The sequence below is a fragment of the Phodopus roborovskii genome, unplaced genomic scaffold, assembly GCF_943737965.1.
Source record: "Phodopus roborovskii unplaced genomic scaffold, PHOROB, whole genome shotgun sequence".
Taxonomy (NCBI): Eukaryota; Metazoa; Chordata; class Mammalia; order Rodentia; family Cricetidae; genus Phodopus; species Phodopus roborovskii.
The window spans coordinates 4,206,953-4,495,310 of NW_026126540.1; the positions used below are offsets into that span (position 1 = coordinate 4,206,953).

The 288,358-nt window shown below is 38.6% G+C and overlaps 4 protein-coding genes and 1 non-coding gene across 7 annotated transcripts; 1 reads left to right on the forward strand and 4 right to left on the reverse strand.

The window, feature by feature from the left end:
* Positions 1-3,839: 3,839 nt before the first annotated feature.
* On the reverse strand, positions 3,840-102,464 carry Ift80 (intraflagellar transport 80). The gene is made up of 20 exons (XM_051198802.1): positions 102,319-102,464; positions 87,504-87,587; positions 82,453-82,672; positions 79,734-79,844; positions 76,972-77,040; positions 66,435-66,544; positions 61,858-61,947; positions 60,561-60,698; positions 52,466-52,645; positions 43,551-43,669; positions 37,943-38,017; positions 34,971-35,134; positions 31,392-31,456; positions 27,233-27,368; positions 26,705-26,852; positions 24,977-25,148; positions 24,153-24,242; positions 23,876-24,048; positions 15,674-15,797; positions 3,840-4,120 (listed from the first exon to the last, which is right to left on the reverse strand). Exons 2-20 carry the CDS (start codon positions 87,540-87,542, stop codon positions 4,010-4,012), a joined length of 2,334 nt encoding a protein of 777 aa, XP_051054759.1. The 5' UTR covers positions 87,543-87,587; positions 102,319-102,464; the 3' UTR covers positions 3,840-4,009.
* A 320-nt stretch (positions 102,465-102,784) lies between these two features.
* Positions 102,785-135,362, forward strand: Smc4 (structural maintenance of chromosomes 4). Its single transcript, XM_051198779.1, has 24 exons — positions 102,785-102,997; positions 103,925-104,062; positions 105,024-105,202; positions 105,744-105,935; positions 107,463-107,639; positions 113,196-113,360; positions 113,628-113,755; positions 115,116-115,256; positions 115,802-115,952; positions 117,563-117,727; positions 118,521-118,754; positions 120,553-120,738; positions 122,720-122,881; positions 123,973-124,198; positions 124,287-124,366; positions 125,621-125,773; positions 126,809-126,935; positions 131,269-131,458; positions 132,193-132,337; positions 132,574-132,747; positions 133,443-133,625; positions 133,744-133,976; positions 134,634-134,817; positions 135,019-135,362. The coding sequence occupies exons 2-24, from the start codon at positions 103,930-103,932 to the stop codon at positions 135,169-135,171; spliced, it is 3,861 nt and encodes a 1,286-aa protein (XP_051054736.1). The 5' UTR covers positions 102,785-102,997; positions 103,925-103,929; the 3' UTR covers positions 135,172-135,362.
* Positions 135,363-136,527: 1,165 nt separating this feature from the next.
* Trim59 (tripartite motif containing 59) lies at positions 136,528-147,807 on the reverse strand. 2 transcript variants are annotated; one of them, XM_051198782.1, is made up of 3 exons: positions 147,544-147,807; positions 146,603-146,677; positions 136,528-139,399 (listed from the first exon to the last, which is right to left on the reverse strand). In XM_051198782.1, exon 3 carries the CDS (start codon positions 139,394-139,396, stop codon positions 138,185-138,187), a length of 1,212 nt encoding a protein of 403 aa, XP_051054739.1. In that variant the 5' UTR covers positions 139,397-139,399; positions 146,603-146,677; positions 147,544-147,807; the 3' UTR covers positions 136,528-138,184. The 2 variants fall into 2 exon arrangements, with proteins under 2 accessions (XP_051054739.1, XP_051054740.1); XM_051198783.1 differs by lacking the exon at positions 147,544-147,807 and adding an exon at positions 147,152-147,228.
* Positions 147,808-180,930: 33,123 nt separating this feature from the next.
* On the reverse strand, positions 180,931-235,267 carry Kpna4 (karyopherin subunit alpha 4). 2 transcript variants are annotated; one of them, XM_051198780.1, is made up of 17 exons: positions 234,874-235,267; positions 211,517-211,561; positions 210,427-210,516; positions 210,293-210,322; positions 210,144-210,196; positions 206,320-206,415; positions 205,601-205,686; positions 203,602-203,688; positions 201,494-201,663; positions 201,363-201,407; positions 199,663-199,794; positions 196,464-196,592; positions 194,549-194,653; positions 188,722-188,793; positions 187,456-187,618; positions 185,847-185,941; positions 180,931-182,883 (listed from the first exon to the last, which is right to left on the reverse strand). In XM_051198780.1, exons 1-17 carry the CDS (start codon positions 234,940-234,942, stop codon positions 182,785-182,787), a joined length of 1,566 nt encoding a protein of 521 aa, XP_051054737.1. In that variant the 5' UTR covers positions 234,943-235,267; the 3' UTR covers positions 180,931-182,784. The 2 variants fall into 2 exon arrangements, with proteins under 2 accessions (XP_051054737.1, XP_051054738.1); XM_051198781.1 differs by lacking the exon at positions 234,874-235,267 and adding an exon at positions 234,340-234,490.
* LOC127233175 (small Cajal body-specific RNA 7) lies at positions 195,903-196,221 on the reverse strand. Its single transcript, XR_007835474.1, has one exon. It is a non-coding gene; the product is annotated as a small Cajal body-specific RNA 7 (non-coding RNA).
* Positions 235,268-288,358: the final 53,091 nt, after the last annotated feature.

The following is a 288,358-nucleotide window of genomic DNA, read 5'->3' on the forward strand; positions in this document are numbered from 1 at the left end:
TTCTCTCCTGCTATAACAAAATACTGCAGAATGGATGAATTACAAAGAAATTACTTTCTAATGACTTTGGAGGTTGAGAAATGCACTATCACGGCGCTGGGATCTGGTAAGGTCCTTCTCTTTGCATCCTAACCGGGTGGAGGGCATAACACAGTAAGAAGACAAGTATAGGTGGAGCAAGGAGACATATGTCTGTGTTGAGAGAAAACCTTTTCTCTCAACTCCACTCTCTTATTAAGGCACCAGTGCATTTGTGAGAGTGGGGCCCTCATGACCTAAACACTTCTTAAAGGTCTTACCTCCTAGTACCTTCACTATAGCAATTAAATTTCAACATGAGATTTGAAGAGGACATTCAAGCCATGGCACTCTATAGGTTAACTAGTCCTGTGTTGTTTATTGATAGAAATAGCACTATAATTCTATACTTTAATGTAATCTTACACTGTGTGGCATGGACTGAGGGAGAAGTACTTGAAAGACCATTATCGTTGTTTATGATCTAGAATCAGCACAATGGTCGATGCCGTTTCCAAAGGTGGAGAAGCAGGATTGGTACCTAAGGATACAGGAATGAGTAATTAGATTAAATAGAGAATGCCAAGATTATATTAATGCTTCAAAGAAGGCTTAGAGGGGCACATGATAGTGTATTACTTCAGATATACCTGATGACTAAAGGGGTGATGCCCTGTGTTACTAAGACCTCTCCTGGTTTTGGAAGTTGACAAGGCCTAACTGATGCTTGTAAACCTAAGGGAATCTATCTGTGAGGTATGTTGGTCATTAAAATGATAAAGGCCCATTGTAAGGAGTAGGTTTTTCCTCCTGCTGATGGTCTTGTCCTGCTGCAGCACCAGCCCCAATTAACACACTGTCTCTGTATTTGATATAATGCTATTGGCCAGGTACTAGTTTCTTATCTGTCTTAAATATTAACCCATTTCTGCTAATCTATGTATTTCCATGTGCTTTCATCTTACCAGAGAGCCAGCTGGCGTCCTGCTCTCTCCAGACTCTCCATCTTGGCTCCTCCTTACTACTTCCTCTTTCCTCCTTGTCTCCTAGCCCCACCTATCTTGCTTTCCTATTGGCCAACAGCGCTTTATTCATAAACCAGTATGAGAAACATATTTACAGACTGACATCTCCCATCAGCCCTTACTAACAGAGATTAGTAATACACCAGTATCTTCTTTAGTTACATTTATCATATACAATTGGTGATTCACACTGGCCTGGTTGGTTAAGAGTCCAATATTAGTGTTGCCAACTGCACTGGGAAATTACAAATGTTTTTACTGTGCTCTGAAGGGTATGAATTTTTGTTGTTGTTGTTGTTGTTTACTTTAAAAGATACTGTGTCAAAGACCAGGGGATTGTCTATAATAAAGAATCTACCTGACCTTTGGAGGACTGAAGGAGAGTAACTGGCACAGAATTTCCAAAGTTCCAGAACTGTCCTATACAATACGGTATCTGTTATAATGAATGAGGTGATTTCTGGGAAGGAACCTAAACAGGGTATGGTTGCCAGAAGAGGTGGGGGCTAGAAATGAAGTTCAACTGCTGGCTAGTTTATAATGTCAACATGACAAAGGTTAAGAATTATTTGTAAAGAGGGGATCTCAATTGAGAAAATGCCTCCATAAGATTCACCTGTTGGCAAGCCTGTAGTGCATTTTCTTAACCAGCGATTGATATAGGAGGGCCCAGCCCATCAAAGATGGTACAACCTCTGGGGAGGAATTAGTTCTGAAGTACTATAAAAAAGCAGGCCAAGCAAGCCATGAGGAGCAAGCCAGTAAGCAACATCCTTTTATGGTCTCTGCATTAGCTCCTGTTGCCAAATTCCTGCCCTGTTTGAGTTCTTGACAAGACTTCCTTCAATGATGGACTGTGATGTGAAATGAAACTGAAATAAACCCTTTCCTTCCCAAATTGCTTTTGGTCATGGTGTTTTATCACAGGAAACTAACACAAAAGCCAGTGTTTTAATCAATTATGTGTATGTAATGAAACTTTGATTTTAAAAACAAAACAGAGAACCCCAAGACATCAAGACTTGGGGAATAAGCTTCCTGTTGAACACATTCATGAGTGAGGCAGATGGTCAGTCTCCTGAAATCCACAAGATCAGAACATGGAAATTCTGTTCTGATCTTCCTTTTCCCCAGGCCATGCCCCATGTGCCTCTTCTATGTGCCTGTTTACTTTTCCATTTACCATTCTAAGTAAAGACTTCCAGTGAGTTCTACAAAAAAAACTAGTGAATTATCAAACCTGAAGCAGACGGATTTATGGGAACCCCAGATGTACAGCCATGTCAGACACAAGGGCAGGTAGTCTTCGGAGTCTGGAACTCAAGATAATTCAGCTGTGGTCCATGACCTTTGTGTTGTCTATTGCTAGGTAGTCAGTGTCAAAACTGAATTAATTATAAAACACCACAGAATACAGACAGACTTCATTATTTTTTATTGTGATAAAATATACAAACATAAAACTTAACCTTTTAACCATTTTTTCTTTTTAAACATTACAATGAAATTTAACAATGAAGAAAACATGTATAACATATAAGTAAATTCCCCAGATTTCATGAAATGAACACACTCTTGTATCCAAATTCTGAACCAAGAATTGAACAGTCTAACATTTCATAAAAGAAAAGGAATATATTGGGAAGGTAACCTACATGAGAAATTACAATGGAAGGGAAAGAGGCAATGTGTCCTAAGGAGTATGTATGAGCTCTGTAATGCATCGATTCCAAGCAGAAGTTTAGGGACACTTTAGAGGGATATCTGTATCACTGTTAAAAAGCTTTGGTGGACAGTAATTTGGGATATACTAGATTAAGGCCAGCAAAACAGCTTTATCCACAGAGGAGGTGAGTTTTAAAAACTCAGACTGTAGGTTTTAACAGCCCAGGCACTCTCAAGTCAAGAGAGGAATAAAGAAAAGGGAACTTGCCCACCTCTTTTTCAATATGATAAAAATAAAATAAAATTTATCATTTTAACCCCTTTTAAGAGGACTATTGAGGTTCATTAACATCCACAATGCTATGCAACCATCACCATTATCCATTTCTAGAACTTACTCATCCCAAAGAGAAACTCTGCACACGCTACACAATAAAACCCCAATCTTCTAAGTTCTTGTCCCTCTTTTCTCTTTTCTGCCAGGAAGAACTTGCTTATTCTAGGTACTTCATGTAAACACTATCTCCCAGGACTGACTTCTGTGATCTGTTCACTTCACTTAGAGTAAGTTTACCAAGGCACATCTATGTTACAGCATGTGTCACAGTTCAATCCTTTCAGGAGAGAATAATTCCACTGCATGAGGATACCACATTGCTTTATGTAATGCCAGTGGATGGACATCTGAATTGTTCGCAGCTGTTGTTATTTGAATGACACCATCAACTTCGGTGCACAAGTGTCTGCACTGTAACATTTCCCCAAATCTGTTCTTATGTATTTTTATTTTTATAAACTATGAGAGATACTTTACAATGTACAAATCAAATAGAAACTAACAATAACATACATTGTATATAACCCCAGGCTTTATTATAAGCATCAATAACTATTCATACTAAAGAACCAGGAATAAAGAAATAAAAAAAAAAAAAAAAACTGGAATGTAACTAATGTAACTCGGGCATAGATAAGCATATACAAATACTTTGTTAATTATTAGACTAGAAAAATATAAATGATGGAATTATATCAATTATTTTGTGCTTAATCTTCCTGAATGTACTTTTAGTATTAAATACACAGAAAGTGCATACAATTATATTAAAGATAATGCCTTTTTTTTTTTTTTTTTGATGGTGCTGGGGATCAAACCCAGGGCCACATGCATGCTAGGCAAGTACTCTACCATTCAGAGACAACACTAGCCTTAAAATCATGCTTTTTTTTTTTTTTTTTAAAGCAAACAAAACATGCACATCTTTGGTTACTCTGAACTAGTTTAGAGGTCGGTGAGGCATTCAGTGCTTTAAGCCCATGTTCTTGACAGACTGGCTACTAGTTGATCGGTCACGTTCTTTAGTAATTTCCATCTCAATTTTGGCTTTGATTTTCTCCCAGTCTATTTGGAGCTACAACAGAAGAGAAATGAGAGTCATGCTTATATCCTATGTTTTATTTAATCCAAAGTAACCAAGAGTTAACAAAATAGAACATATGACTTCCAAAATGGAAAGAGGGGAGGTATTATTGAGAAGTTATTGGGAAGTAATGCTGAAAATCCATGAGCTCCCTTTAAGATTAAGAGAGCAATTCCAGAGCACAAGGAAGACTTGTATTGTGATGGGGAAGAGCAAAATTCTGTGCAGCTATTTACAGAGTGCATGGACACAGTCCACAGGGCCTCAGGGTTCTGCACAAGAGCTTAGGAACAACGTCAAGCAGCTGCCCTGCTCGGCTCCCAGCAAAAGCAAACTGGGCAGGGCAGCAACTAGGCTGTGTTTGCATCAGCTCTGGTCTGGATATCACATAAGGTGAGTTTCCCAGGAGGAGCCCAGCTACAAGGAAAGACAAGGGAATGATGTTTCACAAATGGCTCCATTGCAACTACTCTTAAAGTGACAGAAGGATGTGGTAGTCACCAACTGATGAAAGCCATCAGAAGAAGCAGAGGACAGTCAAGAATGGGACACATGAGAGTAAGAAAAGATTTGAATCTGTTTTATTTTCTTTTATCTGTGATGAGGGCAAGTCTACCCTAGCCACCTACGCCTAACTATCCCTTTCTAGGCTCCTTAGTCTTAATGCTGGGAAAGGACTCCTCTGTCCCTAACTTCTACAAGCAATTTATTTAGAAATATTTATTCCTTTAGGAATCTATTGTTAAACAAATCTGGAGATCACTTATTTAGGAATGTGTGTCCTCTGAGGCAATCAGGTCCTAGACTAAGCTTAAATTATGAAATGGACACAGAGCTCTAAGACTTGGTCAGAAATGAAGAGGCTTTTAACTCCACATAGGTGAAAACAGCATGAAACCTGAACAAAGCAGTTCCTGCTGCCTGAACAGATTCATCTGAAGAAACTTCATCTTAATGGAACTGCATACTACACTGTACTAGTAGTTGATTGAATAATTTGGTTCTTTCTTATTTCATATGCTATGTCTAAATTTCCAATAAGCAATTTGTTGATATTTTGATGACCTTAAAAATAATTGTACATATTTATCTATAATAAATAAGATAGGCTGATTAATAATTAATAGAATTTCTTTTAGCCTAGAAGGTAACTGTCTGTACTAAGAATCAAATGACAGCAGAGCAAAGTTATTGAAAGACTGATTTTTCAATCAGGCCACAACTTGATATTTTTAAATGACAATGCATGTGTTTCCATGTCTAACAAAACATTTATAAAAAAGGAAGACAAACTTCGCTGACTGCCTTGGCCTTCTTCCAGCCTTGACTAACATTTGTTTCTCTAGTGAGACACAATACAACGATAGCCGCACACCTGTTACAGCGCTGCAGCAGCAGTCAGTCTTGTCAACTGAGCTGATGGCATTATTAGTTACTTGTTGAAATGTAAATGCAATGTGTCGATGGATGGTCTCCTGCAGAAGTTGACTGTATCATCTTGGCTGGCATTTATCCGGTTTTAGGACTGTGTCCTACAGATAATTTAGTTCTAGATAGGAATATTTTTAACAGTATGTTTTGGATAAAGGTGCTTGTTCTCAGACAGTTTCAAGTGACTTCTACATCAAAAGCCTTACTTTCTACTGTAGGAAGTGCAAATTATTTGGAACTTATTTTGACCCCTCATCAATTCTAAGTCATATAAAAGCATTTAAAAATCCATAGCTAATGGCTCTATCCAGCACCCAGCTTGCCTACTCTTAGTAAAGATTGGCTGCTTAGCAGAGAATAAAATGGCAATCAGGCATGAATTCATATGTCTTCATCCTTGTAAGTTTATCTATACTTGGCATCACCCATCTGCTTTCCTTCTGCCTTAGGTCAACCTCTTCACATGGTCTCTGAAGCCTTTTCTCTTGACTCCTCTAGGACACTGCCTTCGGTAATCACATTCTTAAGTCCTTTTTGCTTCCTGCCTCTCTTAACTCTGTCCCTAAGAGCTCTTACCTTATTTTTCTCACTCAGGACTCTAGTTCTCTCCCCAGAACACTGTAATGGCTGTCCATCAGTTACCCTTCAGAAAGCTGTGTTTAATGTAGAGCCGGAGATCAGGCCCAGTACTTCACACATGCTAGGCAAGGGCTCTGTCACTGAACTATATCCTTGGGCCTGGAAACATCAATGAAACCACTATCCATTGTTTTCAGTTCTTACCCTATATGCCTTCTCTATTCAACAAGTATTTAACACTTGTTTATGTTAAGTTCAGGGTTCGATAGTGGGTAAAAACATTTACCCCCACCACTGACACCTCTCCTAACACAATGCACCCTACCTCTCTTGTAGTTTGTGTTCCTTTCAAATGCCCTCCCCCAGCCACCTTAGATAATGTCAGAAAGTGCAATTTTTCCTCACCTGTCCTAAATTCACGGTGCTATAGACAAAGGACAGATAAACAAGAGAAACAAGCCAGTTTATCAGTGTGTGTAGTAACATGGCTCAGGGGAAAGGTGACTCAAAGCAGTGGCTTTAAACTCTGGCTAACAGCATTGTCACAAATAAGAGACTGAAAAGAAATGACAGGACAAAAAGAATAGCAGTTTTTAGATTCCAGAGATAAGAAGCCAAGGAAAGGTAACAAAATGAGAACAAACCAATGGAGTGAGGACTGGAGATTGCTCTTTCTGGCACTGTCTCTGAGCTGACTATATGCTGTCTCCAGGGGGATGGAGAGGTGGCTCAGCAGTTAATAGAGTTTTCTGCACTGGCAAGGATTGGAGTTCAGTTCCCAGCACCCACATCTCGTGCTTACAGTCACCCACAACTGCAGCTCCAGGGGTTCCAATGCCCTCTTCTGGGCTCCACAAGCACTTGTACAAACACACACACACACACACACACACACACACACACACACACACACACACAAATAATAATAATATTATTAAATATTTTCAGTAAAGCAGAATTTCTATCCCGTGTTCTGGTATAAAGTGGGCAAAGAACAGAGCTCTTTCCATTGGCGACTTCTCATGCTGTTAATGATACATACTTACACAGTTCTAGTTCTGAAGTAGTATATATGGCTATAATTTCGGCAAAATAGATAAATGTGGATGATAGATTATGACTAGTCTATAAACCAAGTGATACCAGGCATTCAGCAAATAGATGTCTGCCATGTAAGCTATTTTCCTAGGGGGAACCTTAATATCAATACTCAGAAATTTTTAAGTAACATTTTTTTTCTTTTAAAATGACTGTTTTGTGATTTTGTCGTTTTTGTTAACTTTCAAATGGCATCTATGAGGAAGAAAAGCACAAGACTAGAACACCAAAGGGAATCAAAGTGAGCTGTGGCATAGTTTAAGGAAAAAAATACAGAGTAAACCCTGTTGCTCTGGCTGAGGTATCACTTACAACTGAGGTATTACTGAACAAGAAAAAGAAGATAATTTTTTCTATTTAAAATGTAATTTCGAGCTGGAGTGGCACCTGATACTCTTGAAGAAGATGTACGTTTGATTCCTAGTACCCATGTAGGGCCACTCACAACTGCCTGTAATGCCAGCTTGGGATCTGATGCCCTCTCCTGTCCTCTGCGGGCATAGCACTCATGACCACAAACTCATACAGATACACACAGACACATAATTTAAAACAAAAATATTTTACAAACAAACTAAAATGTCACTGAAGGAAGGGCTGTATTTTGTATTTGTGTTTTCTCAAATGGGGAAAACAAATTTAAGAGCTAACTTTCTTCCTAGATATTCACACTATTTATCTAAAATTATCAAATAACAAATAACACACAACCTCAAGACAAATTATCATTAAAAAACTGATGTGAAGTCTTTTTTTAGGTTTTTTTTTTTTTAAAAGGGTAAAAATCTAGAAAAAAAAAAACTACCAGGATTGATGACTCGTGCCCGTAAACCAAGCCTTAAGGATGTTGAGGCAGGAGAGGACCTCCAAGTTAGATGCCATCTCAAACTAGATAGTGAGATCCTAGCTTGCTTAGACTACAGAGTAAGGCCCTGTTAACAAAGAAACAAAGAGATCTCTGCGGGTCCACTTGGAGTTCCTGCAGGCAAGATCCTTGACCCACAAATCCGGGCCCCTGCCAAAGAACGAGGTCTCAGCTGGAGAGCGCCAGTTTCCAGTGAGATCCCACTACCCTGCAAAACCTTCTCAAGTTCCAGCCCAGCCCTCGTCCTCTTCTGCCGGCTATTGGCCAGAGGTGAGTCTGGGCCCAATTGGGGCTGCCTGTCCCCTTCAACCTCTTTCCCCCCTCCCCCGCCTGAACTCCCTGGATTGGCCCCTGATCCTGCTGCTCCTGTCTCCGGTCCCCTTTGAGAGCACCCTTGGAGCTCTGATACACCCCCCACCCATCCCAACCTCCAGCCTACCCCCCCCCCACCCTGTGCCCTACCCCACCTAAGGTCCTGCCGCTCTGGTTGAGCACTGGGACAGAGGGTGGAGCCAACAGTCCACCCTACTTCAGAGACCTCTCGGAGCAACTCCGAACAAAGGAGACCTGACTATCCACGTGGGACCACCTGTAATTTCCACCTGATTGGTCCCTGACCCCGCCTCCAGTCCTCTGCTGGAGTCCCAGGCCCCTCCCAGAGATCCGCCTATCTCTGCGGGTCCACTTGGAGTTCCTGCAGGCAAGATCCTTGACCCACAAATCCCGGCCCCCGCCAAAGAAGGGGGGGCCCGGGGGGGAGCGCCCCGTTTCCGGGGGAGCCCCCCTCACCCTGAAAAACTTTTTCGTGCCCCCCCCCCCCCCGCCCCTGGTGGGGGGGGTTGGGGGGGGGGGGGGGGCCTCGGGGGGGGGGGGACAAAAAGAGAAAAAGATAATTTTTTTTTTTTACATAAAAGGGTGTGTGGGGGGGGAGAGTGAGGGGGGGGAGGGGCAAACAATAACGGGAGGGGGGGGGGGGGGGGGGAAGGGGGGGGGGGCAAGAGAACACCTAACAACAGAAAGACAAACATGACACCACCAGAATCTAGGGAATCTACACCAACTAGAATGGAACACAACAACAAAGCAGAGGAAGCAGAAGGGTACGACTTAAAAATCACCATCATAAAAATGATAGAGGCCCTCAAAGAAGATATGAGAAAATCCCTTAAAGAAATAGAGGAAAAAACAAACAAAAAAGTGGAAGAAATGAACAAATTCCTTAAGGAAAGTACAGAAAGCCAAGAAAAAACAATTAACCAGGTGAAGGAAACGGTTCAAGATTTGAAAACCGAAATTGAGAAAATAAAGGCAACACAAATGGAAGGAAAGCTGGAAATTGAAAAGCTGGGCAAAAAATCGGAAACCACGGACACAAGCATAACCAATAGAATTCAAGAGATGGAAGAGAGAATCTCAGGCGCAGAAGATAAACTAGAAGAAATAGATTCATCGACCAAAGAAAACCATAAATCCAACAAATCCTTAACACACAATATCCAGGAAATGTGGGACACCATGAAAAGGCCAAACCTAAGAATAATAGGCATAGAGGAAGGTGAGGAAGCCCAGCTCAAAGGTGCTGAAAACATATTCAACAAAATCATCGAGGAAAACTTTCCAAATCTGAAGAAGGACATGCCCATGAAAGTACAAGAAGCATACCGAACCCCAAATAGGCTGGACCAAAGAAAAAAGACCCTCGACATATAATAATCAAAACACCTAGCATACAGAATAAAGAAAGAATATTAAGAGCAGCGAAGGAAAAAGGACAGGTAACATATAAAGGCAGACCTATCAAAATTACACCTGACTTCTCCATGGAAACCCTCAAGGCCAGAAGGTCCTGGATAGATGTTCTAAAAGTACTAAGAGAACACGGATGCCAGCCTAGGCTACTATATCCAGCAAAACTCTCAGTCAATATAGATGGAGAGAACAAGATATTCAATGACAAAACCAGATTTTCCCAATATGTATCTACAAATCCAGCCCTACAGAAAGTATTGGAAGGAAAATTCCAACCCAAGGAAGGTAACTACGCCCACAAAAATGTAGGCAACAGATAATCCAACTACACCAGAAACCTAGGGTGAAGCAGAACAAATATATTCACAATACCACTGCCAACAACAAACCTAAATCAAACAACCATCAACAATCAATGGTCCTTACTCACCCTCAACATTAATGGTTTTAACTCACCTATAAAAAGACACAGATTAACAGAATGGATACGAAGACAGAATCCATCCTTCTGCTGCATACAAGAAACACATCTTAGCTCCAAAGATAGACATTACCTCAGGGTAAAGGGTTGGGAAAAGATTTTCCAATCAAATGGAAATAAGAAGCAAGCAGGCGTAGCTATCCTAATATCTAACAAGCTAGACTTCAAACCAAAACTAGTCAAAAGAGATGAAGACGGTCATTTCATATTCATCTCAGGAGAAATCCATCAACACAAAGTCTCAATTCTGAACATCTATGCCCCTAATACAAAGCCACCCACATTCGTAAAAGAAACACTACTAAAACTCAAAGCTCATATAAAACCTCACACACTTATAGTGGGAGACTTCAATACACCACTCTCAACACTAGACAGGACCACAAATCAGAAACTCAACAAAGAAACAAAAGAATTAACAGAAGTTATGTCTCAACTGGGGCTAACAGACATCTATAGAACATTCCATCCAAAGACAAAAGAATATACCTTCTTCTCTGCTCCACATGGAACCTTCTCTAAAATCGACCACATACTAGGAGACATAACAAACCTCAACAGATACAAGAGAATAGAAATAGTCCCCTGTATCTTATCGGACCACCATGCTTTAAAATTGGAATTCAACAACAATACAAATAGCAGAAAACCTGCAAACTCATGGAAACTTAACAATGTGCAATTGCACCACTCCTGGGTCAAAGAAGAAATAAAGAAAGAAATTAAAGACTTTCTAATATTCAACGAGAATGAGGATACAACATACCCGAACTTATGGGACACCTTGAAAGCAGTGCTACGAGGGAAGTTCATTGCACTAAGTGCCCATATGAAGAAAACAGAGGATAGTCACATGAATGAATTAACAGCGCAACTGAAAACCTTAGAACAGAGAGAAGCGAATTCACCCCGCAGGAGCAGACGCCAGGAAATAATCAACTTGAGGGCTGAAATCAACAAAATAGAAACCAGGAAAACAATACAAAAAATCAATGCAACAAAGAGTTGGTTTTTTGAGAAAATCAACAAGATTGATAAACCTTTATCCAAATTAACGAAAAAGCAGAGACAGAACATGCAAATTAACAAAATCAGAAACGAAATGGGGAACATAACAACAGACACAGAGGAAATCCAGACAATTTTCAGGTCATACTCCAAAATCTGTATTCCACAAAAATTGAAAATTCAAAGGAAATGGACAAGTTTCTGGATAACTATCACTTACCAAAATTAAATCAAGAACAGACAAACAACTTAAATAGACCTATAACCCGAAATGAAATAGAAGCAGTCATCGAAAGCCTTCCAACGAAAAAAAGTCCAGGGCCAGATGGATTCAGTGCAGAATTCTACCAGACATTCAAGGAAGAACTAATACCACTACTCCTCAAACTGTTCCACAAGATAGAAACAGAAGGTTTATTGCCAATCTCTTTTTATGAGGCCACAATAACTTTGGTACCCAAACCTCACAAAGACACAACTAAGAAAGAAAACTACAGACCAATATCCCTGATGAACATCGATGCAAAAATACTCAATAAAATAATGGCAAACCGAATTCAAAAATACATCAGAGAAATCATCCACCATGATTAAGTAGGCTTCATACCTGGATTGCAGGGATGGTTTAACATACGAAAATCTATCAACGTGATCCACCATATAAACAAACGGAAAAAGAAAAACCATATGATTATCTCCCTAGATGCAGAAAAAGCCTTCGATAAAATTCAACACCCTTTCATGATAAAGGTATTAGAGAGGTCAGGGATAACAGGAACATACCTAAACATAATAAGAGCAATATACAGCAAACCAACTGCCAACATCAAACTGAATGGAGAGAAACTTAAGCCAATTCCTCTAAAATCAGGAACAAGACAAGGCTGTCCTCTCTCTCCATATCTCTTCAATATCGTACTAGAAGTTCTAGCTAATGCTATAAGACAACAAAAGGAGATCAAGGGCATCCAAATTGAAAAGGAAGAAGTCAAACTGTCTCTATTTGCAGATGACATGATAGTTTACATAAGCGACCCAATAAACTCTACCAGGGAACTCCTACAGCTGATAAACACCTTCAGCAAACTAGCAGGATACAAGATAAACTCAAAAAAATCAGTAGCCCTATTTTTTTCAGACGACAAAGAGGCAGAGAAAGAAATCAGAGAAACATCACCCTTTACAATAGCCACAAGCAACATAAAGTATCTTGGTGTAACGCTTACCAAACAAGTAAAAGATCTATATAATAAGAACTTTGTGACTCTAAAGAAAGAAATTAAAGAAGATACCAGAAAATGGAAAGACCTCCCATGCTCTTGGATAGGTAGGATAAACATAGTAAAAATGGCAATCTTACCAAAAGCAATCTACAGATTCAATGCAATCCCCATTAAAATCCCACCACAATTCTTCACCGACCTTGAAAGGATAATAATCAACTTTATATGGAAAAACAAAAGACCCAGGATAGCCAAAACAACCCTATACAATAAAAGAACAGCAGGAGGCATCACCATTCCTGACTTTAAGCTCTACTACAGAGCTATAGTTCTGAAAACAGCCTGGTATTGGCATAAAAATAGACAGGTAGACCAATGGAATCGAATTGAAAATCCTGATATTAATCCACGCACCTATGAACACCTGATTTTCGACAAAACAGCTAAAATTATACAATGGGGCAAAGACAGCATCTTCAACAAATGGTGCTGGCACAATTGGATGAGGGTGTGTAGAAGACTGCAGATAGACCCATGTCTGTCGCCATGCACAAAACTCAAGTCCAAATGGATCAAAGACCTCAACATCAATCCAGCCACATTGAACCTCTTAGAAGAGAAAGTAGGAGGTACCCTTGAACAAATTGGTATAGGAGACCGCTTCTTGAACATAACTCCAGGGGCATAGACACTGAAAGAAACAATTAATAAATGGGACCTCTTCAAACTTAGAAGCTTCTGTAAGGCAAAGGACACAGTTGACAAGACCAAACGGCAGCCCACTGACTGGGAAAAGATTTTCACTAATCCTATATCCGACAAAGGGCTGATCTCCAAAATATACAAAGAACTCAAGAAACTAGTCAACAAAACACCAAATAACCCTATTAAAAAATGGGGTACAGAACTGAAGAAAGAATTCTCAATGGAGGAAATCAAAAAGGCTGAAAGACACTTAAGAAAATGCTCCACATCCTTAGCTATCAGGGAAATGCAAATCAAAACAACTTTGAGATACCATCTTACCCCTGCCAGAATGGCTAAAATTAGAAACACCAGTGATGACTTATGTTGGAGAGGATGTGGAGAAAGTGGAACACTCCTCCACTGCTGGTGGGAGTGCAAACTCATACAGCCACTTTGGAGGTCAGTATGGCGGTTCCTCAGGAAAATGGGAATTAGTTTACCACAGGACCCGGCAATCCCCCCCTCTTAGGCATATACCCAAAGGATTCACATCAATGCAACAAAGACATCTGTTCAACTATGTTCATAGCAGCACTATTTGTAATAGCAAGAACCTGGAAGCAACCTAGATGCCCTTCAATTGAAGAATGGTTAATGAAGATGTGGCACATCTACACAATGGAATACTACTCTGCAGAAAAAAATAATGGTATCTTGAAATTCGCAGGCAAGTGGATGGCACTTGAAGAAACCATCCTGAATGAGGTAACCGAGTCACAAAAAGAGGAACACAGTATGTACTCACTCATATATGGATTTTAGACCTAGATCAAATGATCACCAGCCTATAATTCACATCACCAGAGGAACTAGGATACAAATTGTATTCTAAGAGATTCATATAAAGTCCCTCACAGAACTGGGAAGGGACAAGTCCCCCAGACCTCAGGTATAGTGGGGGAGGACAGCTAATGGAGAGAGAAGTAGGAGAAAATGAGAGGGAGGAGAGGAAGGCATGTGCGACCAGGAGGATTGAGCCTGGTTAGGAATGGAAAATAGGAAAGAGAGAGAGAGACAGAGACACAGAGAGAGAACATAAAAGAGGGAGCCAATATTGGTTTGAAGATAAAGTTGAACACAAAGAAAGGTCGAGGGAACTACAAGACTGCTCCCAACTAACAATCTCAGCTTCCGTGGAAAGGCTATCATAAATGCCCTTCCCGGAGAGTGAGATCAACAACTAACTTCTCCATGGAGTCCTCAACTAATGCCTGTTGAAAACAGGAGCAAACACCCATACATAAACACTGAGTCAAACTAGAACCCAGAAGCAGATGGAGAGGACAAGACCATGCGGTAGAAGTACATAGGAACACCTTACCTGAACAAAAGGGGGAGAAAAGGGCCAATACTATTAATTGGGAAGCCAAAAAAGAGGGGTCTCCCGCCCCCCCCAATTTGGGTCCAGGCCCAAAGGCCCGAGGAGCCCGAGAGACCTGACAGAGAGGAGGGGGCCTGTGTGCCTGCTGCATAGAAAAAATTACTACTAAAATCCCTTTTACAGGGATGTTCTATTTATTTTAGAGATAGGAGAGGAGCCCTTCTCCTTACCTCTCAGGCTCTTTATCATTTCATCATCTCACCACATTGTCGATATCCTCTATTTTGTTTTGTGGTGGGGGGGGGGGGGTGGGGAGGGTGTATAGAGGGGAGAGGAGGGAGGAGAGAGGGAGGGGGGGAGGGAGGAGGGGGGGGAGGGCTTGGGGGGGAGGGGAGGGAGGGAGGGAGAGGGAACTGGGATCGACATGTAAAATAATAATAAAAAAAAAAAAACGCTTTGACTCCAAAATTTAAGTTGAAGAACAAGTTACTGGGGAAAAGTATTTCTATTTTTGTTTCCACAGAAAATGAAAAGATGTGGATTCCTTCCAGACTAATGTGGTTTGATCACACCAGACCGCCTGAAACAGAGTACAAGCTGATCCTACATTCCAAACAGCTGGACAAAACAGCCCTACAGACTACAGCTAGGATATCTGAATCTTCTTCGAATCCCCCAAGACAGCGCCCCTTACCAGCAGGAAGTAGTTTGGAAAGAACGACGCCCAAATTCCCAAATATTGTGTATAAATGTTTGTTTTCATTTAATTGGACTTTGTTATATAAAATTAAATAAAAAATACTCTATATGCATAAAAAAAAACAAAAACAAAAAAAAAAAAACAAAGAAACAAAGAAACAACAACCACCAAGAGCCTAGAAAAAGTAAGACTATAATCATATAGTCACAAAATAAAATGACAAGATCACAAGAGAAAAAAAATGCCTTTTGAAATTATAGTATGAATCATGCACCCTTTGACATAAAATGACTGTTTTATATAAAGCATATATACTACTATAAAACACTGTGCAATACTTACACCTTCTGCATATTGCAAATATCGTTTATTAGTTTCCTGTTTACCAAATGTCTCCAAAAATTTTTGACGATAAGCAAGAACTGTATCAACATGGGTTTTGTATTTTACAGCCAACTCCAGTGCCCTATAATGAGAAATTACACAAATTATCAATATCACTGTGTCTAAACAACAGAGTTTTGAAATTAGAGGTAGGACAAATGACTGTTCTGCTTACCCTATAGTCTGGAAAGCCATTTTCTGCTTTAACCATCTGTGTATTTTTTTTAAAGCCCGGATGAGACATGACCTTTCTTGCTGACCAGCCACTCTTATATGAATGTAACATATAAATACTGTGTCAATTTTGCATACTATAGGTTAGCACTATTTATGAGGCGTGTATTATAGACTCTACTCTAGCCTATATAGTTTTTGAAGGGAGATTATGTTTTAATTTCCTTTAGTGAGTACTGCAGAGTACATGTATGAAAAATACTCAGCAAAATTTTGGTAAATTACAAAAAGCAAAAACCTAACATCTTGTGAATCTACAATAAACTTATGAAATTAAAAAGTGATATTACTATATCAAATTTTAAATCTTATACAATAAAAATTTAAAATTAAACCACTATGACTAATGCTATTACTATCTGAATCTTGGAAAAGGAATGCTAAGATGGCTAGGTGTCTTAGCCACCAAACCCAATCAATGATGTGAGTTTAATTCATAGGTCAACATGATGGAAAGAATCAACTTCCCCAAGTTGTCTTTTGACCTCCACCTATGCACATGTGTACAAATCAATCAATCAATCAATCAATCAATCAATTGAATGATTAAATTTTTAAAATTTCATGAAAATGTTAGGAAGCCACTGAAATTTTATAACTCAATGTATCTATAAAACTATGCTATTTTAAGGTAAGCCTTTAAATATGAAAATTATTAAAAAACAAAACAAACAAAAAACATTAGCATCACACCAAAGAGTCATGTTTATCCTGATGACAACCTGCAAGGAGGTGAACAGATTATCTCAGCCCAGGCTTCCATGTAAGTTTGACTAGGACCACAGCCTTGTCAAAATCCTGTGTATGATTCATAGGACTTGAGTCAAGAAAAGCCAAGTGGAATATTTGTCTCTATATATTTTTTACTGTCATCTTGATTTAAGGCATGGGTGACAGTCATCAAAGTAGTCAAACATGCATCAATTAACAAGTTCTCATGTTTTCTACTATGCCATGACATGAACAGAACTATGTTTTATGTGATGTAACTGTTATTTATTTTAGATAAAACTGAACATTAATATTTTATAACTTGTGACTCTTCAGTATTAGCCAAATTAAATAATATCTTCCAAAAGAATTTTTGGGGCCAGAAAGATATCTCAGAAAGGAAAGTTACTGGCATGCAAATCTGGTAACTTGTGTTCCATCCTGGGAACCAACACAAAGGTGAAAAGAGAGAACCAATTTCACAAACTGGTTCTCTGACTTCCATGTTTGCACTGTGCCAAATGTATTCTCCCCACATCCATCCATCCATCCACCCATCCATCCATTCATCCACCCACCCACCCACCCACCCACCCATCCATCCATCCTTCCTTCCTTCCACCTATCTCTCTCGATATCTATACCTATATATCCCTGCCACACACTCTAAAGTATTTTGAATAATAGTGTGTTTTGACAGTTGATAATCAATTGAGGGAGCTATCAAAGGCAACAGAAAAACTACAAATGTAACTCAGTAACATCACAAATGGGAATGCCAAAATGAAATATGATTTCTTATAAAACAGATTAACATGTTAACATATGCTATGTATTGCTGTGGTGTTTTGAATTATAATGGCCCTCGTAGGCTCACAGATTTGAATGCTTGGTCACCAGAGACTGGCACTATTGAAAGACTCAGGAGGTGTGTCCCTGCTAAAGTAGGTGTCGCCTTGTTGGAGGAAGTGTGTCACTGCAGCTGGGATTTGATGGTTCACGAGTCCAAGCCAGGCCCAGTGGCCCACTCTTCCTACTGCCCGTGGATCTGGATAAACTCTCAGCTATTTCTCCTGCACCATTTCCGTCTGTGTGCCACCATATTCCCCATCATGATGAAATGGACTAGCCCTCTGAATATGTAAGAAAGACCCTCTCTTTTATAGGAGCTGCTGTCTCTTGACAGCAACAGAACCTTGATTGACATGGGCCCCAAGGATTCTCTTGTTTTTTGCAACTTTTAAGTCTTTTAGAGAAAAATGAGCCAAGAAGATGGGTATTGAAATGAAAAATAAAAGTCAACAAATGAAGTAACAGGAGCTCTAAGATGAGCAATGGTAGTCAAGATGCCCTATTCCTTCTAGCCCTCTATCTACCCAAGCCTCTGATCCTGGTGGGCTGGATGTCAGTGAAGACTCAGATGAATCACACTACTGGCCCCTTACAGTTGGTGATGGGCTGGGACATCTTGCCTGCAAAAGTGAAACTAGGCATACATAGGCAGCCATTCTGTACTGGGGCTTTAAAAAAATTTTTTTTTTAAAAAAAGGAGGTAATTTGGTATGCAAACATCAATACATTCCGTTATGCAGAAAAGACAATGTAATGCCTAATCTTGTATTCAGAGGTTAGGTCCTCAGTATTATCTACACTACTATCATTATTATAATAATAAAACATGCATTAATTATTTGAAGAATAATGGCTAAAAGTAAACATTTACATACATGCTATTTTAAGTATTCTCTAAATGCATACACACTGGGTAAAAATTGTTTCTCTACCATATTTAGGAGGAACTTACTTCAAATTATATAAGGGCTTTGGGAACAGTGTGTCTCTAGTTTTAAAATGGTTTGGCAACCAAACAAATGTGACATTAGATTCTAGGGCTGGAATAAGTCCATGTATTTTAAATAGGAAGAAGTTATATAAAAAGATATGATAACTTCTAAAATATGATCTTTTGCATAACTTGAATGAATCAAAAGTACTTTATATAACTAGTATACAATTAGAAATTATTAACATTTATACACAGGATCAATGTGGCTACCTGGGGCTTTCATTTCGTCCTCTCCTAACTTCAGCTTCTCAGTGAACATTAACACTCAGTGTTCAAAGTAGACACCAAACAGCTAAGCTGCCTACCCACAAGTCTGTAGGATCTGCATTCTACTAGGGTGAAGGCAATCTCCAAATGCTAATACAAAATACAGATACACAACCAGTAAGAACATGAATGAATTAAAACCTAGTCCCTTCTAGATGCTCTCAACAGAGCATCTAGGGACCTCCAAAGTAATCTAATATATCATCCAATGCTTCCTTCTATCATTCAAGAATTAAGAGAACTAGTAGTGACCATTACCACTTGCTAATATCCAAAAACCACAGATGATCCAGACATATAGAAACACACATACTGCATTTAGTCTCCCTCTCCCCACCCCCAATAAACTTAAACCTATAAGGCTCTAGATTCATGACCAATTTGTAGCTAAATCAGGAGACAGTCACCAAAAAGATGTACTCAACAATATCAAGATGACAGGGAATTCTAAAGGTCCAGTTTCTTCAATGAGAAAATTATAAGCAAACACAAAAAACAGAACCTGTCTAAGAATGTATCAACTACTCAGAACATATAGGTATTTTTTGGGGGGGTCTCTATGCAAGCCATAAAACACTAGATAACAGAGAAATAAGAACTATGTATAATACCTGATGTTTTTAAAGTGTGACCATGGTATCATGGCTGCTAAAATCTTTTAGAGATATATGCTTAAATACAGTAGATTGTCTTAAATAGTAAGAGAAGGAAGGTTGTGGAGGCTTTAAAAACTGATCAGTGTTGAAGCTGACTGATGGTGTTCATCAAACTATTTTCTATGTGCTTTTCCATAACAAGCATTTTTTCAATTTCATCTTTTTGGTTCCTCCTGATGTATTTTGCTGAAACACTTTTTCTCCTTTGCATATACTAGGCAAGCATCATTCTACAAATCAAGAGCTATTCCCTAGCATAGTCCTGTGTGTGTGTGTGTGTGTGTGTGTAGGTCAGAAGGTGACACTGGGTGTCATCCTTAATTGGTCTCCACTTACTTATTTTAAATGTTTTATATAATTAATTAAGTTTGTTATTTGACATTTTCAAACATGTATAAAATGCATCCTTTTCTCACCTTCCACTCTCATCTCCCTCCTACAAATCTGTTTCCCGTGTATCATTTTGTATGTGTTTAGCCACCCATTAAGCTTAACCAGGGTCCTCTGTGTTAGCATGGGTAGAGAATTATTCAATGGCTCCCCATATCCCAGAATGTTTCAGTAACCTATATTAGAGCAAGAAGAGGTATGGCCACGGGAACCTGTGGCAAAGCCAGTTCTGAGCAGGTAACCAGAGCTGCTGTGAGTTCAAGATTACAGTGACTGTCATGTCTAGAAGACAGTGTTTAGAAGCAATTCTCCTCTCTTCTGGCTCTTACCTCCCTCTCCTGAGATGAAGCCTTGGAGGGCATGTTATAAATATCTTCTTAGGTCTGAGCACTCATCTGTCACTCTACCTTACTTTTTAACATAGGGTTTTTCACTGAACATGGAACTTGCCAATTCAGCTAAACTGGCTGGCCAGCAAACCCCTTCCTCTCCACCTTCCCAGCACTATGATTACAGCTTTTTATGTGGGTGCTTGGAATCCAAACTTAGGTCCTTACATGCATGAGTGGCAAACACTTTCCCAAGTGAGTTGTCCTCCTAGCCCCCACTGAATCCTCTCCTTAAGTCAACCCTAACATATGGGCATTCAGTAGAGCTGACTGTCCTCTATTCTCTCTATAGATGCTCATCATTATCCCATGACATCATACTCTACTAAAGGCTTTACCTCAAAGTCTGGGAGCACCCTTGAACTTCACATCTGTAAATCCCACTCCAGGTAGGGCTTCATGACATTGACAAAGGAAATTTAAATAAAACAATCAAGAATTTTGCACATGGGCTGGAAAGATAGCTCAGCAGTTAAAAGCACTCACTGGCTGCTATTCCAGGGTCCTAAATTCAATTCCAAGCAAACACATGATGGCACACAACCATCTATAATGGGATCTAATGCCCTCTTCTGGAATAAATGTGTATATGCAAATAGAATACTCATATACATAAAATAAATGAATTTTTTTTAAAAAAATATTTTTGTACAGATTAACCATTACCTCATACTCCCCGGAAAATAAATAATGCACCATGAAGTAGAGTTTGGGCCTGCACAATGCTCCACAAAAATATGGGCTTTTTCTGCTACTAAAAGTACATGAGTAAATTTATGCCCTAATAGCCTTTCCTTTTATATATGCAATACTAAGCACTTTTAAATCATCATTGGATAGTATATCTCAACTACAGAAACCTTTGTTTATGAGACTGACCACCTGCCCAGTCCCAAGAAAAATCAGAAATAAGTGTGAAGTAAAAATAAGATCTTTTTGAAAAAATCACTGTGCTTTATTTAGCTGTCACCTTGACACAGCCTAGAATCACCCTGGAAGTGTTTTCATTGAAGAACTGTCTACATTAGGTTATCCAGGGGAATGTCTGTTGAGTATTTTCTTATTTGTTAGTTGAAGTAGAAAGACTGATCCTGGATGTGTGTAGCACACTTTAATGGGCCTGAACTGTAGAAAGGGGAAGAAAGCTGGCTGAGCGTGAACAGCAGCAAGCAAGTAAGCAAGGTATCTACTCTCACTTTGTTCCTAACTGTGGATGTAATAACAGAGTGAAAATTCCTCCCTTCATTTTCCCTAAATGAAGAACTGTAACTTGGAAATGTAATCCAAATGAACCCCTTTGTCTACACACACACACACACACACACACACACACACACACACACACACACACACACACACACACACCCCTTTCTCCCCAGAGTTGCTCCTTGGAGGGTCACTGTGAGCTTGAGGCAAGAATAGCCTACATAGCAAGCCCATCTCAACTGCTCAAAAAATGGTTGAAAGAATATTTTAAATACCAGCTTTCTATAATTTTTTACAGTATTCTAATGGTATATAATGTTCTATTAGTTGTTTAATATAGTTCAATAATATTACTCATATCCCATCTTCTTTTCAAACTAATTACAATTTAAGTGTGTTACTCATTCTTCCAGAACCAACATCTTTCCTCATCTTCAATACACTATACAACAGTAACAAACACATATAAATAAAGCACAAAGACACAGCAGTTAAATTATATAGATGGTTATAGCATGAGAGTATAAACAGATTATGGTACCTTAATCACAAAATTAACAAAATACATTTTGAGGGAAATGTGAAGATGGAACAGCAACAAAGTTTATAGTGTGAGAGTTATGAATCCTAGTAGTTGAAAAATATGTGGGTTATTATGTGATCTACAGTGGTGTCCTGACTATAAGATATTTTAAGGACAATGATGGTACAAAGCTTGTGGGAGTAACCAACCAATAACTGATTTGACTTAAGGCCCACTCCACGAAATGGAACCTACAACACTGCTTGGGTGACCAAGAACCAGAGGATAAATAGCCCAGGCATGTAAGGTAAAACCAAATATTACTGGTCTAAAAAAAAAAAGAAAAGAAATAGTAACATGACTCTGCTATACTTAGATCAGTGCCTTGTTCGGCCATCATCAGAGAAGCTTCCTCCTGCAGCAGATGGAAACAAATACAGATATCCACAGCCAGACAGTGTGCAGAAAGTGAGAAGCATTGAAACACTCAGCTCTAGATGGGATGTCTCCATCAAATCCCTCCACAGAGCCCAGGGAACCCCATGGAAGAGAAGACAAAAAGTGTAAGAACCAGAGGACATGGAGGACACCAGGAGAACAAGAACCTCTAAATACAGAGTGAATTCCAGGACAGGCTCCAAAGCTACACAGAAACCTTGTCTCAGAACAAACAAACAGACAGACAGACAAACAAAAGAACCTCTAAATAAACATGAGCAAAGCTCCTTTGAACTCACAGAAACTGAAGCAGCACACAAGGGACCTGCACGGGTCCCACCAGGTCCCCTAAGTATATACTATGGCTCCCAGTTTAGTGTTTTATGGGGTTCCTGAGTGTGAGAATGTATAAGTCTCTGTTTCTCATGCCTTCCCAGGCTCTGTATATTTTTGTTCAGTTCTAATGTGTTAGTTTTTGTTTTATTTTATTATATTTTACTTTGCCATATTTTAATATTATCTCAAAGAAGTCAGCACTTTTCTAATGAGAGACACCAAGGGAGTGGCTCCAGACAGAAGGGGAGGTGGGGAGATGCTGGGAGGAGTAGAGGAAGGGGAAATTATAATCAGGATATATTATGGGAGAACAGAATCTATTTTCAATAAAAGGGAAAAAAAGGGAAGACATGTGAGTTATTTTTTGAGCCCAGAGAAAAACAAGTCCATAAAAGACAATTTGAACATGTAAAAGTATGTTTCATAATACAGTAATTTCTGGGTCAGAGTAACACAATTTTGTTCACTGTGAGACATGCATGTAAGGGAATGATAAGAGGCACCTAGGGTGTCACAAAGAACAGCTGGCACTTCCTCAGCAGAGGTTAAGGCTGCTTCTGAGTACGCCTTACCATTCCTCTCAGCACACTACCCCTCCAGCCCTTGGTTCTCCCTCTCTCTCTGATTTATGGGCTCACCTGGCAAGTACAGTTGAGACTGTCTCACTCTACACACTCTCCAGCCAGTTATATCTGGTCTTGCTACAACTGCTCCATTTGTTTCTGAGTTCTCAGTCTACAGGTCTACTTCCAATCTTATGAATTCAAGTCCTCAATTGATTATAACTACCTAGCTCATAATACATCTTTCAAATTCAACTTAGCTAACATAGGGTGCACTATCTTCTCTCCCAAATCTATTAATAGTATTGCTTTCTAGTACTAATATTATCAATTTGGGAGGCATGCTAAGACTTTTCTTCTTCAGATCCCAACTTCTATCAATTGCAAGCTCAGACAAAGCATTAATTTCCACAAATGACATTTTCTAGGCTTGAAAAATGTTAAGATCCACCAGATAGAAGACTCACAAATATAAAATGAACAAAGTCTCTTGTAGCATTAGAAAACTATTAAAATATGTCAGAAACTATAATTATCTAAGTTGCAGACAGAACACAGGAAGGTCAAAAGGGTCTTGGAACTATGGAAGGGTTCTTACTACCTTTCCCAGTTATAGAGGTTAATGTTGATCTGGATTGCTTGATAAATGAGGCCGGCCTGGAGAAGCAGTGTCTCAGCCTCCTGTATGTTGCCACTAAACATTAGTATGTGGGCCATTTTTGACTCTTTGGATGGAAGATCTTTTATAGCATTGATGTATCGAACTTTATCAATCTAAAAAAAAAAGGAAGAGAAACAGAACATAAGTCAATAATAATATAAATATAATAAATTATGCTAAGAAAAAACTCATATGCACATAAACATTATTCACTTACTTCACCAATTGCCGCATAGGCTATTTCTGCAGTAATCATGTCTCGATTAGCAACTGCCATAGCCGCTAAGCAAGTCCACATGCTTTGCTCCTAAGGTGAAAGATGAGAGTAAGTATGTTTAGTAGATAGAACTACCTACAAGCAGTGGTTTGAATTCCAATGGTGATACAACTTAATTATTAATTTACCAATAAAACATTATGGAATATGGCATTGAAAAAAAAACTAATAATAAAGAAGTAATATAGAAGCCAGACAAGGTAGCACACTTTTAATCTCAGCATTTGGGAGGCAGTGGCAAGTAGATCTCTGTGAATTCAAGGCCAGTCTGGCCTTCACAGCAAGTTCAAAGACAGCTGGGGCTAAGACCCTTTCTCAAAACAAAACAAAACAAAACAAAACAAAACAAAAAAAACACCATAGGTCTCTATTTAAAAACATTATCATCATTTTTACTATGTTGATCTAACCTATCCAAGAGTATGGGAGATCTTTTCATTTTCTGGCATCTTCTTCAATTTCTTTCTTCAAAGACTAAGTTATTGTAATACAGGTCATTCACTTGCTTGGTTAGAGTTACCCCAAGATATTTTATGTTATTTGTGGCTATTGTAAAGGGTGATTTGTTTTGTTTTGTTTTCTTTGTTAGCCCTTTTATCATCTGTATATAGGAGGACTACTGGTTTTTGTTTTGTTTTGTTTTCCGAGTTAATCTTGTATCCAGTCACTTTACTGAATGCGTTTATCAGGTGCAGGAGTTCCCTGGTAGACTTTGTGGGGTTGTTTGTGTATCTGTACTACCATATGCCCAGCATGCACAGTACCTTAACGAAGCGGCAGAGCCTTACAGCATCTTCCCATTTTGAGCTGCTCACATACTCATGGAGGATGGCAGGGTATGGGGATATGCTGATGTGTACCAGGGAGCCATCAGCTCTTCTTATAGTCACCTGATTTCCAACAAAACTCACTATATGGGGGTTTTTACTGTATTCACTGTTGAAAACACACAAAGGAAAACTTAAAGCTATATTCTGCATAATTTTTATATGTATTACATTTGGGAAATAGCTCTAACATAATCTTCAAAATTCACCCCCCCCATTTAACTCCAAACAAAGTACATATTCAAATAAATATTTCAATATAACATGTAGATGATAGACATACACTTGAAGCAAAATATACCAATAACTTAAAGTGGCAAAAGTTACTCCATATTTGATGACTCCTCCTAATAGCACCTGCAGAGAGCTTCTGCAACAGTTTGGATCCCTGTGGTAAAAGCTTGTCTGTCTGGGGAGTCTGTTAGAGGTGGAGCCCAGTGAAATGTGCTCAGGGAGCAGGACATTGCCTGTGAGGCTACCCCAGGACCCAGCTCCTTCCACTCATCCCTTCCCAGCCTTGAGGAAGCAGTTTTACTCCACTCCCCACCCCTGCCAAATGCATTCTATTGCCACAGGCCTAAAAGCCATGGGGCCATTTGATCACGGACTAGAACCTCTGAAGCCTTGCCCAAAATATTTACTTTCTTTTTTATAAGCTGCCTGTCCCAAGTACTGTTATAGCAACAAAAAGGTGACTAACATACCTCTTTCCTTGAATCTTAAGATAAATTATGAAAACAAATAATTTAGTTACTGGTTTTGAAAATATTTAAAGGGAAAATGGTTAAAAAAATTACGGTAAATTACAAAATTATTTTCTCATGGTAAAAACAGATGAACTTTAAGTAAGGAGACTGACACCTTTTAGTGACTTTAGCAATACTTTTTTGTTGTTTTTCTAAGGCGGAGATTCACTGTGTAGTCCTATAGGGCCTGAGTTTACTCTGTAGTCCAGGCTGACCTAAAACTCACAGAAATCCTCCTGCTGTTGCCTCCTTAGGGCTAGGACTAAAGGCATATACTACCATATCTAATTTAGAGCTAATTTATAAATACTTTTTTAAAACAATCTTTTATTTTGTTACAATTGTGAACTTAAACACTAAAAGTAAACTCAAAACAGATTTGAAAACCAAAGTGAAGCTGAGATGTAAGAAACCTAACTTGCTGCTTTGTAAAGAATATTTTTCTCTTTACAGTTAAGAAACAATTTTGATACATATAAGTTTTATTTTCTTTTAAAGCTTTTTAGTAGCTATCATTTAATCTACCTTTAACATTACCCAAAATTTCAACTGAGGACACATACACATTCCTGGGATTCTTAATATCAATGAAAATCTATATGCTGAGTAGTGGTCACAAAGTTTTATACTGGTGAAACATCAAGACTTCGGTATAGAAATCATTAAATCACACTGAAAAAATTCATCTGAACTATCATTAAGCAGGATTAAGCTTGAAAACTACTCATTTATAAATGTTGAGTAAATAATTTATATTTTATTTTCAATTTGACTCCATCACTTAAATCTTAACAAACCAGCATTAGCTAGACAATTTATTCAGTTGAGTTTGATTAAACTTTAAAAATACACCCAGGAAAAAAAGCATGCCAATTAGAAGTTTATTTACAACATAGAATCCTGTGCAACACAACATTACCTTGCATCTCTTTCATACAATGTTTTCGGCAAAATATCTCTGTCCACATAAATGGTATTAGGGTAATACCACACTGTAAATCGAGTGTCTTGAAGTCCACAAAGGATATTGCATGTATCACACCATGCCAATGTATGCACCATGGTTCCTTAATTTAAAAAGAATAGTCAAGATCCATTAATGTCAACAGATATTAGAATCTAGCTTTAAAATCAGCTCACAAGCAAAATCATAATTAATGGATTGAGTATACCTCTACTTTCTGCCTGTATAATAACAGTGAACAGATGCAAAAACTCAGAAAAGTAAAACTACTTTAATGTTTTACCTAAAACCATTGTTTTTAATTGACAGATGTTTCAGTGCTGACTTAGTCACAGAACTAAAATTTGCTATTAAAATTGAGTTACTAAGTAGTGAAAAAATGCAGACTAAAATTCATACATTCATTCAAACATTAAGGTAGCTAGCATATGATAGACAGTCTAAGAAAATTGACAGTAATTAAATGCGTGGAAATTACTTTACCAAGTTTAATAATCTGCTCTTCTTTCCCAAATCGCTTCACTGAGGTGATGTAGAGGTCTCTATTTTTGTCAATGAAAGCAATTTTTCTGTCATTAGTAAGTCCCTTTTGATCCAGAGCAATTTCTGAGATTTCATTCTAAAATTTCAAAAAGTATGTAAGTACTGAATCCATTTTAGTGCTTGACATTATGCTCATTTAAATAAATTATCAGAATAATTCTGTTCTTACAGATCAATTAAACCAATTGTGGTGGCAAATGCCTATAGTGCTAGCACAGGAGACAGAGGCAGAGGATTAGAAATTTGAGGCCAGCCAGGGCTACGGTGCAAGATTCTGTATCGAGCAGAGAGAAAAAAAAACAAAAAAACAAAAAAAAAAGCAAAACAGAACAAAGCAACAGCAAATAAATCAATTAAATATCAATTACCTACTCAAAATAATAAAGTGTCCCTGTTAAATTGTATTATTTATTTATTTTAAGGCCAGGGAACATAAATTTAAGGCAAAGTGAGAAATAACTCTCCCAAGAACAGTATGGGTTCCCACAAAGGAATACACCTTATGAAGTAATTTTAGGTTGGTAATAACTGCTAATTCAAGAGCATCACTTAAGTGTAGTTACTTTGCTGGCAACCAAAGGGGAGGGAGATCCTTAAAATACAAAGAAAAATCTACGCTGATACTCTAACCACTGCCCTTTGCCCTGACCTTACTTAGAGTGACGGAGTGAAAGAATAAGACAAGTCACATTATCACATGAGGTCTATATTAATTAAAAGGTTTCTTATAAAATCTATTCTAAGTAGATTGCCTCACACCTGCACTTTAAAGATTTGTTATGCAAACTTCAGAAATACATGGGACTATCCCATGTCTTAGAACATTAAAATTTATAGGTTTCTTTTTTTCATGTCCTTTCCTATGAAACAGAAAACGTGATGTACGTAGACTTCCCAAATGAGACCCACAGTCATTCAGATTTTTTGGGAGGGTGGGTGGGTGGGAGGGGGAGAAAAATCTAATAACAAGCATGTCCAGAACTTACAACTTAGACTTCTAATTTCAAGATCTTTGTGTCTCTATAATAATAGAATATTTCTGAAATATTGAATTAACCGATTATTTAGTAAGATGAAGTTTCTTAAAACTCAAACACTTTAGTAGGGTTGGTTCATTTCAATTCAATCTATGAGTGATTTGTATGTTGTCTAATGTATCTGAGGACTTTGCAAGGAAATATGGATTCAACAAGCATCATAATTATACCATCAATCATTGTATCTAGGTTTATATAAATAACATCTTTTAAAACAAAAACATACACCTTTATTCAAATTGGTGGACCAGTTGTTCTACTTCATAATATATATTTAAAGGTTGCCCCTCTGGAATTTAATTCATATTTTAAAGAAGAAAATAATTCTTGCTTTATGATTTTGTTGTTGTTGTTTCAAGACAGATTTCTCTGTGTGTATCCTGGAACTCACTCTGCAAAACAGGCTGGCCTCGAATTCAGAGATCCTGCCTGCCTTTGCCTCTCAAGTGCTGGGATTAAAGGCATGCGCCACACCAGCTTTGTTTCATGAATGTTAAAGCACTCGTTAAGCATTATGATCCTAGTATTTAAAAAATATAAACCTTTCTAATAAATTATCTTTACAAATAAAAAAGAGAGTGGTTGAGAGTGCTTGCTGTGCAATCATGAGAACCAAGGTTCAGATCCCAACACCTACTGAACACCTGGAACATGCTTATAACACACACACACACACACACACACACACACACACACACACACACACACAATTTTTTAAAGGATTATTTCTCATTACCACCAATAAGGTAGCATTGATGTAGTATTAAAAATAGTTACACGGATGACCTGGTCTCTAAATTCAGACATGGACAACAGAGCTTCCCTGTTCTCCTGTCCAGCCTCCCCCCTTCTGTTCTAGTCCCCCTGAGTCACTCTTTGCAGTGGGACATGAAAGCAGTTTGTGCTCATTCAGTTCCTCCCTTGTGCTACACTAATGATAATCACCTACTGACTTAATTTAAGTGTGGTGGCACATGCCTACAATCCTAGCACTAGGGAGGTGGAGACAGGAGGATAAGGAGTTCAAGGTCATCCTCTGTTACATAGTGAATTCCAGCCAGCCTAAGCTACAAGAGACCCTGTAGCCAAAAACATACCAGTCCTGAGTTCTACTCTAAATTCTGTTCTTACTTGGGATGCTTAAGTTTTTGATTCTTCCAACATAAAAAAAAAAAAAAAAATGATGGGATGAATTATTATGTATAGAATGTAAAACAGTACCTTGCTGCTGTTGTTTGCTTTTGTGAGACAGGGTCTTTCTACATAACCTTGCTGGAGCAATTCTAGCCATATGGTCAGCCCAGGCTGGCCTCAAACTTATGATAGTCTTCCCGGGACAGTCTCTTGTGTGGGGGAACACAGCCATGCACCATGTGAAATTTAACATTTCTTGTACTATATCCACACACTCTGAGTATGTGAAGTAGAAGAAATTACATCCACACTTGTAACTATGAAATTGTAAATTCTTACTCTCAGGATATGTGTGCTCTAGTGAAAAAAATGAACCACATTAAAACAAATGCTTATCAAATGTTATTAAATAATTCTCATTTTAACTTTTTCTACAAAGAATTATTTATTTGGACACCTGAGAAATTTTTGTCTTCTTTTTTCCTTCAATTTTTTTTTTTTCATACTAGCCCGAGTTCCCTCCCCCCTTTCTCCCTCCTTCCCACCTTCCTCTACATCCTATCCACTCCTCAGAGGAGGTAAGGGCTCCCCTGGGAAGACAACAACTGAGAAACTTATTTCTTTTTATGTACTTAATTCTACTGAGATGGGAAAAAAATTTGCTTATATAGTCATAATTTAAAATGATGGTAAGCAGGCATCACATTCACTTCTAGGGGCAAGGCAAACTGACACTGCCTCTTTGAAAGGTAACACTTTTTAGAAATCACAAATGCTCAAATCCTTTGACACAATATTTGATGAGTTAATGTCACAGTTATAACAGAGCATGTGCAAGGCAACATTGTAATGGCAAAATACCAGAAACTTTTCTAGCCTGTCTTTGGAGGGTCTCACTAGCCCAAAGCCAGTCTTCAACTCATGATTCTCCTTCAACACTCCCATGCTGGGATGACAGATGTGAAGGACCACACCCAGCTAGACTGGAAACTTTAGATACGCATCAACTGGGCAGTTTAAATATACTGATACTACCAGACAATGTTACGTTATATGATGGGTATTGGGAGAAAGAACATGTAATGACACGGGAGGACCTCCAAAAATGATATTTGCGAAAAAAAGAAAGGTGCAGACCTAAGTACAACACTGTTGTGTAAGCAGAGGGAGGAAGACACACTAGTGCTGTTTGTCTGTGCACTAAAAATCTTTGCAAGGGCATATAAGATTAGTAACTTTGGTACTTACCTGGTAGAATATTGAGAAGTAGTTTGGTTGGAGAGAGATTTTTTTTACAACATATTTTAATGTGTTTTACATTTGTGATTTATATGAATTTATATATTATATAAATGTAAAACAAATAACTAAAGGAGGAAATAAAGTAACAATTCTAATGAATTGTTAAAAATGTCAAAAGTACCCTTATGCTTTGAAATATCACTTGTTTAAAAGGATAACTGTAAGGCAATATGCTCCTTTATTATTTAACACTAAAATCCAAAACCAATACACACATTACAATTCAGGGTGCTTTGTACTATTGTAGAGACTAATTTCCCTCTCTAATACAGTCACTGAACTACAGTCTTAAAACCTAAAGAAAATGCTGGCTAAGTACAAATCAGTAAGAAAACTACTACAAGTTTATAAAGACGTTTTTGTCTACAAAGTCTAGTAAACTAGATTGTGTTAATGAAAAGCAGTAAAAGCCTAATCAACAGACACCCATTCCATCATTTATTTACTGAATGTGCCCTGAGAGTGTCCTCTTTCAGGGATTCCCTGTGCTTAGGCTTGAGCTATGGTATGCATTCATTTTTAAGTATTAAATTAGTGTGTTTTCTCCCTAAAGGATAGCTACCAATTTTAAAATGGAATTAACTAAACAGTGGTCATTTATTCTAGACACAGCAAATGTTTATTACCTTATGAGAAAGAAGTTTCCCATCCCCTAAGGGTTTTCCAGTTGATGCTTCAAAGAGGAAGATTACTTGAAAAAAAATAGTAGAACATTATTAGTGTTATATTAGAACCATTACTGAAAAATTTCAGTGGCACTATCATAATTCTTGGTAAAAATTACAGAACTTCTATCAGCCCAGAAAATAAGCAGCACCAAATCTCTAATTATTAATGAGGTCACATTTTTTTTTTAATGAAAATAGTAGAACTAAAATTTTTCCTGACACATTGCCTAATTAAAAGTGTAAGTAATGACTAAGGATTAATGGCCCATGGGTCTATCAATGACAAGTCTAAATGTGGATGTAATGTTAGATTCTGGTATCTCTGATCTAGACCTGTGTAACAATCATATTAATGAAAGAAACTATGCATTAAGTAACTACTTATCATGATGCCAGGCAATGTACTTCATCCTGTTTCTATTATACATTCATGTAGTAAAATAAATACTTTATCCTTGATTCTTGGTTGGAAGCTTCAAAATCCCTAGCCTTTCTAGAAAATAGGAGTTTCTTTCCTATGTAAGACAGAACAACAGATTCTTCATGGGTGCTTTCTTTACTACCAGATAAGGGTTCACAATCAGAAATACAAGCAGCAATTAATAGGATGGAGCTGTTAGGTCTCTGACTCTATGGATGAAAAGGGGTCTAGAGACTGAGTTTAAGTGAGTGGCTGGTGATTTAACCAGCCACACAACATAATAAACCCCAAAGTTCAGTCAGAAAAACAAGCTACAGACATGGGAAGTGGTGGCCAACTTAATTTGGTGGGAGGGAGGGGCTTTGTATGGATTCTGAATATTCAGGATTTGAACAAAATAGCAGTATACCAGGTTTGGGAAGAAATGGATTGCCAATTTCATCTCAATTGCAATTGAGATGCTCCATAAATCATTAATGTTTTTGTAAATTACAGCCTTATAAAATATCCATCTCACAGCTTCAGAGTATCGACTGGCTTGCTTCAGAACTATGGGGAGGTCATAAGCAGCCTATATTTATTATAGACACAAATTTTTGGAGCTCAGCCAGTTCTCAGTCTGAGAATTTCCCTGAATTCTTGAGAGAAGGTTCCAGAACTGTGCCTCCCATGTTTCTAGTGAACAGCTTAATTTTTAGAATTAACTTAGAGAGAAAAAAAGATGAGTGCTATTAGGAATTGAATCATAAAGCTCCCCAAAGCAATTAGAAGTTTGGTTGCCAATCTACAACCAGAGGCGCTGGGGTGTAAAGCCGGGTGTTAAGGGCATGCCGCTGGAGGGAACAAAGGGACTCCAGCCCTCTCCTCTTTCTTGGCTTCCAGACACCATGAAGTGAGAGGCTTTGCTCTACCATGTGTTTCCTCCCATAATATTCTGACTTGCAATAGGCCCAAAGCAACAGGGCCAAGTGACCATGGACTGAAGCCTCTGTGAACATCAATAAACCTTCCTATCTTGTAATTGATTATCTCCAGTAGAGAAAGCTAACTTGTGTAAATATGATGCAGTTTATAAAACATTTACTTTCTACTGGGTGACTATTTTAGAACTATTTAAGTAATGTTCTCTTCAATGACTGTTAGCAGTGACATATTTTCCTAAATGCTAGTTAAAAGAATTAGTTCCAATGATGAAATGCAGAAAAATACTTCAAGATTAAATAATTTCTGTAGATCAAGCATTGGTTTTAAGACAAGACATTTTCTAGGGCCAACAGTTCTGAAAGGATATTGTAATGTTTTAAAATCCCGAACCAGTATATTACTTCATATGCTACAATGGTTATTATAAAAGCCACAAACAAAAAGAGAAAAATGTCAGTGAAGATGTGAGAAAACTGGAAATTAGAATATTTACACACTGCTTGCTGATGGTAGTAATGCAAAATGGTGTTGCTGCATAGAAAACAGCATGGAGGGGTCTCAGAAAAGAATGAATAGAACTCCAAGTGAGCTAGGAATTAATACTGGTTTCATTATCTCAAGGAAACATTAGCATTCTCGCGGTCATTGCATCATTATTCACAACAGCCATAATGTGGAATCAGTCTGATCAGTGGATAAAGAAAATTTGGTATGTGTGATACACACCATGATAGAGGAGAGTAGGAAGGAGAGAAGAAGAAAGGGAGGGAAGGAGGGAGGGAGAAAAGAAGGATTGTGGAGAGGGAGGGAAGGAGGGAGGAAGATCATTGAGAAAAGAATGAAGATAGAAAAGAAAGCCCAGCACATCTGGAAGACAGGCTAGATGAAATACAGTGACTAGCAAAGCACGAGTATTGCATAATTCTACCAATGTGAGGTGCATAAAATGATAAATCTTATAGAAGCAAAACGCAGGATAGTGGTTGCCAGAAGCAGGAAGAAAGAAATGGATGTAAAGTTTCAGTAATGCAAGATAAGCAAGGCCTAAAGCCATTCAGTATAACACTGCACCTATAGGGAACCAGCTAACAATCTGAGAGGAGAGATTTCCAGTTAAGTGTTACCACAAATGAACACAGTAAATGAGGCTGGAGGTGTCACTCAGCAGTAAGTGCCTAGCATGAGTGAGACCCTGTCCTCCTCTCCTGCTGCCTGGTTCATGCTGAGCCAAGGACATGGCCTTCTGGTAGTTCCTTTAACATGTCCATCTTTCCTGCCCCATAATCTTCCTACTTGTTAGTTCTGCCCCAGGTAGTGTGCCCTGCACTGCCACTCTTACTTCAGAGCATATGTCATTAGCCAATGGCTGGTTATGTATTTGTTTACTGACTTATTTTTATTTATGGATTGTCTATCTTGATCACCACTGTATCTTAAATTTCTAGAAAAGTACTTGATCAATAATATCAATAAGAGTACTGTACTCAATACTATCTGCTTGATAATTTTATCTGTGGAATAGTGATATCTTAATAAAATGGTAAAACACTGAACATATTTATTTTTATACATATTAATATGGCCTATATTTTCACATGTAGGATTAAAACTATTCATACCTTTCTTTTACTTCATTAATTTAAAATATTAGTTGAAAATATATAAAGTAGCATAATGAGGAATATTTACCATATAACTAAATGAATAGAAAGGAAGTACTAAATAAGTTTAAAAACTTAAAATTTAATGTTTTAGAACTATAATCTTGAAAAAAATTCTCTGATGGATACATAAAGATTTATTTACCACTGGTCTTAGATATTGAGACAACATATATTCTGTTAGTATCACAATTTCAGTTCTTATTTAACTCACATTTAGAACAAATCTTGGAATTCGTATTTTTTTTCTATAAAATGCTAACATACTAATGAAGAGGGCTGGAGAGATGGCTCAGTGGTTAAGAGCACTGACTGATCTTCCAGAAACCCGGGTTCAACTCCCAGCACCCACATGGCAGCTAAACTATCTTTAACTCCAAGATCTGACACCCTCACAGATATACATGCAGGCAAGACACCAATGCATACTACAAAAGAGAGAGAAAGATAGGGAAATAAAAGTTCATGAAAATGTCATAGCATTATACCTGCATGAAAATTTGACATGAGAAACTATGAAGATAGACTTACTCTTTTCATCAGCTTTGTCTTTTATTGCTATAGTATCATTACTCAGGGACACAGTCTGTGCGTTCAAAATATCTGTCCTCATTCCAGGAAACTTTGGAGAAGAAATGAAGCGCCCTTCATAAGAATGCAAATAGATACCACCACCATCTACCAGAAGAAAATGTCTAAAACAAGAAACAAAAGTTTTTGTTTTTTTTAAATAGGAAGATACTATATTTTCATATTTGTATTAAGGAAGAATTTATCCTTTGGAGGAAAAATCTAAATCTTAAAATTATAATAAGTACATAGATGAAGTCGAAGTCTGAAATATTTTTAAAAAATGAAAGGAATCATTTTGATTTGTTTTCTGGTTTTTTTGTTTTGTTTTGTTTTGTTTTTTTAAATAGAGGTAGGGGAAGAAAATAAAAATATCCAAAATCACAAGCCTATCTACTAAAATTTTTATTTCATTTACATTATGCCCTCAACTCATTTCTTTTCCTGGGAAGCAAACTCCCATGCAAAGGCAATTAGAAAATCTTCCACATTATATAGACAACAAGATGTATTTAGGAATACGAGTGTATGTGTGTGTGTGTGTATACTTGCACACGCGCATGCATGTGCATGCTCATGAATGCTTGCAGGACAAGCACTATATAATGTATATATACATATATGTATAGATACATACATACATACACACACACACATATGCATGTAACAGCAATTAATGAAAAAGATCATAAATTTAAAAGAGAACAAAAGGAGTTAAGAGGGAGGAAAAGGAATGGAGAAATGTTTTAATTGTATTATAATCTCAAAAACAAAAGAAATAATAAAAAAGTACAGTAGAGAACATTAGATGAAGGCACCAGGCATGAACTCTGACCTTCATGCACACAATTGTGCACATACACATGAATGCACCCACATACACACACACACACACACACACAAAAAAAAAAAAAAAAATAAGTAAGAGAGCAACAGAGGAAAACACCCAATGGCAATCTCTAGCCTACACACATGCATTTATACCTGCATGCAAATGTGTACACACATATTACACACACATATACATAAATGCCACCATGCTCAACACTGCAAGCATTTTCTATCATAAATAAGACATCAGATTTTAAACTTCTCATAAGGAAATATCTTTCAATGGGCAAATGTCTCTGGCTATATAAATAAGAGGCAGGCAGTAAATAAGTTGATTTATGCCATCAACACATAAACTATAAACATACTCAATAAACTTAATATATAAATTTATTTGGAACTGTTGGACTAAAAGGCATTTGAGAAATAGAACCTTTAGATAACTGGCCTCTTACCTTTTAAAGGACAAAATGACTTGTATTTATAAATGATGACATAACTAAAGCATGTTTCAATGTCATTAAACAGATGACAAAGCTTGATGTTATATTTCCTTGACTACTCAGGATCATCTTTATGATAACCATGTTTCTCTGTAATTAAATGACAGTTTGGATCCTCCTGAGAATCTGTTGAAGTTCAGAAGAATGACTAGACAGCCACTGCTCTGTGCCTCTGACTTTCTCGTCAGTCCCTTCCCTGCCTGTAACTGTGCCAACGGCCAGCGCCACCAGCCTGCTCTAGGTTATTAACAAAAAGCTCTGGGCTGGAAAAATCTACTAATGAGCAACTACATTCCTATACTTCATTAAGTCTTAGTGTGTATCTTTTCTACATTTGACCTTGGCTAAAATGTGGACAAGCAATTGAAGTAGTTTTTCTAAGTTTGATCTCTGATTCAGTTGGGAATCATTGTATTTAATAAAGTGACTGACAGTTTTTATTTTTTAAAATTGTGGCTCCTGAGGCAACAGCTAGTCCTAATTTGTTCAAGAGTTTTTTTCATCTTATATTTACTGAAGGACTTAGCAAAAAATACTACTTCCAATCTTCAGCCCACAACCTAGTAGTAGCTCATGAAATCAGTGAGTTTTGACCAATATTTAAAAACAAAGACAAGATGGGGGTATAGCTCAGACTTAAGTCATGCTCTGGGCACATGCAAAGACCTGGGTTCCATCTCCAGCTCCATGGAAAGAGGAAGGACCATGGGGCAATGCTGGGTTTAGAAGTTCAGTCCTCACCTGGGGCACTCTTACATTTTGATACAAATTTAGGATCAACTAAATTTGAATAGAAGTTAAAAAGAAAGAATGAAGAGAAAACAGGGGACCAAACTAATCTTCCCATTTCATTGTCATTCTCTTATATTGATACCCTAATGTTACTTGTATTGAGATTTTATAAAATTTAAGACTAGCTAATAAATTCCTATAATAAATGTAATATAGTGAATGAGTATATATATATATATATACATATGTATATACATATATATATATATATATATATCTCCCACATGTTACTTTCAACATCTTTTAAAAACATAAAGAAATTCTAATATAACATTTCATTACCACTGATATAATTTATTTTTAATTCTTAAACATATAGTAGAAACATACTGAACCCAAATGACTACTATATCGTTTTATGAGATATTTTAAAAAATATATTTTTCTAGGCATGGTGGTGCACACCTTTAATCCCAGCACTCAGGAGCCATCACTGTGAGTTCGAGGCCAACCAACTCTACAAAGTCAGTTCTAGGACAGTCAGTGCTGTTACACAGACATACCCTATCTCAAAATATATATATATATATATATATATTTTGTCTTAGTATTACCTGCATTTATGTAAATGTATAATATGCATGCAGTTCCCATGGAGGCCATGAGAGGACACCAGATCCCCTGGAACTGGAGTTACAGATGGTGTGAGCCACCATGTAGATGCTGGGTACTGAATCCAGGTCCCTTCAAGAGCAGCCAGTGCTCTTAACCACTGAATCATCTCCAGCTCTTGTATGATGTTTTAAAGAGTGTTTTACTGCTGCATGAGCTATCCAATAGTTAAAATATAAACAATAAACAAATTACCTTTCTGCCTGGAGAATTAAACTAACAGTTCCTTCCTTGAGATCAAATATAAGTGGTGTATTCCAGTTCTTCGTACTAAAAGATAGATAAAATAAATTTTATTAGCATTTCAAATACTAAACACATTTTAATAAGCAAGCAGTTACTCATTTTAAATGGTTAGTTTAACTTCACAAATTATCACATATATATATATATATATATATATATATATATATATATATTCATTAAAGTACCTGACACATTAAAATTATTCATTCACATGTCTGTATCCTAGGCTAAAAAGCAGACATTTTGTGTTCCCAGCAACTAGTACATAACAGGCTTTCAATAAGTGTTTACTGGAGTTATAACTCATGACTTTAGGACTCCTAAGAACAAGCCCTTGTTCTGCTGAGTTTGGCTAGGCCATCTAACAATTCTCAGTAGCATAGCATGCTGAAGATATGTTAGACATATGAATAAAATATCAGGCTGCATCATCTCCCAGCCACATGACTTTAACAAGCTGAGCTTCTGTAAAGTAAGTGTCTTCATTGAGGATAACAAAGAACTACATAAGTGTCTCTGATTGAGATATATAAATATATATCTATATTTATTTATATACATTATATATATAAATATATAAATATATCTCAATCACTGAACAAAAGAATTGTAATAATAGCATGATGACACTAGTTGTGGTGGTACACACCTTTGATCCTAGCACTCAAGAGGAATCTCTTGAGTGAATCTCTGAGTTTGAGGCTAGCCTGGTCTGCATACTGAATTGTATGCCAGCCTAATCTATATAAGAAGACCCTGTTCCCACCTACCCCCACAAAAAAAAATTAAGAGGCTAAATGTAATTATTTCCAATGATCTTCTAGTACTTTGTTGGCTTAAAACAAAATTATTTCTGTGAAGAACTCTATAAATGTAAAGCTATGACCATGCTTACTCAATAAAGTGATGAGTAGATGCACAAATAATTCCTTTTATTTTTAATAGGATAATATGATTCAAAGACTTAGGTGAAAGCCAGAGAAGGTGGCTAGTGTCTGTAATCACAGCACTCAGCAGTCAGAGGCAGGGGAATTACTATGAACTCAAGGTTTTTATTATTCTCAATAACTTTCACAGAACCTATTCTACTTTTTGAGACACAGTCAAATGTTCTAGGGGCCCTGAGCTTCCATATAGTTGCTGATGACCTCGGACTTCTAATCCTTCTATTTCCACCTTCCAAGTACTGGGGTTACAGACATGTGTCATTTATTCTTTCATTGCATGGGTATGCACATATGTGCATGCATATACCCAAGCATTACATGTGTACATGCCTGGTCACCTTGCCACCTTACAGATAGGAAACAGGGTCTGTCGCTAAAGCAGAAGCTCACCACCAGCTGGGTGGGCTACAGCCAGCTAACTCCCAGGATCTGCAGGTCTCTACCCTCTAATACAGGTATATGCAGCTATGCCCAGCTTTTTCACTTGGGTGCTGGAAATTTGAACTCAGATCCTCATATTTGCACAGGAAGTATGCAAGTACCCACTGAGCCATCTCCTCAAAACCCTCTCCCATTCCTTAAAGAGACTGCTCCTCATTTTCACATCTAGAAGATAGAAAAAAGAGAAAGACTGCAGAGAGAAAGTAAACTGGTGTACAATTAAATGCTGGCTATCAGAGTTTGACAGCTCTTTAAGTAAGTAAATACATGCATAGGGCAAAACAAAAGAACCCAGCAGTTTTGTTAGCAATGGCTACTTAGAATCAGTGCCAATAATTAGTTTGATAAAGATAAGTGTTTTGTATTTCAGGAAAAAAAAAATACTTCCTTAGTCATTAGAATTAACCTTCATTGTCTATCTAGAGAGCTATAATCAGAAAAGTAGTGATTATGTGAGGTTATTGAAAAAGTGGCCTCTTAGAGCTGGGAATGTAGCTCAGGGGTGGAGGGCTTGCCTAGCATGTGTGAGGCCCTGGACTCAATCTAAAAAAAGAAAAAGAAAACCCCTTCTTGGAAATATCTGGCCAGGTGGTGGTGGCACACACCTTTAATCAGAAGGCAGAGGCAGGCAGAACTAGAGGTCAGCCTTGTTTACAGGAAGAGTTCTAGGATATCCAGGCAGGGCTACACAGAGAAACCCTTTCTTGGGGAGGGGGGGAGAGAAGAAAATAAATATCTGAATTTCTCACTATTGAGATCTAATATAAATACCAAGGAAATACACACTCACTAAGCTATGAGATTAAAAGCAAGGGAGGGTTTTAAATATGTTTGAAAAAATAAGTGATAATGTAATATAGCATTCTTCTATATTATTTTCTTCTAAAATTTCTTTTTGTAAATTAAGTATATTACATGTTTATTTTTAAATTATATATTATTAAAAAGGGGACAACAGTAGTTAAGAACTTGGAATCAAACTGCAGTTCTCTTTTAGTAATAAATAACTATTTTAGTAAATAAATAACCTTGAGGGCAGGTTACTTAGTTATTCTCTATGGCCTTTAGCTCTTCATCTTATAAAATAGGAATAGTACTAATGATAAGTATAACCATAAGTAGTATAATGAGTCACTCAAACTAATAGCTATTATCTAAAATACTAGTTTATAACTTAATGAAATAAGTTTTGGTAAAATGCCTCAGCACTATTTCATTCCTACAGCTGCTCCATGTATTTCATTTTCATAAATATTAATATTTGGTATCTTAACGGATATCTTAACAACCAGAAAGCAAAGACAAGGCTCCATCAGGAATGAAGACAGTCTTACATTGTTCCACACAACATAGTATGAGAAAAGTAAGGTAAGCAGAGAGTTAAAAATGTAACATCTACCTAATGCTACCTAATGGTAGCAAGCCTATAGCTTCAAACAGTAGGTTCTTGTCACTACCACCAGGAAACTAAATCCATCACTTAGGGCAGCTAAGAGTCATAATTTTCTACAAAACAAAAATTTAAGCTAAAGAACTCATCTTCATTTTCCTTAACCCAGTGAAAATTACTGAAATACATACCTGTATTAAATTATATTTTTCTTCTAATTTATAATCCTTTCTGTAAATCTTAGCCATTTAGCTTAGTATTTTTTTTTTTTTTTGATTTGTCCTAAACTATCACTGTTCTGCCATTTTTTTTTTTTTTTCATCTAAGGATCAAACCACATAACATGAAGCCGCTGGCTTCTTTCTCTACTTTCCATTGCCTCTATTTCAGCCTTCCCTACTCCAGTACTCCAGATGTGACCACTGCTTCTCCTACTTCAGTACTCCAGATGTGGCCACTGCTTCTCCTGCTCTAGTACTCCAGATGTGGCCACTGCCTCTCCTATTTCAGTACTCCAGATGTGGCCACTGCTTCTCCTGCTCTAGTACTCCAGATGTGGCCACTGCTTCTCCTACTCCAGTACTCCAGATGTGGTTACTGCCTCTCCTACTCAGTACTCCAGATGAGGTCACTGCCTCTCTTACTCTGTTACTTCAGATGTAGTTACTACCAAGAGGCAGATTCTGATTAATTGCAGATTTATATATATTGAGCGGGAACTACAGCAGTTGTCAGTTAAATTGAATATGATTACATTATGGATATCAATACAACACTATACTTAATATACTTAATATTTGTCAATTCATTTCTTTATTCAAAATACTTACTAACCACATGTTGAGCTAAGCATTGGACAAACAGTAGCAAATAAGACACACAGTCTATCTTTATCTCCGACATTTATCAAATGATTAAACGATAAATACACTAGTATAAATGCAAGCACAATTGTTTAAAGTCCTTAACATAGACTCCTTTTAAAATTGATTTTTATTTAAATTGAAAATAATCTTATTTTACATATCAATCCCAGTTCCGCCTCCTTCCTGCCCTCCACTCCCCCACCATCCCCCTACCCTACACCCCATCCCCTTCTCAGAGAGGGTGAGGCCTCCCATGGGAGATCATCAAAGTCTGTCACATCATTTGGGGCAAGACCTAGGCCCTCCCCTGTGTACCTAGGCTGAGAGCGTATCCCTCAATAGGGAATGAGCTCCCAAAGGGATAAATATTGGTTCCGCTGCCAGAGGCCCCATAGACTGCCCACACCCCCCCCCAACTGACTCCTACATTCAGGGGTTCTGGTTTGGTCTTATGCTGGTTCCCCAGCTGTCAGGCTGAGATCCATGAGCTCCCACTTGCTCAGGCCAACTGTTTCTGTGGGTTTCCCCAGCATGGTCTTGACCCCCTTTGCTCATCACTCCTCCCTCTCTACAACTGGATTCCAGGAGTTCGGAAGAAGCTAGTCACCAAAACACCAAATAATCCAATTAATAAATGGGGTGCAGATCTAAATAGAGGAATCTCAAATGGCCAAAAGGCACTTAAGAAATTGCTCAATATCCTTAGACATCAGGGAAATGCAAAACAAAAAAAACCTCTTAGATACCATCTTACACCTGACAGAATGGCTAAAATCAAGACCACCAACAATAGTTTATTATGGAGAGAATGTGGAGAAAGAGGAAAACTCCTCCACTGCTGGTGGCCATGCAAACTTGTACAGCCACTTTAGAAATCAGTACGATGGTTCCTCAGGAAAATGGGAATCGATCTACCTCAAGACCCAGCAATTTAACATAGACTCTTGAGGGTCTGAGTGGTCATGAGTCTTCTGGATAGTTGAGATGGTAGCATGCAAAAGCTGGCTTCCAGTAGTTAAATTTTTAAGGATTTTGGAAGTTGACTATTAAATATAGCCAATGCTTAAAATGAAATTTATAGACTTATTTACTGTGATAGGCAAATTATGTTCAAGATAAAGGTAACAAATGCTCAGGACTTAACACTTCACCTTCATTGACTCATTTATTATACATACTGCAAGTTATTTACATCTATCCTAGCTATGTAGTGGCAAGAGTATATACTGACTGCCATTTGGCATCTCCTCTCCACTTTCAGCAAAATCACACTAGCAGCTTAAAATTGGTCATGATACACATTTTTACATCATCATAATCACAATATGCAAATGAGGTCTGCTTCCAGCAAGCTCCTCCTCCAGTACTTATGAGCACACACTGATACCAAGTATGCTTCAAATTGTCAGCCATGTTTGTAGTTTATTACCATTCTTTGCCTTCTGATAAGGAGGACACTGGATGCATTTTCTTCCAGTCTTTCTAAACAACTTTGGCTCATCAGTGAGCATATGGTTACCATAACTCTGTGTCCTTACTGAAGTCTTTCAGCCTGACAGCCATCCTGCTACAGTGAATCTGCTGCCTTCTCTCCTCAATGCCCTATGCCCTGAGCTTTGAGTTTACATTATACCAAAGTCTGTAAGTAAATGCTGTTAAGTAAATGCTATCTCACAGGAGTTATTTGCAGTTGTAAAAGTGAGTATTAGCCTTTGAAGAACAAATTTCTTTAGATCTACCTTCATTGCATATAGCTTAGAGTTCTTCCTCATTTCCTGATCTAAGACACGGTGCTAATCAGTACAGTTTTGAGAAAATTAAAGTTACACCAAACTGTACTGATATGAAAACTTGAAAACAGATCCTCATCCCGACAAAACCTCTGGAGTTTTTAGGAAATGTAAGATGCTCACGAGAAGACGTAGCACTGAAGAGATGTTGAAACAACCAAGTGTCCATGGTTCAAAGATGCTTTAATGACTCTGTCTCGGAACTCCAGTAAATCCACAGCATCATTGAGGACATTCCGAACCTAAACCAAAAGAAAAGAAAGAGGAAAAAGGGAGGAAAGAAAAAAGAAATACCAACATTCTTTAAAAATCAAATTTTTAATTAAATAAGCTAGTAAGATTTTAATGTGCACAAAAAATTCAGCGTACCCTTAATTAGCTAAGTATATAAAAAAGAATCCATCAAGGTATAAGCTGATATACTTTGCTGTAGAAGTCAACTAAGAAAGTACAGATACAAAAAGATGCTGTTAGAAATAAATAGAAAAGACCTATAAGGATTTTTAATCTTCATGCCAAACAAGCAATGTAGGAATGGGATGAAGTTAAAAATGCTCCAGCACTGAGATGTAGTCAGAGGAGGGTGACATATGAAGTTGGAAAGAGACCATGGTTTCTGTCCAAAAGAGTAAGAATATCTCTTTCTGGTTAGACTTTATTTCAAATTTTAAGTTCTAAAAAAAGATATAACTGCTTTAAAAATCAAAAGTAGAGGAGGTATTGGCTTTATTTAAAAATTAAAAAAAAAAACTGTAGAGAGAAGGGGAAACACTTTAATGGGGAAAGGAAGTGGTTAAAAGGCAACTGGAGCCAGGCATGTTGATGCATGCCTTAATCCCAGCACTCAGGAGGCAGAAATACCCAGACCTCTGAGTTCAAGGCCAGCCTGGTCTACAAAGTGAGTTCTAGGACAGTCAGAACTACACAGAGAAACCCTGTCTCAAAAACAAACAGAACTGAAAAAGAAGCAACTGGAAAGGGGAGAGTCAAGACTAGGGAAGAGCCACTCTGCATGATCTCCTATAGGAGTCTTGACACTGCTTTAGTCTGCCACAGCTAGCATGGACTACCTGGCACCTGCTGTCCCTTACTGACCTATCTGGAGTCAACCAACACCATTATCTTGTGTACCCTGACAACCAGTCCATTGCCACCATTATCTTGCACCCCTATTTTCAGGGTCTTGAGCTAACTTGTCCATTCTTCAGCTCTCCTCTTTGGTACCCTGTTGGTCAATTCCTCTAGGAGCTAATCTGCTTATATTCATCAGTTCTGAGTCTGCGCAGTGTCCACTAACCACTGGAGAAGAAGCTTCTCTGGGCACTTTATTCAAGATTTCATCACTTCATTTTCTTTACAGTTGAATAAAATTCCATTGTGAAAAAAAATTTACAAACATTTATAGCAGACAAGTTTGCAAGGATTTTAGCATTTGGCTGTACTGATCAAAAGTTCTGAAGTCAATGAACAACATATAACAAATCAAGGAAGAGTGTAATAAGCTAAGCTTTATACAGTCTGGAGGAGATCAAGATGCATAAGGTGGCAAGCATACCATGAGGGGAAGAAATAAAGAAAAACAATGTAATGATACCTGCAAACTAGTCATTCTTTAAATTCTCAATAATTAACAATGAAATGAAAGGACAGGAAGTCATTCTTCCAAGTATGTCTTCAAACTTCTTTGTTCTGAGTATTTGTGGCCCCCTCAATCCTGTTGTTGGATATTATGGAAATGAATTCATGCCTTTAAAGAAGAGGCACTTGCCACTATCCAGTGAGGACACAGCTAGAAGGTTCCAATAATGACACAGAGGGTACCCTATTTGGACACTAAATCCACTGGCATATTGGTTTTGGATTTCCAAATGTCTAGAACTATAAGGAAAAAGATCTGCTGTTTACAAGCTCCCAGGTTTTGGTATTCTATAAGGCAGCTTGCTAGCTTGGCCAGCATGCAACATATGTGTTCCCCAAATACCAACATGACATGAGATAGAAAAAGTGCATGCACATACACTTTGTCAGAGCATTCTCAGTACTAGAATCCTGCCTCAAAGAAACATAAGCAAAATTATGGAACAAGACCTGTGCAGGCTACTTACTACAGTGCTATCAATAACAGCAAAACACTAGAAACAGCCAGCAGCTTGAATAAACCACTGTGCATTTACACATGCCATATAATTGGATAACAAAATGAAGAACTATAAAGTGGCAATATAAGATACAGAACAGCATGTTTAGTACATTATCTTCTACCCAAAAATGAAAGGAAGTTTATATATATATGTGTGTGTGTGTGTGTGTGTGTTTAATTAGAACTCAATAACACATTATAAGAATAATGTGTTCTTTTTATATCTGTAGAACTGTTAATGGCTTCTGGAACCAAATTTTCCTTTTAAGAGATAAGAACAGCAAATAAAAAATGAAAAAAAAATAGTAAAATCTCTACAATTTAAATATGTATTAGAACTTTCTATATATTTAAATTTATGGTATTTTTAATCTATGAAAACCAAATCCATTTTGTCTAGAAGCCATGATCGATAAGCATCAATGATTGTATGTGGCACCTAACTTAAGTCGCTATATAAACAATTCTTCCAGGAAAGCAAGGCCCTCCTGGGAAAATGGTTGACTCCAACTATGGCAGTGCACACCAAACTAGGAAAAAAAAAAAAAAAAAAAAGCTTCAGCCATAAGAGAAAATGGAGAGTATATGGCAATTACTCCCACAATTTTAAAACTATGGCAATCTGTTCTGTGTTGTATTGTAAGGTGTGCCCATTGTTCTGTTCAATAGAGGAATGCTCTCAATTTCTTGATGCTTACATCACCTTATACTTTGTCCTGAGGAAATACACTAAAGAGGTCTGGACTATTTCGTCACACCAGAAAGCAAAGAAAGCCACTGAAGACACATCAAAAGAAGTAAGAGCAATAAAATATCTTGGTATAACTCTAACCAAGCAAGTGAGTGAAAGATGGGTATGCCAAGAACTTCAAGTCTTTGAAGAAATTGAAAAGGATATCAGAAGATGGAAAAAAATCTCTCATGCTCATGGATCAGTAGTTATTAGTAAAATGGCCATCTTACCAAAACCAACCTACAGATTCAATCCAATACCTATTAAAATCCCAACACAAATCTTTACAGGCATTGAAAGAACAATATGCAACTTCATCTGGAAAAACAAAAACCCAATATTTGTACAATAAAAGAACTTCTGATTTCAAGCTCTACTACAGAGCAATAGTAATAAAAACCACATGATACTTGTATAAAAACAGACAGATGGATCAACGAAATCTAATTGAACACCCAGGCTTAAGTCCACACAACTATGGACACCTAATTTTTGACAAAGTAGCCAAAATTATACAATGGGAAAGAGAGAGCATCCTCAACAAAAAATGCTGGTCTAACTGGATGTTGACATATAGAAGGATGGAAATCAATCCATATCTATCACCATGCAAATCAAGTGGTTAAGGCCTCAACATAAATCCAAATACACTGAACCTGATAGAAGAGAAAGTAGGAAATAATCTTGAACACATTGTCACAGGAGACAACTACCTGAACAGAACACCAATAGCACAGACACTAACATCAACAACTAATATGTTGCACCTCATGAAACTAAAAAGCTTCTGTAAGACAAAGGACAAAATAGAAGTCTACAGAATGAGAAGATATTCACCATCCCTATATCTGACAGAGAGCTGATTTCCAAAATATATAAAGAACCCAGAAAACTAGGTATGGTATCAACAAACTAAATAATCCAATTTAAAAATGGGATACAGATCTAATCAGAGAATTCTTAACAGAAGAATCTCAAATGGCCAAGAAGCACTTAAGGAGATGTTCAACATCCTTAGCCATCAGGGAAATGCAAATCAAAATTACTTTGAGATTCTCTCTGGCTGCTAAAAAGTACAGTCCCCAGTAACAGAATCCTCCAAAGTACCCACAATGTTCTTAATAGAAAGGCAAACTAGAGTTGCCAAACTGACCAAATATATTAGTGTCTTTTCCTGCTGTTGTGGGAAAATATTCTGACAAAAGCAACTCAAAGACAAAGGGGTTTATTTCAGCTCACAGCTCAAGGGTAAGGCCCATCATGGCCAGGAAGTCAAGACAATAGAAGCTTGAAGCCCCTGGTCATACCACATCCAACATCAGGAAGCAGAACGATGAATATATTATGGGTTTAGTTTACTCTCCCCTTCCACTATAGTCAGCATCCCAGCCCAGGAAAATGGGGCTACCCACAATGAGTAGACCTTTCCACCTACATTAAGCTAATGAAGACAAAACCCCACAGGCATGTCCAGAGGTCCCCATCTATCAGGTGACTCTAGATCCTGTCAAGCTGACAATTAACATAACCATCACAACACACAATAAACTCTACTGCAAAGAGTAAGTTCTTAGGGCATTCTAGTTCAGCTAGATTTAACATGTGGAATTGGTAATTACCATGCACCACTTTCTCTTCTCCCCATTTCCACAGTTGTCCCTGGAGTCACCTTGTTTCCCCTTTATTATTTTCATTTGAGAATAAGAGGAAAGTAAAAGGGGAGGGAAAAAATCTGTATTTTTAATTTTAATGCGTGTGTATGTATCTGAGTGTTTATCTTGTGTTTATCATGTGCACAAAGAAGCCCATGGAGGTGAGAGAGGGTGTCATATTCCCTGGAATTAGAGGTATAGGTATTTCTAAGCAGCCATGTGAGTGCTGGGAATCAAACCTACCAAAGTCCTCTCTAAGAGCACCAGTGCTTTTAACACCGAGCCAGCTCTGTGGGCCCTAGAGTACCTGCTTTAGAGAGAGAATGTGGATTTGTTTTTAATCATATGTGGAATGGCTTGAGTAGCTAAGTGGTATATACATGAGTTGCACATACATTTATAAGGGTATAATAAGATGGGCCTTAGGGCTATTTGCACTCTGTGTAATGTCTCCACTTGCATATGGACTGGACCTAGTAACCTGCTGCTACTCAACAGAATAAAGCAAGTGAGATGTCACTTTTGATGTCAGGTACAAAAAAAAAAAAAATGTGATTTATGCCTGGCCTGCAGCCTCTCTGGCTCCTCTTGCCTGCTTGCTCTGCTAAAGCAAGCTGCCAAGTCATGAGCTGCCATAGGGAAAAGCCACATACAGAGAGCTGAAAGAAACCTGTTGATGACCAACAAATAACTGAAGCCCTTAGTTCCAAAGACTCTACTCAAGTGAGTCCTATCAATAATGTCAGTGAGTTTGAAAGTAAATGATCCCTGAGATGAGCCGTAATCCTACCCACACCTTCACAGTGTCACTGAGACTCTGAGCAATAAACACTAACCAATCATTAGATTCCTAATCACAGGGACTGAGGGAAGTATGCTCCAAGACCTTTTTGGCTTTTCATGTAAGAACTAGCTGTGGTAGATTGAAGGTTACTTGCCCCCATAACCTCATAGGGAGTGGCACTATTAGGAGATATGGCTTTGTTGGAGTGGGTATGGCCTTGTTGGAGGAAGTGTGTCACTATGGGGGTGGGCTTTGAGGTTTCCTATGCTCAGGACACTGCCCAGTGTCTCAGTAAACTTCCTACTCCCTTTAAGATGTAGGACTCTCAGCTCCAGCACTATGTCTGCCTGCATGCCACCACGCTTCCCATCACGACGATAACGGATTTAAACTCTGTAAGCGAACCTCCCCAATGGAATGTTTTCCTTATAAGACTTGCTGTGGTCATGGTGTCTCTTCACAGCAATAGAAATCCTAAGACCCTAGAGGTAGCACTGTTTTAAGAGATCGTGGTACCTTTGAAGCATAAGCCACAGCTGCCAGATATACAGCTGCTTGAGAATTTCAGGCCAGCTCCACTTTTGCTTCCATTCCCTTGCTTCCTGACTGCCATATCAATGTAACCAGCTACCTCACAACCCTGCAGCCACACCTTCTCTGCCAAGATTCCCCCGCCCCCGCCCCCCCCCCCCCGGCCTGGGGTCTGCCTAAAATCAAGAATGCCTTGATATCCCTTGAGAAACCATTTCTTCCGCTAGTCTCAGTCACTAAGCAGTTCAGACGAGGCTGGCATCCCACTTCTCACTCAACTGAATACATTCAATGCAAGCCTAGCATATGAGGCTAAAAGGTTGGGCTCCTGCTGGAATAACTTACAAAAAATGAGCTTTCTGATAGACTTGAGTTGCTAGGATACAACACTGGAACTACCAAAGGCAACTACCAAATAGGGAAGCCAATTACAGGGAAGAGGAGACTAAAAAAGGATGTAATGAAGTCCTATTGGCATTATTTCATCCACTGAAGAAGTAATACCTCAACTTTTATAAATTAAAAGGCTCTATAATTCTACTTAATTTATTAGCTTTTCTTCTTAGGATAATTTGAATTTAATAAGCCACTTAAAAGATTCCAGATGTAATGTCACATGAACTTTATCTAGTCACTGAGATGAGTCTTTACTTCCAAATTAAAACTATCTAGAAGCACATCTGTGTTCTCAGGAGAGTTTTATAAATAATACTAGAACTTTTCTGATAATACTATACTGCCTAGACCTCATGCACACATAAATAAATAGTTTTGTCCCAAATCAGTCGGTTAGAACTCCCAATGCATTCTTTGTCCTGGAGATAATACCATGCTTAAGATCCAAGTTAAACAAATGGAATTCATTTTTATACTATCATTTTAATACACGGTCAATTTGCAGGAAGTTCAGAAGACAAAAAGGAAATGTCTATCCAGTCCATGGATGGAATGGGGTTTTAGCTCAGTAGAGTACTTGCTTGCCTAGCAGTTTATGAGGCCCTAGATCCAATCACCAGCATTGGAAAGCAAAACAAAAACAACACACCACAGGACCACAGGGATGCAATCATCAAAGTCCACATTGTAAAAAAACTCTGGGACAAATTATCTGACTTCCTAAAAAAGAAAGAAAGAAAGAAAGAGAGAGAGAGAGAGAGAGAGAGAGAGAGAGAGAGAGAGAGAGAGAGAAAACAAACACAGCAGAGTATGGTAAGAAGAAACAGAGGAAGGGCGGGGGAGGAAACTACAGACCAATATCAACTTAAATGATGCACCAAGCCCATTGTAATCATGTGAATCCTGACTCAAACTTTGAAACATGTGGAAAATACCTAAAGATTTGATCACCTTGTGGACAGTTTCTAAAATTAAAGAATTATTTTTGTTATTAATACTAGTGTATGGCAATGGTATTATGAGTATATTAAAAGAGATGTCCTTATAGTTAAGCTCTATATATTGAACATTTATAGATGAAGTAAGGTATCAGAATTTGCCTGAAACTCACTAGGGAGGTTGGAAAACAGATGTGGATGTGGGTGGGGCAGGATGAATCCCCAGCTGAAGGCTACCATAGTTGGGTTTAAGGATAAGGAGAGTCTATATACCACTCTCCGCTTAAAAAAAAAAAAAAACTTTTCCACATAAAAATTTCAAAAAAAAAATGTAGAATCTAATTATTATTGGGTCTAGTAAACATACTATCCACATTTTAAAATCTTGATACTTGAGCTAACAAAGTACATTAACAGGCTAAACTCACAATATATGCTTCTAAATTTTTACAGAAATTAAAGTCACATGGCTATGAAGACAGAAGACAAAAGCAACTGACAGAGATGAGAGGGTGAGGAGAAGGCAGAGCTCATCTTTCTTTGGCCAGGGATCTTCATGAGTCAGTAGTCCCTGCACTCCTCCTCCTCACACCTATCTTCCTCTGAGTTTTGATAAATTTGTCAGACACTGATTCTATGCAAGGCACTGAGCTAGTGGTGGCCTGATGGAGAAACAAAACTGAGAGCAACAGAGTACCAGTCCTTAGACGCTTACAACTGACCCCCTGATGCTCTCTGGTCTGGAACTAGTCCCTTCCTTCTCCCATTGACATATCCTATTCTGCATATTAAACTATAAAATACTCTACTTCAAAATTACACACTAACCCCCAAATATGGCAGTTGGCATATTAAATATTCCTAGATAAAGGAATGCAAGGACATAAGAGCAGAAGGTCACCCTGCTTGTCCTACTAACTCCCTCAGCAGGTTCAAAAACTTAAAAAGTTTCTGACCTTGCACTGAAACAGATCAAAGACCCTTAATGAGAAGAGTCTTCACAAAAGGGGTATGTGGCATCCCTAAGTGAAAGCAGGGGGATGAGGAGGAGGATCTGCACAAAGCAAGCATACTGATTCCCTAGTCCGTGATCATTTGTCAGATCTTTTTACCCTATCACTTCTCTCCACAGCTGTCTGTTCTTCATCAAACCGATAATGTCACGTGAAACCTACATCAAATAATGTGAATTGGAGCTGGGAGGTGGTGGCACAAGCCTTTTATCCCTGCCCTTGGGAGGCAGAGGCAGGATCTCTAAGAGTTTGAGGCCAGCCTGGTCTACAGAGCGAGTTCCAAGACAGCTACACAATGCTACACAGAGAAACTCTATGTCAAAAAACAAAACAATAACAAATGTGAATGCTTGTTAATCAGTCTTTTGTCATAGAGACCTCAGTCAGAAACCCAAACATGGAAAGAAAAAAAGTTACCCTCCCTTATACTTCTTAAATCCCAAAAGCAACTACCTAAATCTTCCCCATTTTGACTTGCCTTACTCAATTTTTAAAAGACAATTAAAAAAAAAAAGGTTAAATGAATAAAAGCTTTTATTTAACCCTATCAGTAAGCAGTAGGTTAGGTCTGCCTGGGATCAGCTTCTGGTGTAAACTCTGACTTCAACTCTCCTTCCTCAACTGCACCTGCATTCCTGAATGCTTCAAATGCCACTAGCCTGTGCTAAGCACAGTAAGCACACACATTTAGGTTCCTTCAGTAAAGGGTCTTATGTCATGACTATAGTTAAGGTACATCCAGCTGTGACTGGATATCTATAAACATCCAGTAAATGGGATGAATAGAGATGATTCTCTGCTCTGCACAATGGAGAGAAGCAGATTTCGTCAATTCTAGAACATGATCATACCTGCATGGTCCTTCTCTTCGTGAGTGTTACTTGAAAATTTTTCCACTCCCAGCGCTGCTCTACCACGTGTGCAAAAACAACATGTCCGTTTCCACAGGCTCCAGCGATCTGAGTGCCATCGATGGACCACGCAATATTAAATATGCTGCCAGTGTTGGGTTTTTCTAAAGCATATGACCACTAAGTGAAAAAAGAAGAAGAAAAATTTATTACCAAAAACGCCCACAAAAAATTGACAACTTTTAAATTGGGCACACATTACATATTAAGATACTAAGATGATTTTTGAAGGAATGTATTTTGGGGGCATTCATAGTTTTATTTCTTAGAACTTAAATATTTTGTAAGGTCTGAGGACTAGGGTTTGGACACCTGGAATCCAATAGCACCCCCTACTGATAAACGCTAGCTACAATGCCAGTTAAGCCAAAAGTACCTTGCATCTTCAGATCTTTTTTCCTTGAATCCTGTTCTGTTTAGTAACTAGTGTAATTCATTAACATATTCTGAATATTTACTTAAAATGCCTATGTTAATTTGAATCATTTTTTTAGACATCAAAGATAAAAATAAAGGTTATTATAGAATCTAGAAAAAAATGGCACCATGAGTCTAAATTTTATTCTAAAGGTAATTTACTTAGACCATGATTTATTTTACTGATCATCCAGTAATATTCATATTCCTTACATCCTTATTTTTTGTATTTCTTGATCATTTCACTTAAAATTATGCTATCTCAGGCTGGAGAAATTTCTCAATGGTTAAAAATGCTTGCTGCAGCCAGGTGGCGATGGCAAACCCTGGAGATGGTGGCGCCTGCCCTTAATCCCAGCACTTAAGAGGCAGAGGCAAGCGATCTTTGTGAGTTTGAGGCCAGCCTGGTCTACAGAGCAAGTTCCAGGACAGCCAGAGCTATTACACAGAGAAACCCTGTCTCTAAAAACAAAAGAAAACAAAACAAACAAAAAAGTAAAAAGCCACTTGCTGTGTGTGACTCTAGTTCAATTCTGAGCCATACTGGGTGGCTCAGAAACCGCCTGTAACTGTTGTGCTTCAGGAGATCAAAAACCTCTTCTGGCCTCTGCAGGCACCCATACACATACACAGACACATACATACACATAAATGAAAAAAGTGTTAAAATAATGTTCTTTCCCAGGTTAATTTTAAATTCTTTTGCTATATTTATTTGTGTGTGTGCATCCACATGGTACACATGTGGAGATGAGAGGGCAATGCAGTTGGTTCTGTCCTCCTGCCACGTGTGTCTCAGGGATCAGAGTCAGGCTGTCAGCAGGGACAGAAGGACCATTGCCTGCTATGCCATCTCAGGGTACATTTTACACTTTCTTGAATGCATAACCGCTGTGTCCAGGTGTCACATTACACTTGAAAAGGGTTATTCTGATCAATGTTTCTATCCAAGTGCTACAAGGAAGTCCATTTTCACATTTCCTGGTAAGTGAAAATTTATTGCTTTGTAGATTTTAGATGTATGACACTTGTTACTGAAAAGATAGTATTTTGGAGTTCTGAGAGTATTTATATTTCTTTAAGATCTTTCTCATATTTTTAACTATAAAATTCAATTAGGTTCTTTTAAAATAATTTCATTGGTGGTGCATACCTTTAATCCTAGAAGTTGGGGGTCAGAGGTAGGCAGATTTCTCTGAGTTTGAGTCCTGGTCTTGTCTGATTTATCCATACTTCTTTGTTTTGAGCACATAGTCTTTGCCTAGCAGGTTCAATGCTGGATGTTCACTTCCTCTTTCCCCCTATGAACGGGCCATTGTGTTCTGCTTTTCAGTATGCCTTATATCTTTTTTTTTTTAACTAGATATTTAGAATACCACCATGTGGGTAACTCTGACAGACTCCTTTCTCAGTGTGTTTAGTTGCCTGATGGGAGTAGCAGTCATCTGTCCATTTAGTGACTTTTCCAGACTGTTTTTCCATAGACTATTCCTCTCCAGTATAGTAACGAAGTCTTTATTCTCTTACTCAGTAGTTACCCAACAACCTCATACAGCCAAACAGCAAGAGAAAGAACTACTCACCAACCCTTGGCCAGTTGACTATGCCTCAGACACTCCTATAGCACCTAGTCCCGCCACCAGCTTTGTCCCTCTCCTTCTGTTCATGTGTGACCCATGAGCCACCAGGGACAGATGCTGAATGTCTTTCCCAATCTTCTCATGTCTTATATGTTGTACAATGGATTTCTCAGTGAAAGTGAGAGCCTTATTATTTATCTATCCTCTTCTCTCCTCCTTCCTAGGTTTTTCTTGGGGGGGGGGGTCTGTCTACTACCTGCTTCATCTGCTACCCCTAACCTTAACTGGTTATAGGTAGCCATTTGAGGAAAGAAGAAAGGAAAGAAGGAGGGAGGGAGGAAAGGAAGGGGGCAAAGGAAGGGAAGGCAGGCTTTTCATATCTCTCCTAATAATTAAGCATTGTCTTTCTTTCCCATTTTCAATGAGCTTAATGAGGGCAAAGCATTTTAGGAAAACAGAATAACTGTCAATCATTTTACTACTAGAATAATACTTGGTAGAATAATACTATGATAAATGTGAGATATGTTATACAAACATCATTGTATACTTTGTGTACTTACACAGTATCTCATTGAAGTAAATTCCTATAGGTAGAATTACTGGGCTGAGGAATATATAAGCTATTCTTCATGCTTATATATTCCTTATCTAGCATGCTAAACTCCCTACACCACAAAAGCTGGACATAAACCTATCCCAGCAGCCAGGAGGAGAGGAAAGACCAGGAGTTCAACATCATATTCAGCCATGTAGCAAGTTTGAGGTTTATTAAGAAAGATCTAAGAGGCATTGACCCACTGACAGAAAATTAGATTATGAAGAATTGGGAACTGGGAAAAGGGATTCTTGACACCAAGGTGTTAAGTCCATGGAGTAAAGTACTAGCAAGCAACCCATACAGGAAAATGACTGGGACCAACAGCCTAACCCTAAGAAATAACTTTCTGAAGTAAGATTTCACTTCAGCACACTACAAATAAGGCCCAAGAGAACCGATGTTTCCAGACTCACAGGCCCCAGTGGGGAGTGACATCTAACTGTCCCCTAAATTTGTATCTCTGGACTCATGGAATTATCTAGTGCAGCCCGAGACCTCAATAGAGAAATTTCTTCATGCACTGGATGGCAGCTAATGCAGAAACTCTCAGCTGGTTAAAGTACAGAGAGTGTCTATGAGTGCTCACCCACAAACAGGACATCTATTTCACCCCTCTCCTGCAGAGGCTCAGGGACCATTGTGGAAGATGGGACAGAAAGATTATGAGAACCAGAATGGGGAAGATTGGAGTGAAATCGTGTCTTCTGGACATTCTAGAACAACTCAGTACTGAGCAAAAAGCAGCTGTAGTTATCTATAGAAGGCCTGCACAGCTCAAACCATTCAGCACTCAAGCACACATGGAGGAGGGAGAGTCCGTTATCTTTGTGGGTGGGCCTCTGGGAGGTACCATGATCCAAAAGATAGACCCAAACCTCTGAGTATAGGACAGCACAAATTGGACTCAGTAGGCTACATAAAATTATTTCTTAAAGGGACTAGAGATATAGCTCAGCAGTGAAGAGCACTGGCAGATTTTCCAGAGGAGCTGAGTTCAGTTCCCAGCATCTACATGGCAGCTCACAACCATCTGTAACTCCAGTTCTGGGAGATCTGACATCCTCACACAGATTATCAATCAAGAAAACAACAATGCACATAAAATAAAAATAAACCATGAATTTTTATTTTAATTTCTTAAAAGAGAACACACAAATTTGGGAGAAAGTAAGAAGATGTGAGGTGACTCTACAAGGAGTTAGAGGTGAATACAATTAAAATATATTGTATGCATCAATTAAACTCTCAAATTAAAAAAATAAAATTAAATTAAAATATAGAGCCCAATAAGGCACCTTTTAGTAGTACATAAGTAATGCTGTGCAGGCTAAAATTTAGGTAACTTGATTACTGTAATGTTCAAACAGTATCTAATTAACACAAAATTAGAATAATTCATATCATATTAGGGGGTTGTGTTAAAGAAAGCATACAAGCAGTAATTAAGATAGTAAACTAGTCAGAAATGTAAATAACTATGTATGGCTCTTCTCAGATACATAGCAAAGAATCTACCTCCTCCTAGCTCAACTTGCTAGCCCATTCCTGGGATCAGAGCCTCATGCCCAGGCACTCTGACTCTCTTCCTCCTCTTCTCTAATCTCTCCTCCACACCGACCTTAGAGCACATGCTCTCCCGAAATGTCCACTCTTTTCAAGGTCATTATCTAAAAAAGCAGTAACCCACCATTGTCCCTAGAATAAAATCCATATTGCTGCTTCCCCTCAGCTAAGCCTTTACTTTTTCTTTATTTTTTTTTTTTTTCCCTTTTGGTTTTTTGAGACAAGGTTTCTCTATGCAGCCCTGGATGTCCTGGAACTTACTCTGTAGACCAGGCTGGCTTTGAACTTATAGAGATCTGCTTGCCTCTGCCTCCCAAGTGCTAGGACTAAAGGTGTGTACCACACCTTGGCAGCTTTTAATTTTTCTAGTTATCTTTAATCCTTTGCCTTGTGTTGACTTGCCTTTTTTCCCATATCACAGTCCCTTTGTTATCAAAGCAATACTCCCAACATTTGAGCTCTAGTGGGTTCCTACCCACCAGCCATGTACTTTCTGGACTAACAGACTATATTGCCTTTCCAGCTTCAGGGTTCCAGCTGTTCAACCATTCTTATACCTGATACCCTCACAGTAAAACCAGTCAACATGGAGCTTCCCCTGACAGCAGAGGGAAACACCTGAGCGCAATTCGTACCTTTCCCAAGTGCAGTTGAGGGATCCACAGAAAGGACTAGACCTTGAAGGACTAAATGGATTCTCTTCCATAGAGCTATTTGGTGAATGTCTCTTCTGTATCAACCCCTGATAATATCCTATGCAAGATCTACTGGCATTGCAAAACAAACTGCTACATTCTTTCACACTTGAAGACACAAGAGGCTCCTTTTGCCTGAACTCACTTCCTTTCACCTTGTCTCTTTGGAGAGTTACTTATTTACCAAGCCTCAGCTCTCCAATCAATGTCCTACAGGGAAAATTAGGCTCACACACATCATTAGAGTGCTTAACAAACTTTCTATATACCACTCAGTGACTGATCTGTGTAAGTCTTATGAGTCCCTACCAGACTGTTAGCAACTTGAATGAAAGTCTTTATATGTTTTAATATCTAAAGCCAAGTTTCACAAACATGGTCTTATGAATAGTATATTAATGACTATCAAATTAAAAAATATATACTGAAAATGTTAGTCTCAAATCTCTAAGACATAACATATTCAGTCAATTCAGTTTACTTTTCCTAAATTATTACTAGTCTAGAAAAGGATATGGTGCTTAAAGATGTGAATTTTGAACTCAGTTATTTGCATAAATCAATTTTTAAAATTGTAATCAAAATGACACATTAAAATGATTATGCACAAGCTGATTTATTAATTAATTACTGAGTATCTACTGTGCTGTATAGATAATCCTTAAGTAATAGGATCCTATGCACTGGAGAGTCAAAAAAAATACACATAAAACTAAAATAGATAATATAAAAGCATAATATCTTACAAAAAAATGAGTCTATATGTTCTCTAGGCACAATCACTGATGGACACCTGAGGTTAAAATCCTAGGTAAAACAAAACAAGGTTTTTTAAGTCATTAGATAATCTAACATCTTGATGTTACAGCTAAGAGGAGAAAAGATCAAAGTGAGAAGCAGAAAAACACACTTTAAACACCATTTTAAACCAACTTTAGGCTGTCTACACAAGACATGATCAAAAGAAGCCAATTGTGAGACACACCTTAAAAGAATGGGTACAATTCACTATGTAGAAGATGGAAAAGAGAATGGTCTATGAAAAGATAAAAATGAAGCCAGGCAGTGGTGGTGCATGCCTTTAATCCCAGCAGTCAAGAGGCAGAGGCAGGTAGGTGGATCTCTGTGAGTCCGAGGTCAGCCTGGTCTACAGTATGAGTTCCAGGACAGACTCCAAAGCTACACAGAAAAAATCCTGTCTTGGGGGTGGAGTGGGGGTTAGGGGGATAGAAGTCAGGCACAGCGGGTGCACAGCTGTAATCTCAGTGCTTGGGAAGAGGATAACATGTTTAATGACAATCTGATATGCATCGCAAGATCCCATCTCACAGAGAGAAAGACAGGAAATGGGAGGGAAGAATGGAGGGAGGGACAAAAGGAAAGGAAAAAGAACAAAAGGAATGAGGCTATGACTAGCAAGAATGGCTTAGGAGTCAGCATTCAACCGATTCACAGACACATATTAGGGAGCTGTGGGGAAAGTGACGGAATGATTTCACAGCACTAGATTTCAAAGCTGCTCCACCAGGCACAAGACTAAAACCATCACATATGATGGAGAACAAGTAACCAGAAAAGTTCACAGGCTATTTATAAAGTTCTAACATTCTAACGACCCAAATTTACACTCGAAGAAGGGAAGACATACAACAATTATGAGAGTCCCTCATAGCTAAGAACAGTACAGAATCATCCCACTGCTACAGTTCAGACCTTCACTGTCCCCAGATGTCCTTCTGTTAATGGCTTGAACAGTCTTCAGGATGGCACTTTTAGGAGGTGGTGGAAGCTGTAGAAGGAAGTCCTTAGGCACTTGGTGCATCCCTTGAGAGGGACTGTGGGACCCTGCCTGTGCGATTCCTTCCTCACTTCCCAGCTTGCTCTGCCACACTGTTGCCTGGTGTTGCTTCCTATACACCCAAAGGCACAGAAACAAATGGTAGTGGACTATAAACTCCAAGAGTCAGAATAAACCTTTTATTCTACCAGCTGACTTCCTCATCCACTCTGTTACGGTGACAGAAAACTAAAATAACAACTCAGATTCTGCCAGATATATAATGCTACTGCTTTTGGAGCACTTTAATGGAAACCTCCTGTTTCGAGAACAATGGGTAAATTTTCCCGACATTGGTATTTGCCAGAACAGAATTCTGTTCTAAACACAATACTCTTGCAAAGAAAAAAAAACCTCACATGTATCTAATCCTGAACATTTACGGGCTCCCTCCCTCTGTGTGTATATGTGTGCATGCACTTGTGTGTGTGTGTGTGTGTGTGTGTGTGTGTGTGTGTGTGTGTGTGTGTGTAGGTGTGCTGTATACACATGTGTATGTGAGTATGCATGCACTTATGTGTACAGTGTGTGGGGGACAGAAGTTGACATCAAGTTTCTTCCTCTATCTCTTCTACTCTATGTTTTGAGACAGCGTCTCATTGAACCTGGAGCTATTCAGCTAGACCAAACATGTAATGAGCTACAGGAACCCTTTTGTCTCCACCACCTCCAGAACTAGCAAAAATGTGCATATGCTTAGCTTTTATATGTATGTAAAGGATCCAAAGGCATATCAACCAGGCCACCTCCCCAGCTCCCTAGACACTCAGAAAGGAATATATATATCCTTTGGGGACTTTCAGAGATTTGTCTGTTTGCTTACTTTTGAAACAGGGCCTCACTGCTCCTGGCTAGCCTGGAATTTGCTGTATGAACCAGTTGGCCTCGAACTCAAGAGATCTACTGGCCTCTGCCTTCCAAGTACTAGAATTGAAGGCATGCACCATCATGCCTGGCACTAAAAGCAACTTTTAAATTTACCATTAATTCCTACAAAAAATATGCAACTACAAATTTTTATAAAGCTTGTTGGTACCAAAACTAAACTTAAAGCTGTACTCTCCACACAGAGTGGGCATAAAGTTGAACAGCTACACTGTTTACCACCCTTCAGTCATGCTCCAAACAAATATTTCCAAAATATAAACAGAGGATAATATGTCCACTCTTCAATTGTAAATCATTTAATCTCATAATCAGGAGTTGATTGAACCACCTTATTAAGATAAGTAAGCGGTCAAGTCAAATGCTTTCGTTGAAAACATTTCATAGAGAACGCTATGTGTGGTACATTTCCACATCTATGGCAGCACATCTGTGACTGCTCATCACTGCAACTTACCCCTGTTTTATCACATAAGCGTAAGGTATGAAACGATCCAACAGCAAACAACTCTCCATCCGGAGCCCAGGCAACTGAGGTAATAGGGTGTTCATGAGGCTGAGAACTGTACAGCACACGGCCATAACTATCCCAAACCTACAAAATCAAATTTTTAAATGTTTTATAATAACACCACCATATTACTCCAAAAACAGTTTGTCCTTTAATAAAATATCAAGTGAAGACTAAGAAATCATAATTGTAGAATTAGCAACTAGATACTTTACCATCATACAAGAAAGACAACGCAGTATTCCTGGAAATTTATATGCCTCAGAAAGAAAAATTTCACATGACTAATCCTGAACTAAACATGACATCTACCCATCTTGAGTACTTTAAATTTAGTAGTAAACTCTGGCGATGGTTGGCCTTTCCTAGAATTTCTTTTTTCCAAACAAGACTTCGATTGACTTTCTCTAATAATTAATTAAAGACCCTGCAACTACAGATACACTAAATTTTACTGTTGGAGCTAAGGATACACCTCAATAGGGGTACTTTTTACCTAGTATATTAATGGTCTCAGTACTGCAGAAAGGGGGGAACATCTTAGCACCCGCAAATTATTATAGTCTGAAATGGACCAATATTTAGGAAGCTAGTAGGATTAATTTTTTAAAATGTTAAGTGAATAAAGAAATGAAACACAAGAAAGGGAGCTGAATTCATGTTGCTGCTTATTAAGTAAAATTTTTATTATGAGAACTTAAATAGCACTTAAAGTTGGAAACCAATTTGCTCAATTATCACAGATAAAATTCTAAAAGATTAGTCTTATATGCTAAATACTTTCCCCCTAAATTATATTCTTTTAAGCCAATAGTAAGTCTAAACATTATATATTATCATAGTCAGTTTTATTTATTAACTTGACATATATAGAATTATGTGAGAAGAGAATCTTGATAAGGGACCATCTAGCAGGTTGGGCTGGGGATATCTGGCGGGGGAGTTCTGTCTTGATTACATCAAATGAAGTGGGAAGGCCCTCCCATTGTGGGCAGCATGACTCCCTGGGTTTGTGTCTTGGACTTGGACTCTAAGAGTTGAAAAATCAACTGCATACAAGCATACATGCATTCATCCTCTCTCTGCTCTTCACCGTTGGTGTGACTATCTGCTTAAGTCCTGCCCTGACTTCCCTGCAATGATGGCACCTACAACTGGAAGTCAAACAAACCCTTTCTCTTTTAAAGCTGCTTTTGTCAGGGTGTTTTATCACAGTAACAGGAAATGAAGCTAAGACACATACCTTATACTTACAGTCTTCACCAGCAGATAAAATGAGATCGTTGACTGAGTTCCAATCGACTTTTAAAATAATGCCTTCATGGGCTTTCCACTATGAAGAGGGGAAAAGATATTATGGACAACTTTAGAAATGAATTTTTTCTATTTAAAAAAAAAACTGTTTTCTGTTTCCTTATTTTTTTTCTTAAGAGCTGAGGTTCTTACTGTTGCTCGACTTGACCTAAACTACTGGACTCAAGTGATACCTCTGCTACACCCTGCTAAGTAGCTAGGGTGACTGTAGACCACTATCATGCTCAGCTTGTCACCCTTTTCTAGTGCATTTCTTTTTTCTTCTTCTTTTTTCTTATCAACGTTTCATGGATTCCCATCTCCTTCAATAGCCACTGTGTGATCCCTTATTTGCTTGCTTCATTCCAATTTACATCTAGCACCATGACATCCACTATATAACTTACACCCTATGAAATTGCTCAGTTGCCTGGACTCCAGTTGGAAAACTGCTTGCTAAATTGTTAAGCTTGACTTTAACATAATGAACTGGAATAAATGTGATATAATCTAAGATATCAGCTGACTTCAATTCTCCTTTGCAGGTCCTCTCAGTGATACTGTCTTCGTGCTTACTTACAAAATTCTCTTTCCTCTTTTTCCCCTCTTTTTACACACACACACCACAGAAACTGATAATCTAGAAACTAAGCATGGATGTATTGCTGTTAAATGTGATTCATGCTCCCATTTGCTATTACCATTCATGTAATCAGGCATCTTTTTAATTTAAGATCCACTTGAACAACAAGCTCCTTGTGGCAGGAAACATGCTCTATTTCTCTTTCTTACAAAATAAACTGAGGACAGTTTTTGTTTGCTTGCTTGTGTGATGCTATGATCAAACCCAGGACCTCACACATGCTGACTTGCTTTGGAATACATCCCCAAGGGTTGCTCTATTCTATTTAATAACCAATACTCACCATACTCTCATACAGCTGGCATGTAGTATATTTATCCTGAACAAATACATATGCTTTCTCATATAAAACTGGATTCTAAATGTGTGTGATGCCTTAAAGGAAACTAGCCTTACAGTTCTAAACTTCATTCTTTTTCATGGACCATCCACACTTGCATGTGCTTATACTCCTGGAGAATTGCTACAAGTTTAGATTCCCAAAAGGAATGGATAATTTGTATTACATTTCTAATTATACTCTAACTCCTCTCTTGCTCCAGTGAATTGTGATAATGAGTATATTTTCTCTCTTCTATTCTCACTTACACAGAAGCAGTAAAGTACATTTTATGATGATGCACAAAACTTCCAAGTTTTGTTTATATAAACCTAATTACAGATGTCTTAATGCACATGAATGTAAACCAAAGGTATAAATGGAAAGATCCATGTTCCTGTCTTTGCTATCTAATTTCATTGCAGATTTATTGGTTATGTTTTTGTCAGCTTAATATAAGCTAGAAGAGAAGAGGGAGCCTCCATTGAGAAAATGCCTTTGTAAGAGTAGCCTGTAGGCTATTTTCTTGATTAACAATTGATATAAATAATAGACAGATGATGGACAGACAGGTAGATAAACATATATGGTCTACATAGAAATTATAATACAGAACATCAGAATCTCCTTGGTGTCTTTACTGCTTGAAATCTACATTTACCCAGCTTCTGAAATTGATGCTTCTTTTATTTTTAATTTTTGTGTTCAATTGCCCACATGTATGTATGTGGACTACATGTGTGCAACACCCACAGAAGCCAGTGGAAGGCATCAAATTCACAAGAACTGAAGTCATAGACAGATGCTACTGGCCATGTGGGTGCTGGGAACAGAACCAGGATCCTTTGCAAAAGCAGTTAAGTGTGCTTAGCTGCCCAGCCATCTTTCCAGTCCTCAAACTTATGCTTCTTAAAACACTCTTATACCTGACGCAGCTGTCAATCTCCATCACCAAGTTCCCTATGTCTTTTTAAAAATAACTTTTTTATTTGTTTTATTATTTTATACATGTTTTCCTGTGTATTATCTCTGAATACCACATGCGTGGTGCCTGTGGGGGGCCAGGAGAGGGCTGGAAATACAAACAGTTGTGAGTTATGTGGGTGCTGGAAATCTAACCTGTGTCCTCTAGAAGAACAGGCAGTGTTCTTATGGCTGAACAATTATTGTTCCAGCACCCCTTACATCTTTCTTTCTTTCTTCCTTTCTTTCTTTCTTTTTTTTTTTTTTTTTTTTTTCCTGAACTCTCTAGGGGAAGAAGGCATACTAATGCATAATAACATAACAGCATCAGCAACAGCTACTCAATATCAAGTGCTTAGGTCATACCAGACATGAATCCTCACAAACAATCACAGTAAGTAGGTATTACTGTCAGAGACAAGAAGATAAGATGCAAAGAGATGCAAAACTTTCTGTCATCACATAGAGGTAAGTGAAGGCCTGACCAGGTGCCTCACTCCAAAGCTGTGGAAGTTTAAACAAGAGCAGTTGAACTTGGCACATGGTTCTGGCTTTAGAGCCCTGAAGGATGTGTGAGAAAAGGAGTTGTGGAATCTTCTACAGTTAAAGAAAGGTGCTGAGCCCAGGTATGTGGCAGGACCTGTACAGGGGCTCTGGGGGCCACTGCATGAAGCTATGAAAGTAAACCCTGGGCCACACTGGAAACCCCAGGACTTGCCAAGGATTGCTGCAGACAAGAGTGGAACCAGCCGGAGAGACAGAGAAATGTGCTGCAGTTAGCCATTTAAGTCCTTTGATAACAGACATGGGGCTATAGGATTTGGAGTTTGCCCTGCTGGATTTCACTTTTGTGTTTTGGTTCATTTAGTATATTCTCACTATGGCCTTATTTGTTTCTTTTGGAAAGGTAATGTATATTCTGTCACTGTATGTTGGAAGTATATCATCTGTTTTTTGATTTTACAAGGATTATAATTAAAAGGTTGCCTTCAGTTTTAGAAGAGACTTTGTATTTTGGATTTTTATAATGTGTTGAGACTGTGAAAGACTATGGTGACTTTTAAACCCTTTTTCTATGATGCTGGAACAAAGTTCAAGAATGGAGTCATTGGGTGCTGGAGAGATGCCTCAGCAGTTAAGAGCACTGGCTGTTTTTCTAGAGGACCAGGGTTCAATACCCAGCACCCACATGGAAGCTAACGACTGTCTGTAACTCCAGTTATAGGGGATCCAGCACCCTCACACAAACATACATGCAGGCAAAACCCAATGCACATAAAAAAAAAAAATAAAAGAATGGAGTCATGTGAGACTTCTGAGTGCTTGTGAGAAAACTCCAAGGAAACAAGACAAGAGTTTTGTGACCTCAGTTTCTTCAAAATACAGAATTGTTCTTGGAATAGGTTTTCATACTCCTCCTAGCCGTAGAGGACAGGAACACATTTACTTCAGCTGTTATTTTGCCAAATGTGGCTTGTCCTTCTGATTATATACTTTATTCAGGTGACTTTTTTTTTTTTTTGAGACAGGGTTTCTCTGTAGGGTTTGTAGACCAGGCTGGCCTCAAACTCACAGAGATCCGCCTGCCTCTGCCTCCCAAGTGCTGGGAATAAAAGCATGTGCCACCACTGCCCAGCCCAGGTGACTCTTCTTAACCCTCAGAGTATAAACTGTTTGATGCTCTGAATAAAGTTGGTTATTGCATGAGTCCACCTCATTTTTAGGCCCCTGCTCTCAAGGTTCAAGCACCAACTAGAGCAGTAAATACTATAAATTGCCTTATTAACAGAAAAGTAAGACAAAATCCAAACAACACTGTTTATCAAAATGTAAGGGAAATCATTCTGTCTACTGTGTCTTTTATTTGGCCCTGCCTAACCTGTCTTAATAGCCATTGTTGTTTTGTTCACTTTCGAGTGATTCTGTTTACCTCTTTCCCTCAAATTTTTGAAAAACCAGTTTGTTTGTTTTTGTTTTTTTTTTTTTTTTCCCCTACTCCCTGAGTTTAGGGACCACCTCCTCGCTTATTCTTTAAGATTTAGCTCCTAAAAACTATTCCTCATTTCCAAATAGCACACAAGCAAACGTCAGTTCAACATCTATCCTTATGCCAAATGCTCTCTGTATTATTCATAAAGTTATATACACATAATTGGTCCTAAGTCTTATATTGACTCCTCCATTCTAAAAATACTAAAAGAATGCTAGGCCTTTGACAGAGCACAAGTGTTAGAACTAATGATAATGATGACTAAAAACAAAATCTAAGCACTCTTAAGAGTTTCACTTAGTGTTGTTTCATCTCAGACCTACACACTGGAGGCTGACTCTGTAAACTGAAGGATGCTCGTTTGTGCTGAATCACATGACAACTTAGTCACTCCAAACACCTGCAGGACTGACTATAACAATGACAGCTGAAATAACAGAGAAGTAAGCCTTTTGGGAAACATGAACAAAAATGCCCTTAAAGTCTGATAAAATTGTAAACTCAAAGCTCTGAGACTGGCAGGTGACTAACCAGAAGGAAGGGACTGCAAGGACCACCCAGCTTCACAATGACATACAGCCAGACAGCAACTTACAAATGCCTGAGATGTACCTGTAAAACTTTAGCATTTGGTTGAAGAGGTTTAATGATGAGCTGTTTGCCTGCTGTATAAAGAACCTTTTCTGAATCAGGGCCCCATGCTACTGAATACACTGGGATTCCTGTAAAAAAGAAAGGGGAGATGATAAATGCACATTTTCATGGCTTTAAAAAAATACAGTAATGTTAAGAGAATCAAAATATTGGTATGGTGGCACAAGAATACTAGGGAGGCAGAGGCAGGGTAACCCTAATTCAAGGCCAGAGAGCTACACTGAATGACCCCATCTCAATCAAATCAAAATGAATAACCTCAGTGTTATTTTCATTTCCTCCTTAGGTGTCCTTTCATACTGGACAACAGTCTGACACTGAAACACAAATGGATCTTAATAATACCTCAAAATAAAAATATTAAAGACTGTGAATCACTGACATGCTAATATTTTGTATTTGTATGTTTTAATTTTGTTTTTTGTTTGGTTGGTTTTTTTTTTGTTATTATTAGTTTTGGGTTTTGGTGTTTGTTTGGTTGATTGTTATTTGAGAAATGATCCTACTGTGTAGCCCAGGCCAGCCTCACAAACATCCTACCTTACTTTTTTTTTGTTTTGTTTTTTATTTATTATTTATTTTATATAACCATTACTTTTGCACTAGGATTACAAGTGTGCCCTACCTCAACAATGACACAACATCTTTCAACCAATTTGGATCTTGCTGAGAAAACACAACATTTTTCAGACATTCTAGATATTATGCTATGAAAATCTAGGATAAAGGTTTACTAAAATTCATGGTTTTTTTATCCTCCCCCCATGGATAGCCAACGAAGCTGAAACTGCCTCAATGTATAAAATAAATGTATAATTTATATACAATATTACATATAAACAATATATATATAAATATATGTTCTATATGAATATATATATGTAAACACACACACACACAAACACGTTTAGGGTTTCTTCACATAGTCCTGACTTTTCTTGACTCCCTATGTAGGCCAGGCTAGCCTTGAACTCACAGATCCACCTGCCTCTGTCCCCCAGAATGCTGGATTAAAATCATGCACACCACACTAGGCTGGTATATTGTTACATAAAATATACACTGGGTGACTGTTGCTATCATTCTCCACTGTGTTTTCTGAGACTCACTGAACCTAGAGCTCAACAATTAGGCTAGACTGGCTAGCCAGCAAGTCCCATGGACCCTCCTGGGCAGAGGCCTCCACAGTGATGGGATTGCAGGTGTGATCTCTATGTGGGTGCTAGGAATAAGAATTCAGGTCTTTCAGTGGAGCCAGAATGTACCCCTGGTGCACAAAAGGACCTTGCGAACACACCCCCCATGGAGGGATAACTGCCTTAATCTAGAGACAGGAGAGAAGCCCTAGTCCCTACTTCTCATGACCTGTCAGATCTACATGACCCCAACTGGATGGCATTCCTCTGCATATGGAATTGGGGTGAGGGGGATGGGAGGGGAGTGTGGTTAGGGTGCATGTGAGAGGGCAGAGAGGATAAAAGGGAGGAAGGGAGGGAGAACTGGGATCGACATGTAAAATATAAAAAAAAAAAAAAAAAACTCTGGGAAGAAATTCAAAAAAGAATTCAGGTCTTTCCTTGTATGACAAGCACTTTACCAAATGGTCCATCTCCCTGTCCTCAAGCCTGTGATTTCTTACATTTCAGATTCTCAGAGGAGGAAGGTTTTGCTGTTCATTACATGGTGCCTATAACAGGATGACAATGATACCGAAACAGGGCAGTACAAGTTTACTTACTGTTGTGGTTTGAATGTGCAATGCTCGCCATTGCAGGCTGGGCCTCAGCTGATAGCACTATTTGAGAAGATTCTGGAAACTTGAGGAGGTAGTACCAAGCTAAAGGAAGTATAACACTGAGGCCTTGAGCCCCACCCTTGTCTCTGGCTACGTCCTTGCTGCCATAATGCAAGCTGCTCTGCTTCTCCATGGCATAGAGGTCGTCATGGCTCAAACCTCTGAAGCTGTGAGAACAGTGAAAGCCTTCCTCCTTTGTTCATGACAATGTCTGTCACAGCAAGAGAGTCTGACAAATATATCTATCATAAGCCACATTAATTTGATACGGATTTTGGTTTCTGACAAAGATTTACATAGTACTCTTTTAACTCAGTTATATTTAAGGACACTATTTCATTTCCTGCCATCCTTCCTTTAACAACAAAAAGATTTGCTTATTTTTATTTTATGTGTTTAAGTGTTTTGCCTGAATCTACTATGTCTGTGAACCATGGCTGGTACCCATGCAGGCCAGAAGAGGGTGTCAGGTTTCCTGGAATTGGAGTTACAGACCACTGTGAGCCACCATGTGGGTGCTGAGGTTAGAAACTGGGTCCTCTGGAAGAGCAGCCAGTGCTCTTCACCACTGAGCCATCTCTCCACTTTTTTCTTGACACAGGATCTTGACATTTAGCCAGGCTAGTCTCAGTCTCCTGATCCTGCTGCATTTGTACCCCAAGAGCTAAGATCAGAGGTAAACATGCACCACCATGCTTAGCAATGACAGTATTCTTAACTTGGTTACTCCCTTGGCTACCTAATATCTTCTCAAAATCTATGTTTTATGTGACCTTCATTTTAAAAAAAACTAAATATAATAGCCAAGTAAGTGGTACATGCCTATAATCTCTGCATTCAGAAGGCTGAGACAGGAAGATTACAAACAGAAGGTTATGCTGGACTACATGATGAGTGATAGGGCAGTCTAGGTTAGAAAGCAGTATTTTATCTCACACACATACACACACACACACACACACACACACACACACACACACACATATATAATCTCCAATGTTTTCAATAGGATATATATAGTAATATATAACCTGTAATGTCCTTGCCTTGGCTGAACTGTCTATTCATTAGAAAAATGAATCAAGGTTATATAATTAATCCATGAACCATTAGCCATTTATAATTATAAAATCAAGCCTTTAAAAAGTGTCTAGCATCAGACTGTTACAGAAATTGGCTTCTATGAAGAAATAAATGAACAAATATTCAAGAGATTAACATTCCCAGGAAAATAAAATCTGAATTTGATGATTCATGGTCAATCAATAAGATTTTTGTTTGTTTGTTTGTTTTTGTGTTTTGAGACAGCATTTCTTTATAGCCCTGGCTATAAAGCTTTATAGCTCTGGCTATCATGGAACTTGCTTTATATACCAGGCTAGCCTTGAACTCAGAGAGATCCACCCTCTAGTACTGGAATTAAAGACATGTGTCAAAACCACTCAGCATGATTTAATTACTTATTTAGAGACACCCCACCCCTACAAGAGCTATAAGGCAGCCAATGGTTGCTGAGAGGAAAAATATATTTTCTGCAGGGACAAGACCTCAGGTAAGTTATACAAGCTCAAGTGCTCAGCCCTAAATACATGTGCATACTGGCAATACTAAATGAATTCAGTAGGTCGCATACACACACAACAACAGTAGGCTTTATACACACAGAACAACAACAGTGTCAGGCATGATGGTGATACATTCCTTTATTCCTAGCACTCTGACAGATCTCTGTGAGTTCAAGGCCAGCTTGATCTACATATCTAGCCAATGAGACCCTGTTTCAAACAAAACAAAACTTAACAACAATTAAGGAACAGGTTATGACTTTAAGGTAGTGGGGACATGGGAGGAGTTGGAAAGGGTAGAAGGAGCAGAGTAGAAATGATGTAAATACAGTGTACTCACGTATAAAATTCTCAATTTTTTAAATTAAAAAAATAAATGTAGTTAGGATTATAGTAAACTAGTATGTGCTTTCTAATTTCCATATTATAGTTATATTTTTGTGCAAAAGGGAAATTAATATATTTTAATTTACAACTTATCAAATATTCACAACAGACAGTAAAAGTACACTTTGCTGAGTTATAAACTAACCAATGATAAACACCTGCCCCAAGGAAACAACTCTGTAAGTACTGCTCCCATTGAGTTACACAGGATGTGACTTTAGGCCCTCAGTTGTGGTCAAAGGCACAGCTGGGGTGTAGGATGAGGAGCCTGGGATGTTTTCACCCCCTTCACTTTAACATTTGAATTGAGGCCCTCTTCAGCTGGCTGGGTCACCATTTCCTGGTTTCCAAACCTCCCTTCAGAATACTTATCTACCATGTTAGGATAAGGAGACAATTTATTTCCTGCCTATACAGGTTTTAAAGTATTAATAATGATTCAGAAACATTTATGATTGAGAGTATAAAACGAAGTAAGCTTAGAAAGTGAAACAAGTAGTTCCTTTGTTACAAGTGTTTAAACCACATTCCTTCAATCAGGAAGTTTCTATCTGGGCATTTTGGATGAAGAGCATTTATTCAGGTAGATGAACAGCTTCACAAAGAAAAATGGTTTCATTTATGACGAATCCCTCCTACTGGCATTTGAGACAAATTCATAATATTTAAACTGCTGTTTAAAAAAATATGTATTAAAGCAAGAATTAGGCACGGCAGTGCATGTGTGTGATCCCAGCACTTCAGACTGTGGCTGTGGCAAGAGGACTACTCCAAGTTCAAGGCCAGCCTGAGCTAGATGTACAGCAAGTCCAGGCCAATCAGGACTCTCTCTACATCAAGAAAAAACAAACAAACTAATAAAGCACTAACCATCCCTAGTGCTGTACATTTTGCAAAGTAGAAAAATAACACTTCTAGGCTCCAGATTGAATAATTTTAAAATACAAATTTAGCAAATTATATAACAGGATGTTAAGTTTATCACTAACAAAAATAGACACACATAATCACTTTATAATCACTTCTGGCTTTTTTGGAAATTTTTATTTATGTCCCATTTTAGTTAAAACATTCAAGAAGATCTTGTTTTTCTGACTTGGTACACTAAAGTCATGTGATCTTTTTGACATTTTTTAAGAAACCACATGCACCTGGGGTTGTGTTAAATGTCAGACCCTTATCTCTCTGTAAAACAAATAATCTAAATTCTTTCAACCTGTTGAAAGCATTTTAAACCACAGAGGAGTCAAGAAAAGTGTATTTCAATTGTTTTAAGGAAGTACCTGGTCAAATGCACTGTGTTTTTCACATTCATATCATAACAGTATCCCCTAAAAGTGTTGTTTTTCTGTTACTGAAGGATATATTAGAAACAAATTGCTCACTAATGTGATGCAGTGGCAATTTTTGTCTAGAATTGAATGTGGATTTATAGAGAGGGTGGAAATATTTAGAATGAAGTCTAGCATTAAATAAACAGCATCTGTTAACCAATGGTAACTACTAGCAATGGCTTTGTAATATAATGATCAAACAGTAGCTTCCTTTGTTGTTCACTGTAGTAAGCACTCAAGAATTAAGTTGCAGCTGAACAATAGTGGCCCACACTTGTAATGGCCACACTGGAGAGGTTGAAGCAGGCCTGATCCACAGTGCATTTCAGACAAGCTGGGGTCACTGTGTAAGGTCCTGTTAAAAATAATAACAATGACTTTTCCTTTTCATTCTACCTATAGAAGACATGTACTAACTAACTATAGATTATCAAGTGGGACTCATTCCAAAAACATGACTTCTTGTTTATGTATGTCACTGGGTCAGAAAAAAAGCCTAAATAAAAGCATTTGTTTCTTCAGTTTCTATCCTCAGCTAGCTCCCTATTTCCCTATAACTTCACTTTTCTTTCAACTTTTACCTTAAAATTAATTTTACCCTTATTTCTGACCTTCAACACATTTCCATTTGCTCCTAAGACATCTTCACTAATTTCATTGTATACATACTGTACCACCTTTATCATTCCACTTCTGTTTGCAAATAGGAAGAAATGTCCTTACACATTTAATTGAATATCACAATCCATAATCAAAAATACACAATAACACAGATAGGACTTAATTATAATTATTCACAACTTACATATTTTTCTTAAGGATGATAATTCTTCATGCACCAGTAAGAATCATTTCTAAGCCAAGTAAAACTGCATCCCACCCAAGCTGGGATTCATCTTTAATATTCAAAGACAGTTATGATTATTGTTTTATATGTAAAAACTTAGTAGTCATAAACTTTCTATATGAAAATCTTTAATAGTCAACAAATGAAAACAAGACCTGCTATGGTGGCATGCACTTTTAATCCCTGTATTCCAGAGTCAGAGTCAAAAGGATCTCTGGGAGTTCAAGGACAGCCAGGACTAAAGAGACCCTGTCTCAAAAAAATAAAATAAAATAAAATAAAGAAAGAAACGAATTGAAGAACTAATTTCCCTTCATCAACAAATAAATACATAGGCCAATAAAATGGCTCAGCAGGGAAATGCACACACTGCCCAGCCTGATAACCTGAGTTTGAACCCCAGGACCCACATGCTGGAAGGGAAGAATCAACTTCTGTAAACTGTCCTCTTGTAGTGAGGTTAGCACACCAGAGACCACCACTGAGACACTCTTACAGCCAATGAGAAAGTCTTTATTGCCGGTTGACAATTGCAAAGGGAAGCTTGCCAAATCATGCAGCCCGAACCCCCCAATTCTGTCTTTCATGCACAAAAACCACAAAATCCTGATTGCTAAATTTCAGTTAGTAAGAAGTGGAACTACAGAAGACAAAAAAAAAAAAGCAGGGTTAGTACATTCTGTAGACTTTGTAGACTTTTCTGTAATCATTGACTTAGCCTTTGTTCCTGTGTTGGCAGGTGTTGCAGCCTACATGCAGGGTTGGTTTCAAGGCCTGATGATGTTTCTAATATGGCGTCGGTTGCGCTAAAATGGGGGACTGGTCTACTAAGGTCTGGGCCTGTTACACTCTGACCATCACTTTTATACCATGGCACCCATTCACCCACACACACACATATGTACACTAAATAAATGTAATATATATGTGTATATATATGTATATATGCCAGAGAATAAACTTTTCAAAAAAGCAGTGTAACTAACATAAACATGTAGAAAAAATAACAATAAAAATCAACACTGTTCATACAATTCTGAGCTTTAGAGTAATTTGGATTTAATATATTTTTATATCAAATTTCCAGAGCCTGTAAAGGAAGCTGACTTGCCTGGCTTTCTGATTTGAGACATTAGCACCTAGTCTTCAAGTAGTCTAGATTTACAAATGTTCTGAAAATCTGGTCTCTAACTTACATTATAAGTCATCAGGATCTGTTCCTTCTAGAATATGTCATTATGACAAGTTAACTTCTCTAATGATTTTTCCAGAGATGAAATAGGAAAAGTATGCCTTGCTAGAAAAGTAGACCAATAATTAAAAACTTAAGAATTAAATGTACAGTTCTGTAGTATTAACTTTTTTAAACAGCAGTTTATTCAATTGAAATATTGACAGGATAACTGAAATAAGAAAATTTAACAATATTATTTATCAATTTCATAATTAACATAAACCTTGAATAAGAATAAGATTTTAAACAGGGCAAAAATGATTAATAGTTTTAAAGTCCTCATCACCCCCCACCCTCAACAAGGTTTCTCTGAAGCCCTAGCTGTCCTGGAACTTGCTCCATATACCAGGCTAGCCTCAGAGACCCACCTGCCTCTGCCTCTCTGCCTCTGCCTCTCTGCCTCTCTGCCTCTCTGCTTCTGCCTCTCTGCCTCTGCCTCTCTGCCTCTCTACCTCTGCCTCTGCCTCTGCCATGGCCTGGCTCTCAAAGTCATTTTTATACCAAGGAAATTCGTGCTATTTAGAATGCTGATGCATAGTATCATTACAATTTTAAAACATTTCCTTGTTTGTAAACTAAGCAGCAGTTCAGTTTCTAGTTTGCTAACATATAAAATACAGCACACAACCAATACACAGAACTATATCACTATATAACTATAACTACATAACTAATATGTAGAACTGTATCAATGAATAATATCAATATTGAGCAACTTATTCCAAGTTTCTACTTTAGACTTGGAAAGTCCGAAATAACGGACACAAGGATAGTATGTGGGAAAGAAGACAACCGAGAAGGGGCTGGGGAGATGCTTGGTGGCTACGAGCAGTTGCTGCTCTTGCAGAGGACCTGGGTTTGGCTCCCAGCACTGACATGCTGGCTCACAACCATTTGTAACTCCTATTCCAAGAGATTTGATACGCTCTTCTGACTGTTGATGACATGGTATAAGAAAAACTATGGGGCCTAGAGCTATAGCTAGCATGAGAGTAGCACTTGCCTAGAAGTTACAGGGCCTTTGATTGGAGCTCCAGCTTCAGCATTAAAAGAAAGAAGAAGAAGAAAAGAAAATCTATAAAGCCAAAAGAAAATCACTGTGCCCACAAAAGAAAGACTTACTTTCTAAAGATACATTTCATAATTTTACTACTAAGTTAATAATTAATCAACTTTAAAACATGAAACATACCTAAAACTATTCCTAAGAATTAAGTTTCTATTTCTATTTAGAGATTATGAGTAAAAATATTTTATCTCAAAAGAAAAAGACTACTTAGTATTTCTGGTCACTTATGATAACATTTGCTTAATATAAGCAAAAAAATGTAACCTTAACATTAGTCTAAGAGTAAACATCACTTTTAAAGTGGCATTAATTATAGATGCTTTACACTATAACTTTTTAATATAATTCTGAACAGTCATCTGAAAGATCAGCTCATACATGCATAGGTAAACATAAGATTGCTTTATGTTCTAGATCATTATTCCGCTATACTCTAAGAATTTACGTGTAATCTAAGCCCCAACAGGAATGACCACCATAATGACTTACTGCCTCTCCTTTCTGTACTCCAAACACTGAGGTGCTCCTTTAAACACTGTCAGTCACCAAGTTACACTCATCTCTGTGTTTATTCCCCTTTATTAGGACAGAAATCAAGGAATGCTAATATCAAGTTTTTGAGACAGTATAGCCAGGCTAGACAGAAAATGACTATGTAGAACAAGCCTCAAACTGGTGGGCATCCTCATGCCTTAGGCTCCAAGTACTAGGATTACAAGCATGGTCCACTCTGCCTGGTTACTGGGACTTTTAAATGAAGAGGATGTGTTTAATATCTTTTCTTACATAGTTTTCAATCTTTCTTTTCAGTACCATGGACTGAACCCAAGACCTGCATACTATACAAGTGTTCTACCAATGAGTTATTTTTGAGACAAAGTCTTGCTATATATTCCAAGATGGTCTCAAATTCACAATCCGTCTGCCTTTGTCTCATAAGTGTTGGGATTGCATGCATGCAGTACCATGTCCAGCTAGATTGTCTTAACTAAACACCCAGACCAATTTTATGTGCAAGACACTCTAAATATTTCAGAATCATTTAAAAAGAATATTTAGCCTACAGCTGCATTTATATAGGTTCATTAACATAAAGAAAAAGCCTGTTTGTCAATAATATAGCTCTGCATACTCAGGAACTCACTACTGAATATTCAGGAACTCACTATGTAGACCAGACTGCCTTTGAACTCACAGAGATCCACCTCCTTCTACCTCCAGGGTGCTGGGATTAAAGGTGCCATCACACCATGCCTGGCTTTTTAAATATATTTTAATTTAAATAATATTACCATGGTCCATCAGGTAAGTATGGATCACAGAAAGTAAGAAAAAGTACGGGGCCAATGAGATGACTCAGCAGAAAAAGATACCACCACACCTGTGACCTGAGTCCCATCCCTAGAATCCACATGGTAGAGATGAGAAAACTAACTAGCACAAATTGATCTGTTACCCTCACATGTGCGCTTCATGGGTGAAGACATGTAAACCTACAAATAAATGAATACATAAATGGAATTTTAAAAAGTATAGGGGCTAGAGAGATGGCTCAACAATTAATGAGCATTTATTTATTGCTCTTGCAGAGGACCCAGATTCAAGGCCCAGCTCCCACAAAGTAGCTCACAACCACTTGAACTGTGGCTTCAGGGTATCTGACACCCTTGCCCTCTTCTGACCTCCACAGGTACCAGGCATGCACATGGTTCGCAGACAAGCATGCAAGCAAAACATTCACATACACAAAATAAATAAGTCTTTTTAAAAATGTCCCTAAATCCAAAGAAAAGTAAGAGAATTCAGATCTTGAGTGTGACCAAAGTCAATTTCAACCACTATCAAAGATTCCTTTTTTTAAGAAAAAAAGAAGTATTTTCTTATATTTATTTATTTATTTTGTCATTTTTATGTGTCTGAATATTTGCCTACATGTATATATGTGTACCATGTACATGTCTGGTGCACTTGGAAAGTCACAAGAGGGTATCAGGTTCCCTGAAACCGAACTTACACTGTTGTGAGCTGCCATGTGGGTGCTAGGAATTGAACCCAGATCTTTTGCAAGAACAGTAAGTGCACTTAAATTCTGAGCCACCTCTCTAGCCCAATAACAGATTATTTATTTAAAAAAAAAATGTTGAGACACATGTGTTGTACAGTCTAGGAAAATAACGACCAATTATAAAGCAAAATTGCTGAGCTAATGTTGGGACACATGTGTTGTACAGTCTTGGAAATTAAATGACCAGTTGTAAGCATACCTTGCTGAGCTAATGTTGACCTAAGCATCCCCGTCTTTGACCAGATTTTCACTTGTCCATCTTCTCCAACTATGAAGGAAAAAAAAAAATTATATGTAGAAAATAATCTCAAGTTTATACTTGTACATATAAATAAACATCTAAATGTTTAAAATTCAGACACAATTCATTCCAATCCTAATAGGGTAAGTTGTAACAGTAGATTTAAGAAGAAATTGCATGAAAAAAAACCCTTCATCAACAGAACCTAACTTCCATATCAAAAATTTTATTTTTCGTTAAAACTTAGGAATATATTACTCATATACTACTTCCATTGTCACTCTGATCTCCACTTAGAACTTCAAGGAAAGTACTCTTGGTGTATGATCTGCTGCAGCTGAACACCAGGGATCAGGAGAAGAAATGGGTGAAATAATGGGACCCACTGGAGAACATCTTAGCTGAAAAGAGAAGAAAAGGCCTGGTGCTACAGAGAACTGTTTAAGAAAAGCCTTGCTGTTTGGTTGGTTGGTTTTGGCTTTGGTTTGTTTGGTTTTTGAGTTTTTTCAAGGCAGGGTCTCACTATGTAGCTCTGGTTGTCCTGAAACTCACTATGTAGACCAGGCCTCAAACTCACAGAGACCCACCTGCCACTTCCTCCCAAGTACTGGAATTAAAGGTGTGCACCACTACATCCAGTGGGATTTTTGGTTTTATTTATTTATTATATTTTATTTTTGTGGTGTTGGTGATCAAAGCTAGATCCTTGCACACAGTAGATGAATACTCTACTACTAAGCTCCATTCCAGCCTGGAATTTATATTTCCTGCCTAATTTTTCAAATAATTCACATCTAAATCCATTTATATGCTGAAAAAGAAGCCATAGGAAAAGAAGTTGCAGGTGAGACAGAGGACATGTCACTAAAGAAAAAAAAAATTTAAATCCACCTAAAGAGACCTTAGGGATAGATTAAAAACATCTGCACAGAGTCTTCACTATTCCTTTTCTCAGGGTGCAGCTTTTATCCTCACTCTGCCTCAGTGTGGTCTGTACTTAGTGACCTGCTTTTAAAGAACAGAGTGGGATGGAAATGGCAGAGTATAATTTCTGAGAGTGAGTCAGAAAAGATACTGTGGCTTCTAACCTGCTATTTTTTTGGATCCCTGGGAAGCCAGATGCCATTTTATAAAAATACTTCATCAGCCCTATAGAATTGCCTATGTGGCAAGGAATTAAAGTCTCCTGCCAAAGCCAAAGATCTTACTAAGGTCTTCTGCCTGCATCCAAGTGTGTAAACCAAGCTAGAAGTGGACCTTCCAGCACAGTCAAGCCTTCCTATGACTGCAGCCACATGGTACCACTTGAAAAAACCTCATGACACTCTAAGCCAGAAATACCCACCCACTAAAGCTGCTCCCAGGCCATAGAAATAGCCACACAGCCAATGCTTGTTGTTTAAGTGTTGAGATAACTCATTATGCAGCAATTGGTGACTAATACAGTAAATACAGTAAGTCCTACCTGGAGTAGGTCTGGGATGGAAGAGAGAAGAGATATAAAGCTAAATTACATGAGAAGATTTTCAATTTTGGAACTTTTAAAAAAGTTGTAACTTTTATCTATTCTAGGGACTTGATCTTTTGTTTTGTTGTTAGTTTTGTGAGACAGGTTTTCTTATGTAGCACTGGCTGCTATCTTGGAACTCACTCTGTAGACCAGGGTGGCCTCAAATTCAGAGATCCAGCTGCCTGGGATTAAAGGCATGCACGATCATACCTGATAGAGTTGATCATTCTAAAAGCTTTCTTTGATAGAATATTCTCCAAAAAGTCATAAATAAGAGTAACAATATGATACTCAAGAAAAGGACATAGTGGTATTCTCCTCTAGCTCCAGCATTCAAGGCTGAAACAGGAAGATTGCTAAATATGTGACCAGAATGACCTACAAAAATTAATACCAGGCCAACCTGTACTACATATCAAGACTCTGTCTCTAGACAGAAAATGAAGAAAAATAAAATATTCTGAATGATACCATTTACACAGCAGTCTAGATTGGTGTTATGACAATTATTTGCTACTAGATAGTGAAATATGCCACTGCTAAATGAATTCATGATGGTTAATTGTTTGGCTTTGTTTTGATTTTTTGTTGGTTTGGTTGGTTTGGTGTTTCTGAGACAGTGTTCCTCTGTGTAACAGCTCTGGTGTGATGGCTAGTTTTAAATGTCAACTTGCCCCATCTAAAGCCACCTGGGAAGAGAATCCGTTGAGAAATATCTAGGTCAGGTGGGCCAAGGGGCATGCCTATGGGGAATTACACTGATTTTTAAATGATGTGGGGAAACCCAGCCCAATGTGGGCAGCACCACTTCATGGCTGGGCCCAGAACTATGAACAGCAAAAAAGAGCTAGTGAAGTATTTGCCCTCTTTCTGCTCTTGATTCAATTTACTGAGTTCCTTTATTTTTTTTAAATTTAGTTATTTTTATCCTATGAATTGACTTTCCCACAAAAATAGACTATAAACCTGGACTCGTAAGCACAATCAAACCCTCTCATCCCAGATGTTGTCTCTGGTCTCTGATCACAATATTTTATCATAGCATAGAAATGAAACCAGAACAATGAAAATATTTTCTATGAAACATTCATTTGAAATGCTACTTTGGATGTGGAGGATATTGCTCAGTGGTAGATCACTTGCCTAGTATATGAAGGGCCAGGTTTTGATGCCAGCACAGCAAAGTGATGCAAATTTGCAGAGAACTTACCTGTAACTAATGCGGTCCCCTCGTAATTCCATCTTCCTGCAAGCACAGCTCCACAGTGAGCCTCTACACTTTTTTCCACTCTTCCTAACTTGGAAATGAGATGAAATTTACCTAAAAGAAATTATCTGTGAGAACCTACTTTATTAAATTAACTTATGCTAAAACATTTGTTGAGTTCCTACTACTAGGCTAATTAGCATTAATTAACTAATAGTTATTAGGCACTAGAGGCATAAGAGCAAATAATGTCATAATTCTCCATCTCAAGGAACACAAGTCTAATAAAAAGATGCAAAAAAGTCTCACATGATAGACACTCACATATAGTATATTTCATTTAGTAAGCAAAAAAAAAGGGGGGGGTGATTTGGATTTAAAATACACTTAAGTCCTGAATAATAAAAGCAATCGCTTATTTTAAAAAGGATGAATTAATCCTAACTTTTTGGAGTAATACAAATTAATTACAAAGGGGAAAATAGTTATATACATTTGAAAGATATGAAACACATTTTTGAAGATCACAAATGCCCTACAAATGTCCACAGACTAGGGCACATCTGTAACATCAGCACATAAGAGGTAGAAGGACAGTGAATTCCAGAACAACCTGGGTTACACAGTGAGTTCAAGAGTAGCCTGGAATACATAGTGAGGCTCGGGGGGGGGGGGGAAGGGGGAGGGCAGGGGAGACAGGGAGGAAGGGAGGAGAAGAAAGAGAAAAGGAGAGGCGAGGGGAGGGAAGGAGGGGGGAAAACAGTGTTAAAGGGAAAAATAATATCAAACAAATACTAAACTTAGGTTAATTTTTATAGTAGTCTAGTCTGGATTGTTAATTTTGAAAATTATATACCACAGAATTAAACAAATGAGTGTATATACTGATAATGATAACTGCACTTCCTCAATGTTTCCAAGAATCAGAAAAAGAAAAACTAAAATTCTGTGGTATTAAATTAGAACTGGTGTTAGTAAAATATATTCAAGGTTTAGATAGAAAGTGATAGAAAACTGACTACTGACATACATCTAAAAATAATTTAGAATGCATATGGCCGTCAGAGGACAAGTTGCAGAAGTCAGTTTCTCCTTCCCACAATGTGGGTTCCAGGGACTGAATTCAAGCCATCAGGCTTGGCAGCAAGTGCCTTTATCCACTGAGCCATCTGAATAGCCCTAATTTCTGGAGTCTTTGTCATCCCATGTCTTACTTCTGTTTGATGAAGAGTCTGAAGAGTAGACACACCCCATTAGAAGGAATACTACAAGCAGTGTCCCTATCTTGGCTTTACATATCATTAACCATCTAAAAACAAGCCTGTTTGGAAAATGGCTGATTTAGAAAATGGGACTAAGAACTACAAGATTAGTTTGGGACATTTTGTGCCAGTAAGGAAGTACTCGAGAAATGATAACTACATGTACACAACAAAAACAAAATCAATGCAGCTGGCTCCACCAATGGGGCTCTCAGTGGCCAAATACGGAACAATTTCAAAATCAAGATTAAGAAATTATAGTAACACAAATAAAAAAATTCTATGAGGCTAACATTAAACTAAGTAAGACAGATGACCATGGGACAGAAAGTTTTTCCCTGAAGCAGGATACCAACTATTTAACACGGGATAGGATTATAGAGATAGATTATAGAGAAAACTATCAGTTGGCAGCTTCTCTGGGAATAAATGATCTAGCCAAGAACCATCAGTAGATTTTTAAAATGGAAGGAAGTCTAAGAAGGAATGGAATACTTTTATGTAGTCTCAAATGTATTTTCATACAAATTATTAAAAGGGAGAAAATAGAGGCAGGAGAGATAGCTCAATGGTTAAGAGCACTTGTTGCTCTTGCAGAAGACCAGCGTCACTTCTCAATACCCACATGGTGGCTCTAGGGCATTGCACACCCTCATCTAACATCTGCAAGATTCAGGCATACATGCGGTGTACATACATACATGTAGGAAAAACACTTGTAACCATAAAGTAAAACAAATCAAAAAGTGAGGGAGAAAATAGTAACACCATAGTAGATTAACTTAGAAAGCACTTACTGTCAGGTAAGGCATTAACATCACAATAGTGTTTCAAATCAGCACCATAAATCTCCTGATATTCCCACTAAAAACTTGTAAGCTGAATCAAATCATAAAGAAACAGTGAAAAAAAAAAAAAAAAAAACAGGCCTGGCCAGGTGATGGTGGTGCATGCCTTTAGTCCCAGCACTTGGAGAGAGGCAGAAGCAGGCATATATCTGTGAGTTCCAGGCCAGTCTGGTCTACAGAGTGAGTTCCAGGACAGCCAGGGCTGTTACACGGAAAAACCCTGTTTCAAAAAAAAAAAAAAAAAAAAACAAAAGGAAAGAAAAAACCCAGGCCTGAATCCTTCAAAATCACCAAGGTCATACAAGAAAATAAAATGTGCCGATGACAGTATATTCACTTCAAATAGCAGTTTTGTAAAACAACTCTAGGCACATTTCATGAGTCTATACTATATTTTCAGTATACAGATGTGCATAGGACATTATTTGAAAACTTATTATTAGAGGGCTGGAGAGATGACTCAGCAGTTAAGAGCACTAAGTGCTCTACCAGGGGACCTGGGTTCAATTCCCAGCACCTACATGGTAACTTGCAACTGTCTGTAATTCCAGGATCCAACCCCCTCACATAGACATGCACACAGGCAAAATACTAATAAAACAAACAACTTACCATCAGAACTTGTGAGGACGAAACTTTCTGCCTGCGTCTGCTTCTTCATGCCTAAACTTTTGGGAAACCAGTGAAGATCGATCGGGTAGATGTCATCAGGCAGCTTTACTATGAGACTGGTTTCACTGGTTAGCAAGTTCCACTTCACTATCTGGTGATCATCGCTGCAAGAGTATAGCTCCTCAGCCGTTGTCCAACCTACACAGCTCACTAATTCCTGATGTGGTGTTGTGTTAAGGAGACCCAGCAAAAAAGGCTTCTGTCTTTAAAGGCATTCAAGATGTAGATCATGAAAAGTGTCATAGCCAAATGTCTCCAAGTTTCACCATGTATTTTTCTTTGTATGACTTTTTCTTTTCTCTTTTTCTTCCAAGACAGGGTCTCTCTGTGTAGCCTTGGCTGTTCTGGAACTTACTCTGGAGACCAGGCTGGCCTCAAACTCAAGAGATCTGCCTACCTCAGCTTCCCAAGTGCTAAGATTAAAGGCTTGCACCACCACCACCTGGCTCATTGTGTGATTTTTAATATTTTTTCCATTTAAAGGAAAATGTCTTCCAAACAAGTTGTAAGGATGGAAATTAAAGAAAGCATGGTCAAAAGATACATACATACACTCAAAATCAGTCAGTAAAAATCAAAAGGTAGGAAATGATGTTGGGAGATAGACAGGAAGAAAGGGGGACAAAAGATACATAGTTATATATGTATTAATTAAGTTATTAGGATGCATTTGCATTGTTATAATTTTAAAATTGTTTTAGATTTATCTAACATGTATGATTTATTTACTGTGTATGAGTGTTTTGCTTGCATGTATGCCTGTACCCCATATACATGATTAGTACCTGTGGAAGTTAGAAAAAGCTAATTCAGAGATCTATGTACACAGCTAGAGTCATCTGGAAGGAAGGAACCTCAAAATTTTGAGGAAATAACCCACCAGATCATCAGATCTTGATTAATGATAGATGTAGACGGGCCCTGCTTACTGTGGGCATTGCTACCTCTGGGCTGGTGGTCCTGGGTGCCATAGGAAGCCAGGCTGAGGAAACCATGAGAGACAAATCAGCAACTAGCATCAGCTCCTGCCTCCAGGTTCCACCAGTTTGAGTTCCTGCCCTGTCTTTCTGTAGTGATGGACTGGGATGTGAAACTGTAAGGTAAAATAAACCCTTTCTTCCCCAGGTTGTTTTTGGTCATGTGTTTTATCACACACAGCAATAAAAACCTAACTAACTAAGATAAGGAGTAATGGAAGAATGTGAGCCATGTGAGTGCTGGGAACTGAACTGTGTGCTCTGCAAGAATAGTAAGTACTCTTAACCTCTGAGCCATCTCTCCATCCCTCTCCCTCTTTTTGAGACAGGGTCTCCCTGTGTAACCATGGCTGGCCTAAAACGTACTATCTAGAGCAAGCTGGCCTCAAAATCACAGGAATCCATTTGCCTTTGCCTCCCAAGTGCTGAGATTAAAGCCATGAACCACAATGCTGGTAACACATACTATTTTATAAGTTAACATTGATTTTTAGGAAGACAGAACTTTATCAGTGAATTGTCTCTTTCAGTTACACATTATGATAGCTTCTAGGGATGCTAGGGCCTAACAGCTGGAACCATCTTACCATTGCTCCTGCTTTCATTTTAGTTACCTATTCTTATTTTTTCACTTATTGTCCCAAGAACAAACCTAGGGCACTGTGTATGATAGCTAAGTTATTTATGTTTAATGGACAATACAATGTTTTACGTTTTAAAATAATATTTATTAATGTGTGATTGTGTGCATGTGTGTGTGTGATATATTATTTATGATTTATTAAGCTTGCCTGAGGATTCAGAAAGCAATGTCAGTCTCAAGCTATAGAAATCAGGCAGTAGTGATACTCACCTTTAATCCCAGAAGCTAGGAGGTGTCAGAAAATTTGGATTATTGGAGTGGTGAGATCGTTCCCTGGGTAATTCTGAGTTCAATTCTTTTTTTTAGATTTATTTATTTATTATGTATACAGTGTTCTGTCTGCATGTATCCCTGCAGGCCAGAAGAGGGCACCAGATCTCATTACAGATAGTTATGAGCCATCATATGGTTGCTGGGAATTGAACTCAGGACCTCTGGAAGAGCAGCCAGTGCTTTTAACCTCTGAGCCATCTCTCCAGACCCTGAGTTTGATTCTTGGGGCCAACATAGTGGAAGGAGAAAAATGACTCCTGGGAACTCTTGCCTTTATATAAGCACCGTGGCTGTACACACACACACACACACACACACACACACACAAAACTCCTGGGAACTCTTGCCTTTATATAAGCACAGTGGCAGTACACACACACACACACACACACACACACACACACAACAAATAACCCAGAGACTGATATTAGGGTTCAAACTTCAAGCTGAAGGTCAGAAAAGCAAAGCAGCTGACCACTAGCTCTCACTCTAAATTGGAATAAAAGGTGATCCTGGCTCCTCCAAATTTCAGACTGTAACCTCTCCTCAATGTGGCTGGAGAATAAGTCGCTGATACTGACTACTGAAGACCCTGCTCCTGTCTTTTATACCCCTCTAGTGCTGGGATTAAAGATTCCCAGGTGCTGAGGTCATCTTTGTGTGAACTATATCCCTTTAGGACTGGATCAATCTTGTGTAGATCTGGGTGGCCTTGAACTCACAGGGATCTATCTACCTCTTAATCCTGAGTCCTGGGATTAAATCTCACCACTCCAACAATCCAAATTTTCTGACACTGAAGTCAAAAATAATTCAGTTACAATTTACTGAATCTACAAGATGCATAGGAATAAATGAAATACAATTCCCCAAATTCTTCAGTTTTTAGTCTCTGATTTGTGCAAGTGAGTGAAAGAATAAGTTAAAATCCCATATCTGCTTTCAGGACAGCCTGGTTATCCTCACAACATTGTGTAACTGGATAAAGTATCTCTACTTGTCACTTATATAGATGCTTCCTCTTGTTTATCTCTCTTATTTATAGATCACCAGCATCCTGGTTAGGCTGCCTGTTCTCTTATAGTTCTTATACAATCTTCTCACCTTTTTGTTTTCAGCAACTTTTTTTTTTTTTACCTTATGTGAACAAACTTTTTCCAAGGAAACAGAAAGAGACTGAATCATAATCAGTATGATGTGTCCAAGATTTTTTTAATTAATTCAAATATGATGGATTAAGCAAAAAGAAAAGAAAAAAGACAATATAAAATGTTAAGCAACATCATAGGAAAGCAGTACTGTACTATTCTGAACCAAAGGAAAGAACCACTACTAAAACACTCAGTACGACTGCTGCCACCTCTCTCTCTCTCTTTTTTTAAGGATTTACCTGATTTTTATTTGTGCATGAGTATGTGTGTCACAAGTGTTTATAGGTGTACCCAGAGGCCACCAGATCCCCTGAAGTTAGAGTTACAGGTAAGTCAACCAAAGCAAACCAAACTTGGGTCTTCTGGAAGTATAGCATATGTTCCTAAGTACTGAGACAATTCTCTAGCCCCTGACACTATGTCTAAAACCGAGACAGGTAGCTTACAACTCAGAACAAAACAACAGCAGTTTATATAAGGTTATATAATGTGCATATATAGGGTTAACTAAGAGTAGAAATGCAAGGACTGTTAGGTGAGGAAAATCTAAATAGGGAGTTACTCCTCAGCTTAAAAAGGTAAACACCAGACACTAATAGTGGTATGAATTCCTGAGAGAACCCTTTGAAAAGATAGAAAACTGATATAAAAGAAGTAAAACTATATCTTTACTAAGAGTTAAATAAATAAATAGCAAAAACAAGTGAAGTAGATGTTTCAATCAGTATTTCCCTATTTCTGATGAAGGACCAGATTTTCTTTGTTTCACATCTATGATATATTGACATCTGGTAATATAAACTAAAAATGGGGGCTGGGCCGAGAGGTAGGTGCACTCCTGTAATCCCAGCACTCAGGAAGCAAAGGCAGGTGGATCTCTGTGAGTTTGAGGCCAGCCTGGACTACAGAGCAAGTTCCAGGACAGCTAAGTTGTTACACAGAGAAACCCTGTCTTGAAAAGCCAAAATTTAAAGTGAGGGAGGTGGCTTAGAATATAGTTCCATGGTAGAATATGAGTTGAATATGCTCATGGTAGGCTTGGGTTCAATCCCCATCAACAAAATAGGCAAGCAAGCAAACAAACAAACCTCAAATAATCACTTAAACATGATCTCTGAATGCTCCCAGATAATAAATTTAAACAGTATGCTCACCCCAAATTAAGTTACTTATTCCCTCACAGACCTGCAATAGAGTCCACAGGAAACACCTTGAGAACTAATTGAAATGAAAAGAGTGAGAAGAGGGGCCAATTGTACCTTTGTAAACCCCACTGAAGGATCTCTCTGACAAAATATAAGAATTATATATCTAAGAAAAGATTAATAACTGCCACCTTCCTTTGTAAAGTAATAAAGGACTTACTGTTCAGATCTCCCTAATTTGTCTTCTACTTTCTCAGGAATACAAATAAATAAAACAAGACTGAATGAGCACATATGTGTGAGATCACATTAGCAGATTATTCAGACTTCTTGTTGTTTGCTTTTATTTTTCCAGACAGAATTTCTCAATGTAGCCCTGCCTCTCCTGGAACTCACTTTGTAGACCAGACTGGCCTCCAACTCAGAGATCCACCTGCCTCTGTTTCCAAAGTGCTGGGCTTAAAGGTATGCAACACTACTGGCTGGCTAATTAATACAGATTTTGTTAAAGACTCTTTTTAAGATTCTAGTAGATTAAACAAAGGATTCTTTTTAAATCTTTAGGAAGTAGAGTAATAAAAATGTCAGTAAATATTTGAAAGTAAGACTTTGGGCTCATAGTATATTTTGGGGAACTACCACAACTTGGGTCTTAAATGTTTTGAGAACAATTTGTCTATAAAATAACATTCAAAAAATGAAAAGTAACCATTAAGTAGACGTTAAAAAAAAAAAGCAGAAGAAAACCTATGATAGTATCATAACAAGTTGAATGTAGTAAGGTTTACCATATTAAAAGGATATGCTTTGGTTCTTTTAAGAGAGATATCTTCAGCCTCATGTCTCCGGTTCCAGAAAGATTTTAAATACCGCTTGATTGTAATCACTGCAAATATTAAAAGAAAACATATAGCAGCATTAGCAATCAGGTGCATGCACACACACACACACACACACACACACACACATACATATATTTACAATCAGGTGCATACACATACACACACACACACACACACACACACACACACAGCAAATTGTGCACACACAAACATCCTTTGCATCCCAAGGAACACAACAGCACCTTCAATTTCTCTAATTTAAATACGTGGGAAGAGGAGGGAAACTAGTGGGTATGACAATAAGGCCAAGAATTGATGACGACCTTCAGTTGAGCACACAGGATTCTCTATAATATGCAACAGGCCTACTATTCTAGAACACCACTAAATCAATCTGTCTGAGACTGGAGAGACGGCTCAGCAGCTGAGAGTATGTATCGCTCTTGCAGGGGACCCAAGTTCAGTTCCTAGCACCTTGTGTTGGTGGCTCACAACCAACCCCCTGTTACTCTAGGCTCCAGAAGTTCCTATCACCTCTGAGGGCATTTGTACTAATATTCACATACACCCACAAGTATACATAATACAAACTAAAAGAGAAATCACAATGAATAAGGAATTACCAGGACCAGCAAGATGGCTCAGTGGGAACAGGTGCCTATTGCCAAGAATGACAACCTGAGTTCAATGCCCAGGACCTATGGCAGAAGGAGAGAACCAACTTCTACAAGTTGTCCTCCAGCCTCCACATGTATGCCATGGGACATGGCATAAATGTACACATACAATAAATAAATGAATTATTAAAAAAATAATTTCCAAATTATGACCCAATTGGGTTTAACCGACATCTATAGAACATTCCATCCAAACACAAAAGAATATACCTTCTTCTCAGCTCTACACGGAACTTTCTCTAAAATTGACCACATACTCACTAACATAGCAAACCTCAACAGATATTAAAAAAAAAAAAAATGGAATAACAGCCTGTATCTTATCAGACCATGCTTTAAAGTTAGAATACAACAACAACACAAATTACAGAAACCCTACAAACTCATGGAAACTAAACAATGCACAACTGCACCATTCCTGGGTCAAGGAAGAAATAAGAAAGAAATTAAAGACTTCCTAGAAATCAATGAGAATGAAGACACAACATACCCAAACTTATGGGACATTTTGAAAGCAGTACTAAGAGGAAAGTTCATAGCACTAAGTGCCCACATGAAGAAGCTGGAAGATAATCAAATTAGGGAATTAACAACACAACTGAAAGCTCTAAAACAAAAAGCAGCAAACTCACCCCAAAGGAAAAGTCACCAGGAAATAATCAAATTGAGGGCTGAAACCAATAAAGTAGAAATTAGGAAAAACAATGCAAAGAATCAATGTAACAAAGAGTTGGTACTTCGAGAAAAATCAACAAGATAGACAAACCTTTATCCAAACTAACCAAAAAGCAGAGAGAGAACATGCAAATTAACAAAATCAGAAATGAAAAGGGGGCATAACAACAGACACTGAGGAAATTCAGAGAATCTTCAGGTCATACTTTGAAAACCTGTATTTCACAAAATTTGAAAATTTAAAGGAAATGGACAAATTTCTGAACAGATGTTACTTACAAAAATTAAATCAAGAACAGATGAGCAATTTAAACAGACCTATAACCCCTAATGAAATAGAAGCAGTCATCAAAAGTCTATCAACCAAAAAACACTCAGGGTCAGATGGCTTCAATGCAGAATTCTACCAGTAATTCAAAGAAGAGCTAATACCAATACACCTCAAATTGTTCCACACAATAGAAGCAGAAGGGTCATTGCCAAACTCTTTCTATGAAATTACAATTACCTTAGTACCCAAAACACACAAAGACACAACAAAAAAGAGAACTACAGACCAATTTCTGTCATGAACATTGATGCAAAAATATTCAATAAAATACTGGTAAATTGAATCCAAGGACATATCATAGAAATCATCCATCTTGACCAAGTGGACTTCATCCCAGGGATGCAGGGATGGTTCAATATATGAAAATCTGTCAATGTAATCCATGATATAAACAAGCTGAAAAAGAAAACCATATTATTATCTCACTAGATGCTGAAAAAGACTTTGACAAAATCCAACACCCCTTCATGATAAAGTCTTAGAGAGATCAGGGATAACAGGAATATACCTAAACATAATAAAAGCAATATACAGTAAACCAACAGCCAACATCAAACTAAATGGAGAAAAATTTAAGGCGATTCCTCTAAAATCAGGAACAAGACAAGGCTATCCACTCTCTCCATATCTCTTCAATATTGTACTTGAAGTTCTAGCTAGAGCAATAAGAAGACAAAAGGAGATCAAGGGGATACAATTTGGAAAGAAGTCAAACTCTCACTATTTGCAGATGATATGATAGTTTATATAAGTGACTGGAAAAACTCTACCAGGGAATTCCTACAGCTAATAAACACCTTCAGCAAAGTGGCAGAATACAAAATTAACTAAAAAGAAAATCAGTAACCCTAGTATATACAGACAAAAAAGAGGCTGAGAAAGAAATCAGAGAAAGATCACCCTTTATAATAGCCACAAACAGCACAAAATATCTTGGGATAACAGTAACCAAACAAGTGAAATACCTATATAATAAGAACTATGAGTCTTTAAAGAAAGAAATTAAAGAAGACATCAGAAAATGGAAAGATCTCCCATGCTCTTGGATAGGATCAACATAGTAAAAATGGCAATTTTGCCAAAAGCAATCTACAAATTCAATGCAATCCCCATCAAAATCCCAACACATTCTTCACAGACTTTGAAAGGACAATACTAAACTTTATATGGAAAAACAAAAGACCCACCAGAATAGCCAAAACAACCTTGTACAATAAAGGAACAAGATGAGAGCAAGAAAAGAGACACATCAATAGAGGGAGCCATTATAGGTTTAAAGAGAAATCTGGCACTAGGGAAATGTCCAGAGATCTACAAGGATGACCCCAAATAACAATCTGAGCAATAGAGGAGAAGCTACCTTAAATGCCCTTCCCTGATAGTGAGATTGATGATTACCTTACATGCCATCCTAGAGCTTTCATCTAGTAGCTGACGGAAACAGAAGCAGACACCCGCAGCTAAGCACTGAGCCAAACCTGGAATCCAGTTGCAAAGAGGGAAAAGTGATGAACAAGGGGGTCAAGACCAGGCTACAGAAACCCACAGAGACAGCTGACCTGACCTGAACAAGGGGGAGTCATGGACCCCAGACTGATAGCTGGGAAACCAGCATAGGACCAACTCAGGCCCCCTGAATGTGGGTCTCAGTTAGAAGGCTTGGGCAGTCTATGGGACCTCTAACAGTGAACCCAGGATGTATCCCTGGTGCAGGAAAGGACTTCGGGAGCACATTCCCCATGGAGGGACACTCCCTTAGCCTAGAGACAGGAGGGAGGGCCAAATGACTTGACAGATGTTGATGATTCCTCCTGGAAGGCCTCCCCTCCCCGTCCCTGGGGAGTTGATAGGGAATGGGATGGGGTGGGGTGGGGGAATGGGAGGGAGGGAAGTGGGATCAATAGGTAAAAAAATAATAAAATAAAAAATATTAAAAAAAAAAATTTAATTTCCAAAGGCTGTCCTGAGACCAAATCAAAAAATTTGGCAAACCAGGAAACCCTCAATCACATCTCAATTTTGATTCCATCTAATGAATATATCAGTTAAATTCTAAGACTTAAACTACATTTTCAAGTGCCTTGAGTCTGTAATCTACATGTATTATCCACCATGTAGCTCAGTCTGGGGCTTACAATCTATGGTGAAAGGAAAAAAAAAAAATGCCTAATGGCTACACCTAACACTGAGAACAACTGATTTACTTAAGAACAAAGTGATAAATCATTTTAGAAGCGATGCAAGATGGGTATGGGGGTGCTACTACTTGGAAGAATGAGGCAGGAAGGCTGCTTAAACCCATGAATGAGGCCAACATGGGCAGTATAATGAAACGCCACCTCAAAAAAATTTTTAAGTTGAGCAAAATACAGCATGTAGCTGGGCACTGTGGTATACACCTTCAATCCCAGTACTTAGGAGGCAGAGGCAGGTGGGAACTCTGAGTTTGGTAAGGCCATCCTGGTTTACACAGTGAGTTCCAGGACAACCAGAGCTATATAATAAGAAAGTATCAGTCCAAAACAAAACAAAAACAAGAGTGCAATTATTAAATGAAATTTTAAAAAACAACATAATAAACACACTCAAATAAATCCATCATCAGTGGATCAACATAAGTTGTCTGAGTCCAATTTAAACTTTTGAGCAGTATCATTAAACAATATAGAAAGCAAAAATCAAGTGAGAATGTAATTGGAAGGGGTGAAAATCTCTTTATCAGGTCTATACAGGGAACTACATCAAAAAAGGTATTGACTAGAGATTTAAAACAATAACAACAAAATCACTGGGGCTCACTGAGATCATTTCTCATCCTCCTGAATTCAGGAAGTCTTCTGGACAGGCAAGGTAGGTGTAAAGCACTCTTCACTTCTCTTTTTGGGTAATTCTCTTAAACTTTAAAACTATATGTGGCAATAGACAGAAATAGATATGATTTACTTCAGGCACACTTCATAGGTTCATTTTTAGTACTAAGTGTCATTATATATTGTTTATGATTTTCAGAGATCAAATATCAAAGCAGCCACACTAGTTAGTTATAGGAGCTAGGAGGTGGTGGCACACACCTTTAATACCAAGACTCAGGATTAAGAAGTAGAAGGATCTCTAAGTCCAAGACCACCCTGGGTTATCAAAGAGTAAATCAAAGCTCTTTAATCCTAGGATTTGAGAGGTATAAAGGGTAGAGGTATTCAGTCTAAGAATTAGTCTCTAGCCACACTGATGAGAGCATAGCAGTCTGAGTGAATCTGAGGAGCAGTGAAGTTGTGAGCAGTCTGACGATCACCCTTTTGGTCTAATCTGAGATAGAGGTAAGAGTTAGTGGCTGGCTTCTTTGCTTTTGTGATCTTCAGCTTGAAACTTGAACCCCAATATCAGTCTATGGGTCTTTTATTTTATTTTATTTTTAAGCAACAACTATGGCATTCTCTAGCTCTCTCAAAACTTCCTCCCTTCCATCAGACCCTTCCAACTAGAATTAATCCTGAACATGCCAAGAGAAAAACCACTGACCCAAATCATCATGGCCACATTAATCAAAGCAAGCAATTAATTAAAGCAAGCTTTTTTTATTCATGTACATGGATTATCTTCCCTAAGGCAGGGTTCAAGAGATAATCATTGGACATAGGGAAGAGCTTTTATAGCTCAGGGATAGGGGGTTTCTAAATGGGGGTTTGGTGGGAAAAAATAGGCGGAGTTACAGAAGCAGAACATAACAAGGTCATCATAACAAAGTGGTCATAACAATTGTTGTTTTTCTTTCAATGTAGTGGCCACACCTGAATCTACTGATATTTTAACTACCATCTGCACCCCCATAGCCCTACAGTCAGCACCTTGCTGCTCAGACTGTAGCCTGGTAGGATTCCTGCTGGCAGTGGCTTGGCTGAGACCACCAAATGTAGGTTTTAACTACATCTCTATTGTTCTGTGTACCAATAAAGACTCAGGAGTTGGATGTTGGGGTGAAAACCTGCTAGAACAGAAGAAAAGCTGAGAAGCAACCAGCTGACTTCCCTTTTTGGCCAGAGACCCAAAAAGAATAGCATCTCTCCACCTTTCCCAAACAAAAGTGACCTCAAATCTCTAAGTCCCTCCCTACTCCTTCCTGTGCATCTCTCTGTCCATATTCCTGGGTCCTCCATATTGTTTATGGCTAGTTCTTGTCAACTATTTGCTGGCTCTGCCCCTGATCCAAGGTTAATGTTATTGACACAGTCTTGGGAGTTTCACAGTGCAGTCTAACATCCCACAACAAACACACTTTTAAAACAAAGGCAGGGTTGCAAGATAGTCATTACAACTTTTTGAACATAGACATGGCTGTCATTACCTGAACAGGCAGTAAGAACCATTTGTAATTAAGGTTACAGACGGGGCATAGTCTGATCCTTGAGAAACAGATTTAATCATAAGCAAATGAGCTTAGTTTGTCCTTATTATAAGATGGCTTTTAAACCTAAGATGGAGGCAGGCTGGTTCATCATTAGGAGACAGAAAAGAGAGAATAACACTTTATTAAGACCTGATTCTTCACATTAATTCAAATTAAAGTAAGTACAAACAAATTACAGAATCCTTGCTGCTTCTGGAATTGACAAACCATGGATAAGATATTGGCATATTACACCACTACAATCAGAATCCCAAAAGATATTTGAAATGATGAAATGCAATTACATCCATAATAATTAGGATACTTCTTCACCAGAAGAAATCAAAATTAACCTTTACACAGTAAAAGCAGTATGTTTTTGCTAATGGTTCACCAGCCATTCAGAAATCTGGTGCCAAAGAGTTAGAGGAGAGTGACAACATAATGCAGGGAACATTCTCCCTGGCTCAGAACGATTTTTCCTACATATCCCATTTAGCTGAAATCATCTATATGAAACACATGCACATTTTGATACGGTACTGAATAAGAAAATATAAGAAATTAATATTAGTGCATAGCCTATTTGAAGACGTGCACAACAGCCTGAATGCTACATTGAGGTATTTTTAACTGCCCACGTATGATAGTTAATTCTAATAGTCAGCTTGGCTGGAATAAGGAACACCTAGAGCAGTAATAAGGCCCTCCTAAGGATGTCTGCGAGGATGTCTCATTAGGTTTAGCTGAGGAAGTCCTACCTTGAACATAGGCTGTGGCACCTTGTGGCTTGGAATCCAGATTGGTTGGTTAGGAAGGAAGGAAGGAAGGAAGAGAAAAAAGTTGGAGAAAGCCAAATGAATATTACACTCCCCTTTCTGTTTCCTGGCCAGTGGTACAACAAAGCTGCTTTGTCAACTTCTCTTCCCAATCATGATGGAATGCATTCCTTTAATATGTGAAGGATCTGACCAAACATTGGTATCTGAGTAGTGGGGTAGGGAGGCGATAGAGAATTTCTAGAACACAATGTTAAACACGAAACAGAACTCCCAATCCAGTCACTTCACGACAGCATCATAGTAGAAAGCCACCATCGTCCCTGCCTCTGTTGCAGGCCAGCCAGACCTTATCATTTTGCCCCTGATCTTACCCCTTCAGAGCCTTCTAAACACACCAGTCACAATGCTTTGCAGGTTACCTCAAAATACAAAAGCAGGAGTGACAGGACTAGCAGGCAGTCAGGAAGGGAACAGGGTCTTGGAAAGTCAAGTTTCCATTTTCTTCTAGAGGAATTAAGGATTGAATACAGGGTGTATGACTGAAGACATGATATGATCTGACCTACAATGTTTTTTCATTGGGGGGGGTGTTTTTTTTCTGTTTGTTTGTTTGGTTGATTTTTGGTTTTTGTTTTGGTTTGGTTTTTTGAGACAGGGTTTCTCTGTGTAATAGTCCAAGCTGTCCTGGAACTAGCTCTATAGATGAGGATGGCCTTGAATTCACAGAGATCCGATTGCCCCTGCCTCCCAGAGTGTTGGGATTAAAGGCATGGGCTACCATAGCCCTGCTATAATGTTTTGTTTTGTTTTGTTTAAATTTATTTGCTTCATACTCTAGGTGAGTTTATCTGAACTGAGTTCTATAAAGGTGACTATGGATGGTATGTAAAAAATAATGGGAGCAGGGGAGATGAATAGGACTGGGAGCCAGAAAACAGATAGAATTTCAAAAACCCAAAAGGAAAAGCATGTATTTAACCTGGAAAGTTCTCCTAATAGTGTCCAGGCCCTTGCTGATCCCATTGATGGTTAATATTATATGTCAACTTGGCTAGACAGCAGTGTTTTTCTTTTTTTTTTTTTTTTTAACAAACACTAATCTAAATGTTGGAAAGATACTTTTAACAAGTCATAGCATTTATCATCACCTTTTAAAACGTTAAACATGTTCTTTTGCATATGTGACTGAGCTTAATCCAATCAGTTGAAGAAGAGTAAGAACAGAAGGGTTTGACTCTAGATGATAACACAAACAGCTTCCCTTCTTTGGACTCAGATGTGCAACATAAACGCTTACTTCAACCTCCAACCTCCTAGACATTGTCCTATGGATTTTAGACCAGCTTCCACAACCACAACTGGTAGTTAGGTGGGTAGATAAGGTGTGTGTGTGTGTGTGTGTGTGTGTGTGTGTGTGTGTGTGTGTGGTTATTGTTGTTGTTGTTGTTATTGTTGCTGCAAAAGTAGATAGTATGTAAGTGAAAGGAAATAGGATAGTAGCTATAAAAGGCCTTAGTTAAGATAGTATTCAGTATGCTTGGAGGCAAAAAGCAACACAAAAATCACTAGACAGGGATAGATTGGTAAGATATAGAAATAGGGTGAATATGACAGCATGCTCTCCTTTAACATCATTTAATCATGGATATTGAAGATAGATGTTATCAAGTGTGAAATGACCTCCCCCACAAATACATACAGAGACTCATGTGTCTGAATACCTGGTTCCCAGTTTGTGACACTGGGAGCATAAGGAAACCTTAAGTAGGGCCTCGGTGGAGGACAAAGGATTATAGTCTGGCCCTGTTCCTGGCCCAGCTTTACTTCTCCTTGCTCATGCCACCATGGACTGAACCAGTTCTCTGTTGTGATGGCTGCCATGATGGCCACTTAACAGACCACAGCCTCTGAACTACTAGCCAAGAGAAATTTCTTCCCCCTCAAGTGGCTTCTCTCAGATATTTGTTCACAGCAATGAGAAACTCTAATTAATATGAGATACTTATATTTTTTTAGATGTATATATGTTATTTATATGAATGCTTTGTTTATATACATTTATGTGCACAATGTGTGTGTGTGGTGCCCATGGAAGTAAGAAGGCAGCATCAGATCCCTGAAACTGGAATTACAGACAGTTATGAACCACCATGTGAATGCTGGGAACTGAACTGGGTCCTCCACAAGAGCAACAAGCACTCTTACCAAGTGCCCTCTCACTTCAGGGAGCACATTCCCCAAGAAGGGAAACTCCCTTAGCCTGGAGACACGAGAGAGGGCCTATACCCTACCCCAAATTACTTGACAGATTTTGATGATCCCTCCTGGAAGGCTTCACCCTCCCTGTGGAGTAGGTGGGGAATGGGACAGGGAGAGGGGGAATGGGAGGATGGGAGGGAGAGGGAACTGGGATCGAAATGTAAAATAAGAAACAAAAAAAACAAAAAAAAAAGGCCATCTCTCCAGGGCCAGGTATTTCTATTTTTAAAAAGACTTACAGTTCGCTGCATACACATGGTAAATGGGCAATGAAAAGCATAAAGTAATGCCTAGCCTCAAATACAAATAAATGACAAGATAAGTTTTTGGTCTGTTTTTGTTTCTTTTGTTTTGAAACAGGGTCTCACTATGTAGACAAGGCTGTCCTGAAACACACTATGTAGACAAGGCTGACCTCAAACTCACATATTTCTACCTATCTCTGCCTCCTAAGTGCTAGGATCAAAAGTGTATGACACCATGCTCAACAAAGATAGCATTTTCTATTATCCAGGTAGACAAATGAACATGCCCAGAATCCAGGGCTGAAATAGAGATAAATAATTTTATATTTGTCAAAGAGCAGGTAAATGTCCTGTTTGGGAAATTCCCTACTTTGATATATAGTTATAGACATATGTTCATTACAAAATCCTGTATGGTACAAGTTGAACATCCTTAATCCAAAAATCTAAAATCCAAAAAGCTCCAAAATCCAAGTGTTAACATAATACAAGTAGAAACGTTCATACCTGCTTTCATGTGACAAATCAGTGAGAACAAGGAATCATGGAAATTATTGTGGAATTTCTTTAGCCTGTGTTATGAAGTATAAAAATAATATCAGTTTGTGCTCAGACTAATCTAAAAATATATAGTACATAGTGAGTGAGGCTGTGGGATGGCTCAGTGGGTAAAGTGACTATGGTGCAAGCATGAGACTTGTGTTTGGATCTCTAGCACCCATGGAAAAAGCTAGCATGTCTGTAACACTAGCACAGGGCATACAGATCTATAGATATCCAGAATTGCCAGCAGTGCTAGCCAATTGGTAAGCTCTGAGTTCAGTGAAAAACACTGTCTTAAGAACTAAGGTGGCAAATGATAGAGATGGACACCTGGTATCTACCTCCAGCCTCCATGTGCATGCACGTGTGCACCATAGCACATGCCTACACCATAGCACATGCCTACACACATAACAAAATTTTTGTAAAATATAATTCAACCCCTTTTGTACAAATGAAAATAAATTTGGTGGGTACTAAAACACTTCTCTGGGGAGATATACATTTAATGATGGAGACTAGGAAGAACCCAAGGAGAAGTGATGTTTATTCCCACCCCTTTTTGGTACTAAGCAAGTGCTTTGCTATTGCACTGTGCCCTAGCCCTACATATTGTTTGAAGTTTTGTTGTTGTTGTTGTTTGGTTGGTTTTGTTTTGTTTTTCGAAACAGGGTTTCTCTGTAGCTTTGGAACCTGTCCTGGAACTCGCTCTGTAGACCTTTTATTAACAATAACTTTGCCCAATATTCTCCAACTATGCATTATTAAATACATTTGCTTATTACCCTATATCTAGATGATTTAAATTTTATGATTACATATTTTTAAAGATTTGCTCTTAAATATAATTTCAGACTTTTAAAAATCTTTTTATAAGGTAAACACAACATACATTATTATAATTATGACAACACTCAACCAGGCTCTTAAAGAATTGTAAATGAAAATTTAAATTCTAATTCTAATTTTCTCTTTGAATTCTTATTTCTTTCTATAGCGTAAAAACTTTTCTTCCCTTTTTAACATAGGATCTTTTATATAGCTTGGACTAGCTTTAATACTAAGATCCTCCTGCCTGAGCCTACCAAAGCTGTAATTATAGACAGGTGCTCTCATTCTGGGGGAGGGAAGGGAAAGGCCTCTTCAGACTGTCTGGTGTTGCAAATAAGGACTGTTGGTAGATCATTTTAGACTAGGAAAGAGAGAAGTAGCCATACTTCCTAGATTGGATATGACTGCAATCTGGTCTTTTTTAAATGGACTTCTCTTTAGAATTAGATTATGTTAATTCCAGGAGGAGTGTCAGGAGTATTGGCAACAATTAGCCACATGCCTTTACTTCTTGTACTCCTAATACCGTCTTGAAAATTACATTAATGAGGCTGGGAAATGGCTCAATTGACAAAGCACCAGATATCTACCTCTAGTCTGTACAAGCACACACGAGCACAGCACACAAACACCACATACACATAAAAAATAATTACATGCATTCTGAATGTCTTTCTTTTGTTTAGTTGTTGTTTTGTTTTTTGTTGGTGGTGATGTTTTTGTTTGGTTTTTGAGACAGGGTCTCACTGTGTAGCTCTGGCTGTCCTGGAACTCATTAGGGAGACCCAACTGGCCTTGAACTCAAAGAAATCCATCCACCAGCTTCTGCCTCCTGAGTGCTAAAATTTAAGGTCTAGACAAACTTTTGTTTTGTTTTTTGAGACAGAATCTCAAAGTAATCCAGGCTAGCCTTAAAATAACTGTGTAAATTAATCTGGAATTTATATATTCCTGTCTTTCTACCTGAATGCTAGCATTACAGGAGTATGCCATCCATAATGGGTTGTTTTGCTGTTAGTGTTGTCTTGTTTTATTTCATGTGCATTGGTGTTTTTACCTGCATGTTTGTGTATATAAGGGTGTTGGATACCCTGGAACTGGAGTTACAGATAGTTGTGAGCTGCCATGTGGGTACTAGGAATTGAACCTCAGTTCTCTGGAAGAGCAGCTCTTAACCACTAAGCCATCTCCCCAGCCCCCCATTAGGGGTTCTATTCAGTGCTGAGAATCAAAGTCAGGGCCTCTTAAGCACTTTACCAACTAAGCCTACATTCCCAATCCCTGAAAGTCTTATTTCATCATGTTCATAATCAGACTTATGCCTACTCTGTAGCTACAAAGAACATGTTGTAGCTTTTCTTCATTATGTAACTTAATTTTGGCTGTTATGAAAATGTTTCACGAATTATGATGCTTGACTCTATCTAATCCGAGAACTAAGGAGGTGAAGGAAAGAAAATTAGAAATTCAAAGTCAGCCTTGGCTACATAGTGAATTCAAGGCCAGCCTGAGCTATATGAGACCCTGTTTCAAAAAAAAGTAAAAAGGAAGAAAAACATCTGAGATGGCATGGTTAAGTTCAATTAAATTTGATGCTGTCATTACATAAAATTACATCAACTTTTATTGAAAAGCACTTCTTCCCACATTAATTGTTAAAACTTTCCAAGCTGGGCCTTGGTGATGCCCACCTTTAATCCCAGCACTCAGAAGGCAGAGGCAGGAGGATCTCTGAGTTGAGGCAAGCATGGTCTACAGAATGAGTTCCAGGACAGGCTCCAAAGCAATACAGAGAAACCCTGTCAAAAAAAACAAACAAACAAAAAAAAAAACAAAAAAAAAAAACACCTTTTTCATATTGACAGGAATCATCCAAATCAGTAAAACTAGCATTTATGTTCTTCCTGTTACCTTTTCACTCATTCAAAGATTCACCAAGAGCAATATTTGACTGTCTGTAAGGGTTTATACTACTTCCTACCTACCACATGAAAGACTGTTTAATAATCTAACTAAAGCTATTACTGACCTCTTTTCCTGTAATATAACCCACTCCCACCTCAGTACTTGCTAATAACTTTTTTCCTTATCCCCATTCTCCCCATGCCCCCACTGTATAGCATTGGTTCTAACTCACTGTGTGGACCAGGCTGGTCTAAACTCATAGCAAGCCTCCTGCCTCGTCTCCCAAATGCTCAGATTACAGAAATAGCCACACTCAGTTTATAGCTAAACTCTTGACTTCCCTTTCAAGATCCTTCATAAGCTACTCTTCCTCAAATCTGATATGGCGTTATTGATACTCAGCTCACACTTTAAATATGTCACCACATAAGTAACATCAATTACAAGCAACTCTATAAAATAGACATTATCTGTTGACTTTTGTAAATAAACACTCCCAGAGATACTTTATGAGTAAACTGCTCAATCATATAGCCAAAGAAATAACAGGATTTGGGGTTGTTTCTATTTTTTAATGTGTATATGTGAATGCCTGCGTTATGCATTGTATGTCTTTGTCTATTACCGTTGGTGTCCAGAAGCAGGTGTCATATCCCCTGGATTGGAATTGCAGGCAGGTATGAACTGACCAGTGTGGGTTCTGGGAACCAAACCCAGGCCCTCTGCAAAAGCAGCAGGTTTTCCTATTGCAGAAATATCTCTACAGCCTCCTGTTTTGAATTTACATTTTTCTAGTAGATTCTGCTCTGATTAGCACATACACTTTTCAATGTGGTCTAGTCTACCTTTTTATTATATTGATTTTACATATACATGTGTACCTCATGCACTACTCCTGCCTGAGGAGGCCAAAAGAGGGCACTGAATCACCTGGAATTGGAGTTACAGATGGTTAGAAGCTGCTATGTGGGTGCTAGGAACTGAACCTGGGTCCTAAGTCCCAAGAGTCGTAAGTGCTTTTAACCACTAAACCATCTACCCTGCCCCAGTCTACTCTTCCACTCAGTTTTGTAGTATTTTACAACATCTGGAAATACAAAGGACTCCAGAAGCCCCTAAAGAGAACCCCCTTAATATATATATCTCTGCCAGTCCTCCATACACACGCACCCCAATTCATTGAGCTTTAAGTTAGCATCTGTTTTATGAAGACCATTTATTTTCAACTACAAACATAAAGGTACATTATAAGGTTAAGCAAATGCTTATTCAATCCACACTGATATCCAAACTGCACAGACTCTTACACTTGGAAGTGTCCTCTTCTATAGTATTTCCTCAAACTATGTTTTATGCATCTAAAAGTCATAATACATTTCAGACCAACAACGTAAATTCATTCTTAAAACAGGTTTATTGCTGCTCTAACATATCAGACCCTAAATAGGTAAAGAGAAAGAAAGAGGCTAACAGTTCTAAATTCAAAAGTTATTGTATAAGTACTGATGGCAATCAAATCAATCAGTGATTCTTTAACATGGGGGTAGAGGCGTTCAGACCGTGTCTCAAAATTAAAGGAAAACTAACCCTCCTGGAAAACAAAGCACAAGCACACAAAACTTGGCATACAATTTTCGGAGAGTTAGAAACTCAATCCCAACCACCACTATCCTCAAACTCAGGTTAAAAGTCCATTAACGAAACTAAGTTCTCCGGGAACAGGAACTATCACATCTGTTTAATAATCCTGGTCATTCCTTTACAGTGCAATGCACACAAATGCCACTTATGAACTAATTCCACTAGTTAATACCAGCAAATCCTTTCTCCCATTGGGAGCCCTGTTGGCCAAATAATTATTTTAAATCCAAAACGTTTCATTAGTGACATTAACACAAACAGTTAAAAAATCATTGCTATTCATATGTGGACCACAAGATTACTCACTAATCCCAGTCTCCTCGCTTTACCAGTAAACTCCACATCCCAATATCTACACCCAGAGAGTCCTACTGGCTGGAAGAAGATGGAAAATAACCAATCCTCCGCAAATCCTGCCTTCAAAGCAAGGGAAGGAAGGTCCCAACGACCACTACGGCTTCCACGCTCTTTCTTCAGAGGTTCTGGAGGTGAAGAAATTTACCTCAAGTTCCCGGAAAGCAGCGGCGATTGCTCTCAGAGCTAAACCCAGTTACCGAGAAGCCTCCCGACCTTTCCGTCACCATAGTGATTTCTAAGCGCTAAAAGCGTTCTCCCTTCCCTGTTCCCGCGATACTTGTGAGGTGCCAGTCACCGGAGCTGGCTCTAAACCCCGCCCCTAAATGAGCCCGCCCTCTCACAGAAGGGTGTTACTGGGCAGCTGGGCCCCGCCTACAGCTGTGGGCGGGACCCTGCTGGGTATTTTTTTTCCTCTTTATCAAAATCCGCCAGTAAATTCCCCAGTTTTCCAAGTGCTGTGGTCCCAACAATGCGGAGGGCTGTAGTTTCTACAGTCCTATCTCTATTAAAGACCATAAGGAAGGCGCAACCCTCCTTGCCGTCCCTTCTCAGTCGAAACTCCCCCCGCCCCCGCGCCACTGTCCCAGGTAGAGCCCGCGCATGCGCTCGAACGGCCCGAAGATGGCGGTGGGAATCGCCGCACTTTTTTTCAAATTCGCGGGTCCCAGAAACCATTGCGCGCATTTGTAACGAATTTCCGTTCGAGTTTGGATTTTAGGCGCCATTTTCGAGTGAAGGACCCGGAGCCGAGACACCGGCAGGAGCGAGGCGGGGGGCGACCGTCCCACGGTTTGTTGCCCTGCTCGGAGGAGACCTGCCGACTGGTAAAGTCCTTCTTTTCGGGATCAGGTTGTCACACTTCTTTTTCTTCCTGTCCCCTGGTTGCCGGGTACAGAGGCCTGGAGCCCGAGCAGCCAAGTGCGGCGGAGGCGGCTTGGGGAGCTCCGCCGCCTGTCACCCCTCCCCCGCGGCCGCCGGGCGGCGGCTCCAGCGTCTTCCTGGGGGAGGCTGCGAGCCTGCCTGGGCCAGGGCGCCCCCCTCCTCCCCGGCATGTCCGTCACCTCTCCCTTGCAAGGGGACTGGGGACTTGGTATGGCTTAGCCTGTTGAACGGGACTCCGCCCGGGGCCCGGGAGGGATAGACCCCTGCTAGCCCGGAAAGTGACCCATCCGGAGCAGACGCTGCCCGAGTCCCACTTATCCGTGTCTGGCGGGTGACTCCGGCTTCGGGCAGCCTTTTTCGCTTGGGCCATAAGGAGGAGAGACCTGAGCTCCCCCCCCCCGCCCCCAGACGTCCCGGCGTCAACATCTAAATGGCGGGGAGAGGAGAGCGGGTGACGACGAGTCCCGGGGCAGGCGCTGCTGCTCTCGAGGGTAGCCACGCAGACCCGCAGCTGGACGGACTCTTCTCTGTAATTCCGATCGCCAGCCCCGACGGCGTGGGACTGTCACCAGATGTCCTTCGCTTGGGAGATGGCTCTACGGGGGCGGGTGGCTTGAGCGAGCGAGTGGTCCCGGGCGCGTTTGCAAGAGCGACTAGGTTTTCCCACTTTCCCTGGGACGTAGGAAGACCTACCCCTCCCGGTTTCTACCGCGGTGTTAGCGGCAGCCACTTTTCTGAGGAACCGCTACCTGCTAGCGGGGTTGGGGAAAACGGTGGCGGGTGGGTCATGGGCGGAGCCCGTCCTGCGGCGGCGGAGCCTCGGAGGCGAGCTACGGGCTGACCTGACTCCCGGCTCTCTCCTGCCGCAGCCACCATGCGGCGGAAGGGCACCAAGCCCTCCTCTGTCTGCCGCCAGGAGGAAGGGCCGCCGCCCTCCCCGGACGGCGCCCACAGCGATGGGGATCGGGAGCAACCGGCCAGCGGAGCGGACAACGCTGCAGCTGCAGGTGAGTGACGGGCCCGGGACCTGGGTGCGCCGGAGGCTTGCGGAGACCCGCTGGGGTTGCCGGGGCGCAGGCGACAGGTTGACGTCGGAAGGTCGGTGTTGCCAGAAGTGCGGCTCGGGAAAGCCACTCTACGGTTTTCAGAGGAGTTCCATGCAGCTTTTGCTGCAACGAATTCTGGAAGGGATGAGGGTGAGCGGGAAACAGGAGTCGTGGATTTCTGTGACGTCTTGGAGTAGCACTGATGTCTCGGCTGTACGCGGTACGGTCAGCCCAGAGTTGTTGAGCGCCTCTCCGCCCCTACACTGGACTGAATGTGATGCAGAGTTGCTTCGCTCCAACCTCACCCTTGGATTTTTTTTTTCTTTTTGGTGCAATATTAATTTTTACTTTTTAAAGTGTGTTTGGTTCGGGGGTATGTACACATACGTAGAATGCATGGACCTGGAGTAATAATCAGTCTTAAGCCGCCCACTATGGATGCTAGGAACAGAACTCGAGTCTCCTGCAAGAGAAAAAAAACAGCCGGGCCCCTTAGATTGCCTTCAAAGAGAAAATAGAATTTGAGGTCGTGTAGCATTCCGAGTGTAGAAATTAAGAGCTACTGTGAAACTCCTGTGAGCTTAATTGCTGAGCCATGTAGAGTTGGACTTCCTGTGGTTTGGGTTGCATCTCCTGTTTTATATAGGAAGCAGGGAATCCATTTGTTGTGATATTCGCAGGTTTGCTTTATGGTGTGGTGTTTTGACTCCTCTGATCAGTATAGTGAATTTTATGACTGGTGGTACTTTCACGAATTTTCTTGTTCATGGAACTAAGGTGAAATATTATCCATTCTCATGTTTAGGATATATTTGTGGAAAATAGATTCCTAGGTTTCCTAAATAACATCCCTCTAGTCGATTGCCTTCCACCTAATTATGCTAATGTAGGCTTTCCCCTCTCTGGCATTCCTTTAACCTAGAGACTCCAGGTGAAGAACTTGATAACAGAAGTTTAGAAGAGATTTTGAGTAGTATTCCTCCACCCCCGCCTCCAGCAATGGCCAGTGAAGCTGGAGCTCCTCGTCTAATGATAACTCACATTGTAAACCAAAACTTCAAGTCCTATGCTGGAGAGAAAATCTTGGGACCTTTCCATAAGGTATTTGGCTTTATTGCAAAGTATTTGTTTTCTAACTATCCTGGCTCTTTACACACCCTCAGACACACATAAATATGCCCATGATTTCAACAACAGGAATTAGGTTTTCTTTATCTGGTATCTTTGATATCTCTGTATCAATAAGCAATAAGGTTTTCATGTTGAATGGAATCTTTATTAGAAGGGAATGTTTTCCCGTTGGCTGTTGTAATGACTTTTATAAAATGTCGTGATTAGAATTTGAATATGGTTTTATTTAAAATGTTAAAACTTGTGCTAGAGTAAAACATGATGTCAGAAAACTCAAAAGTAGGTTTTTTGGAGTGAATGCTTTTCACTGAGCTCACTAGCCCACTCATTCTTGGAGTGCTTTCCTTTTCTTAATAAACTTTTATTTCTAAAGAGAAAGAAAACCCAAATTATGTATTTTCCAACAATGAAAGCTTTTAAATGCCTTTAGTTTTTTTACTATAAATTGTTTAAAATTAGTAGAATTAGTGTGACTTTAAATTTAATTTTTTTTTTATTTATTTTTACACAGCGCTTTTCCTGTATTATTGGGCCAAATGGCAGTGGAAAATCCAATGTTATTGATTCCATGCTCTTTGTGTTTGGCTATCGAGCACAAAAAATAAGGTCTAAAAAGCTGTCAGTGTTGATACATAATTCTGATGAACACAAGGATATTCAGAGTTGTACTGTAGAAGTTCATTTTCAAAAGATAATTGATAAGGTAAGCAATTATTTTCTACTTGCAACTTCAAGCAAGAAAAAAGAACACCATGGCACATTTGTTATTATAAATGTAAATTGTTTCTTTACACTTTCTGTATAATTAAAGCAAAAGAAATATTACTTCTGTGACCATATTTACTTTAACTCTTTGGAAGAAAACTGATTTTTGGGAACCCCGAGGACTAAAGTAGTATTCATGCACTATAAATACAGGATTCATTTTTAAGTTACACTTTTTTACTGCTTTAGAATAAACGTTTTAATCTTTAACATGTAATAATTTACTGATTTTGCCACCCTTATTATTTCAACGTACATTGAATGTTATAAGTAGCAGTGTGTGTGTAAGATGAAATGAAGGTTTGAACTACCTGTGATGGTTTTTTGTTTGTTTGTGTTTGGTTTTTTTTTTTTTTTTTTTTTTTTTGTTTTGTTTTGTTTTGTTTTTTTTAATGATAGAGGTCAGGCTAATGTTTTTGTTTTTCTAGAAATAGAATTATAATGACCAGATTATTTACATGGTTCTGTGTGTGGGGGGTTCTCGTCTATTTAATTATTAGCTTAGGCAGTTAATATTTCAAAAAAACCAAAAGTAAGAAAGAAATGCGCATAATGAAGTGATTAGGTAATTTAGGTGCTGGGGGGTGGTCTTTTTTTAAACATAAATTTCACAGAAGCATCTAACTTAATGTTGCTTCCTAATTCATTCTGTTGTACTTTTGAGTTAGAAAATAGATTGCCAATAGATATTCCAATGCCTGTTAAGTTTGATTCGTCTAAAATTAAATATTATAGAGCCTTAAAAAATGAATGAACTTTAATGCTAAAATAGATTCATAATTGATTCCCTTTATCAGGTATATAATTATGAGATTTTTATGGTTTTACTTTCAATTAATGATGATAGGGATGCTGTTCAGGAAGGTGCAAAGGGTATCTTGTGTCTTACCACCTACATACACCCTATTGACAAACTGTTCTCCCCCACAAGACCACCACCAAAAAAATTTCCGTTAATATTTTCCTTAAATTATCTCATCCTGTATAGCTTTTTAACCAGTCAACATGGTTATTAGGTTGATTGGGGTAGGGTTGTTTTAAATACAGTGGGACTCTTGTCCCCCTTCCTTGGCTCTAATTCAAATATATTTTTTGGCTTGTTTGGTGCTAAAGTTTTGTTTGCTTGATTGGGCTTTTGGTTTTAGAGATATTTGAGAAAAACTGAATAACTTGGAGAAGTATTTAGTCCCTGCTAAAGCAATTTTTTTTAAATTCATTTTAGAACAATTACCAGTTTCTGTATATTAAATTCGGGGGAGATAAGGACAAATTATTTGTGTGTGTGTGTGTGTGTGTGTGTGTGTGTGTGTGTGTGTGTGTGTGTGTGTGTATTTGTCAAAATACAAGAAATTTTTAGGAAATATTTAATCCATTGAATTGGTTTCAGTATAAAGTAAATGAAATCTGGACCAGACCAGTGACTTAATACCAACCTTTTTTCTGGTTTTGTTTTTCCTAAAAACAGGAAGGGGATGATTATGAAGTTATTCCTAACAGTAACTTCTATGTATCTAGAACAGCCTACAGAGATAACACTTCTGTCTATCATATAAGTGGGAAAAAGAGAACATTTAAAGATGTTGGAAATCTTCTTAGAAGCCATGGAATTGACTTGGACCATAATCGATTTTTAATATTGCAGGTAAGTTTATAAAAACTTCTTAGGTTCTTGGTTTTTAGTTTTTGTTTCATAATAAAGCTTGAAAGATTGTGTTCTTCTGTTTGAATCCTGTTATTTTGGAACCTTAAAGTACTATAGCAGCACATCATGGTTTACATACTATAGTCAAGGTGCGAATCATTATTTGCTGCTCTAGAAATTTAAGGAAATTCATTCTGAATGATATGGTTATCATCACATGTTCATTTTATGTTTGGATATCTGACATACTTGTTCCGCTCTAGCAGCACGTAAATATTGGCGTAGTGAAATAAATATTAAACACCAATATTATTGTGCTGCTTTAGTGTGACAGGCATACAGCAACTCTCATTTCTGTTTATATTTCCCTTTAGCATTTGAAATAAAATTTCTTAATAGTCTGCCCTTTTTGTTTATTGTCATTTTTTCTAACATAAAAACTATATGCTTGATATTTAACAAAAACAAATTTTTCTGAACACCTAATATAGTACTTTTTAGCATCTATAATAATAATAAAGTTTACTCAAGATAGGTCTTGTTTTATTTATAGTAGCCTAATCCTTAAACCAGTAATATTAGGATCAACTCTTAGAGAAGTCATTTTTAAAAGAGAGCATAAAAATTAATGTCTGTTATTAATTTGACTTTTTTTTATTAGACCTTGCAGGCTTTTTTTTTTTTTCTTTTTTTTTTCTTTTTTTTTTTCCCCTTTTGGGGTGTGTGTGTGTAAGTGTAAAAGTGTATCCTGCTAGTATAACTTGGTGCAAGAAAGATTTTGTCATTTGCGATGGGGAGGTTGGTTGGGGTGGGGTTTTTGTTTTGTTTTGGTGGTGGTGGTGGTGGTCATATATATGTTGGTAAAATATGACTTTGTGAGGTATAGTGAAATTCCTGTTTTGATTTAAAGATCTTATTCTCTTGTTCTATCCCAAGCTACTAAGAGGATAAATAAAACTTAAAAAGAGAGAAGTTACTTACTATGTAGAGTCAACTGCTGATACACTCTATCATGTGCAACTGATTTTAAAATAAGTTAGGAGTTTTGATTTGATATAAAATGTTTTGTTGTGGTAACTAAGTATTACCATTGACAAGTTATAATTTTCAAACATTTTAGACTATATTTTTAAGGGTTTTTATTATTATTTTAAGCATATCATATAGAAGGCAAGTAAAATTTTCTGGATTAACTTTTAGTATCCCTTAACTATCAAAATGGTACATAATATTTCAGTAAACCACTGTTACTTAAAAATAAATTTTGAAAAAGTCAATTGCAGATAAGATTTGAATTATAAATAAGATTTGAATTTATATAAATGCAATCTTAAGCCATTGTGGGTGTTTTTGTTTTGTTTTTTTAAAGAAAAGAGTGCTGATTTGTGGATTTCTATATTCAAGAATTTGGCTTCATAAACTGGATAAAAAGTTGTATTTTTTTAATAATGCTAAATTTAATGATGGTAACATTTTTGCAGGAAATTATACTTACTTTTTGTTTATTCTTTGCTATTTGTTTGATTTTATCCTGAGATAATCAGTCTTATGCCAGTGCAAAATAAACTATATTTTAGGTCCTGCAAAGTTTTTGTGCAGCTTATTTATACATAAATTGATAATGGAAAAAGGTGATAAAGCAATTTCCCAAAGAAAATAAATTGTAAAGTGGCAAGTTTATATTAAAGCATAGCTTCTGAAGCACTGGATGCTTGCTCATTTGTTCTCATTATATGAACCCTTTCTGTGCTCTTGAAGTTTTTACATTCTTGACTGAACTTAGATAAGAACTTTAGCAACTTGCCTTTTAGGAAGAAAAAGTGGAAATTGGGCTAGGTAGAACTCACAGAATCCTTTTAAATTCGAGGGAAAGTGGAAGTAGTTTCTGTAAGATTTTCTTAGCTTTTTATCAGAATCTTTGACACTTTTATTTAAGAGATTTAAACACATGAAGTAAGATCATAGTTCCTATTTCATTCTCCCAATCAATAACATTTGTCTTAAAAACTACCCGTGGTTAGGGTGGCTAAAAAATTGAAGGACGGTATCATAATATCAGCATCTAAGACATGAATATACAGACTGGATAGTGATGATGATTATGTCACATGTAATATAAATTTAGGAGAAGCAATTTTTTTAAAGATAAGATTCACTATATTTTAGTAATTGATTTTAAAAACATACCATTTATGTTTTTTAAGTAAGCATTTCTAGTATACAAATCAATTTAAGATTTCAGTGATCATTCAGATGTTTCTAATGAAACACTGTTCTAAGATTAATGTGAAGATGGTTAGATACTGTTCCTTATCCTTGCGGTCATGTATACTTCAAGGGTAGTCACAGTTGATTGACTATTGGTCTTCTATCTTATTGGAGAGATTTTTGTGATGTTTTAAGATAATTGGTCCAAACAAAAAAGATTTTATAAGTCTGTATCATAAGTGACTATAACTTAATTAATTAGATTTTATTGGTTTGTTCCATAAGTTAATGCTTTTGCTCCATTCAAGTTAGAGAAATGATAATCCTATGCTTCTGTTACCCTTCAAAGTTACATTAATAAATTGGTGTATTGGGAGTGGTTTTTATTTCTTACAAAACAGAAATTGAATTTTATCAAAATTTCTGTATGTTTTTTTGTCACCATGTTCAAAATAAAAACATTTTTGTTACTGTTTTCTACTCAGGAGAGTGGATTAACTTTGTTGATCATGTTTTTAAATATGCTTTTACAGATGGCATGGCATATAAACTATTTGTTGTAGTCTCTTAATGTGTAGAAATAAGGGGGAAAAAATCTAAAAAGTAAATCTGTGATTAAGTTTTGAAAGAAATTTTTGAGTAGTTGTCTGATCCAGTGTCTCAACTATGGAAAACAAGCTAGGAAGCTGCTCCTAAGCACCCAGGATATAAAAACTGAAAAACTAAACACAAAAGCATCCTCTTTTTTTTTTTTTTTTTTTTTTAAACTTGTGTACTTTGGACAGATACTAACCTTGGAGATTTGGTTATTTGTCCTCTTGTAGAACAAATTAGGGTAAACTGTTCTTGAGGAAGATAGAAGTTATAGTTCAGGAAAATGAAAATTATTTAGGCAAAACAAAAAAAATTTTTTTTTAAAGCCCGAGGGGGTTGGAATATTATCTGGTAGTGATTGCTAGCACACATGAGGCTCTGGGTTTGATATATAATAATGTAATAATGTATATAAGTGTTTTTTCCTGCTTCTATACACATGTACCATATATGTGCTTGGGTCCAAGGTAGCCAGGAGAGGGCTTCAGAACTGGAACTAGAGTTGTTGTGAGCCACCATTTCGGTGCTGGGAACTGAGCCTGGGTCCTTTGCAAAAGTAGTCAGTACTCTTAACTGCTGGGCCATCTCTCTGAACTCCATAGACCCCTGCACTCCTATGGGCACACAGACACACATACACAATTACAAATCTTTTTGTTGTTGTTTTTTAATTATTTCAGACAGATCTCTGTGAGTTTGAGTCCAACCTGGTCTACAGAGCAAGTTCCAGGACAGTCAGGGCTGTTGCACAGAGAAACCCTGTCTTGAAAAAACAAACAACAAAAAGAAGTTCTAGGTTGTCTTTGAAAATCCACAGCAGGAGAGAGAAAGAGCCAACCTGGCAGCTTAGACATACATAACAGCACTACAACCTACATGTAAAATAATAAAATGACTTTTTAAGCCATGACAGTGCTGAAAGACATATAAAGAGCTTACTGGTTGTGCTTATTCATTCAGTAACTGCGCTTTAAGATGAATGTAATAGCAAGGTGTGGTAGAACTCCTTTAATCTCAGGAGGCAAAGGCAAGGCCACCCAGGGCTACATAGAGAGGCCCTTTCTCAAAGGAAAATGGAAACAGTAATACAATATAATACAATCTAAAACATTGATGCATGAAACTTATCATGAAACTTTAACTCAACAACTTTATTAGAAAGAGGAAATTAGCTCCACATCTTTCATCTTTTTCCAGAAGGAACAAATAATAACTACCATGCTTTCTCTCAAGCCAAGTTACTTTCTAATAACTATATACACTAAAAGTAGTTTGAGTAGGAAACATGTGATGCTATTCAAATATTGGATTCTGGGAACCAATCTCAGGTTTCACTGGATCTCAGGTTTTGATTATCTGAAAAAAAATGTAGACTTAATACCTTGTGGTCATTTGACAAAATGTGGGTTCTTTTGACACTTTTTTTTTTCTTATTTTTGTTCTTCTTAAAATAGACATTTAAATACTTCAACTTGAATTGGGTGATAATATTTTTTAAATCATGGGTACTACTGAGCATTCTATAATGCACAGCACTATACCCACAACAAATCATTCTGCCCAAAATACTAATGGTGCAACTGTTGTGAAACTTTCCCTAAATAACTCTGAATGAATCTTAACTTATTCAGTGACTAAAGTTCACTACTATAATCCCAAAGCTTTGGGCATACTTCAGGTTTGGATCCTGTCTAAACTTATAATCGTTGATGCAAAGGTGTAAGAACCATTGGGAAAGTACTCTGCATAAATATCACCATGGTATAGTAGAATAAAATAAGCATTTTGGTTTACGGTTTCATTCTATATTTGGTTGATCATTCAGTGCTGTTAAATTATTCAAAGTACTGACATTGTGGGATGTATAAAACTATTCAAAATTGTACCTGTCAGCCTGTAATGCTGTTGCTCTTGGGAAGCAGTAACAGGCCTGGATTACATATAAAAGCCCTGTCTTAAAATCAAGACAAAGTACATTAGTGAATAGATTTCAAAACCTTCAGTACTTTTTTCTTTTTGTTTTCTAAATATCTAAACATTTCTTAACCTTTAGCTAAAAATAGGGTTTTCCCCCCATTTACCTGTCTATCCTTTGCTGTTAAAAGTTTTAACAAAAAAAGCTACAGAAGTAATTGGTTACTTGGAAATCAGCTTTTTAGGTATTTTAGGTAGTCAAAGATTTTAATTATAGTTCAAGGTTGATGTATTGATTACAAAGTTTCCCTATGTAGCATGTAACAATGTGCTATTTGCTCTTGTGGTTAGGGTACTTAGAGGGAAAGATAATTTCCTTTTCCAGTTAAGACTCTCCGTTCACAAAAATTAATACATTAAGTTTTAGTCATCTTTTCTGAAGTGGGTCTCTTGTCAAACTCACACTAGGTTTATAGAGAAATTAGATAACTATATAGAGATTGAAACTAGAAACACTCAGGCAAGGTTCCTTATACAGTTTAACTATGAAGGGACTCTGAAAAATTCTTTTAGATTGAGAGACTATTAGCAAATTGTTAGTAATAATTGGTAATGCTTACATAAAACCACAACATAGGGTACCTGTGTGTGTGTGTGTGTGTGTGTGTGTGTGTGTGTGTATTGTCAGTAATTTTGTAAGGATAATATCAAAGTGGTTTCAGACATGTTATGAAACATCCATAACCTACTTGGTGAATATCATTTAGTTAGGAGTACCCTGTTCTTGCTGAAAAGATTTAGCTACTGAGTACAATGAGTATGAATGTAACTCTCTTAAAGGGTGAAGTTGAACAGATTGCTATGATGAAACCAAAAGGCCAGACTGAACATGACGAGGGTATGCTTGAGTATTTAGAAGACATAATTGGCTGTGGACGGCTAAATGAACCTATTAAAGTCTTATGTCGGAGAGTTGAAATATTAAATGAAAACAGAGGAGAAAAGGTAAATGAATCTTCATTAGACATTAGTTGCCAATGAGAATATCTTAGTTATGAATCAACTGAATTTACTGAGTTAAATACTTTTTATAATTCATACAGAAATGTTTGGGTGTTGGTTTTGTTGTTGGTTTTTTGCTTTTTTTTTTTTTTTTTTTTTTTTCTGAACCCTCTATTTTTATATTAGCCTTTGGATGAGATCTTTTACTTGGTGTTTATGTTTCAAATTGGTTTTATATGTGAAATGTTTTGACTCTTTTAATTTTTATAGTTAAACAGAGTTAAAATGGTGGAAAAAGAAAAGGATGCCCTAGAAGGAGAGAAAAACATAGCCATTGAGTTCCTTACCCTGGAAAATGAAATATTTAAAAAAAAGAATCATGTCTGTCAATATTACATGTAAGTACGCTGGTCAATTTTGTATTGCAGTCTAAGCATCAAAGCCTTTTTTTTTTCTATAGTATAATTTTTCTGAAAGTCACTAAGTACTCACTTTTTAGTGTCCTATTTTAAAAGTGGAAGGAAGGTTGTACCATGAGTAGTAATAGTGTGTGCTCATGCGTGCACTGCATGCAGTAACCCCATCATAAAGGGTAATAGTCATAACCTGGCAGAAATCAAAGGTGGTACCAAACCCTTATATATGTACCATTTGTTTTTATTTGTGTTCTATGGAAGTGTAACAAAATCAGAAGTTAATCTGGCCTTGCAGGACGTAGTTTTTGTTTTTTTGTTTTCATTATTGCTATTACTATACAAGGGTAGGTAAGTAGTAACTCCCCCAGGTAGGAAGACAATTTTCAGGGATCATTCTCTCCTTCCACTGGAAGGTTCCAGAGATCAAACTCAGGTCATCAGGTGTGTCCTGCAAGCACTTTTTCCTTCTGAGCCATCTCCCCAATCCATTGTGGGTTTTTGGTTTGGTTAGGTTTGGTTAGGTTTGGTTTGGTTTGGTTTGGTTTGGTTTGGTTTGGTTTGGTTTGGTTTGGTTTGGTTTGGTTTGGTTTGGGGGAATGTGTATGTGTGTGTGCCCAGGCACGTGAGCAAGCATATGAATGTGCAGGGAAAATATGTAGTGTCTTCCTCTACCCTCTATCTTTATCTGTCTACTTCATTCCCTTACAGGGTGATTCTCTAAAACAGAAGCTCACTGTTCCAGCTAGGCAAGCTAGCCACTGAGCATGCTTCCCACCCCCACTCCCTAACAGCCCACCTAACCATAGTGCTATACAGTTTACCTGGAAGTTCATACTCAGATCTTGATTCTTGAAAGTCAAGTGTTCTTATTTAATTGAACCATCTCCTCAGCCCCTCCTTTCATATTTTAGGCCCTTTACTTATTAAGTGTAAGGAGAGTTACTTGAACAAAAGTGTAATGATACCTTACAGTTGATCCTGATGACCATTATGCTACTAAGTGACTATAAGGTTGATATGTACATATTGCTATACTGAATGAAATGAAAGATGAGTAATGCTAGCCAGTATTTAAAATTGTTTATTTCTGTAATTTACCATTTAATATTTTCAGATATTAGTCTACCACAAGTAACTGAAACTATCAAAAGCAAAAACATGAGATACTACTATGCACTTTTGATTGATAGACCTAATTTATTCACTGAACCAATTTTGTTCTTAAATTCTATCTAGCCTCAACCTACTCCTATAGCCCTCACTATATATAAATTGATGAATAAATATGTTAGAAGTAGCTGATTTTACTAATATTTTACATTCTCTTATTTTTCCCCTCTAGTTATGATCTGCAGAAAAGAATTGCTGAAATGAAAACTCAAAAAGAAAAAATTCATGAAGATACTAAAGAAATCACTGAGAAGAGCAATATGCTTTCAAATGAAATGAAAGCTAAGAATTCAGCTGTGAAGGATATAGAAAAGTAATATTCTTTGGAAAAATACTAAAAGTATTTAAATTCAGTTTTTCACATGTGTCTACATGTAAACTTACAACAAACATTGAATGTAATATATTTCCCAGTAAATAGTCCTTTTAGGCACAGCACCTCCTGTACTTAGGCCAACAGTCGTCTAATAAGGGATGCCTTTTCCCTAGTGGCACAATATGTAAAAAGCTAAAACAACAGGATTTTACCTGACCCATTAACCCTAATAGTTTACAAATTTGATTTTGAAATAGAATTTTGATTATTTTACTTTAAAAATTATCATGGCCTATTCTGTGCCAACGTTCAATGACAATAGTATCTTTAAGCGAGTTTCATTTCCTTAATGACAAAGTAAAAAGCAGTCTTTCTACCTTAGAAACACAAGACAAACTCATGTTTTGTTTTTTTGTTTTTTTTAATTGTTTTCATCAGGGAAGAACTGTGTTTTAGGATTCTAATAATAGTTTTGACATGTTTATAGATGAAATATACCAGAAAGACTATGTATCTATGACTAATATTTACTTCTTTGATAGGAAACTCAATAAAGTTGTAAAATTTATTGAAGAGAATAAAGAAAAATTTACACAACTAGATTTAGAAGATGTTCAACTTAGGGAAAAATTAAAACATGCTACAAGTAAAGCCAAGAAACTGGAGAAACAACTTCAAAAAGATAAAGAAAAGGTAGGTATTAGGGGGAATCAATTTTTCAAGTCTAAATACCAGATCTAGTTTTCCCAAATTTACTTGACTTTGGTTCCCTAAGAGGATAAATTAGGATGCTTATAATGTAACACAACTTTGTTCCAAGGGATATGTTATATATAGGGCTTACACTAATAATGTTGGAGAAACATCCACCCAGTCAGCAATTCTGTTTCTATGGTGTTGATGATTTTTTTTTCCCTAAAATAGTAATTTAAACGGATTTTTAGGTGTTTTTTGTTTTTGTTTTTTGTTTTTGTTTTGTTTTTGTTTTTGTTTTTTTTTATGGAAATAAGCTCTCACTATGAGAGCTAGCTAGCCTGTAACTCCCTGTATAAATCAGGCTGACCTCAAACTCCTGTCTCTCTCTCTCTCTGCTTGCTTAGTACTAATGGCTAAAGAGGATATTTTTGATTAGATAATACAATTTTTTTTAAAACAATCCTGCCCCCCCAAATTTTGTTTTTTTTTTTTTTTTAACTTGTGTGTCTACATACACTTGTGTACTATTGAATGTATCTGAGGTCAGGACAACTTAAGGAAGTTGGTTTACTCCTTTTACCTTGTGGGTCTCAAGGATCAAACTCAGGTCATCAGGTTTGGTGATAAATGCCTTTACTCATAGCATCCCCATAAACATCAGAGTAACACCTGCCTTCTGCAACAAAGTCAGCAAAAAAGAGAAGGCTTATAGGTGACAGACTGACTATTCTGGGGTTAAAGTTACGAAAATGAATTTTATGGCCTGGACAGATGGCTTAGTGATCACTGGCTACTCTTGCAGAAGACCTGGGTTCAATTCCCAGTACCCTAATGTCAGCTGACAGCTGATCCCAGATGCCCTCTGCTAACATCAGTAGGCATTGTATGCATGTGGTGCAAGACAGACATTCAATAAACACTCATATGTATATAATTAGAAATAAAGTGTCAACCAAAAAAAATGAGGTTGGACTGGAATATAGAAATGACTAATTAGGTAGCTAAGTAATTTGGGGTCTCTCAAGTTATAAACATATAAAAATATCAGTTAGATATTAATAGATACATGAAACCAAGACTCAGTTTCTTCTTCACCTTTAAGGATATTCAAAATGTATTTATACTCACTATAGCTTAACAAAGGTTTTATGAAATACTGAAAAGCAAAAATAATTTAAGATTTATTATTATATATATGTGTGAGTGGGGGGGTGTCCAAAAAGTATTTTGGAGCCCCTAGAGCTGGAGTTAACAGGCAGCTGTGAGAACCTGAGTGAGGATCTAAGTTCAAAGTACTTAGACCCAGAAAAGTAGCAAGTGCTCTTAACTGTATAGACAACTCTCCAGCCCTGAGGCATTACTTTTTAGGAATAAAAGTTGATATATGATTACTGCCAGAAGCTATTTGTATAAAATATTAACTCTAACCTCTGAAAGATACAGTTCTTAAAGATCTTATAATTGGGTTGAGGGAGCAAAGATAATTTGTTGTGTGTTGTCTTCAGATAACTATGAATAGAGATCCTAAAATTGTTAGGTACATTTTAGTAGTATTGGGTACCCTCAGGAATATAATTCCATAACCTTAATTTATTTCATAATCCCAGGTCGAAGAGCTGAAAAGTATACCTGCCAAGAGTAAGGATATCATAAATGAGACAACAGCTAAAAATAATTCTCTTGAGAAAGAAAGAGAAAAAGAAGAAAAAAAGTTGAAAGAAGTTATGGATAGCCTTAAACAGGAAACACAAGGGCTTCAGAAAGAAAAGGAGGTAAGAAAGAGTTTTTGTCGTGATGGTTTTGGTGCCTTTTTCCTAACTTGACTGTTTAAAGGTGAGCTTCTAAAAATAAGTTTAGGCCTAGTGCAAGTGGTCCATGCCTCTATTGTAATGTCTGCTACCTGTGGGGGGTTAGAAGCAAAGTTATGTTACATAACAAAGACTATCTCAATCTGTTGAACCTCTTAGTTTAACATACTTAAACCTTCAGTCTGCACTTATTTTCTCTTTTTTGAAAAAAAATATTAAATGAAGAATTTGTAATGGTAGAATTTTGAGGTCAATACTTTGCCATATATCCATTCTGTGCAATCATGTTTTCCTATTTAATTGACATTGGAGTATTTTCTATGTGTCTTTTACCCTTATTAATGATAAAGGCTATGAATGAAATCTTCCCGTAATTCAAAGATTTTTCAACATGAGTACATTGAGGAAACTTTCTGACTAGTTCTTATGCTTGATAATGTAGAAATAGTATGGAATCTGGACTTTGAAGTCCAAAGTTTTCCTTAATTGTTACCTTTTATTTTAATTTCTGATAAGAGCATGCAAATAGCCACTTCACAAAGCTCATATAACATCAGTTAGGAAAAACAATGAATAGTATATGATGACAATTATGTATGGACTACCTTAATCTATTCCACTTACAAGAATTATCTCTTGATACCTACTGTATTTATAGTTTTCTTCTTTAAGTTGACTTCAGGAAGTATAATTTTCATTTTAGTCTAAGCTTGAAAATAACAAGCATATTTTACATTTAATGAACTCATTTTGATAGAGTCGAGAAAAGGAACTTATGGGTTTTAACAAATCCGTAAACGAAGCACGTTCAAAGATGGAAGTTGCTCAGTCAGAACTTGATATCTATCTCAGCCGACATAATACAGCCGTGTCTCAACTAAGTAAGGCGAAAGAAGCTTTAATCACAGCTTCTGAGACTCTCAAAGAAAGGAAAGCTGCAATCGGAGAAATAAACACAAAGCTCCCACAGACTCACCAAGAATTAAAAGAGGTAAAGTTTGGCTTCTATCTTTCATCCAAACCTTGTCAACCCGAGAGTTATATGTGGGTCTTTTGTTGTTGTTTGTTTGTTTGTTTTTAATATCAGGGCTTAAAGTAATTGACAGATAGAAATTTTTTTCAACATAATCTCACATGAGAAAGTATTTCAGTGTTTGAATGGACTGATAATTAACTGGGGTTAGAGGTGTAGGTCACTAGTTGAAAGCTTCTGTAGCATGTGTGTGGCCCTGGGTTGGATTCTGTTCTCAGTATATCCAAAAACAGAATTTGAGGAGACTAACTATACTGTCCAAAAGCAAACAATAAATAATGCTGCTATAATCCTATGGGAAAATATCCAACAGCTTTCTCAGGCTGGGTATGTAGCTTAGTTGGTAGAGTATTTGCCTAGGGAGCATGAAATCCTGATTATGATACCCAGAACCACTTAAAACCAGGAATGTTAGCATTTGAGAAATAGAGGCTAGAGGATCAATTCAAGGCCAGTGTTGGCTACATATTGGATTCCAAGCTAGCCTGCTGGGAGGGGTGGGGGGGGGTACATTTCTCTAAATCTATGAATGTAGATGGCTGTGTAAAGATAAATGAAAATGAATTTACAAACTTTTTTTAAGTTTCTTAAAAAAGTTTATCCTCAGAATGTAGATTAGCCAATGTGGGTAATGGGAATTAGTCTTTTTATAAGAGCAACAAATACCCATATTTGCTAAGCCACATTGGGTGCTTTATAACTGCCAGTGACTATAGGTCCATGGATTCCAATACTTTTCTGCATTCCAAGGACACCTGCATACACACACACACACATAGAGAGAGAGAGAGAGAGAGAGAGAGAGAGAGAGAAAGAGCGAGAGAGAGAGAGAGAGGTATAAATAATTAAAAATAAGTTTGATTTAATTTTTAAGATTTATTGATCTATTTTATGTATATGCATATTTCATCTGCATATACATCTGGACACCAGAAGAAGGCTTATGACTCTATGAGATTACAGTTATAGATGGTTGTGAACTGCCATGTGGGTGCTGGGAACTGAATGGGGGTCCTTGGGGTGTGTAAACAGTGTGATATTAACTGCTGAGCCATCTCTCCAGCCCCCAAAATAAGTATTTTTAAATTTTAGTAAATTTATACTGCTTGATCATCAGTTTCCTGATGTGTACATTTTAAATGTAACTTAAATTATATCCAGAGAATATTTGTCTTTCTACTGATTTGTTTTGGGGTTGTTACATCTATAATTTGATGGCTATGTAGTAAAGAATGGGGGAAAACAGCAGTTAGATAAGACCATTGTTTCTAAATTGGGAGGCTAAATCTGGGTGTGTGGCTCCTCTGGTAGTTATCCCAATTGTATTTCTCCCCTCTACTTAGGAACTGCCTTTTGTTTTGTTGTTTACTAGCCAAAAAGCCGTAATAAACCCTTGTGTTGCCCAGCTAAATAAATGTACCTGGAATCTGGTTCCTGGGTTTGGTTTTCTTTAGGGCAGAACTTGAGAACTGGTACATACTAATACCTATATGGAACCAGACTGGGATTTTTATGTCTGTAGCTACTTTAAGAGAGCTGGATTCCTCTTCTTGACACAAACAATTTACACTAAAGTAGGAATGACTCATCTGTATTTTCAAAGCCAAGCCAAAATAGCAATATGGAAGCTCATTGCCAGTTTATATGCTATTTGGGGGCCTTTCTTATTATTATTGAAGCATTACAAATAGTCTTCTGCTATTATTGGGTATATTAAGTCAACTGTGTCTAGGTTTCATTTTCTTCTCACATTTAGAAAGAAAAAGAACTTCAGAAACTAACACAAGAAGAAGTAAACTTGAAAAGTTTGGTTCACGATCTTTTCCAAAAAGTTGAAGAAGCAAAGAGTTCTTTAGCAATGAATCGAAGTAGGGGGAAAGTACTTGATGCAATAATTCAAGAAAAAAAATCTGGAAGGATCCCAGGAATATATGGAAGATTGGTAAAGTAGATTACATTTTACTCAGAAAAGACATTATAAATTATATTCTTAACTTGAATTCAGTATATATTGTTACTGTGCCTAAAATAACATTCTTTTTTATTTAAAGATGATAACTACACAGACAAAATACTTTGCTCTTGTAGGCTTATTGTCATTTATGTAGTTTGGGGCTGTTTATATTCATTTTATATATTACTCTCCTGCCTGGTCCCTAAACTAAAAATTTTTGAGTCAAGATTTCATATAGCTCAGATTGACTTAGCTAAGGTAGATCTTGAGCTTCTGATCCTCTTTGCCTCTGCCTCCCAATTGTTAGGCATTTGGCATCACACAAGGAAACTTCTTTCCAAAAAATAATAATTTAGAATTTGGATGTGGTGGTGGTGCATGTCTTAATCCCAGCACTAGGGAGGCAGAGACAGTCAGATCTCTGTGTTCAAAGTCTACATATTGAGTCTTAGGCCGGCCAGAATTACATAGTGAGACCATATATCTTTTTATTTTATTTTACATACACTCATTTGCCTGCATCTCGATATGGAAGAGTCAGATCCCCCTGAAGAGGTGTTGCAGACAGCCTTGAGCTATCATATGGGTGCTGGGAATTGAACTCCAGTCCTCTGGGAGATCAGTCAATGTTCTTAACTGCTAAGCCATCTCTCCAGCCCCGAAACCATATATCTTAAAAACAAAAGCAATTTTAGGATATGAGGCAATACTGCTGAGAGATCTGTCCCATTAATGATCTAGCTGAATAGACATAATGCTTCGTCTTTGTTTCTCCCTCACCATTCCAAGTGTGTCCTTCCTGAAGCTACACAAAACATCCAATTAGAAGAAAACTGGGTTTTTTGATTAAGAGTGAACAGCAATTGCACTTCCTTGCTAGAACCTCCAGTCATAAATAAGGACTTAAAATATTCTAGGTGTTATAACATTATACTTAACAATTTGTGGTTTAGAAAGGGGAACTAGCTAATTTAGCACTCTGGTAGTTCCAGTTGTGGGGACCATTTACCTTTCTGATCATTTAACTGAGAAGAGCAGTATATGATGTGGAAGAATGTATCTCAATTGTAGTCATCTCTTGCCCTGAAACCATAACTGAGACTTCTTTTACTTAAAGTTCTTGAGCACTAAGAGCCAGTTGATGGGTTCCCTACTCAGCCTTCTAGAAAAAGGAAACAGAATGATCTGGAAGGACAAATAGAACTTAACCAGTATGGTTTCTTCTATATCTGATATTAGGTAGCTTTTACCCTATTTCTTAAAGATAAACAGATTGATCCTTTTATTTGCTGTGAAGAACGAAAGTTATTCAGGGGAACCTGCAAGATAACTTGATTCATAACTACTTATTTAATTCTAGGTGACTTTCAATATGAAAGATAAAAAGATTTGTTTTACTGTATGTTCTCTTAGGTCTCATATCCACATTATGTGCTTTCATGCAATAAAACAGTTTTTATATCCTGTGTCACATCACATAGCCATAAACACTAAAGGGTAGATTAGAAACTATAGGGCCTTGGATATAGCTCAGTGGTAGTAGGATGCTTGCTTATAAGGCACACATTAGCTTCTATGTTGTCCCCTTTTATGCTTCTTCAAACCAAGTGTACTTAGTCTTCCCATTAAGAATAGTTTAAAGGCCAGATGGTGGTGGTACACACATTAACTCCCAGCGGTTGGAGGCAGGCTGATCTCTATGAGTTCAAAGCCAGCCTGGCCTATAGAGCAAGTTCGTGGGCTACAAAAAGAGTCTCAAAAAACAAACAAACAAAATAGTTTAAGAATAACATTCAGGGGCTTGCTTGGTACTTAGCTCAGTTCAGTGGTACAAGGTCCTGTGTTCACTATTCAGCTATACAAACCAAAAAAGAAAGTTCAAAATCTGAACAGTAATGAAATGATCTGTATTTTTTTTAAATCTAACTCTTTATTTATAAATTAACTTTCTATTCCTTTTAATTATTAGGGAGACTTGGGAGCTATTGATGAAAAATATGACATAGCTATTTCATCATGTTGCCACGCATTAGACTACATTGTGGTTGATTCTATTGATACAGCCCAAGAATGTGTAAACTTTCTTAAAAAACATAACATTGGTGTTGCAACTTTTATAGGTTTGGATAAGGTAAGTTCCTGTAATTTAACTTTGAAGTGCCATATATTTTTCCCTTACAATTGTAGATTTTTCTTCACCATTATTCAATTACTCCCTGACAAGTTTCAAAAATTATTTTAGATTCTGTGTATACATGACTTTGGAGGTTAAAAAATAAATTTTGTAATCCCTCCACTAAAGAAATTTCAGTAGGATGATGTCCAGGGGATGAGTTACTGTTACGTTTCTTCAAGAGTGTGGGGATTGAGACCAGGGTTTCTCTGCATAGCCCTGACTGTCCTAGAACTTGATTTAGAGCCTCTAACTCAAAGAGGTCAGCCTTCTTTCTGCTTCTGAGTACTGGGATTCAAGACTTATTTATATAGATATAGATTTTTTTTTTCTTTAGTTTAAACCTACCATTTGCCTGTTTTCATTGTTTTGCTGAATTGTAAAGAAAAAAGAAACCCTTTAAATTATGTATGTAAGTCTCTTAGGTCAGATACATGCTTTTTAATTTTTTTGGATTTTTGAGACAGGGTTTCTCTGTGTAACTTTGGAATCTATCCTGGAACTCGATATGTAGACCAGGCTATTCTCAAACTCACAGAGCTCTGCCTCCCAAGTGCTGGGATTAAAGGTGTGCCCTGTCACGGCCCAGCTTATTTATATAGATAAAGATTTTTTAATTTAAACCTACCATTTGTTGGGTTTTATTTTCACTTTCTTGATTGTACTTTGAAGCACAAATGACCTAGTCAATAATATTTTCCTTTAGCTTCTTAAGTAGAGATGTGTGTATTTAGACAAGCTCTTGCCATGCATCCCAGGATAACCTGAAACTTGGTATGTAGACCAGACTGACAATGAACTTGGAACAATCCTCCTCTCTCTGCCTTCCAAGTGGTAGGGCTATGAGTACTTGATGTTTCTGAGTTTTATAGATGTTAGCTCTTAAATTTAGGTGTCTAATGCATTTTGATATTTTAGCTTAGAGGTTTTTATTACCATTTTACTCATTGCCACTAAAAAATAAATAAAATTCATGATAAGATTTTATTTAGAATCATAGCGCCTAAAGACAAGATTGTTTAATACATATACAATTTTTTAACTTTCAGATGGCAGTATGGGCCAAAAAAATGACCAAAATACAAACTCCTGAAAATACTCCTCGATTATTTGACTTAGTTAAAGTAAAAAATGAGGAAATTCGCCAAGCTTTTTACTTTGCTTTACGAGATACCTTAGTGGCTGACAATTTGGATCAAGCTACAAGAGTAGCATATCAAAAAGATAGACGATGGAGAGTAGTAACTCTACAGGGTCAAATCATAGAACAGTCAGGTAAGTTGGGTTTTTTTTCCTGCACCATCATTTTTTTTTTTTTAATCTTTGATAAAACATGTAAAACTGACTTCTCTATCGTCACCAGGTACAATGACTGGTGGTGGAAGCAAAGTAATGAGAGGAAGAATGGGTTCATCAGTTATTGTGGAAATCTCTGAAGATGAGGTCAGCAGAATGTAAAATAATGGTCACTTTAGTGCAAAATTTAGCTATTGTAAATAGTACTATACTCAGTTTTGAGTTAACAGATTTTCTGTTATATGAATGACAACTATTGTGTTGAGTGCTTTCTGGGGTGCAAAACACAAGAATTAAAAAGCATATACTTAAAGAAGAGTGGTGTCACAGTAGTAGAGCAGTAGCCAGCTTGCTCAAGACACTAGGTTTGATCCCTAGCACACTATTAGAAATGAATAAAAAGTGCATATATCTTTCAACTAGTACATTAGTATCATACAGCTTTTTCATAATTTAGGCAGTTACTTAATAACATTTATTTCACATAATTACTATGGTTTCTTGAGTTTCAAAGTACTTCCTTCAGGTATTTCAAAGGCTTCTTATCTGTTTCTAAATTTTACTTTTAAAAGCTTTGGGGGTCTGGGTGGGTAGGTACAGAGTTATAAAATCAGCCACCAAGGTGTGTTCTTAGCCTGGATTTCTTTTTCCAAAAGGTGCATTAATTTCTCCCCTCTATTTTGAAATTGTTGCTATCCTTCCACTCAAACATTTGAATGCCATGTTTTCATTAAAATAATAGGTGTCCACGTCTTAAACTTTAGTAGTGGGGGTGAAGTGGGTTATTTGGTTGTATGTCTCCCTGTGTTAGGCCAGACTGGCCTCAATGTCATAATCTTCCTCTCCAACTTCTGAGTAGCTGAGAATCCACATGTGTACCACTACTTCTAGCTTTTACTCTAATTTTTAATATTAGAAGTTTGGGCTTTTTCATTCCTATTTTTGTTCGGTTTTTGTTTGTATATACAGGTTTTAACATCTCTGCACCATGTATGCCTGGTGGTCAAGAGAGGGTATTGGGTTTTCTGGATCTGGAGTTACAAGAGGTTGCAAGTCACTTTATAGTGGCTGGGAATCAAACTGGCCTGCAGGAGTGTTTGCTTTGCCATCTCTCCAGCCCTGGGTTCTTTCATTTTATAAACTAACTTCGAACTGAGTCTTAGAGGGCAGACAAGATGGTTGAGTGGGTAAAGGCCCCTTCTACAAAGCCTGGTACATGAGCTCAATCCCTAGAAGAACCAACTCCCACTCCCATAGGTTGACCACTACATTTGATGTACATGCCAAGGCATAATATGTCTGTATACATACCACAATGTGAAAAATATCATTTAAGAAATTTAGGGGGGTAATATTAGATCCTTGGAGAAAATTTCAATTTTTTTTTCTCCTTTTTTGAAGGTAAATAAGATGGAATCCCAGTTGGAAAGGCACTCTAAACAAGCAATGCAAATCCAAGAGCAGAAAGTACAACATGAAGAAACAGTCATTAAGTTAAGGCATAGTGAACGAGAAATGAGAAATACACTAGAAAAGTTCACTGCAAGCATCCAGGTATCGTGGTTGTGTTATTGTTTGAATAAATTCAGTAGCAACTGGGAAGAAGTCTTTGGGTTTGTTTCTAATTTTGAAAAATAAGGGATGATTATTATTTTCTATGCTAGAAATATGACTGTGCTTAGCAACTACATTACCAATTATATTATCACTCCTTGAAAAGTGGCCTGTTTTCTTGATATGAAAAGATAATACATACCAATTGTTTTGTTTATTTTTATCAAGGTAAGGTCTTACTATGTAGCTCTGGTTGTCCTGGAACTAACTCGGTAGACCAGGCTAGCCTCAAACTCACAGAGATCCTGCCTGCCTCTGCTGCCCAAGTGCTAGGATTAAAGGCATACACTTACAGGCAGCAGACAGTTGTTTCAGTTTTAAAACAACATTGAGTAAACACCTACAGTTTAACCTTCAACTACAGTGCATAAGCTTCAATGTTTATAATTTAGTTGCATGCAATGTATTTGTGTGTGTATATATATGTGTGTATAGAGACTATGTACATCTTTTTAGTGTCATTAACTTTAATATCTAAATTTACTTGATTTGCCAAGTTTCATGTTTCTTTTTTTTTTTTTCTCCTCCTCCCCCCCCCCCCTTGGGGTAAGGGATATTCAATACAGGGTTTCTCTGTGTAGCTCTGGCAGTCCTAGAACTTGCCCTGTAGACCAGGCTGGCCTCAAACTCACAGAGATTTGCCTCCCGAGTGATGGGATATAGTGATATTGTAACACACACATTTGATAATTTTTTTAAGATTGGTTCCTGAATTACAATTAGTTGTGTTTCATTGTTTTAAAGCACTTCTTGCCTCATACAAAAATGTCTAAATATTGGTTCTAACTCATTATCCTTGTAATGAATTTGTAGACATTTTTTTAACTGATCATTTTTATATGCATGATATTTTCTTTCATTTTTTTGTATTTTAAATGAATATAAAAATTTGGTGTTCAAAGAAATATTTGTTGTTACTAAAAACTATTGACCATATAAATGCTTCTTTTTTTTTTTTTTTTTTTTTTTTTTAAGGGTTTATCAGAGCAAGAAGAGTATTTGGCTTTACAGATTAAAGAACTGGAAGCTAATGTGGTTACTACAGCCCCAGATAAAAAGAAACAGAAATTGCTAGAAGAAAATGTTAGTGCTTTCAAAAAAGGTATGAAAATAAATTCTTAGGTAACGCCTTTAATCCCAGCACTTGGGAGGCGGAAGTAGGCAAATTTCTATGAGTTTGAGGCCAGCCTGGTCTATGAGACAGGCTCCAAAGATACACAGAAATCCATCTCCAAAAACAAAAAAGAAAGAAAAATTTGGTAGGATTTTTTTTAAATTACAGTACTCGAGCAGTTTGTAGAATAACAAATTAAGGTAAGTCACTTGCAAGTGTATTTTGCTGATTTAATTTAGCCTTTGGTATTATTGTTTAATTCACACAAGTCTATAAATTGGTCTCCAAATTCATTTGACAAATAAAAAAATTAAAACATTAAGTGGTTTGTATAATTTCAGTCACATGGCATATGGTGATAGGGTCATAATAGCATGCATGCTCTGATTCTAGAGTTCATGTACTTAATTTTATGCTCAGTAGTATAAAATTAAAATTAACCTGCACCAAAAAAAATAAAAAATAAAAGTAACCTGCACAGGAATTCTTTAGGGTTGTTATGATTAGAATACTAGATTGTGGGCTAGAGAGGTGGTTCAGTGATTTCAAGCACTGATTGCTCTTCCAGACAACCTGGGTTCAGTTCCATAACTCCAGTTTCAGTGGATCCAATGCCCTCTTCTGATCTCTGAAGGCACTAGGCATGTGTTATGTACATGCACACAAAAACCCATACACAAAATTTATAAGAAAATAATACATTTAAAAATCTAAGAATTTGAAGAAAGTAAATTACTTATAGAAGAGCACACAACAAATACACAGTAAAACTACTTATTTGAAGACTTATTAAAAATCCTTTCCTCAACTCTTAATACATATCTGCCAAAATAGCAGTTTTAAGAAAGAAAATTTATAGGTGTAATTGGCTTTGTTGTCTTTATTAGAATCCCTTGGCCAGGTAAGTGTGTATATATTATTTCTATGTTGGCTGCAAGGTTATGCCATAACTCTCTTCTAGCCTAGCCTCACAGGATCTTAACTATTAAGCACAGAATTATTTGGGTTTTCCTTATATCCTTCATAAGGAATCACTGAATCCCTGTCAGTGTCTGGTTCATGAGCCTACGAAGGCACTATTGTCTTCCCTCTAACCCTGATGAGAGATTCAGCCACAGTGGGTGCACATATGGTGCTGTAGAGGTGAAAGCAATAGGCTCACCTGAGCTCAGGAATTCAAAACCAGGCCGGGCAATATAGTGAGAACCCCATTGTGAAGAAGGTTTTTCAAAAGACAAGTAATAAAGAATTGATTATTCAAGTAAATTCTCCCAGAATAAGAGAATTGTCTTCCTAAACACAAGAGATTTAAAAAAAAAAGTGAGTCCCAGCGATTGAACTTGGGTCATCAGGTTTTGGTGTCAGGGACCCTGTTTATACCACATACATTTTATATAAATACATGTGTTCAACAAATAATAAATGTACAGGTCTGCTGTATCCATCAAATATTCACTTAAAACAACATTTTACAAGTATGTGGCCATGTTTATGTTAGTTTTGTTGTTTCTGTGTATTTTCTTTTTTGTTTTTGAGATGTGCTTTCTCTGTGTGACAGTCTTGCCTGTCCTGAATTTCACTCTGTAGACCGGGCAGACATAAAACTCAGAGAACCACCTGCCTCTGCCTTCTGAGCACTGGGATTAAAGGTGTGTACCACTACTACAAGGCTGTTTCTATTTTTAATGTCAAGGCATTTATTTGGATAACATCTGCTGTGTACTAGGTTTTGTACTGAATGCTACTGAAAATGATAAATTCAAATTTTTTTCAAGTATTTTACATTTAAGATGAGCAGAAATCTTTGAGCAGAAAATCAAAGAAATGTGAGTGTTGAGTATATGGATACTTATCAGAAAGCCACTCCAAGCAGAGTGTGGCAAAGTAAATGCAAACATTCTGAAGGGTGGCTATTCCAAGTGTTCAAAAACACAAGACAAAATCATCATGGCTAGAATAAAGAAAGGAATAATCCAGATCTGCTGGTGTTTCTGAGTGGAATAAAATGCCATTGGAGAATGGCCTGCAGACAGGAGACATAGTCTTTTCTCACAGCAATGTTGGAGATTATCAGTAAATTCTGATAATAGACAATGAGTATTAAATAAATATTAAGATTGTTGCTGGATGGTGGTGGGCAGTGCATCTGCACACCAGAAGAGGGCATCAGATCCCATGAGATTACAGTTAGAGTTTTGAGCTGCCATGTACATGCTAGGAATTGGACTCAAGACCTACCTCAGGAAGAACAACCAATGTTTTTAACTGCTGAGCCATTTCTTCAGCCCTAAGTAACTTTTTAACTCTTGAATTTATCCATATTTTTAGATGAACATTGACTATACATAAATATTTAAGGTGAATTTTTAAATAAAGCCTTCAAAATTACAGGCAATATATGCAATTTTCCCCTTCCTATATAAGTTGGAGACTTCAGTCTCACTATGTAGTTCAAGGTGCATTTGAACTCTTGGTCCTTGGGTCAGCTCCAGAGTATTATAGGAGAATGCCACTACACTGTAGTTACCCTTGAATTTCTGATAGACATTACTAATGATACTGTTGTGAGATATTTTGATTGCACTGTGATACTCCTCGGATTGCCTGTAAAGTTAAACTCTAAATCAGGGGTGGAGAAATTGACTAGCTAATTAGAATTAACCATAAAGAGGCTAGGCATCTGGGTAGAGAAGACAAAGGAGGAAAGGGCAGGGCTACAGTTTGATACAGTTTTTTTCAGACGAGGAAGTGGTGCATGTCTTGTGTCCCCAGCCAAAAGGCAAAGTCAAGCTGGTTGCTTCTTCTCTGTTCTAAAGGAGGTATTCACCCTCACATCTGACTTCCTAGTCTTTTTTGGTAAATAGAGTGATAGAGGCTTAGTTCAAACCTACAGATAGATCACTGGCAGCAACCTAAGTGGCCAGCAGGCTCTTACTGGGGGCCATGAGGCCGTAAACAATAATTAAAATGTCAGTGGTTTCTTTTGCAGCTGCTAAGCTGAGAGAAAAACTACATTGGTGGGGCACCAAATGTAGTCTGACTTTCTTTTGGGCTACTAACTCACGAATAAGGACACAGGCTTATTAATTATGAAAGCATTTTCCCAAGTAGCTCTTATAACTTAACATTTGTGTGGGTTTTTTTTTTTTTGTTTGTTTGTTTCGTTCTGTTTTATTAACCCACATTTTGCCACATGGCTCAGTTACCTTTCCTCTGTACCATATGACCAACTTCTTCAGTATCTCACTGGCCTCTCTTAGTTCACAGTGTCTTTTCCCAGAAGTCCAACCTATTCTCTCCTGCCTAGCTATTGGCCAGTCAACTCTTTATTAAAGCAATCAGAAGGTGCCTTAGGCAGAGACACGTCTTTACAGTGTACAGAAAGATTATCCTACAACATTACAGAGGATGTGAGGTAGATAATTGAAAACAAGGAAAAAGATAAAGAATCTAGGAAAAGATTCAGCTACATGCCAATTGCTTTAATGATGGGGCAGATACATTGGAGCTCCCAAGCACACAAGCAACCTAATGGAAATTAAACCACAATGATCATATCACAGCAAGTAAAATAATTCCATCAACAGATTTGTTTACAAAAGTGATTGCTAATGTTTAACTGTATATGTGTACTGTCATAATGGATAGATTATGTAACAGGGTAATGGGTTGTTTATATAAGTTCCTAGTTCCATCAATGAAGAATAATTTCCGATGGACAGTGGTGATGCATATCTTTAATCCAGCATTTGGGAGGCAGAACTCTGAGTTCAAGGTCAGCCTGGCCTATAAAGCTACACAGAGAAACCCTGTCTCAAAAAAAAAAAAAGGGAAAGAAAAAGAATAATTTCCATAGCTTCCATCTTTCAAAAGTTGTGCTGTATCTGTCAGCAAACATGTACTCTACCTAATGTAGTCCACGTCATCAAAATTAGTCACTTTTTATACTAAGGAACTGACTTGCCAGCAAAAGCAGGGCATTTGAACATTTATGTCTTCTATACTGCACAGCTAACTTAATTTGACCTAAGTAAACCTAGGATATCATGTTTTTAGAACAGGGAAGATCCACCAATCATCTTGTATCCTTCCTTCACTTTATAATAATGTGAAGGATTATTTAATTAAGCAAAAGGAAATACCCAGTTTCTCCAGACCTGAAAACAAGCTAGTCTTATGGCAAAAGTCATGTATCAACCATTCAGTGAAATGCTTTAAGAAAGGTTGAGAAAGTAAAACCATCAAGAAATAAATGTGTTGGAGAAAAGAAATGTGTTGAACATAGAAAAAAGAATTAAGCTGTGTCATTTTTTAATTTCAGAATATGATGCTGTGGCTGAGAAAGCTGGTAAAGTAGAAGCTGAGGTTAAACGATTACATGATACCATCATAGATATCAACAACCGAAAACTCAAGACCCAACAAAACAAACTGGATATGATAAATAAGCAGCTGGATGAATGTGCTTCTGCTATTACTAAAGCCCAAGTAGCAATCAAGACTGCTGACAGGTAGTGTATGAACTTCCCCTGCTTGCCCTTGCCCCTGCCTGGGCAGTGCAAAGAGTAGTTGATGTTGCATTGGGTGTTAGTTATTAAATTTCACTCTCATTATCCAGCAATTCTTTGAGAAGGAAAAAGCTTAAAATGAAAATTTATCATTTGACTAATTTAAAAAGAAACAACAAACTGGTAAACAGGGTATGTCTTAGAAAAGTTGGAGTATCATAACCCAGTTGTTCAGGGCATAGACATTAGTCTTGTTTCTCTAGCATAGAAAAGTAGATATACCAGAAGTAGGTACTAGAAACAGGAAGTGGTAAGAAAAAAAGTTAGATCAAATCTTTTATAATCATTTTTTTTATTTATATATCGATTACCTGTTGCTCTATTTGCCTAAAAGTAAAAAACTAGGAAATCATTTGTTAGAAGCAGAAAGTATGCTTGAGATAGTTTTATAAAAAGAAACAACTCACTGAACTGGGCATGATGGCACATGCCTGTAATCCCAAAACACCAGAACCCAAAAGGCAAGTGAGTTCCAAGAGAGAGGTTTCAGAAAAAAATCTTGTTGGATGTCAAAAGAGTTTTATAATCTAATAGGTAACTGCAACAATGTCTACCAGATGCTTACATGAGGAGGCTTAATGGAAATTTTCATTTAGTAAAACATACAACTAAGGATGATTTGGTAAATCACAAATTTTAAAACCACATTAAATATCATAAATTGTTTGCTTCTTTAGGAATCTTAAAAAGGCACAAGATTCTGTATTGCGTACAGAAAAAGAAATAAAAGACACTGAGAAAGAAACAAATGATTTAAGAGCAGAACTAAAAAATATTGAAGACAAAGCAGAAGAGGTCATAAAAACTACAAATACTGCAGAGGTAAGATTTGTTTCTATGTTGCAAAACAGATGACATTTGAAGCAACAAAACTGTTAGTGTGAGTTAAAATTTTCCTAACTATGAACTAAAGTGTATAACAAAATATGAGAACTTTCTGTACACCAAAGTTTTTATTAAAGTGAGAAATGAAGTTGCTAACAATGTATGTAATGTAAAGATACCTATCTATTTCAATTGTGGAGATGGTATTTGTCACTATTGTTCTTGATTTTTAGGAGTCCCTGCCAGAAATCCAGAAAGAACATCGTAATCTACTTCAGGAACTAAAAGTTATTCAAGAAAATGAACATGCTCTTCAGAAAGATGCACTTAGTATTAAGTTGAAACTTGAGCAAATAGATGGCCAGATTGCTGAACATAATTCTAAGATAAAATACTGGCAAAAAGAGGTGAGATTACTGCCATTTAATTAATTTTAGAGCTTTTCTGAGGGCAGGAAAGGTAATTCTGTGATTGAGAACACTTGCTGCTCTTGTAGAAGACCCAGGTTCAATCCCTAACACCACGTGGTAGATCACAACCATCTGTAATTCCAGTTCCAAGAAATCTAACACCCTCTCCCATCCTCCTAGGACACCAGGCACACGTGGTACATATACATGCAGACAAAACTCTCATACCCATTTTTTTTATTTTTTTAAATCTTTTTGTTTTGTAGGAGTGGGTGTTTTTTCTGTTTTGGGAGGTATATTGTGATCCTTTATTCCATAATTTTCATTTATAAGGGATATAGTAGATACATTAAAAATTAGTAATCATTAGAATAGTGCAAGTACCTCCTCAACCCAGTGCTTATTTCCCAAGTAGTCATGTTTCATTCCTCTACTGTTTTTGTGGCTATCATTTTTCATGTTTTGACTTAACAAGCTGGGAGCTGGAGAGCTAGCCCAATGCACCTGCAGCTTTTGCAGAGTATCCATAGCTTGGTTCCCCACGTCGACATCAAATGGCTTGAAACCAACCACCAAGCTCTTACAGGATCTAATGACCCTCTTCTGGGGTCTATGTCACCTACAAACATGGCATGCACACATATACACAAGTAAGAACAAATTCATCTTTTTATTTTCTCAATTCTCCTTAGATTTCAAAAATAAAATTGCATCCTATAGAAGACAAGCCTGTTGAGATGGTATCAGTTCTAAGCCCGGAGGATCTTGAGGCAATTAAGAATCCAGATTCTATAACAAATCAAATTGCACTTTTGGAAGCACAGTGTCATGAAATGAAACCAAATCTTGGCGCCATTGCAGAATACAAAAAAAAAGTAAGAGTGACTTTTTTCTAATAGGAATTTTGCCTGGTCTAAATTAAGATCTTTGATTTTGCATGATGAGAATACTAATTCTCAGATTTGTGTATAAAACATTTTACAATCTTCACAGGAAGAGTTATATCTGCAAAGAGTAGCAGAATTGGACAAAATTACTTCTGAAAGAGATAGTTTTAGACAAGCATATGAAGATCTTCGAAAACAAAGGCTGAATGAATTTATGGCAGGTTTTTATGTAATAACAAATAAATTAAAGGAAAACTACCAGATGCTTACATTGGGAGGAGATGCTGAACTAGAGCTCGTGGATAGTTTGGATCCTTTTTCTGAAGGAATCATGTTCAGGTTTGTAAGATTTTAATACTACATATTTTGTAAATCCTTAGTACTACTTGGGAGTGTGGTATAAGGGTTAGAACTATATATTCTTTTATTTGGTAATAAATACTAACTCATGTACTTGTGAGTTTGCAGAATAAAATGTATAAAATGTATGTAAATTGTTATACAATGTCTAGTTCATCTTTAAAAAAAAAAAAAATTTCAAAGCCAGATGCAATAATGGGAGCAGAAACAGAGCTCACAGGCCAAGTAGGCAGGCTTATGCAGCAGTGAAATGGCTGTCAGACACTAAAAACTTTTTCCTCTTAACCAATTTTGCAATTAAAAAAAAAAAAAGCAGCTAGCTTATTGTTTAAATCTTAAAATTATGGTAGATGCTCCTAATGTCATCTTGCGATAACATTTCTGTAAAGTAACTAGATATAAAAAGGCCAACAGCCAGGCCATGGAGTATATGTAATCCCCAGCACTCCACTGGTTAGGCAGGAGGATCACAAATTTTAAGAAAAATAAAAGGTCATTACCTACTGAGATCACCCTCCCTATTCAGAAAACTAAAATCTAAATATTTGTGAAAAGCCACATACAGATTTAGCAAGGAAAAGTGGTTGGTATTTACTATGGGAAGCATTGTCTAAGTTTTAGCCATTCTTATTTCAGTGTTCGACCACCTAAGAAAAGTTGGAAGAAGATCTTTAACCTTTCAGGAGGAGAGAAAACCCTTAGTTCATTGGCTTTAGTGTTTGCTCTGCACCACTACAAACCCACTCCTCTCTACTTCATGGATGAGATCGATGCAGCCCTGGATTTTAAAAATGTGTCTATTGTGGCATTTTACATATATGTAAGTAAACCTGCAAATTTTGTGTTTTATATCTTGCTGTCAGGATTTTCATTTTACCCAAATTCCTTTCTATATCAAACACTTTCATGAATTCTTGCTGTCATTATGTTAACCATCTAAGTCAGAATTATTGCCCACAAACTTTGTGGAGTAATGTTTGCCTATTTATTATGACTTAACTGTTCCTCTTTTTCTTTTTAGGAGCAAACAAAAAATGCCCAGTTCATAATAATTTCTCTTCGGAATAATATGTTTGAAATTTCAGATAGACTTATTGGAATTTACAAAACATACAATATTACAAAAAGTGTTGCAGTGAACCCAAAAGAAATTGCATCTAAAGGACTTTGTTGAACTTGTTTATATTGAAGATTCTTCAAGTTTAATTTACCTTGATCTAGTATGTCTAGGTTTTTATCTGTAAATAAGTATTAAATTGTATAAAGTACATTTTTCTAAGTTGTGTGACAAATGGTTTCTGTTTTATTAGTGATAATGTCTGAAACAATTGTATCCATTTCTATGTTATAAAATGAGTCTGGCTGGTTTTTGTTTTTTGTTTTTTTTACATAATTCTTTCGATTCCTTGGGAATTTCACATCATGCAACCCCATCCTGCTTCCTGCTTACCTCCCAGCCCCCCAAAAATATTAAAAACAAACCGAAAATAACCATTTTGTTCCTCTGTCCTTCCAACATGTCTTAATTCATCCATCAAGAGCTGCAGTGTATCAGTTTACCCTTTTGTCCAATCAGGCCAACAGCACATTGCAGCAAGTTGTTCTGGTCCAAGGCCTCTTGATACCATCACTGAACCCTTATCAAAATTGTTAGTATGGCCTGCCCTTGGGGTTCTGACAGAAACCCTTGGCTATAACAACAAAAAGGGCCCTGCCACCCACCCACCCCTCTGCCTCTCCTGCCCCCAGAGGCTGTCCTCCTGCTTTTCCCATTCACTTTCCCCCAATAAAAAAATCCACCACCCAAGTTCTGCATCATGGTGTCTTTTCTCTCGCACATTGCTTTTCAAAATTAAAACAAATTCCTCTTTGCTGTTCTTTGAATAATGGAGATAACGGGTTTTGTTCTCTAGGACCAATCCCTCCCTTCACATGTTCCAGTAGATCAGATTGGCCAGATGCCTAGGTCTGAGTGATAGCTGAGCTGATAGGTTTAGGCCACTGGGACTGACCCTCTTCCCCCAGGAAGGGCAGAGCCAGGTCTCTCTAATTCGTAGCCATGCCATTCAAGGCCATCTTTTCCATGGGGGACAGGTGTCTAGAAAGGAACAAGACCAGAGAAGGTGTTTTGGTTTTGTGTTCAGTCAGGCAGGCCTTATATATTATATAGATCATGGACTACCTATGTAGACTAATGCATAAACTCCAGTGAAAAGTGGGGAGATGGTTGTAATCACAGGAATAACATAGGAAATTGTTTGCATATCTAAATTTAATTAGGTCAGAATACCCCCAATATACTCACTGTATTGTCTAAACATTATTATACAAGTAGATATAGATATGACATTTTCAGAAATTTGAATTTAATGTTATCACCACCTGTCAGAGGCCTGGTCTACTTAGTGAGTTCCTATCTCAAAGTATTTGCCTTATTAAATTTCTAGGTGCTTATCCCAAGGAATTAGACATGCCTCCTACCATGGAACATGATTCAAAATAAAGCCACTACAAATTAGCTACAAATGATTGTGAAAGTGAATGAAACTACATTTTAATAACTAGTATGATGGAATTCAAAGCTAATTTTTCAAAAAAGATAATCCAGAAGCTGTATGAAAATTCCTAAGCCATTCAGTAAAATTCCAAATTTATTCAAATATACTGTTACACATAAAGCCCATAATTTCCAAAGTGTGTACTTTAAATTGTACAATCTCAACCTCCTGGCAAAAATATAACTGAGCATATATAGTTACTCTTACCAGAAAACAAAGGGTTATATAAACACTAGGCATATGCCTGTTTATATTGGTTTCAGTTAAACATCAGTTTTAGTCTTCTCTTTTTTAAGCAATATGCACTGAGAAAACAAATTCTTCCAACTCCTAACATGGCACTGCATTATTTTGATGTTTCTCCATTTATACAAAGTTGTGAACCCCTTAAACAATGTCTTAGTGAACATTCTTTGCTTGCTAATATTTACACTTAAAAGTAACAGTGTGACATGCATCTGTGAAGAACTGAACATGGTTTCCCTTCACCTGTTACATCTTCCAAAAGGCCTCAGGATATAGGTACAGTAACTGCTGGGAAAATCTGATTCTGTTAAATAGACCTAATGACTTATTCTTAGTGATAAACGTCTCAACATTGTTTTAACCTTGACTTCTGAATACAGCTTTATAGTGAATCTAAAGGATTAATAGCATTCCATAATATGACCTTTGAAATAGGTCCCCAGGAATGATGACTGAAGAAAAGCCTATTTGGGATTTCTGGATAAAAATGAGTTTGTGTTCAATATTTCAATGGCAGTGAACCAAAGTTACACTGTAGACACACTAATTCCTGTTAAGGGAATCAAAGGTTCTGCCTTCATAAGCTCTTAAGACTAGCCAGCAATGTACACTGCAGCTCATACTTGTTATTCACAACACTTGGGCTACAGAGACCATTTTCAGACAGAGTTTTCGTGATACCAGATCTACTAATATCTAAGAACAAGACTAAAGCACCACAAACGCAAAATATGTGCTTGTATTACTTTTTGGTACTAGAGCCAGTAGATTTCATTTGGTTGGTTTTGGGCATCTCACTTAATCTCCAGGCTGACCTTGACTCAGATTCTCTAGCCATTAAACTCAGCTCCTAAATACAATCTATTTATACAAAACAAGTACTACACACTTGATTTATCCAAAAGCAGTAGCTCTATTTGGAATGAATGCTCTTAAAATTTATTAACAGTTACGTTTGGCCAAAAAGATGTTTAGGCAATCCTGGCCTGACTTTTAAAACTTGCCACCTCCACCTCCACATTGAAAAGCTTCAAATCATGCCAAAACAGGAATGTGAATCTCAAGGCTCTTGTCGTCTTTTTTTTTTTTTTTTAATATAATACCTACATACACAAAGAACTGCAAAGCTAACTACTGCAGTATATAACATTAAAGAAAATTGTTAAGCAGAATACAACATTGACTATCAAGCCAATAAAATATTCAAATCAAAAATAATTTTCTAATTTATCTTTCAGATATGTATCATTTCTGACACCATTTCTATCCAACCATGGAAGATTTATCATATTTCTATATAAGTTATGTTACCCTGACTTCCATCTAGCAATGGTCAGCCTCTGCAATACAGAATAAGCCCACTTAAGCTGTTGGTTTGGATTTTCAACGAGAAACTATTTTCCACATGAATTCCTTTAACAAATATAAAGTGTAGCATACCATATTTTTTAAGTCACATAAGTTATTGGATAAACTTTGGTAAACAGACAAAGAGACTTCGGAGAAACATATTGAAGTGATTTCATTTAAGAAAGTGATTATGTGTTGGTTGAAAAAGAGTATCAACATTAATATCACTGAAATTAGTGAAACTATAGCAATATTTAAAATTTTAAAAAACTCAATTTCTTCTTCATCCTTGTCAGGCCAGGAACATGACATCCTTTTTGAAGAAATCCTCATTTCAGGAATGACAGCTTTCTTAATATGTCCAATTTCTGTTCTGCTCCACTCTTCCTTTAATACTTTGCTTACTCGAGGATAAATTTCAACAGGCTGGACCTCAGGAAGTGGTCTTCGTTTCAACATCTGCACACGTTGGCGGACATCATCAATTTTTTCTAGAAATTTAAGTGGAGACTCATCTTGTAAAGATGTAGTCACTGTCATTAACTCAAGTTGTTGTTCTCTTATCTCCTTCACTCTTTCAATCTGTGGAGTGTATTCTTGATTAATCAGCTTGCCAACATCAGACAGAGCCGCCAAAAAATTTTTTTTCTTCTGTTCTATTGTATCAGTAAGCTCCTTAAAATACTGGAGAACAACCTCCTTATCACCTTGAACCATTTTCTCAGAATGACATTTCTGTTCTTCAAGCTTTTCAATAAGATGAGTGATGTCTGTCCAGTGTGTGTCGGTTAACTGTTTAAACAATTTCTGAGGTGTATCCTTTTCTTTCAGATAGGCACTTTGAAGGTCATCTATAGGATGACCATGATGTTGGCCTATAGTAAGACAATGGCCACAAACTAATTTTTTATCTAGTAGACAATAAACATTTAATGGCTGCCTGTAATGTTCGGGGCAGGTGACAACATCTGGGTGGTCTTCTTGCTGGTACTTTTCAATAATTGCTCTTAATGCAAAATTTACAGGTAAGGATTCTATACCAGTTGAAGCAATTTCAATAATACTTCTGCAGTTCGGACACTTGAGTGGAATTCGCAAAGGTCTCCATATATAAAAGTTTCCAGATGCCTGAAGAACATTTTCCAAACAATTTCTACAAAATGTATGAGAGCATGGCAGTACTCGAGGATCTTCAAAAATACTGTAACAAATGGGACACGTTAACTCATCCTCAAAATTGTGCATTTCCTGTCAAGACAAAAAAAAAAAAAAAAATAAGTCTATATATAGCATACATCTGGCAATACTAAGTAAGGTTTTAGGCATGATCTTCAAATTAAATGCTGTATTTGCCATTTAAAAGAAAAGCAGAGATTTCTTTTTAGATGATGCTTTCTTTGTAAATCAATGGGTCACCTTACAAATAAATTTATTCTTATTCCTTTCCAACAAAATACCAACCAATTTGTAATAAAATGCTTCAAATCAGTCAAACTGGTTTTATGTAAACTACACTTCAGTTGAATTCTACTTAATAATTACAACTATTATATGGAAGTCGTTACATTCTAAGATACAAAATACAAAGTACACTGGTGGAGCACACCTTTAATCCCAGCACTGGGGAGGCAGAGGCAAGTGGATCTCTGAGTTTGAGGCCAGCCTTGTATACAGAGCAAGTGCCACGACAGGCTCCATAGCTACACAGAGAAACCCTGTCTCGAAAAACAAACAAAAAATTTAATGAATAGGCAAGACTATACAGACACTTATAAAACACTGGCTTAGCAAAATCATTCAATTTAAAGTGAGGGAAGAAAAGTGCCTGTGATCTTTTTGCTTTATACTGAGATAAATGCTAGGGCTGCAGGTATGAAGCATCACAACTAGTTCAATGATTCTTACAAGTTATATCTGACTTCTCTAGAAACTATTACTATCAATTTAAGATCAGCATATAGCAATTCCTATTTTTTTCCTCTTTTCCTTTTTCCCTTTTTATGTGTGTGTGACACTAATAATCAAACTGAACGCCCCATGTTAGGCAAATACTCAACAATGGGTTATACAACCCCAGATCCAGACCTGTATTGAGGTTTTCTAAAGAGGTAATTTTAACTTGAAGATTTGAAAGGGAAGTTTTAATTATAACTAGCATTGTAATAAAAATAGATTTGAAAAAGCTGACTGTGGTGACAAGTACTGACTGAAAACTGAGAATCTAAAACAAAAGGTAAAGAAAATAAAGGATACCATTCATCTCTTTCCTGCACTTAAAATGTTTGACAGGCTGAAGAGACAGCTCAGTGTTGGACTACAAACTTGTTCTTCCAAAAGATCAGAATTCAGTTCCCAGCACATAAGGAAGCTCACAACCACATACAAAAATCAGCTCCAGGGTATCCATCACCTTCCCAGTACCTGCAACATACTTGCCCCACAAAACGCGTGCACACACACATACTTTTTAAAAATGTATTTCAGGAATAGCCCTAAAACAGATAGAAAGAACCCATCAACTGTTCAGAGACTCGACAGATGATAGACCTTCATAAGCTATGAATATTTCCAACAGAAGCTGGCAGTTCTGCAGCCTACTTTATAATTTTCCTTTGTATCATTCTCAGCAAGCCATAATCCTCAAAACCACCTAGCCTTTGGCAGGCAAAAATCAAGTACATCACTGTTTAAAGGACCTTAAACAAATCCAAGGTGTTCTTTTATAAAGAGTATAAAAGCTGTCAGAGCCTACATAAAGTAGTTACAGGTTAAGTTTATAACAACAGGGCTAGGGATGTAATTTAGGATAGTGTAGTATCTAGCATGTATGAAGTCCTGTATTCTGTCTCCAGCATCATCAAAAAGTTTGTAGCAATAGCAACTAAGTAACTTAATTGTTCTTTAAAATCCCCCATTACATCTGTTTAGCCCTTAGCTCTAACCATCTGAGACTGCTGTTACCCTAGATTAAGTGTCTTCTTAAATTTAAAGAGACATTTTACTTTAAGCGCTGAAAGACTTTGTAAGAATGTAACATTTATATTATATATTAGAATGTAAGCCTAAAAGGTCAGAAATATTATCTAAACAGCAGTGTTAACAGCAATCTGGGCTTTCTAATAAAATCCATTAGAAGCAATGAAGAAGTCAACAGAAAACATATCATGTATTGTCTGACAGTATTCAAGATCCAAAGTGAGTCAAGTTGTGGCATGCAGAGAATAAATCTTGACCTGTACAGGATTCCAAGAAACTAATGACTGGGCAACATTACAGAAGGCGACAGTCATTGGAAAGAAATGCAAGTGAATGCACACTTAGTAAAAGCATTTACAACTTTATCCCACACCCACAGAGAGCTGTGAAGTCATACAAAAATTACCAAAGAAAAGCAAATGTTTCTCAGAGTACTTCAATGATGTCAAGATACACAATGAAGAAAAATACAGAGTAGTTATTTGAAAGGAATAAATTTTAAGCAATGGACATATATTCAATCCAGATTTAGTATCATTAGCTATTTGGTGTGCATGTAGCAAAACTGCAAGAAAACTAGAGTTTAGGACTAGTTTGCTTACACATCAAGTATCTCCAGTATTTAAATCTTCAAAGTTCTATTTTAAGTGGCTCAGAGGAAGCTAGGGAAGTGTTGGGACATGGCTCACTGGGTAAACCATTTACTAATGCAAGCTTGAGGATCTGAGTTTGGATTCCCAGAACCCATGTAAAGCTGGACACAGTACATATCAATAAACCAGGCACTCAGACAGCAAAATGAAGGCAGAGATGAAAAAAAGACAGTTTCGGGCTGGAGAGATGGCTCAGAGGTTAAGAGCACTGGCTGTTCTTCCAGAGGACCTGAGTTCAATTCCCAGCAACCACATGATGGCTCACAACCATCTGTAATGAAATCTGGTGCCCTCTTCCGACCTGCAGACAGACCACTGTAAATGTAATAAGTAAATATTAAAAAAAAAAAAATAAAAAGAAAAAGAAAAAAGAAAAAAAAGACAGTTTCCAAGAAGTTAGAAGGAGGCTGTCCTCTGACCCCCAACACATGCCCTGGGAGGAGAGAACATCATACATACATAAAACACTCAAAAAGATTTTGGGGATGGGGGAAAGTGACTATCTCTAAGAATCCATTTAATGACCCTAATAGCTAAACTTTTAAGTTGTAAGAAGTTTCCAAACAAAGTATCAAAGGCAACACTGGACTCTACCATGAAGAAATACCAAATATTGATATACTGATTTACCAGTATTCTGACTGGGAGAGGGGATAAAAAGAACTCAAAATTTTCTTATTTAAAAAAAAGCCAAAGCTGGGTGTGGTGGCACCTGCCTTTAATCTCACAACTCGGTGCAGAGGCAGAGAATCTCTGAGTTTGAGGCCAGCCTGGTCTACAGAGTGATTCCAATACAGCCAAGGCTACAGAGAAACCCTGTCTCAAAGAACCCCCAGCCTCCAAAAAGCCATTTAATAAAAATGTCAAATCTTCACTATTTTGAATGTGTTAGATGTAGGTATGTGCATATGGGCATCTCAGAGAGCATGCTGTCAGGACATTTGTCTAGCCTTCCTCCATGACTTCCAATAATTAAACTCTGCTCACCAGCTTATATCACAAGCACTCAGTAACTAAGCCATCCTGTCAGTCTAAAAACATGGGGGAAATGCAAATACATTAAAGTGAAGCTGGATATAGAGTTGCATGCCTTTCATCCCAAGAACTCGGGGAAGCATCAGGAACCTCTGTTGAGTTCAAGGCCAGCCTGGACCACACAGTGAGTTCCAGACAACCAGAGCTATGGAGTAAGAACCCACATCAAAAACAAAAAAGAAGAAGAAAAAAACAAGAAAGAAACTAGTGAAAACTAAGAATGTTAGAAAATGTGATAGGTTTTAAAGAACAAGAATAAGGAAGAGAAGAAATTATCACTGATTTTAATGTTATTTCATTTAGCATATAATAAACTATTAAAAACAATCAACCCAGACAGAAATGCACAATGCAAACCAAGAAACCATCAGCAGTGGGAGATGGCAGGATTTAAAGTTTGAGGCCCGCCTGGACTATACAAATGAGAACCTGTCAAAAAAAAAAAAAAAAAATGCCCCTGAAGACCACAGTTACCCCCTATACATGCTGTTCTGTCATGCAACCTAGCTGCTAATGCTTTTATAAAGAGATGAGTCTATCTACTACCCCCACCCCCAGAAAAAGTTGTATAGGTCAAATGACTGCTTTGCCACAAGCAATGCTTTAAGTTCTGGGTATAAGCCTTAAGAAGCCAAGTAGATCAAGCTGGGCAATAGTGTCACACACCTTTAATCCCAGCACTAGGAAGACAGAGGCAGGCATCTCTGTGAGTTTGAGGCCAGCCTGGTATATAGAGTGAGCTCCAGGACAGTGAGAGCTAGACAGAGAAACCCTATCTTGAGGGGGTAGGAGGAACCATGTGTATTAGCTCCTTTTCTGTTGTTATAAAACACCATGACCAAGGCAACTTACAGAACAGAGTTTATTCTGGCTTACAGTTCCAGAGGCTTAGAGTCCAAGACAACTGGAGTGGGAAACTGAGAGATTCACATCTTTAACAGCAGGCATGGGACAGACAACTGAAAGTGAGGCAAGGCTTTCAACTCTCAAAACAAACCCTCCAGCAAGGCTGCATAATCTCTCCAACAGTGCCACCAACTGGGAACAAAGTGTTCATTTCAAACACCTAAACCCATTTTTCACTCAAATCATACCTAGCAACTAGCTGCTATGCAAGACATCTAGGCTAACTGGCTTTTTAAAAACAGCACTAAGATGCCAGACATTTTAGTAAAAAACGCATTCTTGGAGATAGCTAGCCAAGCTTTCAAATGTTTGTTATACAAAAACAGACAGCCAGAATGCATACAAAGCAACAAGGAATGCTGCTGTAAGACAGTATTACAAAATGTCTATACACTCTAGAAGGAAAGTCTGTGCCTGTGTGATTTATTCACATTAACAATAAGCAAAACTCTATCATTAAAAAACAATGAAGGTATTATCAAGTAAAAAAGAAAGAATATAATAAAGATTCCTCTAAAAAAATTGTAACTGAGCACAGTGGGACATGCCATGTATCATCCCAGTTGCTCCAGAGGCAGATAGGAGGATGTTTTGAGCATCACTAAGAACCATTTCCTAAGCCAGCCTGGGAAATAGAGCCAGAACCTGTTCAAAAGAAAAATCACGAAAAGCAGAATAAAATAAATGGAGAAAATTTAAAGAAACTTATTAGAGTTAAGTAAATAAGTTATTAGCTATATGTGTTGGTAATTCCTATAGGATGGCTACCAATAACTTCTAGGCCCTTGGGTAGTTTCCTAAATCCTCTCCTCTTGAATATGAATTAGACATAGTCATTCCCTTCTGCCATACAAAATGCATAAGTAATATAACCTATTTCAAGTATTCATCTTCTCTATCCCTCAAAGAATTCTCCCTACCTAATGCTGTAAACATTCCAAGGTCTATTTGGTTTGGTAAGAAACTAGGACACTTAAACTAATGTTGAACAAGGAATGGAAACCAGTAAACAAACATGTTGAGGCCCACGAGTTCACAACTGCAGCAGTAGCAGCTTCACATGAGCATGACATGTGACACTTTACATTCATGAATTGGGAATAAAATCACTATGAAGCAATCCATTAACACACTATCCTAATTGAGAGAAAAGGAATACTGAATGCATTGAGAAGAGGGAAAATATATAGAAAAGGAACAAAAAAACAGGAAAAAATCCAAAGTTGTACAGATTATCTTACATAGGTCCACACTAATATATCTCACAATCTACACAAATGAAGTATTCAAGTTACTGAACAAATCAGTACAAATGCCTACAACTGACCCAGGAAAATAAAGCAAACTCTATGGGAAATTTTACAAGTTAAGTACTATTTTGGATAGGGGGATGGAATCAGGACAAGCTTCTGTAAGTTCTTTCATATAGTCATGAATTTGTTCATATACCCCAGAATACAAATTAAGTATGCAAATTTCAAGACAATATAGTATGATCTTAAAACTCTGCAGAGATGACACTAAAAATAGACTAATTTCCAAAAATGGATACTTTATAAAATCCCAAGCACTATATTAGTAAAAAATGAATACAGAGTACATTAAAAGAAAGCCAGCTCTTCTAGAGAACCCAGACTCAATTCCCAGCACCCACATAGCAGCTACATAGCAGCTCATAACCATTCGGGCAATCTGACACCTTCACACAGACATACATGCAGGCAAAACACCAAAGCTCATCAAGTAAAATAAAATATTTGGAAGGAAGGAAGCAAGCAAGCAAGCAAGCCAGCCAGCCAGCCAGCCAGAGCCTCACAGTTTCATGGCCCTAACTGACAAAAAAAAAATAGTCATGAAATTAGACTTAAGAACTGCTGCAATTAACCGGGCATACACCTTTAAACCCAGCACTTGGGAAACAGAAGCAGGCAAGACTCTCTCTGAGTTTGAGGCCAGCCTGATCTACAGAGGTAATTCTAGGACAGCCAAGGCTACACAAAGAAACCCTGTCTTGAATAACAAAAATAAATAAATTTTTTTCAAAGTGAAAATGTACTTGATGGAAAACATTCAGCAACATAATGGTGAAAGGCAATGTCAATATATACATTACCTAAAGTCAAACTTTTACTTTACCAGCCTAAATTCAGTACCTTGGGCAACTAGAAATGGATGTAGGTCAATTTAGTGTTGAGCAGAAAAGAACTTGAATAAAAGCAACTTGAATAACAAATGCTGTCTGCAAATGTATAAAATAATACCTTGTGTGTCCATGCCTTCAGTTTTGCAGACATTCTTACAAAATTTCTATTACATAAAATAGGTGGCAGTGGCAGTACTAGCCTTTAATCCCAGCAGAGTCAGGCAATTCTCAGTGAATTCCAGGGCAGCCTGGTGTACAAAGTGAGTTCCAGAACAGCCATAGAGCTGTTACACTGGGAAACTTTGTCTCAAAACACCAAAAACCAAGAAAAGAAAAAACATCTTTTAGCTTGGCAGTGGTGGCACATACTTTTAAACCCAGCACTCCAGGAGGTAGAAGCCGGTGGATCTCTGAGTTCTAGGCCAGCCTGGTCTACAGTGAAAATTTCAGAACAGCCAGGGTTACACACCAAGAAACTCTGCCTTGGAAAAAAACAAAACAAAAAAAAAAAAAAAAACCCAAAACAACAACAAAGGTGAAAATCTTTTAAGTCAATGAGTTTTTTTTTTTTTTTACTTTTTTACATTACACTTCCTCCATGAAATGGCTAGAATTTTATACATCACCAATATACATCTTTTTTCAAGATATTTTAAATTTTACATCATAGCCCAGATCACACACTGTAAAAATGTACTGAGTTTTCTTCATATATACAGTTAACTTCCCAGCACTTACCTGGTTTGTTGATTTCCTGATCTGGATACTGAATATACTTTATCTTCTCCAACTTTTCCAAGTTCTTTTGTTATTCTAAAATTAAAACAATTAAGTATTTCAGATTTTGTAAAGGAAAAAAAAGGAGAAGAAAATTACATAAGGATGGATGGTTGTTCTCTTAACTGAGGCTCATCTACCTACCCTATAGCTCGATGGTTGGTTGGGTGTTTTGTTGTTTTTCAGAAAGGTAGCGACATAAACAGCCACTATAGCCCGCAGTATATCTCACTTTCATCTTGAAAAATCTCAAAAATGTTGACACACAAAGGTCTTTTTACAACGTAAAGCATCCGTGAGTCTGGACAATTTTAACCAACACAATGATGGGAACTGAGCACTCATAATCCCGCCTGTGTCGCTGCTCCCTGAGGACCTGGACTTTTTTGCCCTCACAAAAAAAGATCAGGCTGTCTCCCGCGCCCAGCTATGGCTACAAAGTTTGGGTTGTTTCAGCTCGGCAAGACTACGAGAAACATCCACGCGCATCGATTTCACCTAACTATTGACCTAAATTATTCCCATCGACACGCCTGCCCGCGCGCCCCAGTTCTGTCCCTGGAATGCTGTGGGACTCTCGCTCACTTTTACCTATGGAGGTTCGCATCTGTAAAATGGGCATAAGTTCGACGTGAACTCCAAACAAAGAAGTAGCTCAAGATGGCAGATATCCCGGCCCCAACCGCCCCGCCCCCGGGTGCTTCGGGGGCCCTCTCGGCTCACACACCGGCCGCTAATGGCCCGCCTGCAGCTCCACGCCGCAGCTCCACCCGCGCGCGTGGGGCCAGAGCACGCCCGCAGGAGCCCAGTCCGCCTCCCGCTGCTCCAGCCCCAGGCGGACGCAGCCGGGCAGCCGGGCTCGGAGCCCCCTCCTCGGGGCCGACCGGAGCGCGCGTACTCACCGCGAGCGAGGCAGGCGACGACGCAGACGGCGGAGGCTCCCGGGCGGGCAGGGGCGGACACTGCACGCCGCTCGCCCGAGTCTTCAGGTGCCCGGGAGGGGCGGAGCCTCGCGGCGCCACAGCCGCCTCGGGGCGACTTTCAACCGCGCCGCCTCCGCCAATGAGAGTGCGCGGGCGGCCTTTGAAAGTCAACGGCCGCGGGCGACGCGCCTGCGCACTGCGCGGGCGGCGCGGAAGCGCTTCAGAGCCGGGACGCCGGGTCCGACGCGCCTCGGGGACCGGGGTCGCGCCTCGGCCGGGACGGAGCGGGGCGGGGTGGCGCCGGGGCCTCGCGAGGGCGGGGCCTCGCGGCCGGGGACGCGCGGGCGGCCCGAGGCTCCTGGAGGCGGCTCGGCCGGACTGCTTATTACTGCGACCACGCCCGCGCGGGCTGGCGCTGCAGCTGGCCGCGCCGAGCTTCCCATTGTTACCTCACAGGTTCCTCGCCGCGGCCCGAGACTCCACCGCCCGCCGCTCTGAGGCTTCCGGTCCCGCTGTCCCGGCCCCGCCCTTGCCCTGCAGGCGGTTACCTGCTCAAGACACCGTGTGCACCGTGTCCCCCCACTGGCCGTCTTTGGCTTTCCTGTGTCGCCCCTCTCACACGGGGGACCGCAAAACACAGTAGTCGTTTTCACTTTCCACGCAGAAACTCCATTCCACAGGCGAGACACGCTCCCTGGCCCCCAACTCCTGTCTCAAGTGCACCTAAAAGCCGCACTCCTGTGTTAGGGACTCAGGGCTCCGCGCATCGGGCGCTGCCAGAACATTCGAGGCTTAGACTTAGATCCCGTAAATTACAAAAAAAAAAAAAAACAACCATTAAAACAGATTAGTGGAGACCTGAGACATCTTAGCCGTCTTCAATTAAGCTACCTAAGAAGTTGGCAACTGTGGGTCCCTGGGACACCCACAGATAACTTTATGCGTTTCAGATTTACAGATGCGCTTTAAACATTGAAGTCAGCCTGATGGCTTTTTAACTTCTCCGAAATGGTATGCTGTGACATCTTTCATAGCAATACATGCACTACACTTACACTTATTACTTTTTTCCTTTGAGAAAGTGTAGTGGTGGCCTGGGGAGGTGGCCCAACTATGAAGAACACTTGCTGGGACTGGGGGGTTGGCGTCCCAGTACCCACAAGGCAGCTCATAGCCTTCAGTAACTCCAGTTCCTGGGAAACCAATGCAGCCTTCTGCCCACTCACTCGGCTGGCAACGCGCGTGCATTTGGTGCATACACATGCAGGCAGGTCAACACACACAGAGATTTTTTAAAGAATGAAAAATCATTTAAACGTGTAATCGCTCCTAGAATTAATGCGGCCGAGTACTGATGACTGGTGATGTTTTGAGCTGAAATGTATGCCACCTGTTTTCACCTCCGTGCTGCCCTACTGCAAGAAGGCAGAAGCAGCCCTGACTGGCTGTCGTTTCTCCAAAAGCTCTAACACGTGACAGAAGCAGAAAGAAAAAGTAGGAGAGCCCCAAAACAGAGGTGCACAGAAATCAGACAGATGCACGGAAGGAAGAAACTTCCATTATCTAAGAAGGTCAGAGATGATTGTGGCAGGAAGAGTCCCGGTTAAAGGCCAGTGTGGGCTGCATAGCTACTTCCAAGCCAACCTAAGATACACAGCCAGACCTTATCTCAGACGCAGGATGGAAAAGAGGGAGGGAGGGAGAAGGAAGAAAATGCTACAAATATGCCTTCTCGAGTCTGCCAAAGATGTCTGTAACCGAACATGGGGGATGGGCAGAGAGGTTGAGGAGCCTTAGAGACAGTGCAGCTCCACAGGGACCAGCATGACACATTCGGGTTTATGGATCATGACATGCACTCTATAGATGGTAGTACTGGCCTGGAAAAGAGAGACCAGAGACTTAAACTAATTAAGAGATTCAAACAAAGATCAAAGCTTAAAGGCAATAAACCAAAAAAAATCCCATGTGGAGGTGCTTGGGCCACACAAAAACTTGGTCTACAAAACAGTTCGACTGTTTTGGGTCTTTTTCTAGATTATACTTCTATTATGACATATGTACTCCCAACAATCCCTTTGTGATAGAATATTGAAAACAGATGAAAGATGGTAAAGGTTTGCATTTATTACAGGTATGTCGGGAGATGACAAAAAAAAAAAAAAAAAAAAACGAATTCTGGACTGGGGATGTAGCTCAATTACAGTGCTCACCTGGCGTGTTTGGCCCCCAACACTAACAAGTAAATCAGCTTTGTTTGCGTTGATTTCTTGGTAACCCACAGACTACTTGCTTGACACCTGTCTTCAGCACTGAAGCAGGAGGCCTTAGCACTGGCTGCTCATCCAGAGGACAGGGTTCAATCCCACCCTCAGCATGGCAGCTCACAACTGTCACAGGGGATCTGATGCTCTCCTCTGACCTCCACGATCACAGGCATGCATATGGCACACTCATTCATGCATGTTACAAAGCACACCCGAACATTAAGTAAATAGATAAATAGGCTTGGGTTGGTTTTTGTTTTGTGGTTGTTGTTTTTAACTGACAGAGGTAACTCAGCAGTTAAGAGCACTTACCATTCTTCCCAATTACCTGAGTTCAGTGCCCAGCATAGAAGTGGACCCTTCACAACGTGATGTAATTCCAGCTCCAGGGATCTCATGCTATCACCTGGCTCTGTGGACACCCAAACCATATAGCACATACTTAAACTGACAATCACTCATACAAAATAAAAATAAAGCAATAGGAAGCTTGTATCCTTTCTTAGACAAAGAACAATACATTTGTGAAGGAATGACAGAACAAACATGTACTTGTATTAGGAGGCCAATCCTAGGGCTGTTACTAAAAGAAATGGGTACAGGTAGGACCCAGTAGAAGCTAAGGATTACCTCAAAGAGCTTGTTTGAGTTAATTGTAGCCCCAACTAGCAGTCTCAGGCCAACAAGTCCACTTTCTGGTCTTTATACCTAAAAGAGATCCGTCCCAAGATTGTTTACTGCAGAGAGGAAATCACAGGCCCAGGGACCCATCTAAGTCAGAGTTCCTCAAGTGTTTTTCAGTTTGTAGTCCTCAACATACCATTCCAACCTAGCTTGAGGTGGCACTTATACTGTGAGAGTTAGCATGAACCATTGTGTGCTTAAGAATGTACCCATGTCAAATGTGGTGGTTCACATCTGTAATCCCAGTATTTGGGAGGCTACGGCAGGAGAATCGCTGTCAAGGTAGAGGCCAGCATGGACTGTAATGGTGAGTTTGAAGACAGCCTGAACTACAAGGTGGGAACTTTATCTCCAAACAAACACACAGAAAAAGAATGTTCTTCACCTGTAATGCTTTTCATCAGAATTGTGGTGGGAAAACATTTAATAGTATATGCCTGCAATGTCAGCAGTCGGGAAACTGAGGCAAGAAAACAGCCATGAATTAGCAAATAGCCTGGATGCCAATGAGACCCTGACACTAAATAGATAAATAAATAACCATGTTTTTTTTTATAAAAAAAAAAATGTCATTGTGTCTTTGTGACCAATTGAAGATTTCAGACCCAAGGAAAATGTTTCTTTTGCTTGTTCTGTTCTCTAGAGAGCCTTGAAGTTCACAGGATGACAACTTTGTTTCGAGCTCCTAAGGAACTGGGTACAAATCTTATCAAGCTCTGCCTTTCCAGGATACATTGCTTAAAACAATGTTAGCCACAGCTTCAAGATAGAAGATTTCCAACAGCAAGTGAATTGTGAGGCAGGCAGATCATGGTTTAACAGTAAAACACAGGCACTCAAGCTGGGCAATGGTGGCTCATGCCTTTAATCCTAGCACTGAGGAGGAAAAGGCAGGCAGATCTCTGTGAGTTCGAGGTCTACAGAGCTAGTTCCAGGACAAAACAATACAGAGAAACCTGTCTCAAAAAAACAAAACAAAATAAGAAAGAAAAAATAAAAACAAAAAACTCTTCTTTACATATATGTAAATATATATAATGTACAGGGTCTATTTACCTTTGTTCATATGCACATGTGTCCAAAGCTCACTACTTGGAATTAAGTTTATGTAGGAATTCATCTCCAGAGAAAATTGATTCTCCCTCTCTCAGTAGCCATTGCCCACAAGTAGGTGTTCATGCAGGGGTGGGACCATGTGGAATTTCCCTATCTGCACTGGCATATTAATTAGGATGATTATTATGTCATTCTTGATTAAGCAACTACATTGGTGAAAGTTTATGGATGCATTGTCCCTGTTATGTCTAGGGGACATAATCGCACAGCTGACTTCCAGGGCCTCTGGTTCTTACAGCCTTTCTGCCCATTATATAACAATTTTCCCTGAGCCTTAAGTGTAGGTGCTACTTTGCAGATGTATCAGTTGGGATGGGGGGACCCCACAGTTACTTCTCTGCATTTTGACCATCTGTGGCTTTCTGTAGTAGTCTCCATCTACTTCAAAAGAAGCTTCTTTGACAAGGGGTGCGAGCTACACTTAACCATGGGTATAAGGATAAGTCCTGTGTCTGAAGTATGTGGCATCTTGAGCAATAGGCTCTTATCTTAAAATTCTGAGAGGCAACCAAGGGCAACCACATTAGCTTATATTGGTTTGTGGATCTCTTGGACTCCCTTAAGCAACAGCTCAAGAAGAGGCTCCTCAAACCTGGTACTTGGGGTATTGTTAGATAGCCTATGGCTTGTGGAAGAGAGTAATTTAAATTATATAACTATGTATACACATACATATATATATTATAGGTAATTTTAGATAAACATAAATTATTATTCCTTAAGTATTTTTTAAATATCCTTAGTGATTTACAGCCCTCCTTTCTCCTCTTCCCTCTTTTACTATGTAGGGTTTAAAGGGACAATTGAAGAAGAAAATCAACTTGCTATATAATTAGTATGTTCTTGTTCAAACTACCAACTACTTACTGGATTGAAAACAAGTCATGATTTCAACCACCTGGCAATGAACAATTGGAGGTCTATTACCCTTAAACAAAAGGATGTTTGTTACTGCCAGACAATGTTGGCAGAGATGAGTCCTGTCTTATGATGGCTTCATCACCACACACTGCCATTCCTCCCTCCTCCCCTACACTCCCCACCAGAGTGAAGCACAATCTACTTGCTTTTCCATATAGAGCAGCTAAGCATTTCTTGAATTAGCTCCTAACTCACAAAATCAAGCTGCTTTCGCTAAAACAAAGAAGGTCCTTCTCTAATAATAACTGAAGTGGGGGAAAGATGCTGTTTTCTTAATACTAACAGAAGAGATGGCCCTGGCAGTTTGTATGCTTATAAATATAACTCTCCTTTTCAAAAAAATTGTTCACACCTTTGATCCCAGCACTTGGTAGGAAGAGGCAGGCAGATCTCAGTAAGTTCAAGGCTAGTCTGGTCTACAAAGTGAGTTCCAGGACAGCCAGGACTGTGACACAGAGCAACCCTGTCTTGAAAAACCAAAAACCAAACCAAACAAAAAAAAAAAAAAAACAAAAAACAAAAAACTGATGGAGCAAATAATGCCAAGTTAAAAGCAAGGCTGTTGGCAAAGATGTGATAATACTTCTGGCAAGACAACAGTCTTGATGTCATGAACTGGAAAACTGTTTAAAGCTGTGCAGAGAACAGACGTTCTGCTGTGTGAGAAATTAGTGACAGGGTTTCTATAACTCATGATCAGAGATTATGTGGAATGACACCATTTTCCAATAGCAAAGGACTTGCCATGGGGGTGGAGGGAATAACATGCTTAAAACTTTTCTAAGCCTGATTGAAAGCACCCAGAATAGGGCTACCAGGATGGCTTAGTGGGTAAGTATGGTTGCTATCAAGCCTGATGACCAGAGTTTAAGCCCAGGAGTCCAGCTGGTAAAAGGAGAGGAGTGGCTCCCAAAAGTGCTGCTCTGCCCTCCCACGTGCTTCCTGGCATGCCACCCCCAATAAAGGTAAAAAAAAAATTGAATCCCAGAATAATTTTTAGGTTCCCAAACATTGTTATACATTTTCAAAATATTTCTCAGCAAATTAAGTAACCCACAACACCAGAATATTTTTAAATTAAAGTCTCAAACTCTGTTATAAATTTTCAAAATATTTCTCAGCATATTTAGTAATTTTAGTTTCTAAAATATATATAAGTAAGTTATAATTACAAGGTAAGCAAGATTTAGTAGAGTTAGTCTATGAAATAAAAATAAATAAAATAAAAAGTCATTAATTTCATGGGTCTATTTATAATTACAAGACCAAAAGCATATTCTGGGAGCTAAAGAGATGATCCAGTCTCTAGAATCAAGACAATTGGTTACTGGTGCAAGAACTAAGCACTGGACTAAAATAGAGCACAAATTAGCAAGCTACAGGTTACAATTATTTGCTTTTTATAAATAAAGTGGTATTGGAACATCCATACATTTACCATCTGTGGCAACATTTGTCCTTTAACAGCAGAGATTTGATTGTATGACTCTCCCACCGAGCTACATCCCCACTGGCAAACCTTCCTTAAGTAGCCTAAATATAGTAAATATATAGGCTTGCAAGCCATACAGTTTCTGGTGTGGAGTGATTTCCAGGATATAAGAAACAAAGAGAAAAAGAAATAATGTGTTCTTTTAAATAAGAAGAGGCTGTAGTCTGCAACTTTCTGAAAAATTAATTTTATTTCATGTGCATTGGCATTTTGCCTGCATATAATATGTGTGTCTGCATGGCAGTGTCAGATCCCCTGGAACTGGAGTTACAGACAGTTGTGAGCCATCATGTGGTTGCTGGGAATTGAATCTGGTCCTTTGGAAGAGCAGCAAGTGCTCTTATCTGCTGAACCATCTCTGTACCTCTAGTGCAACACTTTTAATTTGTATAAAAAGAAACAGGAAATGGGTCCAAAACCTAGATGTTGACTGGTAATCTGAGAATGAATAAGACTGAGATGAATGAGACATTTGTATATAACTTAGTGATAACCAAGCAAAAGATCAGAACCAATGTGGATACTTACAAGATAACTTGGAAAAGTTGAATTTGAAGGAGCTAGGCCTATAAACATCAGTTTTAGCTTTGGTCCCTGGTTGATGTTAGCAGTCAGTTCTCTTGTACCAGTGAAGTCCGTGCATGCGCCCACAGAGTGAAACTATCATGTGATGGGTAATTTTAGTTGTCAGCTTGGCAGGATCTATAATCACCTGGCTTGAGTTTCAATGAAGGACTGTTTAAATTAGGTTGGACTTCGGACATACCTGTGAGGGATTTCCTTAATTAGGTTCACTGCAGTGAGACCAACCCTAAATGTGAGTGACAGCATTCCATGGGCTGTGCCCTGGACTGGATGAAAGGGACAGAGCAGCAGAGCCTGCAGTGTCCTCCTTTGCTTTTGACTAAGATGCCCAGTGTGCCCAGATTCCTCCTTTCTGTTCCTGGTGCCCTCAACTTCTCCACCATGAGAGACTACGACCTTGAACTATGAGCTGAAATGAGCTTTTTCTCATCTAAATTGCTTCTCATTGGAGTATTTTAACACCACAACTGGGGGGAAAAAACAAAAAAAACTAAGACATATCACCCAGTGAAAGCCTGTCCACCCACACAGCTGAATTCATCACAAACTAGTGCTGGAAGCTTATTCTTTGAATTTTAAAGTTCAACTCCTTTGTTTTAAAGTTTTTGGAATAGAGTCTCACTATGTAACCCAGTATGGTCTCAAACTTATAATCCTCCTTCCTTCATTTCCTTGATGCTGCAATACTAGGCATATACCACTAACTGGCTGGAATTCTTGTAACACAACCTCCAACCAAATAAATGAACACTCCCCTAAGAGTTCTGAGAATTCCCATGAGTTCCGGTTTCATTTGTGGCATGAGTGTTATCTGTTCCATACTCATGTCATCCAAGAAGGCAGAGCTCAAGCCCATGTCTAGACTCCTTAAAGAACCCCTTTACCCCAAACATAACCTATTTCAAGCCTTTACCAAAGCCTGGGGATCATATCACTGGCATCTAATATTCACATTGTTTTCTTCTTTGCCTCCAGGACACCCTTTCGGTAATAACAAATTCTTCCCATTGGTTGCTGGAGTAGTATCTTCTGTTTTGTAAGCAAGGAGTTCTCAAAATGCAGTCTAGAAACCTGCAGCATCTGCTCCAACCAGAAGTGTGTACAAACTCTTGGGTTGTACCCAAACCCAGTGAGTCAGGAATTCTGGGGGATGGTGGGCAGTGATATGTCTCCATGGGCCAGCCAGAGAGGTTTGGATGTATACTAAGGTTCAAAACTGTCTGTACTAACACCCAGATTTAAACCCTGCCCAGGGCTGTCAAGATGGCTCATCAGGCAAAGGTGATGATTGCTTTCAAGCATCAAAACCTGAGTTTGAGCCACAGGATCCACAGAGAGCAAGAACAGACTGCTGGAGTGTGTGGGGCCCAGCCACGTGTTCTTACTCAGATGCACACACCCTTCACATTCACAACACATACACACAAATAAATAAATAAATGCAATTAAAAAAATTTATCCTATGTCTGCCCTTACAAAGGAGCCTTCCTAAAGAGAAATGTTAGCAACACCTACAAAGAATATGACTCTATCTTGCTTTGTTTCCTTTATCCATTTGCTTCTTGCTTTTTTTTTTTTTTTTCCTTCTCTCTGATCAAACCTTTTCTCTTCCTTGCTATGACATGTAGAGGTGGTGCCAGTGGCTAACCTTAGCCCCTTGGCCACACCCTTATCGACTGACTTGCCAAGCCACTCTCAGTAGCTTGGGTGGGCCCAGCCTGTGGGTACCTGATATGCCAGGAAGTCACCATAGCACAGTTAGGTCTGCTCATGTAATAGCATGTGAGGATGGCAAGTGTGGTATTAGCAAACACTGAAAGCTAAGATGAATAAAGGTAGTCCCACTGCATCTGTAGATGTTGACATATTAGGCAAAGCAGTGTTGTCAACAGAGCTAGCAGACTCCAGTCATGGATAAATGTTCCATTCCACAGAAGATATGCCACTCTGTGGAACCTCCAGATTTCCCAAGATTGCATCAAGACCTGGGACTTCTTGAGACTAAGGTCCCCTTAAAGCACAGCTGATTCTGCATGTGATCTGACCTGCTCTCTGCCACCACCCTACTCCTCTCTTTCTCAAAGTCCTAATGTCCCTTGATGGCTGCAGAGTCAGGGCTCAGTTTCTTATTTCCTTGACAATATTCTAACAACTCTAACTTCCTCTCAAATTTTCTTTCCAGCTGGACGTTTAGACTTTTATTCTAAGAAAGCAAAACCATCTTTTCTTGGAAGCTTTCCTCTATTCCAGGAAGTGGACTTTACCCTGAGGAGCCCAGTCTCCTGGAAGTTCTTTCCAAAATGCATGCTACTCTTCTTCCCACACCCAAGCACCCAAGTGGCCTAGTCCCACCAGCTGTGGATCCAGAAGCTGCCCAGCAATTTGACCATGTTCCTTAGCTCCTACCACCAGCAACAACTCGGCCCTAATCTTTCTCCATGATAAACTGCAGCCACAGGGAGTAACTACATATGCCCTTGCTCCCTTGTAGAAATTCTACAGAGAATACTACCTCTATAAGCAAAGGGATGCTATGCTGTTCCTGATGCTGATCCAACTGGTCAACAGGGGTCCTAGGTGTTGCTTGAAATGAGGCCAATCCCTGTGGTGGTAGTATACTCCTGTAATCTCAGGACTCAGGAGGCAGAGGCAGGCAGATCAAGTTCAAGGCCAGCCTGGTCTATAGAGCTAGTTTCAGGACAGCTAAGGTTATTATGCAGTGAAACCCTGTCTCAAAGTGTGTGTGGGGGAAACAAAAGAAAGAAAGGAAGTAGGAAGGGAGGGAGAGAGGGAGGGAGAAAGGAAGAGGTCAGCTTTGCTCAGTGGTAGAGTATCAGCTTAGCATGTGCAAGAGCCTGGCTTTAATTCCCCATGAGAGAGAGGATCCAGAATCATCAGATCCTGGTCTCTTGGCTTATGCCAAGAATTGGCTTGGAATTCCTACCTAGTCAGTTTCTCACCTGCAATTTTGCTTTCCTCCAAGACAGTGTTTCACTTTGTTTCTCATTATAGTGTGTTCAGAAGGTGAGAGCTTTGCACCTCAAATGGACAGCCACTTGAAGCTCCTGAAGAGGCCACCATGTTCAGCCTATGACCCTAGAAGCTATCTTGACTCAAAGCTACACTAGCAATATTTTTTCACCTTCCCATAACCATAGAGGATAACCATAGAGGTCTGTTCCCCTCCCTTTCTCCCAGCCCCCAGAGCTGGGGATCACACTCAAGACTTTGTGCAAGTCAGACAAGTGTTCTACAACTATATCCTCCCAGACCCCAGAGCAGTCTTCCTCTAGTATAGAATTTGCCAGGTCTCTGTCTTGCTCGGGGTCTTTTTCTGGCTCCCAACCAGTTTAAACATCTCTTCAAGTCCTAACACCACATCCCTCTCTAGCCTCCATACTCTTTCTTGCCTTTACTTCCCACTTTCTCTCCATGTTCTAGACAGGCCTCTACAGAGGCCCTCGAGGTCGATGAGATGTCCTCACTCTTCTCCTAGAACCCTGCACCTTTCCTGCACTGTACTTGGCACTGTCTCACCAGAAATTTACTGAAGCAAGACCTGTGCCTGAACTATGTGTGCACAGAGTGATACCCTAAATGGTTTTTGAAGAATGGCCAAGGTGGCAGCACATGAAACTAGAGAGATTAAACTGGCCCTCTGCTCTTACTAATCTGCTCTATATACCTCTATTTGGGCCTCTGTTCTTCCTCACCCAACAAATGGGAACATCCATTCCTGAATCCTTTCCAGTGCTAAGGAGCTGCTCTGCCAGGCTCCATGGACCCTGGGAGTTCTTTAGAAATCAATGAATGTGTGAAAATTGCTGCACATTTGCATCAGCAAGCACACACAGAAGCAGCTATTTAAAAATTTCTTCATTTTGAGAATGAAGAGCCCTTCTCCTCCCCCACTTCTGCTAGCAGAGGTCAGGGACATCACTCTGGAGGATGGAAGGTTTCTGAGTCCCTGTGCTCTCCCTTCTTTCTGCCTTCATTCTGTGTCCCCCTCCTCCACCACCATTCAGTAGATTCAAGAAAAGAACAGATACACTGTTTATTTCAAGGATAGGAAACAAGGCTGGAAGGTGGTGGAGAGGTGAATACCCAAGGCCGGACAGGCAAGCTCTTTAATCCATCCTTTCAAGATTGTACTGCTCTTCCCAGACTGTAGTCACCAAGCAAAAATTGCTTTAGTCATCGTGAGGAAAATGGGTTATGTGAATTCTGTACTTTATATTGCATAGTGACTCTAAATGAAAGCGATGCTAATAAATGATCCAATCTAAGAAGAAAGAGAAGGGACAATTTTCCCACTGAAAAGAGCTTAAGAAAACTTAGTCAGTGTTACACCTTTTTATCCTGAAATTCTGTTGTTGCGTTAAAGTTTAAAACAAAGCCACAAACCAAAATGATTGCTCCAATTAAGGTTCTTGTCTGGAAGAGGGTTTTACAGTTCAAAGTCCTGCTAATAACTGGTGGTCATATTAATGTTAGCCATCAGTTGCTGACCTATTAAGGCATTGTGTACATTGTGGGCAAAGTAAAGCCTATGCTACCTTAATCTTTCCCATGCTCTATTTGTTCTTCAGTTTGAGGGAAGCTATCATGAAATTAAACACACACACATGGACAGGGACACATGCACCTATGCATACACACATCTTCCCTGTACATAATCTAAATCCATACACCCATTGTTATTTTTGTTTCTGTGGCTCTTTCCCTCCTGCAAAAATCTATTTTTTCTTTAAAAAGAAATATTTAAGTAATTTGTTATTATTATTTTAATTTAACCTATTTTTGTCTTATTTTTTGACACAAGGTTTCTCTTTGTAACCCTGGCTGGCCTGTAACTAACTCATTAAGAGCCACTTACCTCTGCCTTCCAAGTGCTGGGATTAAAGACATGTGCCTTGACACTTGGCCTATTTTATTATTTTAAATTGTGTGTGTGTGTGTGTGTGTGTGTGTGTGTGTGTGTGTGTCTGTCTGTATACATTCACTTTGTAGACCAGGCTGTCTTTGAATTCAAAGAGGTCCACCTGCCTCTACCCCCCAAGTGCTGGGATTAAAGGTCTGTGCCACCACTGCTTGGGCTCTTATTGTTATGTCCACATTATTGCTAATATAGGAAGTGGATGTCAAGATTTGATGGATTGATAGACACAGAAGCATGCCAGTTCTAGAGTGGGAGAAGACAATGCAGAGTGACTAGAAAAGAAGTAGACAAAAGCAGAATGGAAGTTAAAACAAGTTTGCATTTTTCCCAGCAATGAAGGAGTGTTTCCCTTGCTCCACATCCTTGCTAGCAAAAGCTGTTACTTGTGTTATTGATTTTAGCCATCCTGACAGGTATAAGAGGGACTCTGAAAGCCTTTTTGATTTGCATTTCCCTGGTGGATAAGGATATTTCTCAGCCGAGATCCATCTACTAAGAGGAATTTTGTTTAGGTGTGTACCCCAATTTTTAATTGGATAACGTGGTTTGTTGAGTTTCTTGAGTACTTTATGTATTTTGGATATTACCTTCTATTGAATATGGAATTGTTGAAGATCTTTTTCCATTCTGTAGGCTGCCATTTTTGTCCTATTGATAATATCCTTTGCCTTACAGAAGCTTTTCAATTTTATCAGTTATTGTTGATTTGTTTTGTTTATTTTGTTTTTCAAGACAGCCTTTCTCTGTGTAACAGCCCTCTCTTCTGGAACTTGCTTTGTAGACTAGGCTGACCTTGAACTCATAGAGATCTGCCTGCCTCTGCTGCCTAAGAGCTGGGATTAGAGCATACACCACCACACAAACTTAATTATTGATCTTAGTGACTAGGCTGTTGGTGTTCTGTTCAGGAAGTCATCTCCTGTACCAATGCATTCAAGGTTGTTTAATACTTTCTTTTCTATCAGGTTCAGTATATCTGGTTTGATGTTGAGATCTTTGATCCACTTGGATTTGAGTTTTGTTCAGAGTGATAGATAAGGATCTACTTGCATTCTCCTACATGCTGAAATCCAGGTATACCAGCACTGATTGTTGAAGATGCTTTCCATTGTGTATTTTCCATTGTGTATTTTTGGCTTCTTTATCAAAATTCAAGTGTCCACATGTGTGTGGGTTTATATCTGAGTCTTCAATTTGATTCCATTGATGATCATGTATGTTTTTATGCTAGTACTATGCAGTTTTTAATACTAAAGCTCTACAGCTTAAAACCAGGGTCAGTGATACCTCCAGAAGTTCCATTATTACTCAGGATTGTTTTAACTATCCTGGGTGTTTTGTTTTTCCATTTGAAGTTGAGTCTGTAAAGAATTGTGTTGTAATTTTGGTGAGGAATGCATTGAATATAGAGATTGCGTTTGGTAGAATGGTTATTTTTACTGTTAATTCTTCCTATCCATGAACATGGGAGATCTTTCCATCTTCTGATATCTTCTCCAATTTCTTTTATTTTTTTTCAGGATTATTATGTTTGCAGATCTTCTCCAATTTCTTTCTGGGAAGCTTTTATCATACAGGTCTTTCACTTGCTTGGTAAGAATTACCCCAAGATAGTCTATATTATTTATGACTATTGTAAAGAGTGTTATTTCTTTCTCAGGCCATTTGTCATTTGTAGATAGTAGGGTTATTAATTTTTTTTTAGTTTATCTTGTTGTATTCAGCCACTTTGATGAAGGCATTTATCAGCCATAGAAGTTCCCTTGTAGAATTTTCTACCTGAGTTGAGTGCTGGCATTTAGCAACAAGGAAGGGTCACTTATGTATACTGCAAGGGGTAAACTAATAAAAGGACCAGATCCTCACTCAGCCCCCTGCTGTAGCAGGCTACAGAAAAGACAGGTAGGCCTCTGACTCAGCACATGACACAAAGAAACTTCAGATCCCCTGTCCTCCCTAAGCCTAGGGCCAAAACTGAACACAAAGAAACTCCAGACACCCCACCCCACCCCCAGCCTCCTAAATGCTTGGTTCTTGGGAACTGTTTGGCCACAAAAGAAACTCCAGAGGACTGTAGTCTCCAGGATACAATTCTGAAAACTATTGGTATCTATGTACCTGTAAGTACAAGGCCACCTACAAGTAACAAGACAAAGCCATAGAAACCACAGAATGTTACCTCTCAGCACTGACCAATGAGAATAATTGGTGCACAGGTATTTCATGCCAAAATATGACTTTGAGAAATTCTCCTGATTGTTCCCCAAATGTCAACCAATCAGAAACCAACGTAACCCTGTGATTTTTTTTTGCCTTGAAAAACCTGACAATAGACAGGGAATTCACTTCCTCTGGTGGCTGCCGCGTCAGCCAACTAGACAAGGTCCCTGTCATGGATGGATGAACAATAAACTTTATGCATTTGCATCAGTGGGTCTGTCTCTCCATGGTGGTCTTTAGGGATCCTCATGACTTGGGCACAACATATACTATCATAGTATCTGAAAATAATAATATACTGACTTCTTCCTTTCCAATTAGTATCCCCTTGATATCCTGTAGTTGTCTTAACTGCACTAGCTAAAACTTGAAGTGCTATATTCAATAGCTATGAAGAGAATGGGCAGTCTTATCTTCTTCCTGATTTTAGTGGAATTGCTTTGAGTTTCTCTCCATTTAATTTGATGTTGACTATTGACTTCATGTAAATTGCCTTTATTATATTTAGGTATGTTCCTTGTATCCCCGATCTCTCCAGGACTTTATCATAAAAAGGTGTTGAAGCCTTTTGTGGGAAGGCTTTTTCAGTATCTGATGAGATGATCATGTTTTTCTTCTCCTCCTCCTCATTCTCCTCCTCCTCCTTCTCATCCTCCTCCTCTTCCCCCTCCTCCTCCTCTTTCAGTTTTGTTTATATGGTAGATTACACTGACTGATTTTCATACGTTGAACCATCCCTGCATCTCTGGGATGAAGCCTACTTGGCCAGTTGTGGTGGATAATCTTTTTGAAGTATTCTTGGATTCAGTTTACAAGTATTTTAATGAGTATTTTTGCATACATGTTCATAAGGAAAATTGGTAATTCTCTTTTTTTCATTGGGTCTTGGTGTGGTTTGGGTATCTGAGTGACTGTGGTCTCATAAAATGAATTTGGCAATGTTCCTTCTGTTTCAATTTTGTGGAACAATTTGAGGAGTATTTGTGTTAGCTTCTCCTTGAAAGTCTGGAAAAATTCTGTGCTAAAGCTGTCTGTCCCTGAGCTTTTTTGATTGGGAGACTCCCCAACCTCCAACAGGGTTTCACTGTGGAGCCCTGGATGTCCTAGAACTCAACTCTGTAGACCAGTCTGGCCTTGAACTCACAGAGATCCATCTGCCTCTGCCTCCCTGAGTTCTGAGATTAAAGACAAGAACCACCACTGCTTAGCTGCTTTTTTTTTTTTTTTTTTTTTTCTTTTTTTTTTTTTTTTTTTTTTTTTTTTTTTTTTTTTTTTCTTAACACTGCTTTCATTGTGTTCCATAGGTTTGGGAATACTGTGTATTCATCTTCATCGAGTTCTAGAAAGTCATTATTTTCTTTATTTCTGTCTTGACCCATTTTTTCATTCAGAAGAGAGTTGTTCCATTTCCATGAATTTGTAAGCTTTCTGTTGTTTCTATGTTTGTTATCTAGCTTTAATCCATGGTGATCTGATAGGATACAGGGGATTATTTCAATTTGTCTTATATCTGTTGAGCCTTGCTTTGTGACCAAGTATGTGGTCAATTTTGGAGAAAGTTCTGTGAGGTGCTGAGAATAAGGTATATTCTTTTGTGTTTGGGTGAAATGTTCTGTAGATAGATAATCTGTTTGGTCCATTGGTTTATAATGTGTGTTAGCTCCAATATTTATGTTTAGTTTTTGGCTGGATGACCATTGGTGAGAGTAGAGTATTGAAGTCTCTCATTAGCAATGTGTGAGGGTCAATGTGTGACTTAAGCTTTAGTGAACTTTTATAAATGTGGGTACCCTTGCATTTGAGGCATACATGTTAAGAACTGAAATGTCATCTTGGTGGGTTTTTCCTTTGATGAGTATGAAATATCCTTCCCTGTCTCTTTGGTTAATTTTGGTTTGAAATCTATTTTCTTAGACATTAAAATGGCTACACTAGCTTAGATATTAAAATGGTTACATTTTCTTGGAAAATCTTTTTTCAACCCTTTACTCTCAGGTGATATCTATTTTTGGTGTTAAGGAGTGGTTTTTTTGTTTGTTTGTTTTTGTATGTAGTACAGGGTGGATTCTGTTTTCTCATGCATTGCTAGTCTGTGTCTTTTTATTAGACAATTTAATCCATTCATATTGAGAGATATTGATAACCAAGGATTGTTAATTCCTGCTATTTTGGTGGTGGTGGTGGTGGTGGTGGTGGTGGTGGTGGTGTGTGTGTGTGTGTGTGTGTGTGTGTATGTATGTGTGTGTTGTGTTTCCCCTTTTGGTTTTTCTGATGTGCGATTATTTCCTGTGTTTTGTGGGTATAGTTAACCTCCTTGGGTTGGAGGCTTCTATAGGGCTGGGCTTGTAGATATTGTTTAAATTTGACTTTATCATGGAATATCTTGTTTTATCCAGGGATTGAAAGTTTTGCTGGATATAGTAGTCTGGGCTGGCTTTGGTGGTCTCTAAGAATTTGTCGGACATAAATTCAGGACCTTCTGATTTAGATTCTCCATTGAGAATTTGGGTGTGATTCTAATAAGTCTGCCTTTACTATTCTTTGTTCTGTGTTGTGAAATGTTTAACTAGGCAAAGATGTTACATTTGTTTATGTTGCATTTGTTAACTAGCTAAAGATATGTTGCATTTGTGCTAATTAAATAAAATTAACCTGGGTTCAGAGAGACAGGATTAGCAACTAGTTGATAGGAAGTAGCCAGAAGGGAGGAACATAGCCCGGATTTTTTTAGTTGTGGTGGTATGGAAGGAGAGTGGCTTCCAGGACACCAGCAAAGAGAGAGCTTAGCCAGTTGATACTCTAACTCTCTGAGCTCACAGGTTTTCACCCTAGCCTTTGAATCTCAGTTTTATAAGAATAATAGAGATTTAGTTATAGATACCTTTAGCAGCAGCAACAGAGCCATTGTCTGGGAGAACAGAATTTCCCCCATGCTATGGCCTTAGTAGTCCAGCTGCTAGTAGTTTAAAGGGCAGCCACTGTGATGAAGGGAAAAATCTGTATTAGTGTTTTGATTATTTGGTGGCAAGGGGAATTTATTTTCTGGTCCAATCTACTTGGTGTTCTGTATGCATTTTATAGGCATCTCCTTCTTTAGGTTAGGAATTTTTTTAATGATTTTTTATTTTTATAAGGATTGGTGTTTTGCCTGCATGTATGTCTATGTGGCAGTATCTGTGGTAATATATTATTTATGATTTGTTAAAGCTTGCCTGAGAATTCAGAAAGCAAAACAAGTCTCGAGCTATAGAGAGTAGGCAGTGGTGGTACACACCTTTGATCCCAGGACTCAAGACAAAGGCAGATGGATCTCTGAGTTCAAGACAAGACCACTCTTGGCTACCAGAGAGTGAATGAGGGACCACACCTTTAATCCCATGATTTGAGAGGTATAAAAGGTAGAAGGATTCAGTCTGAGAATTAGTCTCTAGCCACACTGAGGAGAGCATAGCAGTCTGAGTGAATCTGAAGAGCAGTGAGGAGCAGTATGAGGATCACCCCTTGGTCTGAACTGAGGTAGAGTTAAGAGCTAGTGGCTGGCTGCTTTGCTTTTCTGATCTTCAGCTTGAAACTTGAACCATAATGTCTGTTTCTCAGTCTTTTATTTATCATGTTACAAGTATCAGATCCTTTAGAACTGAAGCCATACACAGTCATAAGCTACCATGTGGGTTCAGGGATTTGAACCCAGGTCCTCTGGAAGAGCAACCAATACTCTCAACTGCTGAACCATTTCTTCAGCCCCCATTTTTTCTTCTATGGTTTTGTTGGAATATTTCTGGGCCTTTGAGCTGGGATTCTTCTCCTTCTATTCCTATTATTCTTAGGTTTGGTTTTTTCATAGTCCCAGGTTTCGTGGATGTTTTGAGTCAGGAATTTTTTAGATTTAGCATTTTCTTTGATTGGTGTATTCATTTCTTCTATTGTATCTTCAACTCCCAAGATCCTTTCTCCTACCTCTTGTATTCTGTTGGCGAAGCTTGCCTCAGTAGTTCATGCTTGTTTACCTAGATTTTTCATTCCCAGAATTCCCTCAATTTTTGTTTTCTTTATGGCTTTTATTTCCATTTCCAGGTCTTGAACAGTTTTGTTTCTTTCAGCTGTTTTGTTTTTTCCTTTGCCTTATTTAATCAATTTATTCATTGCTTAATTCATTATCCAATTTTTTAGTCTTTTCCTTAATTCCTTAAGCCATTTCCTTATTTCCTCTTTAAGGACCTATATCATCTTCCTAAATTTGTTTTTAAGATATTTCTTTTGTGCTTCAGATGTTCTGGAATATTCAGATCTTGCTGTAATAGGATAGGTGGACTCGGGTTGGTGACATAATCCTTGGCTGCTGTTGTGTTCTTACTCTGGTGTCTAGGCATCTGGTTTGGGGGTGATTATAGGTCTAGGTGCCAATTACTGAGTTTGTCTTTGTTAGGTCAGTTTTCTTCTTCTTCTTCTTCTTCTTCTTCTTCTTCTTCTTCTTCTTCTTCTTCTTCTTCTTCTTCTTCTTCTTTCCTCCTCCTCCTCTTCTTCTTGATTTGTCTCTTCTTAGTCTTTTGCCAGTATGGCCTGTGTTTAAGGCCTGCATGCCAGAAGAGGTCACTAGATGGTTGTGATCAAAAGAGGACTCCCTAAGCATAGTGGTACATGCCTGTAACTGACCTCTCTCAAGACAAGGAAGGATGATCCAAAGTTCAAAGCCACCCTTGGTCACATACTAAACCAAGAGGAAGAGATAACATCAAGAAAGTTCTATGAATACACACACACACACATAGTCTAAGACTACTTTAAATCATAATTATGGGTATATATCTGTGGATGTGATTGTGGGTAACTCTGGAAAAAACACATTGGATGTCCTGGAGCTGGAGTTATAGACAGTCATCAGCTGTTGATGTGGGTGTTTTGCAAGAGCAGCAAATGTTGTTAGCCATTAAGCAGTATCTTCAGCCTCAGAAATTTTATTTTTTAATCCAAAGATGTTCCAGCTATGATCTTCAGTACTATCAATTTTTGTGTTGCTTTATTTCTTTGAGACAGTCTCTTGTAGACTAAGGGTGGCTTCAAACTCAGTATTTGAACCTTTGGTCTAGCCATCAATCTGAACTATAAAGATTTGAATGGCAACATATTCCAAGATCCTGTCTTGATTCACACAGTTACAGATAACGCCGGAGATGGGTTGGGTGGAAAAAAACAATCTTTAATCCTCATGCATACGTATGTGTGGTGTGCATGTGTGTTGGCTAGCTAGCTTTATGTCAACTTGACACAAGCTAGAGGTCATTTTGGAAGAGGGAACCTCAACTGAGAAATGCCTCTGCCTGATTGTCATGTGGTGTGTCTTCTTGATTGGTGAGTGATATGGGAGGGCCCACTGATGGGGGAGGTCCTTTTGTATACATGTTTCTCTTATTTGTTGATGAATAAAACAGTCTGGCCAGTAGCCAGGCAGGAAGGACAGGTGGGGCTACTAGACCAGGAGAAGGCTGGGGAGAGGAAGGAAGAGAGAGGCCATGGAGAGATGCCATGCTGCAGGAATAACATGCCAGATCACGGGTAAGCCACAGCCTTGTGGCAACACACAGATTGATAGAAATGGGTACATAATTAAGACAGAGCTAGCCAATAAGAAGCCTGACCCATTGGCCAAACATTTTATACTTATTATACGTCTTGGTATGTTTACTTGGGGCTTAATGGCTTTGGGACCAGGAGGGACAGAAACCCTCATCTATAGCCCACTGGGAGGGCCCACCCCTGAGCTTGTGGTCCTATGTGCTATAAGAAATCAGACTGCAAAAGCCATGAAGAGTGAGCCAAGAAGTCACAATTCTACTGTTTCCATCAGTTTCTATCTCCATGTTGCTGTTTTGATTAAATTCTTTCCTTGATTTCCCTCTGCAATGGACTGTGTTGTGAAACTTTAAACTGACAAAAACCCTTTGCTCCCCAAGTGGCTTTCAGTCCTAGTATTTATCACAGCAATAGAAACCTAACTAAGACAGCATGTATGGACTAAAACAGCACGAATGAGCACATGAGCTTGTGAAGGCCCAAGACTGACACCAGGTATCTTCATAATCATTCTCCACCTTATATATTGATGCAAGGTCTCATATTTGAACACAGAACGCACTAGTTCAACTAGTGCAGTTAGCTGGCTTTTTCAAAAGATCTCCTTGCCTCCTCCTCCCATGCACTGGGATTACTGGTGAACCACTGTTCACCAGGCCTTTTATGTGGGTGCTGAGGATCTGAACTCTGACTTCATGTTTGCATAGCAAGCACTTGACCCACCGAGGCATTGCTTGACCCCCCCCCCCAAAACAATCTTTTTATGTCCCTGTTGGTCTTGGGCTTCTGGTTGGTTTTTTGAAGACAGGGTTTTTCTGTGTAGCCCTGGCTGTCCTGGAACTCACTCTGTAGACCAGGCTGGCCTCAGACTCAGAGATCTGCCTGCCGATACCTCCTGAATGCTGGGATTAAAGATATGATTCAACATACCTAGTTAGTTTTGGGCTTCTTTTTGTTAACCTTTACAACTCTTGAAATCTAGAAAGTGCAGAAGACCCACACAGAAAGAGCTGGGGTTACAACTAGTCTTGCATGCATGATGCCTTAGGTCTAATCCCTGGCATTGAAGACAAATGCGGGTTGGGTAGGATGGAGGAACCATTGACTTGTGTTTGCATAGATAATAATTCTGGATATAGCTCAGTAGGACAGCATTTTACTGCAGAAAGTATAAATGGGTACATTAAATCAAGACGGTGTTGATCTGAACTGAATTCCCCAGGAAACTCAAGAAGGTAAGGATGTCTAAGAAGCAGGCACAGAAGGGATAGGCAGATCAGATAAGCAAATGTTCCTTTTGACAACAGTTCAGCTACTCATATCCTGCCCTAATGTTTTTCAGTTTGGGAGGAGTTAGTATAGAGAAACCACAGACCCACAGAGAGTAACTTTTCACACTCAGACTAAAGAACCAGTGTATGGCAACACTATTACTTAATGTACAACACATTAATTTCTCTATATTTGGTTTTTCAGACATCAACATCTCTGTGCACATGTAAGTATATGCAAGCAGTTGATTTCACATAATCAGTGACAAACTATTTGAAACATGCCTTTAGTGCTAGTGTCTGGTCTTTTTTGACACTTCCTGACGTTTGCTTCTAAACTCATTGAGTATTTGACTTCAGCATGATTATGGATCTCCTGACTTGAACTGTCTCCAAAGTGACAGCACAAATTAGCATAATCACATCTTCAGTATCTTGCTTTTCTGTACCCCCAAGCTCCTCAAAGGCCACCTTTGAGAGTGGGACTTGAATCAGTTTCTACTGTGTCTGTGTTTGTATTTTGACTTCCTCTTTTGACGTCTACAAAGGAGAATTATTTTCAGGTGTGTGAGCAGATGTCTTTGGTGATAATTACATTGTCAACACGCATAATGTTTCGAAAGGCATCTTTTTTTCTGAGAGTAATTTCCAAGTGATATTCTACAAATCATGTTATAGACAGATGCTATCATTCAGTATTGTTATTCTGTTTATAAAACACAAAACATAGGCAGTGTATATTTAACTCATTTAAGGGCCTTAGAATATTTGGAATAGTAAATGAGCACTGGCTTCATTCAACTGGTCACCAGCCACATTAGCCACTAACAAGAGTAGCATGGCCAGGTGGTGGTGGGCACTCCTTTAATCCCAGTACTCAGGAAGCAGAGGCAGGCAGATCTCTGTGACTTCAAAGCCAGCCTGATTTACAGCTACTTCCAGAACAGCTTGTGAAACCTTGTCGTAGCCTGTTCCATGAAGCCAGGCATTGACTTCTCTAGTTGACAACTTCCAGTATAACAGTGTATATTTATAATTAGTGATGTGCAAAAGAGAGTGACAGGAAACTTAGTGGATGATGTAAGTGTGAAAAAGTCTCCAAAGATTGTGGAGGTGGAGGGTGGGGGTGGGATACAGTGCTGAGTAGTATTTACCTAGCATGTGTGAGTTAATCTCTAACACCACACAAAAGAAAACATTCAACATTTGTATTCCAAAGAGAGAAAAGGGAGAAAAAGTTATTTACAAAAAGGGCCCAGAATATTACCATAAGTCAGCCAAAAAGAACAAATGAATACCCATACTAGATACACTACTGTTAAGTTTCAGAGGAGCAAATATAAAGAGAACATAAAATGAGGAACAAAAGTGGTGGTACATACCTTTATCCCCAGCACTGGGGAGGCAAGGCAAAGGGATCTCTGTTAGTTCTAGGCCAGTCTGGTCTACAGAATGAGTTCCAGGACTGGCTCCATAGCTACTGGAAAAACAAAAAACAAAACAACCCCCCCAAGAAAACAACCCCAAAACAAACAAACTAGAAAAAGGGGAACAAACCACCAGGAAATGAAAGATTTACCATCAGTAATATTAGGGGCCAGAGATAGAGAATAATTTCTGCAGAATCCTGTAAATTCTGCATTTGAATGCAGCATTCATGTACAAATTAAAGTGAAGTAAAACAGGAGATAAAAGTCACCATGGACTATTTCTGAAAAAATTATCTGAGGTTAAATGTTTAAATGACAATGAACAAATGAGAAAACCATAGGATTCAATAATGTTTTAGGTGGTGAAATGCCACTTATTTGTAATCCCAGCACTAAGGAAGAGGAAGGAGAATCTTAACCTTGAGCCAGCCTGGGCTATATAGTCAAACTCTGTCTCCAATACCAAACAAAATCTTAAGAAATTCACTAATTCCGATTACTGTGTAATGAGGCCACATTGCATCAGAAGGCTGGAAGGCTCTGGAAGATATATATACACATACATATATACACATATATGTACATTTTCATACAGACACACATATACATACATACATACATACACACACATACATATGACACATACGGAGATTGTGTGCCATAAACAGAAGGGCTAGACTGGGTAAATCTGGAAATATGCTAAGTATATACTTTTGTGTACCTAATTACAAACTCAAGGGAAAAAAGCACCACTATAAACAAAAATCCACATACAATGAAAACTTAAGCATGGCAAGATTTTGCAGAAGTGATGGAATTTAAGAGAAATGAACCATTTGTCATTTGCCCTTGCTACTGAAAGTAGCACAGGTCTGATGTGGAGTATTTCTTTAAAGTGTGTTACATTTCTTCCTACTGCTTTTGTTTACAATGCAAACATATGTTCCATTTGTTGGTGAGGACAACTAGCTGACAGGAAGCGGTATGGAGGAACCAGGTGTAGTGAGTGCACGTACCTGGAAGCCCAACAGAAGGTCTCAAGGAAGGAGAGGTTACCTACTTGATATTCAGTCTCTGTGAGTGAGCAGAATTTTACCTCAACTTTTGAATCCTGAGTTCTACAGAGGAGCAGTTTCCCTTAAGTTTCCCTTAATGGCTGAGAGTTGGTGTGTGAGGAAACAGAAATTCCCGCTGGCTGTGGCCCTTGCATAGGAACACTGTTAGCAGTGGAGTTGCAGTTGCTGATTAAGACAACAGTTGCTTAAGGGTGAAATTGGGTGAATTCAATGAATTGGATGAAAAACAACACAGGCTGGGTGATAATATATTTACATAGCTGTAAATACATATGATCTTGACATAGAGTTCTTCCTCTAATAGATGACAGGTTTGGTTTGTACAACTCCGAACATACTACAAACCACAGAATTATGTACAAGTAGGTGAATATCATGTCATTCCAATAAAGTTTTTCCTTCAGTTTAAAAAAGCAATGCAAATAAAACAGAAAAGGAGGGAGTAGTGAGGAAATGAGGATACCCTGTTTACATACCCTGGAGTTCAGAGATACCAACAACAAAAACTGGTACCATAGATAAAAGGGTTAAATGTGGAGAATACTGGCCTGGAGATAGAGTTCATGACTACATGCTGCCATAGCATGCTCAAGATCCTGAGATCCCCCACCCCAGAAAGAATAAGGAAAAAAAGGAACCAATAAAAATACTTAAAAAAAAATACCTCAGTAAACATTTTAAGAATGGGAGTGGAAAATGTTAATAATGAGCTCAATTATTATGTCTTTTGTTTTTCATGCTACAGTTAAAGCATAGTATCTCAAGTTGGTAAAAATCAGCATCATAAAAAGAAAAATGAGCCAGGTGTGGTGACACATGTCTTTAACCCCAATACCTGGGAGGGAGAGGCAGTTAGAGCTCTGAGTTTGAGGCCAGCCTGGTCTACAGAGCTGGGGCTATACAGTATTAAAAAAAAAAAAAAAAAAAAAAAAAAAAAAAAAAAGGAAAAGAAAGAAGCCAAACCCAATCCCCCCCTAAAACAACAATAAAAAGCCACAAACTAAAGAGAAGTAAAACTACCAGATTTGGTGACATGCATTTTTAACTTCAGCACAGGAGGCAGAGGCAGAACTATGTGAGTTCAAGGCAAAATTAACTATAGGGAGACATTGATAAATAATTTACAAAGCTTTGGATGTAGCCTTGAAGGCAATGAAAATGGGAGAAGGCTAAGGCAGTTCCTTACCACTTTTCAGACTGTTTCTCTTTCCTCACATGGGTCTGCAGTTCTTTAGTGAAAAAAGTAAAAACCAACAAAACAGATAATAAAGATACAATTAGGAAATAAAATATTCAAAATACTATCTTGTATGCAAATATATTTTACATGTTTTCAATCCTCAGTTGAGTTCTTAGAAAATACAAGCAAAATAACAAGTCCCGGGGACAAATTTGCAATATAAAGCCTTTAATACTGCCACCTTGTGGTGGCAAAATAACTATGGAAGTAAACTACACAAAACACTTGAATGAGCCAAAATTTAAAGACTTCTTTCTTCTGTGTAGTGATGTATGCCTATAATCCCAGCAGTGGGGAGGCAGAGGAAGGAGGATGGCTTCAAGTTAGAGGTTAGCTTAGTGTACATAAAGAATTCCAGGCCAACATAGAGTCCCTGTCTCAAAAAGTCAAAACCAAATAAAAGATTTTCCTTCACAATTCCTGTTACTTTTTAAACATCTATGTAAAATTGACCTATTTATTAAATGTATTTAAAAAGCTGTTTATTCATTCACTTTAAATCCAATTTTCATCCCCCCTTCCAGTATGAAGCCTAGGGCAAGTGATCTATGTTTGAGCTATCTGTCAGTCCCCAATAGCAGCATCTTAAAAATGGAAGTCATGTTGTAATTGCAGCGTACTATGGGGCACTGCCAAACGTTTGAGGTCAGCCTGGTGAAGCCTTGTCTCAAAAAACAACAAAAAAGTAATGATGCAATTAGCTTCTTTCACTAGTTATTTGCTTCTACTTTCCTACCTCATGGCAACCACTCACTGCTTAGTGTTTTTAAGTTTTGCCTGTTCCAGCTTATACTACAGTGTGATGCCTTTAAACCTGGCTTCCTGCACCCAGCTAACCTTTCTTGAAATGTACTGTTGTATCTCTTTCTTCTTACAGGAGAGCGCGCTAGTCGATTACATTGTTTCACCAATGGAATGAACTCTTTTCATTTGGACCAACTGCAAACAGCAAGGATTCAAACAGGGTTTTTTGTTTGTTTTTATTTTAAATGTAGGTAGTTTTCAACCCTCTTGAACACATCTCTTGGAGTGAGACTGATTGGTTTCAAGGTAAAGTGAACATGTAATTTCCTAAGAAACTGCAATACTACTTTCAAAACAAGTTGAATGTAGTATTCCATCAAGCATCCTTAGAAGCAGCAGGACATCTTTTTTTTTTTTTTTTTTTTTTTTTTTTAATCAGCAAGATATTTTAATGGCAGGAGTATCTAACAATTTTTGCATTTATTTCTTGTGATTAAAGATGTTGAGCATCATCTACATGAAACACATATTTTCTGCTCACATCTTTCCTGAGGTGTCTGTTCGAAGTGTTGGTTTTCTAGTTGCATTTATATATTGAGATCTCACCAATTTCTGGGCATCAACATCTAAATTTTCTTTGCCTTAATTTGGAATGTGAAGTTAGAAATTAGTCCTTGCACAAAGTCTGTAAATATTTTTACCACTTCTATAGGACACCCAGCAGAAATGGTTGCAACTGCACTGAAATTAAGAAAGCATAGCCTGAAAGCACAGGAGATGATCCCCCAGGGCCACTAAGCACAGCCAGAGCTCCTAAGTGTCAAACAGTCCTGTCATGTCATTTTAGAGCTAGGATAACGCTTAACAGTGAGCCAGATTATGAAGGAAAAAGTGTTGATATGATGCCTAAATAGGACAGACTGGATTTGGAGCTTTGAGATAAAACTTGCTGACAACTACCCTGCCCCAAAGTGTTATAGGTTATTTCACTTCATCCTAACTTCATGCCGCCATACTTGGGTCCACCTTCAGGATCAACTGCTCTAAAAGCTTCCTCCCCAGTTTTTGTCTCCATTCTTGTCTCAATAACACCCTACTAACTCAGATGACAGATTTATTTAAAGGACCAAATTGCTAACCTTCACTTAAGGCTCCTAAGTATCATGTATTGCTCAGCCTGGGTCTGTCCCACTATTCTGCCGTCAGCTTTTAGGCTCACTTGACTCATCTAAATCCTATCTCCCCCACTTCATGTCTGTGCTAATTTTCCACCCTTTCCTTTCCATATATTAGTTCATTAAAAAGTTATGTGTAGGGCTGTGGGTGTGATTAAGTGGTAGAGCACTTGTTAGCAGATTGAAGGCCCTGAGTTTGTTTTGCAGCCTTAATGAGGCAAATAAATAAGACCAAAAAAAAAAAGTTTTATGTTCCTGGCAATAGACTGCACTATTCCTACTATTACCAGCAATATATTAACCCTTCAACAACCCCCAACATGGTCTCATGTAACTCTGGCTGTCTTGGAACTCACCATGTAGACCAGATTGGTCTTAAACTCAGGAGATCTATTTGATTCTGCCCCCAAAGTCCTGGATTGAAGGCATGCATATTCAAAACAAGGAATTCTGCAAGACTTATTTCCTATTTTTGATAGTGGGTACTGAATCCAGGGCCTTGTACATATGTGTGTGTTCATATATATACATGAACACACACATAAAATTATGTGTACATGTAATTTTATGTGAGTGCCCTATCTGCATGCATGCCTCTATGGCAGAAGAGGGCATCTGATTCCACTAGAGATGGTTGTGAGTCACCATGTGATGGCTGGGAATTGGAAGAGCAACCACTGCTCTTAACTGAACCATCTCCCTAGCCTTGGCCTTGTACATATTAAGCAATGCTCTGTCACTGAAGTACAACTCTTTTATGCATTTCCTTTTCTATTTCACAAAAAGTCGGGGTCAGAGGTTGGGTTTGATACAGTACACCTGTAATCCTAGCACTTGGGAGGCAGAGGAAGGTTCTCAACTTAAGACCATTCTGAGTCACAAAGCAAGACCTTATCTAAGACAAAGCTGGAAAGCCACAGAACTGAACCAGAGAAGCAGTGTGTTTAAGTGGCTACAGAGGTAGAGGTCAGGGATACTGATTACTTGTATACTGCTGTCCAGGCAAACTTGTAATTATTCAGTGATGTGGTCAATCAGCACATCACCATCAATCAATTTCATACTCTACCAATTACTCACCTTCATGATTTGGGTTCTTTGTGCAAAATATATCACAATGGAAAATTATTTCAATAAATGACACTTCTAAAACTGAGCTGTGCCATTAGTTGTTAGAACACATGAGGTTGCCTCTGTTTCATAGTACAGAAAGTGGTATTTGTAAAACACACAAGGATTTGTTTCCATATCCAGTGAATGGAAGACACCTTGGCTGGACACAGAGAAAAGGAAACAAGCATTCACTTGTCAAGGACTTCCTACAGAAAATCTTCTAGACTTTAGAGGTAGTGAGGCAAAATATAAAAACTCCAAGTTGAAAAGGTAGTCATGTGAGAAGTTGCATCATTATCACACACTTTTATTGAGTGCCCATAGAATTCACGGCACATTCATGGTGTTTACATAGTTTTGCTGTTATGCTGACCTTGCCCTTAAGGAGCTTACAATCTAGCAGGAGAAAGACAAGAAACGCAGGTGTGAAAGCAATGAGTGAACAGACACTACAGACTAAAAAATCACCATCAACATAAAACACATATTGCAAAATGAGTCAATGGGGATGGGAAGGATGATAGAATAGCCTTGGCTGTGTTCCTGACTTCCTGAAGGACACAGGCTTAAAATATGCAAGGGACAAGACTGAAGTTAAAAAAAAAAAAAAAAAAAAAAAAAAAACCCAGGACACAAATGAGATAAATTCTCCCTTCCTCCCTGTACCGGGGAGTACATGGACTACAGGGATAATAATAATGGGCAGGCAGTTTGCAGTATTCTTAGCACCTCTAACCACAATGGATTTGGATAAGAACAAAGCTACTATTTAGAAAACAATCTTGAACTGGTTTAAAGGGAAGACAGTTTTTCTGTACCAGCCCTGTTACATATGTAATGCTTCAGATTAAATGTTTAAGATCGCTAGAGATGCCACTATGTTAAAGAGACCAGTAGGCCAGCTATGGAAACACAGATGTGGCAGAACTGTAGGAGTTGCATACATGATGTATCTGCAATACTGGGAGCTACTAGATTTGTCGAAGACTTTGCCATTCATGAAGGCAGTACATTGGCAAATGAAAAGGGAAACAGAGGTAGAAGCTATGTTTCATGAAGAGTTGAACAGAAGTAAAACCCTTAATACTACAGGAGAGGTTATCTAGTAAGTACTATGAATTAAATTATGGAAACTTTCCATTTTTCTTTGGGAAAAAGACTCTTTTTAGTCAAGCTGGAGAGTAAGATAGTATTACTATATTCCCAAACAATAAAAAGGCAGGTTTGGGATGTAGCTCAGTGGTGTTCCACATGTTTAACATACATACACCTGAGCACACACACAATAAAAATATATTAATGAGGAAGGGCTTAGAGGGATGGAGAGGGGGCACTGAGGGAATTATCTGGAAGGCAACCCAACTACAGACTGATTTCATCATAAAAACATGTAGATTAATTTAGATATTCCTAACAGCTGTTTCTAATTAGAAGTAAAAGCAGATTGGAGGAATCTTTTGGGTAAAATTAGCAACTATGGTTTTAATCCCAGCAGAGGCAGAGGCAGGTGGATCTCTGTGAGTTCAAGGTCAGCCTGGTCTACAGAGTGAGTTCCAGGACAGGCTCCAAAGCTACAGAGGAACCCTGCTTGGGGGAAGTGGGGAGTAATTATAGTCCAAGAGTTTATTAGCTACTGCTATTGTTTGTGTCTCTTAAGCCTTTACCCATTCAGAGGAATTAAGGTTGACAACTTAATCCAAGAGTGGTATTTATAGGCGGAGCACTGGAACATGATAAGACAAGACAAACTCATTAGAACCTCCATGTTGCAATGTTTGTGGGCTAACAAGATATCAGGCTAAACAACATATATATTCATTATATTCATATAAGTGCTCTACCTCTTGTCATGTGAAACTTGTGATCACCAGAGGATGACCATCATTAGATGCAGCCCTTTGGACCCAAAGTAAAACTTTCCAAAACTTACCCAGTTTGAAGTATTCAATTATTAAGAGAAAATAAAAAACTAGACCAACATAGCTATCCAGATCAGAACTCAAATACAGTTAGGGAAAATAAGGACACAGGCTTTAAGAGTTACAGAAAAAAATTATAAATATATATTCTATTGTGTGGGAGCATTCATGGAGGTCAGAGGTCAACTTTTGACAGTTTTTCTCCTTCCACCAAGTTGGTTTCAGGGATCAAACTCAGGTCATCAGGCTTGGTGTTAAGTATGTTTACCCTGTGGGCCATCTCACCAGGTCCCAAATTTCTTTACAAAGATTACAAGTAGAAGAACCAACAGTTTGAAAAAGCTAAGTAACTTGGGGTAGGCAGCATACTTTGAGATACAAGGGAGAGGAAATCTGTGGAGAAAAGGCAAGAAACAGAGTAGAGTGCATCAGCAGCAACAAGGGACAGCGGCAGCCTACGATGGGAGGCACTTTCTATATTCTCAGCTCGTCTCACAGAGCACAAGTTATTAAACTACTGTCAGAAAAAAGAACATGACACTCACCCAGAGCAAAATTTGTTATTTAAAAGCCCTGTTATTTTTAGGACTATTCAGGTTTGGTGGAATTGTTAGAAAACCTTTTAATTCTATTTTCCCCATGACTAATGCAGTATTAAAAAAAAAAGTCCAGTAGACAACTACTTCTGATCACAGTGCTAGGCTTTACAGCATTCTTTATTGAAGAATTAATGTGCATTACACAGGAAAATGTAGTGGCATGTGCCTGTAAGCCCAGATTCCTGTGGAGGCTGAGGCATAAAGATGGTATGAGCATAAAAAGAGACAGAGGTCTGTCTCAGCAACATAGTGAGAACTCATTTTTTTAAAAAAATGGTTGTTCTATGGCCACCACTGTGCACTGTGATTTACACACCTATGTAGTAACATTTATCTGTGTGTTTTAAATAAAGACATATGAACACACACACACACACACACACACACACACACACACACTCCCCTCTCTTTCTCATACAAACATTTGAAGTACTAGGATAATACCCAAGAATCATCACATGCCAGGCAAGAGTCATAAGACTCAACAGTACTCCCAATCCTAAAAAGAACATGTTCTAGTAATGTGTTATTTGAGAAGCTTAAAATTAAAGTGTTCAGTTTTTTCAGGCATGGTTTTTCTAGTAAAACATTTGAATAAGACTGAACAGTTATCTGAATTTTCTAATATTAAATTATTGGGAACATTTAATATATCTTGCTAAGAAGTAACCTAGTAAAAACAGATATCTAGGCTTCTAACATAGCAAGAACTTAAAAATAAAAAAAAAAATTTACACATTAAAAAGGTTTGACTAAAGCTAAGTTTTATTTGCATCAACTTTTTTTTATTGACTTACAAATTTTAGCAGTCAATTGAAAACACTGCATTATAGTGGAAGTAAAGAATCTAGGTTTAAGATGGTTAGGACACATTATTTTATTCTACAATTAGGAGTTCCTACAAATTCCAACACCACTACATGCAAACTGCATGTATATGTACTTTTGGGGATAAGCTGAACTAGAGTTTTTGGTGGTAATCTTAATGAATGAAAACTTTAGCTTGTACTGGTTTGGAGTAATCACTTCTAAATTATTCCAACTCTGATACTTTGTAGCTTTTTTTTTTTTTTTTACATGTAGAACATCACTACCTGATATGTGTGTGTGTGTGTATATATATACACACACACACACCTTCCAGCTATTAGAGGATAGGATCTTTCAATCTAATGGCAATTCCTCTTGGAACGGACCAGAATGCACCAAATATGAAAAGATTGTGAAACTGTAATAAAGATACCTATTTAGATTGGTTTAATTGGGGTTTAGTCAAAGGGAACTTGCCCTGGGAATGAGGGACATCAAGCCAGCCCTTTAAGAGGGCATGGGCCTCCCCTGAGATCTGAAAAGTCTCCTGGTAGTCTGGAAGCAGCCAGGAGCTCTACTGCTATAAGGAAAGGGTGTGTTACATGAGCACACAGAACAAGAGCTCTGAACAGAGACCTAGCCAAACGACTGCTGATCTACACAAACTGTGAAACAACAAACATATGTCATGATCTGGGGCAACGAGCTTGAGGTAATTAGTTATTCCTTAAAAGGCAAAACTTCATTTATTTCTAGCATTTTTGTTGAAGCTGAAACAGAGAATCAGAAAAGAGTATACTGTAAGTTATACTGATGATACAACAAATCCAGCCATTCCAGACTTTTAAAGAATCAGAAAGTACCTTCACTCTATGACGTTAAGGTAACCCTAACTAATCTCCAGGTACAATTCAATGATGTGTGTAGATAGCTTCAAATTAGAAATGCTCTAGGTTTGACCTACGGAAAATATCAGCTCCACTACATCACACAATTACTGATGCCTTTCAAAAATTTTAAAATAATACATAAATAAAATTGAGACAGGGTTTTTCTGTGTAGCTAGCCCTGGCTGTCCTGGAGCTCATCCTTTATACCAGGCTGGCCTCCTGAGATCCTCCACCTGCCTCTGCTGGGATTAACAGCATGCACCACCATGTCTGGCTATGATAAACAGTACTTTTAAAAGTGTATTTTAGGCTAGGGTTACTGACACACCTTAGTGCAAAATTTGTATTTTTGTAGCACTTGAGAAGGACTTGGTTTGGTGTCATAAATTGCAGTTTAAGAACATGAAAAAATAATTAACATTTAGCTTATTAGACTTATTACTCTATTTCCCCCTTATTATCAGATATAATGGTTTTTGCTAAAACTAAATTAATTTTCTAGATCACTGGAGAATTTTTAAAAAGTTGTGTTTACACGGGACACATTTCAGACATAGAAAACACACCACAGAATTCTAGAAAAATCAATGTCCCAAAGAGATTGTAGTTAGAAACAAGTATTTAGACCTTCAGGTAGCCCTTAGAGACGTAAATGTTGTTTTCACACACTTTGTGTTAATTCCTAAGTAGGGTTTTGTAACAATATAGCCTGGCTTTGAACTTGGTGGTTCTTCTGCCTGAGCTTTCTGAGGGCTGGGATTATAGGCCTATGACATCATGCTCAGGTACCTACCAGGACTCTCTCTTGTCTATTATATATATTATACCTGACCTATTATAAGCTCACTGATTACTTAAAAAAACAAACAAACAAAAAAAAAAAAAAAAAAACTACCAAAAAACCCCGTAATTATATATGGTAGTATATGCTCACCTTCCCAGAATTCACGTTTTTTGCAAAAAAACAGACCTTCCTTGTGTGCAATCTATGATTTGGAGTCTCATGTTGGCTATGTCAATATTTAAAATATCACTCAAGCTGTTTCTTAATCCTGAAACTGAAGGCAGGTCAAAATCTTGTCAACCTCCCTGTCAACAGGGAGAAAGTACAAGTGGGGATGATGTCAACTGAACATTCTGTGGACTGAAATACTAACACGCTCAAAATGAAAATTAAGGTTTATGAATGTCTAAGGTTGGCTCTAGGAAAAAGGCTTAATACAGACAAAATGCTAACAGAAGCCACTGAGGTATACTATAACTTAATATTAGATAGAAAAAGAAATCCACACACCACACACGCCCCATGTAAAACATTGCTTTAAGTTTTAATGTTTATTTCCCCAAGACAGCCTAGCCTGTAGTCTACTTGGATAAATTTTACAAGCTAGTTGTATGCTGCTTCTAGTTTTAAACTTTAACCATGTTTTTTTGATGACAAGGAATGCTGCAAAAATACTCTAGTTCAACAAAGAGTTATGATCACAAAATAATTTTTATCCATTCTACAGTGTTTCAGAATTACCAGTTGATTTTTAAACACAAAGTAGATATAGATGCTAATGGTGGCTAACCTGGTATGTTTCTTATAGCAAACTGTTGTTCATGCAACACTTGTGCTCAAAGGGGAAGGCACAGGATTTCCTACAATGAGCCACCTTATAAAGAGTTCTTTTTGTACAAATTAATTTATGACATATTTAATTTAGTGTGCATAACCTCAAAACTGAGGTATTATTCCAATTTATAAAAACCACTTGCATAACTTTTATGCAAGTTTTAAAAATACAAAGTTTTCTCCCTAAAGTGGCTCAAAATAGATTGTTCATGGCTGCCTACATCTAAGATAAAAAGATTCTAAAACAATTAAACAGATTAGGCATATTATTAAAGGTGTTCAAACCATTACTTGATTTGTACATCTACTCAAACCTCTTCATCGGTCTTTATTCAGCAGTACATATGCACCAAATTCCATTTTAGAAGTTTCCATATCATTTTCATAGAAAACAAAGTTTGAAAACAAGTTAACATTTAAACACAGCACGGTATTCTATCACAACTGAAACTTTTCTTCTTTACAGGACTCAACAAAATCTAAAAATGAACTATGCTGTAATTTACCTCATGCAAAGATCTTTATGTTATCTCTGAAAATGAAAAGAATGGCTTTTAAAGCACATTTTATACTATTATGGCAACTTGTGTACTGCAACACAGTCTATTGTGAGGGAAATTTATGATTTTTTTTCATGCAAAAAATCTACACAAATTAGTTTTGATGATATGGAAAGCTTTTCATAGCATCAAACACTCATCTGGTGCAAATGCACAGGGAAACCTTCCTGAAGTTTTCTGACTTGAGAAGCAACTAAAAAAGCCGTACATACTAGGTAAAGTAAATAAAAACTAAATTAAAAAGGGGGCAGGGGAAGGTAGAGGGAGAATAGAAAACACAGGCTGCAGAGTAAACCAATGTCTGCTGCTAAACCGGTCTTTGTTTTCATGTCCAGTGTACATTAACACTTGTGATCTCACTTTGATGATCTACTAGGTTTGTTATCAGCCGCCTGAAGGCGAATCAAGCTTGCATGCGTCCACATACAGCACTACAACCACACTCTCGTACACAGTCACTCCAGGACTAGGAGTCTGCTTCATGCGTGAAGAGCCCTAGATTTGAAAGATGAACCTGGCTCTCTACTATGGAGCCAGACATTCATTCAACACTGTCCATTCACACACTGCTTCACAGCAAGGCCTGGGCTCATCGTCCTTGACTTATATGAGCATCACTTTTATGCTTACAAGGCTTGATGATGACAGCACTTCACTTCCCCTCAATTGATAGAGTAAGTCAATGCTCCTTCTCAGGCGCTGAAGACCTGTGACCTGTAGCCCTTTTACTTTCAACCTAAATAAGCATTCATGTCAAGTTCTCCTTACATTGCCACTCATTCTCACTCGCACCCACTCGCCACCTTGACCTCATTTGGGCATTTTCTGTGATTCCAAATGAAATCTTCACATTTTCTCTCCCGATTTAATGCAGCAGCAGATCCCATGAGCCAAGCTTGATGGATCAAACCTTTTTATATATATGTGTAAATATATATATGTCTCAGTGCTGCATTGTACCTAACTTCCACAATATCTTTCTAAAACTGGAACCCCTCTGTTGGTACATTGGCAGATGAATTGAAACCAAATGTTCCACCTTGAACTGCCTCTGGAACAAGGCTAGGATCTTCATCAATCTGAAGAAAAAGAGGAGTAGAAGCATTGTGATGATTAGCTTTAAGGTATACAAAAATTGAATTACAGTAGTATTCCTTTTACCCTCTAAAAATGTAGACCACATCTAAGTGATGAGTGACTGGCAGCAATGTACTACCATCCTTTAGAAAGCTGAAATTTTTTTTTTTTTTTTTTTCTATTTTGTTTGAGACAGGGTTTCTCTATTGCTTTGGAGCCTGTTCTGGTACTTGCTCGGTAGACCACAGAGATCCACCTGCCTCTGCCTCCTAAGTGCTGAGATTAAAAAAAGGCATGCACCACCAATGCCGGACAATAGAAAGCTGAAATATTTTGCACAAACAAGAATACACACAATAAATAGAAAGAAATCTTATGGAATAGTAAACTGCAAATGGCCTCAGACCCCAAACCGAGAGGGTAAACAGTGGGACTTAATGTAATTTTTTTCATACTTAGGAAAGCAATGGTGCTGGCTTACTTATATTAAACAATAAGAAGAAAAGGTTTCAGGCATGGTGGCACAGTCTGTGGCTTTAGCACTTGGGAAGGGAAGGGAGGACTATAGTGCATTTTTTTTGCTTCTTCTACATACACAGTGAGTTCTGTCAGCACCACAGGAAAGAAAGACTCTGTGTCTTAAAAAACAAAACCCTCAATCAAACAAACATTAGCAGAAAGTAAAATGTTCTAATTATACTTTTGGAATATATAAGCTGTGTTATTTCTAACTACAAATTGGGACCTCCAAACTTTCAATTTTAAGACAGTTAGCTGGGCGGTGGTGGTCCACGCCTTTAATCCCAGCACTTGGAAGGACCAGGTAGGTGGGCCTCTGAGAGTCTGAGGCCAGTCTGTTCTACACAAAGAGACCCTCCCTAGGAGGGAAAAAAATCATGATTAAAGTTATCTACTTGTAAGGATATATTCCTTAGGGAGTATGCTTTTTTCTGGATTTTATTTCTGATGTATTTAACTCAGTATTTAATTAGGATTTAGTGTAGACATTTCTCTTACTATTTTTCTTTTTCTTTTTGTTTTTCTGAGACAGGGTTTCTCTGTGTATCTCTGGCTGTCCTGGAACTTGCTCTGTAGACCAGGCTGGACTCAAACTTATAGAGATAAGCCTGGCTCTGCCTCCTGAGTGCTGGGATTAAAAGCATGAGCCATCACTGCCTGGCAAGTTAATGTGCGATGCCACTTGGTTCCATTGAAGCTCAAACCCAGGACCTTCTTCTGTATATAAAGCAGATTTGATAATCGATACACTATGGAACCACATCTTTTTCTATTTGTTTAGTTTATCATGTGGGTACTAGAAAACAAGTGCTCTTAACTGCTGAGTGAACTCTCCAGCCTGGTTTTCTATATTGGCATTATTTATTTATCTATCTATTTATTTATTTACTTACTTGTTTGTTGTGTGTGTGGGAGGGGCACTTCCCAATGGTATGTGTGTGTGTGTGTGTGTGTGTGTGTGTGTGTATATATATATATATATGTAGAGGTCAGAAAGCAGCTGGGAGAGTTAGTGCTCTCCTTCTATCACACAGGCTGATTCCGGGACTGAGTTCAGATTGTCACTCTTGCCCTATAAACCACTTATTAGTCGTATCGAGGACATCTCAAAATGGCCTCTGGGTTTCTTTTTCTAATACTGGCTCTTTTTGGTAATGCGGAAATGTGGTATGAAACTTGAAAGGCAGAGGCAGGTGGACCTCTGTTGAATTTGAGGTCTACAAAGTAAGTTCGGGACAGCCTGGACTGTTACATAGAGAAACTGTCTTGAAAGACCAAAAACCAAACCAACCAAACAACAAAAATACCTTAGGTTATGTTATGTGCATAGGTATTTTGCCTGAATGTATGTCTGTGAACCACATGTATGCTTGGCATGGAGGCCAGAAGTTGGTGTCAGATTCTTTGGAACTAAAGTTACAGATGGTTGTAAGCTACTAAGTGGGAGCTGGAAATTGAACCTGGATCATCTGGAAGAGGAGTCAGTGCTCTTAATCCTCTGAGACATCTCTCTACCTCTGAAACTTCTTTCTTGAAAAGTTGGGAAAATCATTCATATAGGGTGTAGTGGTACAGGCCCTATAATCTGAGCACTTGAAAAGCTAGGTTTTATATAAAGTTCAAGGACAGCCAGGGATATATAGCAAAACATTTTCTAACAAACAAATAAACAACCCTTTAATATCAACTATTACCTAGTGGCACTCTGACTAAATATAGTTTTGTGTATTGCTCCACTGCATATATTACATTTTGATGATTTACTATGCTCATCTTGTCACTTTATCTTACTTGCTTTTAACCAATAGAAAATGACACCTGAAAAAACGGACTAACTAATTAAAGTCATATAGGGTTTAATACGGTTATACTAGTATTACTGGTTTTGTTTGCTTGCCTTTTTATTTTTTGAGATAGGTCTTCTATAACCCAGGTTGGCCTTGAATTCACTATGAAGCCAAAGACAGCTTCTAACTCCTGGTCCTTCTTCTGCATCAGCCTCCCAAGCAGTGGGGTTATAGCTGAGTGCCACATGCTTGGTGCCACTGTTCTTTGTTTTGTTTATAGACATGATATTACTAATGTAAAAGAGAATTTAGTTGGGTGGTAGTGGCACAATCCTTTAATCCCAGCACTTTAGAGGCTGAAGCAGGAGGATCTCTGTGAATTGGAGGCCAGCCTTGTTTATAGAGAAACCCTATCTCAGAAATAAACAAACAACAAAAAACAAAAGTATGAGAACTAGAAAGAAATTAGCTTATCCAGTGTAACAAAATTTGTCTTTTTGCTATTGATATAAACACTGAAATTTGTTTTTCAAAGGGACAATACTGTCCCATCTATGTTAAGCCTATTGTAAAAAAGTATACACACGTATATATCCTAGTTTACTATATCCTTTCATCCAGATTTGCTTAGCATAGAAAACTAGAAACATAATAAGTACATCATCTGAAGAGAAGAACTGGTCAATGATCTCATAGGCCAATTTGTAGATGTCTTCATTTTCATGATTCTGAAGTTGTTCAATTTTCTCCAGTCCTGCAAGAAAATTTATGAAGTGAACAATGGCAATTAATGTGCCAGAAATAACAATAACTTTGAAGCACACGATCTTCATACTGTAAAGTTGCTGGGTCTACTGCACTGGTAAATTCTGAGATTTCATATACAAAGATAGGATACATTTACCTTAAAGAGACTAACAATCTGAGCAACTGTTAAGTTCTGAGATTTCATATACAAAGACAGGATATATTTACCTTAAAAAGCCTAACAATCAAAGCAACAGAATGCAAAGGTGTAAATTAATGTGACGTATATTAGATTTTATAGACGCAACATTCACAAAAATAGTATAACATTATTTTTAATTATTAAACATAGATAAGCACATCTTCCCATTTCTAGCATCTGCCCAGTATTTTCTGAGTTAATAAATAATATATATGAGAAAAAAACTGAAGATCTTGGCAATAAATACAGTGTTTCTGTGACACTGAAAACAATCAAGTTAACCACAGTATCTCGGGGAAGGAAAACTAAATGAACCTTAGTATTTACTAAAATCATAGGCAGGACATTAAAAAGTGCATATACTAAACTTACTGATCTACTTTATAGAAGTGAGATTTTAAGAGTACTGAAATGAAGAGAAGTTACTTTCCCCCATGAAGTATTCCTCTACTCATTCCTGTGTAGAAGTTATTTTGGGAGCTTGTCACATCTCACTCTCCTCTTGCTGTTTCTTCCATTAAAAACTACTACATACAGACCAAGGACAGATAATTTGTTATCTTCACCGCTTTTTAAGAGTTTCATAAACATAAAATTCAAATGCCTGTATTAATTCCACAAGGACATTTCAAAGATTTCTAAAACTCAAACTATCTGAAACACAATCATTATTTGCCTCTTTCAGTAATAAACAATATCTTGGGATCTAAGAAAGCTTGGGTCGGTCCCTTCCCCTCAATCTAAGCTCAAAAACCTTACAAAATCATTCTGGAGTCCTTCTGTCCTTCCTTTGTCGACATTATTATTTTATTGCCTTCACTTATTGTAACCTGTCCACTATGTAATTTGCTAACTTGTTTCTATGCCTCTTTTCTCCAAAAGCCCCATGTGCCAGACATCCATTTGAACACATATCCATTTAGATAAAGTGTCTGTCATTATTTATGGAAGAACCCACTGAAATTTATAAAACACAGACTCCTTACCTTGATTGTGACAAATAATGCTCAAAAATTCTTAAAATTTTAATACATAAAATGACTCATTAAAATGCTTATATGGTAAATCAAGTGGTAAAATAATTTTCTTAACATGGTTTTACTAATTACTTTTCTATCCTATTCCCTATGTCCTTCACTATATAGTAACAACTCAGTTACCTAAGAATATACAGACTATACATATAGAATACAGTACACTTTATTGTTACTTGATTACCTACCACAGAAAAACACAGAAATGATTGATGTGTGTATTACTCAGAAAATAAAAGCAGTCACAAAGGCAACATTAAAATGTATACAACAACTCAAACTTACCACCACATTCTTCTATGAGATTGGCTATGGTTTCTGCTTCATCTTCAGCCATTTTTAATATATTACTTAGTCCATCAAGTACTACTTGCACAACTTGTGCATCTTTTACAGTCAGCAAATTGCAAAAAGGTGGAATAACGTTTTGTTGGATAAGATAGGCCACCTGAAAAATAAAGATAACATTAATTGACAAAATAAGGGTCAATTATTTATTTATTCATTCATTTATTTCTGGAATAATGTTGACTTTCCAAACTCTGTGTATGAAAATATGAACTCCTCTCTCCCATGTTAGTCAGATTCCGTTGTTAAATAACTTCTTTTTAATGCAGCAAGTTTATTTTCAAGGCAACAGAAAAAGACATGAGGTGTACTAATTTATCACACTACTCTATTCCCTTGGAGCTCAACATTTTTCAGTGAAGCTGGAAGATCCTCCTGTCTCCCCCTGCCCACAGCACTGGAATTACAGGTGCAAGCAGCAATACCTGGCTATTACAAGGATACTGAAGTTCTGAAATCAGGGCCTCATGCTGTATGTAACAAGTGTTCTTTCCCACAGAGCTATCTTCTCAGCACCCATGTTTGCATTTAAATTGAGCTTTCTTTAAAATAATGAATTATCAGTTGCCACTTGGCTCCTTACTTACCTTTATTACTTGTTTTATGGACAAGCACTGCCAGTGTTGCTTCCCATATGTGCACAATCTAAGTTCTGCCATTTACATTATCCATTGAGACATGTTAATGTGCTCCTCACATTCTTTGCCCTGTTTTCTAGTCTCAGCTATGTGACTGAGTTTAATTTCTCCTTTGCTTTTCTGCTAGTGAGTCTGTTTGCAGTTATTATTTTTTCTTTTTCTTTTAAGGCGATTTCTTTTTGCCATGTTAATTTTGAATTTGATTTAGTGGGTAACACTTTGACATTGCCCAGCAATGTGACCACTAAAAAAGCACACCTTTCCTAAAAAAAAACATGAGTAAATAAAGGAGATACTTTTACCAAAAAAAAAAAAAAAAACACAGAACAGAGTTGGGAGGTGTATCTCAGTAGTAGAGTAGAGGCTTAGCATATGGACTCAATCTTTGGCATGTGTGACATGCATGCACATATAAACACAGACCTTATACACAACCTAAAACCAAAACCAATCCACACAATATAGTATTCTATTATTTTACATAAAGATTCACTTAAATATAAAGATACAATTACCTAAACTGTTATTTTTACAGGTTTTCAAAAATAATTAAAAGTCAACTTACTTGGTCTTTCCTCCCACTAATTGTTAAGTTACTTATGGCCCAAGCAGCTTCTTTCTGTGTACCAAAATCTCCCTTAAAAACAAAATAAAGCAAAAATTTCTAAATTTCTTTGGAGGCATATTTATACATGTGTAATTTTTATTTACCAGTAAGTCTTGAACCATAACCAATCTATGCTGTAGAAATAAAAATTATTTTCTATGAACTCTTTGGGTGGGGTGGGGAATGACAATATTACTATTCAAAATCGGAGTAAATGTAAATGAAAGTCAAATGCAATTTCATTAAAAACAAAACAAAAACTGAAAATGTTTAAAAAGGGGTATGTAGAATCCAAATCTCATCTCTGAAAAATAATTTAATAATGTACATCTTTCTACATATTGCTATAGCACGGTAATGGCCAAAAAGCAGACTCAGTTAACATTTTCAGCAGGCATATAATATTTATACATTATACATTTATACAGTAACTTTTCAAAATGAAATAATAACCTAAGCCATTAAAAAATCAAGACTAGACACCCAGAGAGAAAGTTACAGTAAGTAAAAAAGAAAAAAAATTATATATAAGTAATTAAAAACTCTGAGATAGACATTGGGGTTAAAGCTGAATAAAAGAGAAGCAAAACAGCCAGCCACTAGCTCTTACCTCTACCTCAGACTCCCTGAATGCTGCATGAGACCCTGAGCTCCTATTTTACATTCATTGCTTTCTAGTGCTGGATCAAAGGTGTATGTCACTACCGCCCAGCCTCTATGGCTGTAGCTAGCTTTGCCTTCTGGTCTTCAGGCAAGCTTTATTAGATCACAAACAAAATAACACCACAAAACATTAATAAATAAGGAATCTAAATTAGAATGGAAATAAGACACAAGGAAATCTAAATATCTGTGAGGCAGATAATGGTACAAATGGGTACAATCTTGCAGAGCTGAAAAGAAATTATGAAGCAACATTTTCCTATTTACCCAGTTATGCTAAATATAACCTGGGGAAAAACAGGGTCTCCATACTAGCCTAGGCTAGCCTTAAACTCCATATTGTACTGTCTCTGCCATTAGAATACTAGGATGACACTACCATGACACACAAGCTTTTCTTTACAATACCACTCATTTTAACAGTGAAACTCAGGAACAACATAAATGTCACCAATAACAGATTGACTAAATGTCCAATCAATAGGCAAGGTGAGTAGAATAAAAAACAAAAATCTCTCATTAGGTACTACCCTAAAATGACAGGATGGAAAAAAGTATCCCAAGCAAATGGTGTTAGGAAGCAAGTAGGTGTTGCCATCTTAATATCTGACAAAATAGACTTCAGACTAATCAGAAGAGACAAAGAGGGCATTTTCATTGTAATCAAGGAGACAACTAGCCAAGGTGACATTACTATCCTAAACATATATGCACCACAGAAAGCACACTATTGGAATTAAACAGGAACACCAGTAAGCAATTTCTAGTATTACAGATTTTTCTCTTACTTTCTCCATAGATATAACATCTATGGATATAAAAAATTAACAGGAGGAACTTCAATATTAAATGTCACTATACATCAAATGGACCTAACATATCTACAGAATATTCCACTCAAACACCAATGAATACATTCTACTCAGCAGCCCATGGAAGCTTCTCTAAAACAGACCATACCCACATACACAAAACAAATCTTAACAAATTCAGAAAAATTGAAATACATTCCACATTATCATCATAAAACAAAATCTCTAGGAAGTGTATAAATGCATGGAAATTAAACAAGTTACCACTGAATGGGGTAAAGAAGAAATAAATAAAAACATTCCTGAAATTAAATGAAAACACAACAAAACTTCTGCAACACATTAAAAGCAGCTCTAAGAGAGAAATCTAAAATCCTAAGTTTCTACATTGAAAAATCAGAAAGAGCATGCATAAATGCTTAATAATACAACTCAAGTATTTGGTAAAAGAACATATCAAACCACAATCTAGTAGACAACTAGAAATAACTTTAAAAAAAAACAAAGAAAGATTTAATGAAACAGAAACAAAGAAAACGATGCAAGGAATCAATGAGCCAAGTGAGAACTGGTTCTGAGAATACAAACAAGATTGACAAACCTTAGCTCAACCAACTAAGAGATGATCCAAATTGGTTCGGGGCAGTGGTAGTGCATACCATTTGGCAAAGGCAGGAGGATCTCTCTAAGTTTGAGGCCAGCCTGGTCTACAGAGTAAGTTCCAGAACAGTCAGGGTCATTACACAGAGAAACCCTGTCTCAAACAACAACAACAACAAAACAAAAAAAGATTACCCAACTTAACACAATCAGAAATGAACACAAAAAACGTTACAATAGGCATTAAGGAAATTCAAATATTATGAGAGAATATGTTAAAAACCTGTACTCCATTAAGCACGAAACCCTAATAGAAATGGGTAAATTTCTAGACTCAATCAAAACACCAAAATTGAACTAAGAAGTTAACAACTTAAAGAGATTCATAACAAATGTGGTTGAAATAATAATAAAAGCCTTCTGATCAAAACAAAACCTGAGCCCTAATGGGTCCACAGAGAATTATACCAGACGATTGACAACCAATACTCCTTAAATTATTTTCAAAAAGGAAAAGAAACAGGAGGAGCAGCCCCAAGTTCATTCTATGAAGCCAAATCCAGGTAAAGACAAAACAAAACAAACAAAAGTTACAGACCAATTTCCAAAGGATACAGACTCAATATTCCTCAAAAATTCTAGTAAACCAAACACAGGCTAATATCAAAATCATCTACCATGACTAAATTTGCTTTATTCTGGAAACAAATGCTGGATGAGTCAACAAACATAACAAGTCATATAAATATATATTACATCATCTTAATATATGAAGAAAAACCTTTGATGATACCCAACATGTTTTGACAATAAAAGCCACAGAAAGCAGAACTGGAGGGAACATACTTCAACTTAGAAAGCCTACATAGGACAAACCCACAGACAATATTACCCTAAATGGAGAAAATTGTGAAGCAATCCCATTAAGACAAGGAATGAAACAGGCCTGATCATTATCTTCCCCTTAGCCCCTGCCTTTTCAATATAGCACTCGAAGCACTAGCTGGATCAATAAAGCAAAAGAAGGAAATTAAAGGTATACAAAGAGGAAAAAAGTCAAATTTCTGTATTTGCAGAAGAGCTGATATTATATGTAAGAGATTCCCAATATTCCACCAGGAAACTTCTAGAAACAATGACATTTCAGCAAGTGGCAGAATACAAAACCAACTTACGACATCAGTAGCCTTTCTATACCCCACTAACAATCATGCTAATAAGAAAAGATTGTGGATACAATCCCATTGATAATAGCTTCAAAGACAATAAAATGTTGTGAAAATTAACCAAGAAACCTTGTCAAAAACAACAAAAAACAAACAAACCCAAAACTAACCAAAAGAGGTGAAAGACTACCACACACACACAAATCAAATTTCTGAGGGGGAAAAAAAATTGACAAAGATTCATAGACTAGTAGAATATTGTGAAAATGACCATCCCACCAAAAGTAACGGAAAACAAATGCTGGTGAGGATGCTGGAAAGTGAACCTTCATTCATTGATAGAAATGCAAACTGTTGCAGCCACTCTAGAAATAATCTAGATAACCCTCAAAAAACTAAAGAGAAATCTACCATAATGCCCAGCAGTAACACTTGTCGCCATATGCCCAGAAGACTTGACATCTTACTCCAGACAGATACTTGCTCAGCAACGTTCACTGATACCCTATTCACTATCAAGGAAATGAAAACAAATGTATTTCAATAGATGAATGGATAATGAAATGTTGTACATATGGAATTCTATTCAGCTGTAAAGTAAAGTGAAATTATTAATGTTGAAGGTAAATGGATGAAAGAAACTAGAAAATATTATATTGAGTAAGGTAACCCAGACCCAGAAATACAAAAGCTTTATGTCCTCTCTCATCAGCAGTTCCTACCTCCAAATCCTCAGACTGAGTATACAACATGGAGTAAACAGGAAATCATAAGGGCTGGGATAGGGGATGAGAGGAGAATAACAGGATACAGGTAATATGAAAGAGGAAATGGGAAAAATGGCGAGGAGAAACTTCAAAACAGAAGGAGGAAGTTACTGGATCTAACCTGAATGCCTCCTTTCCTGTGGTTTAGCTTCCATAGTACTAGAAAGTAGAAAAGCTTCCAAGAGAAAAGCAATCAACAGTCCTATCCAGCCATGTGATACCTATGAACCACAACAATAACCAGCATGGTAAGAGATCCTTCAATGTGCAACAACAGTATTTAAATGTTGGCACTAACCAGCAGCTATCTAATTAGACTTAAGGCCTGTTAACAGGAGGAAATCATGCTGGGTACTAGAAACCTAGCCAACTACCCAGGACTAGTGATCTTAGAAGAGAACTTAACTACTGTCACTTTACTAGACCAGCACAATTCATGCATTTATATATGTAACAATAATAAAGAGATCATCAATTTGTGACTCATGTGAATACGATTACATTCTAAAACATATTTTTTATACCCACAGATAAGCATAGCTTGCACTTCTCATCAAAAAAGCCTCTTCACAGCAAATGGAAACCAACACAGAAAACCACAACTGGTCAAAACGTGGAGATGGGGTGTCTAGTTCCAAGTAATACATCTAAAACACAATCCCTGTACCTTAGGTTCAATGAACATCATGGAAGTTACGGTTAGAAAGACTAAGAGCCTAAAAACCAGAAAGTCTGCTGGGAGGTTACGTATCATAGAAATGACAGGGAAGTTATACCCATGAAACCTGAACACTGTGGCAGCCTGAATACAACCTAAATAAGAGCTATATCAAGTTATGTTAATGCAGAAGGTTGACATTTATTTCATGAGGTCTCACCCCCAAAGAACTATAGGCAACTAATGACAGTTGAGACACAGAAAATTAGTCTATCCCAAGGATGACCTTCCTAATTGGTTACCTAATACAAAACAGTCAGCTCTGAAATTGTATATACACATGCAACAAAAAATGGATTCAGAATTCTGTGTTAATGTGTTTACATAAAGAGGTTGTCAATTTGTGATAGGAATGGAAGAGGAGGACATGGAAGGCTGGAGGGAGGAAAAGAGGAAAAGTGATGCAATTACATTGTAATTTAAAAAAATAAAAGAAAAAGAAAAGCTAAAGAACTGTGTGCAAAGAATGGGAGAACTAGACAGTCATCATTTTGTCACTCTTTAAATAATGCATCTAAGGAATAATCAATGACTATTTGAAAAGAAAATTGTATTTTCTCCAAATCTTAGTGAATATAAGGAATGAAATGGCACACAATAAATAGCACAATCACTGGATTTTGGGCAAGTGGTTCATCTGTCAAGTGGACATAAACTCCTGTGTTGGACAATCTGTAAGGAGGAGCCTCGTTTCTCCTTCCTCCCAGAGAAAAAAAAACTCAGAATCCCAGGCTCACAGGCAGCTCCCCATTGAGCTATTTTGCTGGTTCAGCTTGTCATATTAAAAGAGGTAATATTTACAAAATGCTTAGAACAATATGATAGCACTGACTACTTACTGGTAATGATACCACTTGCTTTAAGTTTATTCCAAAGTGATGGCTACCTTGGGAAAATAATGAATGACAAAGAAGGGACAAAAGTTTTCAAAAAGAAACATTTATTCTATATAATATTGTTGGGTTCAAAAGGGTCAGTATCAATCATATTTTACAGTGCAGTGAGTGTCTTATTAAACAGAAAAGTATTTGTCACATGATACCATCATGATTTTCTTACCTTATCCAAAAGATGTATTATCATTGGTACAAGATTGGCATCAATTACTGCCTGAACCTGCTGTTGATTTCCTGCGGTGATGTTGGAGAGGAACCAAACTGCTTCCTGTGAAACAAGATGCTTTCAATATTTCTTTCTAAAAAATAGAACCTCTGTCTGAACTCTGAAAAAGTATTCACCGACTAGTGTCCCAATTATTTTATTACTGAATGAATAGAATACTAATAGAAATCTTAGAAATTTCAATTCTACGATCCCTTTACATATACATACATATATATATATTAAATATATATGTCTACATATATATTTGATTAAAAGCAATTTCTTGTTTTCTTTTTCTTTTTTTAAACAAAGAAAAGGTCTCATTGTGTAGCCCTGGATGACCTAGAACTCCTAGAGATCCACTTGCTTCTTTTGTTTCCTAAGTGCTGAAATTAAAGGTGTGAGCTACCATGCCTAGCCCACCGCATTTTATTTTTTATATAACAATATAGTTTACACATTAACTAATTAATACCTTTCTTTGGATAACTCACTACTGGCTTCTAATTCAAGTCATAATGAGCTAATTCTTCTAAAGAATTTTTACAGGCAATGCTGTCTGAGAACAGTATGGCTTAAAAGAAGCTTGGCTGAACAAATACAAGGAAGATGTCATAAATTATACATCCTAAAACTATTGCGAATGAGATTCAGCACCCTTTTATCAAATAACATATTTTATCCTACTCTCTCTAGTCTACTTTAACAATCCTATCCCAGCAGATAAATCTCAATTAGCCATGTCAACGAAGACCATCAAAAATGCAAGTGAGTTCTTTTAGTGTCCTCATTTATAGTAGTCATTCATTGTACACATTCTCTCAAGAGCTACATGTGGAACTAGTTGTTGCTTTGCAAGATTGGTCTATTTTAATGACCTTTGAATGCTTCTCTTAATACCACAAAGATGCTATGCTATTGCTAGGAAGATACTGATCACAGTGTTTCACAAGTTTCAAAGATAATAAATGCATTACTAGGGGCTGGAGAGATGGCTCAGAGGTTAAGAGCACTGACTGCTCCTGGAGAGGTCCTGAGTTCAATTCCCAGCAACCACATGGTGACTCACAACCATCTGTAATGAAATCTGGTGCTCTCTTCTGGCCTGTAGGCATACACTCAGACAGAACAGTGTATACATAATAATAAAAAATAAATATTTAAAACAAAATAAATTCATTACTGAAATCCAAGTTTACGATAACAACAAAATATTTACCATCCTATGAAGGATATTATTAAAATTTACCAAACTTAAAATTCACCAATTTATTAATTAGTATTGTAAACACTAGCATAACTAGACTCTCTGGATCAGATCACAGGACATTTAATTAGCCTGTTAGAGATTTTAGGGTGTTAGGCTACTTAGGTGAGCTGTTTTTTGGGTTATAATCATCGGCAATGTTGTAATTAACAACCCATGTTATTTCTACAACAGCCTCAGATGCACTCCAATATCAGCATCACCAATTCAGTGCCCCCTTTCATAGCCACTACATACACACACATTCACGCACTCAGACTATTAAGTATAAATGAAACATTAAATGAGAACTATTCTACAAATTAAAAATTTCCATTCAAACAACATTCAACACCCAAGTATCTCTATTTCATCATTTCCAAGAGAGCCTAAAGTATAATCTGTTGGTGATAGTATAGTATAACTCAGTGGTAGAGCATGTAATTAGCAAGTCAAAGGCTCTGGGATTGAATCCAGAATCCCATAAGCACTTATAAAATGTGAGATATTTTCTATTGAAATCTTTAACAGCATATATTAAAAGTCGACATATAAAACCATTCCTTGGAACCTAGTTTCACAAACAAAAACTTCCATTTTATTAATAATTTTTAAAATACTTACTTTATTAATTTTTTCTTTGGGATGAGTGAGGAGTGCTGGGAAGTGTGAAAGAGCATCACAGTTTAAAACTACTTGTGTTTGCTCATCAGTTCCAGTGACAATGTTGCCCACAGCTCGAAGTGCAGCAGTCTGAAATGGAAGACTCAATGAGATGTTCAATGTGAAGTACTCTCTCTTATTAACCAGTGTCAGGCAACTTGAGTCAGATTCATTCCTTCACACAAATCTTTCACTGTAACTAACTTATCCCTTTTGAGCACTTACTCTATGTCAGGAACAATAGTAATCTAGGAACAACAATTCTAGGCCTTAGGTGGCTTAAGTTATTTCAAGAGAAGTGATATCAATAAACAGGCAATTTTAGATAGTAATTACTACCATAAAGGAAATAAAGAAGTAATTTTCATTTTCTGTTTATTTTTCCTCTCTATTAGATAAATGATCCAGCTGTTTAAATACACAAACTTATTCTTTAAAGAACAGGCAATTTAGTACTTACTAGAGTATTCCAAGCTGCACAATTAATATCAACATCAAATTAAAACATTTTTATTATATCCCCAAGAACACTGTCCTCAATCCCAGGTCTCTGACAACTCAGACAATTAATCTGTATATTCTGTACATTTCATATAAATAGAAACAAGTTCATGTCATGGCACCTAGTGGTACTCATTCCTTTTTGCGACCAAGTAATAATCTGTTAAGTGGTTAGTAACCATTTACTTTCGTTTTGGGGTTGCTATGAAAATGCTGTAATAGGCATTGTGTTCAAGTTTCTTCGTGGACAAATGCATATCCATAATCTTGGATATACGGAACAGTAAGTATATTAAGTCACAATGTGCATTGTATTTTACTTTTAAGAATACTATCCTATAGGCTACTATAAGCAGTGTAATTCCCTTTGTCTGCATTGTTGCCATTTTAACTTAGTCATTCTGAATGTGACTTTCTAATAATTCAACTCACATTTCTTTAATAACTAATATTGTTGAACATTTCTTTTTCAGGTGCTCACGGACCATTTGTACTTCCTTTCTTAGAAAACTGTGCCTATCTTTTGGCCATTTTTGTTTGTTTTTAATGTATGTGAGTATTATTTTGCTTGCATGTAGGTCTGTGTACCACACATATGCCTGGTACATGAAGAGGCCAGAAGGCATAGGATCCTCTGGAACTGGAGCTACAAATGATTGTGAGCTGCAATGTGAATGCTCAGAATCAAACCTGAGTCCATCTCCCCAGCCTTGTTTTTAAAAAGTCTTAATTAGAAGATGTCCAGTAGATGAAACAATATGCTACACAAGATTATAATTATGTCTAAATTTTAGGTGGAGTAGGGATATAGATGAAGTCTACATGGGGATTGGTCATACTATTTTTTCAAGAATTCTGACATGAAAGTTGAAAAGCTTAAGAAATGTCTGTTAGTTCTCTGATAAAGTCTAAAGCATTAACTTTCTCTAAGGACTGACTAAAAGAAAACACTAAGCCCAACACTCTCAAGCCACAATTCTAAGGCCAGTATTAAAACTAAAGAAGTATATTCTGCTTGACTTTTTTTTGGGGGGGGGCATGTAGGGGGAGATATGTGAGTGCAGGATTTCATGAAGCTAAGGCTAGCTGTGTGATCTTCCTACTACCTAAACCTTGAAAGTGCTCGGATCACAGGCTATGCCCAATGAGAAGTAAAAATAAAATAAAACCAACAAACTTATCTAATGTAAATTTGGGGTTGGGCTAGTGGCACAGTAGGTGAGAGCTGCTAAATCAAATCCCAGAAAACCTTGTTAAAGAGCCAGCTGAGTTCATGTGTCCCACCTGTAACTCTAGTACAGTAGGGATGGAATGGAGACAGGTCACCCAATGTCCTACTCTGGTTTCTGGATGCATACCTGTTGCACATACACATGTGCATATATCACACACACACACACACACACATATATATATATAAAGATAGGCAAATTTTTTAATAATAAATGTATAACAAAGACACACATTTATTTAAAAAAAATAACTGTTGGCCAAATCTTTCTGAATTAGGTATTTCCTTTTATAATGTTTCAATTTTTAAGGAAAAAAAAAACCTTTTTGTTTTTATTTAGTTTGTGTATATATGTACATAAGCTTGAGAGAGCAATGTTACGTGTTTTTCTCTATTGCTTGTCACTTTTGTTTTTTGCCAAAGTTTCTCACTGAACCTGGAGCTCCCTGGCATACAGGGTACTCTACTTCCCTAGTGCTGGGTGACAGACACAAACTGCCACATGAACATTTATGAGGATGCTGAGGATCTGAACTCAGGTCCTCATGCCTGCACTTTTAAGTTAATGTATCTCCATAGTTAACTACAGACTAGTTTCACTTGAAGAGCTAGCTTAAATTTGTAGGAAATATAATGGTTATAATGGTTTTACTCAATCTCTAGGGGCTAAGGAAGGAAAATTTTTAAAAAGTTTTTTTCTTTTCTTTTTTTAATTTTAATTTAAGCTTCATGGTTGATTTCAATGTCCAGCTAAGGGCAAGAATAAATAACTAATGCAAACAGCTTAAACAGCTTTCCTTTAAAGCTCACTCTTTACCTTAAAAAGGTATGTGTGGGTGTTGTGTGCTTGCTTAATTTCCTTTATCACTGCAGTTAAACTATCTCTCTGTGTGTGGGGAGGAGGGAGGACTAGAGGCTGAACTTTGCACAAATAAGGCAAGTGCTGAGCTATATCCTCAGCTCCAACTATAGCTTTTCCCCTACTTGTTATACACAGAATATTACTGGGAAGGAATATATGAAAGGACTTAACCTAGAGAAACAATTAGGAAGCCCTTAAACTGCACATTTCAGTTCAAATCCTTTATCTCAGAATCAGTAAAACAGTATTAACCAAATTTGTTAACAAGAATAGTTTCAGATGCCACCCAAGGTACTACACAAAAGCATGCTTCTCTAGAGTACAAATTAGCTCTTCACAGTAGAGTCTCCCTGTTTGGCAGGGTAAGGGAGGTTCTTAGTGAACTGGAGTGCTCTTATCTCATTTCCTCCAATTTAAAATTAGGATAAAATGACTCACCTTTCCCCATCAAAGACACATTACATTGTTAGGCGAATAATATGCTTTACATTTTTGAAACTGGTAATCTTTAAATGTCATGCTCAATTAGTGTTGAGGAAAACCCATCTTAATCAAAATGAACTTACTTGAACTTTAACTTCCTGGTGGCTGAGTAGAGGAACCAAATGAGGAACTATCCCGGAGTCTATTACCATTTGTATCTGTTCATTGCCAGCATCCGTAAGGTAGGAGAGGGCCCAGACAGTATCTACCAATATCTAATAAGTAAAATAGAAGTTCAAATCTTAAGTATTTCCTCATTTTAATATTTCTTTTCTCACTTGGGGGGGGGGCAGTTCAAAATAGGGTTTCTCTATATAGCTCTAGCTGCCCGGGAACTAGCTCTGTAGACCAGACTGGCCTCAGATCTGCCCCTATCTCCCAAGTGCTGGAATTAAAGGTAGATGCCACCACTTGGCCATTTTAATAATTCCTAACCACAAAACCAATCCGAAATATTTCTCTTCTTGCTTCAACTCACTAGAACATCAATCTCTACTCTGTATCTTTAACTACATTTAGGATGTATAAATTAATTATGGTCCTAATCTCTGATCAGTATCGAATCTTAAGGCAGTAAACTATATAGCACATTAAATAGAAAAATGAACCAACACCCCTCCCCCCCCCACACACACACAGAGAGAGAGGAGAGAGAGAGAGAGAGAACGGAGACGGTGGTACTCCTGGGAGCTTAAGGCAAAAGATTTTCAGAGAGGCAGCCTGCCATTATAGTGAGACCTTGTCCCAGTAAGTAAAACAAAACAGAACATCAAATCAAAGAATTTATACAAAATGAAATCAACACATGTAAAACAATTACATCTCAATTTACAAATATCAGGATCTTTGTCTGAAGTTTCATTATAGGCTAAAGTTTGTTGACAAAGGCAAAAAAAATAATTTAAAGTTTTTTTGGTCATGTCATGTATAAATACTGTATATTCTTTGAAGGCCCAATGATAACAGGTCATTAATGTACCTAGATCCAAATTCTACTTCAAATCAAACTAAAGCTTTTACATGTCTGTATCTGACAAAATTTATACTGTAAAATAACTTTCTCATTTTGTTTCTTTGAGGTCTGATTTAAGAGTGACTAATTCTAACTTAACAAGGCTATACATACAGTAAATACTATTTAGTAAATGATATTATTTGTGAAAGAAAGCCCTAGAAATAATAATTCAAACGAGAAATGATTCAAGATTCATTAAAAGTAGAAAAAAAGGGGGAGGGCTCAATCTCATCTACAGGTGGATAAACAAGTATAAAGAAAAACAGCAAAGTGGTTTTGTATTCTAATAGTTACAAATGTTACTACAAATCTTTGAAAACCAGAACACTGAAATTTAAATTTAATCAAAAGACTCTGCTATAACTGGGGAGATAACCCTGAAAAAATGGAGCTGAAGAGCAACAGGTTTTCATAATTTGGCATATGTATATAAGTACAAATTCTTATATTTAAGCTAAATATTAATTTATGCCTCAAAATATAAAAAATACCACCATTTGTATATACTCTCAGAGGTCATAAGTAATCAATAATTACAGTGAGAGATGACTACATCTTTATGACAGGTGTGATTCTTCACTGAAGCTAGTTTATGATAAAGGAAACAAGAGTATAGGTATATATAACAAACATACCTCAATTCTTGAAATGGTAAAGTATGAGAGAATACAAGTACATATTTTTAATTTCTCTCCTATATCAAAGAGTGAGTCTAGTACATTATATATAAACACATACATATATAAATATACAAGATAATTTACTCACATTTACATCTGTGTGATGAATTAATACACAAAGAGCTGGAAGAATCTGAGGAGAGAAATATGTCCAATTCAAAACATATACAGATTAAAAAAATACACATAATGGTATCTAAGTATTTTTCTTTTGTTTACCTCCTGAATCGTTTCCATTGGTGGCGGTGGGTCTTTGTGGCGACATAAATTGACCATAACCCAAGTAACATTTCTTAAGAATGTTATAGGAATAGATGGACTTATGAATGAAAGCAGAGGTTTTACAACTCCAAGACTTATCACATAATCTCTACACTGAGGCCCATCACCTGTAGAAGGAATAATTTAATAAGATAAATCAACAGTAAGTTTCTTCAGAAAACATAAAGCACTGGCTACTTTCATAAGATCTTTTTAGTTATATAAAGGTTTAGGAACTTAGGAATTCTAGGTCTTTGAACCAAGAGAGAAAATACAAGTCATACCTATTCAATTCTGTGCCTTTATAAGCTGCTCACTCACAAGATGTATCTATGCCCTTAAGTGTGGCAGACCAAGAATACTTTTATACACCTTAAGCAGATACCTGTTACTATTACCTCAATGACTCTTTCAGTTTAACAAATTTTCAAATTAATGAGATATAGCAAAATAACTACTGAGAAAAATGTATGCAGGATTCATAGTTATGATCCAATATTAAAGTATAGTGTGGTGGTAGCACAAGTCTACAATCCTACTGTTTTGGAGGTAGAGTAAGAAGAATGAGTCAAGGCTAGTTTTAGCTACACAATGAATTCAAAGTCAGCCTAGGTTACATGAGACCCACCATTAAAGCAAAATGAAACAATCCACAAGAACAACTTTCATGCATGATAATATCTGGTGATGTATTTGAATTAATTCCAAGATGTATCTGGAATTAAAAGCAAAACAAAATACCAAATACTATGATGTTCCTTTAACATAGCAGTTCTCAACCTGCGGGTCTCAACCCTTTTGGAGATCAAATATCAGATACCCTGCATATCAGATATTTACATTATTATATATTAACAGTGGCAAAATGACAGTTATAAAGTAGCAATGAAATAATTTTATGGCTGGGGGGGTCACCACAACATGAGTGACTGTATTAAAAAGGGTTAACAACATTAGGAAGGTTGAGAACCATTACTTTAATAGTTTTATACCTAAAACTTGGTGTAAGAGCAAAAGAGGGAGGCACCTGGATGTGCAACATCATTTTTAAAGGTATGTACTCTGTAATAGTAGTAAGTTTACAGAACAAGCAGCCCACAAAAACTCCCCATAACATTTTCACGCCAGACCTACAAGGGGACAATAAAGAGATATCAGAACAATACTAATACTTACATGCAACCAATTGTGGTGACACACATCCATAAACCCCAGAATTAAAGAGGCTTATGTTAAGGTAGGAAAATTGGTCTGAGTTCAATGCAACCTGGGCTACATAGTAAATTCAAGGTCAGCCTGGGAAATATATGCTGCCTTACACACATGCACACGCATACACAAATGAAATGCCATCATTTAAAAAACAATCTCCAGAATCCTCCTTTATCAAAGTAACAAGACCTCTAAAAAAGGGATTTTCAAGCTCGTATCCTCCATAGCTGAGGTCTCTTGAGTTATAGCAGGCATACCATAACTCAAGATCCCAGAATTTTTCCTATTACTGGTTCGCTGATTTTTTTTTCCAGACAGGGTCTTGCTATGCAGTATATGCTACCCTTGAATTCACAGCAATTCTCCTGCCTCAACTTCCCAAGTGCTGGGATTGGTTCTTTGAATTTAAAAGTTTGCGTTACTATACCCTCCAGTAAACAGACATGGTGGTATATAGCTGCAATCTCAGCATGTGTGTGCGTGTGTATACAATAATGGTGTTATATATTTTATACATTACTAAATTTTAATGTCTTATGTAAAGTTTTATTTTAGACTTTTCAAGTATGCTATAAAGAGAAAAATCAGTTTAAAATTTGACTATTACTCTTAAATGGAGAAAGTTAATAAAGTGGGCTTTAATATGAAAAAAAATCAATATGGCAACTGAAGTCACAAACATGCTCTCTCTGCTTACTGTTGCTTCACACAGTTATACAATTAAAATTTCTCTGCTAATTTCACAAACACTGGAAATGACAAGAAATTACTTTTTAACTACTAGCAGTCATTTCTATTAGATAGTGTATGATTTATCTAACTTATTGGGTTAGCATTCTAAGTTTTATACAAACCTATGATATTTCCCAATGCCCACACTGCCTGCTCACAGACATTCTGATGGGATGAACGCAGAAGCCTCAGGAAGAGTGGCACAGCATCTGAAAGAGGAACCATTAAATATGAAGATAATATAAACCCACAATTTTTTTTTAACTGAGACCCCAACAAGACATAATACAAACTATCGAAATTATTTTAAAACATCACTTTGTTAAATAATTTTTGTGGAAATCATCAAAGTAAAATTTAATATACAAACAATTCCAAATTAAGTTCCCTATTTCATTCATAATTAAACCTGGACTTAATAACAATTGTTTGTTTGGCACCAGTCTGAACCTAGGACATGTTCTACCATTGTACTATGGCTCTAGCTCAGATAGAATTCCAATTTCAAGATTAACCTTATAGAGTATTACCTTCAAACTCAGTGAAAAAGCCCAAGTTCTGCTTTTTAAATTTTTTTTTTATATATATTTTGAGAGGAGGGAGACAGACAGAGAGAGAGAGAGAGAGAGTCTGACTGTCTGTGGTAAATGTGTATATGTGGTGTGAATGGTGTGTGGTATATATGAGTGCATGTATATGGTGTATATGTGTTAATATTGTATTTGAGGATGTATGGTATGTATAGCTGTATATGGGTGTACTCATGAAGTCTGTATGGGTATGTATAAGTCAGAGGATGGTTTGCAAAAGCCAATTCTTTCCTTCTACCATCAGGGTCCCAAGCAGTAAACTCAGGTCATAAGGCTTGGCAGCAAGTACTTTTCCTGCTGAGCCATCTCGTCTGTCTTGCTTAAACAACTTTTGGATAGGGATATTTAAAATAACACTTATCAGAGTTCTTAGGCTAGTGATTCTGTTGCTAAAGTGGCTAGCAGACACAGAAACAGGTCTCCACATACCTGAGCAGGCTAACATACACTGGCTTTTCTTCCTGTCTTTAACAGAACTCTGAAGACCACTACATTATTTACATGTATGCAGATCAATCATGTTCATGGTTATCTATTGTTTTTGGATACTATACAAGATAGCAATGGTAAACAAATCCAAAGTAGAAAATATCTGTAATCCTAGCACTTAGATGAAGGTTGGAAGCAAGAAGATTAGCTAGCCTACCTACATATTGAGTTTAAGCCCAACCTGGGCTACATGAGACCCTGTTTTAACAAAACAAAACAAAACAGAAACACAACTCAGCCTCTTCCTAGTCATTAAGAACTATATAAACTATATAAAAGATGTAAAAGAGCAAATGTGGGGCTTGAGAGATGGCGCAGTTGTTCAGAGCACTGGCTGCTCTTTGAGAGAGCCTTGGTTCAATTGCCAGCACTCACATGGTGGTTTACAACTGCCTGTAGCTCCTGCTCCGGAGAATCTGATGGCCCCACACAGACATAACTGTAGGCCAAAAGCCAATGTACATAAAATAAAATTTAAAAAACTTAAAACATAACAAAGAAAGTAAATGGGTAAAACAAAAAGTGAAAGCGAACATGACACTGTGATAGGACCATAAAATCTACCCAACCTGTCAATTCTACACATAAAACAAAACCAGTTTTAGTAGGATTTAAGGGAATTTCTAACTAATATCACCCATATCAAGATGTAAAATGCTCACCAGTAGGAATGATATATCTGCCCTCCTCTTCTAAATCATACAGAAAGGAATCAAAGCAATCAAAAAGGACTTCGGCAAATGGGAGTATCAGTCAATAGAACAAGATGAGTAAGGTAACATACTCAAGGCAGCTGTTTCAACAACCCTGTCTTATGGGTAGATACTATTTTATAATATAGTTGTATCTTTTAGGAGGATCTATAAATTTATTTATTTATAAGATGAGGCTTCAAACTCATGATCTTTCTGTCAGCCAATCAAGGCCCGGGATTAAAAGCATATTCCACTATGCCTGGCCATCACAGTTTATTTTTTTATCAATGGAGGAGGGAGGGGAGAAGTGGGCAGGAGGATCACAATTTTGTTAATTAACAACTTACTGGACTGAACCACTGCTTGCGTCTGTTCAGAAGTTCCAGATGCAATGTTTGTCAAAGCCCATGCAGCTTCAAACTGTAAAGAAGGACTACGAAAGAACAAGAGATTTTTAAAACACATTTTACTTCACCCAACTATCTACCAACCATTTCTTCCCTTCAGTATTTAAAATGTTGCTCAAGTTTATTTATCTACCTATCCTTAAAAACATAACAACCCAATCATTTCATTATGAGATTCAGACATGTCCCCCAAACATCCTTCTTGGCCATTTTATTTATATCTTTACTGAAATAGACATTTTTCATATTATTCATCAGTTTTGAAATACTTACCTTGCCAATTTTCAAAGTTCACACATTAAAAAATCATTTTCAAATTTGTTTTTGTTTCTTACCTCGATTATAACTTTCAGTTCTATCCTATAACATTTTTTTATTTTTTAAGAAAATCTCTCTACAAAGCCCAGACTGGCTTTGAACTGAAACTTCCAAAGTTTTTCGATTATAAGCATATATCACCATGCTTGGTTTATGTTTCTGAGGCAGGGTCTCTAGTCCAGATTGTCCTGAACTCATTATGTATAGTCCAGGATCACTTTCAACTTCTGACTCTCCTGTCTCTCTACCTCTTGAGTCTTTTTCCTTTAAAAGATTAAACTAGGAAATCCTACCCTTTCAAAAGAACACATTCTAGTTTAAAATAGTAATTATGTACTTACTTGTCATCTCTTTCAAGACAATGAACTAAAATAGGCAATATTCCAGATTTTATTAAGTCATCAATCGGTGGATTTCGATCACTGGACAAAAGCTTCCTGTAAGATAGATACCTCTTGTAAAACTTAATGACATATATTATTACAACTAAATCCAAATTCACATTGACTATATAGGTACTGTTGTAAATCTGAAGAGATGTTATTAGTATACACTTTGAAAGTTACTTCTTATACTTCATGTAATACAATTATTTTCTTTATGAAAAAATTGCTAATAAATTTATGAATAGGGCCAATAACTAGAAAAATATGGTAGGCATCTTGCCAATTTTATTAATACAACACTATTCCCTCACAACAGTTCTAAATATAGCAACAAAAAAGGCCAACAACTTTTTTTTAAAGACAGGTTCTTACTATTAGACCTGGCTTCTGCCTCTGAATGCTGGGACTAAAAGTATGGCAGTTAAAGTTTTTGTATGTACTGTGTTTGAGTTAATTTTATGTTCAGAGAACAGGTAGACAAATTTCAACCTAACATTTTACTTTGCTAAAAAAGGAATTAATACATTTTCAAAATACCCAAAATTATGCATACCAGGCCATATAAAGGATAAAAGTCCAAAAGGTGGTGTGTTTAAAGTGATTACCGTGTTCAATTCAACCCATTCTATACACTATAAAATACCTCAAAAGCCCGACAACAATAACTAACATAAATCTTCTTACTGGAATTTGATGTACAACTATATAAAGATAAGGTTTAAGAAAGTCTTATCAGAGCATCACCCTACATAAACTGTCCCTATGTAAGGAACAGTTATTTATTTACTATCTTATGAATATAAAACTCCTTGCCTTGCCTTTCAACTGTCCATAAGGTGGCTACACCTAACTGAAGCCTGGTATCACTGTGATCTCATCTCTAAGCATTTTGTTATCCTACTCATCTCAATAGGAATGGCTAGCCATCTATTTATTTCAGGTTCCATACCACCTCTCAGGTATAGTATGTGTACAGCATAGTCCCATACTTGCTGCTGGATGTCACTATTTATGTACTTATTTACAAGAGCTTTATTTATTACATATACAGTATTCTGCCAGTACTTTTAGATAGCTCTGCATTCTTTATTACATTCTAAAAAATTACTACTACCACCATCACCACTGTTTCTCTCTCTCTCTCTCTCTCTCTCTCTCTCTCTTTTTAAAAATAGGTTCTCATATATACAAGGCTAACTTCAAACCACCTATGTGGCTAAGGATGACCATATAGTTCCAATCCTCCTGATTCTATCTTCCAAGAACTGTGATTACAAGTGTGTGAAAATATACCAGTTTTACACAGAGCTGGCTATCAAATCTGTAAAGCATTCTACCAACTGAGCTATATACCCTCAGGCCAGAATCTAAACTTCGTAAGGAGAAAATTATATTATACCTTGCTAGAAGGACATAAAGAAATCAATCTGGAACTGACCCAGAAATTTCCTCTGTATTTGCTAGTTTTCATAGTGTGGGAAGGACACTATAGTGGATGGGGGGGGGGGGGAGGAGAACAGACACCAATGGCTGTAATCAGCACTGGATCCAGTATGGGACAATAATGACATGCCAAGAAAGATGTACCTGATCAAAACCTGATGGTTAGGGAGGTGACAGTTCTTAGGAGTAAACTTAAAATTGTAGTTCAGCTAAATCATCACGTTGCCAAACTGCCTCCTAAATATTTATTTATGTTTATACCCACAGATTTGTGCTTGGTCAAAAGTATTTTTTTTTAAATGGTTAATACAGAGACTTATAGCTGATCAATGTATAGAGAATAACTGATTGTAATGTGTTCAACTCAAAATGGGACATCTTTATCGATATGCTCTCTCTTCAAGGATCAGTGCACATCACAGAAGCAGGTAAAGAAAGTATATAAGAGCTGGAGGACTGAGAACAGTGCTGTGAATACTGTCTTCTTCAGGACATAACATGGCCATGGCACTCAAGAACTCAAAAGAGGTATGGTTACCTTCACAACACCAAGATTTCCAGCATGGATGAGGGTGGGGTTCACAAGGCCTCACTCCTAGCTAAGGGGTTGTTGGCAGTTGATGGCTACTGAGAGGCAGTCGCTTCTCTTTAGAGGTGTGGCCCCTGGAAAGTTGCCCAAGCCCCAGTGGATGGAAAGCATTAACTGAACTCAGTAGGTTAAAAGAACTCTTTAAAAGGGAAAACATGAAGTTAGAAAGGGATCTGTTGGGAGGTAAATCAGGGAAGGTAGATATGGTCAAAGTACATGGTATGCATGCAAGAAATTTTCCTATAAAAAATAAAAATATTCTATTAAAATCAAGAAAATACTATTGCATAGTATTTTCACAGTACTGTCGATAATCCATAGAACAGTGCTTAGCACAAGTGTAAATAAAATCAGGGGCTTTTATCTTAAATTTTAAAAAAGATTTGCTTTATTTATATGAGGTTTTTGCTTGTATGTGTCTGTGCATCACATGTGTGCCTCATAAACAAGGAGGTCAAAAGATGTCAGGTTCTCTAAAACTGGGAGTTATGGACAGTTGTGAACTACCATGTGAGCTGTGGGTGCTGGAAACTGAACCCAGATCTTCTGTAAGAACAGCAAATGTTTTTAACCACTGAGCCATATCTTCAGACCCTACTTTTCTTCTTTGATAATAATAAAGAGTATTTACAAAATAGAGTTATGTTGCCAGGGTTTTTATTTGTATTAAGGCTCCAATAGTTTTGCCTGTAGTTCTTTTTGTAGGTACATTTAATAAATCCTAAAATTATTTTGAAATCAGTTTGTTCTTACATATCCCTGAAATTGTCTCCGGATTTCCCTGGAACCCACATAATCTACATCTTAATCATCTTTCTCACAAACATGAATTTACTGTTTCAAAATGTAATCTCTCTTATATCAAACTGTAAGTAGTTCTTTAGCCTATGGGATACAATAATGTAGTGCTACATTTTCCCTGTCTTAGGGTAAATACACATAAGTAGGACATGTAATAAAATATAAAAAGATTCATACATTTTGGTGAGATATTACACAAATCTGCAAAAAAAATATTTTGCACTTTGAAATCTTATCAACTACAACCAGTATTTAAATATTTTTGTATGAACAGTCGTTCTACATTTATAAATTTATATAAAGCAACCATTATATTAAAATACAACCATATCTTCCTCAACATAGTATGTATTTAATTCAGAGATCTTTCTCAATAATATATTGGGTATATGTGCGTATGTATGTGTGCATGCACATATATGTGAAAGCCAGAGGTCAACCTCAGAATCCATTCCTCATGAGCTACCCACCTTGTTTTGAGACAGAGTTTCTCACTGGCCCAGGGCTCACCAAGTCAGCTATGTTGCCTGGCCAGGGGAGCCCCAAAGATAGGTCTATTCTCCACTTCCAGTGCTAGGATTACAGGCCAGCACTACATGTTCAGCTTTTTACATGGGTTCTGGGGACTTAACTTGGGTCCTCGAGCTTGCACAGCAAGCACTTTCCAGGTGGAGCTATCTCCTCAGCTCCTCACTAAGTTTTTCTGGCTTTTTCCTAAAAACATGACAACACAGTTTTCACAACTGAAATGTACAAAAGACTTGGCATTTCTGGCTTAGAAAAATATTAGTGTATATGCAGCAATATATACTTAATGTATATTTATTATACATGATACCTTATGCTTATAACTCAATTTACAGTTTTGACTAATGTAAACACTAATATAAGTACTTAGCTACCTAAAATAAGGCCTAAAGAAATTCAATTTGGTCACTTAACTCACCTAGCAGCTTGAACTGCACTTAATTGAATTCCTTGGTTATCACTTGAAGCATTCTACAAAAAAAAGGAAAACAAATTATTACATGGATACACAGTATTTAGTTGTTTAGTTTAGAAAATACAAAGAGAGGTAAATAAAACCCAACTTACTTGAACAATAGCTTCTAGAGAGGTATTTTGCTGGCAAGAAATTAAAGAGGAAAAGTTAAAAGGTCATCTTTAAGTGCTATGTTCATAAAAATCTTCTACTGGAAGTCTTTGAATACCAGAATAACATAACTTACCACTCTATAATCACCATCTATATCAGAATCTTCACAGATATCTTCATGTGGTACATTCCTTCTTTTTAAAAGATGTTCATCTCTTTTATTCTTTAAGAAAAAAGGTCAAACAATTTCAGGTAAGCAAAAGAAAAACAGTTTTTCATATAAAAGTTACGCAATCCTATGCCTACAAACTAAAATAATGAAGTACCCTTTAAATATAAAAACAAATGCAAAAAAGTGAAATTGCAAAATAAGCTAATTTGAGTCCCAAATCACAAACACTACTCATTTCTAATGAACTGTAAACTATTGTAAAAACTAAAGAAAATAGTTTTACTAAAATAGCTAGTGTACAGTTTAGAACACACACATGTAGTAAATCATTTTATACATCATCTAGAAGGGACTATTATCTAAAAGCAGAGTCAAAGCAAAAGCAGGGCAGTTCAAAATTTGGCAAAAATTAATAAAAATCAAGGACCACTTTAACTTTACTTGAAGTGTTTGGGGCAAATAAATTATATTCTTAACTCTAGTCTACTTCAATATTTGAAAAGTTGATAAAACTAATATGTAACAAATTATCAAAGTAGAACTACTACCTATTAATAGCAAAACCATTTAGAGTAAGAGTATCTCTATGGCTTAGACTTTACATAAATCATTAAAAGTTACAAAAAGTAAACTTGTTCATATCTATTAGCAGAAAGTGGGCAAACTGTATCTTGCCAATTTCAATAGCTATATAGACTTAATAAAAAACAAAAATTTGTTAGGGAAAAAAAGGAAAAAACCAAGCCAGGCAGTGGTGACACATGCCTTTATTCACTACACTCAGGAGGTAAAAGCAGCCAGATCTCAGTGAGTTCCAGCCCAGCCTGGTCTACAAAGTTTCAAGACAGACTCCAAAGCTACAAAGAAACCTTGTCTCAAAAAACCAAAATAGAAATGTTGAGCACTTGAGATTGAAAAAGAGTAACTATAGTCAATAAATATAATTTCATTATGCAACAGGTAGTATATTTAACAAGATATAATTCTTAATATTTTCTAGATGCTGTTATCAGAACTATTTCTTATAATACCAATAGTAAACCATACTTACCTTCCTTAATTCAACTACAACTTCATTTCGTTGTCTTCTCATAGTCTACAAAAAAAAAAAAATATTAATAATAAACTTTTTCTTGTTTTCACCTGTCTATACACTAAACTTTCTGAAACTTTCACCCAAAACTGCATTTTGTTATCTTTCATAAACATACTCCCAACTCCATCTTAATAAATGGTTGATCCATCCTTCCATTTGCACAGATAAAAAACATGGAGCCATGTTTTCATATATTATACATTCATTCACTTATCCAAAATCTTACTACCTTTTATTATCTCCTCTGTAACTCTTCGGATCCAATTTGTCTTTTTCTCTTTGAGACTACTGCAAATGCCTCCTAATATGTTATCTCTCTTGTTCTTCTTTTAAAAATTAGTTTATTTTCTGTGTATGTGTGTGCATTTGCACCTGAGTGTATATGTGTACCACTTGTGTGTAGGAGCCCAGGGAGGTAGGAAGATGGCATCAGATCCCCTAGAATCAAGTAAAGGCAGCTGTAAGCTGCCAAGTAGGTACTAGGAATAGAACCTAAGTCTTTTATAAGAGTAATTAAGTGCTCTTAACCACTGGACTACCTCTTCTGACCGCCTCTCTCTCACTCGTCCACCTTTTTTCCTCTCATCTACTCTTATGAGAGCAATCCCAATAATCTTCATCGCTTTAATTTTTGTATACTATGTAAGACTCCTTTGGCAACTTGGTAAAAATCAAATTGTAATCTTCCCATATAGTATTTCTAAGCAAATACACACACACACACACACACACACACACACACACACACACACAAAATTGGTACGTAGTATTTCCCAAGGAGGAGGATCAGGGTTCAGTTTTTAGGCTCAGTACCTCTCTATACTTCAACTTCCTCATCAATAAATGGTAGGATAGGGTCCCCCATTCCCATTTTTTGATGGGTGAATTTTTCCTTAATTTAAATTTGAAACCAGATTGTTTTACATATCATTCCCAGTTCCCTCACCCTCCCCTATTACCCCCAACCCATCCCATTTCCTTTCTGCTCCCCAGGGAGTGTGAGGCCTTCCATAGGGAAATTTCAAAGTCTGTCATATCATTTGGATCAGGGCTTAGGCCCTCTTGGTGAATGGATTTTTGCAACAGGATCTCATTAGTCTTGGCTAGCCTGGAATTCATAATGTCAAGTTGACCAAGCTGGCCTAGAACTCACAAAGACCTGCCTGCCACTGCTTGAGGGTTGTTATTAAAGGTACATTCAAATAGTGGGGTAAACACTCTTATTACCTACCTAGCTATATCTCCAGTCCTTTTTCTGCCCCCACCCCCCAAGACAGGATTTCTTTGTGTAGCTTTGTAGACTAGGCTGGCCTCAAACTCACAAGAGATCCTTCTACCTCCCCAGTGCTGGGATAAAGTCTGTGCCACCACTGCCCAACCTTTTTGCTTTTGAAGACAGGGTCTTACTATGCTGCCCAGGCTGACCTTGAACTCACTCAGGAATGCTTTGAAACTGTTCTCCTCTTGCCTTAGTCTTAGTAGTTGGGATTTGCAGGGCTGTGCCGCCAGACCCCACTCAGCCTACTTCTAACATTTACAGTAAGACTTAAATAAGTGAATACATCAAAGTACTTAGAGACTTCCGGTATGTTAGTCTTATCATTACTACTATGACCTCACATTAGAAAGTTCTTCCCCGGGCTGGAGAGATGGCTCAGAGGTTAAGAGCACTGGCTGCTCTTCCATAGGACACAGGTTCAATTCCCAGCACCCACATGGCAGCTCACAACTGTCTGTAATTCTGGTTTCAGGGGATCTGATACCTCCATACCAATGCAAATAAAGTTAAATAAATTATTTTAAAAAAAAGTTCTTCCCCTACCATCTGTGTCCAGTCTTCCTTACCCAAGTGATTCATCAACTTTCCATCTATATACTATCCTTTATCATGCCTAATTTTTCCATGTATCACATCCTAAATTACTATATAATTTCAGTTGCATATTGTTAATCTCCCATTACAACATAAATCCTCTCTATATGATGTAGCAAGTACCATTATTTCTTCTCAACTGTCTTAATTTTATATGTGCATAAAACATTACCCCAATTTTTGATCACATTATTTTTTTTTTCTGTGGTCTTCTGATTTTTGGTAAAGATAAGGATTTTAATAATACTGACAAAATTTAAAATGCTAACAAGATAAATACTGCAAAATGTATACTCAGCTATGATTTCTAAGAGTTTTAAGATCTAGTATCTTGTTTAAACATTACACCTTGGAATTTTTCTTATTCTTACATACTCATAAAAATATGAAAACTGTAAACTAGCCCCCAGAGGGTTAGAATCCAGTATCATACATAGCCTTTTATCAGTAAGCACATCATTTCCCAAACATCTGGAAGTAAATTCTAGCCAATTTGAGAGTTTAAGGTTCATATTAAAGTAAACACATTATAGGCTGAGATTTAATAATATGAAAATCTGAAACACAAAATTCTCTTAAAAATCCCAATTTGGAATGCTGACATGTCTCAAAAAACCATATACCACAAATTGCTTGGTCAAGATTATCTGACATATTATATAACTATAATTTATCATATATATAACATGAAATGACAATGAATTTCATGTTTGGGCTTTGGTCTTAAATATATGTAAAATTTTGAAAATGTAAAGATATTCTGGACCATGCATGTTGGGTGAGAGGTACTTAACCTGACCAATGAGCCTTGCTTACTGTAACACAAAACAAACAGCTATGTTCTATGCCTCATGTAAACTACTGTGCTTCTAAAATGTATTACCTGAAAGACGACTTAAATAAGGCTAATAAGACAGACTTCTGAGGGACTGCGGTAGTAAATTAATCTATGAAAAATGTATTAACCACCTATTTGCTAAGCACTATAAATACAAAAATGGACCAGATGCATAGTATATCCATACCCTCAAGAAGAGAAAGATGATTCAGGAGAAATTCATTTGCCATCAGGCTTAAAGACTTGAGTTTGATCCCTGGGGCCCACATATGGAAAGAAAGATCAACCCCTAAAAGCTGACTTCTGACACAAGTGTGTATGGTGTGCATGGGTATATATGTACGCACATACACTGTAATAAATAAAAAAGTTCTTTAAAAAGAAAGTTGTATTCTTATGACAGAGTGTTGAGCCAGTCTCTCACTATGTAATCTTGGATGACCTGGAGCTTACTATGTGGAACCAGGCTGGCCTTGAACTCCTAAGAAACTGACCTGCCTCTTCTTCTCAAGTGCTGTCATTAAAGGTATGTTACCATGCCTGGCCTAAAAGGCAAGGAATCCAAATTCTTGACATAATCAAAAATAATATAAAAGAAGGCATTTGCAGCCAAGAGTGGCGGTACACACTTGTAATCCCAGCATTGAGGAAGCAGGAGGCTTAGCTGATCTTTCAATTCAAGACTTTGCGGCCATCATAGAGAGAAACCATATCTCAAATGAGGAACTACACATAGATAATAAATAGCAATCAACATCCTCAACTACCATGGAAATGCAAAGTTACAGAAATCAAAGTTACATTGGGATTCTATCTCATTCCAGGCAGAATGGCTATCAACAAGAGAACCAATAGCAAAAGTTGATTAAGATGTAATAGAACACTTAATACATTGTTAGTGAGAATGTTAATTAACTGTCATTATGAAGGAGAATGGAGAGATGGTTCAGCAGTTAAGAGTATTGGCTGCTCCTCCAGAGAATCCTGGCTCATTTCCCAGCACCCATGTGGCAATATGTCTGTGACTCCAGTTCCAGAACTCCTGGCACCCTAACACAGACATACATGCAGGCAAAATGCTAATGTACATACAATAATTTAAAAAAATTAAAAAAGAAACAAACAAAACTGTCATTGTGGAAATCAGTATGGAGGTTCTACAAAACAAAACAAAACAAAAATCACAAGCCAGGTGGTGATGCATTCCTTTAATCCTAGCATTTGGAGGCAGAGGCAGGTGGATCTTTGTGAGTTCAAGGCTAGTCTGGTCTACAGAGCTAGCGCCAGGAAAACAAAACACACACACACACACACACACACACACACACACACACACACACACACAGACACACAGACACACACACACACACACACCCCTACCTGTTATATAATCAGGCTATACTACATACTATTGATGGTATATGCCCACAAGAATCGAAGTTAGCTTACTAACCATACTTGGATACCCATGCTCACTGCTGTACTTCCACCAAATGCCTAATCACAGAATCAGCTTCGGTACCATCTACAGATGAATCCAATGCGGTATACATAGTCAATAGAGTTTGATTCAGCCAAAGAAGAATGAAATCATATTGTTTTCAGAAAACTGAGTGGAACTAAACATTGTATTACATGAACTAAGCCAATCTCACAAATGACAAATATTATATGTTTATTATCTGTCATTATCTGTTTATTATCTGTGGAATTTAGGGCAGAGGGAAAGGGAAATGAAATTCCAAAGAGTATAACATTAGGGGGTATGGAACAGCAAAGGTCAACAAAAGATTAAAATAAGATAATAGCAAATGCAATTAAAGTATGAGTATACATTATGGAAATGAATGAAGCCTACTGCTTTTACAATTAATATACACTATTTTTTAAAAGGTGTTATGTATAGGGTCTATGGAAGAACGTCAGAAGAATGGAGGGATAAAGCAAGAGTACCATCAATTTTACAGAAAGTCAACTATAGTTTGTTTTAATTGCATATTTTAGCTGAAGTAAGCGCTTAAGCTACCTAAGACTATTTGGTAGGTGCAAGTTATTTAGCCCAATTAATATTGTAAGAAAGAGTTGAAGACAAAACAGTAACAGACTAAGTTTTTGATGTTTATAATTATGGCTTCCTGCACTGAAAAAGCTTGTTATTTATGCAAGCTCCATGTATCGTTTCACTTAAACTGAGAGAAGAAACTTGAATCTGATGCTCATCATTAGTAGTATGTACTAACTAGAACTTACTACCTTTACCAATAAACAGTATCTTTGAAAAATTAGACTATGGTTTGAAAATAAGAACCATACTTTTCCTCATTAAATTTTCTTAGTGAAGGGTTACAGTGGGAGTTTTCCCACAGTAGATATCACTTACCCATCAGAGAATACATTTAACACTATTTGGAACTTTAAATACTACGCTGGCTGCTGTTGGAGAAACTGAAAAGTGGACTTGGAAGCAATGACAATGACTGAGGACAACAAAGAAATTTATCATGATAAAATAAAGTAGGCTACATAGATTAAAGTGACCAATTAGTGCCTGCAAGAATGTTCCTGTTTTAGTAGGGCATTAGTGGTGGACGTCTTTAGTCCCAGCACTCGAGAGGCAGAGGCAGGTGTATTCCCTGTGAGTTCAAGGCCAGCGTGGTCTACAGAGTGAGTTCTAGGACAGGCTCCAAAGCTATATAGCGGAAACCCTGTGTGTGTGGGGGGGGGTGGGGTGGGGGGGGGAGTATGTTCCTGTTTCTTCAAACTTTTCATGTTCGCAACAGGAGAACAAAAGTTGAGGAATTATGAATGACTGGTTAAAGAAAACAACCCATGGGAAAAGGCAGTGGGAAAAATTAGGAAATGAAATCAGATTTGAGCAAATTAAGGAAAACAGCAAACCCAGGCGTTTACAAGACTGGAGAAGTGTCTAATTTTTCTGCTGATATTCTCAGATGAGAAAAACAAATTCTTTTTTTTTTTTTTTTTTTTTTTTAAAGAAATGTTAAACTGGGCATGGCAGCTCATAGCTATAATCTCAGTACTAGGGAAGATGAAGCAGAAAGATTGCCCTTGAAGTCAAGGCTAGCCTGGACAACATATTAAGACTGCCTTTAAAAAAAAAAAAACAAAAAAACAAACAAACAAAACAAAACAAAAAACAAAACAAAACAAAAAAAACCCTGGGAATGGAGAGGTGACTCATCCATTTAGAGCACTGGTAGAGAGAGAACTCGGATTTGGTTCCCAGCACCCACATTAACTCACAATCACCCTAAGTGCTGTTTCTAGAAACACAATGTCATTTCCTGACTTCCACAGGCACATCCATGCTGCACAGATACACAACAAATAAATCAAAACAAAGAAACAAATAAAAATAACCACCCACTTAAAAAAAAAAGTTACAAAGTCAGGTAAAGAGCACAATCCCAGCTCTTAGAAGGCAGAGGCAAGAGAATCATACAAGGTGATGCCAGTCTAGTTTTTCTTGAGCTCCAGGATAAAAGGGCTACACAAGACCCCTATCACAAAAGAGTCCCTCACCAAGAAAAATGAAATAAAGGTGAAAATACAAAATTCAAGACATTAAGAATGCCTTTTTTTCTTCCCCCCTCCCTCTCCCCTCCTCTCTTCTCGTTTTTAAAGACAGCAAAGTGTCCTTCTATAGATCCTGCCCTTTTATTTATTTTTTAAAAATGAATCAATATGTTTAATAAAAATCAATAAAGGCATGTAAAAGGAAAGACAATGAAGCAAAACAACAAAACAAAAACAAAAACAAACAAACAAAAAAAAAAGTTACATTAGCAAAGTGTGGGCCAGATGCTGAGGAGACTAATTTTATAAGGTATCCCTGGTAGCTGCTCTAATCTCGAGGGGTCATTCCAACCCTAGTTTCTCTAGATGAAAGAAACTGATAAAATGCAAACTACATGAAAGAATGTTTCATAGATAACCTCTGCTGTTTCCTCCTTGGGCTTCTGGCTTTTGCACTCATTCTATCCCTGAAAGTAGAGTTCCTGGGCAAAGCTGGTTTGGTTGTCTCCTTGGACAGTCCTTTGAAGTTGTTCAGAAGGGGTTGTCAGAGTGGTTTTTCCTTCCTATTGTTTCTATTCATTTTTTTTTCCATGCAAAATGTTTTTAATTTAAAAATTTTTTCTATTTTATGTGTATGGATGTTTGTCTGCACATCACTTTCCCATCTGTTGCCCATGGAGGTGAGCAGAGGGTGTCTGACCACTTAGAACTGGAGTAACAGATGGTTGTGGGCCACCATGGGTGCTGTGAATTGAACCTGGGTTCCCTAGAAGAGCAGCCAGTACTCTTAACTACTGACCCATCTCTCCAGCTCCTCTGAAAAATTTAAACAAATAACACTGCAGGATTTTGTAACTGAGAAGAATAAAAGTTATTTACTTTAAATTATTTAATCTTAGAGATAAGAACTGAGATCAAATGACTTTCTTAAGAATATCAAATTTCTGCAAGGCATAATGGCTCATGCCTTGAAATCCCAGCACCGAGGAGGCAGAGGCAGAGGCAGAGGCAGGCAGAACTCTGTAAGTTTGAAGCCAGCCTGGTCTACTGAGTGAGATCTAGGACAGCCAGGGCTACAGAGAATCTCTCTGTCTTGAAAAAAAGAAAGAAAGAGAAAAAGAAGGAAAAAAAGTATCTCCCTAGCTTCTGTGTTAATAATATACCATAACTGTAACATTTTATGGAAGAGACTGTAGTGGGATCAAAGGTCTAAAGTGTGTGTTTAAACCTACAAAATTTATACTGAACAAGACATAAATGTAATGAGATGAAGACACTAAGGTTTTGAAGAGCTCAAGCAACTGAAGGACAGAAGTGTCGTTTATTGAGATAGGACAGTTTGAATGATTATCAGGTAGATACAGGGAGTTAGATGGGTTACGTCATTTAGTTAAGTTTAAAATGCTTACAATGTATAAAAACAACAGGGCAAAACTGCCAAATGAATCTGGACTTCAATCAAGTTGGGACTAGCCAGGCATAACAGTACCTGCTTGCATTCCCAGCACTCAGAAGGCTGAGGTAGGACTATGAATTCCACGCCCCCCTCCAGGCCATTATATATAATGAGACCATGTCTCAAAATTTGAAAGTAAAAACCAACACAAAACAAAATGAAGAAAGGAAGAAGGGGAAGATATCAATTTAGAAAGCTGTCATTACAAAAATGCAAGACCAGATGATCTGATGAAATCACCTATGGTACAAATACAGCACTAGAGACCCCTAAGAAATAGAAGACTGGAGCCACTTGGGGGAAGAGAGACTTCTCAAGGGAGCATAATTATATTAAACAATGCACTGATGAAGACTGTGGGGTGGCTCAGTAGGGAAAGGCACTTAACATACAAGCCTGACAACCTCAGCTAGTTCCCTGGAATCCACACAAAAGTGGAAGGAGAGAACAATCCCCACAGCACTGTCCTTTAACTTCCATATGCATGTATGTGTGAAGTGTGTGTGCATACACACTGTGCACACACATATCACATACACAATAATGCTTTAAAAATAAAAAAGATGAAGACTGAAAACTACTCACTACTAAACATACATGAAAAACAACAAAATAGTTAACAATAGTCACCACAAGAATAAAGACTCCAAACCCTTCATCTACTATGAGATATGGCCTATTTCTGTTATCATTTATTCCTACCACTAGACATTCAATTCACTTAATACTGTTTAGTACTTAAATAGTTGCTAACTCACATCTCATTTACTATGCCATGGTATTACAACTGAATAAATTAGTGTATAAAGTTTAGGTATCTAAAACATCTCAATGAAAACACCCCTTTCACTTTCCAGCCCTCCTTTGCTTTCTTGGAACCAGAGTGCAAGCAGAGTTTCATTTTTTACAAAGTCTCAGCATTTCATTTTAAGAGTTCCCCTCTACCAATGCAGTCAAGGGGGTAGTTACCACACTTAGTATAATTTCTACTTAGCCATTTTATCCATCAAAGGACATTTTCACCCTTTGGATATTGTGAATAGCACTGCTATGGATACAGGTATACAGAAGTTCCAGTTTATCTCAGCATATATACCTAGAAGCAGGATTGGTATCATATGATAAAATAATTAATTTGAGGAACACCACTTTTCCAAAGCACCTGTACCATTTTTTAATTCTCATCAATAGTGTACAAAGATTCCAAATTCTCTATAACTTTACCAACACAATTTTCTTTTTTGTTCCTTTAAAAAACATATATATCCAAGTTTATGTTTTATTCCTTTGTTCTTATTATTTGTTACATTTTATATGCATAGGCATGTGTGGAGGTCAGAGCACAACTTATGGGCATTGGTTGTCTCCTTTACCACATAGGAACTCAAGGTCATTCATTAAGCCTGCTGCTGAGCCATGCCATAAGACCCCACTTTGCCTTTTACAGCAGCAATCCCAGCTTGTTCAAGTCCCAGTTCTGTACATTCTGCACCTCACTATTGTTTTAATAATAAAGATCCTTTCCAACTTTGGTAGAGAGATTACTGAGGCGGATTTCAGGTAATCAGGTTCTTTAATTACACCGGCTACTTGCAGCAGGGGAAACTGAAAGAGGAGATCCAACAGCAACCCAGTTGTTCCTTTAATAATGGTCACTGCTATGGGTGAGTGTGTCTAACTACTTATGTCTTTGCTAAATGTTTAACACTGAACTGCTACAAAATTTAGATATGTTAGCATTCTGACTGTAATCTGTACTGAAATCCACACATACGTCTTTGCATCATAGTAGAAGCTTTTTAAATGATTTTGGTTAAAAGCATAGGCACTCTTTAAGGCAAGCTCAGAGAGGACAGAAACCTGTGGAGCAAAAAGGCTCACCTGTACTTGATTTTTCAGTACAAATAGACTGGAAGAGGGGATTCTTCCCTCTAGCCAGAAGACTGGATGGATATAGATGAGACAGATATTTTAGCACAATGAGGAATACTTTCAAGTATATACTTAGAAGACAACCAAAGAAAATTAAACATCTTGAGATTGTAACTACAATAAACTAGCCATACAAAAACCTGGTGTGCCTTGTCTCCCCCAAGAAATGTCCTTTTCCCAAGGTCAGGCATTTAGACAAAAGTCCCCATTCCCTCAGGGGTCTGAAGAAAATTTCTGCTTGTTTTCTTATCTTTGGCAAGAGGAACTTGTGGCCCTTCGTTAACATATGACTGGTGCCTATTAACTTGTCAAGGTCAATGCTAGCCCCTACCCTCCCTCAGTGCTTGCTCACAAGCCCCAGCTGATCAGTTCCCATTTAACCCTGAAAAGCTTTCACTTCTTGCTTTCCCAGGTTTCAACACTAGAGGAGTGGAAATAATAAAATAAAAAGAAAAGAACATTACTACTCCTAGGTATGGTGAAGGACAAAGTTTATTATAGATATGTAGGAGATCACAGTCAGAGGCAAGGACATCTAGGAGAGTCCAGAGTGGACATGACCAGACTAAGATCGGTCATGTGTGTTTTCGCGTGCAACACTTGTGCACATGTGTATTGGTGGGGCAGATACAGCAGCCAGAAGGCCAAGGGTCCAAAAGGGGGCAGGTAACTAAAATGTTTGGAGTGTATAGGGAAAAGCTTCCGGGGACAGAGCAGTCCCTGTGCCAGCAGAGTTCAGGATAGAGGCCACGGTGTGTGGTCAGGTAAGGACTGGGGGATACTGGTAGCCAGACTTAGTTAGCAGCCAAGTCTGCTTTGATATGTTACGTAGGCACCTCAGCCACTTGTCCTAGGTTTCAAGCTTAAAACTTAAACATGCTGCTAGGCAAGCATTCATTCACCACTGAGTACTCCTCAGCATGGATTTTTTTTTTTTTTACTTTATTTAAACTTTCTTTTTTTTAATTATGTGCATTGGTGTTTTGCTTGCATGTATGTCTGTATGAGGGTGTCCAATCCACTGGAAGTTGAGTTACAGGCAATTGTGAGTTGCCAGTGGGTTCTGGGAATTGATCTCGGGTCCTCTGGAATAGTAAACAGCCAGTCCTCTTAACTGCTGAGCCATCTCTCCAGCCTGACTTACTTACCCTAGCTATTTTTGTAATTGAAGAGTGGCAATTTCAAAACAAATAACCCCTTTGTAAAGAGCTAATACTGATCCGCAACACTGTCAGTTATAGCAGGAAGGAAAGAATGAAGCACCACTGCTATAGTAGCAACCTTTTCTGAAAGAAACTGCTTTTTATTGATGCTTTCTGAAGATTCCGTATGTGAGATGCTCCCTGTGGAACTGACTGACAGAGAACTAGGAGAAAAGCACCTAAATGGTCCTCCCCCCCCCCCCCAAAAAAAAAAAATCTAGGTTAGGTGGTCTGCTTTAGCTTGGGCTGTTTTAAACTCAGATAAATTATCTTCAGTAACTTAACACATATTAACTTAATACCAAGATTAAGATACTAGCTAGGAAAAAGAGTTGCTCACTTGGCAGCAAGTAAGCTGTATGATAAAAATCCATGGATTTCACAAAGACAATCATACCTTCAGTATCATAGATAATGTAAAAACTGGCCTTGTAACTTTCCCAAGAGCTTACTGGATTTGACCATAACCTAAATAAAGGAGGGTTCCCTGTTGTTGCTAAAAGCTTAATTCAAAACAAGTACTCACAATGGTAGGATTTTAATTTTTTAGATGCAGAAGTTAAGGCTGAAAACATTAAACTTTCCTAATGGAGTGTAGCTAATGAGATGCAACCCTAAATCTTCTAACTCTAGAGATCAGGCTTTTCTATTCAAGGGAAGCGTTAAATAGAAAACACATAGGATTGCCTTTCCCTTCAAACTGAAGGTTTGTTAAGGGCATAAAGCTCACAACAGTTACATCCTGCCACACGGTCAGCCTAAGGCCAGGCTCTGAGAGTTCTTGACCTGGTAGAATAGAAATTCAACCTACACTGTTCATTGCTTTGCACTCATGCTTATAACAAGATCTTAGACACTGATGTTGAATAATTATCTGCAGAACAAATGCATGAAATTAAAGGTTAAGTGTAGAAGTAAGTCAGTGACAAAGAGCAGCTTGCACAAATTCAACTGTCACGATTGGGTAGCAGAAATTGGTCATGGCCCCAAAGAATTCTTTGCTGTCGCCATACTAGTATCACTGAAATATAATGCACATACCATTCAACTTACTCACCTAAATTAAATACAATGCAGTGAGTTTTTATAATGACTGCTACCCTCTAACTCCAAGTGACTTTCATCACCACAAATAGTTCTATACCTAAAGCATTTCCTTTTTCCTAACTCTTAGCAACCAATAATTACTTTGTTTCCATTGAGTTACTTATTCCAGATGTTTAACACTATATTATGAACCCCACTCCCAACGCATCTTTCAAAATCCTTAGAAGCCAGGAGAGGTGGCATTTACCATACCTATAACCTAGCAACCAAGTGGCTGTGGTATGAGCAATGTTAAGTTTATAAACTATAGGCTAGCCTGGGCTACAAAGGGAGGAGACTGCTCAAAAACAGTGCCAACCAGGTATGGTGGCACAGGTCATTTAAGTGCAGCAGGAGGATTTTTGTGAGTTCAAGGCCAGCTGGTCTACATAGCAATTCCAGGACAGCAGGGGCTACACAAAGAGACCTCATCTCAAAACAACAACACCAAACCAGAAAAAAAAAAAAAAAAAAAAAAAAAAGCCATTAGAATGATTCTAAGATGACAGTGTCTGGGGAACCCTATGGGAGCATAATTGAAGATATGGGGCTTAACTTTATCACTACTATTATTTGCAGAACTGTTAAACCCAGAACCTTATATATAAGCTTTGTCCCAGCCACAAGGCAGAGCCTTTTCATCTTTAGCTCCCAACCTCTCTCTCTGGGCAAGAGAGAATGCTGAAGCAATTACCAACCACTAATACTTAATCATGCCTATGTAAATAATGTCTACAAAACAACCTGCACCCTAACAACAACTATCTTGTATGTTTTCGGAGCTGAATGTGTAGCAGTACCTGTAGGGCAGCACAGTGGGAGATGTCATGGAAGTTCTGTGGCCCTTCCCACACAACTCTTCTATTTGGCTGTTTAATTTTAGTCTTTTAGTATTTGTAATTGTTTCCTAAATCTGTGTGCTACTAAAGTTATCCAATCAGAGGGGGGTAGTCTGCATTTACTGCTAGCTGATCAATCAGAAGGCTACAACCTGTGCCTGCAAACAGCATATGGAAAATGTCGAGCAATCTTGTGGGACTAAATCCTAGACAGCTAGCTTCTGAACTGTAGTTACCTAGCTGATAACTACCAAAAAAAAAAAAAAAAAAAAAAAAATGCTTGAGAGTAACTAAAACCTTCCACCTCCAATTTGGAGAAAATGCCCCAATCTCCCAATCTGGTGTCAGAAGTATTGCATGTAGAGTGTTTTGCCATATATTTCTATTTGTAAATGGGATTGTGTGTGTGTGTTTTCTGATTTCTTGCAGGAAGTATAATGCTTTTAAGGTTATATCCATACTGTTAATTATGCCGTCCCTAGACTATGACTCTAATGAAAATGCCAGCTGTTGCTTTGAATTTATCTGATTATAAGATCAAGATTTCCCATTCATTAGGGTGGAACTATTTTGAGCTGGATCAGTTCCCTAAAACAACTACACAATCTAAAATCTGCTCCTTCTGTTTGTAAGTTATCAGTCAACTTTCAATTTTAACAACATCAAAAAGGCCACAGTAGCCTTCTAACCAATATACAGCTAAAAAACACTTGGGTTTCCATAATATAGTAAAAACATAACTATGTAAAAATATTAGATTAACATTTTGCTTCTTTTTCTGTACTACCAAAAAACTAAAAGTGGTCAGAGGCAGGACAGATAGTAACAAGATAGGACCATCTATAGTGACTACACAGAGACCACTCAATGTAGGACTTCCAGGGCACAACTTTCAAAGTAAATAGATTTACAGAATTGCTCCTTGGAGGAACCACAAACACAGCATTAAACCAAAGCAGGCATTAGGAGCAGTAACAGTGCTTGCTAGCTAACACAACTCAGCTGGAACAGCAATAATGGAAAGACACTAAGACAGTATACAATGTCTTCCATTTTTGTAATATTCAGGAAGAATTTGCTTTGGTTCAAGGTTCTAGAGATACAGTCTGCCATAACAGCATGACGGTTAGAATAGAGCCAATAGGTAACAAGAAAATTTGCTTTTTAATATTGGAAAGTTTATCCATAATCAAATTAGTAAATGTTACTACTATAAGATTCTGGCTTTTGTTAATAAAAATTCAATGAATTCCCAAGTAAAATGTAAAACGAAATATTGTGTATCTCAGGTTGGCTTCAATATGTTCCTGCCTTTGGTCTCCTGAGTACTGAGATTATAGGTGTCCAAATCACAAAGAGTTTACATTGTTTAAAGTAAATTAAATTTGCAGTAAAAGTGGCAAGTGACCAACTTTTATTCTGGTACTATCTAATATAAAAAGTTTAACATTTTTAATAGTCAAGCCAACAAATGTCTATGACCTGAAAATCATTATGGATACTAAACAGTGTGAATTATAACTTAAGTGCACTGGCTGATTGATTTTCTACCCAGTTCAAATTCCCATCACCCACATGGCTGCTTACGGCCATCTGTAACTCCAGTGCCAGGCAATCTGATGACCTTTTCTGGCTTCTGCAGACACTGCATACATGTGGTACACAGGCTATGTGCAGTCAAAACACCCATACACATAAAATGAAACAATAAACTGTTTCCTGGTTAACCTTACAATCTTCTGGGAAAGCAGAGACAAAATCCACATAAAGCATTAACTCCTTGCAGTAGTGGCTCACACCTTTAATCCCAGCACATCCAGGCAGACGAAGGTGTAGGTCTTTGAGTTTTAGGTAAGTCTGATCTATAGAAGAGAGTTACAGGATAGTAAGGACTACAGAGAAACCCTGTTTAGAAAAAACAAAACAGCCTAATGATCTTGATTCTGATTCTTCAAACCTACATGGTAGAAAGGCAGAATCAACTCTTTCATTGACCTTACATTCCTGTTATAGTGAACATGCACTCTTGTATACATGTACTCACACAAAATAAAGGTAAAGATTGTTTTTCATAAGAGTTGATACAATTATAAGTGATAGTTATCTGTAACAAAAGCAATGTTAATAAACTACAACCATGCTAAGAGTGTGGTTCACGGGGTTAAGGGTCCTCAGATTTTCAGATTTCCAATTCAGAGATCCACCGTCTCTGTCTCTCCAGTGCTGGGATAAAAAACATGGGCCACCATGCTTAGTGAGACATTTAAAAAAGAATTTTCAAGGTCAAACTATCTTCCTTTAAAAAAAAAAAGGTCAATAATGTGTGTATTGATGTATTAGTGTATATATACATGCTAATACTGCATTGATGCAAAGGGGTTAAAATTGCTAGTGTTCTAGCATGATTTAGGTTAAACAAGCATTACACTGTGAATAGTATTTCAGTTAGGCCAAGTTATTGAAGAATGTCATTGGGGCTGGAGAGATGACTCAGCAGTTAACTCTAGCTGTACTTCCAGAGTAATTGGGTTCAATTCTCAGCACCCACACCGCTGCTTACAACCATCTGCCACTCCAGTTCAGAGGATCCAACACCTGATTCTGGCCTTCCACAGCACCAGGCATGCATAGTACACAGACATACATGCAGACAAAACACCCTCACGCCTCGTTGCCAGGCATGGTGGTGCATACCTTTGAGCTCTGTACTTGGTCAACCTGGTCAACATAGTGAGTTCCAGGCCAATAACTGTTACACAAGTTATAAGCCAGCCAAGACTACACAGTGAGAACTACCTGCCTCAATAAATAAATAAACAAGTAAATAAGCATACACATGCAGAACATTTATCAATTAAATATTGACCTTTTCTTTTGAATTATGTGACAGAACAGGAGTATACATAAATGACTCCTACAGTAATATTAACTTCTATAATCAGATGTAGAAAAACGTACTTGGACAATTAAGTTGTGAATTGAACTAACCATTTTTTCAAGAAACACCACTTTCACTTGAAAGAATGACAGAGAAATTATGATTATTTTGATTCAGTGTCTTGGCAGTTTTTAAAAAATGAGCAAAGTAAGCCTGTTGCTTAAGAGAAAACAATTTGCAGTATTTACTGCTAATGATAAAATTTGGGCTTTCAGTAAAAATTAGTTTTTGAAAACTGTGTCCATCACCATGAGCTTGACATGGTTCCATCACTATAATGATTTTGTACTTAATAGCAAGCGTGGATTTTCTTTTTTAAAATCTCTTTAGGTTGGAAGAAAATCTTCTCATTGCATAACAAACTATGTCAGCATTTGGAAGATCTGAATAACTTTAGTTTGGTTTTGTCAGTGGAATGTTTTCCTGGGGCTGTATTATATATAGTATCTTCAATTAAGTATCCTGAAAAGGTAAATGCCTTTTTTCAAACACTTATTTATATGTTAAATCCAGAAACTGATATGGAAATTGAACTGTCTTCTCTTAAACCAGACATTAAAGAAATATGAAAAAAATGTCACATATGGACATTCTTCTCATTAAATAATTTTGGTTTGGTAAAGCAAGTTATCCATTAAAAATTTTATAGTAATACAAAACAACTTTGAGAGGTTGTTTCTCTTTTCTACCACGTGGGTCTCAGGGATTGAACCCATGTCATCAGGCTTGGTAGCAAACATTTCTGCTTGCCCACTTCCCTTGCCAACCCCAACATTTAAAAGAGTACTGATTTTACCTGGGCATGACCTTTAATCCCAACACTTGTCAGAGGCAGGTGGATATATGAGTTCAAGGTTAGCTTGGGCAACAGACCCAGTTCCAGAACAACCAGGGTTACACAAAAAGAAGCCCTGTCTCAAAAAACTATACACACATACACTTTAAATTCTCACATGAAAAATATTTAAAGAGATACACAAATAAAAACTAAGAACCCATAATGAGTCTCAAACCTCAAACATCTGCAAACTTTTGAACTAAAACACATACTGTTAGAACTGGAGAGATAGCTCAGAGGTTAAGAACACTAGTTGCTCTTCCAGAGGACCTGGGTTCAATTCCCAGCACCCACCTAGCAGCTCACAAATGTCTGTAACAACAGTTCCAGGGACTCTGGCACCTTCACCCAGACATACATGCAAGCAAAACACTAATGCATGTAAAAATAAGTAAATCTTTTTTTTTAAATAATAAATAGAATAAAAAATTCCCCACATACTGTCCCCTTTTCCCTTTCTTTCTCTTCCTCTTTCCTGGTCTCACTGCAGCCCAGGATAACCCATGGTAATACTCCTGCCTCAGCCTAATTTTTTGAACACAGGGAGTCAGATTGCCTAGGACTGGAATTACAAATGACTGAGGAGCCACTCAAGTTAACAGGAACTAATTGCTCTTAATCACTGAACCATCACTGCAGCCTCAGAAAACACTTCTAATTCACACTGATTAGCACACATAAAGACTTTCAGGTCACAGACATTTGCTGAAAATGTTAATTTTATATGGGAGTCTAAGTATGTGCCACCATGGCCCAGCTCTGTCATATTTTGTAGATGACACTCAAAAAACAATTCTCAAAGTAGTGACTAGTAGATGAAAGCAGTCTCACTGGACACTGACTTTACCAAATGTAAATGGAAACAGGGTGTGTTTTATAGTGTTAAAAGTTCCAAGTGACACAAAATTCCAAAAATCTGTGCATTAAGAGCAGTAGTAACTAACCTAAAGAACAGGCTAGTAATGCTTTGAAATGAAACCTCTTGACTAAAATTGAGATCTGTATTAGGCTGAGAAGAATTAAGATAGTAGAGTATAAAAAATAACAGAGGGCTTTGATACACCCAAGATAAAATCACTCCCTTGACTGTTAAGTCAGAAGCAGTTTCTTTTTAATTTCTAAGATTGAGATAAAGAATTAGACATACCTGTAATAATTGCTCAAAAAGCTCCTTCAAATATATTCCTGCCTCTGTGCCAAAACTAAACCAGAAGGCCCCCAAAATAATGCAAGTCAAAATAATTGAGTATGTGCTCTCATTCAGTACAGAAAACAATGAAAATATTTTAATTAACCACAACCACTGTCAGGGATCAATATTTTACAACTACCAATGGAGCTGGAGAGATGGCTCAGCAACTAAGAGCATTAGCTGCTCTTTCAGAGGACCCGGGTTTGATATCTAGCACCCACATAATGGCTCACAGCAACTTGTAAATCCAGATACATAGGATCTGACACCCTCTTCTGACCTCTGCAAACAAGAGGCACACATGTGGTACACAGCCATGCTTACAGGCAAAACATCCACACACATAAAATAAAAATATTTTTAAAAATTCCAACTATTGTTAAGTAGGATATAATGGTGCAAACCCTTAATCCCAGCACTTCAGAGGTAGAAGCAGGTAGATCTTTTCTGGTTCAAGGCTAGTCTGGTCTACATAGTAAATTCCACATCAGCTATGGGTTACACAATGAAATATTGTACTAAAAATAAAAACACCCTCCAAACAAATCATTGTATTATTTCAATTGCCTACAAAAACTAAACTAAAACAAACTACCTATGCATTTTTCCTAAAGCTGTTTCATTCTTCCAAAAATCACTCATTCTTCCTAATAGTGTATATTCATTTAACCATGAAGACTAAGGATATCTTGATATAAATTTTAAAATTTATTTTATGTACATTGGTATTTTTCCATGAGTGTTGGGTCCCCTGGAATTGGAATACAGACAGTTGTGAACTGCCATGTGGATGGTGGGAATTGAACCCAGGTCCTCTGGAAAAGCAGTCAGTGCTCTTAAACACTGAGCCATCTCTTCAGCCCCTTGATAGTTTAAGAAGTTATCAATGAAGCAATTCTGAAGTCAGTTGCCTTATAAACCAGAAAAACTGATAGGAGGCTGAAACCCTAATTTAAATCCTAGGGCTATTTCTATCAGATCTCTATTATTGTTTCATGCTTGGACTATTATTTGAAGAATCAGACAGTAGTTATTTTAAGCACAGTAAATATGTTCCAAGATTTGTGATGAGAGAGGTCAGTCTCTAAAGTTACTAAGACTTAGTAGCTTAGTAATGGTTTTCACTCTGTACACTTTGAGTCAACAAGGCTATTACCCAAAATCAAAACAGCTCATTATTGTTACTTTTTCAACCTGACTTCATATTTTATACTCAAAATTATGTATTTCAATACTCATAATTAGCATAAGTTGTTTTCACAAACTCTAATTATTTTCTAACATACTCTCTTTGAACCTGAAAACTTTTAGAATTTTTATATAAACTTTGAAAGCTTATTAGAAATGCTACAAAAGAGGAGTCCCTCTCTACTGTCAAACTTAAAGCAGCTTAACTTGCTTGTTCTTGATAAACCTCACTGACAGTTTGGTCACTACCTACTTCCTATATTGCACTGTGTGTGTATAGCCTTTTCTGTTACTACCCTCAAACTGGTATAGGAAGAAGTTAAGCTTTGATAGACATCATTTAGTAACATTACTTCAAATAGATAGACATGTCCTTTGACTTCTGTACTTTCAAGAAAGCATGGCTATTTTTGGAGGAATTAGCATGATATACTGGAAGGTACTTAGGAATTTTAGATAGAAATCTTGTGAATCATAAAATTATGACTTCACAAGTGTCACATCATTATGCCTAAATTGTCCTCCAATAAGCAATTCCCCATTGACTCTTTGTAACATAAAGTACAAAGTAACAAGTTATATATACACACACAGAGAAAAAACCCTAAAAACCACAAACAGCTAACTGCAAGTAAGGGAGCAAGAGATTCAATCACACTTAATCCTGAACTAACAGTTCTGTAGGTGCAAAGAATCCTAAGATTTAAAAATGATTCTTCCAAGGTCACACATGGTTACAGCTCAAGTAAAAATAAATGTAACTGGCAGATTTTGTACTTATTGTTTCTAATCAGCCCTGCCCAAATGTAACAATAATCTCACTCTATATGTTGTATATTTAGCATACACTGTCTAATAAGGTAGCTATCCGCCATGTAAGACTATTAAACACTTAAGATACAGTTGATCTAAACAGAAATATTGTAATGGTAAAATGGAAAATGGATTTTGAAAATTTAGTAAGAAAGGAATTATGTGAAATATTTCATTTTTAAAGCACAGATTAAATGTTAAAATGGTATACAGGATTAGGATACACTGGCCTAAAACAGTCATTTCTTAGTATTTGCTATATTCTACATACATTGCACATAAAACACAGTGCAGTACTATATCTAGAGGGGGGAAATGTACATACATGTTTTTAAACAATACAGGCATGCAAGTAGCAAACGGAATAAACACACCTTCTAAAAGCAATAGAAGATATTTTTGTCTTATTACAAGTACACATAATTTTTGTTTTCTTTTGTGTAATAGGGGATCAAATCCAAGGCCTCATACATACTATAATTCACCACCAAACTACACCCACTTATGTGATTTTGAGTAAAAGTCATACAAATAAAATTATTTAGTCATGTCATATTTGTAGATGGAAAAATGAAAATATTCTAACTTCTAATACATATACATGGATTCAGAGTTATAATTATGATCCAAAAATATATCTAATATGCATTAATATATTGTTTTAAATTATCACAGTGGCCAAGTGGACTCAATATTTTTAATCTGTTAAGAGATTGCAATAGCAAGAAATACATAGAAAGGGTAATTTAAAAAAAAAAAAAAAAAAGAATAATTGTAAAACAGGGCAGGGTAGCACATACCTGCAATCCCGGAACTTGGGAGAGTAGCAGGGTCAACCACAGACAAAATAAAATACAACAGTGTGGTTGTAGGTTGGACATGGTGGCACATACCTGTAGTTTTAGCATTCTCGAGGATGAGGGAGAAGGATGGAAAGTGTAAGGGCTATCCTGAGCTACACAGCTACATAGTGAGACCCTGTTCAATGAAAAAAAGCAAGAAGTAGAGCTGGAGAGATAATTCAGCAGTTAAGAGCATTGGCTAATCTTCCAGACCTGGGTTCAAATCCCAGCACCCACATGGTAGCTTACAACTGTCCAGTTCCAGGGGATCTGACACCTAAACACCAATGTACATAAAATGAAGTAAATCATTTTTAAAAAAAACAACAAGAGGGATGGGGTGGAAAGGGAGAAAGTCTGGGAACCCTATAAAAAGTTAGATGTAAAGTTTCAGTATCATTGTATCTATTTCTTAGTTTGTAACCAAAAGAAAACTATTACACAAAGATGTGTACATAAATGTTCATAGCAGTATGTAACTAATAAAATGGGTTAACAATGTGTCCATGAAGATGAACGACTAAACACAATGGTGTGAACTATATGCAGAAATATTATTTAGCCCTACTCTTGTTACAGCATGGCTGGACCTTTAAGGCAGGTAGCAACAAACTATCATCAAATGTATATTCCATGTATACAAACTATTCAGAATAGGCAAACAAAACATCATTTCGGGCTGGAGTAGCTGATAAAGAGAATCCCTGCTAATGACTATGTCAGGGGTTCTTTAAAGAGTAATAAACATACTAAGATTGACTTTGGTGCTGATTGCACAACTATGTGAGCATATTAAAAAAACATTTTATATGGATCAATTGTATTTTCAACAATCTGTTAAAAAAAAAACTGGTAGCAAAGAAAGGAATTAGAAGCTAGGTATGGTGGTGGCACATGCCTTAGAGGCAAAGGCAGGTGGACCTCTGTGAGTTTGAGGCCTGCTTGGTCAAAAACTAAAGTTCCAGGACAGCCAGGGTGGTTACACAGAGAAACCCTATATTGAAAAACAAACAATGGAGCACAACTTTAATCCTAACACTCAGCAATTGGGAGGCAGAGTCAGGCAGATCTCTCTGAGTTCAAGGCCAGCCTGCTCTACAACTCCAAAGCTACACAGAGAAACCCTGTCTTGAAAAAACAAAAACAAAAAAAGACAAGCAAAAAAGGAATTAGAGACTGGTTGGTTACCTGATACTTTTCTGAATTTCAAAACTTTGTGTTACTTATCAGTTTTAGTTTCCTAATTTGTGATTTTTTTCCCATTCTAAACATTCATATTGCTTTAAAAACATTCCACGTGTAAATTTAATGACAACTATGAATTGTACATTTAAAAGATTGACTTTTGTGACATGTAAATTACTCCAATAAAGATGTTAAATTTGGGAACTGAGGAGATGGTTCAGTGGTTTGGTTCCAAGCACCGGCAGGCAGAGCACCTCACATGACTAGGGGATCCTACTCTGGATCCCCTGGACACCCTGGCCTCCCTGGATACCAGGCACACACGTGGTATTCATAAACACATGAATAGGAAACATTCCTACAAATAAACCTTAAAAAGATTTTAAGTTTCTTTCACTATAAAAATTATACCAAAAATAATCTTTATTAACCTTCAAACAGCCACACACACAGCCCTGGGACATACAGTCCTAACTATTGCAATTAGCTGAAACAGCCCAAACTACATTAAAAGAGTGAAGGGCACTGTAAAAAGTAAACGAAAGTTGCTAACTGAAGTTCAGACACAGACTACAGCAATAAGAAGATCGGTTAGGAGGAAATAAGGCATTTTACCACTGTCTCTTAAAAGCTAAATACTTGACCCAGAATGGTTTGTGTTAAAGAAAATGTAGGCACCTAAAAAATTCCCAAAATAAAGAAAAGGGTTTATTAATGCGCGCACACACAGTGGGGGAGAATCTGTGTGTTTAATACATCGAACCTTGGAAGCAGCTGTGTCTAAGACAATGAAGCCTTCTTCCCCTCTTTAAAAATACGTGATGGTGTCAATCCACAGACCACCCAGTTCCTCACTGCCACTACCACCAGGAGGTGGAGGAGGGAAAGGACCGTAGACTAGAGGATGACAGCTTTGTATAACCCTTTGGGCTTTCTATGTACGAACTCAGCTAGGAGTCTCTTCTTAGGACAGGGGTAAAGAGATGTATGGTCAAACTCAAATAAGGGGGATCGCACACCGTGAGCCACATCTTGAATCAGCTAGGACCAGCGTGAAAGCCAGGCCGCTGGAAGGCACTGTTAGCATCACCAGGACCGTCTCTCGCAGCGCGGGTGTCTTTTTCAACCGACAAGTTGACTCCTGTAGTTTAGACGTTGGGGCAAAACAGGAGTCGGGGAGATCAGGCGCCGCAGGCCGGAGGGAAGTTACGAGGTGGCCGCTGGCTCCCCGCGCCGCCCTCCGCCCGCAACGCCTGGCGTCGGGGCCCGAGACCAGCCGGAGCCTTCGCAGCGGCCGAGCCTGCGCGCGGCTGACCCCGCGGCCGCCCGCACCCGCGTCCAGCCGGCTCGACAGGGCAGGCCTAGGCCGCACCCGGCGGGCCCGGGCGCTGTCGCCGGCGGAGGCGGAGCAGGCCCGGCACAAACTTCCCGGCGCGGCGCCCGCGTCACGGCGGCCCGCCCGCCTGCCCAGCGCCATGCCGGCCGCCGCGCCCGCCAGACTCCGCACGCACCCCGCTTCCCGCCGGGGCCCGAGGCCGCGGACCTCACTGTACCTCTAAGTCGCGGCCTTTGTTCTTGAAATTCTTGAGCCGTTGGTTGTCCAATTTCTCGTTGTCCGCCATGGCCGGGCCGGCGACTCTTCCCCCCCCCGCCCGGGCCCCGCGGGATCCGCCCCAACCACCGCGCCGCACCGACGCTCCCAGGAAGCCGGCCGCCGCCTGCGCCGCCCGCCCGCCTGTCCGCTCCTTCCTCTCGCCGGGACTCCGCGGCCTCCGCTCTCCAGCCGGCCGCCCCCTCCTGTCCCGAGCACGGGCACCACAGCAGCACCGGCGAAGACAACCGCGGGGCCGGCGGCGGCAACGGCGGCGGAATGCGCTGCCGGCTGAGAAGGGGAGGCAGCCTCGATCTGAGGGCCCGGCTCTGCGGCCACGCCCATCGCCGCCAGCTCGGTCTGCCGATTGGCCGGCCAGGCTCCGGCGCGCTTGGCCAATCAAAGGGGGCGATGGAAAGCGGGGGGCGGAAGCGCAAAAGGAAAGGGGAAGGGAGAGTCTAGGGCAGGAAAGGGCCCGGGGCGGAGGGGCTTGGGAGGGGACGGGCCTCGCGCGGAGGCAGAAACTCGAGGAAGCCAAAGAGAGGCAGACCCGGCCGTGGGCGGGATGGGCAGGCTGTAGTGGTCCTATGTATGGTGGTACGGTTGTCGGGGTAGCCCCGGAGGTCGGGATTCCCTTTTCTCTTTCGATGTTGCTTGAGCGCTTCATTGACTTTGGAAGGCAAAGTAGGTGTGTCCAAGCTCCACGCGGGATCCCAAACCCTTAGCCTTGTTCTGGGGGGTGTGCTGGGACTGACTGGGGTGATATGCATCCCGAAAGCGAGAGGGGCAGAGGAAAAGAAAAGGGACCTCTGAACAAGTGCCCGCAACAGGTAGAAACTTGGGGGAGACTTGACACTTATGCGATACCCGTTTTTTGAGTATTTCGTCTTGGAAAGTTAAACTGCTTGGTCACAAAGTATTACTGTATAGGACTATGATGCTTGATATAGCAAATGCAACATTGTAACTCTCGATAAAGGAAGTTAGTCCCAAAGATACCATCTTAACTAGGAACATTGTAACCAAAGGCGGAAGTAAAACAAGATACAAAAGAGCCTCTCAAAATTTTCAGAAGAGGTGACGGCTGATGACACAGTTTGTAATCTTAGCTATTGGGGATGAGGGGAGCAGCTGAAGTAGGCGTATCCCAAGTGCAAGTCCCGCATGGACTAGAAAAATTCAAAGCCACTCTGAGCAGTTTAGTGACATCCCCCTCCCCGCTCGCGCGTGCATCTCAAGATAAAAAGTACAGAGATACTGGCAGAGGGTAAGTATGCTGGAGGCCCTTAGTTCAGAAAAGAGAATGAGGAAATGTTTTTAAAATTATGTTTAAGCCGAGTGTGGTGGTCCGTGCCTTAAACCCACCACTTGCGAAGCAGAGGCAGGTGATCTCTGGAGTTTGAGGTCAGCCTGAGCCACATCGTGATACCCTGTCTAAAAACAAATCTCTCTCTCTCTCTCTCTCTCTCTCTCTCTCTCTCTCTCTCTCTCTCTCTCTCTCTCTCTCTCTCTCTCATGTGTGTATGTGTGTGTGTGCGCGCGCGCGCGCGTGCGTGCACGCCCGTGTGCGTTTCTTTGCCAACTAATAGTTCTCAAATGTGTGGGAATTTGTAAAGCAGTAGCAACAGAAAGAAGTAAGGGATGGGGAAGTGTGTTTGAACTTGGCAAGAGACCCTATTACAAACCCCTTTGGGAACTTTCAGCTTCTGATTTTTTTTTTCTTTTTTCTGGAATAGTTTGTTTGGGCAGAACCACATGCAGAAATGAATTTAAGATGCAAATACTTCACACACACTTTTAAAGTCAAAAAGTATAATACGATAGCGATGGGTTTAGACAGGATGAAGGACAGTTCTCTCAGGAATGAGGGATAAAGAGCTTTGGAACCATAGGAGTCGCTTGAAGAGTGCTTATAAAGGGAGGAATGGTGGAAACAAAACCCGTTAAATGCAGCAATGCCTTTCAAGTAAGTCTGGTATTTTGTATACTTTGTCCTAGGCTTGGCTTGGTAAACAATCTCTTTGGAAGTAATTCACACTGAATGTAAGTTGAATTCAGATCCTAAAATTCAGATTAAGTTCATTATGTGTATGTTGGGGGATGTATGGTGCATGAACATGTTTAGGTATGCACATCCTTGTGCAAAAGAGGCCAGAGAAGGATGTCCCACATTGTTATTTCTCTCTCCCTTATGGCCCTGAGACAGGGTTTCTTACTGAACCAGAAGTTCACCATCTGGAATATGCTGGCTTGTTGTCTCAGGATCCTCCTGCCTCCACCTCCCAGTGCTGGAATTACAGGCACTCACACCTAGACTGGCTTTGCTGGGGATCAAACTCAAGTCCTCATACTTAAAGACCCTTTCCTCACTGTGTTTGCATACCTGGTTACTATTATATTTTAAAGTATGACTAAACCAGGTATGGTGGTGTATGCTCATCTAATTCCAGATTTAGGAGACATAAGCAGTAAGTTCTAGAATTCTGAAGCCGGTTTGGGCATATCAAGGGATCCTGTGTTCCAAAGCAAAACCATGAGATCTAGGTGTGTCAAATCATGCCTGTAATCCTAGTACTTGGAAGTCTGAGTCTGAGTTCTAGGCAAGACTGTGCTATAGAGTGAGACCCTGTCTCAAAGACAACAACAAAACAATAACAAAAAAAGAATGAAAGGAAGGGTGGGCCTAGGATAAGAAAATTTTGGTGTAAAGATGGGGGGGGGGGAAGAACAAGTGGATTTGGTTTGTGTGATTACTTGAGCAAAATGGTACATAGTATTGAATAAAGGAAAGAAGGAATTTTATACATTGCTAGATCTTACTTAAATATAATTTGTGTTTGTCACAGTTAGGATTGTTCTTTCTGGAGAGAAAAACACTGAATCATATCACTTACTATAGTTTGTTGAATTACCAGTCTCAGAGGAATTCTAGGAAAGGGTTAAGATAGTTCTTGTGGAACTCTTTGTTACTTCTCAAGATAGAGTTGTTACAATAAAGGACATGCCTTACTGGTCAATTTTCTTTGGTTGCCTGTGTAACCATAATTTTGCCATACAGGAGGGGAGTTACCAGAGTCAGCACTGTGCTATTTGAACAACTCCAAAACTGTGAACCACCTTTTCTTTAGAAATTAGCCAGGCTAAAATGGTCTGTTACAATAACAACAAATGGATTAATGTAGTAGCATCCTTGTATTTTCTTTGGGGGGAAAAATGGCCAGGCATCGGGGACTTTATGCTGGCCTTCTTATTACCAGGAGATTCTCACTTACAGCTTGGACAGTCTGAAGAAAATAACTATTTGTTTTGAAATTGTTATGAATTTTATTGAGGGAGGAAAAAGATCTTGTTTTTTTGTTTGTTTGACCTAGCATTCACTAGTCCATACTGACCTTAATTTTTTTTTTTTAATGGAGAAAAAGCTGGCCTTGAACTCCTGATCCTCTTGCCTGTCTCTCCAGTGCTGTTGTTACTTGTCTATGCCACCATACTAGGATAACTTATTTCTCAAACTTAATTTTGACTATTTAATCAAAGAAAACTTTTAATTTTAAGCTCAACCTTCATCCTAATACTTCCCACTTCAGACAAATTCCCTGCCTTAATTTTTTAAAACTTTTTATTTTTAAGTAATTACAAATTTATAAGAATTACAACAAAAAGGTACTATGTGATTTTGCTTCCTTTTTTCCATTGCTTCCAATGGTAATACCTTATATAACTATACTATCAAAATTAGGCATTTGGGACTGGAGAGGGGCTCAGCAGGTAAGAATGTTTGCTGCTCTTGCAGAGGACCCAAATTCAGATACCAACACTCAGGCTGGGTGGCTCACCATTACATGTAAAACTCCAGCTCCAAGAGATCTGACACTCTCTCTGATCTCCAAGGGCGTTGCATATATGTGATGCGCCTATATTCAGACACACAGGAAACAATCAGGAAACAATCATGCACATTTAATAAAAATAAATCTCTTTTTAAATGTAGTTAATTTTGATAAAATCCACAAAAGCTACTTAGAAGATAGAAAAGACAGTAGATTGTAAACAATATAAAGTGTATAATCATAATAATAACTATCAGATATTGAGCTGCTATTATAAAATAGCACTTATCCAGCACTATGTGACAGTCTTTTTTTTTTTTTTTTTTTTTTTTTTTTTTGGACAAGGTCTCACAAAGTAGCTAAGGTTTGCCTGTAATTTGTAACCTTCCACTTTTAGCCTCCTGAATGCTAAGATTACAGACATACTACCATGCCTGGCCAAGACAGCATTCTAAACATCAGTTGTTACAGGGTCTCTCAGGTTAGAGTAAGCTGGCATCTGACTTGGTGTGTAGCCAAGAGTAACCTTGAGTTCCTAATCCTCCTGCATGTTCCTCTCTAGTGCTTAGATTGTGGGAGTGAGTCACCACATCTAGCTGTATAAATGCATTGAGTTCTTACAATGATGCTATGAAGTAATTGTATTTACTTTACAAGCCAGAAAATTGAACCATAGAGATGTGTAGTAATTGATTTAAGTACACAGTGAATGTTCAAGCAGGCATTTTCACTAATCCTGACACCAGAGCCCCCTGGGAAGGACTTAAGGTCAGTATTCATGGTGCACTTTGAAGGGAGCTATTATTTCCATTTCTTGTATGAGAAGCCTAAGGTTTGGTGCAGTTAAGTAATTTTCTCAGGGCCTCACACAACCTGCAGGTTTGGAGCTCGAGTATATGCCTAGCTCTAAACACCACACTCTTGGTAGATAAACTCTCCATTTACCTGATATCACACACAGACCTCAGCTGCACCACTGAAGTCTAGCTCTATAAAGTAGGAGACAAAGCTGCTCAACCTTCAATTACATCAAAATCACCTGGGATGAATAAACCCCACGTTGGTGGGCCTTCCCCAGGCTTTCTGCTTTAGAAAGTCGGATCCCCTGAATAAAAGCATGACTTCTGCTCCCTGGGACGACTCTGAGGTCTAAAGGATCTGTCATGATAGCCAATTTTAAGATTGTTTCAACCTTAAGATCAGGAAAAAAATAAAATGAGGGCAACACATCACCATAATGGGTCATGTGTCGTGTAAAATCAAGTAAAAGCCAGCTTGGTATTGCTGAGTGGATTTATGTTGTATTTGTCTGGATTCCTTTCTACAGCTAGTTTTTCTCTTGGGTTTCCACCAATGGCATTCTTTGTTTTTCTAGATAGGGTTTCATTGTGAAGCTTTGGAGCCTGTCCTGAAACTCCTGAGGCAAGAGGATGGAAAGTTCAAGGCCATCCTGGGAAACTTAGGAGGAACCTTGTCTTAAAGTGGAAAACAAAATAAGAAATGGCTGGAGACAGCTCAGTAGAAAGTTCTCGCCCAGCATATATAAAGCCCTAAATTCCATTCACAGTCACACACACACACACACACACACACACACACACACACACACACACACACTTGTGTGCTTGATATAATCATTTAAAAGAAAATGTCATGCCCAGAGTTGGTGGTTCATGCCTTTAATCCCAGCACTTGGAAGGCAGCAGCAGGTGGATTTCTTTAAGTTTTAGGCTATCCTTGTCTCCATACTGAATTTCAGGCAGGGCTACACAGGGAGAATATGCATTTTTAAAAAGAAAAGAAAATGTTATTTTAGTTCTTAAGGAGAAAAAAAAAAAACCAGTTAAGAATTTGTGGAAATGAAAAGGGTGGATTATTAACTGTTTCTCTCTGTTTCTGCCCTTCTCTGTCACTGCCCCCCCACTCTCTCTCTCTCTCTCTGTCTGTGTGTGTGTGTGTGTGTATGAGATTCTTAAAGGAAAAAAAAAACAGTTAAAATTTGTAGAAACGAAAGGGATAGATATATTAACTGTCTCTCTGTCCTCTGTCACCCTTCATGTGTGTGTGTGTGTGTGTGTGTGTGTGTGTTGTGAATGTGATAGGTCCCTATTTTCAGAGATGTCTTGCACTTGGATTATACATTCTGTTTTGAAACAGAGAACAGTTTGGATTATACATTCTGTTTTGACACAGAGAACAGTGGAAAAACAACCAATTGACCTAGTAGAGAATCAAAGTTTCTCAAGAAGGAGTGTCTTCAATGGCATGAGTGAAAGCAGACTGTTGTCCTGAAGCAGGTCACTGCTTTGAATAATCATATATAAGTAAGACATTAGTTTAAATCTATATGAATGAGCGTGGACTACATGTGAATATGGTACTCTGTATACATATTTAATTATCAAATAAATATTAAAGACAACACTTTCAAGGTATTTAAATTAATCTTGAAATACACACTACACACCTCATAGGATTTACCAATACTCTGTTTATAGTTTGTCAACATGTCACACAAGACCCTGAAGTCTCTTGGAGACCTTCTCCAGTGGAGTTTCAGTGGATTCTTCAGATGCTTCCAGAGTCAAAGGTTTGGATCTCCCGATGTTCTGGATAAACTTGGTCACTGAAGATCACCTTATAATAGACCAGAAAAATTTTTGGTAAATCTCTTGACTTTTAAATGATGGAAAACTCCATCCTTTTGCCCACACATTATTCTAGCACTCATTAGGACCTGAAAATGGTTGTTCAATGTATAACTGGGAATATAAACCTGGGAAGTGTTAGACCATCTTATTTAGAACCAATAAACATGAGAATGTCTTGTACTCCTGTCTTCTGGCTACAGTCTTGAGATCTGTCTATTCAGACCTTGTGTTCTCCATGGCAGAACATATGCTACTGTACTAATCCCAAATTAGACTTCCCAGGTATTAGTTATACTGAGAAATAGAAGCATCAGAGGAAACATTTACCAATCAAAGCACTTGGGAGGCAGATATAGGCTGGTGTCTGTGAGTTCAAGACCAGCCAGGTCTATATAGTGAATCCCAGGTCAATGAAGGCTATATTGTGAGACCCATGGTAAAGGGTCGTTACATTTGCTGTTTGCTACATTTGAGTGTAAAAATTCCCTGTGGGGTTATAAGAATGTGCTAGCATGTCAGGTTCTTGGTGGTGCTAGAGACTGAGCCTAGGGCTTTTATACATGGTAGATAAGCACTCTGTTAACTGGCCTATATATCCAGACCTCCTTTTATTGTTTTGTTTCATTTGGTTTTGTTTCTGAGATAATATCACACTACATCACAGGCTGTCCTGGAACTCCTGTCTCAGCATCTGAAACGCTGGGATTCCCAAACACAGCAGAAATCTCTTTGAAGAGCCACTCATATCTGATTCCTTCATTCCTGGCTGTTCTCTTGGAGGTACTCTTATGAAATGATCAAGAGGTATGCTGGCAGATGGCTAATTTCACCACTCCTCATTTGCTACCTCTTTGTAGGAACAACTTAAATGTGTTCTGTATTTCCCATATTGCAAACTATATTGCCTTTGTCACAATCCCTAAAATAAGACAATAGAGGGGGTCAGAAAGAGACCACATATATATTTTGATCCACCCCATATAGTGTAATGTATATGTCATTGGGTGCTGTATAGTGTGACACGTAATAATATGTAGTGTAGAATAATACTGTGTGTATTCTCTGGGTTGGCTGATACTTAGTTGAATGCTCTATTGTCACCGTCTTGAAATTTTTGAACAAGGGCTCCACATTTTCATTTTGTATTGTTCTTGCAAATTATATTGTCTGCCTGGGATGGTATAGAGTATAAGCTTTTGAAATTATTACAACTTTTTCCATACATTGCTTCAATTTTTAAAGAAATGCATATACAATGATTCTATTTTAAATGTAAATAAGCACTATAAATGCAAATAGGACCATATTGTGTACCATTTTGCAACCTGACTTTTCATTTAATGACATTTCTCCCTATCGATATATTTCATACTTTGCAATGGCTAAAAAATGCTCTGTTATGTGGGTAAGCCATAATTTGGTTAATCAATCTAGCAGTTCCGATGTGCCTTTGATAATTAATTATGACAAACAGCAAACACATGATAGCATGTGTGACAAAGAGCTAACAACTTTAGTACGTGTTATGCCCTTGCCTCACTAACTCCCTAGGATAAATTTCTAAAAGTAGAGTTGCTGAGTCAAAGGATATATGACTGTTTTAACATGTGAAACACGTGACCTGATTATCTTTCAGGAAGACTATACCAGGTTAGACCACTCTAGATCCACCAGCAGTACACGATCATGATTGTCTACCTGCACACTAACTTGCCACAATAACCCAACTTCAACTCTATGGGTCTTTTTACTGCCTCCTTTTTCTAATGATCTTAGCTTGCTAGGATACACTGATTCTCCTCACCATATCCAGATTTCTTCTGCTCATTAAATTCTTACTTTGCAATGCTTTCAAATTGTAAAGAACAGCAGAGTGTTCCCCTGCACTGCTCACCACTATTCCCCAGACCTTGACATCATATTAGTCAGCTTTCACATCCCCACTTGCCCTGGACTCTGAGAATACATTGTTACATCCCTATTGAGTCACTTCTCTTTTAGGGATAATTTACTGCAAATGTTTCAACTCATAATCATAGAAAAAAGATACAAATTATCCAGTTTGTACATTATTTAAATTTTATCATTTCCCCCAGTTTATTCAACAAAGATGGAAAAAAAAATCTGATCAATGGTTCAAACAAGGGCCACTGGCTTTAGTAGTATGTGTTTGCCTGCCTCCCCTTTTTGAGTCATAGTGTTGTGGAATATTAGTTGAAGATGTGTTACATTAATTTATGCCATGGGATGTTTGTTTAGTGATGCAATGATGTGTTGCATTCTTTTATGTTGCATTTGCTTAATTCTGTAAAGCTGTGTTACTGTGCCTGTCTAAACTACCTGATTGGTTGAATAAAGAGCTGAATGGCCAATACCTAAACAGGAGAAGGACAGGAAGGCTGCAAGGTAGAGAGAATAAATAGGGAAGAAATCTAGGCTTGAGGAATGAGCGTGAAAAGGAGAAAAGAGGAGAACACCAGGGTCAGCCACCCAGCCAGCGATGGATTAAGAAGTAAAGAAAGACATATAGAATAGAGAAAGTTAAAAGCCCAGAGGCAAAAGGTAGGTGGGATAATTTAGGAAAAGCTGGCTAGAAATAAGCCAAGGTAAAGTGGGGCATTCATAAGTAAGAATGGCTCATGAGAGATGGCTCAGTGGTTAAGAGTACTGTCTGCTCTTCCAGAAGACCCAGGTTCAATTCTCAGTACCAACATGGCAGCTCACAACTGTCTGAAACTCTAGTTCCAGGGCATCCAGTGCCCTCACACAGATACACATGTAGGTAAAACACCAATGCACATAAAATAAAAATAAATTATTAAAAACAAAATATGTTTCCATGTGTTTATTTGGGAGTTGAGTGTTGGGCCCCCAAAGAGGTAAAAAATAAGCAAGCAAACAAACAAAAAAAAAACCCAGCTACATCATAATTTTTCAAATAAGTCATAGAATGATGTAAAGAGATACTTTGGCAACTGACAACCACAAACCTGGCTTAGATAACTATGGGTAATAAAAATTTGTAACAATAAATTAAGCTATAAAGATTAAAATTCCAAAAATAGTTGTCATTGCTCATTTATTTACTATTTTTACACAGCTGAAATTTATGGAAGCATAATAACATGACATCCAAAGAGACAGACTCCTCTTAAGGGGCAGGGCAGAAGTGAAACTCCTTCATTCATTCATTTATTTATTTAGGCAGGCTCTCACATAGCCCAAGCTGGGCCCAAATGACTATGTAGTTGAGGCTGGCCTTGATCCCGCTCCTTCTACCTCTTGAGCTATAATGGACAGTCAAAACCATGTGTAAATGCCCTGGACTTCTTTCAGAGCCTATCTAAGGAGATTGTTTCTCCTCTTTCCTAATGGGGAATTGTATTGGATTATGTGCAAATAAAGTTAGCCTTACTGTTAGAAAAGGACAGGGAATGCTTTGGAGTGAAACCCTTCCTACTCAGTGCTAGAAATGGTATCATCTGTGTGCTTAGGAGAATCACACTATGCAAACATCTTTCTCGTGGCTCTTTTATTAAAAACCAAAGCTGAGTTGGGTTGTTCACAGAGTAAATTAAAGCTTTAGCTGCTAAAGCACAACATGGATTCCTGAGGCACCAAGTGGATCAACTCACCAGAGCTTGCACACCCTCAAGGATATCTTACTTATTAATCTTGAGTATTCAACAATGCTCAAGTGTTAAGCAGTATTTTCTACTCTTCTCAGGAAAACCTCTTGACCCATTCCAGTTCCTTTTTCCTTTTCCTATTTTACACTGAAGAAAAGGAACCCTGGGATCTGTCCAAGGTCCCAACAGCTAGTCAGCAGCACAGGTAGGAAAGGGAGAGGCTCTCCAAGGAGGCCAGCTGGCACCTGAGTACTTTAGTCCTACGGCATTTTGCAAGTGACCCACAGTTTTGTTTACTCCAGGTTGGGATCTTACACTGAGGAAGCAGTCAAAATTCAGTAGGACAGACACTGGGAAAGGAATGAAGGTGGGAGGAGGAACAAAAGCCAGGAACCAGAGCTGTCATTGTTTAAAAATTCTATCTAGATATAGATATAGATATAGATATAGATTATGTGTGTGTGTGTGTGTGTAGGTCAGAGGACAGTTTACACAAGTCCATTCTCTGCTTCCACTTTGTGTATCCTGGAGATTGAACCTGGGTCATCAGGCTGAGCAGCAAGGCACTTTCACCTCCTGAGCCATCTTGCCAGTCCCAAAGCTGTAATAATAATAATAATAATAATAATAATAATAATAATATAATAAAAAATCAGGTTTATTGTCTTATATTATTGTATGAGTGTGTGCTGGGGCTCTATGTGGCCAGAAGATCTCAGGTCCCTCGGCTTAGAGTTACAGAGCGTTTTGAGACCCCATGTGGGTGCTGGGGGTAGAACCTGGGTCCTCTGCTGAGCATCAAGTGCTCTCAACTGGTGAGCCAAGCCTCCAGATGCATCTGTTGTATATATTTTTAAACAAAGTTCTTCCTAAAGTCCAGGAATTCACATAAAAATCTAACTTATGAAATTATTATAAGGAAAAAGAATACATTATAAACCAACATCCACACAGTCAATAAAGCTATGCCAGAAAAAGTCAAAAAGCAGTTCTAGCATGTTCATTGTATTTCAAAAATGAGATGAAACATATTAAGAAAGTTATATAAGAAATGAGAGAACCAAGAATTCCAAGGCAAGGTGATAGAAATCAAGACACTTTCACATAACAGAGCTTGACATGGGCTTTTGTAGCAGCTGTTGGCATGGCTAATAGAGCTGGGTTATTACATGTTCATCCCCCAGCCCTCATAGCTCTTTTACTTAAAATCTTATTATTGGTGGTGGCATGTTTATGTAGGCACATGTGCCACAGTACACCTGTGGAAGTCAGAGAACAACATTGTAAAGTCGTCCTTCTATCTTCATGTACCGTACATCAGCATTCTCTAGGGAAATAGAATGAGTGGGATGAATACATACACATACATATACATGCACATAACATTCACACGCACATATTCCTAAGGCCAGAATCATGCCTGGGATCTGAGAACACAGTATTCACTCAGTCTTGGAGGCTGAGTGCCTCAACAGATTGAGTAGTCCCACATGGCTGTCTCTCCCTGAGGCATGGCCCAACACCCACAGTTGCTCAGGCCACAGGACTGGGTACCTTACCAGTTCCTATCTGACACAGAAGCCACAGGACCCTAGTCCACAATGAAAGCTAGAAACACTGGTTCTGATACCAGTGGAGGAATTAGCAGAAGCAGCAGCAGCAAGGCAGATTACCTCAGCAGCAAGAGAGAAAGCATGCAATCGAGAGGTGAATAATCTCTCGTCTGCCATGGAAGGAGATGCTGCACACAGGGGTCTCCACACACCACACAAAGCAATCAGAACAGTTCTTCAGGTAAGGCCCCCTTCACAGATGATACTAATTTGTGGAAAGTTGACATTAAAATCAACCACATACACCAGGGAGCAAAGTCAGGTCCATGAAAGCTACCCGGGAAATCATCACACTCTATAGTTTTCATTAAAAAAAAAAAAAAAAAAAATCAGTCCAGCTATGTACACAGGCTGACCTGAAATTCGCACTACCGCTTCTTCAGTCTGAGTGCTGGGATTATAGGTGTCCATCACTGTGGCTGGATTTGAATCTCTTGATTTATAAAAGTGACATTAACAGAGGGTGGGAGAGAGTGGGTCTAAAACAACCAGTGTCGAGTGGTTTTATATGTGAAACCGACTTAAAGGGCAAATCGTCCACTTTAGAATATTGTGACTGCTTCAAGTAGAGAATTAAGCCAAAATCTCAGGTCCTGGGTTATCAATCCAGACTACAGTGTTTTACATTAACTATGAGATTGTAAAAGAAGGCTAATTATTTTTTAGAAGCCCAAATCACAAAGTTAATTTCACAAGTGGCAGCAAGTGTCACAATATACTATGGAGACATAATGTACATGTGGAAACTCACCCACCAATTTATTGGAACACTTTTTTTAATGGCATGTATGCATTACAATATATTAGAATTTCACCATTATGAGAGTTTGAGGAGTAAATATGTCTTAAGAAATGAACACTGAAGGATAGAGAGATGACTCAGCTGTTAAGAGCACTTGCTGATCTTCCAGAGGACCCAGGTTCAGTTTCCAGCATCCATATGGTGACTCATAACCATTTATAACTCCAGTTCCAGGGGAACCAATGCCCTCTTCTGAACTCCGAAGTTCCCAGGCAAGCAGCTGGTGCACATACACACATGCAAGCAAAACACTCATACGCATAAGATAAAACTAAAAAGGATTTGCTTCTAAAAAGAAAAGAATACTGCATCTGGAGAATTGGATGTAAACTTAAAACAGTCTTCTACAAGGTGTGTAACTTTTTAAAGCTTGTTTAAATGGCTATTGTTTTTTAATACAAAGTAAAGGCAAATCAAGCTTGGCAAAATCTATCCTGTTGGTTCATATGTTCTATTGTGAATCCATTGATGAGGCTAAAGGCTGAATCTGCCTGTCCCTTAAAACTCTTAGAGCTGTACCCTTGCACCTGTTTGCCCTCTAACCTAGGTTCACTCTCACATCACTTCACCATGGTTAAGCATTATCTGTGGCTTGTATAAAAATTCTTTAATGTTTTCGGTTTGGCTTAAATGAAGGTCTTTTTCTGACATGGCCCTTTCGGAAACCTGAAAAAAAATTAAGTCTTTACTCTGTTAAAAGCAAATGAAGGAGGTTGGTTAGAGTGAATTTAATGTTTGTTTGCTTTTATTGTTAGTAAGTACTGATGTTCACTGTCCTGTCTAATCTCTTTAGTGCCTCTAATGTCTCTTAGTAGTAATTTGGGGAAATTTTGAAGAGGAGACTAAAAAGAGGCATATCTGCCAGAATTGCTGCTGCTCTACTACTGACCTCCCCCAGAACACTGGGAAGCTCGATACTCAGCCTCAGTCTCTTACAAGAAAAGAATCTTTCCTTTCTTTCTTCCTTCCTTCCTTCCCTCCTTCCTTCTTCCTTCCTTCCTTCCTTTTTTTTTCTAGACAGGGTTTTTCTGTGGCTTTAGAGGCTGTCCTGGAACTAGCTCTGTAGACCAGTCTGATCTCAAACTCACAGAGATCTGCCTGCCTCTGCCTCCTGAGTTCTGGGTTTAAAGGTGTGCACCACCAATGCATTAGGAGTTCCCAGGTAGAATTTTTAAGATCACTTACATACACTATCTTATCTACAGATACCGATACTTTGACTTCTTCCTTTCCAATATGTATCTCCTTGATCTCTTTCAGTTGTCTTATTGTTCTAGATAAAACTTCATGTACCTTATCAAATAGGTACGGAGAGAGTGGGCAACCTTGTCTTATTCCTGATTTTAGTGGTTTCTCTCCATTTAATTTGATGTTAGCTATGGGCTTTCTGTAAGTTGACTTTATTATGTTGAGGAATGTCCCTTGTGTCCCTAATCTCTCCAGGACCTTTATCATGAAGGGCTGTTGGATTTTGTCAAAGGCCTTTTCTGCATCTAATGAGATTATTATGTGATTTTTTTCTTTCAGTTTGTTTATATGTTATATTACATTATTGGTTTTCATATATTGAACCATTACTGCATCTTTAGGGTGAAATCTACTTGATTGTAGGGGATTATTTTTTTGATCTTCTTGGATATTTCAGTTTCCAAGCATGCTTGCATCAATGTTCATGAGGGAAATTGGTCTGCAATTCCCCCTTTTTGTCTTTCTTCTTCTTCTTCTTCTTCTTCTTCTTCTTCTTCTTCTTCTTCTTCTTCTTCTTCTTCTTCTTCTTCTTCTTGAGCCTTTTTGTGGTTTGGGTATCAGTGTAACTGTGGTCTCATAAAATGAATTGGGCAATGTTCCTTCTGTTTCTATTTTGTGGAACAATTTAAGGAGTTTTGGTATTAGCTCTTCTTCGAAGTTCTGGTAGAATTTTGCTCTCAAACCATCTTGCCTGTGGGTTTTTAATTTATTTAATTATGATTGGGAGACTTTTAATGACTGCTTCTATTTCCTTGGGGATTATAGTTCTATTTATGTTATTTATCTAAACACATTGGCACACACGTTTGTCCCCACCCTTGTAAACATGTATATACACATGTATATACACAAACATGTATATACAAACACAAGTAAAAAATAAAATACCTTCAGAAAAAAGAAAAATTATTTCTATCAAGACGCTGGGCTAGGCTGGGCAGTGGTGGCACAGCTCTTTAATCCCAGCAGAGGCAGGTGGATCTCTGTGAGTTTGGGGCCAGCCTGGGCTACAGAGCTAGTTCTGGGATAGCCAGTGCCACACAGAGAAACCCTGTCTTGAAAATTGAAAACAAAAGAAGATGAAGATGAAGGAGAAGAGGATGAGAAGGAGGAGAAGGAAGAGAAGAAGAAAAGAAAAAGAGCCTGAGCTGAGCTTCCCGGCCTGATGGTGGTGGCACATTCCTTTAATTTCCAGAACTTGAGAGATAGAAGCAGGCAGATCTCTGAGTTTCAGGCCAGCCTGGTCTACAGAGGGAGTTCAGGGAGCCTCTGGCTCTGGAGTGCTGACATAAAAGTTTTTTTTTTTTTTTTTTTAAATACAGTACATCTCAACTTAGACTAGCCATGCTTCAGAGGTTACAGAGGACAGCCAAACCCTGTCTTGAAAAACAAAAACAAAACAATACACCAATAAGAGAAACAAACAAAACCTGGACTTTGGACTTGCCTTTTAACACCACACCTGAGAGGCAGAGGCACACTAATCTCTGTGAATTGGAGGTCAGCTCAGTTAACACAGAGAGGTCTAGGTCAGCCAAATGTACAGAGTGAAAATCTATCTTAAAAAGAAAAGAAAAACTGGAAATTTTTGTTCTTTTCCCTTTTTGCTGGATTGTTTGAAAAATATTAACTAAATTAGCCATAATATGATGTAGGCATGATGAGACAGACTTACCATCCCAACACTGGGGAGGTGGAGGCAGGAGGATCACAAGGAAGCTACAATGTAAGACCCTGCATAAAAAAGGAAGAAATAAACAAAGCAAAATGTTCTTAATACAGAGGATTTGGGCACCACTGGAACACCTTTCTTTAACTTTTACTCCTGAACTAGTGTCTTACTGTGTAGGACAAGTCTATATGATTTACCTATATAAGCCTGGATAATATCTTTCATCTGAGAGTGTGGGGACATGCAACCTGCTTCTAATTGTTTATAACACAGAAACGAGGAAGTTCTTGTTTACATGTATGTGATTGTGTAAGCTAAGATCGGGACATCTGTCTTGATGAGGTATGTTAAGTTTAAAGAAGCAAACTACTATGCTGTGCACTTCCCTGTGGAGAGAATCATGTGGCCGGAAACTGAGGGTCACAGTCTGTCATCCCAAAGATAATTGAATGATGCTACCTGCCATAGGAACTGCCTGCCTCTGCTTCTGGAGTGCTTTTTTTTTTTTTTTTAATTCAGTGCACCTCAACTTAGACCAGTCATGCTTCAGATGCTTGGTAACAACATGTAGCTAGTCAGCTAACATCACACAGTCATATGAGCATGTTAAAGATGACATTCAATCATTCACATAAAAGTTTACTAGAGGCAGCTTGCATTTCCCCTTTTAAAAAAGATGTATTTTAATGTGTGTGCATGTGTATGTGTGCTCACTCATCAGAGGAGAGCATGTATTGGATCACATGGAGATGGTCTTACAAGTGCTTGTAAGCCAGACATGGGTGCTGGGGACTGAACTCTGGGATTCTAGAAAAGTAGCAAGACCTTAAATGTTGAGCTATCTCTCCATTCCCTAGCTCAGGTTTTCTAGGCTGAAAATGGAGGCCAGGAGCTAGAGCAACAGCTCAGTGTTTGAGAGCACCTCCTGTGTTTTCCCAAGGACTGAAGTGTAGTAGTGATTCCCATCATTCTCACCAGCCATCCTCTACCAACTGTAACTTCAGCTCCAGGAGGTCCCAAGCCTCTAGCTTCTAACAGCAACTGCAATCGTGTGTCCATGCCCACATGAAAACACACATCTACACATAATTTTTAAAATATATATATATGATTATTATCATTATTTTTTTTGAGATGGGGTCCCTCTATGTGGTCCTGGCTGTCCTGGGACTCACTATGTAGACTTGGCTGTGGTTTTGAACTCACAGAGATTTCCCTATCTCTGCCTCTCGAGCGCTGGGACTAAAGGTGTATATCACCAGCTAAAACATATCTTTTAAAAAAGTGCAAGGCTGGGCATGATGGTGCTTGCATCCCAGCACTCAGGAGGCAGAGCCTGGTGGATCATTCACTGTAAATTTGAGGCCAGACTGTACTACATAGTAAGGTCAGTGGACAACCCGCCCCCCTCCCAGCCAAATTGGTGAGTTTTCATTTTAGTGAGAAACCTTGCATCAAAAGTAAGTCGGAGAGTGGTTGAGGCTGAGTCACTTTTTTCATTTATGTTTGTGTTTGGAGAAATCACATCTAATGAACACTCAGGTCATGTTCACATAGATAGGAACTCCTTGGCCAGTATCACCTTTGATGGAATTCATGAGTAGCAAGGCTAGATTGGCTCCTCCCACCCGACTCTGCATAAGCCAAGATCACCATGTTATGCCCCACTTACTGACAGTTTTTGCCACAGCATCCTACAGTTTCTCTTGTTCTGGATATGTCCTCTTACTGGTGCTCATTAATATTGTTTAATGAGCCAAGTGGCTTATTCCTTCCAGAAACTTCTGTGTTAAAGTTCTCTGAAGGAGAACTTGAAAGGCCTTGACTTGGGGCTGTTTAAGCCACTTCCTCAGATGGAGACTGCAGTCACAAGGATGTTAGTGTTTCCCAGCACTTATGCAATCATAACTTCACTTCCTTCTTGAAATAAAAGACCCATGTCACCCCTGACGATCTCATTTTAGTGGTAAGCATGTACATGTCTGTTTTAAGTATGTTTTCAATTCTGCAATTTAAAAACTAACTTTAAGGGGAAATATGTCATACAATCTGTTCTCTGATTTCTATCTCAGGAATAAGCTCCTCCAGCCCCAATCTCAGCATTATTTATCTAGGGTTTTTGTTTGTTTTGTTTTTGGGGTTTTGAGATAGAACCTTGTGTAGTCCATGTTGGCACTGGACTCACTGTGTTGCTGAGGATAAACATGAACTCCTCAGCTTCCTGTCTTTACTGATGAATGCTGGGCTAGCCCAGTACCACCAAGCATGGTTTAAGTGTTGTTGTTGTTTTTTTTAAATGTGTTTATTTGTTTATGTTTTGAAACGGTCTTGCTGTGTATCCCTGATAACCTAGAATCACTGTGTAGACCAAGCTGGCCTATGAACAGTACAGGATGACACATGTATAAGACAAATCGCAGTTAGCACCATGGATAATTCTGAGTGCTGCTGTATACATTAGGACATCTAGCCTCTTTGTTCTGTTCAACAGATAACACGATCTAATGTCTGTCCATTCATTTCTGTTCCCACAGTCATTACTTATTTGGGGCCCTCATCGCCTCTCATTCCAACGTTGTATCAGCCTCTGTCTTAGGTTTCCATTGTTGTAATAAAGCATCATAACCAACAGCAGCTCTCAGAGTAAAGGGTTTATTTCAGCTTATGCTTCCCCATTACAGTCCACCGCTGAAAAAAGCCAGAGCCCCTCAGTCTGCTTTCTTAATACTGGGCTCCTCAGGACCATTAGCCTACTACCTACATCAGTCATCAATCAAGAAAATGTACCACAGGCTTGCCCACCAGCCAATCTTGTGGGGGGAATTTCTCAGGGATGTTTCTTCCCAGAGGACTCTAGCTTGAGTCAAGTTAACATAAAACTAGGCAGCACAGGCTCTATCTACACTAGCCGCTTTCTTCCCTTTATCTTGACAATATACCCTATCTAGTGCTATAAAAATAACACCTGCGACCTGTCTAGCAGTATTCCTGTGAATTTGATTTCTTTTGTCAGTCATGTCTAGTCTGCACTGATGAACTTGAATCAAACAAACATTGAGTGACATGTCCAAAGTGGTTCTTCTGTGGGTACAAGCCAAGACTCAAATTTAGGTCTGCTTAACCTCAACGACTCTGATCTTTACACATCACATTGTGTAATACATGACATGTCCCTAAAACAGGAGTAATTCTTACCTCCTTTTCACAAATACTCAGTGGCTTCTCAGTGCATGCCTCAGGCTGAGCTTCAGTGCAGTGTGGCCTACCTATTTCTTTTACCTCGTTCTCCCACTAAGCTTTTTATGCATATGTACTACTACTACTACTACTGCTACTGCTGCTGCTGCTACTACTACTATTATTTTGGAGACAAGGTCTCACTACATAGCCCCAACTGTCCTGGAACTTACTCTGTAGACCAGGCTGGCTTCAAACTCACAGAGATCTATCTGCTTCTGCCTCCTGAGTGCTGTCTCAGCACCCCCCCCCAAAAAAAAAACAGAAAGAAAAACAAAAAAACCAACTCTGTTTTTGAGCAAAGTCTTTCTGTGTAGTCCTGGCTGTTCTGGAACTCACAGAGATCCACTTGCCTCTGCCTCCTGAGTGCTTAAAGATCTTAATCCCTGCTGAGAGACTAAAGATGTCCACAACCGTGCCTGACTCCCAGTTCTTTCTTACAGTCACCTGTTTTAGAATATCTTCTTTTGGCAATCTGAAAGGGCTAAGATGCTTCTCGTGCCTGTTCTTGTTCTCATGCCTTTGCACGCAGTGTTTCTTCAACTTAAGTGTGCCTTCCATCTTCTTTCTTCTCTGACAGGCTGCTTTCAGTTGTCAGAACTCGCCTTAGATGTCTGATTACTACTGCTTGCTTCCCCTAGTGAACCTTTTCTGCTCTGACCACGGTTAGTTGTTTCTTCGTTTTACTTTCACAGTGCGTTACCAGTTGCATATAGTTAGTTAGTTTTTCTCTCTGTAATTGAGTACTGTACTGCTGTCTATAGATACGGCAAGGCAGGGATCACTTGCTGTTTGATTTAAAGGATGATTGCTGGGGTTTGCCATTTACTGAACCTGAAAGCAGAATGGTGAATGGCAAACCACACAGTTGTTCTCATCTCTCTACCCGCCCTCTCGAAGTGCTGTGTTTGCAGCTGTGTTTGACCAGGCCTGGGCAATTTTTCCCCCCTGAGGTTTTGAGCTCAGGCCCTGAGGGGTGGATCTGTATTGACTCACAGGTGGGCTTAAGTCAGGGCATGGAAAGAGCAAGATCAAAAGACTATGTCTAGGACATATGATATAGAAAGAGAGCCATCTTCAGATTGCGCCCAGAGGAGGTGGATAATTGTGTACTGTGTGACTTCCTGTCAAACTATTTCTGCAGAGGAAATTCTCAGTAATTAGATGGCCAAAACTGACATCGAAGAGTTTTGTTCATTAGACTTCTCTAAAAAGTCACTATGATGGAATCACCAGGAAGCCTGTGGGCCAGCTATCCTGGAGTACATTGTGATGTAGAAATAAGAAAGAGTCTGATTTTAGGAAAAGATTTTTTATAGATGAGATCTCCTGGGTAAACTGGGAGTGGGGAAGGGATGGGGGATGGGAACATGAGAGATTGGGATAGTTGAGTTGGGAGAGGGCAGTACAGCCATTATAGGGTTAGGGAGAAACCTGGTGCTAGGGAAATTCCCAGGAATGCATGTGGAGAGGGTGCCCAAACTGGTCTTCTTCTGTAATCAGATTGGTGACTACCCTAATTGTCATTATAGAACCTTCATCCAGTGACTGATGGAAGCAGATGCAGAGATAGATCCACAGCCAAGCACTAGGTTGAGCTCTGCCAGTACAGCCAAAGAAAGGGAGGAGGGAATATATGAGCAAAGGAGTTCAAGATCATGATGGGGAAACCCATAGAGACAGCTGACCTGAGCTTGTGGGAGCTCACAGACTCTAGACCAATAGCTAGGGAGCCAGTATGGGACGGACCTAGGCCCTCTGAATGTGGTGACAGTTGTGTAGCTTGGTCTAGCAGTGGGACCAAGATCTGCCCCGAGCACATGAGCTGGCTTTTTTGAACCAATTCTCTATGATGGGATGTCTTGCTCAGCCTTGATGCAGTGGGGAGGAGCTTGGTCCTGCCTCAACTTGATATGCCAGGCTCTGTTGACTCCCTATGGGAGGCCTTATCCTTTCTGAGGAGTAGATGGGGGTGGTATAAAGGAGGGGGGAGGGAATAGGAGGAAAAGAGGGAGAAGAAACTATTGTTGGTAGGTAAGACAAATAAAAATTTTAAATTAAATTTAAAACAAAAATATTTAAAAATGTGATTGTACGCATATGTGTCTATGTGTGGGTGTCTATAAAGGAGGTCAGAGGTGTTAGATTCCACTAGAGCTGGAGTTATAGGCAGTTGTGAGCTACCCAATGTGGATGTTAACAACTAAATTCAAGTCCTCTACAACAACAGTATGTGTTCTTGTCTACTAGGCCATCTACTTAGCCATAAGAACCCACCTTAACAATATGGAAGGAAAGAACTGATTCCCAGAAGTCATCCTCTTACCTCATGTGCACCATGACACAAATGCACACATGTGTATATTCATACCAACATGCACAGGCATACGTATATACACATGTTATTTATACTAGGCCAGGTATGGAGGTGTATGATTTTAATCTGAGCATTTGGGAAACAGAGACAGGTAGATTTCTTCCTCTTTTCTCCCCCACTCCTCCACCCATGAGTTCAAGACCAGCCTGGGCCACATAAAGAGTTCCAGGATAGCCCGGGCTACAAAGTAAGACCCTGTTTCAAAAACAATAACAACAAAAATTATATTTAAAAGCACATAGGCTCAAGATTGCCCCCACTGGCACTAATCTACAATGCATGAATAGTCAACATATTTGCTACATTGACCAATGCCTAAACCTCCAAGATCCAGCTACCACCCCTACAAAATCAAGCAGCCATCAAGTGACAGGTTGATTACACAGCTATATTTCCAAGGTGATGGCAGCAATCTGTCTTTCTGTAGCATGGGCTTCCTATAGATAGACGTTTATTTTTTCCAGATTCTTACTCCCATCAATATAGACCTCCTAAATGCCTAATTCTCTGCTATCTTTTTTACCATGCTTCTGACCTAGGACTATATTACTATGAATGAAGTACTAAACTACACTGTTGTGAGTCACCCAGCAGTTGATGGGCGTGTAGGTCCTTTGGGACACCCAGTTAACATGCCATCTGAGAAACTACAGCTTGTGAGGTTGTAACAATATCAGTCTGAATGTAACCAGTGTACACCTTCCAAGACCACAGAACATGGGTTCAGAACCAATACACATGAAGTGTGAATAACACTCACCAGTACACCTCATAACTCACTTCTAAAACTTTGGCTTCCTACCTGTAAGTTTTTTTTATTGTTGTTTTTGCTTTTGTTTATTGAGACAGAATATCACTGTAATGCCCTGGCTGGCCTAGTACTTGTTGAGTAGACCAGGCATAGCCTCAAACTCACAGAGATCTGCCTGCTTCTGCCTCTGAGTCCTGAGGTTAAAAGTGTGTGCCATCACATTTGTTTTGTTCTAACAACCTTGTTACCAAAGTGAGTTCCTTTAGGACACACAAGAGCAGTCTTGTTGCACTGGGGTTTGAGGTTGATCTGTTCCTTTTGAATTTCTCATGCCTCATGAACAAGGGAAGAAACAGATTATGTGTTTTAGGTCAGTAAAATGGCTCAGTAGATGAAGCACCTGCCATCCAGGACTGACCTGAATATGACCCTGGAACTCATGCTATAGTAGAAGGGAAGAACTGACTCCACAAAGTTGCCCTCTGACCTCCACATGAATGTCATGGCAAAGTGCATCCCACATGTCATACATGCACAATAAACAATGACAAATTATAAAATGTATTGTGTATATTGTCATAGATGCACAATCTGATTTTAAGTGGGGAGACACATTTCTGTTGTATCTAGAATTGGGCAAGAGAATATTTAGACCTTAGAGAGCCCTTTACCTTTGATGAGTTTAGTTTGGAGAGTTGGAGGGGGTAACCATACAAAACCTCAGAGGTCTACACATCAAGTCACAAAGGGCTCAGATCCTTTGGGAGGGAAGGTTAGGTCATCTTATCAGGTCGATTATGCCAACCATTTAAGCGTCTGGCTGAGGGTATGGGCAGTATTGCTTAAGTCCTGGAGGAAGGAAGTTATAAGGGCAGCCATAGCCATATTGCTTTTGTTTTTCTCTTTTGTTTCCTCCCTTTTTACTTGCAGCTAACCTCACAACTTAGTGTCTACATTTGGGGGTATCACTACTTAGTTGTGACAGATGAGGAAAAACATTGATTACCTAAAGATAAAGTTTTTGATGAGGTTCTGTATCTCAGAGAGAATAGATGCATTGAGTTTCTTGTCTTTCCTTCCTTCCTTCCTTCCTTCCTTCCTTCCTTCCTTCCTTCCTTCCTTTTTCTTTTTGTTTGTTTGTTTGTTTTGGAGATAGGGTTTTTTTTCTTCTGTATTGTTTTGGAACCTGTCCTGGAACTAGCTCTGTAGACCAGGCTGGCCTCGAACTCACAGAGATCTGCCTGCTTCTGCCTCCCAAGTGCTGGGATTAAAGGTGAGCGCCACCAGTGCCCTGCAATGGAGTTTCTTATGTAATAGGGATAATTGCTTAACAAGAGGCAAGACCATGTTGCTATATTTGTAATTTGTGGTTTGTAATTTTAGCGTGGAAAAGGGGTGAACAGATTCTTAATCTGAAAAGTATACCGGGTGCTTTCTTTTTGTCAGATTGACACAAACTGGAGTTGACTGGGAAGAGTAATCTCAATTGAACCTCCAACAGCTTGACCCATAGGTAACTCTGTAAGACAATTTCTTGATTAATAATTGATGTGGGAGGATCCACCCCACTGTGGATGGTGCCACGTGTGGGCAACCGGTCCTGTACTGTATAAAGAAGCAGCTGAACAAGCCATAAAAAAACAAATCAGTAAGCAGCACTCATCCATGGCCTTCAGCTCCTGCCTCCCAGTTCTTGTCTTGAGTTCCTGCTCTTACTTCTCTAGACGTTAGACAGTAATCTATGAGGTAAAATAAATCCTTTCTTCCCCACACTGCTTTAGTTATGGCCTTTATTACAGAAACAGAAAGCAAACTAGAAGAAAAAGAGGTAGACAGTGGTGAATATTGTCATTGTCTCTTCACAAATCTCTAATCTCATTGTCGCTTCCTGACCTTTAAAAGCTGAGAAGCTAAAGAACTACATTTCCTGTGGGGCTGTGGTGGCTCATGCCTTCAATGTCAGCACTCTGGAGGCAGAGGCAGGCGGATCTCTGAGTTTGAGGCCACCATGGTCCTCAGAGTGAGTTCTGGGACAGCCAGAACTGTTTCACAGAGAAACCCTGTCTTTTGAAAAACAAAACAACAGCAAAAAAAAGAACTACATTTCCAAGATTCCCTCATAGTGTAGCTAAGGGTCATGCTGCTTGCCATGCAGACAGAACTCTGCAGGTTCTGTAGGTGGGATGGGTATGGTGCAGAAGCCACGTGGTCCTTCTGGGAGGCATGGTCTCAGAGGCTTCTGCTTTTCCTATGCAGCTGGTGTAGAGGTTCTGCTGACCAGATCCTAGAGCCATGGGTACCCAGCAGGAGGAGGTGGCAGCAGCAGGACATATCTGCTAGAGAGGTCCCGTGGCATGGTTAGTCATTTCTCCTAACTGTGTGGTCAATGGCTGTACAAAAGGCAAGCCTTCATTCTTGGACTCTCATACTGAGAGTTAACCAATGCTCTGAAAGAAGTCCCTTTATAATTAAAATGAGAGCTTGTTCTGCTGTCTAAGCCAAGGATATTAATTGATCTGTTTCTAAATTAGCAAGGGGACCAAGCTGCACAGTCTTGAGGCATAGGAGTGGGTGGATGTTTGAGAGTTAGACAGACAAACATTTGGCCTTCAATCCAAGTTAGTTTAATCTCTGAAATCTGGTGAATACGTCTCTGCTGGGTTTTTGTTATTTTTATTTTTGTTCTTTTTTAAAAAGATTTATTCATTTTAGTATATGTGTAAGAGTGTTTCTTACATCTACTTATGTGTACCTTGTTCATGCCTGGTGCCCACAGAAGCCAAACATAGGTTTCGGATGCCCAAGGTCCAGAGGTACAGACAGCTAAGAGCCTTTACCTGAGCGCTGGAAACCAAAACTGGATCCTCTCTCTACAAGAGCCACAAGAGCTCCTAACACTGAACCATCTCTCCAGAGCCTTGATGTGTTTTCCTGACTAGCCTGAGCCTCACTATGTAGTGCAGGCTGGTCTCGAACTCACAAAGCTCTGCTTGCCTCTGACTTGGCAGCACTGGGGTAAATGGTATAGTGCTGCTTTTGTGAAGATGATGAAGACTTCCAGATGTGACCTCCTGGCAACTTTAGATACTGTTTCCTGATTCTAGCTGGAAGATGTCCCTTCTTTAAGCTTCTGTGTATACATTCTTGTGACTTCCTTCTTTCTGTGTACCCCCCTCCCTGCTCTATGATAAGTACCCGTTCTCTGCTGCTCATCCTTTACTGAAGAGGACACCTTGGTGTTCTGAACTCAATCTGCTTCTCACTCTGCATCATTCAAAAGAGCAATTCTAGATGCCCTCTGCCCTATGGTAGTTCATTTCTATACAACACTGGCTTCTGGATCAGTTTTTTCAAGTCCTCTCCTGAGGACCAACTATAGACCCAACATCTCCACTTCAACATCTCATGGGCACTCAGAGACATAGCATGGATAAAACAGAGCTAGATTCCCACCTGTCATCTGTGCATGTTAACAGCACCACAGTCTACAGGTTCCTGAAGCCGAGCTGAGCCCTGTTGTTCATCTTTCCTTTGTGCAGCCGACTAGTCTTGCCACTTCTGAGAACTGCTCAACTTTCATCTCTGCTGCCTTAGTTTAAATACCATCATCAACAACCTGCTTGCTGCAACAGCCTTCCAGCCAGTCTATCCTCCCTTAATCTTGCCTCCTCTCATCCTTTCTTCACGCTGAATGCAGATGAACACATCTAAGATATGTGGTGTCATGCCTTTCTCCTGCCTATGAATGGCATTGTTAGCCCAGCACGGAGCTCAGAGGGTTTCCCCTCAGTTGGTTCCTTCGGGTCTGTGTAAGTTAGTGATGGAGAGGAATATATGGTGGCAGATTCTTGTAACCCCCATACTTACAAAGCTGAGGCAGGAGGGCAGTGAGTTTAAGGCTGGCTATAACAATACAAAACAAACAAGTAATAACTGGGCTTGGGGAGATGGCTTGATGGGTAAGGCACTGGCTGTTCAAGCATGACAACCTGAGTTTGGACTGGCATGGGAGTAAGCCTATAATCCCAAGAGGAGAGAGGAGGATCCCAGGGACTTGCTAGCCAGCCAGTCTAGCCAATTGGTAAACTCTAGGTTTCAGTGAAAGACTATCAAAACTAAGATGGAGAGTGATTGGTTGAGGAAGATACCGTTATTGCCCTCTGTCCTCCATTCGTGTACACACACAAGACATGCACATGCATGTAAACTTCCTTAGTTACTTTACTATTGCTGTGATAAAATGCCCCCACCAAAAACAACTTGGGGAAAGAAAGGGTTTATTTCACCTCATAGGTCACAGTCCTTCAGAGGAAGTGAGGGCAGGAACTCAAGGCAGAGACCCAAAGGCTGTCGCGGATACAGAGAACCCAGGGGGATGCTGCTTACTGGCTTCCTCCCCATGACTTGCCCTCCTGCCTCAGCTTCCTAAGAATGGGGATTGCAAGAATCTGCCACCATATCTTCCTCTCCATCACTAACTTACAAGAAAGCATCCATATCTAAAATTGAAAGCTTGATTAATTTTTAATGGATAGCCACCTATGTAGTTACTATTCAGATGGATGGTTAGAATGTTTTCAATATCACATAAGGCACTCTTGGTCAGTCTTCCAGTCAGAATTGTTCAAAAGGCAACCAGGATTTTAACCTCTGTTAATTGTTTGACTAACTTCAAAGTCCACATAATGAAATTATGAACTATTTGCTTTTTTCCCTTTCTCATCTCTAATTATTTTATTATTTTTCTCCATACAATATATTTTGGTTTTGTTTCCTCCTTGCCAACATCTTCCAGATCCTCCTCACCTCCCTACTCTGCTAGGCTGGCTAGTTTTATGTCAGCTTGACACAATCTAGGTCATCTGAAAGGAGGAAAACTCAACTGAGAAAATTCCTCCATAAGATCCAGCTATAGAGCATTTTCTTAATTAGTGATTGACATGGGAGGGCCCAGCCCATTGTGGGTGGAGTCGCCACTGGGCTCACAGTCCTGGATTCTATAAGATAGCAGGTTGAGTATGTAGAGAAAGCCAGGATGCGCTACCTCTCCACAGCCTCTGCATCAGCTCCTGCCACCAGGTTCCAGCCCTGTGGGGGTCTCCGCAATATTCATAGGCAGCAGATAGATGAGCCATTGAAATATGACTTGGGGGGCTGTGTTGGTTCAAATTTCAGGAGTCTGACTCCGAGTTGTTTATTATAGGCATGTTTAAACAGCACAATCTTGTGAAAACTATTCTTGTGAAGATTAACTCAGTCCCATGTGCACAACAAAACATATCTAAATCTCCTTGAGGAACAAAGTAAGCTAAATACAGATGAAGTATGACTACATGAAACTCTGTAAAGTACATGTGGCCCTTTCATAAGAATAAGTTCTGTAGACAGACAGAGAAAGAGACTTACTGGAAGGGTATGGTGCCGAAAAGTCTTCAGACACACAGACTGCACAAAGGTCACCAGGGTAGAAAGCATGTCCACTCTAGCCTTCTGGGCAGAAAACAGGTTTTACATTCCTTCCCTTAAAGGAACAGTCAGTGGGCTTAACATTCCAGGTTCCCCTAGTGAGTGTCTGTGAGCACAAGGACCTCTCTCTGTACCTCTTACACTGCCCTGCTTGAGTTTCTGTCCTCACTGATTTTGATGATGAACCATCATATGGGACTGTGAAGGAAATAAACCCTTACCCTTCCCAGTTGCTTTTGCTCTTGGTGTTTGGTGTTTCATCACAGCAATAATAACCCTACAACACCACCCAACTTAATATTTTCTCTCTCTCTGAACTATCTGATTCTTATTCTTAGATTCCTTTATTCAACATGCAATGGACGAGTCTGGTTATTTTCATTCCTATATTCATCCCTCCTCATGAACACGCTATATCATGTCAGAGGGCATTTGGATTGCTTCATGTTGGGTTAACATGAATGAAACCATTACAAATATTCTTGCATATGGGTCTTGGTAAATGCTAGTTTAATTGCAGTTGGATTTATAGCTAGAAGCAGAGTTGCTATATTGTAGGATGTGCACACAGTTTTCTTATGTGGATACTCTAACAACATTTTACCAAAATCATTGTTGTTAGTATTCAGGTATTTGTACTGGCCTGCCCTTGGGGTTCTGACAGAATACTCCCTCAGCTGCAGCCAGTAAGAGCACCACCTGTGCACATTTGTTATGTTCCCTTCTAAAAAGGGTCTTGCCTACCTCCCATTTTTTTCTTTCTCTCTGCTTCTGTTCCTGTCTCTCTGCCGCCCCCCCCCATGCCTATCTTATTTTTCTGTCTCTTCTGTTCCCAGAGACTGGTCCCCCTTCCACCCTTTTCCCATTCACTTTCCCCCAATAAAACCCCTCCACCCAAGCTCTGTTGAATGGTGTCTTTCTCTTGTGTGCCACTTTAAAAAAATTACAACAATTATACCCATTTATACTTTCACCAGTAAATGTTAATGAATCCAATTGTTCCATGTCTTTGATATTGCTTCATGTCATTGCTGACAACTTATATGAATGTACACAATCATCTGAGATGAACACTAAAATTATAAATTGCTGCAATACTGTAAAAAGCATCCAAAAATGGCTTCCTGAGGTTGGTAAGTTTTCAGAGACACAATAATAAAAACTAGTAACATTCCCCGAATATTGCTGCTTGCCAGACACATTCTAGGCACTTGAGGAGGTTGTCTTATTTAATTATTGCACGATATGAAGGAAGCATTCTTATCGTCATCATTATATGATTGAGAAATTTGAGGCATAGAAAGACATATATTAATATATAGATGTGAGCTAGCTGGGAGTATCTGTGCTGGGAACACCTGTTCAGCTTACTACAAATAACTGCTCTTTGCTCTGATCAGCCTACCCAGAGAACATTTTTATGAAAGATAAAAAAAAAAAAATAGATTAAAAACCATCATGGTAGGATAATCCTTTAATCCCAGCACTCAAGAGTCACAAGGAGGTAGGTCTCTCTATGAGTTCAAGGCCAGCTTCCTCTACATAGAGAGTTACAGCCCAATCAAATTTATATTGGTGAGATCCTGGAGGAGAGGGGGCGGGGAGAGAGACTGATTCATTCCTATTTAGGACTTAGTACTGTGATTTTGGTTTGTGGAATAGTTTTACCAAGTTCTAAAATAATTTACAGCATATCAAGTAAGATCCCAAAGGGAAAAAATTACATTTAATGGAACTAAAATCCAATATGATTTTGGGGAAAGAACATAAGGTTGTCTTACTTTTCTAAGTATTACAAAAGTAAATTATGTGAACACATTACTAAGGCCTAGTAAGGTTTCCAACTATGAAGAACACTCTTCATTATTTCTAGCTTCTGTTATCCATGACCTCATACAGTTCTTCTTTTGTACTGAGTCAGTGTTGTATTTTACCAATGGAATGCAGTAGAACTGTGAGTGTGTCACTTCTGAGGCTAGGATATAGAAACATCATCAAACCCATCTCTCTCTCGGGACATTCATTCTGGGGAAACCTAGTTACCATGTTATAAGAACACTCAAAAGAAGCACAGAGAAAGAAATGATACCTCTAGCCCAAGATCATGTGAGCCATTTTAAAAATGGGTGTTCCAGCCCTGGTCAGACCTGCAGGTAACTGCAGCTCTGACTGATAGCTTTTCAAGCTACTGAGATAGCCCAGTATGGACCACCTAGGGAATCTGCTCCATCCTCGATTCTTAGACATGGCATGAGAAAAATAAACGTATTGTTTTAAACTTCTGTGTTTAGAGTAACTTGTTATGAAGAAATTGGTGATCATGGCCTGCAGATGTAGCCTAGTTGGTAGAGTGTTTGGCAAACATGCACAAAGCCCAGGGTCTGATTCCTGTCACCATATAAACTGGGCCTGGTGGTACAAGCCTATAATTCTAGTACTTGAGAGGTGGAGATAAAAGGATCAGAAATTCAAGGTCATCCTTGGTTACTTAGCAAGTTTAAGGCCAGCCTGGTACATATGAGACCATTCTCTAAAACAAATAAAAATACAAAGGAAGAAAGAAATAAAAGGAAAAAAGAAAGGATGGAAGAAAGAAAAAAGAAAGAAAGGAAGGAAGGAGGGAAGAAGAAAAAAAAAAAACTATGGGGCCAGTAACACTTGAGTTCAATCCCTACCACCTCCTATGGAGGGAGAGAGCTAAGCCCTGTACGTTTGCCTCTGACTTTTCCACAGTGCTGTGGCACATGAGTATTTGCATTCTCACAAGTGCATATTACATCCACATAATAATAATAATAATAATAATAATAATAATAATAATAATATATTCCAAAAAGAAATAGGTAATTAATACAGACTCCCCATGGAGCTTTATGAGACCTACACTAGTGAAAGGCCCTAAGCATGAAGTTTCTGTCTCTGGAGCATTGTCATAATTGACCTCTGCCCTTAGCTGAGACTCTTAGGTAGTTATAACGGAAAGGACTAGTTTTTTTTTTTTTTTTAATTAATATTTGTCATCAAATTTCACTGCACCTATCAGAAGGCTATGCCTGTTGGGTTCACTTTCTGCTACTGAAAGAAAAGCCTGAGGTAGTCCACTTAGAGAAGATTTGTTTGGGTTCATACTTTTGAAGGCTTGAACCCATGATTACTTGGCCCTGTTGCTCTGGGTTTGTGATGAAACTTCATGGCTGAAGCTTGTGATGGAACAAGATTAGTCCCTAATGTCATGGAAGGAATAGAGAGAAGAGAAAGCTGAGTATTAAGATGCCGGATAAGGCCTTGGATTTGATCTGCAACACCACAGGGCAAAGATGAGAGAGACCCAGAATCCCCTTCTAGTGCATATGCCCATGACTCCACCTCTGGTAGTTCTATAACCTCTCAGGAGTGCCAAGCTGTGAACCAAGCCCTTAGCACATAAGCCTTTGACAGACATAGATCTGAACTGTAGTATCTATCGAGCCTCCACCACATTGCCGAACTTTCCTTGCAGCTGTTTCACAAAAGCAGAATGACGGCCCATCTGGGCTGTGCTTTCACAAGATGTGTGATTGTGCTGCTCCCCTTGTCTTACGGGCCAGGCTTGGGGTGTACCAGAGGGCCTTGGTGACCACATGCTGCAGATAGCAAGGAGGACCTCTATCCCAGAGTCCCAGATAGCTTTACAGAACACCACCTCCGGTCTGGAGTCGAGTTTGAGAGACCATTTTGCTTTACAGAAATTACTTCCTTTTGTCTTAAAATGGTGATCTCTTAGGGTCTATGGATTAGGAGCAAGCTGGCTTGCTTCTAAACAATTATAGTTTCCATCTTCTAGCTTGAGATTCCCTACTTTTCTTCCAGAGTCTGGCTGATTTCTTCATTTGTGTTTTCTAAGTTCATTATTAGGCAGGAGTCACAAGTCATGACACATGTGCAGAGGTCAGAGTACAACTTCATGCAGTCATAAGCTCTCAGGATCAAACTGCAGTTGCCAGGTTGCATGGCAAATGCCATCACCTACTGACTTATCTTACCATTTCCGTTTCATCATTTGTTTTGCTACTTTATTAACATTTTAGTCTTCGGACTGCAAACACATGTAGACAAACTTAAATAGTGCCCCATATGCTCACAGCTCAGCCTCAATATTTGTGCTGAGGCCATTCCCTTGCCCTGTATATTTATGCCTTTTTCCTACATATCTACCCACTCTTTTTAAAGCAAATGCCAAGATCTCAAACATCATATCATTTTTTGATGAAAAAGTTTTAAATGTCATGTAAGAAACTTCCTTTACCTTCCCTGGATTCCAGTGTTTGTTGTGAGGCTGTAAAAGAAGCTAGTCCCTATTGCTTCATAACATAAAGCCAGGCAACGCTGTAAGGGAGGACTTGCTGCTCCTGTGTGAAGTACCACCTACTCCCTCTAAAATGATGGTGGGTGTCAAGGCAAGCTGAGATTCCCAATGACCAGCATAGAAACAATGGGAAGCAATAGATAGAGTCATGAATTGACACCATCTTGGCTTAGCTAGTTTTATGTCCCTTGACCATTAGTTGAATTACTCAGATCATTATATCTTCTCATTTATAAAAGATATAGTACCTATTCTATGTGATTCATCAGATCAATGTGACAAAAGAAGCAGCTAAGATTTTTAAACCTTAAATACTGGACTAAGAATGTAGGTCAGTTGAGTGCGTGTGTAGCATGCATGAGGCATTAGGTTTGATCCCTAGCACCTCATAAAACTAGTTGTGGTGGCTCACCCTGGAAGTGAAGGCAGAAGTATCAGGAATTCAAGGTCGTTTTCATGTATATGTAGAGTTCAAGACCAACCAGGGATACATCTCAAATAAATAAATCAGTTTTTAACATGGAAGGGAATAGAAACTGTGCTTTTAATTCTTATTTAATGTTTGCCTATAGGGCACTGTTTGAGGTCACTTAAATTGTAGGGATTGTTAAAAATCAGTCCTAACAACAGGAGTGATTTTTTTTCCAGGTAGTTTTTGAGTCTCAATCAGTCCCACCATCCATGAGGGAAATCAGCCTTGCAATGTGTGTATTTCGAAACATGTTTCATTTGAGAAAATCACATGGCACTGTGGTTCTAGAAGGAAAGGGGACACAGGTTCTTACCTAAATTTTCCCGAGTAGCTTTGCTTCTTTCCACTCCCCACTGGCCAGATTTGATCCAGACAGCAGGAGACCCTGTGATGGGAGTGTGTGGGGGTTGCATTTTCAGACTTCAGTGGCTCCGCTCAGACATCAGAATGTGTCTTTCTGGATTCCTAAACTCAATACCTACTGGACCAGACTGTCAGGAATGTGGCTGTCGCCAGAGAAAGAGGCAGAACAGTCTGCCTGGCTTCTGGCAGGCCCTCAGCTTGCTGTGCCTGCTCTGCAGCTGGAAAGGTACATGCTGGCAATCTTCCTCTAACCTCACCCTCTGTTCATTACTTCAGCACCATCATCATAGAAGTTTGGCTTTTTTTTTTTTTTTTTTTTTTTTTTTTTAAGGATCTGTACAATAAATAACATGGAAAATGAGCACAGATGTAGATAGACCAGCAGAGAATCAGGCGCTCTGATTTACTGCCTTGAGACAGTGTTTCTCATTGACCCTGGAGACAGCCTGATGACAAACAAGCCCCAGCAATCTTCCTGTCTCCGACTGTACAGCCCTGGAGTTACAGGGAAACAGTCCACCATGCCCGTGTTTTACCTGGGTTCTAGGATTTGAACTCAAATCCCTGTGTTTATACAACAAGCAGTCTTACCCACCGAGCCGTGTTCCTAACCTTAGATACAGACTTTATTTTGTTTTGTTTTCTGAGACAGAGTCTCACTATTCTAGCCCAGGCTGGCCTTGAATTTGCTAACTTCTCACTAGGCTAAAAACAGTAAAATATCTCTTTGTAATTTACGATAAGCATTGACTTACTGCATTTTAAATTTTGATAGGTACTAATTTAACACTGTAAAAATTTAAGATTAAAAAAGTCAAAATAGAATAAAAAATTTAAGATTTATTTTTGTTATTTTTAAATTATGTGTGTACTTTGTGGAGGTATGCACACATCTGTGGAAGGTGAGAAGATGGTGGCTCTCCCTGGAGCTGGCACTACATGTTGTGAGCCACCTGACACAGGTGCTGGGAACCAAACTCAGGTCCTCTGTGAGAGAAACACACATTCCTAACCACTCAGCCATCTCTCAAGCTCCAACACTGTAAATTTATTAACAGGTTATTCTGGGTTAACCTATATACCCATTTACTGTTGTAAGTATAAAAACCACTCGAGTGTTGCAATGGCCTCTAGGTCACAAAGCTGAAATAACCTGCTCTTTCTTGATAAAGAAAATGACAAAGGACAGATGTCCCTGATTTAATTTGTGAATAGCTAAGGAGAAGAATTTTCAATTAATTCTGTGAGGACTTTGAAGCTCTACTCAGTCTGATAATTAAGTGTAAGTGTCCAGTTAATGTGGACTTTCAAAGTTATATTAGAACAGAAGGTAACCTAAGGAGATTTCCAGGATATATGGAGGTTAGATGGCTGACTTTTGTGGCTCAATTGTCCTAGGAATGAAGAGTTCTATTGTACTGCATTTATTGACTCCTAAAAAAGTGAACATTTTTTTTTCTGCAAACGGGGAGGAAATGTCTTAGACTATGAAAGCAAATACCACAACTCTGTGCCGTCTGATTTGAAAACTTGCCTTGTCTTCAAAGAGACAGCAGGCAGAAGATTCCCAATTTAATCCCAGAGCTAGAAAATTAAAAGTGTAAGAGAGTTCACGGGGCTATCACAGGCAGGCTACATTCTCTTTGCCTTCATACCTGTGGGAACTAGTTTCAGAGGTAGTTAGTTCTCAGAGGTAGTCCCTGGCGCCACAGCGGGCTAAACTCCAGTCCCAGGGAACCCGGCACCTTCTCCTGCCTCCATAGGCATCAGGCACGCATGTAGTGCAGACACACATCCAGGCAAAGCATTCAGAGACATAAAACAACAAAATGGGTTTTAATTTAAATTGTTATTACATTTTATTTAGTGTGTGCATATATATACATGCATGTGAGTGTATGAGTAGAGGTCAGAGAGAAACTTGCTGGAGTCACATCTCTACCATATGTGTTCCAGGAGCAGAATTCAAGCCCTCAGACTTGGTGAAAAGTGACTTCACCCATTGAGCCATTTTGCCAGCCCCAAATTTCATTCTTCTTCATGGCTGAACACAGTTCCACTGTGTATATACAACACATTTTCTTTTTTAAGATTTTTGTTGTTAATTTTTAAGTTTTTCACACACAATGAAAAAGGAAAGCTGCACAGAGAGAAGGGGTCCATCTAGAGAGGTGCTTGAAGTCCTGATGACAACTCTCATAACACCCAAAAATATACAGGCTAGGGGCTGCAGTGAGGGCTCAGATGTTAATAGCACTTGCTCTTGCAAAGGACCCAGATTTGGTTTCTAGAACCCACTTTTAACTAACTTTAACTCTAGTGCCAGGGGATCCAATACTTTCTTTTGACTTCTGTGGGCATTAGGCATAGGCCCTGATCCCACTACTAGGAGTCCCGTAGTTAGACCAAGCTGCACAACTGTCACACATATGTAGAGGCCTAGGTTGGTTCCATGCAAGCTCCCTAGCTGTTGGTCTAGAGTCTGTGAGCTCCTGTGAACCCAGGTTAGTTGTTTCTGTGGTGACCCATACATTGTATGTAATCAGACTGATGTCTAGTATAATTGTCATCAGAGAGGCTTCATCTAGCATCTGTTTGGAGCAGATGCAGAGACCTACAGCCAAACCTTAGGCAGAGTTCTGCAGAAGAGAGCAAGGAGGGATTGCAGGAGCCAGAGGGGTCAAGACACCACAAGAAAACAGCCCAGAGAATCAACTAACCATGGCCCATAGGGGCTCACAGAGACTGAACTGACAAGAGGGAGCCTGCATGGGACTGACCTAGGCCCTCTGCATATTTGTTATGGTTTATGACTTGAGGTTCCTGTGGTAATACTAACAGGTAATACTAACTATCTCTGACTCTTTTGCCTACTTTTGGTACCTTTTTCCTCCTACTGGGTTGCCTCATCCAGCCTTAATTTGAAGCGATGTGCCTAGTTTTATTATAAATTGATGTGCCATGTTTGGCTGATATTCCTGGGAGGCAAGAGAAAGGAGGAAGAATGGATCTGGGAAAGAGGGAATGTTGGGACCAGGCAGGGCTGGGAGGAGAGGAAAAAGGGGTAAAGAAAACAAGAAACAGCAACAGCAACAACAACAACAACAAAACTGTGATCCAGCCCATTTCAAGCAGCAATTGTGTTGTTTTTATAAAGCCCCAAGTTAAAGACCCCCCAAGCTCTAGGACTGTTACTTGTAATGATCAGGGCTGGCTACACTAACACTGACAGTTGCAATTGCTAATTGCCAGAGGAGACCAGGTGGCTCTTGCAGGAGGTGCCCATTGTTCTGTCTAGAATAATGCCTCTTAGTGACAGTGACCCCAGGCAAGAAGTGATGCTCATTACAATGAGTGTCCCCCACAAGGAATACGATGTTACAATTAGTACTTTGTCTTTCAAAATGAAAGGAGTGTGTAATTTGTGAGAGGTAGTCTCAGGTAGTGAGTTTTTTAAAGTTTCTATGTTCTCAAGCAGGGCTGTTACCCAAGGGCTGGCCAGATGGTTCCCTGGATAAAGGTGCCTGCCACCAGAGCTAGAAAATAAAAAATGTAAGAGAGTTCACGGGGCTATCACAGGCAGGCTACATTCTCTTTGCCTTCATACCTGTGAGAACAAGTTTCAGAGGTAGTTCTCAGTAGTGTGTGTGTGCAGCATGTATGTACAGTGTATGTGCAGTGTGTGTGTGCATGTGTGTGCAGTGTGTATGTACAGTGTGTGTGTAATGTGTGTACAGTGTGTGCAGTGTGTGTAGTGTGTGTGCAGTGTGTGCATGTGTGTATGCAATGTGTATAATGTGTGTGTGCAGTGTGTGCGTATGTGTGCAGTGTGTGCATGTGTGTGCAGTGTGTGTGTGCAGTGTATATGCAGTATGTATGTGTGCAGTGTGTGCATGTGTATATGCAGTGTGTATAGTGTGTATGTATAGTGTGTGTGCAGTGTGTGCATGAGTGTATGTGTGTGTCTGTGTTTGTGCAGGTGCTCACAGAAGCCAGAAGAGAGCACTGGGTCTCCTGAAACTACAGGTACAAGGAGTTGTGAGCCACCCATAGTGGTGCTGGGAATCAAACACTAGTGCTGTGAAAAAGCAGAGAGGGCCCTTAACCACTGAGCAACCTCTTCAGTCCCCTTTCTCTTTGTAACTGTATTTTTTTTTGTTTGTTTGTTTTGGTTTGGTTTTTCAAGACGGGGCTTCTCTGTATTGCTTTGGAGCCTGTCCTGGAACTAGCTCTATAGATCAGGCTGACCTTGAATTTACAGAGATCCACCTACTTTTGCTTCCCGAGTGCTGGGATTAAAGGTGTGGACCACAACACCAGGCAAGCAATTGTATTTCAGGAGTTCAAAGAAAGGCAATTAGGAAGGGCAGAACCAAAATGTAAGCCTGGCCTTGACGAAGAATGGTATTTGGATAGCCAGACAACAGGGAGTCTATGTTTCAGACCAAGGCAGCAGGTTTGAGGTCTCTGACTTTTACTACATCATCAATACTGGGCTTTCACTGGGACTCCTCTTGGTTATCCTGTTGTTGTCCTGTGTCATGAAGATCCTGCAGCTTTGGATCTGCTGGATCAGCCCCTTCACGTACTCCAGCAGTTCACAGATGGGGTGGGTGTTGTGGTGGACAACTCACAGCCCTGGTTCTGGACCTGGTTGCTGGGTTGGTCAGCCTGCTAGCTCTACTTCATTCTCAACACCAGGGTGAATTCTCCAGCATTGCCCTGGCTAGCTGACCTTATGTCGTAAGCAGCAAGGGGGTGGGGTCGATTCTCCTGCTCTCATTTCCTCCAGTTGGCTAGCCAAAGCCTACACCACCAGGGCCAGCTCTACTGCATTGCCCAGGTGAGGTGCAGGGAGGGCCACTCTGCCCTTTGCTACAGCTGGTGAGAGGCCTTTATCACAATCTTCAATGGCTTTTTGTTTGGACTGATTCTTTCCTTTTTACTTTTTGCTTGGGGGTTGCCCCAGAAGCCTTCAGTGTCTCTCATTCTCAATTAAGACTCTGCAGTCATTGATATCATTGCAATAGAGGCAGCCAGAGGCAGCTCAGATCATGGACTTACACATGGTTTCCAGTGTTTCTTAAACTCTCAAAATTCATTTTCATTGTTTCCATAAGCTTGTGGTAGTAATTCTAGTATTAGTTTCCCAACTAGTCTTCAGAGTGTGTAAGTACGTTTTATTTGGGGTGCTGGGGGCCTATGGTGCACAGCTGGATATCAGAGAGCAACCTGAAGTCTGTTCCCTCCTTCTGCCATACTGGTTTCTGGGCTTGAACTTGAGTCATCAGACTTTGCTCATGGAGCTATCTCACCGGCTGCCAGCTAGTCATTAATTCCCTTGTACCACCTCCCATTCTGGTCCCTCCATGCCTTTTCATTTCTTCCTCAGTACCTTCTCCTCACTGGATCATCTAAACCTAAACTAGCTGTATGGGTAATTTTTCCCCATCTATCTTAGATTACAGGTATTTTCTTTTGCCTCCTGATCAAACCCACTAGGACACACAGTGACAGAAGGCTTTTCTCACAGTCCTGTTTCCACTCAGTTTATCTCACATGTGACTCATAGATGGTTTCAGAATTACAAGCAGGATGCATTCCTCATCTGAATAAGGGGATAGTAACACTACCCGCTACGTTCTGTGTGTAATCCATGTTTCTCAGCATGTGTCTCAGTCTTCTCCAGGGATATATAAAGGCCAGTGTAGACCCTTCTATGGGAGTCTGCTGCATAGCATACTTTCCTGGATCCCTGGCATGCCACCACATGGTTTCCACTATCTCCAAATGCTCTCCTCTCCTCACACTGGTGTGTTCATGGTTTCTTCTTCTTCTTCTTCTTCTCCTCCTCTTTCATTTTGATTTTTTGAGACAGGGGTTCTCTGCATAGATTTGGAGCCTATCCTGGAACTCACTCTGTAGACCAGGCTGGTCTCGAACTCACAGAAATCTGCCTGCCTCTGCCTCCCAAGTGTTGGAATTAGAGGTGTGTGCCAGCACCGCCTGGTTCATGGTTGCCTCTTAACTCAGTTCTCAAAGGCTAGATCCTTGTCTCTCTGCTTGCCCTCTTCCTTGGCCACCAAGTGATATGCTGGTGCTCTGTGGGGGTCAGCAGTTGTGCCCGTGCTCTGTGGTCTGTGGGTGCTCTGTTCTTTATTGTTGCTCATCTCCAGAAGCAAAGCTCGAGCCCAGAGGTTGATCTGAGCAGTGATCACAGGGACTGCGATCGGGCTGCCATGCCCCCTCTCTTTGATCTCTTCCTGGTGCCACAAATCAAACAACTACATGCTCCATATGGGAACAAACAGAATCTAGCACTACACTGCATTATTTATCTAAGTTTTGATATTTTTGACATTTTCAGGCATGTATATAATACATTTTTATATTTGCTTCCTTTTGTTCTCCCACACTCCCACTGACTTTCTCTTTTCTCCATCCCCACATGGCATATGTGTTTGTGCTTGAGTGTGCACGTGTGTGCATTAGTGTGTGTGGTGGGATATTTGTACCCTGTGTGAAAATATATTGCCATGATTGGAGTAATAAAAAGCTGAACAGCCAATAGCAAGGCAGGAAGTCTAGGCAGGACTTCTGGGCAGAGAACTCTGGGAAGAAGAAAGCAGAGTCTCGAGCCAGACACAAAGAGGAAGCAGGAGATCCAAGATGGAAGAGAGGTAACACCATGTGGCTGAACATAGATTAATATAATGGGTTATTTTAAATAATAAGAGATAGTTGAGACAAGCATACATTAAGGCCAAGCTTTCATAATTAATAAGTCTCTGTGTCATTATCTATGAGCTGGTAGCTGCTGGAAAAGCTTGCTAGAAGTGTGTGATTTTAATGAGTTTAATTAGGATTGCTTATATGAGCATAGGCGAGGAGCTGTTTACCAAAGTCTAGGCAACTTTCCAGATGAAATGTTTCCTACTCCCCCTCTCTAGCTGGTTTTGTAAACTTTGGGAAGATTTAACAGCTTCTACAAGTTTTGGGGAAGTTTGAAAATGACAGCAGTTAATTTTCCTCCTGTTTCTCACTCTCTCCCACAGTGGCCTAATATGGTTTCTGGGAGTCTTCATTCCAACACATAGGTTTTGTCAGCACTTAAAACCATCACAATACCAAAGTATTCAAAATACACCGGTGGCATTCTCTCCATTCATTGAAAACATTTCTGATCACATGCTTGGTGCCAAACAATGTTGTGAGCACTTGGATTATAGCAGTGGGCAAGGCAGACCAAAGCTCTGTATGTACTCACAGATGAGAAAGCAAATAAGCAAACACACAATTTCAGAGACTGATAAATGTTATTGTATTAACTAGGGCTCCCTGGGGGAACAGAATGTATAGAAAGAAAATGTTTATAATTACATAAGGATGTTGATTGTATTGACTTAAATGATTAGAGGCTGAATGATCCCTCAACGGCCATCTGTATGCTGCATAGCTGCTCAGTTCAACAAGCTGAAGGCCTCAAAAAAGACAACCAATTACACAGTTCTGAGTTAAAGCTGAAGAGAGTTTGTCTGTGCATTGGTGACAGGAGCACCAACCAGAAAGAATGCAGCTTGCTCATGCTATCTAGTTTTCACCTTCTTCCACTCCATCAGCCTTCAGCCTGTAGGGAGGGCCCTGCATGGACCACAGAGGCACCTTGAGCAAGCCTGAAGCGGTTGGCCGGAACTCCTTGCCCAAAGCTGTTATTGGTACTCTTCCTGTTTTGATAACACACACCTCGTCAAAACACACACCTCATGGGGAGGAGCTAAGCCTAAAAATTCTGTTATTTTCCACTATGCTGTAAGTCAGTATTTAAGCCTGTTCCATTCCCTCAATAAACGACATTTGGTATATGGCATTCCGACATTGCCAATGAATGAATGACCCACTGTCTTGTCTCTTTATTTCAATCACTAGGCCTTTGCCCGATTCGTGGTGGGTGCTCAAATGGAGGTCTCACTGAAATTGGGAAAGAAAAGATCACCTAAGGGATCACCCTCGGAGGCCGGCCGGCAAAGTCAGTGAATAAGGGTGCATTGAAGGATGGGTGCTAGCAACTCTAAGGAAATGCTCAGTGGGCAATTAGTGGCCCTATTGAAAAGGCAGGGTACCGGAATTAAAACAAGATAGCTAAAGAATTCATTGCCATAAAGTAAAAAGAAAAAATGACAGAGATGATTAGGGCTTTTGAGGAAGTATAAGATTTAGAATCTGAAATCTTATCAGGGAACAAGAGGGATCTCAACTAGGAGATGATAGACTGATGAAGAAGATACTTTAAAAGCAGAATTTGAACAATTAAAACAAAGAATTTCTGAAGCTTATGAGCACAAATGCCATCTTGTATGTTTGTATGTATGTTCTGTATGTATGGTGTGGCCGGGTCACACAAATGTGTATTAAGTGTGATTATGAATGTGTGAATCCTAGCAAAAGGTACTATTTAAATTGCTTGGAATATAGTTAAAAAAGACATCATCAGGTCAGTGTCTTAATTGGAAGGGTTGGCGATCTGCACCTCCCACAGCTGGCCTTCAGAGCAGGTCGGAGGGAAATAGCCAGCATGGCCTAAGAGCCAAAGGAATCTGTATGGATGATTCGATGGCCTTTAGCATAAGAGTGTATACTGCGGTGACTCCAGAATGTAGTACTCAGCTTCTTAAATGGTCAGATGATGAAGGACATACAGGTCTTTTTCAGCCTTTTTGTTAAGTCACATCCCTGTTAATCTTTGGGGGAAGAGATGTGCTTCAGGCCATGGGAGCGGTCCTTACTACTGAGCCTGTTAAAAATATGCTGGCTGACCAAGGTTATGTACAAGGAAGAGGACTGGGTGAATTCCTCCAAGGTGACCCTCAGTCTGTTGCATCCAAAAATTTAATTATCAAAAGAGCCAGAGATCACTCTGGGTTGGGCAATTTTCCTTAGGGGCTATTCATGTGCAGCCTGTTCCCATTCCTATTATCTGGAAAACTGATAACCCAGTCTGGGTGGGTGGAGCAATTACCCTTATCTATTGAGAAATTAGAGTGAACAATTAGAGGAAGGACATATTGTTTCTTCCACTTACCCATGGTATACTCCAATTTGTGCTGTAAAGAAAAAATCTGGAAAATGGAGACTCCTACAAGACCTTCGCGCTGTTAATGATTGTATGCAAGTTATGGGAGCCACACAACCTGGCTTACCTTCCCCTGTAGGTATTCCTCAAGGCTATCATTTATTAATTATAGACCTAAAAGATTGCTTTTTTTTTTTTTTTTAGCATTCCCTTGTATCCTCTGGATAGTGAGTGATTTACATTTAGCATTCCTTCTATCAATTTTAAAGAGCCCTATAAGAGATATCAATGGGTGGTGTTGCCTCAAGGAATGGCCAGTAGTCCCACTATTTGTCGAATTTATGTATCTTTGGCCATTGCCCCCATTAGGGAGAAATTTCAATCCCTGTATATTATACATTATATGGATGATATTCTTTTAGCAGCCCAGATCCTGAGGAAATGAATGAGGCTTTTGGGGAATTGCAACATAATCTTCAACTAGCTGGCTTAAGAATAGCCACAGAAAGTATACAACAAGAATTTCCCTATCAATACCTGGGTCATCAATTGTTATATTCTGGTATCTGTCCTCAAAAGATTACTTTAAGGCTGGATAGACTGACCACCCTTAATGATTTTCAAAAATTATTGGGAGATATAAATTGGATTCGACCTAGTTTGACCCTATACACTGGGCAGCTTAGACCCTCATTTGATATTTTACAAGGAGATTCTGATCCCACTTCTCCGCGCACCTTAACGCCTGCTGCGCGAGAATGGATACAACTTGTGTAAAAATGCCTCCAATCTGCACATTTAAATTATATTGACTATTCTCAAAACTTGATGTTATTAGTTTTTGCTTCAGCATATTACCCTACTGCAGCGTTTTTGGCAAACTGGTCCTATATTATGGGTGCATGAACATGCATCCCAAGGAAAAACAGTTAAATCTTATCCCCAGGCAATGCTTCCCATTATTTAAAAGGTACACAAAATGAGTCTTCAAGTTTTTGGCAAGATCCTGGATGTAATTGTCACTCCCTATACAAAACAACAGATACAATGGCTTCAACAGTTTGATGAGGATTGGGCACATTTCGTGTGTTCCACACCCTGCCACTTTGATAGTCATTTTCCTTCCAATAAATTAGCTAATTTAAAAAAAATCATCCTCTGTGTTTCCCCAAGATTATTTCCAAAAATCCTTTGAAGGGGGCCCAGAATGTATTTACAGATGGCTCTTCAAATGGTTGTGCAGTAGTTGTTTCTTTTCCCATTATTAAACGCTTTACACTTAAAGTGAAATCTGCACAATTTGCTGAACTAGCTGCAGTACAATTAGCCCTTCAACATTTTTCTGATGAGCCATTTAACTTATACACTGACAGTAAATATGTGTGTCATATATTGGCTCCCTTAGAAACTGCTGCTTATGTAGCTCCTCTTGTACAGGAACATTTATTAGCCATACAAAGCCTACTATGGAGGTGCTCTCATCCAATTTTTGTAGGACATCTCTGAGAGCATTCTGATTTGCCTGGCCCTTTGAGTTAAGGAAATGCCATTGCCAATTTTAATACTAAAACAGATAGTGCCATCATGATGATGAGAGAGTCTGGTTATGAAGCAGCTTGCAAAGTTCATACAACCTTCCACCTTAATGCAGGGTCACTTAAATTCCATTTTAAAATTACTAGAGACCAAGCTATTAATATAGTTAAGAATTGTCCCCTATGTGCAGAGTTCTTACCTGTTCCACACCTTGGAGTTAACCCCTGGAGTGTCACGACTAATGATATCTGGCAGATGGATGTTACCCACGTTCCTTCCTTTGGCCGACTACAATTTGTTCATGTATCTGTGGATACCCATTGTCATCTCATGTTTACCTCTGCTCATACTGGAGAAAGGCTTAAGGATGTTAAGAGCCATTGTTTACAAGCCTTTGCTTGTATGGGAATGCCTAGACTATTAAAAACTGATAATGGCCCTGCTTATACTAGTCAGCGTTTCAACTCTTTTTGCAAAATTTTTTTTATCTCACATAAGACGGGCATCCCTTACAATCCTCAAGGTCAGGCCATGATGGAGGGTGAATATCACACAATTAAAGTCTATCTTCATGAAACAAAAAAAGGGGAATTTACAGGGTCTCCTCATAATCACCTTTCTCTTGTCCTTTATATTTAAAGTTTTTTAACTATTGATGGTGCTACTTGATCTGTGGCCGACAGGCTTTGGCACCCTTGGCCATCTGACTATGGCTTAGTTATGTGGAAGAATGTCACTACTGGACGATGGTGTGACCCAACCCAGTTCTTTTTTTTTTTAATTTTATTTAATTTTATATAACAAAGTCCAATTAAATGAAAACAAACATTTATACACAATATTTGGGAATTTGGACGTCATTCTTTCCAAACTACTTCCTGCTGGTAAGGGGCGCTGTCTTGGGGGGATTCAAAGAAGATTCAGACATCCTGGCTGTAGTCTGTAGGGCTGTTTTGTCCAGCTGTTTTGAATGTAGGATTAGCTTGCACTGTTTCAGGCGTTCTGGCGTGATCAAACCACATTAGTCTGGAAGGAATCCACATCTTTTCATTTTCTGTGGAAACAAAAATAGAAATCCTTCTCCCCAGTAACTTGTCCTTCAACTTAAATTTTGGAGTCAAAGCATTTTTTTTAATTTAATTTATTATTTTACATGTCGATCCCAGTTCCCTCTCCCTTCCTCCTTCCCTCCCTTTTACCCTCTCTGCCCTCTCACATGCACTCTAAACACCCTCGCCTCCCATCCCCCCACCCCAATTCCATATGTAGGGGAGTGCCATCCAGTTGGGGTCATGTAGATCTGACAGGTCCTGTGAAGTAGGGACTAGGGCTTCTCTCCTGTCTCTAGATTAAGGCAGTTATCCCTCCATGGGGGATATGTTTGCAAAGTCCTTTTGTGCACCAGGGATACATCCTGACTCCACTGTCTGAGGTCTCTTTGACTGCTCAGTCCTTCTGGCTGAGACTCATATTCAGGGGGGCCTGAGTCAGTCCCATGCTGGCTTCCCAGCTATCAGTCTAGTGGCCGTTAGCTCCTCCTTGTTCAGGTAAGCTGTCTCTATGTGCTTCTGCCACATGGTCTTGTCCTCTCCATCTGCTTCTGCCAACCCAGTTCTAGTATGGGCCCAAGAGTCAGTTTGTGCCTTTCCACAAGATGCAGATAGCCCTGTTTGGGTGCCTGAGCGTCTGATTCGCCATATGGGGAGGGACCATGATTGTAGCAGCCAAAGAGGTCTGATGGGCCTTCATCAAGAATCTACCCATTCTGATGCCTGTGGGTCTGAGTAGCCCTGTGTGGCCCCCTTTTCCTGACCACTAACTATAATTTGGGTAAAGCACCTATAAAATTTACACTTTGATCCAAAGGATAAGAATTTCATTTTCATTTCAGGCACTTGTGTTCTGGCCCCTTTCATTTTTGTTGTAACTAATGCTACTAATTTTGGAGGAAGTCTCAATTGTTCTCAACAGGTCTGCTGACTGGTTAGTATCATCAGCCTAGTGGGTGGTGCCACCCACACAGATGTTGCATCTTCCCTCACCTCAGCTACTGTGCCCATGCCAACACCCAATCTACCACACACCCAGGGTGCACTTTACTAAACTCCTGGGCATCTTTGGATCCAATCAAATTGACAACCAAGATTAACCATAATAGCTACACAGATAGAAATACAGCATGAGAGCCAGTGATGGGAGTAGTTAGTGGGGCCTCTCAAAAGATGTTGACAGTGGTCTGAGGTCTCCATGATATGAAAGAAGGGAGCCATAAGAAGCCTGGTGTAGCTTAATGCTCCAGGTAGGAGGAGAAATATTAAGTGTGAAGACATGAGTTGGAAGTGAAAGCCCATGATGCCATGCCCACAGATGAAAGGGAGTAGAATCCACTGAACTGGACCTAGAGACAGTTGTGAGCAGTTGTGTGTGCTGGGAACAAAACCCCACTCTTCTGTAAGAGCAGTAGTGTTCTTCACCACTCGGCCATCTTTCCAGCCTTCTCTTAGTGATGTTTTAAAATTGGGAGATGTAATTCCCGTAATATAATCTACCACTTTCATTAGTTTCTTTTGGATTTTTTGTTGGATTTTTGTTCTAGCATTTTATCATGGGCGCTCCATAAGCACAAATTCCAGGACATTTCCATGAGAAATCCTGTCCCTGTTGCCAGTTATTCCTCCTTCCTTTCAGCTCCTGCCAGCCACTAGTTTACTGCCCATCTGTGTGGATTTACATGTCGTGGGCTTTTCAGGTGATTAACACTGACCAAAACCAACTGGGAGAGGAAAAGATTTACTTGGCTCACAGGTTACAATCTATCATCCAGGGAAGCCAAGGCAGGAACCTGCAGGTAGGAACTGATTTGGAGAGGTGCTGCTTTGAGTTGCTCTCCATGGTTTTCCTCAGCCTGCTTTCTTACACAGCCCCCTGCTCAGGAGAGGTACACCCAGTGGTCTGTGCCCTCCCTCATCAATTATTAATCAGGAAAAATACCTTCATGGACACGCCCTCAGGCCAATATGATGGCTGCAACTCCTGTACTGAGGTTCCCTCTCCGCAGGTGTGTATAACTTTGTATCTAGTTGACAAAATCTAAGAATCACAGCCTTTTGAGTCTAGTCTGCCACCTAGCAGAATGCTTTATTTGGTTTTATGCATAGAAGTGTTTTGCCTGAATGTATGTCTGTGCACCATTTGCACTCCCATGGTGTTGGATCCTAAGAACTGGAGTTTTAGACAGTGGTAAGTGACCATGTTGTTGCTTGGAATCAAACATGGTTTCTATGGAAGAGTAGCCAGTGCTCTTAACCATTGAGCCATCTTTCCAGCCCTGAGCATGGTGTTTTTAAGGTTTACTTATGTCACATATAGTAGTACTTTGTTCTTATTTAAGGCAGAGTGATAATTTAGTGTATGTATATATTATATTTTATTTCTCCATTGATAAGCTTATGAGCATTTGAATTGTTCCACACCTTGTCTATTGTAAACATGACTATGGACATTCTGAAAGGATCTTAGTTTCTCTCTGTAATTATGGGTAGTTAATAGGTTATATGGTAACTATATGCTTAACTTTTTAAGCATCTGTTAGTCTCTTTTCCAAAATGGCTGTATCAATTCATGTTCCTAGAAACAATGGAAGAAGATTCCAATATCCTGACACATTTTTTCCTGGTTTTATGTTTTGTAGCCATTACAATGAGTATAAGAAAGCATGTTATTGTCATTTTAGCTTACTGTTAGTTTATATCAATTTGGCTCAAGCTGGAGTCACCTAGGGAGAGGGAATCTCAGTTGAGGAATTGCCTCCATTAGAATGGCCTGTGAGCGTGTGTGTGTGTGTGTGTGTGTGTGTGTGTGTGTGTGTGTGTGTGGTGGTATTTTCTTGATTAATGATTGATGTGGGAGGGTCCAGCTCACTGTGGGAAATGCCATTCCTAGGCAGCTGGACTTGGGCTGTATAAGAAAGGTGGCTGAGCAGGTGGATGGGGACAAACCAATAAGTAATGTTCCCTAGTGGTCTCTGCTTCAGGTCCTGTCCTTAGTTCTTGCCTTGGTTTCCCTCAATGATTGACTGTAAGCAGCAAGCCAAGTAAATTCTTCCCTTCTCCATTTGCTTTTGGTCATGGTGGTTATCATGGCAACATATATAACGCATGCATTTCTCCAGTGACTAACAGTGCTATTGTTTCCTATGCTCATAGGCCATTTGTACATCTTTTTCTGAAGAGAGTCTCTACAGTCTCTTGCCTGACTTAAAATTTGGAAAAACAAATTCTTTTATTGTTGAGTTACAAAAGTTCTTTGTATATTTGACCCTTACCAGATATATTGTTTTTAAAAGTTAATTCCTTTTTTAAAAAACAGTGTTTATCTATGTAGCTCTGACTGGCCTTAAAATCCTCCTGCCTCTGCTTCTGGTATGCTGGGATTAAAGATGTTCACCACTATGCCTAGCTTTAAAAATAATTCTTTCACTATGATCTGTTTTTAAAATATTTTTGCAGTACCCTTTGACCTTCTTCTGTAAGTTTCTTTTCCCTTTTTGAAACAGAAATGTCTTATGTAGTTGGGTCTTCCCCAAATCTGTCAAGCAAAGGAAAACAGGTTTGACTTCTGACAGGAAACACAACCACCCCACGGTCATCCCCCTACTGTGGCCTCCTGAGTGCTGGGATTACAGACATGAGACACCATACTTAAACTATGTAAATTTGTTTTAAAAAGTCACTCACAGATATGTAGAAGATTCACTATTAGGTGAGGTATGTGGAAAGGAGACAATTTAGAAACAACTGCAATAATCCAAGCAGCAGTTAGCAAAGACTTGTGGAGGAAAAGGTTGAGTTTAGATTGTCTTGAGCTATAGTGATCAGTGTCACAAAGGCTGTCTGAAATGCTGTTGCTGTGATTTTGAGCATTGCCATCCCAAGAGAGAAATTCTGACACCGTCCTGTCCATGCAGCTTGCCTGTGGACAAGTCATCAGTCCTACCATGCCATCTCAAGCAGCTCTGGACCTGTCCAGGAGGCTAGCAAAGAGGCTTTCTTAGGAAATCAAGATTAACTGGTCTGACTTGAAGCTATGTGTCAGTTTGTCTAAAGGAACACAACTCAAGTCCAAATGGATCAAAGACTTGAACATAAATCCAGCCACACTAAACCTCTTAGAAGAGAAAGTGGGAGATACCTTTGAACAAACTGGTATAGGAGACCTCTTCCTGAACATAACTCCAGTAGCACAGACACTGAGATCAACAATTAATAAATGGGACCTCCTCAAACTTAGAAGCTCCTGTAAGGCAAAGGACACAGTTGACAAGACCAAATGGCAGCCCACAGACTGGGAAAAAAATTTCACCAATCCTACATCTGACAGAGGGCTGATCTCCAAAATATACAAAGAACTCAAGAAGCTAGTCAACAAAACACCAAATAACCCTATTAAAAAATGGGATACAGAACTGAAGAGAGAATTCTCAATAGAGGAAATCAAAAAGGCTGTAAGACACTTAAAAAAGTGCTCAACATCCTTAGCTATCAGGGAAATGCAAATCAAAATAACTTTGAGATACCATCTTCCTCCTGCCAGAATGGATAAAATTAGAAACACCAATGACAACTTATGCTGGAGAGGATGTGGAGAAAGGGGAACACTCCTCCACTGCTGGTGGTAGTGCAAACTCATACAGCCATTTTGGACATCAGTATGGCAGTTCCTCAGGAAAATGGGAATCAGTTTACCACAGGACCTGGCAATCCCCCTCTTAGGCATATACCCAAATGATCCACATTCATGCAACAAAGATATGTGCTCAACTACGTTCATAGCTATCACAGTTTAATAAGGATCTGGATAAACAATTAGGCCGAACAGATGTTTATTCAGGGAGAAATAACTCACAACATAGACAGATGAACACCAGCAAGTTCCTGTTTCCAAGAATACCTCCAGTCCCCATGCAGCTTGCAAGAGAGCATCACCCCACCCCCTCAGACCTCAGTTCTCCAGGTCACTTCCGCCCCTGGCTCCACCCCAATGGGCGTGGTCAGTGCCACAGAAGGAGACAAAGTGAATATCCCACTACACATAGCAGCATTATTTGTAGTAGCAATAACCTGGAAGCAACCGGGATGCCCTTCAACTGAAGAATGGATAAAGAAGATGTGGCACATCTACCCAATGGAATACTACTCTGCGGAAAAAAACAATGGAATCTTGAAATTCGCAGGCAAGTGGATGGAACTTGAAGAAACCATCCTGAATGAGGTAACCCAGTCACAGAAAGAGGAAAATGGTATGTACTCGCTCATATATGGATTTTAGACATAGAGCAAAGGATCACAAGCCTATAATTCACAAGCTAGAGGAACTAGGATACAAGGTGATTCTAAGAGATTCATACAAGGTCCTTCACAGAAGGGGGAAGGGACACGTTCTCCAGAGCACATGGGGGGGGGGACAGTGAGTGGAGAAGGAACTAGGAGAAAGAGAAGGGGAGGAGAGGAAAGCATGTGGGACTAGGAAGAATGAGTCAGGGGAGGAATAGAAGACAGAAGAGAGAGAGAGAGAGAGAGAGAGAGAGAGAGAGAGAGAGAGAGAAAGAACATAAAAGAGGGAGCCATTATAGGACTGAAGAGAAAACTGAACCTAAAGAAATGTCCAAAGACCTACAAGACTGCCTCCAACTAACAATTCAAGCAACAGTGGAAAGGCTACCATAAATGCCCTTCCCTGATAATGAGATCAACAACTAACTTATCCACTATCATGGAGCCCTCATCTAGTACCTTTTGGAAACAGAAGCAAACACCCACAACTAAACACTGAGCCAAACTAGAATCCAGATGTATAGAGGGAGGACAAGACCAGGTTGCAGAAACACATAGAGACAGCTGACCTGAACAAGGAGGAGCTAATGGGCCCCCAGACTGATAGCTTGGAATTCAGCATTGCACCGACTCAGACCCCCCTGAACATGGGTCTCAGTTAGAAGGCCTGAGCAGTCTAAGGGACCTCAGACAGTGGAACCAGGATGTATTCCTGGTGCACAAAAGGGCCTTGCAAACACATTCCCCATGGAGGGTTACTCCCTTAACCTAGAGACAGGGGAGACGTCCTAGTCCCTACATCAAATGACTTGACAGATCTAGATGACCCCTCTTGGATGGTATCACCCTACATGTGGAGTGGGGAGGGGAGGGAGGGTAGAGGAGTGCATGTGAGGGGTAGAGAGAGGGTAAGAGGGAGGAAGGGAGGGAGGGAGAGGGAACTGGGATCAATATGTAAAATACTAATAAAAAAAAGAACAGAGGAAGTATAAGAAGAAAAAAATACAAAAAGATAAGGTGATTAGCTGGAAGGAAGCAGGGTGAGTGCTCAGTGGAGAGATAGATCTCTAGGAAGGTCAGCTGAGCTCTCATAGACAGATGGAGAAATGTGGAAGGAGGAATTGGATCCAAGACTGCTTGTTTGAAAAGGGAGGATTAGAAAAACTGAAGATGTTTTAGCTATCGTTGGTTCAAGAGTAGGAACTGAACTAAGAAAAACAAAAGAAAGCAGCTACGATGTCTGGTGGGAATACCTACCCCATGTCCACAGGAAACCTGACTCAGGAACGGACAGAGCATCCTGTGAATGATCCAGGTGAAGAATCCACAGTGTGAGCACTCCCACAAACCTCCGAGGATGGGTAGAATTCTACCAATTGTTTCCAAGGAATATGGACAGACTTGAGATGGAAAAAGCAGGGAGATACACGATAAACATTCCAGCAGCTGCTGAAGGGGTTAGATCCAGAACCTGGTGGTCCAGCCAGCAATCTAGTTTTGCCTGTGCTTTCAACACATATGTCAGATATTTGTGAAGTTGTTATACTAAGTTGTCATACTAAGGCATGGCAGAGAGGAAAAATTAAGTGAAGAACAGAAAGACAATAATCAGCCATGTCTATTGGTTTGATTCGACATCTGTCCTGTGTTAGAGATCCAAGGTCTGTTTAAACAAAATAGCTCTAAATAGATCCAAGGTCTATTAAACAAAATAACCCTAAACTTTGTTGATTTTATATCCCTCCTTAAGGCAGTCCACTGTATCAAAGTTACAGAGATACAATAGAAAAAAATATCTTCTGGACCAGAAGGCCTGGAGAAAGTGGAGAAAAGACCATTAGCTCCAGTCCAGAATGCACCAGAAAGGGAAAGGAACCACTCAAAAAGGGTAAATTCTGGAACCTCAACCCTGGATGGAGCAGAGTTACAGCAGACTAGATGACTGAGTGGGTAAAGAGGCCTGCTGCCAAGCCCGGCAGCCTGAGTTTTGGTGTATTTCTGTTAGCTTGGTGGCTGTGCATGAATCTAGTGGTATTTAATTACTGTCTGTGGTCCCATGGACCCCACAGTCAGCACACCACTGGCCAATCAGGCCTCAGCTCAGAGGGACTTCTGTGGCCACCACCTCATTATGTAGCTTTAAATTAAGTCTCTATCATTCTGTTTATCAACAAAGACTTGGAAGTCAGATGTGGGAGCGAAAACCTGCTGTCAGAGAGGCTGAGAAGCTACCAGCTGAGCTACCTTTCTGCCTGGAGACATAGCAAGAGACATGTGTCTCACAGGTCCCAAACCAAACCAACCAAACCAAACCAACCAAACCAAACCAACCAAACCAAACCAAACCAACCAAATAACAAAATGAAACTCCCATTGCCTCCCTACTCCTTCCTATGTGTCTCTCTCTATGCAAATCCATATTCCTGGCTCCTCCAGCCTCTCTGAACTAATTCCAGTCAATTAGTTGCTGACTGCTCCCTGATCCAAGGTTGATTTTATTTAATTAATGTAAACACAAACTTGGGGTTCACAGTGTGATCAAATATCCTGAAACATAGTTTGATTCCTGAGACTCTCAGAGTGGAAGGAGGGAATGCATTGCTGCAAGTTGTCATCTTTCCTCCATGTCTCCACATGCTAACTGTGGCACTAACGCGAGGCACTCACGTGCTCGCGCGCACACACGCAAATAAACATAAAGTAAAAGTATCAGTGAACTCTGCTTAAGGTCTGAGCTATATGTCTGAGCTGTACACTTGCAATTTTCAATTGGAATTTCACAAATAACCTCATTTCCTGTAAAGGACAGGTCTCTGTCCTTGTGAAAGTCCTGTGAGCCATGGTTCTACTTTATCAGATTGAAATCCTGTCCACGATACTTCTGGATCCACCCTATAATCTCATTTGTCAAAAAGGGGGAGGGAGGTAGGGGCTGCATAGATGTCTCAGTAGTTAAGAGCACTGGCTGCTCTTGCAGAGGACCTGGGTTTAATTCCCAGCACCCACAAGGCAGCTCACAACCATCTGCAACTCCAGGAGATCTAGCTCATGCTCTCTTCTAGCCTCCCACTTGAGATGCTACTTTAAAACCACCCAAGCTGTATATGTAGTCACTGTGAAGACACATAGACAAGGTTCTTCTGAGTCCACATTTGTATGTGTCTTCTCCTTTCCCCCAATGACTCTCTGTATACATATTTATCTTGAGCTTAAATCTATGCAAAAATCCCTTCCAAATAAATTTTAACTCTACTTCACTCTTTTCCATGGCCAAGTCAAGAATCGTGTGTGTGTGTGTGTGTGTGTGTGTGTGTGTGCGCGCGCGCGCGCGTGTGCGTGTGTGTGTAAAATAGTTATTTTGTCTTATTTTAGTTCATTATTTTTCTATTCTTTGTATTTATTTATTGACTTTACAAGTTTTACTCATACACTATATTTTGATTATATTCTTTCCCCTCCCCAACTGCTACTAGATCCCCTTCACCTCCTTCCCCACCCAATTTCATGTTCTTTATGTCTCCAAAAAAATCAAAACAAACAAAAACAAAAAATACAAAGCAAAATAACAAAATAAAAAAGTACACAAAACCATGGAGTACTCTCTGTGTTGTCCAACTACTTCTGAGCATGAGGTTTGTCCTAGAGGATGATCAATATACCTAGTGTCACTCCATTAGAGAAAACTGATTTTCCCCTCTCCCAGCATGTATTAATTGCACATAGTTTCAGGGTTAGGGATGGGAATTGTGTCCACTTCTCCTTCTCTGTGCTGAGAATTTGAATGGCTTGAACCTGTTCAAGTCTTGTATGTGCTTTTACAGTCTCTGAGAGTTCATTTGTGCATCAGCTCTACTGTATCTGGAAGATGCTTTTGGCTTGGAGTCACCCACCACTTCTGGCTCTTACAGTCTTTCCACCTCCTCTTCCCCCGGGTCCCTGTGTCCCAAAGGAAGGGATTTGATAAGTACATCCCTTCTAGGATTGGATGCTCCAAAGTGTCTCACTCTCCGCACGTTGTGCAGTCGCGGGTCTCTGTGATAATTCCCACATACT

What these genes read in the sequence shown, in the direction of transcription:
- Ift80 (XM_051198802.1), bottom strand. Translation starts at nt 87,542, where the DNA reads ATGAGGCTGAAGATATCTCTCTTAAAAGAACCAAAGCAT. An exon ending in TCTTAAAAGAACCAAAGCAT is followed by an intron (nt 82,673 to 87,503) that starts ATCCTTTTAATA and finishes ACAACACCACAT; the next exon opens with CAGGAATTAGTGAGCTGTGT. An exon ending in AGAGCAGATTATTAAACTTG is followed by an intron (nt 26,853 to 27,232) that starts GTAAAGTAATTT and finishes TTTTAAATTAAG; the next exon opens with GAACCATGGTGCATACATTG.
- Smc4 (XM_051198779.1), top strand. Translation starts at nt 103,930, where the DNA reads ATGCGGCGGAAGGGCACCAAGCCCTCCTCTGTCTGCCGCCAGGAGGAA. An exon ending in GCTGTGAAGGATATAGAAAA is followed by an intron (nt 115,257 to 115,801) that starts GTAATATTCTTT and finishes CTTCTTTGATAG; the next exon opens with GAAACTCAATAAAGTTGTAA. An exon ending in TTGCAGAATACAAAAAAAAA is followed by an intron (nt 133,626 to 133,743) that starts GTAAGAGTGACT and finishes CAATCTTCACAG; the next exon opens with GAAGAGTTATATCTGCAAAG.
- Trim59 (XM_051198782.1), bottom strand. Translation starts at nt 139,396, where the DNA reads ATGCACAATTTTGAGGATGAGTTAACGTGTCCCATTTGTTACAGTATT.
- Kpna4 (XM_051198780.1), bottom strand. Translation starts at nt 234,942, where the DNA reads ATGGCGGACAACGAGAAATTGGACAACCAACGGCTCAAGAATTTCAAG. An exon ending in TTGTAGTTGAATTAAGGAAG is followed by an intron (nt 210,517 to 211,516) that starts GTAAGTATGGTT and finishes TTTTTCTTAAAG; the next exon opens with AATAAAAGAGATGAACATCT. An exon ending in TTCATCACACAGATGTAAAT is followed by an intron (nt 199,795 to 201,362) that starts GTGAGTAAATTA and finishes TTTACTTATTAG; the next exon opens with ATATTGGTAGATACTGTCTG.